Raw genomic sequence first — 288,358 nt, forward strand, 5'->3', positions numbered from 1 at the left:
ACGAGGGAAAATGCCGAGCTGCAGTGGCCACTAACAGGTACCTTTGATGAACAAAAACTGAATTTCCTGCAGGATAAATTATTTGCAAAACGAAGTAGGCAGTTGATTCTCTTCAGGTTTGGCAAAAGGAAGCTAGGCAAAGGTGCATGAAATCAGAAAAAGAGGCCCGGAGAGGGAAGATGCAGACAGTGACTCAGAAAGCAGGAGCGTATGATAGAGAAAATAGAAAAAGGTATAGAGTGTGCTAATAGAAAGTTTTGATTGCAATGTGACAAATCTTATGTCGCCCGAGAGGAAGGCGATACATTTGTGGAGGAGCTGTTAGACGCTCGACCTCCACCTCCCTATGCCCCGCAGAGGATATACCCTGTTGTTCCGATGACTCAGTCTTCCGCCCCTCCTGCTTCCACCTCTGGTTCTTCTGCTCTTGACCTGGCTGCTTCAGCTACAGCACCTCCTGCTTCTTCTCTAGCGTCACATGCTGGGGATGCAATGACTGCAAGTCTCCCTGCTACGTCTATTGTTTCCGCTTATGATCTCTCTCCATCACTCACACCCTCGACACAGCCATTAATAACGTTGGTGCCTGTCCTTTCATCTATTGTGTCTTCCTCAAATGTCTCTTCCCTGACATTGCTGAGTATTGGACGCCGGTGCGTGGACCGGACGAAGGGAATTGGGCAGCAGCTCGAGATCTAATGGGGTGGGTGTTGATACCATCTGATGTGGGGAATAAGAAGAAAAAGATGGTGGCCAATCAGGCCGGCCAGTGGGCTCGGCATCCGATTTACAGTGTGGAGGATGTGTGGAGTGTGGTGAAAGATTATGAGCCATTTGTGCAGCAGCATGCCCTCAAGCATATGTCGGCCACACTAATAGGGTTGTGGGAACAGTGTTTCAATAGTGTCGCACCTCAGATAATTTATGACATCCGGGACCGTGTGTATGCTGCTGACATGGCTCCTAACGACGTTTTTAGTAATGTTGCCACAATGATTGGTTTCCGAGGTAGGTTACCACAGAAAACCCCAATGACAGTGTCCCAGTTCCTGATGAGGGAAGTACATCCTATTTTTCACCCTGAGATACCGGAGCTGTGTAATCAGCATGATGCCGTTATCAGACAGCGAGTAGAGGCCCAGTTTCAAGAACAATGGGTATACACTCCATGGAAAAGGAGTGAGGTTTTAGCAATTAAGGGCAAGTTGCCAGACCCTAAGAAAAATCTGACTGCATATTACAAAGAATTGACAAAGGCCGCATTGTCAACAGTGATGACATTGGAAGATATTGATATGTTTTCGGTTTGTTGATACCGGTGGATGTTTGGAGACAGGTGCATACACAGGACCATGTTGTGGAGTTGGGTGGCACTTGGGAAGAGATCAGGGCATGGGATAAAGAAGGGCAGCCAGGTGAGAAGCCTAGGGCTGAGATACGAGCTTTGCCGAGTCGTATTATTACTTACATGCATTCCCTCACCCCACCGAGATGGGTAGATTGGGACAAGTTAGCAGCATGTTGTCAGAAGAAAGATGCAAGAGTATCTGATTTTTTTTCTAAGTGGGCAGGATTTGTCATTGGAGGGAGGTGTCCAATTGTTCGTTAACAGATTTGTTACGAACATGCTTCCCGAGATCGCGACTCGGTTGCAGGCTTCGAAGAGCACTTGGACTACATCCTACCCTTCAGTGATATTGAGTATGGCACAGTAATGTGAGCATAGGTAAAATGAGTGGAAGGAAAAGGTGGAGAAGAAAAATAAAGAGTTGAAGACAAAGGTGTTGATGCAGAAGGCAGCTAGGGGGAATGGTAGATGACGTGGCACCGGTCCGGCCCGACAGTTTCACCGCACTAGCAGAAATAGTGCACCTGTGGGGCCGAACCAGTGTGCGTATTGTAAGGAGGAGGGACACTGGCGAAGTGAGTGCCCGTAGTTGTTGCAGACAGTTGCGGCCCACAGAAGACGGGGTCCTCGCAGACGGGGTTGTGGCCGAGGTGGTCGTGAAGAGGTTCAGGCAGATGAGTCACCACAGGGTCGCTCTGATCAGAACTATTTTGATGACCCTTGAGGAAGACAGTTCTATCACAACAATTATGATATGGATGAGGTGACAGGGATGTCTTACAGCTAGGACAGCCAGGGACAGGGTGGGGGAGCAGTTCAGATACCTGTAGATCAGCGTGGTCCTTATGTCACAGCGGATTTGCACGGCTCGGTTAAAAACATTTTGGTGGATACAGGGGCAATGAGTAGCTCTGTTTCTCGTTCGCTGGTCCCCGGGGCAGGTCTGTCTGGCCAAAATAATGTTTCGGTAGGCTTTTCAGGTGTACCAGTCGTGAGCCCCATTTCCAAACCCCTTGCTTTGACTATTGGCCCTTTTACCATGGATTCGCCATTCTTATTGACAACAAATTGCTGAGAGAATTTAATGGGACTAGATTTGTTGAAGAAGTTGCATGCAACGATTTCTTGTTCTCCAGATGGTGTTTATATGAAGATAGGACCAAATGTGGTTAGTACCAAGCAGTGTTTGTCCAAAGATGCACCACTCCCTGCTGAATTCAAAGATGTGCCCCCCACATTGTGGACTACAGGTGATACGGAGGGAGGGTTGTTGCAGATACCTCCGGTCTCTATTAGGGTCAAAGAGAATGCTGTGTTGCCTCATATTCCTCAGTACAAAATACCGCAGGCAGGGGAACGAGCTCTATTGCAGATTATACAGGATTTGATTGTCAGGAGTTGTTGAGGAGACAGCAGCAAATGTGTGTAATAGTCCTAGTCTTCCCATTCTCAAGAAGGCGCCCTTGGATTCCTCTGATGCTCATCCTGATGTTTATCGTTTTGTGATTGATTTGTGTGAGGTTAATAAAATGGTGGTCTCTCAGTTCCCAGTGGTCTCCGACATCACCGCCCTTCTGACGAGGATTCCTTTCACTGACAAATTCTTTTCTGTGATTGATTTGAAAAATGCTTTTTTTTAGCATTCCCATTCATCCAGATAGCAGGCACCTTTTTGGATTTACTCTGGCCGGCAGACTTTTTCTATTCTGTCGCACTGCTCAGGGCTATCCTGAAAGTCCTAGCATATGTAGTCAAGCTTTAAAAGGTCAATTGCAGTCCCTCACACTTCCCCCAGGTAAGGTATTACTGCAGTACGTGTACGATCTATTGACACTGAAGAAGGTTGCAAAGATGCAATAGTCAAATTATTACTACATTTGGTACAGCATGGACCTAAAGTGTCCCTTTCAGGTCACCTACTGTCGAAGGAAGGAAGGAGACTAACACCTGAATGCATTAGTGCTATTGTTAAAATGCCCATCCCTAAGACTCAAAGGCATGTGCGAGCCTTCATCGGCATTACTTCGTAATGTCACCACTGTATTGCTAACTATTCTCTACTAACAAAGCCACTGTTGCAGTTAACCATTAAAGATGTGCATGAACCCTTCCCTGGACGCCTGAATGTCAACAAGCTTTTGAGCAATTAAAAGTTGCGCTTTGCTCTGCACCTGTGCTTGGCACCCCAGATTATGCTAAGCCGTTCGTGTTGTATGTAAACGAGATGGCTGGTTGCGCGCTCTCTGTTTCAATTACAAGCCTTTGGAGGTAAGCAGAGGCTGTGTGCTTATTTTTCCGCTTTGCTTCATAATGTCGCGAGAGCCCTCCCGAGCTGTCTAAGAGCGGTCGTGGTTGCGGCCATTTCTATTCCACAATCGGCGGGGCTCATCCTCATAGTTATGGTACCTCATGCTGTGGACACACTTTTGAACAAAACGAAGACACAGCACCTTACTAGTGCACGTCTGACTGGCTATGAGCTGACCCTCTTTGCATCACATGTCACAATTAAAAGATGTGCCACTCTGAACTCAGACACGTTACTACCCCTCCCTTCTGAAAGTGAGGACAGAGATATACATGATTGTATGTTCGAGGCATATGAGCTGCAGATCACACACTGAGGATAAGATCGCCATCTGGTGTTGGGCTCGGATGATTGCAGGTTGTTGTTGTCTTCGGAAGAAGCCTTTGGTCACGAGGTTGGTGACTCCTCCCCTGGACAACAGTGCGCATGGGCATCCACTCCATCGTCAGATTGTTTTTTTCCGCCATTGGGTTCGGATGAACTTTTTTCCGCTCCAGCAGAAAACTTCTAGCAATCAATTTAACTCCTTAATCTTCATTCCATCGACGTCGAAATCAACTCGGACCGGTTCCGCAAGCGGCTGATGGACAGGACACCCTTCAAAAAATGCCCCCAGTGTGGAGCGAAGTTCCCCCACAGTGACCACCACGAGGTTTGTAACCTCTGCCTGTCGCCGGAACACAACGAGTCCACCTGTCCAGCTTGTGCCGCTTTCCGTTCGAAGAAGACCCTCCGGGACCGAAGAGCTCGACGCCATATTATGGCCAAACCAGCTCCAGAACCGGAGGACATCTTTGCTCAAGATGTTCCCGAAGACGACACCGAAGATCTCGAGATCGTGTCCGAGGCCGACGATTCCGATGACCTCATCACTCCAGGGCAGCGTGTGAGTACCACCCCCCCTGCCCCTGCCCCATCCAAAAAAGCATTGGTCAAGACTCCGCCAGCTGGGCCCAGTCGCGACCGGAAATCCTCTTCAGAAGCCCCGCCCTCGGGCCCGGCTCCGAAGACATCTAAGCCTGTAGGTGGCTCGGGCTCGAGCAAACCTCACCTGATTGTGCCTTTAACACCCTCGGCACCCAAAAAACCACTGTCGGCACCGAAACAGGCTCCAAGACCGAAATCTCCTTCGGCACCGAAACGTTCCTCGGCACCGAAGTCTCCACCGGCACCGAAACGTTCTTCGACATCGATGCCTAAAAGTCCCTCGGCACCGAAACATACATCGGCACCGAAACATACATCGGCACCGAAAACTCAGTCGGCTCCGAAAAATCCATCGGACCCGACACATCCTTCGGCACCGAAAACATCATCGGCACCGAAAACTGCGCCCACACCGAAAAAAGCTCATAAAGACCCGAAGCGGACATCGCAGCCACCACCTTCGGAGCCAGATGAACTTTTTCGACCAGATCCTACTCAAAAGCGGATCTACATCAATCCTAACACTGGACATGTGACTGCCATCCCATATAAAAAGCGGAAGCTGGACACTACACCTCCCCCAGCTCCCATACGGAAAAAGGACTGTGCCACTTCACCACTTCGTCCTTCCTCTCCTGTATTACCTTCTAACCCGTCCCCCCCTCCTCCTCCTGATTCTCCTTTACCTTTACCTTTACCATCTCCCTATCATTCACCTCCTCCACAGGACGATAATGATGACTTAGGGGGAGGGGCGGACCCTGATTTATTTAATTATCCTGTTGAGCCAACCGACCCGTTTACTTTTCCAGACACAGCACCGGTAGATGACTGGTCTTACCCAATACCTGACATGCCTGACCCCACTACCTACCCCTCCAAGCCCTCCCCTCCTGATGACCACCTAGGGTTTGGCCAACTAATAAACAGGGCAGCAACATTCCATGGTGTCACTATGCACACAGACCCCCTTGAGGAGGATTTTCTCCTCGATACCTTTGAGCAGTCACAAAAAACTGTTCATATACTTCCCATGATTAAAGGGGTTATAAAGCATGCCACTGACGTCTTTAAAGACCCTGTTCGAGCGAGGGTTCTCAACCCCCGCATCGAAAAAAAGTACCGACCAGCCCCGCAGGACCCTGCATACATTAAAGCCCAGCTCCCTTTAGACTCCTTGGTCGTATCAAATGCCAGGAAGCGCGTTAACTCACAGACTACTGGAGAAACGCCCCCCCCAGACAAGGAGTCTAAGCTTTTAGAGGCCTCAGGCAAACGAGTCGCCGCACAGGCGGCGAACCACTGGCGTATTGCCAATACCCAAGCCCTGTTAGCCCGGTATGACAGGGCACATTATGACCAACTTGAGGACCTCATCCAACATCTGCCTGAACCCTTTAAGTCCCAGGCCACTGACCTCATTCAAGAAGGCAAATTAATATCTAATGCCTCCATTAAATGCGCCTTAGATGCGGCAGACACTGCTTCTAGGGCGGTCAATACTAGCGTCTTACTCAGACGACATGCCTGGCTCCGTATTTCCGGTTTTAAACCGGAGGTTCAAACCGCAATTCTAGCTCAACCTTTCAACCAAGAGCAGCTATTTGGCCCTGCAGTGGATACTGCATTAGAAAAAATGAAGAAGGATAATGAAACTGCCAAGTCTATGGGAGCACTGCAGTCTCCTCAAAACCGGGGTTCCTTTCGTCGCTCCTTTTATAGAGGAGGCTCCAAAAACACATCAACTGAGACCACGTCCACCTTTAAAAATTCTGGACAAACATCCCCTAACAGAGGTTATTTCCGGGGAGGTTATAGGGGAAACAATAACAAAGGTCGAGGGCGGGGCAACAACAACAACACCCGCACCTCACCAGCCACCAAACAGTGACTTGCCACCACTCCCCCCAGACCATTCCACTCCAGTCGGGGGGCGACTCCAACAATTCCTACCTGTCTGGACTCCCATCACCACAGACAGATGGGTAAGACAGATTATCCAGTCTGGCTACTGCCTCGAACTCATACAATCCCCCCCAAACATACCGCCCAAACAACGTCCAATGTCCTCACATCATCTCTCTCTCCTCAAACAAGAAGTTCTATCCCTGTTACAGAAACATGCGATAGAACCAGTCCCCCTTCAACATCAGGGAAAAGGGGTATATTCTCTATACTTCCTCATTCCCAAAAAGGACAAAACACTAAGGCCCATACTGGATCTCAGACTACTAAACCAGTATATACATTCGGATCATTTTCATATGACCACTCTCCAACAAGTCCTCCCACTTTAACAACAGGGAGACTTCCTTGCCACATTAGACCTCAAGGACGCATACTTTCACATCCCTATGCATCCCGCTCACAGAAAATATCTACGATTTGTGGTAGATGGGCAACACTATCAATTTACATTTCTCCCATTCGGAGTAACAACGGCACCCAGAGTGTTCACCAAGTGCCTAGCAGTCGTGGCAGCGCATCTCAGAAGACAACAGATCCATGTCTTCCCCTATCTGGACGATTGGCTCATAAAAGCCAACACATACCAAAAATGTGTTCTCCACACTCATCGCACGATTCAAACTCTCCACGATTTGGGATTCACTATCAACTACCCCAAATCCCACCTACAACCCTCCCACTTACATCAGTATCTAGGAGCAACCATAGATACCTCCAAAGCCATTGCTTATCCCAGCACTGCCAGGATAGCCAGTATACAAAATCTCATCTCTCAATTTCAAACTCATCCATCTCTTCCAGCAAGAGTGTTCATGCAGCTCCTAGGCATGATGGCGTCATGCATCTCCATAGTCCCACACGCACGACTTCAAATGCGTCCCTTACAGGAATGTTTAGCACAACAGTGGAACCAAGCTCACGGACAACTTACCGATCTGGTGTTGGTGGACAGTCGCTCACTTCGCTCACTGAAATGGTGGAACACCATCAACCTGTCCAAAGGGCAACCGTTCTTAGAGCCTCTTCCACAAGTTGTGCTAACTACAGACGCATCTCTCACAGGGTGGGGAGCCCACCTCCTTCACCATACCACTCAGGGCAGGTGGACCAGTCAACAAAAACTGCTCCACATCAACCACCTGGAACTCTTAGCAGTGTTCCTAGCACTAAAATCCTTTCAAGTTCACCTAAAGAACAAAACTGTCCTCATACGCACAGACAACATGACGACAATGTATTATATACAGAAACAGGGAGGGACACACTCTCTCCAACTGTCCCAACTGGCACAGCAAATCTGGAGATGGGCAATTCCCCAAAACATCTACCTGTTAGCAGAACATCTCCCAGGGATCCACAATCAAGTGGCCGACCTCCTAAGTCGCCACACACAGCAAATCCACGAATGGGAACTACACCCCAAGGTTCTACTCCCCTTCTTCCAAAAGTGGGGACAACCAGACATAGACCTGTTCGCCACTCCCGAAAACACAAAATGCCCAACCTTCGCCGCCAGGTTTCCACACCCACAGTCGAAGGGCAATGCCCTATGGATGAACTGGTCAGGCAGATTTGCGTACGCCTTTCCGCCTCTCCCACTAGTTCCATTTGTGGTACGCAAACTGAAACAACAGTCACTAACACTAATACTAGTGGCTCCCACTTGGGCACGTCAACCGTGGTTCACCACACTTCTGGAACTATCTTTAGTTCCACATCAAAGGCTACGCCTCTCCCCGGATCTATTAACCCAGAACCATGGAGAAATCAGACACCCAGATCCTCAAACACTGAACCTAGCGATCTAGCTCCTGAGGTCTTAGAGTTCGGTTACCTCAATCTCCCTCCAGACTGTATGAATATCATAAAGGAAGCCAGACGCCCTACTACTAGAGCGTGTTATGCCGCTAAATGGAAACGATTTGTCATCTACTGCGCTAATAATGACATACATCCATTGGATGCTTCCATCCAAAACATCATTTGCTACCTACTACACTTGCAAAGATGCAATCTAGCGTATTCCTCTATACGTTTACACCTAGCAGCCTTGGCAGCCTACTTGCAAAATAGGCAACACCTGTCCCTTTTTAAGGTACCAGCCATCAAAGCGTTTATGGAAGGTCTCAAAAGAATACTTCCCCCAAGATTGCCACCTGCACCAGTGTGGAATCTCAATGTGGTTCTAACAAGACTCATGGGTCCCCCATTTGAACCTATGCACAAATGTGAATTGCAATTCCTAACATGGAAGGTAGCTTTCCTTATCGCAATCACTTCCCTGCGCAGAGTAAGTGAAATACAAGCCCTTACACTAGAGGAACCTTTCTTACAACTACACCGTAACAAAGTGGTTCTTAGGACAAACCCTAAATTTCTTCCAAAAGTGATTTCCCCTTTCCACCTTAACCAATCAGTAGAGCTACCGGTCTTTTTCCCAAACCCAGACTCCGTAGCTGAAAGGGCCCTACATACCTTAGATGTCAAAAGAGCCTTGCTTTATTACATCCACAGGACAAAACCCTTTCGAAAGACAAAACAACTCTTTGTTGCTTTCGCACCACCACACAAAGGCAACCCGATCTCCAAATCAGGCATAGCCCGGTGGATAGTTAAATGCATCCAAATATGCTACCTCAAGGCTAAACGTACACTTACAGTTCCCCCTAGGGCGCACTCCACGCGTAAAATAGGGGCTTCTATGGCTTTCTTAGGTAACATTCCCTTAGAAGACATTTGCAAGGCAGCCACGTGGTCTACCACACATACCTTCACTAAACACTATTGTGTTGACGTGCAGGCCAAACAACAGGCCTCCGTGGGCCAGGCTGTCCTAAAAACTTTATTTCAAGCTGCTGCAACGGATACAGGCGACCACCGCTAAGGGGAAGCACTGCTGTATAATCTATCCTCAGTGTGTGATCTGCAGCTCATATGCCTCGAACGGAATATGCTACTTACCAGTATGCATCTGTTCTTGGCATGTAGAGCTGCAGAGTCACACACGCCCGCCCGCCTCCCCGGGACCTGTATCTGTTCCAGCATCCGTCTTACTTAGACATTACACATGGACTTCCTTTCTTTCATTTCTATACACTCCATCTTTTCCCATCATGGCGAAAAACAATCTGACGATGGAGTGGATGCCCATGCGCACTGTTGTCCAGGGGAGGAGTCACCAACCTCGTGACCAAAGGCTTCTTCCGAAGACAACAACAACCTGCAATCATCCGAGCCCAACACCAGATGGCGATCTTATCCTCAGTGTGTGACTCTGCAGCTCTACATGCCAAGAACAGATGCATACTGGTAAGTAGCATATTCCTTTTCAAACAGAAGAGGAGACAAAGGGACTGGTAGACCTGACTATTGTTCCCTTAGCTGACCCACTAGGGGAACTATATGTCGATGGCTCTTGTTTTAAACTACAAAATAGCACTATCTAAGCATCGTACGCTATTAGTACGCTGCATACTGTAGTTGAGACATCACGTGTTCCTTATCAATCAGCCCAAGCTGCAGAACTAGTTGCTCTCCTTCAAGCTTGCGAGTTAAGTGAGGAACTGACTGTCAATATTTATACTGGCGGCCAGTATGCCTTTGGGGTTGCCCAACTTTTTGGGCGGCTTTGGGCGGAGAGGGGATTCTTGACTTCACATGGGTTAAAGATCCAGAAAGCCCACTGATACACAGGCTTTTGTCAGCTCTGACACTTCCCAAAAAGTTAGCAATAGTGAAGTGCAGTGCCCACAAGGTAATTACGGATGATGTGGGGTGGGGAAATGCGTTTGCAGATCAGACAGCTAAGGAGACAGCCAGATCTAAGATGAAAAGAATGTTTGTGGCAGGTCCTGCTAGATGGGTACCCGACAATGCGATGTTTGATGATACATTGGAGAATGTTAAAGAGATTCAAAGCGAGGCAACAATTGAGGAGTTAGTAATATGGCAGGAGAGAACAGGACGTTTAGACGAGGAAGGGTGGTGGACTGATAAGTCAGAGAAGCAGAGATGGATGTTACCAGATGCATATGTACTCCCTGTAGTCACAATGGCACACGGGCCAGCCCACATTAGTGCGAAGGGAATATGTAAATTGTTAGATCCTGTATGGCAGAACGATAACATCCCTAAGGTTGCTGCTCATTTGGTGAAGTACTGCATGGTCTACATGATACATAATCCTGGAAGAGACACCCCTACACCTTATGGTAACTTTCCACCACTTTCCTTCCCTTTCGAGGTTCTCCAGATGGATTTCATCGAAGTGGAATGAGTCAACAGTTTGAAATATGTGTTAGTGGTTGTTTGTGCATTCAGTAAATGGTTTGAAGCTTACCCCCCTAAAGAGAACACAGCCATGGCAACGGTTAAGGTACTCTTAAAAGAGTACTTCCCGCATTTCGGTTTGCCCCGTTTGATTTGGAGTGACATGGGAAGTCACACCAACTCAAAGGTTATCCAGTTGGTGTGCGATGGTTTGCACATCAAGCAGAAATTCCACGCAGCAAACCATCCCCATTCGGCAGGTTTGGTTGAGAAGTACAATGGTACTCTCAAACGGAAGTTGGCAAAGATCAAAGAAAGCACAGGATTACAATGGCCAGATGCGTTACCCTTAGCCCTGTTGTCCACAAAGGCAACAGCACACTATAGAACAGGATTGTCACCATACAAGGGCGTGTTCGGCCGCCCAGCAAATATCTGGGGCGTCCCACGACCCCGTCGTTTTTCTGAGATAGAATACCCTTTGCTTGTGGACTACTTGTGTGAGTTGACTAAAAATGTGTGTTCTATTCATCAACAGATTCACAGGGCTCTATCTGAGGGGCCAGGCCATGATAGGCAACCCGGTGATTACATCCTGGTGAGGAACTACCAGAGAAAGGGAAGTTTGGTGCCACGTTGGAAAGGACCTCTGCAGGTCCTCCTCACCACCAGTGAAGGTGGACGGCCGGAAGCATTCGTCCCACTGCCGGAGAGTCCCACTATCTCTCCCCTATGATCAGTGGGTCCTCGACAGCATAAGGGATCGCGAGACGGAGAAGGTGCCACGCTTTGTCCCTTTTTCGGATGCTCGACTGACATGGGCGCAAACGGAGGAGGAGAACGAAGCTGTCTTGAATCCGGCAATTCCCCCAGAAGTAAGGGCTGCCCAGGTTTCACTTCCATCTGGCCCACAGGAGCTTGAGTCCCAGTCCCTTGGCCCCTCTAAATTTAAGATCCTTTTCCATGACGACACAGTGCCCGGAGTGGCTAGGTACAATTTACGCCCCCGACGGAGGGACAGTGCACCAAAGGAAAAGTCAGATTAGTAGGGATCACTGCATGGATGAAGAATAGGGTGCATGTGCCCTGTCTGTGGTACCAACGATAGATCAGGGAAAGGGAGATTGATGCATTGTCCGAGACACTGGACAGGATAAGTTGAGGCTATGTTCCCAGGAGGGAGGGTGTCCTATCCTAAGCGACGTGGATTTCTTCAGAAAGGGCTACGATCGCGCAGCTCAACCGAGAAGTGCTCAATAGCACCACTGTAGATGAACAATAGGCGTCTGCCAGCGAGGCTCTGACGGATGCTGGGTTTTGTGCCTCTCTTCTTTGTTTTATTATTGTTGGCTCCATTGTATGACCTTTCCTCTGGTAGTCTGAATAAAATTTAAATTTTCTTTACCCATGTGGCCGCCCAATTATGGATAAAGAACAGCCCTTAGCAGCCCCACGTTTTGAGCAAAGTGGTCCTGGTTGGTCTAGCTGGTATACTAAAAGCAAGATTATTCTGATCATTTTAATAACTGCATTTGGAATTATGTGGTTTCTTGAAGAGAAATAGCCTGTGCATTCTTTTATTGGTACTACTCCTGTTCCCCCTGGAATAAGGAGAGGCACAGACAAACGACTAACCTACGTTGACAATGTTTTCTTACAGATGCTCCATCAGGCGCACCATACCTCTAATGTTACTGATTGCTGGGTTTGCGGCTTGCTCCCTTCTGTGATGCATAAAAATGATTTATTGATGTCCCTACCCTTCTCCTATTTGGGGAGCTATAAGGCATGGTTTCAACTGTTTACCTTGGGGTATATCCATTTCCATACTGATGCAATGAATATGATGTATGCCGATTATGAGACTGTGTAAAAATATATCAGTGTACACCAGGGGTTTACTCCAGGAGAACAAGGGGTCCCTGATAGTTTGCATCCAAATGCCTGTATGAACATTTACAAAGTCAAAAAGAATGTAACGTGGCTCCAAAATGAAATGATGGATTTTCAAGATTTTAATATCACTGAATACTTCAGGTCATTTCAGGTGTGTAGTATTACTCAGGACGAGGCAATGACAGTGCCAATAGTTAACACGATGGCTAGTTTCTGTGCCCAAGATTTTGGGAGTGTTAAAGTGGGAAGGAGTATTTGCAATTATACTTATGACTTTTGTATGACAAATAGTCCACCTTTACTTCCACCCCATAATGTGTATTTTGTTTGTGGGTCCCAGGCTTATGTATGGCTTCCCAGGGGGTGGTCTGGTATATGTTATGTCTCTTTCCTCCTTCCCCCAATATATATAGCACCGCCCAGTTATCACAGAGACCATCGATTGCAGCGTAGGAGCGTATACTTGTCCAGAGATAGAAGGTTTATCAGCGACGGAAGATGCTATGAAGGGCATTCTGCCCTTCTGGTTTCCTATGACCAATAGCCTTAACATTTGCCGACTCACAAGGGTTTTGGATGGAGTTATTAACACCACGGTAGGAATACTGACCAACATTACAGCTGATCTTCAGGCTACAAGACTTGTTGCTCTTCAAAACCGGATGGTGTTAGACGTCATCCTTGCTGATCAGGGTGGGGCCTGTCGCATCATCGGTAGTAGCTGCTGTGTGTACATACCCGACCATGCTCCAAATATCTATGCAGCAACACAGAAGTTGCACCGACTTGCATCCCATATTCACCAAGAGAACGGCACCTGGTCCCTTTCTGGTTGGTTCTGCAGTTTGATAGCATCCTGGGGTTGGAAAATACTCCTTTTCCTAGTTGCCATTGCGGGTGTCATTTTCACTTGTTTCCTGTGTATTAATTGTCTCCCTGCCTGCTGTACATATTGTGTTAGCAAGTTAACACCTGCACCCAAGGCCCCAGGGCAGCATACTAAACCATCAGCTATGATGAATCAAGCTGTCCATGATTTGATGAATATTGATAAGGGTATTTTTTAATATGAGCAGTGTGTGTATTGCCCTGCATTAATTATGTTGTTATTATGTTAGTAGTTATAAGTATCTTAGAGCATAGACAAAATTGTCAGCAAATGCTAAATGGAGGGTCTGTTGGACTGCAAATGCGTGTAGCCGACTCCTTCTAGCACTGTGCGAGATAAGTTAGCATTTGCGGAGCCATTTTCTCTTTAGCTGCCATATTGCACTATGATCGAACATAAGCTTCTGTTTCACTAGCTGTCTGCCTCAGCGAAAAGCTGCTGCTCAGTTACCTCTTCTTATCACATTCAAGGTTAAATCCTAATGCACTAATGAATAGCTCATTCTGTCTTCGCATGCCTTTCTTCTCTCGTAGCCCTACTCCCACACTAGAGAGCGTTGAGCTTGAACAAGACAAACTTGAAAATGTGATAACATATACCCGTTCTGCAGGTGGTAGCTCATCCTTCTGTGCCTCCTTTGTTCATCAGTGCCCGAGCTGGAAAATTCCAGTCTGGGCGGGTCTTTAGGGGGGGTTGGAAATGCATATTATGTTTTATCAAGTGTTTTAAAGTCAGTCCTCTTGGTAGCATCTAAGGAGGCTAGTCTGATTGGACTCCGCTCGAGCGCACTTACTAATAAATAACTTGGTTCGTATTCTCTACTGTTTCACCGACTCTTCATTTCTTGCGGAAGTCTGAGAGGTGGTCGCAAGTGACCCGGGTAACCCAATTCGGGTCACTTCCTTCACAATCTCGTACCAAATCTTCTGAAGCACCTTGAGAAGGAAGGGAATGTGCCACGGAACTTCAAGAGCAACCATCCCTCATGCCCCCCGGCACCAGAAATAAGAAAGAAAACCATTGGGGGAGGATATAAACAGAGCCAGCCAAGGCTCACCAAACAGCTCGGTGATCTGTTGATACTCCTCCTTAGTCAGATGAAAGGACACTGAAGACAGGAGGTTCCTGTAAAATTTGTCTACATGAAAATTCTCTGTTCTCATATGCACATTGCTTCTAGAGATAGCAAGTGAATTCTGCCTATGAGCAAAGGGAACAGCCTACATTCTCTAGGATTTTGACTGTCGTACCTCACTGCCAATTTACATAGCTCCTGGCTAGTTGATTGTCCATATAGACTTTTACCCATTTCCCTTCTACCTGCAGAGCCAGACACTGAAGGACTTCTAAAATTGCGGACAGCTCCCTCCAAATTGATGAAACCCAGCCTTCTGGCTAACCTTGTTCCTGTGTACTCATCCGAGCCCAATTATGACATATACCCCTGACTTTAAACTTTGACCTTTACATAATTCTAACCTAGACTCTAACCCTAGGTCTAACCCTTGCCCTTATTGTTCCCATGACCCTAAATAGCACTAACGCTAACCCAAACCTAATCTTGAGGCTGACCAATATTATAAAACCCACCCTAATCCATTGCCCTGATTCTATCCTAGCCCAATCCTTAATTTTTATGGTCTGGCTTGACAGCGCAGCTGTCGCCAAACAATTATGTGAGCATCAACTGAGCGTGGCTTTGGCTCTACCCACATGTTGGGAGCCAGGATTACATGTTTTGATTGGGCAGAAGTTATGTGCTTTCACAACAAAAAGTGCTAGCTGTCCACACGGCTGTGATCATTGTGTTTATGTATCCAGCTGCCTGAGTTTGAACTTTCAGAGGCACACAAATGACATTGCAATGCTATTATACTATCTTAGATAACTACATACGTTACGGTGCTTTTCTCTGACGGCAACACAAGTGGGTTGAGGCTCAGTCATTAACCTACGTGGATTTTTAGGTATGGCTTGACAATTGTCACATGACCTTTTAACCTACACTAATATTATTCTACAGTTCTTTACTTCCTCACAAATGTTTGTCCATTCCCATGCTATCTATTTGTAATGCTTCACATTGCCATATAACATTAATTTAAAGCCAGACTTATTGGCATTGCCAATGCTTGTTAACCTTATTGAAACATATTCTCAGTCTGGTCAAAACCCTTTCCTTGCCACTTACTCTGACCAGTACACTTATCTTTACACATAGCCTGGTTTTAAATAGCATTCGGGAAAGGAGAAAGATAAAGGTTAGGTAGGGGTGGGGTGAGGTGAGGCCATGACCAGAGTAAGTGTAAACTTCTGGTAGAGTGAAGGAGAGGCTAAGGTCAGATTAAGTTAAAAGGATAGATAGGAATGGGTTTCCACCCATCATATTGAACCCTAACAGTGCAGGTGGGTACCAATCTCTTCTGGGACAGAGGGACCAGGAGACACACATGAACGGATACTATACTCCCCCAACCAACATTCACCCGAGCCTAACCTTGATGCTAAGCATAATTCTGACACTAACTTGATTCTGACCCAAACCATGACCTACCTTGCTTGTTACTGTTCATTACCCTGACCCTAGCTTAACCCTACCCCGAATGCTTTCCCTTATTAAAAACTCCAACATGATCTTAGCCCAAATCCTAACAGTTAACCTTATTCTGACTCTAGCCTCAACCCTCCCTACCTAACCTCTGTACTTCTACCTCACACTTACTCTACCTAAATGTTAAACTTACTCTGACCCTAGCCTCATCACATCCCTAACTCCTCCATTAACCTGACCATAGTCTTACCATACTCCTATCTAACCTCCACCCTTATTGTGACCCTTCCCTCACCCCATCCCTATCTAACCTCTACCCTTACTCTGTGCCTAGCGTCACTCCACCCCTATCTAACCTCCACCCTTATTCTGACCCAAGCCTCACCCCACCCCATCTAAGATCCACCCTTATTGTGACCCTTGCCCCACCCCTAAGCTCCACCCATATTGTGACCTTTGCCTCACCCCACCCCTATTTAAACTCCACCCTTATTGTAACCCTAGCCTCACTCCGTCTCTATCTAACTCCACCGTTACTCTGACTATTGCCTCACCCCACCCCTATCTAACTCCACCATTATTCTGACCCTAGTCTCACTACATCTCTATCTAACTCCACCATTACTCTGACCTTGCTTCACCCCATCCCATCTAAACTCCACCCTTATTGTGACCATTGCCTCACCCTACCCCTATCTAACCTCCACCCTTATTCTGACCCTTGCCTCACCTCACCCCTATCTACCCTCCACCCTTATTCTGACCCTTGCCTCACCTCACCCCTATCTACCCTCCACCCTTATTCTGACCCTTGCCTCACCTCACCCCTATCTACCCTCCACCCTTATTCTGACCCTTGCCTCGCCTCTCCCCTATCTACCCTCCACCCTTATTCTGACCCTTGCCTCACCCACCCCTATCTAAGCTCCACCCTTATTGTGTCCCTTGCTTACCTAAACCTAAATAGACGTAATAAAAAGGGTGGTGGAGTAGCCCTGCTATTCAAAGAGAAGTTCACTTGCACCCAAGAGGTGCCTACACAGGATAGTAAACATGAAGTAATGATTTACTCAGTCTTTTTAGGCACTTATCTACTGATGGGAGGAGCTATTATCTATAACCCTCCAGGAAGCACAGTAGAATTTAGTACGCAGCTTCTCTCTCAGATACTTCCTGCCTGTTTAAAACATAAAAACATCTTAGTATTAGGAGACTTCAATGTACATTTTGAGTCACATACTAACTCACTCACTAAGCATCTTGCAGATAACATGGGAATCCTGCAATTAACACAAATAGTCAACCAGGATACACACAGAGCGGGACACAGGTTGGACTTGATATTTACGAATATTGAGACCACAATTATTAATAACATTGTGCCTCTTACATGGACTGATCATTTCAGGATAGATTTCAACATCAGCCTACCTACAAAAAACACGAGACCAACAATACAGACCCCAACTACAGCTAGAAATTGGAAAGAATTCTCATTGGAGAAATTCCAACAGCACTTTCATTTTAATACTAATCTGGGCTCCTCAACTGAACAAGAAATCTACTGTCTACAAAAAAGTATTGGGGATGCACTTGAACACTGCTCAACGAACGCTACTAAAATTAAATCTAGACGAACGGTGTCGGAAAAGTGGTATGGCCCAGATCTTAAAACTCTTAAAAGAAAATGCACTACGTTGGAACATAAATGGAGGTTAAGTAAAACTATGAATGACAGATCCATTTATAAAAAGGAACTGAAAGGTTACAATGCAGCCATACGGAAAGCAAAAAAAGACTACCTTTCACAGCAAATATTCGAACACAAACATTCCTCTAAAGAACTTTTTAAAATTGTTAGAGAACTCTGCAATCCCACTAGCCTTACAACAAACCTGTCACCTTCACAGGAGAGATGCAATAAAATCAGCAATTTTTTCTTCGACAAAATTGACAAAATTTATTCATCTTTTTCAAGTAATGACCTGAAAACGACAGAGCATCACACTGATGCAGAGCCTTGCTTATTGGCCAGCTGTCCCGTCTTTGGCCCTTTCTCAGAGGAGGAAGTAGCCAAAGTCATGACTGAAATTAAATCGGGCTCTCCACTGGACCCGTGTCCACACCACATATTCCTACAATTAATTCCTCTAATTGGTCCAATAGTGACGCAAGTCTTAAACAAGTCTCTAGACCATGCGGAATTCCCAACTACTTGGAAAACAGCAGTAGTGACTCCCTTATTAAAAAAAGCAGGTGCGGACATAAATAATCCAGCTAACTACCGGCCCATCTCACAGTTGCCATACCTCTCAAAGGTGTTGGAGAAACTGGTGAACAAGCAACTGTCAAATTTTCTGGAAACTAATAACTTGCTTGATGTTTCACAGACGGGCTTCAGGTCTAATAATAGTACTGAGACAACCCTCCTGGCAGTACTGGATGACATCAGAAACCAGGTGGATGTGGGTAAAACGGTGGCCCTGATATTGTTAGACTTATCAGCGGCTTTTGATACCGTATCCCACAACCTCCTACTAAGAATGTTAGCTGCAAAAGGAATACAGGGAAAAGCCCTGACCTGGTTGAATTCCTTTCTACTCGACAGATCGCAATCTGTTCGACTAGGCAGCTATACTTCCATTCCTCGAAAGATCAAGTACGGTGTACCACAGGGGGCATCATTAAGCCCAACACTATTTAATGTTTACGTCTCCTCGTTAGCCACTATCGGGAAGAAGTGGGGCGTCAACATCTGCTCATATGCAGATGATACGCAACTTATGATCGCATTAAATGGTGAAGAAGGCTCTAAAAACAGATTGCTCAACTGCCTCTCTGAACTATCTAGTTGGATGCATAATCATTGCCTGAAATTAAATGCCGATAAATCGGAGATTCTATTGTTCGGCGGTTCCCAACAGCTTTGGGATGACACTTGGTGGCCCAATAGTCTTGGCACACCCCCCAAACCAACTCAGATGGCGAGGAATCTGGGAGTCCACATTGACAACGCATTGTCAATGAAAGACCACGTAACAATCACTTGCGGTAAGGGCTTCGCACTTTTGAAAATGCTACGAAGAGTATTTCTCTGGATTCCCTTGGAATGTAGAAAGATCCTAGTCCAGTCACTATTAATTAGTAGACTTGATTACGGGAATTCCCTATTCGTCAGCATGGCAGACTACCTATTTTCAAAGTTACAGCTTGTTCAGAATACGGCAACAAAAGCCGTATGTAACAAAAGAAAATATGACTCCGCTACAAGCTGCTTGAGAGCCTTACACTGGCTCCCAATGAGAGAAAGGGCCGCTTTCAAAATGCTGTGCATCACTCACAGAGTACTGCACGATACTGGCCCGACTATCCTAAAAAATAGAATCAATTTCTATGTACCAAATAGAAATCTTAGATCTCAATTCACCGCAAGAGCGGTAACCACCCGTATAAAGTAGGTGAGGACGGGAGGCCGTGCCTTCTCACATTTAGCTGCAAACCTGTGGAACAATCTATCAACGGACTTAAGACTCACTGATGACTACCTCACCTTTAGAAAAAAACTTAAAACCATGTTGTTCCCTAACACTCATTAAAACTCTTATTTACCCTTGTCAGCTTTCTGTACTTTGTCTAATCTTAGCGCCATGATATCCTTCGGGATGAATGTTAGCGCTTTAGAAATACTTTTACCATTACCATTACCATTACCATACCCCTATATAACCTTTGCACCCATATCCTCACCCAACCGCTACCTAAACAGTATACTTACTCTGACCCTTGGCTCATCCCATCCCTAATTCCTTCATTATTCCGACCCTAGTCTCGCCACACCCCTATCTAACCTTCACCCTTTTTCCGACCCTAGTCTCGCCATACCCCTATCTAACCTCCTCCCTTATTCGGACCCTAGCCTCCCCATCCCTATTACACCTAATCTAACCCTAGCATGACTCCATACAGAAGCCTTTGCTTGCCCTCTTCATCCATTGCTCTGTTTAAGTGTCTTTCAGATTTTGCTTCCTCCCACCACAGCCCACAGCTGGGGCACTGGATCAGTTCACTGCCGCCATTGGCTCTCTTCACTATGAGTGACAGCATTTTGCTTGTACGCAAATGCACATTCACCTAAAACGTAGTTTGCGTCAGTGCCAGGGTTGGAAAGATACTCTTCAATTTCATTTCTGCTCTAATGTTGTACTTTTTTATTTTTGTGATGGCTTGTTTTTTTAATTTTCGCAAACGTATCACTTTTAGATGGTCACATGTTTACTTGTAAACCTTTAAAGGCCTAGTGCGTATGTTGTCAAAAAAATAACAGAATAAACAAAATGCATACTTTGTCAAGACATGGCCTAATGGTTTTGACAATGCTTGTTGTCAGAGAAGCCAGGAAGAGACCACCCAGTGCTCACAGTACGTACAGAGAGAAACCCTCACCACCTCTTGCAGCTTGAATAGGGACAGACTCCTCACCTCCTACAGCGCACTTAGAGCCAGAGCTCTCATCTCACACTGTACTCAGAGGCAAACCACTCACCTCAAACTGTGTAATCGGGGACAGACCCTTCACCTCACACACGGAAATCAGGGCCAGACCCCTCACCTCTATACCCAGTGTAATCAGGGCCAGACTCCTTACCTCCAAACCCAGTGTAATCAGGTTCAGACCCCTCCCCTCCAAACCCAGTGTAATAAGGGCCAGACCCCTCACTTCCAAACCCAGTGTAATCAGGGCCAGCCCCTTCACCTCTAAACCCAGTGTAATCAGAGCCAGACCCCTCACCTCCAAACCCAGTGTAATCAGGGCCAGACCCTTTACCTCCAAACCCAGTGTAATCAGGGCCAGGCCGTTTACCTCCAAACCCAGTGTAATCAGGGCCAGACCCTTTACCTCCAAACCCAGTGTAATCAGGGCTAGACCCCTTACCTCCAACCCCAGTGTAATCAGGGCCAGACCCCTCACCTCCAAACCCAGTGTAATCAGGGCCAGACCCTTTACCTCCAAACCCAGTGTAATCAGTGCCAGACCCTTTACCTCCAAATCCAGTGTACTAAGGGCCAGACCCCTCACCCCCAAACCCAGTGTACTCAGGGCCAGACTCTTTACCTCCAAACCCAGTGTAATCAGGGCCAGACACCTCACCTCCAAACCCAGTGTAATCAGGGTCAGACTCTTTACCTCCAAACCCAGGGGAATCAGGGCCAGACCCTTTACCTCCAAACCCAGTGTAATAAGGGCCAGACCCCTCACCTCTAAACCCAGTGTACTCAGGGCCAGATTCTTTACCTCCAAACCCAGTGGAATCAGGGCCAGACCCCTCACCTCCAAACCCAGTGTACTCAGGGCCAGCCTCTTTACCTCCAAACCCAGTGTAATCAGGGCCAGACCCCTCACCTCCAAACCCAGTGTAATCAGGGCCATACCCCTCACCTCCAAACCCAGTGTAATCAGGGCCAGACCCCTCACCTCCAAACCCAGTGTAATCAGGGCCATACCCCTCACCTCCAAACCCAGTGTAATCAGGGCCAGACCCTTTACCTCCAAACCCAGTGTAATCAGGGCCAGACCCTTTACCTCCAAACCCAATGTAATCAGGGCCAGACCCTTTACCTCCAAACCCAATGTAATCAGGGCCAGACCCTTTACCTCCAAACCCAGTGTAATCAGGGCCAGACCCCTCATCTCACACTGTAAACAGTGGCTGACCCCTCACCACCTCACACTTTGCTGCCAGGGACAGATTCCTCAAGACACACTCAGTAATCACAAACAGACATCATCCACGGACAGATTACCCACCCACATAGAGTAATCAAAGATCAATACCCTGCCTCCCACAGTAAAAAATGATTGGTGACAGACTAGTCAAATCTCTAAGTACAGCTGCAGGCAGATCAGCCGCCCCTACTGTTTGATAAGGAAGGAAAAAGAGCTACCAGAATTGTAGACCAGAATAGACAGTACTTCTACTTTGTAACTGGGTGGACTTTGCTCACTCTCACAGCGTTCTCAGGACAGATTACTGCAACAATATATTTAGGGAGAGCCCCGCAGCATAGTCAAGAAAAGACCCGTTACTGCAACAATGTATTTAGGGAGAGCCCCGCAGCATAGTCAAGAAAAGACCCTACATTTCCCTTTGTTCAATCATGGCCAAGCCCATCACCCTTGCCCCATTGAAGTGTAGAGTGTCTTTGTGTCTGAACAGGCCACGCAGCATAATTTGTCTCAGGCAAAATGTGGCAACCTTACGTTGGTTATGTGGCAGCCTTACATTGGCCATGTGGCAACCTTACATTGACCCTGAGCCTCAGCTAATTTTCACTGAACTTCCACTTGAGTGGTACTTTGCACAACTACCTGTACAATTCTATCCCTCAACGGGTGCAGCGAAAAGCCTTAGCATTAACCCCGGCCACCCACTCAATGTCTCTGGTGCACTGCGCTCGTGCAATGATTGCACAATGTTTGGTCAAAAAGCTACGTAAGGAGCAATGGTGCAATCCTAAAAGCTTTACAGGCTGGTTGAAGATGGACACGGAAACAGACCTTCACAGCCCAGACTTTTAGGAAGGTGATGTGAACAACAATCATGGCATGTCCACTGAGACTATGCACCTCCATGGTTTCACCATCATCCCAAAATCCAATGCGCTTTAGACAAACCCCTTATTTCTCCGTCAAAGCCATGACCGGGATTATCAGGTTGTGCTGGCTTGTTGGGTCAACAGATCTTCTGTTTTTCCAGGTCTCACCTCTGTAATGGTAGCAGGGTGCTGCGGGGGCTTGCGCCACACCAGGCAGCACCTGTCACAAGCTTTCCTCCACAGTTCTGTGTACTGCCTGTTGCTCAGCCCCAGGATAATGGGGATGACAGCGGTGCTACCGCTGCCCACACAGGTGAGGATGACCAGAGTTAGCCAGCTGATATGGTACTGCTCCATGGCCAGCAGTGAGACATGGAGGCAGGCGATGTACGGTACCCAGCAGACCAGGAAGGTCAGTGACACACTGGCAATGCACTTGGCGTACCTGAGGTCCATTTGCTGCTCCAGCTCAGAGCACCCCCCTCGCTGCACTGAGCGATGGAGTTTCTTGATGTCTTTATGATGCCGTCTGGCCACAATGAGAACTTTGACGGTGATGAATACTGTCGCCAGAATGGCAGGGATGAGGAACCCATATATCTCCAAGTAAAGGTAGGCTTTTTGAAAGACATATCGGGACCCGCAAGTGGCATTAACATTCCAATTATTCCACCCAACCATTGGCAAAGAGGCATAGATCAAAGGCAAAGTCCACACTAAAAGCAGGGCAAGCGGTACACAGCGGTGGACCCAGAGGTTCTGGTAGTGCAAGGGATATAAAATGCATACGTATTTCTCATAATGCACCATTAGGAGGTTGGCCAGGAATGTAAGGAAGAAGAAGTTGGGCAAGATGTAGACCAGAAGACACCCATGAAATCCCAGGTCTTTGTCAGATCTCATCCGGGGGATGACAGGCAGGGCCACACCAGTGAAGAAATCAGCTGACAACAGGCTGAGAAAGAAGTAGTTGGTGGTGTTGTAGAGCTTCCGATTAAAGACGATACCCACGATGATGAAGAGATTGGCCAGGATGATGAAGGTACCCAAGGGAGTAGTCATCCAGAAGATGAGGTTCTGTTCAAAGTTGTCCATCTCAGAGGCCTAAACCTTGGTCTTTTCTTTCTCTGTATTCAGCCATGATGACTGGAGTGATGTGTGCAAAGTCATCTTTACAAGGGTTGTGAGCAATGCTGCGCAAGACGTTTGACACAATTCAGACGGCAGCGGGTGCTTGTTGAAAAAAATGGAATCTCCTACCAGGCATCCTACAAGAGAAGGAACAATTGAATTACTTACAGGAGTTGGAAACACATTCCAATAAGTTATGATCTTAGTGAACCAATAATTTTGTGATGTATTTGAACACTTTTTGCATCTTAAATGTTAAATTTATACAAAGTAGTTCAGCGGTAATTTGTGTACATTCCATCTTTTACTAACAAATATTCTTCTTCTGGATGGTTAATGTTGGGATTCATGGGTCACTTTTCATGTACAGAACATGCACTGAGCTGAGGCTTCAGATGGTAGGTCACTTATGGGACTTATCTCGAACTCTACATTCTCAGTACTATGGGAGATAGAAGCCATGACTTCCTGTATCAATCAATCAATCAGGATTTATAAAACGGAGCAAATCGCCTGTGAGGGTCTCAAGGCACTGGAGTTGCTAGCTGCTTTGCTGTGCTCTTTTTATTTGAAACAGCCATGGAGCAGTGAAAACAAGGAAAAAGCAGTAGAAAGCAGGCGATAAACGGGGGGGAAAGCAGTAAAAAATGAAGAAGCAGGAGAGAGCACTCAGAAAAATGGGGAAAGGAAGGAGTAAGAAGTGAAAACCAAATGAGAAGGAGAGCACTCAGAAAAATGTGGAAAGGAAGGAGTAAGAAGTGAAAAACAAATGAGAAGGAGAGCACTCAGAAAAATGTGGAAAGGAAGGAGAAAGCAATAAAAAAACAAGAGAGAAGCTGGAGAAAGAATTCAGAAAAACAGGGGAAAGGAAGGAGAAAGCAGTAGAAAACGAGGCACAAGCAGGAGAAAGCACTCAGAGAAAAGGGGAAAAGGAAGGAGAAAGCAGTAGAAAACGAGCCACAAGCAGGAGAAAGCACTCAGAGAAACGGGAAGGTAGCAGAGCGGTGCAGCAGCTCGGGAGAGCTGGGCCTGGGGTTGCAATGCTGCCTCCATTAAGTAGGTCCTGAGAGGTGGGAGGCTGCTGGCAGGGCAAAACAGGAGGCAGGAAAACAGGTGGCAGGTGGGACCTGCAAATGAGGAAAAAACAAGGAAAAGCAGTGAAAAACGAGGGAAAAGCAGGAGAAAGCACTTAGAAGAATGGGAGGAGAGAAAAGATAAAGCAGTAAAAAAATGCGACACAAGCAGGAGAAAGGGGAAAGGAAGGAGAAAGCAGTAAAAAATGAGAAAGAAGCAGAAGAAAGCACCGAGAAAAATGGGAGAAAGAAAGGAAAAAGCAGTAGAAAACGAGGCAAAAGCAGGAGGAAGCACTCAATGAAACAGGGGGAAAGGAAGGAGAAAGCAGTAAAGCGAGGCAAAAGCAACAGAGAGCACTCAGTAAAACAGGGGAGAGGAAGGAGAAAGCACTCAGAGAAAAGGGGAGGAAGCAGAAGGTGCAACAGCATAGCGAGAGCTGGGCCTGCGGCCTGTATGAATAGCAAAACTACCGTTCTAAAAGTGGAAAAGACAGTTGCTTCCATTCACACTGGTGACCTGCAGGTCAGTGGCAGATACTAAATAGTGAGTGGATGGTGTTTTCATCCACCCATCTATCTACCAATCTATTTTAAAATCTTTTTGTTTTGCATTAGTACACATCACACTCATTGGCAGGTACCGGAGACCTGCACAGGAAGTAACCTGGACCAGCATGATCTTATATGCAAGCCTGATAGACAACACATAGTATGCGCACAACGCGACATTCACTCCTCCCCATTTCTGACCCTTTTCCACCCCGCTATGCCCAAGAACTCTCAGAATCGGAGCATGTTGTCCACGGCGTAGCCTTTTTATTCACATCGAACCAGGTAATTCATCACAGACCATTATGAGAAAACCATCCTGTTTGTATAATTATTCACAGCATCATGCTTTAGCCGCATCAATCTGTCAAAGACATTAAGTACATTAGGCACGACATTACACTTGAACTTCAGTTTGGCCGTACACTTTAGCGGCAACAACATGTCAAAGGCAGTAAGAAAATTAGGCACGACATTACACCGGCACTTGAGCTTGGCCGTACAGATGAACTTGGCCGACTCAGCCCACCAAGCTCCCCACTCAGCTGCGCACATTGTGCCGGCAGGCCCCAACGTACTACAGCTAAAAGTTGCATTACTTGAAATCCAGGGCCCCGCATAGCGCATCAGCCCACCGGTGCACCTGAACACAGGCAGCCTCCCCAAGGTTCCACTCAGTCCATACGTTTCGGGTTAGGGTAGTAGAGCCCAGGACCACCGGCAGGTCAGTCCCCCTTTTCCGCCTACCCTCTGTACACGTGGATCCTACCCCCTCACGGGGTCCATTCAGTCGCTGAACTTCTATTATTGTGCATCCCCCTTTGTTGTTAACTGTCAGTGCTCCGCGAAGCCTCGCTCTTCTGCCGGGTGGGTGGTCAAAGACGCGCCTCTGCAGCTTGCCGGAATACTGAGGGGACAAAGAGGCCGAACACCCCAGGGCGCATCTTTAAATAACCCTCCCAGGAATTCCTGCGCACCCTGATGACATCACCGGCCCTCCTCCTTCAATCCGCCCCCTTTGTTAGCTGCCCCGGAGGAGGCTCAGTCTCGTGGAGCAACTAAGGTCGCCCCTCCCCTAGGTGCGGGGGTGCCTGTTCAGTTTCTTAACCAAAATCATCTCACTTGGTTTTCTTTCAAAATATACTGTGTTGCTCTTGCTCTTGTGATGGAAAATGTTAAATAAATGTTTTAAAAAAACAAAACAGTGTCTGACATCAGCTTCACATTTGTCCCTAAATACCTACTGAATGTGAATATCTGGGGAAGTCCTCAAAGTGAAAGTTTGTCAGTCTATCCATCCCTCTTTCCATTCAGTTCCCTCTGTCGGTCTGATCATAGACCACTTTCTCTGCAAATTCCCCGTACCTCTATCTTTTGAAGCTTGTCCTTAGGTTATGTTTAATTGCTGCCTTTCATCCTCCTCTTGTCTGCCTATCAAACTGTCCTTCACTTGTGTGCTCTTTCTTCATCTGTGTTTTTCTGTTTAGAGAACCTTCTCTTGTCTTCATTCCTCTATCTGTCTGTCAAACAAGTCTCACCAGGTCTAGCCGGTCTCACACTTATTTATCTTCAATGGGTATGCCCCACACGTGATACGTTTTCTAGTTCTAGAATCATAGAGTTGGTTTTCTATCCCCTGTGGCACCAAGGACTCTGTTAATGTGCCAACTCGAATAAGAAATCAGGAAACGATCAGTCCCATGAGACTTAGCAGGGACACTTAGTGGAACACCAAGCCCTCTTTCGTTAAAGAATAACACGCTTAAGGACACTAGAAAATGGGAAATGCATTTGTTTATATTTGTTTTAAAATCAAAATCTTAACCTACAGCACACTATATGGATTATAACCACAATAAAGATAAACAATAAGACAGTAATAAAGTGGACCAAAAGCGTAACCAACAGATAGAACTCCAACAAAGTTGCTGTGGGCCCGACTCCCAAAGGCACTTACAACTCTTAAAATTATGAGTGTGGTATCTAAGCCTTCAGGGAATCTCCGCAGTGCAGTGCTTAGTGCGGAGATTCCGCCACGAGTGCGGAGACTCTACCCCGAGTACAGAGATTTAGCACTTGTAACTTTATGAATCATAAGTCTCTTTGTGAATCGGGTCCTTTGTGTTCTAAAGCATTACCACCCTCATTCTGCTACTTCTAAGCACTAACTCATTCTAGCATATTAGCAGATAAAAACCTATTTCAAGGTCCAGAGATGGTTCACTCCTGCATGCCTGTTTAGAAGAATAAGGTTTATGTTCAATTGAATAGCAAGCCAACTGTTCTCGTCCTACAATGGCAGATGTGATAAACACAGACAAACAGCCAGCAAAGGATGATTACTGCCCAACAGTGGTCAGTTAAAGTGGGTGCGGTTGTGCCCAGCCTGTCCCGATGTAGCCTGACGTGATGGTCCACTCTAATTCTAGATATCTGTGTCTGGCTTTTATACGATTATACAGTAGTTGTTGGAAACTTTTGCGAACCAGTTAGGCCCGCTGAACAAGAGCACCTTAAAGCTGCGAAATGTGACGGGCTGCATTGGGTGGAGATGCGTCATGCAGCGGCTGTTCCAATGGGCTGCTGTAGGTGATGCGGGATCCTTGCGTTTGGGAAGTCCGCGCATTAGAGGTGATGAATCGGTTCTGAGGGTGATGCGTCAAGCAGCATAGGTGATGGGCCGGTTCTGCAGGAGATGCGCCATGGAGGAGATGCCACAGATAAACTAGCAAGGCACCTTCAGGCCAGTACTGGGGTGGCACCACTTGGGAAGGCAGGGCTCACAGATGGCAGAGTCCAGGTGCTCGGATCAAGTTTGTTGGAAGCCTTTTATGTCCCTGAGGTTTCTGATCAGGAGATCAGCCAACTAACCCTTGGAGTCACATTGTGGTTCTGGGTTTATAGAAGCATATCCAGTCCTTCTCACCAAGGCAAGAGGGCACAGTTCAGCACAGCAGGGCAGCAGGGCAGCAGTCCATCAGGGCAGCAGTCCAGAAGATTAGCAGTCCTTTGAGCACAGCAGTCCTTCTACTTGGCAGAATCCACAGGTCTATGAGTTTACTGAAGAGTTGAGGTCAAAGGTCCAATAGTTATGCCAGGGGCCCACTTTGAAGCAGGAGAAACTTCCAGAGGTTTCAAGTCCCCTCCCCCTCGAGGAGCTTGGCATTTCCTGCCTCCCTGACTTGGTCCCAGATTGTCTGGGGTCACAATAGACTGGTGTCAAGCCACTTTGCGAGGGTGCTCAACAGCACCTTTGTGATGTGCAAGTCTGGTAGGTGAGTTCCTCTCCCTCGTTAACTCAGAGTGGCCCATCCTGCCAATGCCTATCTATCCTTTGTCTCACTCTCTGGGAGCCACTGACCATCTGCCAGCTACAACTGGTCATGTGACCCAGAAGCTGGCTGCAGGCACCAAATGGTTGGGACAGGAAACTTTCTAAAAGTGGCATTTTCAGAATTGTGATTAGGAATCCGACTTGACCATTAAAGACGGCTTTTAATTACAATTCTATAAGCACCAAAAATAATCTGTCTACCTGCTCCCAACCCAGAGTTATCACGTAATAAATGTAACAAGATAACCCAATGTTAACCTATAGGAGACATAGGCCTCACAGTAGTGAGAAACACATTTAAGCATTTTTCACTACCAGGACATGTAAAACGTAAAAATACATGTCCAACTTTTTAAATGCACTGCTCCCTGCCCTCTGCACTGTGTAAGACCTACCCAAGGGCTTGATTATATGTATTAAAAAGGGAGGTTCTGGACTGCCAAGAGGTTTATTTTGCCAGTCCAACATGGCAGTTTAAAGACTGCACACAGGTTGTAATGGAGGGCCTGAGACATGTTTAAAAAATACTTAAGTGGGTGGCACGGGAAACATCCATTACAACGCAGTCACTAGTAACATTTAATTTACAGGCCCTGGGCACATGTAGTACCACTTTACTAGGGACTTATGCATTAATTAAATATGCTAATTGGATGTATACCATGTTTTAAGGAAATAGCACAAGCACTTTAGCACTGGTTAGCAGTGGTAAGATGTGCAGAGACCTAAAGGCCCCAAAAAATGTGTTCAGAAAACAGGTGGGTGAAAGCAAAAAAGTTTGGGGATGACCCTGCAGAGAGTGCCAAGTCCAACAGCGACCATGTGTACGTTGATGAGACTCATTCACATCAAAATCTACAATGAATGAGTGATTGTTTGCAAATTATAAGATGGCTTGTGATTTACCACTGCTGAATCTATCTTAAAGTCTCCAGAACTGAGATAATACGATTGTAACAAGGCAACCCTTCCTCCTTCTGCCATTGCACTGGACTCTATTCATGGGCCACCATCATGCCCTTTATAATATGTCTTCAACTTTGGTGTTGATCTAAATGCCAATATATCAATGTTTTCACAGGTATAAAAGTCCCAAAATGTATTTCATCATCTGCATGTCCTTCAGGCAGTCCTCCCCCTGTTGAACGTATCCCTATGGATTATACTTGTGCTGGCTAGTGATCTCCAGAATCGACTGCTGGAATTGAATGCTGCAACGCAGTATTTGGTGGCATTCTCGCCAACTCTATTGCCAAATCCTAAAAACTGCAAACTGATAATGCCCATCTGTCCTTGGTCTGATGTACACAGACCACAATGCCTGCACTGTTGTCTCCACATAAGTTCCACGCTAAGCAAAAGACATATGGGCATATTTATTAGAGCTTGCACCACGCAATGTGGTACATGCGTGACGCAAACCTTTAAGTCAGATTTATGAAGCCACAAAATGCCACTTTGCATGGCGTAACAAATCAGGAGTAATGCAACGGAGCGCAAATTGCTGCGTAGCTTTACTCTGCGCAAGGGAGGCATTGCATGGGTTTTAGGGTGGGTGTTCTCTACACAACTCCCATGGTGTTTGACTCATTCCCAGATTTACAAGGACTTGTAAACCTGGGAATGCACCAAAAGGATACGCCTCCCTAGGAGAGGCATAACGAGGAGAAATATGTTTATTTCTCCTCGTTCCGAAGCAGACATAGAAAGAGGAGCAAGCCTCTCAGGATTGTTTTTGTGCCCCTTCCTTCACAATAACAATGCTGCCTACAACACAGGCACCCTTGGACCTGCATTGGCACTTGGCTGCCTAAATGGCACCAGCACAGGGGGAAAGCACAGGAATTTGTCATGTTAGATAAATACAGCGCATTCCTGTCCTTTACCTGTGACGCAGGGCTATAGGGCGACTTGATGCAATGCCCTGCGCCACAAATCTAATAAATATGGCCCCGAGTTTGAGACTCTATTCTTTGTTTCCAAGGTCCTGCAAGGTCAACCACCATCCGACCTCACCACATTGCTGTCTCCAAACAAGTTGACAAGATCTCAGAAATCCTTTCCCAAACAGACTGCTGGCAGATCATTACATGCTCACAGATCCTCCTCAGATGCTCTCTCCTATCAACATCTACACGGAATTGAACAACCAGGAATTACAGGAATCACTTGTCTACCTGCAGTGCTTTGGGCTCACTATAGATCTTTAATCAACCGACCTCACTATCTCTCTACCCCGCTTCCTTACTAGCTAATTGTAGATCTACCCAACTGTTCCCATCCGCCCCCACTGTGTTTACTTACCTATATGTCTTTATGTCCAACCATCCTTCTTTCTTCTGTGGAAATATGGATTTTTCTGGTCAGTTATGTCCCCTATCTTGGACCCCAACGGTTCTATGTGCATGTCGCAAGTACATGTATGATCCCTCCAGTTCCAGTTTTGATGACGCAAACACATGTGCGTCCACCGTCAACATGTCCTCTGTCAGATCCGCCATAAATGGGCTGGATATTCCATTTATAAATATGAAAGGCCACCGGCTTTATATGGTTCACTTATGCCATTTTTCAGTTCAGGCAAGTAGGCCCTGATTCTGTCATCGAACTCCTTTTGCCTTCTGCCTCTGAAAACTCCAGTTCAAGCCTGCATCCGTGACCATGAACTTTGTCTCATTCTCTGCGCGGCTCACGAAGCCTGACATCAGCCTATTCTCTGCCAAGAACTGTATTTCACCTTCGAATTATCTGCTTCCCCCTCAGCCGATGCATTCCTGCCTAGTAGCTTAAGTAAACATTCTTCCAGTTACCAAGCAAAAAGGCCCATCTTCTCTGTCCTCATGCGAGTAATTCATAGCCCTGTTACCATGGAATATTCCTACCCCCTCGCATTCAGTGTAGACACCTAGACGCTTGTACACGCACGCACAGTCAGTATAGAATAGATTCTGTCCGAGAGTCCTTCTTTTGTGGATAACATAGTTCTTTAAACATAGGATGTAGATATGATTTGGGATTAGGTTGACTTGACCCCCCAGACTTCTTGTCTCCACACGTAGAGCTAAATGTCAAGTCCTCGTCACCCCCTAGTTACACGTCAATTACACGTCAGACTGCTGCGCGCGCATCAATGCCAAGTATTATCTTATAGATCCACCTATGTATTACATCATAGCCAATCATGTTCCTTATTACTCATTATTACACCCATTTTCGGCTACGCACACCAAAACGTCAATGTCCTTATCAATTGTTATGCCTACTGTATTCACTTCATTATGATGTATGTATTATAAAAGTTACTGCTTGTCAATAAAGTATGTACTTCACTTCCTGAACTCCCGTGGTGATGGAACTTGAAGCATCCGATTATAATCGCTTATTGGAATAAAGCCCATTCTGAGACTCTAATATCACGGATTCTGCCTCTCATTTCATTGAGCTATTTTACTATGTTCCTGTATCAAATTCAGTCCCGGTAAAGGAGAAATATTTACCACATGATGGCGCCCGAACAGGGACACTTTCTCATCTCACGCGCCGGCGGTGCGTTGCAGGCCCGGTCTCCTGCCACAGCTGGACGGACAATAACGCGTACCAGCAGGATTTCCTGTATCTCCCTCCGGTCAAGCGGGGGCGACTGAGACTGCAATCAACACCCAGACGAGGCGGTGAGAAGTGCGAAGTATCCCGACCAGAGCCTAGCTGAGAGAGCAAGATCCGAGGTATACAGAGACCCACCAGTCCGACGTCAAGTCCAGTGTCCGACGAGTCGAGTTGAGTCCAGTCCAAATCCGAGTCAAGTTCAAGTTACTGAGGCCTTCCGTTTCCGAAGCTACCCGGTGAGTACCATTGCTGGGGAGGCATTTCTGACGTGCACATAGGTTGTGCCGGTCAAGACGGGTTTGGGTACACAAATCCGGTCTGCACTGTTTTAGCAGTGTATCTGTACTGTTTAGCAGTATTCCGAAGTATTCCGAAGTGTCTAGTTATTTATCTAGTTATTGTCGAGAATTAAGCTTGGTGATTAGTCATGCAGACGATCATCATTGTTGTTTCAGTTAAAGGTTTAATGTTAAATGTTTGAAGTGTTTAAGTATATCGTGGTATGAATGACTGTTCATTATCGTGTTTATTGTATTAAGTCTGTTCAAATTCAAGTATCAGGTCAAAATCAAGTATAAGGTCAGTTCTCAATATGCCGTTCTTTTCGAAATTAAGACAGATCACTACCAGAAAAGGGGTTCTCGAAGAAGCCGTCCCTATTCCTCCTAGGGACACCCCAGGGCACTTTATGTATCATAAACATGGATTAGACGCCATATTATTTCTTGATCTATGGGTAGACTATACCAAGGGATTACCAGAAAGTCAGAGGTGGCCCACAGCAGGGACCTGGGATGCAGAGTGCATCATGAAAGTCGAGGAAGAGTTATGGAAAAGGAAAGTCAGACAGTCACAGAAAGACGCCGTTGAATTATGGCGTAAAGAATCACATAGACGAACAGAAAAAGCACGTAGACAGGAAGAGAAGAGTAAAGAGAATTCCAATAAAGTTCGAGAGAATCTATTAATTGAGGAAGGTATCCGAGTGAAATCAGAACAAGTAGACAGACAAAGAAATGCCCTTATGAATGGAATGTATCCCCTTCTGGCCGAAGGATTACCTAAGGCTACTCCGGAAACGCCAAAAGACTTGCCAACCCCATTGTTCCCAATAAAGGTACATCCTAAGGGGCATCCTAGAACCGCAGAAGATGTTTTTCTTTCCTCTTATTTAGATGACGCAGCTCCCGAGTATGCCAATTCCGCCCCACGTAGACCGCCTACCAGGGAGGTTCAACGCCAAGATCCAGTACCCGTATCCCTGCAGCAACAAATCGAGTCACAAGTTCCGGCAAGCACATCTGTTTCTGTATCCGCTCCTACAGCTACTTCTATGGCTGTGTCCACACCTGTAGTTGCTGTGTCACGTTCAACGAATCCTTTTACACCCGACGCCCCAGATGGAGCCGCGGGAGGAGCTACCAATGTCTTTTCTACACCACCCAGAATAAATAAACTTACTTTTCAAGAGTCAGCGCATTCACGTACACCCAAACTCCTTAGTGCCCGTGCGCTTAAGGAACTTCTTATAGATTGTAGATATGACCCGGTGCCTGGAAAAGAGGACGAAATGACCCTAGCATCATTGCGTATCAGACGAGCCGCAGTGTATTTAGCGAAGTTACCAGGAATGACTGCGCATCTAGATAATATATATCATTTTGTCCAAACGGGGCGAGATCCAGAATGTATTTACAGAGCTATGGAATACCAGAAAGTAGAGATACAGGGGGAACTGTTACGTTTCCTCATAAACTGTGTGATCAGAAATCAAGACCGACCGGGGGTAGACCCGGAAGCCATGAGAATTCTTACAAGATGGAGCCAGAATATATCAGAAGGGAGACATGATAAACAAAATTGTATAATAGCCATGTGCCGAAAGATCCGTAAAGAAATAGAACGCCTACACGAAGAGAGATTAGAGACAGACGAGTCCGAACAAAACGAGGAAGAAGGGCCAGGACTGCCCACAGGACAGTCAGACACCATAGCCTATGTAGGTAGAGGAAGATCTTGTAATAGGAATCAGACTAGATATCATACTGACCCAATGCATCCGACGTGTCCAGACCATAGCAGGAATTTTCAAATACCTATAATTAATATAAGGTCTAACGAGCATTCGTTCCAAACCGCCGACAAACTACTCCAAGAACGAAGGGGTTATCATTTCCTCGATTCTATGGATGAACAAGATTTAGCCAGGGCAGCTGTCCATTGGGTGGACAGTCCCGGAAAATATAGTGATGATACAGTAGTACGCACATTTTTGAATCTTACCCCAGATGAACAAAGGTTAGCTGGGATTTATATGATCCAACAACTCATTATACTGTATCGGAGTCAGCATTCGGACCCTGGTCCCTTGCCTGACATACTGACTGAATTACTTATGAATAAATGGAGAGGTCCAGGTACTGAATTAATTAAAGAAATTCTAGAATCAAGAAAGCAGTATATTCTTTTCGTATGTTCAGAACATGTTCCATTGTCCGTCAAGGAAAGAACTACGTACCACATAGATAGACAGAATCCCTTACGAGAAGTGCACCCAATAAAGGGTGAGGACAATGAGTTTAAACGCGTATTTGTATATACGCCTATATCGAAAATAGAATTATTAGAAATGAAGAAAGTAGTACCCAGTCATGACAAGGACCCAGCGGGGTTTCACCGAGAAATTAAAGACATGTTACTCATGGGAGAGTATACCTACCCCGACATTATGACAATATTAAAGGTGTTGATGCCTGCTGGCATTTATGAGAAACTCAAAGAAAAAGAGTGGGAGGTAGGTGATCAAAAGATAGAATGGTCAGCATTAGAAGCAGAAGAAAGAGCCCGAGGTCCAGGTTCGGGGCTTGGGGACAAAACTAAGGCATTACCAGGACTACTAGTACAGGTACTGCCACGTTTATTAACTACGAAGAAGGAAGATTGTGGTACCATTTCAGCCTGTAAACAGAAGCAAGATGAAGACACTAGTGATTACTATGCCCGTTTTGAAAAATGTTTTGGTATAAATAGTGGCATAAAAGCAAGTAGCGAATCATACCCACATCTGTTTGTAACAAAATTAGTAGAAAATGCTCTGCCTCCAGTAAAGAATAGAGTATTAAAATTCGAAAGTACCTGGCAAGGTAACACTCCAACACAAATGTTACAAATGTTACAGTACCACCACAATAGAATTAAAGAGGAACAAGAACATGAACACAGACGCATGAAAGACACAAAAATGAAAATGCTAGTTTCCCAGACAGTTCCAGCTGAAGGACATAAAAAGGGTATGACACATTCCGATTCAGCAGGACCTGTAAAAGGGACATGCAATTATTGTAAAAAGCCAGGCCATTACGTACACGATTGTCCAGTTTTAAAACATAACATCGCCATAGGTAAAACACAAGAAAGATCACGGCCACTCAGACAAGACCAGAATGAACAAGGAGCTATACAGCATGTCCAGGCAATGCCAGCCGCACAACAGCCAATACAGTTTATGCCAGCTGCACCCCCATTGCCTGTTGCTGCCACACAAACAACAACACGACAAATGTATCAGACCGCACAGTATGAATATCCCGAGTATCAGCGTTACGCATGAACTAGCCTAGAGAGGGAAGTTGACTTACCCCTTATCGAGATTCCTGTAGATCAAGAAGGACCTTATGTACATAGTAAATTATTAGGTCAAGATAGAAAATTTTTACTCGATACAGGGGCAAGTCGAACAACTATAAAACATAGTGAAGTTCCAGGGGCACCCCTCTCAGGCTCACAGAATATTTCCCTGGGTTTTTCAGGCAAACCTATTGTTAATGAAGTGTCACAGCCTCTTCCACTTACGATAGGACCTCTGACCCGAACTACAGATTTACTGCTTACTAAATCATGTCCAGAAAATTTATTAGGAATAAAAACGTTAAAAGCTCTAGGAGCCATAATATGTTGTTCTCCGGAAGGAGTAAGATTGTTTTTACGTGATTTTAAAGGTCACTATGTATCTAGAGACATGGATCCCCGACTACAGATTTTACCTACACGTCTATGGGCACAAGGCCCTACTGATGTTGGTTGCATGAATATTACACCATATCGAGTCACACTAAAGGCAGGAGTGGTGCTACCACGAATGCGACAATACAAGTTACCACCAGATGCTGTAGTGGCTTTACTACAAATCATTGACGAGCTCATTGCCCAAGGAGTAGTTGTGGAAACAGACTCCAATATATGTAATTCACCGATAATACCGATTCTTAAACGAACAGATCCGAAGGCCCCGCCTGTATATCGATTGGTTATTGACCTGCGCGAATTAAACAAATGCATTGTGCCACAATTCCCTGTGGTCCCAGATATCTCGTCATTACTGACAGCTATTGATTCCGAAGCGACATTCTTCACTGTAATCGATCTCAAGAATGCCTTTTTCAGTGTCCCAATAGATCCGGAAAGCCAATATTTGTTCGGATTTAGTTTAAATGGACGTAGCTTTAAATTCTCACGCGCACCTCAAGGATTTACAGAAAGCCCCAGCATCTATAGCCAAGCATTGAAACGAGAACTTGACAGTATCCACATGCCAGTTAACACTGCTCTGCTTCAATACGTCGATGATCTGCTGATCACCGCCCGAAGCGAACCTGAATGTGAAAAAGCATCACTGACAGTTTTACAATTTCTAGCCGAAAAAGGGCACAAGGTGTCCCCTTCTAAGCTGCAATTCTGTGTCCAGCGAGTTGTTTATCTTGGACACTCGCTGGACAAGGAGGGAAGGCAGCTTACACCCGACCGCATTCAGTTGATAGCTAACATGCCAATACCCAAGACACAAAAGGAGGTGCGGGCTTTCATAGGCCTCACTTCATATTGTAGACAGTGGATCCCTCAGTATGCATTCCTAGCAAAACCACTCATTCAGTTGACTACCCAGGAGGCAGCCACATCGACTGTTCTCCCTTGGACTCAGGAACACACACAAGCTTTTGAAAACCTAAAGAAAGCTTTATGTCAAGCACCAGTTTTAGCAACACCATGTTACAGAAAACAGTTTACACTCTTTGTTACAGAACGCGAAGGTACTGCTTTGTCAGTACTCACACAGGAACAAGCAGGAGCACACAAACCATGTGCTTATTTTTCTAGTACATTAGATCCCGTAGCTCAGGCTTTGCCTGCATGCCTGAAATCAGTGGCCGCAACAGCTTTAGCAATCAGACAAAGCGATACCATAGTGTTAGGACATCCATTGACAGTTCAAGTACCACACGCAGTAGAGGTTCTTGTAAATAGAACACAAACACAACACTTGACCGTAGCACGACTTACAGGGTATGAACTTACATTGTTTCAGCCACATATAGAAATAAGACGCTGTAACACATTGAATCCTGCCACACTTTTGCCAGTAATCGGAACAGACCCACTAGCTCATGACTGTATTGAAGTCATTACTGTAACGACAAAACCCAGACAAGACTTGACCGATGTTCCATTGTCAGATCCAGACCTGACATTTTATGTCGATGGTTCATGCATGAGAACAAGTACAGGAGAGTTAGTAGCCGCTTATGCAGTCACAACAGATACTGAAGTCATTGAAACTAATCGTATAAATACTTTGTCAGCTCAAGCCGCAGAGCTCATCGCTCTGACACAAGCCTGTATTCAAGCCACGAATAAAAAAGTCAACATATACACTGATTCACGTTATGCATTCGGAGTTGTACATGACTTCGGCGTGCTGTGGCGAGAGAGAGGTTATTTAACTTCCCACGGTGCCCACATTCAGCACGGTCCCCTCATTCATGCATTATTAGATGCAATACATCTACCCACTGCAATATCAATTATGAAATGTAAAGCCCATACAAAGGTTACTGATACCATTTCCCAAGGCAATGATCTAGCCGACAGAACAGCTAAACTGACTGCTCAAACTCAAACCCCCGGTATGACAAAGACAATAGTCCCGACACCGACACATTGTATGACAGTTAAAGATCCTACTCTTGACGTAATTGACATACAGACACATGCTACACCAGACGAAATAAAGAAATGGACTGAATTAGGAGGGATCCAAACGGACCAAGGATGGATGATGAAGGAAAAGTCTGTATGGTTCCTCCCTGATTCAATGGTCCAAGTCATAATTAACACTATACATAGTCCAGCACATCTAGGAGAAAAAGCTATGCTAGATAGCATTCAACACATTTGGTTTAATAAACATTTACGAGCAGCAGCCAAACAAAAGGTCCGTACCTGTATGATCTGTTGCCAGTTCAACCCAGGAAAAAGTGTTCCCGTAGAACAGGGTGGATTTCAGCCTCCTGATCACCCTTTTGAAGTCCTACAGATGGATTATATCCAGATGGAACGATGTCGAGGATTCAAATATGTTCTCGTAGTTGTCTGCGCTCTGTCCCGTTGGACAGAGGCGTACCCGGTTTCAGATTACACTGCCCCGACTACTGCCAAACAGTTGGTTCGAGAATTCTTCCCACGATACGGTTTACCACGTGTTGTCTACTCAGATAACGGCCAGCCGTTCTCATCCGAATTAATGAAACACGTTTCACTTCTGTTAGGTTATCAGTGGAAATTCCACTGTGTCCGACATCCCGAGGCAGCAGGTCTCGTAGAAAGACATAACCAGATACTGAAAATCAGACTGTCCAAAATATGCAGAGAGAAAGGTGTCGACTGGATAGTAGCATTACCAGTTGCACTCTTTTACATGAGAATGGTAGCACACTCTAGAACAGGGCTATCCCCGTATGAGGTGATCTTCGGTAGACCACCGAATATGTGGGGGACGCCCATACCACGCAAAATAACTGATATTGACTGTAATATGCTGACAGATTACTTGGCTTCCTTGATGTCTGCACTACAATCTTCTCGTTCACAGGTAGCTGCAGCCTTTCCCGACAACACTGAGGTGAAACCCCATGACGTTGTTCCGGGTAATCTTGTCTTTGTGAGAAATTTCGACAGAAAGAATCAACTGGAGCCCAGGTGGAAAGCACCCAAGTTGGTCCTGTTGACCACAAGAACAGCCGTGAAGATCGAGGGCCGCAAGGGCTGGATTCATTCAAGTCACATAAAAAAATTTCATGGACTACCTTCAGATATAGACTCTGTGCCCTGCACTCCCTCACAGACTGATTCAAAACTTCCTTTGGTGGAAAAAACTGAAAGCGAACTTTACAAAGTTAAGTTAAGGCCTAGGACGTCGAGCAATTTGATTGTTTAAGTCCTCTCCAAGGTGAAGCGGTTGAATTGTCTCTGACATGTATCCCCTGGACCTAAGTAGAGGAAATACCGGAAAAATGTTGAAACGACAGGCGTATTGTAAATCACTGCGTAGCCACTGCATAGTGACATTATTAATTTTGTTTTTATTGAGTCTTTTAATAATTATTACAAGTATGTTGTTGCACATATATTACCCTATTTCTAGACATGTTTATAATGTTGCTGCTGAACATTCTTTTAGTGACTTACCTCCGCATGAATTGTCTTACAGACTTGCGCTGCGCAATAACACTTTCATTAGTATGTTACATTATTCCCATCAGACTAGTAACGCCACCAATTGTTGGGTGTGTGGCCGACTCCCTCCCTATCAGAATTATGAAGGAGTCCTGCCATTCTTTCCGCATCCATTTACACATAATGGCTCCTGTGGAGCATGGTTTAGTTTAATTAATTCCATAGACTCAGATACGGCAGTTTACCAAGACCATTGGATATGGGGAAACCTGAACCTAGTTTTACTCAAAGTCTGTTACCCTGACAAGGAGGGTCGCCCCAAAGGAACAGGAACTGATCTAGAAAATGAAGTATATAGATTAGGTAATTTTACACCTAATCTCATGATTCTAAATGTCATATCCGAAGTTGAGCTAGTCTTACCCACCATGTCAGTATTCCCAGCAAAAGGTGAATTGTGTGTAAGAAAGGTTGGTTCTATACATATGGGCCATAGTAAATGCACTATTACAGTAGAATTCAGTGATCAAGGCAAATCTTCATTCAGAGCTTCTCGCCACTCCTACTTTATATGTGGTCAGACTGCATATATGCGTCTACCTCTAGATTGGGATGGTACCTGTTACATAGCATTCCTTTTGCCACCTGTTTTCCTAGCTCCTCCTGATTATTACAGAAATATTCATTTAGTACACAACAGAGAGCGGAGAGATCTCCCCATTGTCGATTACACTGAGACGGCATGGGACAAGTATGTAGATTTTAATAAAGGCATCTTTCCCTATATAGGTACTGTTACTAATAGTAAGCTAATACGTAGATTAACTAGAACCCTTGAAGCAGTAGTGAATGAAACTATTTCCGCCTTAGGCAATTTAACAGAAGAACAGTCTGCTATGCGGATTGTTGTGCTTCAAAATCGTCTTGTCCTTGACGTCATCCTGGCTGATAGAGGCGGAGCTTGTAGGGTCATCGGATCAAGCTGCTGCGTTTTCATACCAGAAAATTCGCCATCCGTATATAAAGCCATCACTCGCCTTCACAAGATAGTAAGCCAGATACACCAGAACCCAGGCACTTGGACTTGGTCCAGTTGGTTTTGGAATACGGTATCAGCCTGGGGATGGAGAGTTCTATCCTTCCTAGGTATAAGCTTTCTCATACTATTTAGTTGCTGTCTATGTCTGCAATGTGGACCAGCAATTTGTGGTCTATGTGCCACATCGTGCATTCCACATCAAGATTTTCATTCAAGATCCCGGAAGAAGAAAGAAGAACAAATGATGCTATATGAACAGATCAATGGATTGATGAAGATTGATATCTCTTGAAGGGCAAGAAGGGGACAAGGAGGGAATGTGGAAATATGGATTTTTCTGGTCAGTTATGTCCCCTATCTTGGACCCCAACGGTTCTATGTGCATGTCGCAAGTACATGTATGATCCCTCCAGTTCCAGTTTTGATGACGCAAACACATGTGCGTCCACCGTCAACATGTCCTCTGTCAGATCCGCCATAAATGGGCTGGATATTCCATTTATAAATATGAAAGGCCACCGGCTTTATATGGTTCACTTATGCCATTTTTCAGTTCAGGCAAGTAGGCCCTGATTCTGTCATCGAACTCCTTTTGCCTTCTGCCTCTGAAAACTCCAGTTCAAGCCTGCATCCGTGACCATGAACTTTGTCTCATTCTCTGCGCGGCTCACGAAGCCTGACATCAGCCTATTCTCTGCCAAGAACTGTATTTCACCTTCGAATTATCTGCTTCCCCCTCAGCCGATGCATTCCTGCCTAGTAGCTTAAGTAAACATTCTTCCAGTTACCAAGCAAAAAGGCCCATCTTCTCTGTCCTCATGCGAGTAATTCATAGCCCTGTTACCATGGAATATTCCTACCCCCTCGCATTCAGTGTAGACACCTAGACGCTTGTACACGCACGCACAGTCAGTATAGAATAGATTCTGTCCGAGAGTCCTTCTTTTGTGGATAACATAGTTCTTTAAACATAGGATGTAGATATGATTTGGGATTAGGTTGACTTGACCCCCCAGACTTCTTGTCTCCACACGTAGAGCTAAATGTCAAGTCCTCGTCACCCCCTAGTTACACGTCAATTACACGTCAGACTGCTGCGCGCGCATCAATGCCAAGTATTATCTTATAGATCCACCTATGTATTACATCATAGCCAATCATGTTCCTTATTACTCATTATTACACCCATTTTCGGCTACGCACACCAAAACGTCAATGTCCTTATCAATTGTTACGCCTACTGTATTCACTTCATTATGATGTATGTATTATAAAAGTTACTGCTTGTCAATAAAGTATGTACTTCACTTCCTGAACTCCCGTGGTGATGGAACTTGAAGCATCCGATTATAATCGCTTATTGGAATAAAGCCCATTCTGAGACTCTAATATCACGGATTCTGCCTCTCATTTCATTGAGCTATTTTACTATGTTCCTGTATCAAATTCAGTCCCGGTAAAGGAGAAATATTTACCACACTTCCCTAACTCTATCTATCTATCTATCTATCTATCTATCTATCTATCTATCTATCTATCTATCTATCTATCTATCTATCTATCTATCTATCTATCTATCTATCTATCTATCTATCTATCCATCTATCTATCTGTCTGTCGATTTGTCTATCGTCTGCATATCTATCTATCTATCTATCTATCTATCTATCTATCTATCTATCTATCTATCTATCTATCTATCTATCTATCTATCTATCTATCTATCTATCTATCGGTCCTAGGAGGTTGCTTGTTTCCGGTCCAGGAAAGATCTGGCGTGGCACTTCGGCAGGACTGGTCCCATGAGGCACAGGGTGAAGACTGATTTGCATATGGCTGGGTCGAGCCAATGAACCGCAAATGATCCATTATATGCATGACAGTGTTTTCGCTACGCAACTAGCATGAATTCACTGAGAAATAGGGCATTCTGTTGTAAAGTCGTGGCATCCATTTTAGTTACGGCATCCATTTTGTTTTTTTGCCCTCACATAGTCAATGAACGGGCGATGACCCCGGCAGAGTCACCTTGTTAAGGGCACGTAAGCCGAGCCCCGAGAAAGGCTGACACTACATGACTAGGCAGAATCAAGCTGCCTCCCCTGCCTGAGGCCAGTCCTGCTATACTGGTTCTCGTGTCCGTTGTCCTGACTGAAAGGCCGAAGACGGTAGCCATGCCCGTTTATGATCCATAAAACACCTCTTATCCTCCTTTTCAATCCTTTGCACCTGGCTCTGCTCCTCTCCTTCTGGGCTTTTACAATGGGGAGGTTACGATTTTTATGATGGGGAGGATCGGGTAAAGAATGGAAAACTGACAAGGGGATCTGATCGAATACCGAAATCCTACAAATTATTGTTTGATGGCTATTTACTGTTTGTTTGGGATACCGGGTTGGGCATGAGAAATATTCGTGTAATGTAGCCTAAAGACATTTTGCGTGTATTTAAAGAGTAACCCACTTAATGCAATTTGAACAGTCTTGTAGATTCTGCCTCTGTGTGGTTCCTATGATTTCTGTGTCCCTGCAGTAAATAAACCTTGGTCTTTGACGCCACCATCGAGAAGTCCGTGTCTCTGTTTATTTGTGCACCGGGACAGGAGGAACTCAGGGGTCTTCGGGTGTTGTTTCCCTGACACCTCTGGACTCTTAAAAGTCCAGAACCTCAAATTGGCGCCCAACGTGGGGCGACGTCATCCGGTACCGGTCCAAAGCCTGAAAAGTTCGAGAAGTTTCGTGTGAAGATTCCGGAGGGAGGTACCCCGCTTCTTCGATCCCTGCATGTCGTAAAAGTGGCCCGACGATCTCTTCCACGAGGGTTCCCGTTCCCAGACGGCTACAGAGGACCGCTGCCCTGACTGTCGCCCTGTCTTGGACCCGAGGTGCAGACCTTAGTACGGCGAGACGTAGACGGGTTCTCCTTGGTGACGTCTTCCACATTTCAGTTAAGTATTAAGTGGATTACGCTCAGTTTGGTTGTTCCTTGTTGCTCTGGTTTAATTTGTAGATTATCATTGGTTGCTCTTGACTAGATAATCTTTGTTTTGGTATTAGTTCATTTTGGTAGGCCTAAGTTCTTTGCGCATTTTGGTTGGAATTTGTCTTTGTTTGTCATGACTACCAGTAGTAATTGTTTCCTGTCCTGGTTACGTTGCAACGAGGATTCCCGGTTAGAGGATTCGTGTTCGGTTCCTCCGATTGGAACTCCTACATATGAGCTCTATTGTAAACATGGTGTTGGTCCTATTACGTATAATGAAGTATGGGTCCGTTATACCAGAAAAGATGGTGTCCTTAGTTGGCCACCGCATGGTAGCTTCGAAACCGAAATTCTAGACAATCTAGAAATGAAGTTGTTTAAGAGAAAAGCCCGGCCGGCAATGTTTGATTCTTTCGTATGGCGTAAAGAAGCCAAACAGAGAGAAATTAGGAAGACGAAGAAAGAACAGAAAGAGAAAGGGTTGACTTTAATGGAGTCTGCTAGGCAGCTGTATGTCAACGAGACTGAGAAAGCAATGGAGATGGCGAATAGAAAATATAATTTGGCAATTGATAAATGTTACCCTGTATTGCCATCTTGTCCTACTAAGCTGATGGAGGATCATGAGAAGGATCCTCTGTTGTCTTACCTGTTGAATTCACCTCCACCGTATGCACAGGGTATTACAGTACCACAGTTACTACCTGTTGTACAGCCAGCTGCTGATCAGCCTGGAATAGTTGCTCCACTTCCTTTGACTCCAGCACCTGTCCTTCCCGTGGTTAATGTTCCTTCGGCACCCCCTCTTCCTGGGTCGCCTGTTCCGCCTTTGCCTGTCGTTTCGCAAACTGCTTTACCTGCTACTCCTACCCTTACTATTTCATCTGCTCCAGCTGCCCTATTCCCGAACCCTGTGAACATTCTGACTCCGCTTTCCGTTCGTCGGAAAATAACCGACTCTGTAACTAATATTTTAACTCCTCTCTACAGGTCTTTAATTGGGACCCCCGTTTCTGACTCTATACAGAGACGTAGCCAGCTTCCTGGTCCTCAGGAACGAGAAATGTTAGATTCGACAGCTCTTAGGTGGATGTCGAAAGCTGCGAAGTATGATGCACGAAGAGTGTTAGATACTTTTATGCAATGGAATGAACCTACTCAACGTTATGTTTTTGACGTAATGTGTTCTCTTGTGCGTGAAGAATGGGAAGATGATGACTTAGATTCCGTCCCCTCTGATTTGATAAATATTCAACAGAAGTTCGCCGCAGGAATGGTGATAGGTTCAGAAGTAAGGGGAGCGATAGAACTGATTTTAGCTCATAGGGATGATTCCCCTCTTCGAGCGACAAGAGTCCCTGACGGTTCACCGATTACTACTAGGAAAAAACGAGGTCAATATCCGATGAGGGAAGTCCCGCCAATATGGCGTGATGCAGTTCAAGCTGATGGGGCTAATAATATTGTAGCTGCCCCGGCACATTTCCAGAGAGTGTGGATACACATCCCTTGGAAACGGGCCGAAGTGTTAGCAGTAAAACAAGCGTTACCAGACCCACGTAAAAATCCTGCTGGTTATTACAAAGAGTTAACGCAGACAGTTCAAGCATGCATCATGAATTTGGCAGACATTGAAATGTTATTTGGTAATGTAGTGCCACAGCCTATATGGGCCAAAATTCGGCAAGAGAACCACCCAGTCGCCTTAGGAGGTGATTGGCCAGCTATTGTAGCAGCAGATGCGCAACAAGTTGGCGGTGCTAAACCTGAACCTCTGATTGCTGCCCTACCTGGCAGAATAATTAATCTGATGAAAACGCTGATGCCAGCATTACGTGTCAATTGGGATAAACTATCGGCATGCAAACAAAAGAAGGATGAAAGCGTCTCTGACTTCTTCACTAGATTTGAAGAGACCTTCGTAGACCACAGTGGGCAAGATATGAGTACTGAGGGAGGCCAAAGGTTGTTTGTCGACAAGTTCCTGTTTAATTTACTACCTGAGCTTAGTAACAAGTTAAAGGATTCTGAAAGTGCATGGGCAGTGTCGACGACAGCACAGATACTTGCAACTGCTCAGTATTACGAGAATAGAGAGAAAGAAGAGAAGGAAAAGTCAGAAAAGAAAACAAAAGATTTAAAGACTAAAGTTCTTTTGCAACAGGCGTATCCGCCTCGCTCAAATCAGTCAGATTCACAGCAGCGACCCCAGTTTCAGCAACAGCCACAATTCCAGCAAGGGACGTCCCAAAGATCTAATTATGGTTTTTCCCGACAACAGTTAGCATGGAATCAGTGTGCCTATTGTAAAAAGGAGGGTCATTATAAGAATGAGTGTCCGGTACTGCACGCACAGACTAGTGGTGTCCCAGCTCAGAGAAGTACTGTTGGATTTACGCAAGCTCCTAGAGGTAGAGGACGTGGTACTATGACACCACAGGCTGATCGCCAATCGAATTATTTCGATCAGCGAAATGCACAATCTGCGCAAACAGGTAGATCTCCACAGTATCATGTTGAAGATTACTATGATCATATTGAGGAGATTCAGAGAAGCGAGTACTAGGACAGCCACAGGCAAACAAAGGGAGTAGTATCAGTTCCAGTTGATCAGAGTGGACCTTATGTCGCAGTAGTTACCTCAGGCGTGGTCGAACCGTTTCTGTTGGATACTGGTGCGTCAAAAAGTTCAATTATGCATGCGAAACTCCCTGGCGCACCTTTGTCTGGCTTAACGAACACTTCAGTAGGTTTCTCAGGCGCCCCTGTTCACAATCCTGTTTCTAGTCCTTTATCAATATCTGTTGGGCCATGCGAACTAGAAGCACCCCTTATTCTAACAACCGGTTGTAATGAGAATCTGCTTGGTTTAGATCTGTTGAAACGCCTACATGCGACACTGTACTGTTCTCCTTCGGGAGTACAGCTCACATTAGGCAAGAGAGTCATCTCTCCAATGTATATGTCGATGGATAAGCTCCCACCGGAGCTGCGTTCTCTCCCTGATACTCTTTGGGCAACTGGTCCTAACGATGTAGGCCTCTTGGAAATCCCCCCTTATGTGGTAAGTTTGAAAGCGAATGTTAAATTCCCACGAATCCCACAGTATCGGATTTCGAATGAAGGGGAACGAGCACTCTTACTGATTGTGAAAGACTTAATACAGAAAGATGTGGTTGAGGAAACTAGAGGAAATGTCTGCAATAGTCCTGTTTTGCCGATTTTGAAACGTACTGACCCATCCAAACCTCCAATCTACAGATTTGTGATTGACCTCAGAGAAGTTAATAAAATAGTGATTCCACAGTTTCCTGTGGTCCCAGATATCACTGCATTATTGACGTTGATTCCTGCCTCAGCCTCATGGTTTACGGTTATCGACTTGAAAAATGCATTTTTCAGCATTCCCATAGCAGAAGAAAGTAGAGACATTTTTGGTTTCTCCTTAGGAGGTCGCAGTTTCAGATTCAAGCGCGCTCCACAAGGTTATTGTGAGAGCCCTTCAATTTACAGCCAAGCATTAAAGAGTCAATTAGATGCTCTTGTACTTCCTCCTGGTGTTGCCCTGATCCAATACGTAGATGATCTTTTACTGGCTGCTGATGACAAGGAAACTTGCAAAACAGCTACAATTTCTTTATTACGTCATTTGTCAGACTTACATCACAAGGTGTCACCTTCTAAACTGCAATATTGTTGCCAAGAAGTGACCTACTTAGGTCATCTTTTGTCAAAGGAGGGAAGAAGGTTGACCCCAGAGAGAATCAAAGCAATCTCGCAGATGACTATACCAAGCACACAGAGAGAAGTGCGTGCGTTTTGGGGTATTACGTCATATTGTAGGCAATGGATCCCAAATTTTTCTCTCATGGCAAAACCATTAGTGGCTCTGACTGGAAAAGGTGTTCCGAGTCCTTTGCCATGGTCTGATGAATGTCAACAAAGCTTCTGGGAATTGCGTGATGCGTTATGCTCAGCTCCTGTGTTAGGTACTCCTGACTACAGTAAGCCGTTTACTCTATATGTCCATGAAAGAGAAGGTTGTGCGTTGAGTGTTTTAACGCAACAGTTTGGTGACAAACAGCGGCCTTGTGCATATTTCTCATCCACATTAGATCCGGTAGCCAGAGCATTGCCGAGTTGTTTGAGAGCTACAGCAGCAGCTGCAGTGTCTATTAGACAGTCTGCTGGACTAGTCATGAACAACATGTTAATAGTCATGGTTCCACATGCCGTGTATACACTCATGAATCGAACGAAAACTCAGCACCTCACCAGTGCTAGACTATCAGGCTACGAGCTGACACTTTTGGCAAGTCACATTCAGATCAAGCGATGCAACATACTGAATCCAGCAACGTTGTTACCGACTACTCAGAAGTCGAGTGATTCAGAGCCCCATGATTGTTGTTTCAGAACTGAGGAAGAGACAAAAGGTCGGATTGATTTAAAAGACACTCCGTTGCCAGATCCAGACGGCACTTTATATGTCGATGGATCTTGTTTTAAGTTACAGAATGGTGATGTGACGGCTGCGTATGCAGTTACGACTTTGAGTACGATCGTTGAGACTGCAAGAGTAAGTCAGAATTCTGCCCAAGCTGCAGAATTAATTGCACTAACAAGAGCGTGTGTTTTAGCTGAGGGAAAGAGAGTGAATGTGTTTACTGACAGCCAATACGCCTTCGGCGTATCACATAACTTTGGACGTCTCTGGAGAGAAAGAGGTTTTCTCACATCCCATGGGACTAAAATCCAACATGGACAGTTAGTCAGTGATCTATTGGAATCTCTGACCCTACCGAATGAAGTTGCGATTGTGAAATGCAGTGCACATCAGAAGATTACGGATGATGTTGGCCGCGGAAATGCGTTTGCTGATGAGGTCGCCAAAGAGACGGCCAAGAACATGACGAGCCGAATGTATGTTGCAACGTCTGCAAGATGGATTGCTGAATCAGGGATGTGTGAGAATACGATTGAAAGTGTGAAGGCAATCCAGAATGAAGCAACTGAGAATGAGAAGAATGAATGGAAGGAGAAAACGGGTAAAATGGATTCAAGTGGATGTTGGGTTGATTTGTCCGAACAGCAACGTTGGATGTTACCTGATGCGTATGTACTTGCGATAGTCACGATGGCGCATGGAGCGGCGCACATCAGTTCGAAAGGGATCTGTAAAATGTTAGCTCCAGTATGAAAGAACGATGGAATTACTAAGTGTGCGGAAAGAGTGGTGAAAAACTGCATGATATGCCTGATGCATAATCCTGGCAAGGGAACCCCAACCCCAACTGGTCATTTTGCTCCCCCTTCTTGTCCCTTTGAAGTGATTCAGTTGGATTATGTCCACATGGATAGGTGTAACAATCTTAAATACGTCCTAGTGGTAGTCTGTGCCTTTTCAAGATTGAGGCATATCCGTTGAAGGATAACACTGCTATGTCCACTGCCAAAATCCTCCTCAAAGAATACTTCCCCAGGTATGGTATGCCACGGATTGTTTGGACGGACAATGGAAGTGAGTTTGTAGGGAAAGTTATGAAAAGTGTGTGTGCGGGTCTGGGTATCAATCAAAAATTCCACAGTGCGAATCACCCACAGTCAGCGGGTTTGGTTGAAGGGTACAATGGCACCCTGAAGCTGAAACTTGCTAAAATTCAAGCTTCCACTGGTCTCTCTTGGCCAGACGCACTGCCTTTAGCTCTACTGTCCACCAGAGCGACTGTACACTCTCGAGTAGGCCTTAGCCCATATGAGATGGTGTTCGGTCGTCCTGCTAATGTCTGGGGAGTCCCTAGGCCAAAGGAATTCAAACAGATTGAAAACCCAATGTTGATTGATTATCTTTATGATCTGACTGCTAAATTAAGCCTTATTCACCAACAGGTATTCGAATCCTTGCCTAAACTGCCAGAGAGTCCAGGCCACACGTTGAAACCAGGCGACCAAGTTGTAGTTCGGAATTTTTACCGTACTCGGAACCTCCAGCCAAGATTCGTGGGTCCGTTCCAGGTACTCCTCACAACAAGAACTGCAGTACGCCTAGCTGGAAGGAAAAACTGGGTACACGCTAGCCATACGAAGCGTGTCCCTCTCCCACTCCCCTATGACAATTGGGTTAGACAGGGATTTGGTGTATCCGAGACAGAACCTGTTCCTAGGCACATCCCTTTCAGTGATGCAGAGTACATAACGGACCACCCACGAACTGAAACACAGAACTTTGACACCTCAGCAGGAACCGCTCCTTTGAATCTTGGACCGAGTATTGTACAAAGTGAACATTTGCCACCTGTGGAGTCGAACAGTTCCGCACCTGTAGACCAGCTATTTCAAGATCAGACAAGACCCGGAAAGTACAGATATAATCTACGTTCTCATGTTATGAACTAATGACATTGCATAATTACCTTTCTGTTTGAAAACTGTTTTGATCTTACTGCATTCCATTCAGTCAGGAAGTTTGCTCAAAATGTTTTTTTTTTTGTTTTTTTTTATTGTTTCTCTCACCTTGCCATCTGGGTTACCGTAGGGTCGTAACGTGTGTCTTGTTTTAATTTGCAGGGAATCAGACATAAGGTCGGTTTCTTCTGTCTATCTTGGGAACTCCCAGGGTAAACAGAGGCAAGTTTTTAACAGGTACAAACCATCCGTTGCGAACGGTTGTAGAAGATGGAGCTTCCTGAACTGCGACGGGTTAATGTCATAAATGTGCACAAGACAAAGCTATATGACATATTGTATAGCAAATGTTTTTTAATGCAATGTACTCTGACACTTCTAATTGTTTTGATAACTTTGGTAGGCGGAATTATTTTTGGTATTCAGTTGATCTTTACACCTGTTACATCTACAGTATCTCCCCATGTTCCTGTTTCTCTGACTGTTGTTTCTCTTCATTCTTTCCACCCTTTTCCTGCCCACGAGCAAGCTCGACGCTCTGAGTTTATAAATAACACTTTCATTCAGCTCTTGCACCAACATCAACTAGTAGTTAACACAACAAACTGCTGGGTGTGTGGCTTGATACCACATACCATGGACAAGGGCATCCCTTATTTGGTTCTGCCCTTTATATGGATCATTCTGGGCATTTCAGACCATGTTCGCTTATGCCCTAGAAACCTATCCTCCACGACCTCCGCGTTCCACTCGGTATAACTCTGCTAATAGAGCCTTGGTAAAAGGAATCACTGACATGGTTAGAGATGTCAATAATACTCCGTTCATTCCCAAGGATGAATTGCGAGTTTACATGGGTTGGAATGTTACGGAATATGGCATTACTCTGGGTGAGAACAAACGTAAAAGCTCGACTCCGATCTGGGTCGTACCCCACCAAGGTCAGGTCTGTTTGCAAGGAAATGGGAGGAATCCGAAAGCTCGACTAGGGAAGAGTGACTGTATCGAAACATATGTTTTCCCGTCACAGTCTTCCCCTGCATTCTTAGCTGCTAAGGGTACTTATTTTGTTTGCCAAGACAGAGCATACACATGGCTGCCTGCTGACTTCTCAGGCTCATGTTATATCGCTCAACTGCTACCTCCGACATACACTGCTACACCGGAGCATCAAAAAACTAGAGCTGTGAGAGGTGTTTTCAGTAAAGAAGATACTACTGGCCAAGAAGCAGGAGACTTTTTCAAAGGTTTCCTTCCGTTCTGGGGGCCTATGGCCAACAGTAGAAACTTACGTCAACTAACACGGGTAGTTGAATCCACTATCACCGAAACTGCGGGTGCCCTTAGTAACCTGACAGCTGAGCTTCAAGCGGATCGCCTCATGACGTTACAGAACCGTATGGTTCTTGATGTTTTACTTGCAGATCGAGGTGGAGTGTGTAAGATGATCCAATCGAGTTGCTGTGTTTTTATCCCAGATAATGCGCCAACGGTGTACAAGGCCATCTCTAAGTTACATAAGATCTCTGACTCTATTCATGTAGAGGAAGGTGACTGGTCATTAATGGGATGGTTCTGGAGCCTGTTGTCTGCGTGGGGATGGAAGGTTCTGATAGTCACTGGTGTTGCATTAGTATTTTTATTTTCGTGCTGTCTCATTGTTCAGTGTGGTCCTGCCTTATGTAACGTCTGCATTTCAACATGCGTAAGAAGACCACCTGTTTTTAGAGATACGCCACGGGATAGAGTAATGCTCCAACAACATATCAGTGACCTGATGAACATAGAAATGGATTCTGACATAGAGTGAGTTATTGCCTATGTAAGGGCAAAAGGACGGTCTGAGGTTCTGTAGCGATCCGAACCCGTGAATTCGGTATCGTAGTACTGACACGATTTTGGTACCAATGAACCGCAAATGATCCATTATATGCATGACAGTGTTTTCGCTACGCAACTAGCATGAATTCACTGAGAAATAGGGCATTCTGTTGTAAAGTCGTGGCATCCATTTTAGTTACGGCATCCATTTTGTTTTTTTGCCCTCACATAGTCAATGAACGGGCGATGACCCCGGCAGAGTCACCTTGTTAAGGGCACGTAAGCCGAGCCCCGAGAAAGGCTGACACTACATGACTAGGCAGAATCAAGCTGCCTCCCCTGCCTGAGGCCAGTCCTGCTATACTGGTTCTCGTGTCCGTTGTCCTGACTGAAAGGCCGAAGACGGTAGCCATGCCCGTTTATGATCCATAAAACACCTCTTATCCTCCTTTCCAATCCTTTGCACCTGGCTCTGCTCCTCTCCTTCTGGGCTTTTTCAATGGGGAGGTTACGATTTTTATGATGGGGAGGATCGGGTAAAGAATGGAAAACTGACAAGGGGATCTGATCGAATACCGAAATCCTACAAATTATTGTTTGATGTCTATTTACTGTTTGTTTGGGATACCGGGTTGGGCATGAGAAATATTCGTGTAATGTAGCCTAAAGACATTTTGCGTGTATTTAAAGAGTAACCCACTTAATGCAATTTGAACAGTCTCGTAGATTCTGCCTCTGTGTGGTTCCTATGATTTCTGTGTCCCTGCAGTAAATAAACCTTGGTCTTTGACGCCACCATCGAGAAGCCCGTGTCTCTGTTTATTTGTGCACCGGGACAGGAGGAACTCAGGGGTCTTCGGGTGTTGTTTCCCTGACACCTCTGGACTCTTAAAAGTCCAGAACCTCAGTGGGTGTTCTCTACACAACTCCCATGGTGTTTGACTCATTCCCAGATTTACAAGGACTTGTAAACCTGGGAATGCACCAAAAGGATACGCCTCCCTAGGAGAGGCATAACGAGGAGAAATATGTTTATTTCTCCTCGTTCCAAAGCAGACATAGAAAGAGGAGCAAGCCTCTCAGGATTGTTTTTGTGCCCCTTCCTTCACAATAACAATGCTGCCTACAACAAAGTGAGCTAAAGAACGATGATGGATTAAACCCAGATCTGTGACTGGGGGTGAGTGTCTGAAATGTTTCAGCGCTCCGCCCATCATCTTCCTGTGTTAGCAAAGTAGATCAAGCCACACGTAAGTAAGCCAGAAGGCCATAGTTGCAAAGTAGTTCCTAATGCAGTTCAATGCAAGCATTCGAGTGGAGGTGGAAGGTTACAACAAACACATAATAACATTAAGGGTTGAGCCACGGTGAGATTGACAAAGTCGCGAATCAATGGCTGACAGGGCTGAACTAGCCTATCAGGCACCAGGTGTTTTGTGGGCTGCCAGGGTGGGTAATGATAGCACGTTCCTGAATAGGAAAATGTCTTTCGTTTTGCACTCAATCTCAGAGATATGATCTCTTTTGTGAAATTAAACTCAGGTAAATCGGAATTTATTCAAGCATAACTTGAGTTTATTAACCGTTGTTCAAAGTTAATGAAGACAAAGAATTGTATTCATTCTTTATCAATGCATCATATATCCAACTGCCCAATGCATTTCGGGCTTTTTTAAGCCCTTCTTCAGGGGCGGTACTCTGAAAGGATAAGGTATAGGGTTCAGTATATATATACATTTTATAAACACTCAATAGAAAAGAACAATTTTTATCCAAACAATTATACAGTAGATTTTGATTGTAACAAACATGATCATGTTGAAACAGTATTAAAAGTAATACGTTCGTAATAAGTAAAAAAACACAATACCAGTGTTGGTAATTACCAAAATGGAGGTACACTACACATCAAAGTGATGTGAAAATATCCACTTGTTTTACATGTTAAAACAACATACTGTGATGTGCATTTACCAAGGTCATAAGAAATAGTAAAGCCGAAATGGACCAAGAAAGTTTGGGTGGTAGTGTAAGTAAAAAAATTAAATGAAAAAATGAAAATGCCATATAGGACAAAATAATGTGGTGTGTTTTTGCCAAAATTGTAGGAAAAAGTAAAGACGAAATAAAAAGAAAAATCCGGATGGTGGTGTGGGTAACAAAAATACATACAGCGTGGGGCCTTTTAAAAGAATACAATCACTATCTGACAAGTAACGGAAGATCAAACTTACAGTTGGTATGGTGATGTATAGATTCTCCTGAACCCGGGAGAATCAAATCGGAAACGCTCCGGTAAGTGTAATGGATGGTAATCATGTGATATATAGACATGTGATAAGGAAAAGTGCGGGAAAAAGAGAACTACAAAGAAAACAGACTTGTAGTTCCAAGAGGTAATCATGTGATATGTGATAAAGAAAAATGCGGGAAAAGGAGAACTACAAAGAAAACAGACTTGTAGTTCCAAAAGGTCAATAAAGTTTAGTGAAACTACACGTGCAAACAAAATATGAAATAATAAACAAAAGTGAGTGCAGTTAAATCTGTAAAGGAATTAGGCCAAAAGTAAAAAGAATGGAATAGACAGCGTGTGAAACCGAAGAAACACATGTAATTCGAGTGATTCGAACCAAAAGCGATAGTTCAAAAAATGTAAGATATTACCAAATCCTGGAGCTTGTAAGGGAGCGTCAATGTAATAGTGCAATAGTACATGTGTATAAGATGAAATTAGTAAGTAAAATAAAATGAAATAACTGTGAGGTTCAACATGAACTGTAAAGTTACACAAGGTACTAGGGTATCACAAGTCGGGTGGAAAGTTCAAATCTCCAATTTAAGGTGAATAAAGGAGACCTTAGTTACAGAAAACAGCCCAGATCATAACGCTCGTTGAGACCTTTCGGATGTATGGAATTCAGCTTGTGGATCCAAAATGTTTCTCTTTGTAATAGATATTTACTATTGTCACGACCCCTCAGCTGGGGAATCTGTTCAAGAACCAAAAATCGCGACTTGATGCAATGCCCTGCGCCACAAATCTAATAAATATGGCCCCGAGTTTGAGACTCTATTCTTTGTTTCCAAGGTCCTGCAAGGTCAACCACCATCCGACCTCACCACATTGCTGTCTCCAAACAAGTTGACAAGATCTCAGAAATCCTTTCCTAAACAGACTGCCGGCAGATCATTACATGCTCACAGATCCTCCTCAGATGCTCTCTCCTATCAACATCTACACGGAATTGAACAACCAGGAATTACAGGAATCACTTGTCTACCTGCAGTGCTTTGGGCTCACTATAGATCTTTAATCAACCGACCTCACTATCTCTCTACCCCGCTTCCTTACTAGCTAATTGTGGATCTACCCAACTGTTCCCATCCGCCCCCACTGTGTTTACTTACCTATATGTCTTTATGTCCAACCATCCTTCTTTCTTCCCTAACTCTATCTATCTATCTATCTATCTATCTATCTATCTATCTATCTATCTATCCATCTATCTATCTGTCGATTTGTCTATCGTCTGCATATCTATCTATCTATCTATCTATCTATCTATCTATCTATCTATCTATCTATCTATCTATCTATCGGTCCTAGGAGGTTGCTTGTTTCCGGTCCAGGAAAGATCTGGTGTGGCACTTCGGCAGGACTGGTCTCATGAGGCACAGGGTGAAGACTGATTTGCATATGGCTGGGTCTGAATTGAGGTAGCAAAGTGAGCTAAAGAACGATGATGGATTAAACCCAGATCTGTGACTGGGGGTGAGTGTCTGAAATGTTTCAGCGCTCCGCCCATCATCTTCCTGTGTTAGCAAAGTAGATCAAGCCACACGTAAGTAAGCCAGAAGGCCATAGTTGCAAAGTAGTTCCTAATGCAGTTCAATGCAAGCATTCGAGTGGAGGTGGAAGGTTACAACAAACACATAATAACATTAAGGGTTGAGCCACGGTGAGATTGACAAAGTCGCGAATCAATGGCTGACAGGGCTGAACTAGCCTATCAGGCACCAGGTGTTTTGGTGGGCTGCCAGGGTGGGTGCCAGTTTCACTGCTGGTGGGTTTGCCCGGGATCTGCCAGCCACATTTCTTCTTGCACCGCTTCTAAATAAACAAAGCAATACAAGGGGTTTTAAAGTACGCGTTAAGCAGGCTTAAACCATTGGTCTTTGCACTGTTTATTTAGAAGTGCTGCACATAGGAACGTGGCCGGCAGAACCCTGGCAACAAAACCTACCCCCACTGCAGTGAAACCTGCCCCCACCCTGTAAGACCACCGAAACATCCGGTGGCCAGTCCGACCTCGATGGCTGAAAGAGGTTGGTTGAATCGCACAAGTGATTTAAAAGAGTGGACCCAAAGTCTGTTCTATGGATATGTTTATGTTTATGGGATTTATAATGCAGTGTTCAGCGCCTACTGGAGGCCTCAAAGCACATCAATATTTGCATTTTATAAGCAGCAGTTCAATTCGAGAGCTGTGCTGTCAAGACGCATACCTAGAGTGGTTATTTGTGAAGTTAACGGAAACTTGTAGACGCAGGTTGGTTTGATTCTCCAGCTGACTGTGTCCATCTGCTTCTCTTTCCCCATCAGACTGGAATATCACCAGCAAACATTAGGATTGGGAAGACATTCTGCAATACAAGGACCAAGGGGCAAACTTACAAAGAAGTGATGCAATTCAGCGTGTTACCAGTGTTGCCGCACTGCGTTGCGTCCAATGGTGTGAGCAGAACAGAGCCGTATCTACTAAGATATGGTGTTGTTCCTCTCTTATCCTGCACTGAACACTTTTGACTGCCTTGTTCCACATACACACACTTGCACAATAGTGCCAGGATGTGTGCATGGTGCTCGCATATGTTTTGTACTGGAAGGGGACCCTTCAGGGACAAAATACTATGCTTTGACATAGTTGTATGCTTTTCGAAGTTTGCATGTATGTTGTACAGTCCAGCACACATGCATAGTTGTAAAAGTTTTGAGAAAAGAACACTTTTTTCCAACGTTATGCCTAGCCAAGGAGTAACTTTTGGACGCAAGTGTACCTTTCTATGTTGATAGGGAGTAACGTCAAGACCCTTGAGTGGTTGCCTGGGAACGCCCATACCACCTCTGGAGCGCCCCTTTCATGAAAACTAACATAAAGTTGTGCATAGCCAAAACAACACTTTGCGCAGGTTTTTGTCAAATTTGTGATGCAAACCAGGTGCAAAGTGTTCGTAAATCCGGCCCCGAGCGTTTCCTTGAGCCAAACGTTTTGTTTGGAGAGATTCGTAACCCTGGAACTACCTGCACATGGGTTCGGAACGGGTTTCTGAGGGCATGCATTATGATGGTAGTGCAGCAGCAAGTGGCGACGCCAAGTCCCAACGCTACCAATTAAAAGATCAAATTTATTCAGAGCTTTGTAAAAGGATGGACAGTGACCGCATCCTGCAGCGATGTCAGCAGGGACTGGCTCATTGCCAGACAGAGTTTATTGTCTATTCCACTAAAACTGGATTCAATGATCTCATTAGAGGCAGGTAATTGCTAACAGGCATACACGAGCACCTGTCTGTCCGCGTGAGCCAGCGCAGTATCGAGCACGCGCCTGTGAAGCCAGGCTCGTGTCCACATAGATTCCAGGAAACCATCTTCTGCATATGGTCCGGCTCCAGGCTTCCAGGAATACTCACATTTCACAAAATGTACTCATGCACATTTTTTTTATAATGGGAAAGAATCTTGTGGAGGTATCAGGGGTGGCTCCTCCGTTGGAGCGGAGGAGTGTCACCCCACTTAAAATCCTCCCAAAACCCCCATCAAAAATAAAATGGTAATACATTACAATTGTGTTTTTTATCCCTGTCCCGAGCCAAGTGTCAGGATGGGGGCGGGGTCGCTGCTGAGTACCAGAAGAAGGGAGGAGGGTGGGCTGTCTATGGACTTGTGTTTTAAGTGCCCATGTCTTTTTGGCCGGCCGTCTTGAGACGTCCCACCACACATGTGCCCTTTAAACATCTCTAACCCAGTCTGTCTAAGGACAGCTGGTTAGAGTCAGTGCAGGCCTCTGGGGCGCTGTGTAGTACTCCCTCCAATCAGGGTGCTGCTCTCGCAGCATGAGAGCAGCACGCTGATTGGTCAAAGGAGTTCCAGGCTCTAGATTCCAGTTCCTGAGGATGTCCAGAGCAGAGAATGTCGCGTCCGCCTGGTAAGGTTTAAAAAAAATGTATTTTTGATTTATTTTCCGGGCACCCGCCCTCTTCCCATAGATGCCAGCCGCTACTGGGATGTATGCATTAAGATATAACTTTTTCTTTGTTTCAGAGACCCTAATTGCAATTTGCACGTTTAGGATTTTTATCCAAAGACCGAATAAAGATCTTGTTTGATCTGTTTTGATTCCTGCCCTAATCCCCCCTCCAAATGCAGGGTATCCTCTTCATTTGTTGCCCACTGGAAATGAACTTATTTTGCAGAAGTAACGCTTTGATAGTTCACAGTGGTGGAAATAACTGGAAAGATGTTCTTAGGTCAACAGGGGTAGCTCAGGGTACCAGTTGCTTGCTGGTCTCATCCACATGAAATCAGCGGCAGGAACAGAAAATGCAGAACAATTTAGGAGGCCTGTTGAGTTTCTGTTGTTGTCCCACCTCGTCCTATCCTGGGACCTCGGCAGATTATTAGGCAACCATTGCTAACCGATATGTGGCCCATGAGGCACCAGTCCTTTGGCTTCATTGATCTTTGGTCTGCTTAGTTGTGATTTTTGCAAAATGTTATGGTTGAGGCAGCTGCTGGGCACTGGTCAAGCTAAGACAAATGGCTAAAAAGCAAAAAAAATGATCTCAAAAGCCCGCAGTGGTATAGTGCCCCTTGCACTAATGGGCAGTGCTTTGTGTGTGTGTTCTCTTTGTGAAAGGGCAGGTTGTGTGTGTGTGTGTGTTCCATTAGTGAAAAGGCAGAATTCTGTCACTCACACTCAAGGTAGCTCATGGCTGATGTGGACAGTCCCACTGCCCCAGCCGTAGTGAGCAGAAGAAAAATCTAAAAAATACAATGGTGGAAAATCCACCATGTATGGTAAAACTCCACACATCCTAATTTTGTGAATTAGCTTTTGTTGAACTTGTAAACAATAAAATTGTGCACTCGTGCACTTAAGAGACACAACCACAAAAATATTTAGGAATTTAACATCAAAAATCCAGGGCCGGACAGGGACAGAAAACAGGCCCAGGTCCCAAAAGTGTTTTTCATGGTATAGAAGACTGCTTAGATTTGATCTTGCTGCAAACAATGCTTGTTTGAATATCAGGGGAAATTGCATTATCCAGCAAACTATAAAACAGACCCACAAACAGCCCAAAAATTCAATGCACACACTGACCTTCAGACCAGCCCCTCCGGCACTGCCTGACTGCCCCATAGGCCAGTCCCACTCTGGAAGGCTCTCCTCATTCTAAAAAACGACAAGCATTGGCATAGCCAATAGGTCTCGCTTTTGGGACCTTATACGTTTTTAGCCATGCAACGGTTGATGCTGTTGCACCAAGGATATTGTGCTGCATAACTAAACGCTTATAAGGTCCCAAAAGCGAGACCTATTGGCTGTGCCCGTGATAAAGTTCAAGTTATGGAGTAGAACTTGAACACGAGCAGGAAATAAAGTAAGCAATAATCACGCCGGGAATGAAAGAAAACAGGCAGAAAAAATACCAAAAATCAAAGTGGAGCACAAAAGCAACTACAAGTGAATGTTTTGTATAACACACAAACGCGACGTATAAAAGAACCAATAAATGTTATCGTTTAACTAAAGACTCTGATACTTTTAACAGACAGCAGTGAGACACAGTGGCGGTGCGTCCATTGGGGGCGTTGGGGCGTTGCCCCACTAAGCTTGGACGACCACACACAAAAATAAATCAAGTATAATAATATAATTCCCCAAAATTATATTTGCAATAAATGCCAGCGCCGCGGCCCAGCGCACTGACTGAGAGTGACTGTCAAGTGACAAGCGCGCGCCGCGCACTCACTCGCAGTCTGTGGGTGTGTGTGGGGGCGGGGCTGCCGCGGACGTCGAAATAGCGCAGCAGACATTCAGTGCGCATGTCAAGTTTTGTGGAATCCTGGCCCGAACATGCGCACACGTGTGTGTGCTGTAGTGCTATAGCACCATCGACTCCCAGTGGCGACTGGGACCCGAGAGTGCTTCTCATAACGCAGCCCCCCGGGTCTCATTATGGGCAGGGAGTATCCCTGCTCTTAAGCCAATCCTGGCGCTGCTGGCGCAGTGGCGCTGGTAATGCAGCGCCAGGATTGGCTGAGACTATTCACCGCGCAGTCCAGCAGCATGGTCATCATGATTACTCATGGTGCCGCGTATGGCCAATCACACTGCGGCAATTTGAAGCCATGCAGTAGTGATTGGCCATTCCTCACGCTGTCGGCGCACCACGTCACCGTGCCAGTGCGCCTGCTGCCACACGAGTCGACACGAGACGACACGCGACACGAGGAGTCAGACTGTCAGAGAGTCACCAGTCACGAGCACGAGTCAGAGAGTCAGAGCAGAGAGAGGAAGCTCAGAGTCAGTCAGGCAATCATTCTCCCATTATCCATTCATCATTCATTCCCATATAATGTAAGTTTTTATTTTAATGTGTGTAACAGTATAAGGCAGTGCAGCAGCAGCGCTCGGTCGGTCCCTTAGAGGTGCAGCGCGACCTTCGAAATCCGATCAATGACGTCTAGTCTCTGGCTGATCTTGATGCGCAGATTCCCCTGGTTCCGTTAGTGTTGTGTTGTGGCACTGGCAGCCAGTAAATGACCTTCGACTCGAGTAGAGCTGCAGTGCTTCTTTTAGCATTGCTGCGTCACACCTATGGCTGGCTGCCTGTCTATCTCTGTTGCGGGTCAAACAAATGCCTGGCTACGTAACGCTATTCAATGTCCTTCGCTTCAAGCTAATTTCCGACCTCGAGGTTCTCTGAGTCTGCTGGTAGTTGGAGAGGGGTGGAATCCACTGTGATTCAAGGGAGGGACCGAGCGCTCGGTGGAATGATAATGATGGCGAGAGCGAGAGGAAGTGGAGTGCGTGTCAGGGCCCATGCAGGCAGATTGCCGCACGGTGCATTAGTCGACGGGAATATCTCAATCCGGGCTATTAAAAAAAACCAAACAGGTAAAAGAAGATTCCACGACAACCGCGGCGATTGATCTCACCCACCGCTTCAAGTAGGAGGCCTCTGTGCCTGTGGACCACACGGCGCGCTCGAGTCATCAACGTTATGCGACCTATTTTATTCTAAAAAGCAGGAACATTTCATGAGCACGACATATTTCAGACCTCCTTGATGTCATCAAAGGATAGGAAAAGAGGAACCCCGAGCCCACCCCCAGCGTTAATGAGATCGCCACTGGTAAAACTGGAAGCACGCGCCTTATCTTTTATTGATGGCGGCTCGCGCCTGAGGGGGCCTTGAAACCATGGCGTTTACTTCTTTTCAGCTTATCGTAGCCACTCGACTACTCCATTTTCAATTGCTGTGTGCAATACACACAGCATTGGTCCTTGTTGCCACTTAATGCAGTGATTAATTCTCTCATTGCGATGGCAGCTCATTAGTTCACTCTCATTGGCACAGTCAGAAAGTCATTCTTTGATTTATGGGCAGGACTTCATTAAATCATGCATTAGACTCCCTCATATTTCCTCCCTCTTTCATTTATTTTCCTCTCCACGCTCGCATTCTATGCAATAATTAAAGGCATAAAGAATAATGTGAGACAACAGTGTGAAGGCCCTGAAGGGCACATACTATCTTTAGGCCTCTTTTAAAGCACTGACCCAAGACAAGAACGTTTCTGTAAACATGGCAGTCATGCCATCAGTGGCTAGAAATTTGCCAGCAGTGATTCCCTTCAAATTTAGATGCAAAGCTCAGCCATATTGAGTAATTTTCTTGAAATTCCATGAGAATTTCACATTATGGTTTCGTAGCATTTTTATATTTGCTGGTATTTCGTTTCACGTTTTTGCCAAAAAAACCTTGCAAAATACCTGCAAGAGACTAGTTTGAGTAAAAAATGCCACTCTACAAGACATTCTCCCGCTAGTATGTCGTGAAAGATTTTAACACCAGATGCACACTAAAGTTTTTTTTTTAAAAGTTGTGCAAATCTATAATGTGTAATTTTGCACATTTAGTTGTACATAATTATAATTTTCCCCAGGCCTAATTTAGAGGTTGTGCCAGAAAGTTGTTGGATAATTGATGGTAACGTCGCTGCTGCTAGAGATTTCTGCTGTGCTCGCCTTTTACTGCTGCAAAATTTGCCAGAAATGTCCAGGAGCTGTGGCAGTATTACTGGCCATCCGTGGTAGCCTGGATGGATGCAGCATTGTTGATCCTCAAAAACGACATAGTGGGAATATTTCTGACAAAGTTTAGAGTCTCAAAGGCCACAAGTGAATGCTGAGTGGCCCCACTATTGCTCCTCCATCTTAAGGTCAGACCCATACACACGCAAATGGACTCAGAGTTGCACATGGATGGCACATGCAACGTCGTCTACAGCTACATCACTGAGAGGAAATCCCCTTAGATCTACCGGCCTCATGAAAGGCTCACACACCTAGTATTTGTTCCAGTGGCCATCAGAGTAGAGGCACCCCGACTAACCATTGTGGGATCTGCTGGCATTTTGAAGGTCAGGTCACGTACCCCATCACTAGGATTATTTCTGCCAAAGGAGAGCTCTTGCTGGGCCATTTTAAGGATGATGGTGGCCACGGGCGAGTCCCTGTTTGGAGCAATTTCGAATTGTTTTACCCATTGCCTGCTAATTCAAGCCCACATAACGCAAAACAATACTTAATTATGTGCGAAACTTTCAATAAAAGTGTCACACAAAAGCAGTTGACATATGTCTTGCATGGGTCTCAGACCTCCTTCAGAAGGCTCTGTGGAGACAGAGGCACACAGAGAAGAGGGAGAGAGGTTAAGATAGGGAAATCGAAAGAAATGTCACTCTCCCAGGGTGCCCTTTGGATGGTGGAGGCCTTCTGCATATGCCAACTTTGCCCATGCATGTCTCTGAGCCTGTGCGGTTCTGAAGTGGCTCACAGCTGCACAGCCCCTCCTTTACTGCTGTTGCATACAACGCTTATGAATACTGTAAAATGTCCTATACAATAGACACCGCCATGGCCAGGGCCATCATAAAGTAAAACCACATTACAGTGTCATCTTTGTAGGTCTGCCCTATAACTGATCACCCAGCTGCAAAAGGGACAAAATGCTTTTCACAGAACAATATTATTATGTTTTCAGTAACTGTAAAGCACGGTTCGTCGATTTGTATAGGTCTCACAATGCTGCCGGTTATCCAGGATACCTTTTCCCCTAGGTTCTGGCCTTTCTCGCTGAGCAGAGCCATGGTAGTCTGGTCTTTTTATCACCTCTGTTGAACTGTGGGACTTTTCAGTGTATTGGTTAACAGCTATTCCTACTGGATTAATGGAAGAGCCGCTTATGTGCCGTTTCTGAGTCCAAGTTTGCACAGAGTCGCTTTGATGTGAGTTTTGTATCTGAATGAGTGAGAGAATGAACTGTGCCATTTCTCTTCTTTAGAAGCATTACTCAGTAGTTTGTATTGAGTTGTCGTTTTAGAGGGCATCCTGCTGCCCACTACATGGCACTGGTGATCTATTGTGTGTGAGGGTGAAATGGACTATCTAATAATGTCTGTAGTATCTTTGGGTGTTGGTGTGCATGAGGAGCATATTGAGAGGATGTTGTTAATGTTTTTCCTAGAGAGAGATCAGAGTTTTGTGTAATGGAAGTTTTGACTCATGGAAAGGTAGCGCAGAACTTCAGAAGGTTAATGTGCCTGCTGCAAAGAACATGTACCTGATGCAGATCACAAAATGCACATGATGTAAATAGGTCAGTGAGTCACTGCATTTGTCAGAGAGATCATTTTGTTACTTGCAGTTTGTAAGTTGTAATCCTAACATACAACAGTGAGCTATTATTAACTGTCATCTAAGAGCTGCATGCAAACTGCAAGCAGGTAAAAATTGTAGCGTTATGTTCCCCCCCCCCAGTCTTTGTTTGATTACCCTAATGTTTCAAAAATAAATTGTTATATTTTTATTTTCAGCACCTGGTAAAGCCTGAAACATTAACTGAAGAACCACTACCTAATTTTTGGGCAATTTTTGGACAGAGAACAGGAGGACCCAACCTCCTTTGCTGATCTTTCATCCCGTCTACGACCCAGCAAACAACAGTGTTATGTTTGTGGTCACTGGTCACTCTAGATGGTGGTTGGGGTGGGTGCATATTCTGAAGATTGATCTCTCAGTGGATAGCATTTACTAATACTGAGCCTTAGCCCTGTGCTTTGGGCAATAACGGTTGTTAAAGGCACTATCTATTCCTTCCTTGCCTTGTTCAAGGCCCTCAAACAGTCTCTTTTGCAGTTTCTTCAGCAACCACTATGGCACACAGAGGCAGCAGGCAGTAAGGCTGTATTTTTAGCAGTCCTGTTGTCCAAAGGGGAGCTTTGGAGATATATTGCGATAATGCACATGATAGATGTATTTATACTGAAATTTGATATTATTGCACCAAATCTTATACGTTGTACTTTGACTATTGAAAGGCTTCTTTCATATTGGTAAGGACAGCATCGACATCCATGATGAATACGGTAGAACAATTAATTACACGGTCATTCCATGCACGGCCACTAGAAGATAAACTACATATAAAGAGATTAGGACCTGATCGGCCAGACCTACAACTACAACAAGTTACCCAGGACAGAGGAAAATCTTACACACGTACATTCTCAAACACCTGGTACACAAAAGCTGATTGGCTTACAGGGTGTCCGTCAAGAAACAAACTGTTCTGCTTCCCCTGCTTGCTGTTTAATGGTGATTTTCCTTGGATAAGAGAAGGAGTGATAGACTTGAAGCATCTGTCTGAAAAAATCAAGAAGCATGCACACACAAGAAAGCATATGGAAAACGTGACAAGACTGGGAATGTTGGGAGACACACCGATTGAGCAGCACATAAACAGTGCATACCGCCAAACAATACAGAAACACAATGAAGCAGTTGATAGGAATAGGCACATACTATCAAAAATAATTGATTGCATTAGTTTCTGTGGTGCTTTCGAACTGGCATTGCGAGGCCATGATGAATCAGAAGATTCCACAAATCCAGGAATATTCAAAGGCCTTGTGGATTTAATAGCAAGCATAGACAAGGAAATGGAAGCACATTTAGCAACTGCTACAGTCTTTAAGGGCACCTCTAAAACTATACAAAATGAACTCCTTGAGTGTATGCTCGAAATTATGAGAAGCCATATTGTCCAAGAGTTGCAAAACACAGACTTTGTGGCTAGTCAGGCTGATGACACCACTGATGTGGCCACACAAACACAGTCCGTATTAGTCTTTCGGTACCTGGACATTGACAATAATGTTGTGGAGAGGTTCTATGGTTACACTCATTTAAGAGACTCTACTGCAGAAACCATTACTGCAGCTATACTGCGTCAACTGAACTTCATTTTTCCAGAGGTGCACCAAAATAAAAAACTTATTGCACAAAGCTATGATGGTTCGTCCGTAATGAGTGGAAGCCTTGGTGGAGTACAGAAAAGAATTAGAGATGTGTACCCTTATGCTCATTATGTGCACTGTTACACCCACCAACTTAATCTTATTATGCGGCAGGCAGTATCAAAGATCTCCGAGACACGATTTTTCTTTCAGGATGTAGGAGGCATGGCAGCATTCTTCTCACGTTCCCCAAAAAGAACGGAAGCACTTCAGGAGATTGTGGACAAAAGGGTTCCAAGGGGATCCTCAACTCGTTGGAACTTTAACTTACGTACAGTCCAACTAATATATCAATATAGGGAGGACCTTGTGAAATGTTTTCAAACTATAGAAGTCAATGAAACCTTTGATTTCAAAACTCAAAGTGAAGCCCGTGGCTTTGCTAGAACACTAGAAGATAGAGACTTTCAGTTCTTTCTGTTTTTATTTCAAGACATAATGTCAGCTGTCGAAAATGTATACAATCAGTTACAAGCACGAGAGATCGATACTGTCTCTGTGAAAAGAAATACCGCTATGTTTGTCGAGCGCATAAGCATAGTGAGAAATGAGGTGGACAATTTAGACAGCAAACTGCCAGAGGCTTCAACTTTTTCAAACCACAGGAAAAACATCACCACTCTTGTCCGAAATGCAAAGGAGATATGTGACATTGTAATTGTGCATGCACAAGAACGTTTTGCTTTCACAAAACATTTGGTGAGTGCCGCATTATTGGAAAGTCAAAACTTTGCAAAATATGGTGAATCCTTGCCTGAGCATGCTCTGCATGAGGCTGTGGAAGCTTATCCTATGCTCAACCAAGAGGACCTCAAAAGTGAGTTGACTGTACTGTACTCAATGCCTGTGTACCGAAAGGCCAGAGATGCCAGGTCTTTGCTGGATTTAATTCATAAACTTAATATGGAAAAGACATTTACAGAGACAGTGGCTTTACTTAAAATTGCCATAACCACTCCTATGACAACAGCAGAGGCAGAACGATCTTTTTCCGCCTTAAAGAGGATTAAGACATTCCTGAGGAACACCATGCTTCAAGAAAGACTATGGGCCATATGTAGGTAGGCTGTGTTTTGCGATTCTCTAATTGCAATTTTTAGGGAATCGCAATTAGAGAATAGCAAAACGCTATGTAGGTAGGATTAGCAATTTTGTTTGCGAATCCCACCTATTCCTTATTTGCGATTCTCTAATTGAGAATCGCAAATAAGGAATACCTTGCCATTAATTCCTATGGGCTAAAAGGCCCATAGGAATGAATAGGAAGACATTCTCAATTTGCGATTCTCAATTAGAGAATCGCAAATTGCGAATGCAATTTCAAGGGTGTCAACATGACACCCTTTTGCACCCCTGTAATGAACATGGGTGCACATGTGGCGCACATACATGCCCTAAGGGCATGTATGTGTGCCACATGGCACTTTGAATAATGCAAAAAACTGCATTATTGAAAGAAATCGCAAATTACCATCAACCTGAAGTTGGTGGTAATTTGCGATTCCTTAAGCCAAAATAGCACAACTTGGGTGCTTTCTACATTGCATTTAAGGAATCGCTATTTGGGATTCCTTAAATGCATTTGCAAAATAAGGAATCACAAATTTTGCGATTCCTTATTTTGCATGCAGATTTTCCTTCCTACATCCCACTTAGCAAAATTGCGATCGCAAATGCCGAAATTCGGCGAATTTCGGCGTTTGCGATCGCAATTTTGCTTTCTACATATGGCCCTAAATGCTTTGGCAATGCTCTCTATAGAGAGCAAGTTAGTTCAAAATATCTCAGACTTTAACGTTCAAGTAATTGAAAAGTTTGCTGCTCTTAAAGACAGACGTGCTGATTTTAGATACAAAAAGTAAACATATGTTGAATGCTGCTAGTTTCCGACCACCTGTTTAGTTGTTTGTTAAATAAAAAACACCTGTGAGGTACTCAGAAATGCATTATATCTCAAAGTCTGTTATGAAGCTCTGTGGTTATACTGAATAAGCAGCTACCTATGTTATATGACATGATCTCTTTATTACTGTAATAACTGCACTTTCTTAATTGCTTTATTAACCTTTCTGCTTTTTCAAATTTGCTTGAAAATGCACAATTTTTCCACTCTTTTTTCAAGGTTGTTCGGGTCCCCTCGCTACGCTCGCTCGCTATGCTGAAGTATGACAATCATTTTACGCCTCACCACTTTGAAATGTCACCGTCCGCCACTGGTCTATTTATATTCCATGGGAAACCCGCAGACGCTAAAAAGAGGCAGAAAAGTGGAATATTCCAAGGGCTGGAGAGTTTGGGTCGCACAGGGGCGTGCACTTGAGTTTTACTGTATGACGCACACTGCGAGCAGAATCTCCTCTGAGCCCTTGGTGGGACTGGTGCTCATCTAAGAGGCCAGGCTGGAAGCAGCAGGAAAGTCCACCACAGCCGTGCACGCCCCTCAGGCCTAGGTGAGTCTGTTAGCGTGAATGTTGGCGCTATGAAGGCAATGTAGTAAGATATCATTTTGTATCAGACTACCGAGGGGACGCCTGACGTCACAGAGACTGGGATGTCGCAGAGTTTTTGGGGCCCTTCTTGAAACCTATAATAGCTACAATTAGTTTGTGCTCTGTACTACTAGGCACAATGCCCCGCACGGACGTCGCAGAGTAGAGTTGATATTTACAAAAGAGCAGCATGTGCTTGTCACACCCCAGTGCACCTGATTAAACAGACAGGAAGTGTGTGGCCGGTTTATATAGAAGAGCCTCCCGCCGCCTTGCCATTCCCCCCTCGCCCTCTGAATGCCAGGCTCTTGTTCGCGCTTGCTGCAGGTACAGTGTGAGCCGGCGATGAACTCTCGCCTCTGCAGCGTGTTTGTGCTCTTTGTTCATGGGCCGTCGCTGCCTGTCAGAAGTCAGCAGGGCAATATAAACACCGAGCCTGCAAGCTGCTGAAAAAGGGAAAGCAAAATACATATCGGAGCTCCTGTTCTCCGACGCCATTGTTGTCCTGACATCACAGTTTTACGTATTACTAAGTACAAGTCCCTCTGGACTTATGTATTGAACAGACTGACCGTTAAATATTGTAACAGAGGATTATATCACATAACTCTCGCTCTCTGGTGTTGTTGCCGTTGCAAACTACTGGTATGTCCGTCATTCCAACTAAATCAAGCTCCTAAAAGCAAGTCAGCAAATATCACCAAGAATCTGTGGGAAAATATGTTTTAATCTGGAAGAAAAACCATTAAATGTGCAAAGATTTAAAGCAAATGCTTTACAGTTCACTCCACATTGTTGTATAGCACAAAAGACAAGCGCGCGCGCCTCGCAGAAGAGAAAGAATAACGAGAGGGGAGAGCCGAGGGTGGCTGGAAGTGAGAAGAAATACGCCCGGAGTTAGAAATAATAAAAAAAACACGCGAGTGGTGCGCGCGAAAGTGGCGGCAGCAAGATGCACTCTGTGGTAGGGGAGGGGCGAGCAAGACAGAGAGGCAGAGCCAGGCCCGCGGGCGGGGGGTGGAGGAGCATGCTGTAAGGCGGCTTAATGAGCCATGGAAGAAAGGCAGATGGTGCCTGTGTGCGTGCACTTGCTCGTGAACGCAAGCGTTAGGCCAGCGCTGGTAGCACTTTGGAAAGCTCTAACTAAATGTCTCTCAGAGCAGCGCATGCGCTGGCTCAGCGAGACATAAAAATGGACGATTGGGTAAAAGATAAACTACAAAGATATCTTCACCTGTACAGGTGAGGTCATGAATGACAACAACACTCCTCCAAGTGTAGGGAGGACAGAACTAAACCAGCTCTGGGGCTGCCCCGCAGATGTGCACACATGTGGTGATGGACTTTGAGTCCGCTGGTGTACACACAGGGTCTAGGAAAGGGGTGATGTCTGTAGCTCCTGCAGTCACTGCCAGGCTTAGGGTTCATATCTAGGCGGTAGGAGGTAGTGAGAACAGTTTGCGCCTAGCTTGAAGTTAGTGGTGGTCATCTGTAAAGGTTCACCTAGCTATGCTGAGCTGGGACACGCCTGTAGATCTGATAATCCAGGGGCACAGACCCTGGTTCCAGCAAACTAAGGGCCAGATGTATCAAAGGGTTTTACCCGTTCTGTGTCTATGGGAAAATGTGTTCCTACTTATGGCCCTCTGTCCCCTATCCCAGTCATCTGTGTGGACCTCCTCTGCAAAGCCTCAGCTCCTCTTCCATCTAACTTCTGAGGCCCTCGTTCTGAATCCTGCAATGTCTGTGGGTGCACAAAAGGCATGGGAAAAAAACATTTCGACAAAGGGGTACCTCTTGAGGCTAATCCAATGTTTTCGGAGTTCAAATGGGGTAAAAGATGCAGTGTCGGTTTTGCACGTTGGTAACCCCATATTTTACCTCTTTCTGACCTATTTGTCCCTGGGCGAATAACTGCATGCACAAAAAGTTTTTTCCTAACTGTGTATTTAGCATGGGACTCTGACCCTGTGCTTTGATGCGTATGCCCTATAAAGGTAGGTTTTAAGCCTCAAATATTCACTTAAAGGAAATTAAGGACATATGATGATTAAAAGACCTTCCTCAAACGATGAACTGTTGATTGTTGCCCTGGGCAAATAAAAAAAATAAAAAAATTGGTTTTTACTAAATTATTATGAATGTATTTTTGTATGTAATTTTGGCTGTATGTAAATATATTTCTTTAATAAAAGCGTGGACTACAAATATAAAAGCGAAAACTATAAATATGAAATATTAACTCTTACATGCAATCAACTGAAGCACTTAAAATAATGAAAAGTAAATATCAATCCTTAAAATACATTTTGTCCCAAATCATTATATAGGGCCTTATTACGAGTCTGGCGGTCCAAGGACTGTCCGACTCCTGGGGGCGCAGCAGTGATGGTCTTCCGATATTATGAGCAGGGTGGTCAGGCTGCCCTTGGACCACCACAACTGCCTGGGATCAGAGATCCCTGGCAGTGGTGTGGCGGTCTTCAGGCTGCAATATGCTTGGCTGGGCCACAACATATTACTAGTTTCCTCACAGCCATACTATTCATGGCGATGCGACCGCCATGAAAATTGGCAGTGAGAAACAAAGAGGGCCCTACAGGCCCCCAATGTGTCTCTGCGCCATGGGGCACATGCAGGGGGCACATGTGTTGCCCCCTGTGTGCATGCACCCCAGTACCTGCACGGCATGGACTGCAGCAGTCCATGCCGTGCAGGTACTACCGGCGATAATTTTAACGCCGTTTCTTGATAATATGCCCCGTAGTTCTTAACCCTTTGACTCCTGTGGGCCTCCACTTAATCATTTCTGGAATCTGAGGCCCATCGCTGAATAATTAATGAAATCTGGGGACCCCCCACGGAGTAATTAGTGGAAGCCTGGGACTCAGCAATTTCGATGATTTTAACCACAAAATCATGGAGAAATGATGAATTCTTTTATTTAATTCACAAACAAATATAAACAAGCATTTACAATGCAATGGTCTTGGCATTGTTGAAGTTAAAGCTATTGGCATTGCTCATGACATTATTTTTGTTTATGTTTTTGTTTTTAAAACATTTAAAGAAACGGCATTGTTATTTACAATGTCAATAGCTTAATCACTCTCAAATGTGAGACCTATTGCATTTGCACCCACACACAAAGCCACACACCCAAAGCCACCCACACACACAGAGCCACCCACACAGAGCCACTCACATAGAGCAACCCACACACAAATAGAGCCACCCATAGAGCCACCCACAGAGCCAACACACACAGAGTTACCCACACACAGACAGACCCACCACACATAGAGCCACCTACAAAAAAAGCCACCCACATACACAGAGCCACCCACACACACACAGACACTCCCCCACACACACAGAGCCACCCACACACACACAGAGCCACCCCCACACACACACAGAGCCACCCCCCCCACACACACACAGAGCTACCCCCACACAGAGCCACCCCCACACAGAGCCACCCCCACACACACACACAGCCACACACACACACAGCCACACACACAGCCACACAGTAACCTCAAAATTTGACACATATTTACTTTTTGCAGGATCAACTGACAAACCCAACAGGCTCTATCAAGATTAAGACAAACCTTCCCCCATCAAGGAGCCCAGGGAACTGGGTTTGAGTCTCGGTAATGACACTGAACAGCGTTCTGATACCTGATTGGATTCGGGTTAAATACGCGTTATATAAAATAAAACTCTGCAATATAGGTAATCCAGACAATACTTTTCAAATCTATACATGCATCTTGCTTTTCTTAGGGTGATAGTTTTATCAGACACTATATGTTTATTTTTTTTATGGTAACGCTCTAGTACCGTGCAGCTCATTAAACTATTACAAAATGAGTCAAAAATGCCCAATCCAAGAAATGGATTTCTATTGATGATGGATGATTAGATGAATAAACTGGGTATAACCTCGGCTAACTGAAAGAGAAAATCAAATTACTTCCAAGTCTATAAAACCGAGTTCCCAGTTATAGCTAACATTTCCGCTGTATTTCCTGGGCCATATATAAACGTATGCAACATCACTCCAAAATATGCTAATTCAGTATGACAATACCTTACTCCTGCAGGCTCGGTCTTTATGTTGTGTCCTGCAGCCTCGAAAAACGGAGCAGTTCGCTGTGATCTCGCAAGTGAAAGCAGCTCCTGGCGTCGAATACAGACCTTAAGAAACCTAGAAATGCCTGTTATGCACATTTCTTATGAGCTGGCATTACCCCAGAGACTCGTGTTTTCCAAGAGCGTTTCCATCTCTGAAAATCCTTCAAAAGTGCTTCAAATTTTCCAACATGTGAAAATATATATTTTCGAGTCTCGGCTGGGACGCTTAAACTTAATCTCCCCGTGTCAAAATAAATGTGTCTGTCTGGAACGCAACTGGTGCGCGTGTAAAGCGCTCTGATACTTTCGGGTCGCCCTATATAACACTCCAAAAATTAAAATATATATCTATGAGGGAGACGGCTATGAGTAAGGACAGCTTTCGAAGTGGCACGTTTTACAGTGCATCTCTCCGAGTAGTCCTTATTAAAATGAAATGCCTCCAAATTCAATTGGAAAAACAATGGTGTTTGTTTTATTGTACACCAAGGATTGAAAACCATTTGCTCGTCTCTTGGTTTCGATTAAAAAAGTCTTTAACAAAGTGGACAAAAAACAGATATCGGAACGCTAATTGAGCCGTGATTAACGGGTAAGGGAGTCGAAATATGAATTACAATATGTTGGGGGGGGCCAGTTTCTTGTGAGCCGCTTAGTTACTCGTAGTGAATGAAGATAGTACTCTGCAAACGCAGCAGGGTTTCGGCAGCATCTTTTGAGCATCCAAGTCGCGGGCACAACGAAGGGATCAGGTCAGTCGGTGCGTTTGGTCCATCCTAGTTACAAGTAGCTCCATTCCTCACTCATATGGGAAACTTGTAGCCCGCTAATAATCACCTGTGCATGGCTTACAGGACTTTTCCTTCGTGGGATGTGTGTGCGAGATTTACAGGTGAATGAAGGGTACAACCACAATGGGACCCAAATGACGAATGGAAATCAGGGATATATACATCTGTGACTCCACTTGGTTCAGAAACCGTACACAAACCTACAGAATAGAGGCACATACAGGGGGGAGGAGACCAGAGCAGCAGCCGAACACGGGAGCCGACAGCAGGGGGAGAGGTTGCCATTAACACCACTGCCTTTCTCTGAGGTCAAGCAGAAATGCCTCGAAGAAACGCAGTGGCGTTTTCGGATTCGGGGGCGTGTTTTTCTTTCTCTCCTCTTGCCATTGGCTGGAATGTTTACATTCCGGAGGAGAGAAAGTATCGAAAAAACACGCCCCCGAATCCGAAAAAGACGGGGCTTGTTTGGAGAGACAATGCTCTTCTCCAATGGCTGACCAGTATTTCAGAGGCCAGCCAATGGAGAAGAGGTAAAAAAAAGGGGTGGGTTAAAGCCCCACTCCTAAACATTAAATCTTGGAGCGAGAATGCGCAAGCGCAGCCTTCGAGCCGAGACCTAATAAAAAAGAGTCACAATTTTAATGTGAAGGTTAGAACTTTTAGAAGTTCAATTAGGTGAAACCATCGTCTATACTATATTCTGTTTGATGCACTTGCACTGGCCCACGAATCATTCAGAGGTTACCAACCGAATGTTTAGCCTCCAATTTCAAATTCCTTCACATTTACAGAACTTTAGAATTTTACATTTTACATTTGTTTCTTCATTTAAATCCACTTTATCAATCTGTTATTATTTAATTTTCTTAACAGTTGCGGATCCCCTGAGTAGGCTTCGCAGACTCCCACGAGGTTACGAACCACTTGTGTAGGATATGTGTGCATAGTAGATATTCAGAATCTACATTTTTGCAGCCTTCATGCCTTGTTTTAAAGTTTGACTGGCTGGCTGGTATCGCCTCTACTGGCCTAGACAATGATAGTATGCCAAATTTAAAAAGTCCCTCCATTTCGGTGTTTTATGTTTGCCAAATCGCCTTATGCCTAAAATGTCCTTCCAGAGTGTGGGGAACATTAAACATTTTTGCTGTGTGTCCATGGCAGTACCAGACAGTAAACAACTTTGGCAGGTATGTCATCGGAAGTGCCGCCCTTCCAACATCATGTCCACCAGGGTTGGGGGTGGGTTGGTGGTACCCTACCAAGAAGATTTTCACGATGATGGAATATCTGCCTTCAGAAAAACCAGCGTGCCCTGCACTCTCAATGAGGTGCAGGAAGCAAGAGGAGGGCGAGCAGGAAAAGCACCAGCTTTGTTTTCCAGAGTCAATCTCACATGAGGTCTTTATTGCTAGAGTCATCTATGGTAAAAGGTCATAGCCTACTAGCCTACCAAGAACTTTCTTTATTATAAAGAACTCTCCACATACTCAATAGGTACAGAGGTCCACCTTTCTGCAGTCATTTCATTCACCTACATGGATGATTAGTCTCCCCTTTATAGGGTCAGGGACTGAAGTGTCATTGTGACCCCAAATGATGCTTGCTTAATTGTATACAGGAGAGTGGCTTGGGTCCTCGTGAGGATTTTTTATCCGATCATGGCTTTCAAGTCAGGTCAACTAGTCGATTGTATAGCATTATAACCCACAGTCAACCCTTTGCAACCGTAAGAAAGGACAGGTACAAGGGAGCCTTTAAGGCCTTTCTAAATGGCACGAGGTCTCGACACTTCTTGCTGTAATCGGGTTGAGTGCTCAAGATGAACAATGGACAACAGAGTGGTCTGTATTTTAATTAATGTGTAATGAGATATCAAGGCTTTGCATGAGTGTGGAGAAAGCAGTCCACAAAGATGTTTCATTTTGACATGGTGTTCTTAACAGACTACCCCCGCCGGGCCACACCTGCCATCCTACCCATGTAGATCTCAAACACCAGCCCTTCTGCAATAGCACTGTTTCATGTTATTCTGTAGAACAAGACCAGGCATCTTTGTAAATAGCACGAGCTGGTGTTGTCCCCAAGCTACACCCACCTACCCCACTACTCCCACTGTCCCCACTTCTGCATCTTTCTGTGCTCCCCAGCAGCCTGTTTATCAGTGTGCTGGAGAAGCAGCTGCAATAATGTTACTCATTAATTTTGTTTCCCTTTCATCTTGTCAGAAGCCATCTTTTCTCATGCTGTTGACAATTTGTGACAGTTTGCTTTTCTAATGCTTAGTTTTTAGGTCTTGTCTGAACCTATTGGTTATCTTCATTTGCTTGCTTTTCATAAGTTGGGCAGTGCTGACTTGTCTTCCACTTCTTGTCTTTGTCTCTCCCCTGGAGGCTTGGTCCAGGAACTTTGTGTTCTTCCACTGCTCCCTTAATCGGGTACTACTTTTTTATTTTTGTGTAAGCACTCGACTAGAGTGCATGTCTTTTCTAGAAATTTCCCTTGTGTACGTATCCTCTGTGATGTTTCTGGCCCCCACACAGCCTTCTATGCCCTTGTTGTTGCCTGGCCCCTCCTGCTGTCCATGCTGCTGTTTGCACCCTCTCACTGCGTTGTTGCTTGCACCCAACCGCTATCCATATTGTTTCTCTAACTCCAACCCACTTTCCATGTTGTTACTTGATCAATCTTGCGGGAAGAAAAGAAATCAGGTAAGTATTGGTGTGAGATAGATAGATAGATAGATAGATAGATAGATAGATAGATAGATAGATAGATAGATAGATAGATAGACAGACAGACAGACAGACAGACAGACAGACAGACAGACAGACAGACAGACAGACAGATAGATACATAACATGACAATATATAGTAAACAGTGGCAGTCGCCATTGGGTAGTTACAGTTAGGATTGTGTTTACATAGGTAATTGATTTTTTTGGGTTTGCTAATAACTTTGGCGCTATTTGACAAATCTTCACAAAACTTTCCTAAAAAATACTCATCCACCTGAGCTCCTTCTTCAAAAGCACTAGCTGCGAAAAAGGGGTGTCCAAAACACGTTTTCCTGATGTTGCAAAAATGGTTGACTGGAATTACACCAAATATGGAAGAAAGCAATGTCTTGGTCCAGAAAGCATGCTATTTGTGGCCTGATGTAAATCTGTTCAGTAGGTATTGAGACATTAAGATTTAAAATGTATGCATATATCACACCATGGTGGATACGTGGAGGCGGCAGAGGCGGCAGATCTAAAGATAATATCTGATTGTCTGCCACACCATTAAAAAAAGATGTGGCGGCAGTCACCTGTCCTACAAAAAGGTTTAAAAAAGCATATAGGAGGACAGGGTAGTTTTTTTAGGGGAAACTATAAACTTTATTTTCTGCCTGCATCTCCTGGGCTGGGAACACAACTTTGCTCCCACCCGGGTGGCAGCGAAAGATTCTGCTCCCGTAAGGCCAGGAGTAAAGTAACAGCCAGCTACCACCAGCACCACAATGGCTCCTGGCTGCAAAGCAAACTGGGGCCACAAGGGTCTTGGAGCTTCCTCAACAGGCCCTAATGATGGAAACATTGTGGGTGCCCTGGGTGGGCACCAGAGCACCAATGGTAAGAAAATAACTGGCTCTTGTTCAGCACCCACATAGGGAGATGACTGGATCTGCAGGGGCCCTGGGGCTCTCCCCACAGCCCCAACTTTTAGTTAAAAAAATGTGAGTGCTCCAGGTGGGTACCAGGGCATAAATTCAATATCTGCTCCCACCAGCACCCACAAAGAGTGATGGATGGAGAGCTGGCAGGGGATGTGGGGTCCTTTGGGCTGCCCCTGTGGCTACTAACTTTTATAAAAAGTGTGTGTCCTAGATGGGACTGGGTCACCCAAAAACATTACAAAGGACAAAAAGAATAGTAAATGAGCAGCAGGGGCCACTCATTTATTATTCACTGCTCTGACAAGGAACACCACATAATGCCCTGCAAGCGCATTTGTGTCATATTGTTTGATCAGCCCGCACGCCCTCTCCTCCGCTGACTACATCCTCCTAGGGGACCTCAGCTTCCACCTGGAGAACAACAATGACAGCAACACCGCCGCCCTGCTGGACAACCTCGCCAGCCTCGGACTCAAGCAACTGGTGAACACCCCCACCCACTACGCCGGACACACGCTTGACCCAGTCTTCTCATCCAGCAAGTACATCTCCTTCAGCCACTTCACCGGACTCCACTGGACAGACCACAGCTGCGTCCACTTCAGCTTCAGAAGGACCGCGACCCACCACCACCCGCAACAGGCTCCCCGCAGGAGCTGGAACAAGATCACCACCGACCAGCTCACCACATCCCTGAGCAAGAACCCTCCCGCCAGCCCAAAGGACCCCAACCAAGCAGCCAACAACCTCACACAGTGGATCGCCAACTGCGCGGACGACCTCGCACCACTGAAAAACCATCCCAGCAGGCCCGGCAGCAAGAAAGCCTCTTGGTTCAACGACGATCTCAAGAACTCCAAGAAGAACTGCCGTACCCTCGAGAAAGCCTGGCGCAAAGACCCGACTACAGACAACATGACCGCCCTCAAGCACGCCACCCGCAAACACCACCAGCTGATCCACACCACCAAGAAGACAGCATTCAAGGAATGACTAGACAACAACACCCACAACAGCAAGGAACTCTTCAGCATCGTCAAAGAACTCTCCAACCCCAGCGCCGGAAACAACAACATCACTCCCTCGCAAGACCTCTGCGACTCACTCGCCTCGTTCTTCCACAGCAAGATCGCCGACATATACAACAGCTTCGGCGCACAGACCACGCACCCAACCACCGAACCGACGCCCCCCACTCCACCCTCCGCGCCTGGACCCCGGTCAGCACCGAAGACACCATCCACACGATGAACACCATCCACTCCGGATCACCTTCCGACCTTCCGACCCATGCCCCCACCACGTCTTCAACAAGACCGACTCCGTCATCGCACCCCAACTCCGGGACATTATCAACTGCTCCTTCAACACCGCCACCTTCCCGGAGAGCTGGAAGCATGCCGAACTCAGCGCCCTCCTGAAGAAACCATCAGCGGACCCCACCGACCTCAAGAACTACCGCCCCATCTCGCTCCTCCCTTTTCCTGCCAAAGTCATCGAGAAGACCGTCAACAGACAGCTTGCCGCCTTCCTCGAGACGAACGGATCCCTCGACCACTCGCAGGCCGGTTTCCGAGCCAACCACAGCCCCGAGACCGCCCTCATCGCAGCCGCTGACGACATCCGAGCCCTGCTCGACAACGGGGAAACAGCGGCCCTCATCCTCCTGGACCTCTCCGCAGTGTTCGATACTGTCTGCCACCGCACCCTAGTGCAGCGCCTCAGCAACATCGGAATCCAAGAGAAGGCACTGGAGTGGATCATCTTGTTCCTCGCCGGAAGAACCCAGAGAGTCCGCTTCCCCCCGTTCAGATCCGAGGGCACCGAAGTCATCTGCGGCATACCACAAGGATCATCACTCAGCCCCACTCTCTTCAACATCTACATGAGCCCCCTCGTGGCCATCGCATGCCAACACAACCTCAACATCATCTCCTACGCTGACGGCACCCAGCTGATCCTCTCCCTCACCAACGACCCCGCCACCGCCAGAACCAACCTACATGAAGGGATGAAAGACGTAGCCGAGTGGATGATGAACAGCCGCCTGAAACTGAATTCAGACAAGACGGAAGTCCTCATCCTTGGATCATCACCCTCTGCCTGGGACGACTCCTGGTGGCCCCCTGCCCTGGGCAGCGCACCCAAACCAACGGACAACGCACGCAACCTGGGCTTCATCCTGGACTCCTCCCTCTCGATGACCAGACAAGTCAACGCCGTCTCATCATCATGTTTCAACATTCTACGCATGCTCCGAAAGATCTTCCGATGGATCCCCACCGAAACCAGGAAGACGGTCACCCAGGCACTCGTCACCAGCCGACTAGACTACGGAAACACCCTGTACACCGGAACCACAGGCAAACTACAGAAAAGACTCCAACGCATCCAGAACGCCTCCGCACGACTCATTCTGGGCATCCCCCGACACAGCCACATCTCCGGACACCTGAAAGACCGGCACTGGCTCCCCGTCAGCAAGAATCACGTTCCCACTCCTCACCCACGCACACAAGGCCCTCCACGACCTGGGCCCCAGGTACCTCAACGACCGCCTGACCTTCTACACTCCCACCCGCCAGCTACGATCGACCAGCCACGCCCTCGCCGCCGTTCCACACATCCGAAGAGCCACCACGGGAGGAAGATCCTTCTCCTACCTGGCAGCCAAGACTTGGAACTCCCTCCCCATCCACCTCCGTCTGACCCAAGACCACCTCTCCTTCAGGAAGCAACTCCAGACCTGGCAGTTCAAGCAGTAGCGGACCCCCTTCCCCCAAGCGCCTTGAGACCCTCCGGGTGAGTAGCGCGCTATACAAATTTCTTGATTGATTGATTGATTGATCCTGGTGTGGCCCCTATAACTCTTGCCTTCCCCATGCACTGCTTATACCCTATCATATTACATCACTTATAGCATGTTAAATCATAGTATTCATAACAACACTGATAACATCTTAAATGATATAATTTATGGGAAGAGTGTACATGCAAGAGGGTCCAGTTATAGTTTAATTAGCCTAGTTTTTGAATTGACAATACTTTGTCCAGAGGTGTGCAGGTGGGGCGTAAATTATAACTTTAAGTTATAACTATAACGTTTGAATTTCTAATGTCCGTGTAGTGTAAGTTGGTTTTGTATAGAAATTATAAAGTAAGTTTTCCTAACTGTAACTCATTTTAAACATTTCGTTTTTTGATTGAATTTGTATGTTTTTTTCTTTTAAAATGTGTTGTGAAGAAGTGGTGGCATGGAGGAAGAAATTGAAGGACTTCATTGTATGAAATGTTTTTTCTTTTCCACTTGCAGAGAAAAAAGTGAAATTCCAAACTTGTTAAATGAAAACTATGTAACAAAGTTATTTCCAGGGGGAACATTAAACAATACTCCTTCAGCACCACAGGAATGAGAAAACGCCTGTAGGCAATTTATTGCATGACGTTGTCGCATGCAGAAAGAAGGCGTCAGAAGGAGGCCGAAGCAGGAAGATCGGCAGCGGCCACCTCTTCGGTTAATGCAACACCTCCGACCACCTCCACTACCACCTTCTGCACCTGTTCTTCCAGTCAAGGGAGGAGCCAGAAAACTGAAACACCCCCCACTTGAAATATACCTCTATAAGCAACAAGCACGCAAAGTAAGCAAACCAGACCCTCCCTATAAGAGTTCCTTACATCTCCTTTCCAACCATCTATACATCCACCCATTCACCATTCCATCTATCTACCCATCCACCTGTCCATTCCTTCACCTTTTCATCCCTCCATCTACCAATAATTCCATCCATCCATGTATGTTTCCAACCATCCTTGTATTCTTCCAACCATACTTTCATAGTTCTCATTCTGTTCATTCTTACATCCATTCACCCTTTTACCTTTTTATAATTTAATTCTTCTATCCACCCTTTCATCGTTCTATCTTTTTTAACTTTTTACATTAACATACGTTCATTCTTTCACTGTTTTATCATTCCCCTATTTTATTTTCACTGCTTACTTCCTCTCATCCTACCTTTCTCCTACTATTCTTTCTTACCCCTTTTTTCCCTCATTCTTACTTTTACTTTCTTAGTTGCTCTCCCATGCTTAATGTTTCTATTGATCCCTATCTGTGTTTCACTGTTTCATTTTCCCTCTTTTTCTATCATTGTGCACAGCAGTCGAAGCCCTACACCCCTCATTCATGGTATGCCGCACACAGTTATTTATGAGCATTTTGTTTGCAGACAGAAGAGGCCCATAAACAAGGAATCATTTTTTACCAGAGTCAAAGTTCACCAGCCAACGTGCACAGGGTCAACCCCTGCTGAAGCGTCTGGAGTGGGAGGTTCCCTACGCCTCTGCCTCCAGTTGCACCTTCTAATTCTTCTGCTCCATCAGCACCTCCACAAACACCGGGTGCATCTGTCCCTCCAACAATATTGCTCCTGGTGCCAATGCATCCTTTCAGGCAGAATCACAATATAATAGAGCGGTATGGCAGTAAAGTGATATACCGTCTCCTCTCCCATGCATCATTGTTGCATGGGAGAGAGAAATATGACCATCAATCGTCACCTTGTCATGGCTCACCAGTGCAGTAGCGGCTGCCCCACGGGGCTGCCAGGGTGTCAATCCACTGCCTCTTTCTGCCACTTCTGCTCAGCATATTACAGTTTCTATATGGAAACAAACAATCTCACGGATTGTTTGTTTGCATGTAAAAGCTGTAATAGTGACTTGCCTGCAGGAGAGGGCTCCACTCCCTGAATTGTGCATGTGTTAAGCGGGGCTGTTACAGCCCGGACTCATACATGCACAGCGCATATCTGACATGCTGAAGTAGCATTACGGAGTACAGCATGTCAGATAATGGAGATTCAAGGCTTGTCAGTCACAGGCCCTCTGGCCCTATCAAAAGCTAGAATAGGGAAAAAAGGTCTATCCCAGTACCGTCAACCCTATTCCAGCTTCTGATTGGGTGGAAGCTCATGGGTCTCCCTCTGGCTGCTGGAGATAGACAGAGGAGTTGGAAATTGTGAGCCTGCCTCAGGTAAGTTTTTGTGTTTGAAAGTCTGTGTGCTGGGAGTGCAAGTGTATGTATGTGTGAATGTCGTAGTATGCATGACTGCAACTGTGTGTGTATGCATGTCTGCTTGATCGCAATATTAAAGTGTGGCCTGCGGTTGGCAAGGCCCAAGGCGGAGTGCTGGATAGTGTTTTGTAGACCTCACCACTTCCATGATCCACCAGCCGCCACTGCACCAGTGTCTTCCCAAAAGCATTAGGGTTGTTTTGCCTTTGTTATCCTCATGTTTCCTGTTGAGATAATTGGTTTGGTTGGTTATGATGACCTTCTAAAAAAACAATTCCAAAGTAAGAAAACAAGAAAAATATATATATTCAGACCTAACCAAATGTCTCAAAAGAGAAAGGCTTTTACCAATATTAACCATATTTTTTCAGGGATCATAAAAATAAATTGATACAGAGAATAATGCTCAGTGTAAGGTCAGGCAAACATGTACATTAAGGTGGCTTCATAGTAGATGGTAAATTAATAATACAATGCTGCATTGGCATCTGATTGTATTTAATAAACATAACACAAAGTCATTCCATCATTGTTTTCCTTGTTATGTGTTTTCAGACAAAATCAGCATTTCATGCTATGTCATCATTTAGAACATTTACGGTTCAAGATAATCATATGGTAGTAGTCATCGTGAAACACTGGTGAAAAACAAATCGATTTGATTGTGAAAAAACCCGTAGATGTTGTGCATGTTCAACTGTTAATATATCTAACAAGGTAATTTGATATATGTGAAAGAATAGAAGACAACAATACTTGGAGCAGATTTCTACAAATGGCACCACCCATGCCAGGCCACACAAGTACTGTTACCTGGAACAGCCAAACAGATCCATATAGAAATTTACCTGTTTTATGAAGAAATATAGATGGAGGCGATGAGGTATAATTGTCAATGTCTCTTATGTCTTGAAGAAGAACTTGAGCTGTTTTGGTTTCCAGCAGTCAGCAGACTATCTATGGCTGTTGGTGATATTTAGTAGTACTGGTTTGTGTTCATAGGCTACTTTGTGTTATTAACCAATCACATAATGCTTTACTTCTTAATTGTATTTCTTATCCAGTTTTCTATTCGCTTTCATTGTCATGGGATCAGAAATGTGTGGTTTAAATGCCTTACTAAAACTTGTTAAATGGCATTGCTGCGGACTAGTTTATTTTTTCACCTTATTTTGTTTTTTGGTAGTTTTGCTTTTTTATAGATTCCAATAACTACTGCGGTACTTTCAAGAAAGTACTGCAGTACATTATAAACTTTTTAAAATATATGTACATCAATGAAAATGCTTTTTCCCTAACTCTACAGACTTTCCTAAACTGCCTCATTACTTCCTAAACATTACAAAAAGAGTACTAAGCAATATTTGATGTTAAAAGAAAGATTAAGTGTTGTCTAAAAAATATAGCTTCCTTTTTATGATACAGGGTCTTTGATAAACCAACAATATTGTGTTTCGTCATTGCCATGAACAGTGGTATGCCGCAAAGGTGCAGCGGTATACTGCGGACCAATATATCACTCAGTTTTTGTCCTCATTACTTAAAAAGAACTGAACAAAATCAGATCAAATAAAGAGGACGCTTTCCATACCATAATCAATATTTCTGCAAATTTCATGTAAATCCATTCAGCCATGTTGTCACTACGTCTGTTTAAAAAGTCTACGGAAAATGCATTGGTGGAAAAATGAGTAAACGTGCTTTGGGCCCCCCCCCTTTTTTCTGTGCACCCCCTTAACTAATCGCCATGAAACTTTACATCATCAGCCAATGTTGAAAAAAGAATAAGTTTGCAAAGTTTCCTGGACATTCATCAAATGGTGAAAAAGTTATTAGCAAGCAAAAATCTGAGGAATTTATATGTCTCAAAATATTAACTATAACCACATGTGGCTTCTGCCACTTTGTAATCTTCGAGGTAGGTAGATGTGGAGGTAAAAATAGTCAATCTAAGCTTACCAATTTATACTTCATTTTGATGATAATTTTGTTGTCAAGATTTTTGCTTTCAAGTTCTTGTACCACAATCTCTCTGAAGGCAACATACAATTGTGATTAGTGACCTGGATTTCGTAGCCTCTAAAAGTCATTATCTCTTTTTTGTGAAATATAACTTATATTCTGTTCTAACACTCATGCGTCTTTCAGACATCTCCTAATAAAAATGTGCCTGGACCTACCTTATGGCCTCATCTCCTGAAATGGAGTAATGCTGCTGTTAATAGGGCAAGATGTACCTGTATTTACATCACAGACTCATTATTAACCAGGCTTTGTATTCGTCCTAAATACAAAAGTCAATGGAGACTCTACTTGTCTATTTAGGAATGACAGAGGAGACGCTACATGTCTATTTACTAATGACAACTGAGATGCTACTTGTCTATTTACCAATGACAACGGAGACGCTACTTGTCTATTTACTAATGACAACTGAGATGCTACTTGTCTATTTACCAATGACAACGGAGACGCTACTTGTCTATTTACGAATGACAATGAAAACGCTACTTGTCTATTTACCAATGTCTACGGAGACGCTATTTGTCTATTTACCAATGACAGCGGGGGTGTTTCTTGTCTATGTGCCAATGACAGCGGAGATGCTACTTGTCTATTTACCAATAACAACGGAGACGCTACTTGTCTATTTACCAATGACAGCGGAAAAGCTATTTGTCTATTTACCAACGTCTACGGAGATGCTACTTGTTTATTTACCAATGACAACGGAGACGCGACTTGTCTATTTACCAATGACAGCGGAGACGCTATTTGTCTATTTACCAATGTCTACGGACATGCTACTTGTCTATGTGCCAATGACAGCGGAGATGCTACTTGTCTATTTACCAATGACAACTGAGATGCTACTTGTCCATTAACCAATGCCAATGGAGACGCTAGTTTTCTATTTACCAATGACAACAGAGATGCTACTTGTCTATTTGCTAATGACAACTGAGATGCTACTTGTCTATTAACCAATGACATCGGAGATGCTATTTGTCTATTTGCCAATGACAACAGAGATGCTACTTGTCTATTGAACTTCTATTTTTTGTTGAAGCTCCCGAGATTTCCTTGGAGTTGGATATTATTTCAAAGAAGTGTTGACATCTGGTTCTGGGTAAAGGACTCTGTAACGTTCTTTTGTTCAGAATTATGTTTTAATGGGCTGCACGTAGAGTGCTTTTACAATAAAAAAAAATGTCTTTAAATATTTAGCCATCAGAAGGTGCTACATCATTCTACTATTTGAGTTTATCTTCATTTTTACTGTTCAGAATATACAGTTGCAAGTAAATACCTACTTCTAACTGGACATTGACCTTTATTGTGTTTCATTACTACAATGTTATTCATGAACTCCTAAATTAAGCCTTGAATGCTCAACTATCCTTTCAGGGCTCACTTCTGTTTATTTGGGTTTCTTTTTTAAGAACTACTAACCACTCTAAGGAGGGCTCAAAGAACAGTTGTAAAAGCCAGTAGTAGGACCAGTGAACCCTTGAGCAGCGGTCAGTGGTGGTCAGTGCCTGGAGATAATGACCCGTCGATGACCCCAATTTGACGGCGAAGCCCCGGAAGGATAGGAGTCCTGATCCCTCGGTGGAGATGGGATACTGGTCCAAGGCCTCCGACTGAGCAGGGTGCTGGAAACAGGAGGGAACGCTGCCATGAAGTAAGACACTCTTTAAAGATCTTCTGATTTTGAGGCAGTTTCTTTCAGTTCTGAGGTAGGGAGGCAGGGAACTCCACACAGGAGGAACCTTGGTTGTGGAGAGATAGCCCGCTATGTTTCCTCTACCTGAACAGTCTGGTTGACAATGTGTGCCTGTTGGCGGACCTGACACTTGTAGCTGGTTGGTAACAGACAAACAGAGTTATGATGTAGGGCGTGCATAGCTACAGACAGGAGCGTAGCTTTGGAGGGTGGTGTTTGGGGTGTTACACCCCTCTAATATGTATTTTCTGATGGACAGTTGGGTACAGGTGCTTCCGGTCGGGGATGGCGTGGTGTCTATCGGATTTCACCTGGGATTTGTGCATGCACACACAGACAAAAACACACAATTCACTCTCATCTCTGTTTTCAAAGCCCTAAAAAATGTTGGTTATGTTACAAAATATTGTGTTTCTCTCAATTAATACTCCTACCAATCTGCATTCCTCTCCCTTTCCACTGCCCCTTAAGCCCCTCTCATGTGCCCTGCTTGTCGTATAATGTATTTTAACATTATATGCCAGCATGATTGTCGGGAAATAGGAAGTGCACAACCACCAAATCTTTCTGACCAAGCTGCAACCCCCTGCTATGGAGCACCGTGTGAACAAGGCAATGTGCTTTGAAGGTCACGCTTTCTTTTACTGGGAGCCAGTGGAGGTTTCACAGGACAGCTGTGGTGACCACGTCATTTTAGATCAAACATCAGATGAGCTGCGTGGTTTTGGACTCCCTGGACTGAGTGAGGTGACAGTGGGAGGGCATTATTCTTGAAATTAAATGTCGAGTAAAGTATTGGAGGGACCATAAGGAGTTAATGGGCGGTCCTGCTTTTGTAAGGGAAGGGTCGAGAGACCTCGCAGATTGAGGTGTGAGATAACCACAATGAGGATTATTGCAGACGGTACAACCTTTTACAGCCAGTGGCGAAGGAAGGGTGCCAGGGTCCCAAGTGCATGCAAGAAAATAGGTCCCCTGGCCTTTCAGCTGGGCAGTAAGGTATAACTGTAATTAGGGAGTCCCGAGCTCCTCACATACCTCAGACTCTGCCCCTGGGGCCGTATTACAGATGACTGCATCTGCGCTAATTGTCGATGTGTGCCCGAGTATGTCTGTGTTTATGTGCGTTTGCATCTGTGCGCTAATACAATATGCGCACAGACGCAAACGCACATAAACACAGAGTTCAGAGTCTGCGCCAACATTACGACCGCATTACAGACCGACCCCCTAATGCCGTCGGGTGCGTGCAAGTCATCTGTAATACGGCCCCTGCAGTGTTTACGATAGCAACAGCCCTACCTAAGCTGTAAAATGACAGTCATGTAACTGGCTTTTCCCCTACCATGCCAGCACTTCACATGCTCTGGCATGTTATGAAACTTCATGTGTCTCATTTAGGCCTGTCCCCCTCTGCCCACTCACTGCCAGTTCACCAGAGCGCCAGGATATGGCTTCTACCTGCAGTACCTTTAAAGCCGGAGTGAGAGGGCGGGAGCTTCGAGTTATACTCACGGGGAAGAAAGCAGGATGAGATACCAGGAGATTAACGGAGGACAGGGCCAGTGACAGATTGGCTTTTGTCTATATGCAAATCAACACTGGTTCTGCTCCAATAGGAAAAGCCCAGCCTGAACTGCGCGGTCAGGTCCCGCTGAACCGGAAGATAAGCAACTCCAGGGGGGATGAGACCTACTTGAGTCCCTTCAGTGAGTCGTATCTGAAGGAATATGGCATGGTGAGCACAGCACCCATGTCTGGCATATCCGTCGTACTTCAATCAAGCAATCAATCGATCAATCAATCAATAATCAAAGCGCTACTAATCACCTGTGAGGGTCTCAAGGCATGGGTGGGGGGGCACTTATGATATTGCACTCAGGACAACACAAAAGTAATGGGATGAATGCTAGTAAAAAATCTCAGCCACTGACAATCGCACAGGAGTGTGTTCCAGGTCCATAATTTTTCACCCAGTGCACCATCCCAGACGGAGACCCTCGGTATGCAAACCAGCCTTGGTCCTGCCCCAAAACAAACAGCCCAGCATGAACTGGCAAGCCTGGCACCCTCTGAACGGGAGTACTGAGGCACAGTGAGCAGGGGACAGCCATCAGCATATCTCTCACGGTAATAGTAAACATGATGGTTTACAGCCCCGCCTGGCAGTCTGCGTGCCATGCCTGCCAAGACACACTGTTACTGCCAGTAATGTGGCCTCAGAGCAGAGTTTCAGCGAGGGACCATACACCTCCTCTTACCCACAGAGCAGGCAGGGCAGAAGGGCCTCAATGACAAGCACAGAATATGAGGCGCACTTTACCCTAAATGCAGGATAGACCAGCAGGCTTCACCGGAACTGTAGGGAAGTGAAGTGTTGTACCTGCTGCTCAGCCAGTGTGAGTGTGGTGTGGAATGTCGGTGTGGATGATGCTGTGGAATGTTGGGTGACTGGGCTGAGCAGCAGGAAGGCTGCTCCTGGTGGGGCTCTCTGTGTCTTTATCTTGAACCTACTATCTCAATAAATACCATCCTATGTTTACCAAGGAACAGGACCCTGTTTTCATTACAACAGAAAGCAAGCTTCGCTGTCATCAGTTTAGGACAGAGAGAGCCCTCTTACCTAAGCCATGTCTGCAGGACAGGTGCAGCAAGCTTGTCTATGTCATCGGTTTACCACAGACAGAGCACTCTTACCTAAACCATGTCTGCAGGACCGGTGCAGCAAGCTTCTCTATGTCATCGGTTTAGGACAGAGAGAACCCTCTTACCTAAGCCATGTCTGCAGGACAGGTGCAGCAAGCTTGTCTATGTCATCGGTTTAGGACAGACAGAGCACTCTTACCTAAGCCATGTCTGCAGGACCAGTGCAGCAAGCTTCTCTATGTCATCGGTTTAGGACAGAGAGAGCCCTCTTACCTAAGCCATGTCTGCAGGACAGGTGCAGCAAGCTTGTCTATGTCATTGGTTTAGGACAGAGAGAGCACTCTTACCTAAGCCATGTCTGCAGGACAGGTGCAGCAAGCTTCTCTGTCATCGGTTTAGGACAGACAGAGCACTCTTACCTAAACCATGTCTGCAGGACCGGTGCAGCAAGCTTCTCTATGTCATCGGTTTAGGACAGAGAGAGCCCTCTTACCTAAGCCATGTCTGCAGGACAGGTGCAGCAAGCTTGTCTATGTCATCGGTTTAGGACAGACAGAGCACTCTTACCTAAGCCATGTCTGCAGGACAGGTGCAGCAAGCTTGTCTATGTCATTGGTTTAGGACAGAGAGAGCCCTCTTACCTAAGCCATGTCTGCAGGACAGGTGCAGCAAGCTTGTCTATGTCATCGGTTTAGGACAGAGAGAGCCCTCTTACCTAAGCCATGTCTGCAGGACCAGTGCAGCAAGCTTCTCTATGTCATCGGTTTAGGACAGAGAGAGCCCTCTTACCTAAGCCATGTCTGCAGGACAGGTGCAGCAAGCTTGTCTATGTCATCGGTTTAGGACAGAGAGAGCCCTCTTACCTAAGCCATGTCTGCAGGACAGGTGCAGCAAGCTTGTCTATGTCATCGGTTTAGGACAGACAGAGCACTCTTACCTAAGCCATGTCTGCAGGACCGGTGCAGCAAGCTTCTCTATGTCATCGGTTTAGGACAGAGAAAGCACTCTTACCTAAGCCACATCTGCAGGACAGGTGCAGCAAGCTTGTCTATGTCATCGGTTTACCACAGACAGAGCCCTCTTACCTAAGCCATGTCTGCAGGACAGGTGCAGCAAGCTTCTCTATGTCATCGGTTTAGGACAGAGAGAGCCCTCTTACCTAAGCCATGTCTGCAGGACAGGTGCAGCAAGCTTGTCTATGTCATCGGTTTAGGACAGAGAGAGCCCTCTTACCTAAGCCATGTCTGCAGGACAGGTGCAGCAAGCTTGTCTATGTCATCGGTTTAGGACAGACAGAGCACTCTTACCTAAACCATGTCTGCAGGACCGGTGCAGCAAGCTTCTCTATGTCATCGGTTTAGGACAGAGAGAGCCCTCTTACCTAAGCCACATCTGCAGGACAGGTGCAGCAAGCTTCTCTGTCATCAGTGTAGGACAGAGAGAGCCCTCTTACCTAAGCCATGTCTGCAGGACCGGTGCAGCAAGCTTCTCTATGTCATCGGTTTAGGACAGAGAGAGCACTCTTACCTAAGCCATGTCTGCAGGAACGGTGCAGCAAGCTTCTCTATGTCATCGGTTTAGGACAGAGAGAGCCCTCTTACCTAAGCCACATCTGCAGGACAGGTGCAGCAAGCTTCTCTGTCATCAGTGTAGGACAGAGAGAGCCCTCTTACCTAAGCCATGTCTGCAGGACCGGTGCAGCAAGCTTCTCTATGTCATCGGTTTAGGACAGAGAGAGCACTCTTACCTAAGCCATGTCTGCAGGACCGGTGCAGCAAGCTTCTCTATGTCATCGGTTTAGGACAGACAGAGCACTCTTACCTAAGCCATGTCTGCAGGACCGGTGCAGCAAGCTTCTCTATGTCATCGGTTTAGGACAGAGAGAGCACTCTTACCTAAGCCATGTCTTCAGGACAGGTGCAGCAAGCTTCTCTATGTCATCGGTTTAGGACAGAGAGAGCACTCTTACCTAAGCCATGTCTTCAGGACAGGTGCAGCAAGCTTCTCTATGTCATCGGTTTAGGACAGAGAGAGCACTCTTACCTAAGCCACATGTGCAGGGCAGGTACAGAAAGCTTTCTTAAGCTACAGAGTCTCCAATAACAACATATTTTAGAAAGCAAAGGCAGAACAAACATTGGTATCACAACGGTACAGGTCTGACAGAGCAACTCTACTAAAGCACACTGCAGGAGAGACAGGGGCCGCCTCTCTCCTGTTTCTGCTGGTTGCAGAACCCACCTGGCAGTGCCAACGCTAAGGCTGAATGTTCTCCCCTAGTGGCTTCGGCTCAGGACACCAGGGATGGAAACGGGCAAGTTAACAGGGCAAGTAAAAGGGAGGTGCTGTGAAGGTTGGCATTGAATACACAATAACACACATTATCACAGGCAATAACAGTCAATGCTCAATCCGGGATATTACTTTAAAAATATTGTGTCACTATTAAGCCTATTAACTAATAAAACCAGTTTATATGACGATTGTTTGTGAAAACCACCAGTCTCAATTCCACATCTCATGCGATATGGCCTCACGCTGACTATAGCTAAGTGTAGACTACCAAAGATGGCAACTACTGTCTGTGAGACGAATGAGGTTCATTTCAAGCTACACCCAGGCTTTGCAGAGACTCACAAACACTGGTCACAGCCAATGTGAAGCATCCAGGCTCACGTCTACATCTGCAGCCAGTGGGCCAGCGTCATGATGGAGTAATGCAAAGCCGCACAAAGTGACATCTTTATGGCAGACTCTATCTGTGAACAGACTACTGGCCAAACCAGTTTTTAAGTCTACAGGAAGATACCAAGAAAGCACTTCATACAATATGTTGTTCATCTTCATTTAAGCTACCAAGTTCAGCAATCGGAGACTTGTCCCTAAAGTTAGGACTCCTAACTTCTGTGAATACCAAAATGAGTAAGTGCCTTCTGAGAATACCAAAATGGTAGTAAGTTTAGGATTTTGTCTTAAGTTAGTTCTGTGAATCGACCCCTAGGGGCTGAATCGCACAATGTGAAACCAAAAAACCTGGGCTTAATCCCAGCTTACCCATTTTACCACATTGTGTGATCCTGGACAATTGTTTTATTGCACTTTCCTTCATCACATAAAACAGGACCTTGTAATACATGACTTCAGGATGTGCTCTGTAAAACGCTTTCTCCTGCGTTTGATTTAATAAACTGTAATGTTGTTTATGTATAATAGGAACCTGGGCCACCCAAAGAGTGTGTATAATAACTGAATTGCCTCTTAGTCCGCTATTGCGATTGTTGCTAGGGTAGGGGGAATAATTAATGTTTCTAAGTTCATGTTTGAAAACTATAACTTTTAAGAAATACTTCTCAATGCACTGATATAATCTGATGTACTAAGGTGAAATGGTCCTGCATGTTAATGAAATAACTTTATGAATTTTGAACAGACTTTATTGTAATTTTACACTTTAGCTGCAAGATGTCTTTAAAAATGAAGGTGTACCTAAAGTTAAGCGGTGCAGGACTCCCTAGTTACATCATTTCTTTAACATCAATTAACCTTTAAATATATTCTTGCCTGTTTATTTAACATCTTTTAATGTTAGTGCTAAGTCAAATAAACAGCACCCCAGTGCTGCCGTTGAGCAGGGAGCGCAAGTAAAGGTCAGGAGGGCCGCATGCGGCTCCAGGCGTACTTTGAGTATCACTGGAGTAACAGAACCCACGACCATGGTTTCAGTTTTTCACCGTTTAGGCGGAGCCAGTTAATCTGCATCAAGGGGTGAACCTAACCCAAGGCAAGGAGACGGACTGAGATCCTTTCCAGGGTCACCCTCTATTTTGCGTCATAGGCGGGTGTCATCTGCGTACATGTGATAGTCTATCTTGTAAGAGTCAACGATGTCAACAGGGTGTCATGTTACCACTACATATGATGCTGGCTGTACTATATAGGGATGAGCCCACTACGACCTCATGTGTATGGATATGCAGAAAAGAAGAAAATCAATACAGCCCTCTGCCGGCTGAGGTACAAAGCCTGTTGATCAGCACCTGGTGATCAGTGGTCTCTGAAGTGGTAGCGAGATCAAGAAGGGTCAGTGTGCAGGAGTGGCCGTTGTCATGGCAACGGGCACGCTCTTCGTTAATATTCAATAAGGTGGTCGCAGTCCTCCTATTGGGTCTGCAACGCGACTGGAAGTCATTACATAGCCCATTAGTAGGCTAGACCAATGATCAATCAATCAAACATTTGTAAAGCGCGCTACTCACCCGTGAGGGTCTCAAGGTGCTGAGGAGGTGGGGGGTGCTGCTACTGCTCGAACAGCCAGGTCTTGAGGAGTCTCCTGAAGGTCAGCAGGTCCTGGGTCTGTCGTAGGCGGATGGAGAGGGTGTTCCATGTCTTGGCGGCAAGGTGGGAGAAGGATCTGCCGCCGGTGGTTGTTCGGTAGATGCGTGGAACGGTGGCAACAGTTTCTAGTGCCCCTGGAATAATGCAGCTGAATCTGCAGTGCACTCGAATGACAGTACTGTGAATGTTAAAGGTGTTTTGGCTACAGATCGAGCATTTATCAGGACAGCCGAGGGAGGCTGGGGTGATGAACAGAGTCATCCAGGGAAGCACTGGAGCCCAATAATATGAATACCTGGCACCCAAGTGTGGATATTTTTTATTTAAAGGGAGGAGCAGATAGTAAGGAAGTTGGTCTGAATAAGGAAAGGGGAGGTGAAAACACCTGGTTTGACAAATTGCGAGGCATTTCCTCAGAGTCCTTGGTTTGTCAGAGGTTAGTGGGTTGTGTCCATAGTGAGGGGGGGGGGGGGATTAACTTTGAAATGTCCATTAGAATTTTGGGTCCTCTGGCATTCCAATTCCACTGTTGCCTTCAAAGGCTCCAGTCAACAGGAAGAAGGTGCCAGAAAATGTGATGCAAGTATGATTGGTGCTAAGAGATGTCTGTCCTTTGCAACAGTTCCATGTTTAGATCAGGCAAGCCAGAGTCTAAGACCGGATGCTAATCAATTGCCAAAACAGTTCTCATTCCATATCCTGAAATCCATCATACTCCTACATAACTGGAATTGGACTACAGGTTTGAAAAGAGGGACTGGTCCGAGGTCACACAGAGTCACGGTTCTATGTAAAATGATCCTGACCACCGAGGGTTTGGAAGTCACTGTAGAGGATGATGGTGCAGACTTAATTCAGAAGATTAGAGACCAGTTGGGTACCCTCTCCAGTTGCAAAATTAGTGTTTTCAAGAAGAGGGGCTAGTGCATGCACTAGTCCGACACCCAAACAGTTGTCCTGGGAGTAAAATATTTTAATGGTCTCTATCCCAGACGCAGCTGGTGTAGGGTGGTATCTTTGTTAGTGAGGGCACCCGCTGGACTGTGATCACCCACCGGACTCACCAGTTGCCCTATAGAACTGGGAATGTGGGAATTAGAGTTAGGATCCATCTGCAAGCCACAAACGTGTCCAAACTGTAGTAGCTACAAAGATGGTTAGAATTGCTGACTGGGGGCGTTCAGTTCCATGCAACAGGACACAACTCTAAGACCCAATGTGAAAGAAGAAAGCCTCCAGAGCTCGAAATGGGAAGATTGAGGCAAGCTGAGCAGAGCATGCTCAGCACATTTGAAATCTAGGAATGCCCTCTGCAGGGTCTTGGCTGTCCTGTAATGAAGATATCTTTGCTGGATTGCCTGGCACTGCTGCACTCCACCACACCATGCTTTTGTGCTCTTGGGGGACTAACAGGGGTATTAAAAGGCTCCAGAGCAACAAGAGCAGAGACAGGCTCCACAAGGAAAGAACAGGGAGAAGTGAGACTGGAGGATTTGGAGGCCTGCGACACAGCGCCTTCAAGCGAGCCTTCCAAGTCAAGGTTACTAACAGACCAAGCAGAGGAAAGCCCTGTAGGAAGGAGGAAGGTTTCAGGGGGGTGTAAGCACCATCAGAAACAGTGGCCAGCTGCCTCGCAACTGCTTTGTTGTATTGCTCTCCATCTTCGAGTCATAGTTAGTACCTGTAGAGAGCCACTCGGGCTCTCCTCTACAATGTTGCTACACTCCATGCATCCCCACACCCCTTGGGGCGGGCTCGCCCTGAGGGAATAAATAAATGGCAGGAGACCGCTCGGGGTCTTCCGGCCATGATAACCAAACCAACTGTGTCGTGTACTTATTGCAGCGCTGCAGAGGCCTAATCACCACCAGGCCAGCTGCGCTACATTGGCGGCGAGGCCGGTCGCACCCCACGCATGCCGCTCACCTCGCTGGTTCCTGTGCGGTGCCCACCCGCGTGGTCCTGCTCCGCGTCTGCCTGATCTACATCTTGCCGTGAGCTCGTGGAGCCCACCCGCGCAGCCCTGTCCTGACCGGAGCCTGCCGCCTTCTGGCCCTGTATTCTCTGCGGCTGCAGAGATCGCCTCTCCGCGCGCACACGCCCACGCGTCTCTCAGGCCAGACGGGAGCGCGTTCAGCCAGCGGCGCTCGCGGAGGCTGCCTGCTTATCATCAGTGCTTTTGCCCCGCCCACCTAGAGCGCGTCCCGCGGCTCTGCTGCCTGCCCGGTGTACATGAAACCAGCTCCTGTTGTTAAGCCCCCCTCTATCATTGGGCTGCCCAGTGCCCTGCCTGCCCCCAAGACTGAGCCTGCTGAACTGGGGTTCCTGAGGGGCACAACCTCCCTGTGCAGCTGGCCTGCTGAATAGACACTGGCAAAGTGAAGCCTCCTGGTGGTTTGCTCTTGGCCCTGGGATAAGGAGGGGACACAACAATAGTGAAAAGAGTGGAAGACACACCCCTAATTTGTATTTGTATTTTGTTCTTATAGAGCGCTGCTGTCACCAAACGGGTATCCTGGCGCTGAGACTGAGATGGAAAAGAGACTTTTAACCAGCCAAGTAACCACAGACAAAACAAACAGGGTAAATAGAAATGCAGAGGCCGGCCAAGAAATGCAGAATTAGGAAATCAAGGGCTCCTCCCTAGGGAAGAGCCATGTTTTCAGGCTGCGCCTAAAATCCATCAGAGAGTTAGCCTGTCTAATATTCAGAGGAAGATCATTCCAGCACCGCGATGCCACTGTACTAAAGGCCCTGCCCCCCATCCTGGCCTTCTTGACCCTGCCAGTAATTAGCAGAGAAGCATTTGAAGAGCGTAGAGTTCTTTGAGGCTTATACCAGGACAATTTCTCCTGCAGGGAGATTGGGCCAAGGCCGTGTGCCGCTCTGTAGACAATGCATAGGGCTTTAAACCTAACCCTTTCCCTTATAGGAAGCCAATGGAGCTCTTGTAGCGCTAGCGTGGTTGAGGATCCGCGTTTCCTATTCAGCGCCAATTTGGCTGCCATAGACTGGACCCTCTGCAAGCTCTGAAAGATGTAAAGAGGAGCTCCTAGATACAGAAAATTGCAGTAGTCCAGCCTGCTCAGGATGATACTGCGTACCACCAGAGGTCTTTTCTCCACTGGCAGAAGAGGTAGAATCTGTTGTAAGGCTTTCAGGAGAGCAAAGCAAACCCCAACTGTTTTTTTAGCTTGAGAGGCCATTTGAAGATTATCGTCAAACATAACCCCCAGATTCCGCACTGTTGTTACAGGGCCAATGGGTTCCGCCTCTGGGGCCAGTCTGAGGTCAAAAGGCATATCTCGTACTCCTGCATAGGAACAGTAGATCACCTCTGTCTTTCCTCCATTAAACTGCAGGGAGTTAGCCCTAAGCCAGTCCGAAGTCTGGCGCATACATTTCTGGAAGTTATCCATAGTCAAAGCACCCTTCCCCTCCAATGAGAACACCAGTTGGGTGTCATCTGCATAATTGACCAAGTCGACCCCATGCGACTTGATAATAGAGATTAATGGCTGCAGGTAGATATTAAAGAGGGTGGGGCTAATGGCCGATCCCTGAGGGACCCCATGCTCCGCCAAGGTCCTGCTAGAGGTGAAGGGAGACAGGGTAACCACCTGTTGTCTCCCTGTAAGATAGGATTGCATCCACCTAATAGCACGTCCCTTAACCCCCAGACGCTCCAATCTGTTCAACAGAATTCGATGGTTGACCGTGTCGAATGCGGCTGACATATCTAAGAGGACCAATACTGATGAAAGGCCTCTGTCAGCCCGCATCCGCAGGTTGTCCAGCACGGTGACCAGAGCTGTCTCCGTTCCATGACCTGGCCGAAAGCCAAACTGGCTCTTATCCAGGAGATGGAACTCTTCCAGGTACCCTGAGAGAGATCTACTTACTACCTTTTCAAGAATGTTTATAGGAAAAGGCAGCAGGGATATAGGTCTAAAACTAGTAGGATCTCCTGGGTCCAGAGATGGCTTCTTTAGTAGTGGGGTAACCACTGCCAGCTTCCATGCTTCAGGCACCACCCCTTCCTCCAAGGATTGGCAGCATATCTGCCACATCCGAGGAAGCAGTGCCTGTGCATGCTCTTTCCAGATCTTGTTAGGCAGGGGGTCTAGCGGAGACCCTGACCTCACATTCTGTGCACAGCTGTTAAACAACTCGTCTGTAAGGGGTGTAAAGTGCTCCAAAGAGGTTACCACCCCTGGTTCTTCCGCAGACATATGACCATGAATGTTTTGGGGGGAAGGGTCACACAAAGTAAGCCCCCCTACAATTTTTTAAATCTTCTCCTCAAAATGGGAGGCAATTTTATCACAAAGCGCCTGCGAGGCCACCACTTTGTTTCCCAAACTAGTGGGGGTGGAGAGGTCTCTGACGATCTTAAAGAGAGCTCTGGCGCTATTTGATGCTGACAGAATAGTATTGGTAAAAAAATCCGCCTTGGCTTTAACAATCAGCTCCTTATACTGAGCTAACCCCCCTTTGAAAGTCACTTTGTCATGCTCAGCGTAGTGCCTGCGCCATTTCCTCTCTGCCAGCCGACAGGACCTGCGTGTAATACTCAGCTCTTCAGTATACCATGGTGCGGAATGTTTAATTCTGGCCTTCAGGCGCTTCAAAGGCACATGCTGATCTAGTACTTCGTGGATGTATTTATGGTACAGACGATAATTTGTACCCACTGACCCATAAGGGTCAAAAGGAGGCAGATTTTGAAAGAGCGGCTCCGCCCTACTTTTCATAAGTTTAGCCCAGTCTCTCCCCGTGCGATATGTTACAGGAGGCAGCCTAGTTGCTTCTCCACCAGGTATTTGAATCCGAAACTGGATCAGCGAGTGGTCAGTCCAAGTCTGAGGTAGAATGTTAATCACCTCAGTTTCAGTACAGTCCGCAAACAGAAGATCCAAAATGTGCCCCCCTTGATGGGTGGGTTGCTAGACCAACTGATGCAGGTTGCAGCTCTCACAGGTTTCCCTGAGGTCTCTTAAGTGGCCGTCTAAAATACCATTCTCCCACAGATTGAAATCACCCAGGAGCAGCATTCTGGAGTGTGTCAGTGACTGAGCCGCGATGACATCCAGGAGCGCCTGGTACTGAGTGTTAGAGCTTGGGGGTCTATAGCCGACCATCCCAGTAAGGAGCCTCCCCCTCTGTTCTTGTAGGGACAATCCTAATAGCTCAATACCCACCACCTCATCAACCTTAAACGGGGCAAAGTCCCAGGTATCCTTAAACATCACCCGACCCCTCCGCCTCTCCCCGTTACTCTGGGCTTATGAAAAATCTTATAGCCCTCCGGGCAGGCGAGCCCCAGTTCCACCAGGGAGTCATTACTACACCATGTCTCCGTAAGAAATAACACATCCAGTTGCAGATCTTCCACCAGAATTGAAACCTCCTGATGGTGTTTGGCCAGGGAGCGGCAGTTAAGCAGACCACACTCAAGGACCGGGCTGGGCTGCAACGCCTTAGTAACCTTCTCTCCCCCACTGACCTTGTTCCTAATATCTAATAGTTGTTCCTTTGTGTATTTAAAAGGATTTTGGTCGGGCCGCACAGCGTGGCTGACGCTAGGAGCAGTCGAGGCGCGGACGGGCGCAGACGGGCTTGCCTCTGGCGCGCCTCCGACGCGCCATCGGCGCGCGCGCTGCGCGCTTGCATGGCCCCTCCTAAATAGAGGCCCAGCTGTAGTGGTTCAACCACTAGAACGTCAACCAAAATGGCGGCGCTCAGGTGTCGACCGGAAGTGAGGAGAAAGGCTTCTTGACTTCTCAATGAAGAGGATCCAGTGCTCTATCCCTCACAAAATGCGGGAGTGAATGGAGTTTTTTATAGTGCGGGTAAGTGCAGTTTTTAAACAAGGTCTATTGCAGTTCTCTAAAATTCCTTCCTTCGGCTCCCCCAGACCCCGGTAACATACAATACACACAGATAAGAATAACAAAGCGCTCACGTGCCACCCACAACAGTCAGTGACCCAGCGCTACACAATTATAGTTAAAAAGCAGTCTTGGGGCTGCGCACTTGCGTGGCCCCTCCTAAATAGAGGCCCAGCTGTAGTGGTTCAACCACTAGAACGTCAACCAAAATGGCGGCGCTCAGGTGTCGACCGGAAGTGAGGAGAAAGGCTTCTCGACTTCTCAATGAAGAGGATCCAGTGCTCTATCCCTCACAAAATGCGAGAGTGAATGGAGTTTTTTATAGTGCGGGTAAGTGCAGTTTTTAAACAAGGTCTATTGCAGTTCTCTAAAATTCCTTCCTTCGGCTCCCCCAGACCCCGGCAACATACAATACACACAGATAAGAATAACAAAGCGCTCACGTGCCACCCACAACAGTCAGTGACCCAGCGCTACACAATTATAGTTAAAAAGCAGTCTTGGGGCTGCGCACTTGCGTGGCCCCTCCTAAATAGAGGCCCAGCTGTAGTGGTTCAACCACTAGAACGTCAACCAAAATGGCGGCGCTCAGGTGTCGACCGGAAGTGAGGAGAAAGGCTTCTCGACTTCTCAATGAAGAGGATCCAGTGCTCTATCCCTCACAAAATGCGAGAGTGAATGGAGTTTTTTATAGTGCGGGTAAGTGCAGTTTTTAAACAAGGTCTATTGCAGTTCTCTAAAATTCCTTCCTTCGGCTCCCCCAGACTCCGGTAACATGCAATACACACAGATAAGAATAACAAAGCGCTCACGTGCCACCCACATAACTTTGTCATAGGACATCAGCGAAAAGTACAATAGTGGATAATAAGGCACACTGACGCCAGCCATACCCTCACCTCCAGTCCACCACGGGACTGTGCCAGAGGGCACGTCGCCTCCCACGCAGGTTTGTGTTTCCACAAGCCGGCCAGTGGCACATGGCCACGCGTGAACACGTGCACTTAGTCACCAAAGTTGACGTCCAGGCCTCTGACTCGCGCTAGGGCCCCAACGCACAGCCACTATGACCACTCCCCAGGCGGCTGGCACTGCTGCTCAGCAAGTTGGAGCTAATCAGCCAAGTGGGGGTGCCCATATGCCCCTCCCAGGACACAGCCACATGGCAGTTGTGCCTCTACCTCCCTTTAGTAAATCCTCAGATCCTGCCACTGCCGCCCGAGATGGAAAGCGTGGGTCGGACGGCTCAACCACTTCTTCAAGGGGACAAGGGAAACGGATGGCACCGTCAAGCGCTCACTCCTCATCTACTACGGAGGGGCAGAGATATATGACCTCTTCGAGAAGCTCCCCAACATGGGCAATGACGACGACTACGACGCGGCGGTCACTGCACTGAACAGGCACTTCGACCCGCAACTTAACCCCGATTTTGAGAAGCTCAAATTCAGAAGGGCGTGGCAGTTGGACTCAGAATCAGTCGATATGTTCTACGCACGGTTGCGCCGGCTCGCCAGCACGTGCACATTCACGGATCAGAGGGAGGAGATAAGAGACCAAATCATCCTGGGATGCAGTTCCAAACTCCTGAGGAAGCTGATCCTCCGGCAACTTGGAATCTCGCTGGACGAGATCTTGGTCCTAGCTCGCTCCCACGAGCTGTCAGACGTCCGAGCGCAGGAGATGGAAGCCGCGGATTAAAGAGAAGAAGGTTGAAGTAATCCAACGACGCCCCCCGGCGGCTTGCCAACCGCCCAGACTGCAATCGGTGTCAGGGGGACAGTGCGGATACTGCTGAGAGGACCACCCCGCGACGGCTGTCAGCGGGGCAAAAGGAAAAACATGCTCCCGGTGCGGAAGACTGAACCACTACGCAAGAGTATGCCGTGGTGGGCGCTTCAGGCAAAACGTCGTCAAGGTCCCGGGGCATGACACAACGCGTCCGCCAGATCTCTCTTGACGATCCGCCAGCGGCCGAAGACAATCAGCCACAGGGGCGACGGCCCATGTACGAAGATGAAGATGACGAGGTGTTTGTAGTGTCGTACATCGGCAGAACGGACTGGCGACGGCGGCCGCCTCCCATGTGCTCAGTCGCCGTCGAGGGCACAGAAGTGCGGGCCCTCATCGACACTGGAGCATCCGTCAATGTGATGGACTCCACACAATACGACTGCCTGTCACCTCGTCCCCCGTTAACACCCTCTACAGCCCGAATATATGCATATGGAGGCACTGACCCGCTTCCTCTCCGTGGGGTCATGCAAGCCAAAGTCATGAGCGGGAACAACTCTACGGACACCCGGTTCTACATCACGGAGGGACGAAAAGGGACCCTATTGAGCTGCCATACGGCAGAAGATCTAGGACTCGTATTCTTCACGAATCAAGTCCACGAGTCGCATGCTGAAGCAGTACTGCAGGAGTTTACGGCTCTCTTTGAAGAACTAGGAAAGCTCAAAGGCAAGAAGTTTAAACTGCACATTGACCCTTCGGTCAGGCCAGTAGCCCTCAGACACCGGAGAGTGCCATTCAACCTTCACCCGGAGGTTGAGGAAGAATTAAAGAAACTTGAGGAACTAGATGTGATCGAAAAGGTGTCCGGCCCGACCCCCTGGGCTTCTCCACTGGTCGTGGCACCCAAGCCTAAGCAACCTGGAGCCATCCGGCTCTGCGTCGATATGAGGCTGCCAAACACCGCAGTGAAGAGAGAACGCCACATCACGCCCACGATGGACAACATAGTGGCTGATTTGAATGGAGCCAAGTGGTTCTCAAAGTCAGATCTCAACACTGGCTACCATCAGCTAGAACTGGAGCTGGAAAGCCGGTATATTACGACCTTCTCGACCCACGTTGGACTCCAGAGATATAGGCGGCTCAGTTTTGGGGTGTCATCGGCAGCTGAAGTCTTTCAAAACGCCATCAGGGAAGCATTGTCCGGGTTGCAGGGAGTAATCAACCTGAGTGATAACATCTTGGTGTTTTCCAGCACTCTGGAGGACCATCACCTTCACCTTCGAGCTGCTCTGCAGAGACTCACCGACTGTGGCCTGACCCTACATAAGTCCAAATTCTCATTCTATCAAGAAACAGTCGACCTCTTTGGGTACACCTTTACCCGGGATGGATTGCTCGTAGACCCCAAGAAGGCCGCAGCCCTCCGTGCCGCCATCACTCCAAAAAATCCAACGGAAGTGAGGAGTTTTCTTGGTATGGCCACGTACTGTGGGCGGTTCTTCCCAAACCTTGCGGCTATGTCAGAACCGCTGCGGACCCTCACACGTCAGGATCACAAATGGGAGTGGACGGTGGCTGCCAACAAGGCGTTCAACATCATCAAGGTGGGACTACTTGACAAGACAGTGATGGCCCACTTCCACCCTCAGCGGCGCACGGAACTAGTCATCGACGCAAGTCCAGTCGGCCTAGGGGCGATCCTCCTGCAAGAACATGGTTCGGAGACCTGGAAGCCAGTGGCCTATGCAAGCAAGGCTCTCACGGACACGGAGATCAGATACGCACAAATAGAACGGGAGGCGTTGGCCATCAAGTGGGCATGCCAGCATTTCCATCTGTATTTGTGTGGCCAGGAGTTTCACGTTGTAACCGACCATAAGCTGCTGCTGCCGCTGTCTGCAGGCTCGTCTCGGTTGGAGCCCCCGAGTATAGAACGGTGGGCGGTGCAACTGCAAGCATACAACTTTAAAGTAATCTACCGTCCCGGCGCTCATAATGCGGCTGACTACCTGTCTCGTCACCCGGAGCCCCCAAGGGCATCAGACCTATCAGAAGACGCGTGTCACACAGAGGCCTTCTTGAAGATGGTGTCTCAAGGGGCGTGCCCGTCCGCCATGACACTGGAAGAAATCGGCAGGGCCACCCAGGAGGATCACACACAGTGTCGGGTAAAGGAGGCACTTGAGAACAACAGGTGGACGCACGTCATGGATGGGGCCCGTGTCCTCCGGCCAGAAGTCAGTCACGCCCGACAGCAGCTGTGGCAAGTACGCCATGAACTCTGCGTGGGTGCGCAAGGAGTGGTTCTAAGAGGTCACCTCATAGTGGTCCCGGAGGGTCTGCAGGAGAAAATCCTCGCACTGGCACATGTTGGCCACCAAGGAAGGGCGAAAACGAAGGCCAGGCTGTGGGCCAAGGTCTGATTCCCGGCAATGGACTCTATGGTGGATGAAATGGTAAGGCAGTGCCATGCCTGCACAATCACTGGAGGCGATCCGGCACCGGCGCCAGGGATCACGGAAGAACCAAGCACGGCCCCCTGGACTCAAATCAGTCTCGACTTTGAGAGCTTCCCGGATGGACGTCATATGCTGGTCATCGTCGACTCCTTCTCGAAGTTTCCCATAGTGGAAATAGTTGCGTCAACGGCATTTCCACAAGTCAAGAGGGTCCTCGACAGAACATTTGCAATGATGGGGCTACCGGAGGAGGTCAAGTCCAATAATGGACCCCCATTTCAGGGCCGGGACTTTCAGGAGTACCTAGAAAGCAAAGCAATACAGCACCGGAAGATCACCCCGCTATGGCCCCAGGCCAACGGGGAAGTAGAACGCCTAATGAGGACTCTCAACCGCGCACTGCGCATCGCTGTGGATGAGGGAGAAGACGCCAAAACAGCACTTGATCAATTTCTGGGGGCATATCGACAGACCCCACACAGTACGACCAAATGCGTGCCGGCTCATTTGTTGTTCAAAAGGGCACCACGAGACAGCATCCCATCTGACCCGACGTGGGTACCCATGGACCGGGACAACGATGCAGTCCAAGCGAAGAGAGAAACAACCAATCGAAAGACCAGCAAAGCCAGAAGGGCACAGGAACACCATCTGAGAACCGGAGATTGGGTGGTGATCAAAGACCGACACCCCGGTTGGAAGTTCCGGACGCCCTATGAACCGGAAGCGTGGATCGTTGTAGGCGTTCAAGGGACCATGGTTCTCTGTCACGAGAAATGTGTCCAGCTTTAAGAAGGTGCCTGAGAGAGAGTTGGACCAAGAAGCATCTGACCATCAAGACACCCTTCCGAGTTTCTCCCCACCTGCTTCTCCCAGCATGGGGAGCCCGCCATCTGAGTCACCACGGAAAGCTAGCCAAGGGTCTAGTGACGCAGTCAGGTCGACTAGCCAAAGCACAGCAATTGAGTCATCCGAGAGTATCCCGTCCAGTGCTCAGACCAGTCCTAGTTCCCGGAGCCAGAAGTATGGTCTGCGGCCAAGTCCTGTGCCAAGTCAGAGACTGAAAGACTTTGTATATATGTCGCCATGAACTAAGAGTACTTGATGGTCCAGAACCGAAAGAAAGGAGGGATGTAGAGAGCCACTCGGGCTCTCCTCTACAATGTTGCTACACTCCATGCATCCCCAGACCCCTCGGGGCAGGCTCGCCCCGAGGGGATAAATAAACGACCGGAGACCGCTCAGGGTCTTCCGGCCATGATAACCAAACCAACTGTGTCGTGTACTTATTGCAGCACTGCAGAGGCCTAATCACCACTAGGCCCCGCCGCGCTGCAGTACCCAGTGATTGCTCCTTGTCTGCACCTTTGTCGTTCTCCCCATTCTGCCCCTTGTTCCTTCCTCCTGCAGTTTCAGCCTTGCTTGGCTGCTTGCTCCTTCCATGGCTGTATGGTCATACCAGTTATGATCTGAACCCACCGGGCTGGCGCGTTCCTCCGATGCTTCCTCTCTTAATACTCCTCTTGCTTCATCTCTGTGTCCACTGCTTAATTTGTATAAAAATATGTGTCAGTGCCCTAGTCAGGAGGCAACAGCACCTCACTCTACCCATTACCATTGACAGTGCTGTACCAACCCCACTACCAACCATCACACTCCTACACGTGTGACATTTAAGACTATTCCATGACCCCAGGGCTATGAGAAAGAATGGGTTGGGCAGAAGGTACATATCATTTTAATGTATTTTGAATTAAAAAACAACTGTCGTTGTGCTCATCTCTAAATCAGGCAAACAGTGCCACCATGTGGCAGACTGCCATAAGTCCCGGTGTTGAGAATTATGTGCAGGTGCCGAGCACTGGAAACCACCGGCACAAATAAAGGACTGTTTATGTCACCTCATCTCATCTGCCTCCTAATCCTGAGCTCTCTGGGGTGCCAGAGGTTTTCCAGTACTCTTGAACCATCACTACCACTTCTGTACTGAAGACCCGGACTGGAATGAGATTTGTGGGTGGAGGTGGTTCCACCTTCTATTAACTATCGCCTCTGTCCTTTATCTAGGCGGCCTTGGGAGGATTATGCAAGTAGATGTGTCGGAAGAATCACCAGTCCATGCACATCTGGCATAGAACGACTGAAGACACCGCCAATGTCTCTCTAACCATTCCCCCCATGTTCTCTCATTCCAGAGCATGTGCTCTGAGCTCCTGTCACTCTGAACCGCATCACTCTATAAGGGTGGAGTCTTGGGTATTAGCATCGCAATCCACCAAACGTATCATTTTAAGTCTCGAACCTCACAGGGGCCTGCATCTCACCCAGCATCAGATATCAGACATCTCTAGGGCAGCTCACCAGTGGTGGCGTAACATACACCGCGCAGCCCTCATGGTGCGGCGGGGACCCAGGCTCCAGGGGGCCTCATCAGCACAGTACCCTGGCCTGAGAGCACCTGACTGACACTGTAGGTGGGCCCTCCATGTACTTTGCAGGGGGGGCCTCAAGTTTTGTTATGCCACTGCAGGTCACAAGCTTGGTTGTGGCGTAAGCAAGAGGATGTGGCATAACGGTCAGAGCTGGCAACTTTGGAATTGGGGAACCGGGTTCGAGTCTCGTCGTGGGCTCAACATCCTGTGAATCTGGACAAATCACTTAATGTCACCGGGCCTACCAAAAAATGAATGTATCATTGTGTAACGTAACTGGTGCTCCTGTAAAGCGCTCCAATACCTTTTGGTTGAGTTTGCGATATGTAACTGCAAAAAATATATTCACATATATATATATATATATATATATATATATATATATATATCACACACCTTCCTGATCACATGATGTGATCAAGGGCACAGGATGCCCGAAACGCGTCGTGAGGAACAATAGGCGATGGTATAAGAAAATAAATCACCTGTGATTGACAAGCTCTCGTGTGGGACGTTGCATTTCTTGTTCGCCGTTCGGAGGTACAGGAAGGTGTGTGATATTGATTCACGGAAGTCCGGTTGCTTCCGCTGCAACGGTCCCCTCTCCAGAAGCTGGTGGCAGCCCTCAATCGATCAATCGATATATATATATATATATATATATATATATATATATATATATATATATTATCTACTGGCGGTCGCCAGTAGATAGTTATAGTTAGGACCGTGTTTCCATAGGAAATCCGCAACATTCTATTTGGAATAACTTTGGCGCCGATTGACGAATCCTCGCGAAATTTGCAAAATAGGTGGGGCGCTCCGCTCCGCTCCTTCCCTGAAAGTCTCGGGGGGATTCGTCAAGTGGGGGCTGAGAAAAAGGGGGGTCCCAAAACGCGTTTTCCCCATGGATTTTTCCATAGGACCTTTAGTCCAAGCTACAGCCCGAACGGCTGAACAGAATTACTTGAAATATGGCAGAGAGGTAGTCCTCAGGTCAGGGATGTGCCTTTTGCAGGTCTGGTGTAAATCTGTTCAGTATTTCCTGAGAAAATAGCATTTAAATCAATATATATATCTATAGGCGCGCACCGTGCGCGTACGGTAATCCTTACCGTACGTGCACGCTGACGTGTGCGAGCGCGATTCTGATTGGTTGTTAGATCTTAGTAAACATTCGAATCGGTCGAAACCAGGAAGTGTCGGCCGCCATTTTGTCTCTCGCAGTCTGAGGGGGTGAAAAACAAAGGTGTAGAACGTGAAAAGGGGGCAGGGTGGACAGTTCCTGACCCCCTAGCCTTTGTCAGGGGGTCCCAGAAGGACCCCCAAGGGCCAAAATTTGTTTTATATTTTTTACGAAAAATCGCGGGGTGCGCGCTGCGTGCGCGTCGGTAGAAACAGAAAAATTCCGCGAACTGCGTAACGTGGGCGCTTGGTGCGCGAAGCGCTCCAAGCGCCCACAGTGCGCCCACAGTGCGCGCACGGTGCGCGCACGGTGAAAAACCTTAAAAAAAAACAATAATAAAACATAACTTAGCATTTAAAAAACCGTACAAATTCACTGAAAAAACCATAGGTTTCACACACGTTATAGTTAGGAATTAGCATTTAAAAAACCTTGCAAATTCACTTAAAAAACCATAGGTTTCACACATGTTATAGTTAGCTGGACATTTCACTCGTGAAAAACCATTGAAATTCCCCCGTTATAGTTAGTGCGGGCAACTATAACTCACGCGACCGCAATCCTCTGCTGATGATTTCAGATATTACATCACTGATGACATATGTGTCTTTCTGACAAAAAAATATTTGTAATATATGTATAGCTCAAAATTAATGGAAGAAGACATGGGTAAATAAGTGTCTAAATACAGTGATGTAATATCTGACGTCATCAGCAGAGGATTGCGGTCGCGTGAGTTATAGTTGCCCGCACTAACTATAATGGGGGAATTTCAATGGTTTTTCACAAGTGAAATGTCCAGCTAACTATAACATGTGTGAAACCTATGGTTTTTTAAGTGAATTTGCAAGGTTTTTTAAATGCTAATTCCTAACTATAACGTGTGTGAAACCTATGGTTTTTTCAGTGAATATATATATACATACACATATATATATATATTTGAGGTGAGCAAATTTAGAGTGTCGCTGGTGTTGAGGGTGCTCTGTACATGAGCTGGGTCCACCTAAACTTGGGAACTACCCAGAGTTCTCTCCTTCTTTTTTGCATAATTTATGCGTCACTCTATGCCTGCAAGGGAATTGTTTTGACTTATACTGGGTGCTCCCTTGTGTCTGGACAAAGCTAAACCTCTCTGAAGAGCTGTAATGACAGCGAAACACGTGTCAGGGGTTGCTTTTATTCATTCCAGGTTGGCTTGGATGGTATTTCACCAATCCAAAGCTATAATACTGTGCCTGGAGTGATAAATGGCTTTTGTCATTTTACAGCCCGGCGTGGATAGCACTGTGCTAATCCTATGCTTAATGACTTTGCTGTACAAATGGCAAAAGACTTTGTCCATTTCTATCTTGGCGTGGATAGCATTGTGCTAATCCTATGCTTGAAAACTTTGATAGAAAAGCAGACATTGAGGTGAGCAAATTTAGAGTATCGCTGGTGTTGAGGGTGCTCTGTACACGAGCTGCCGTCCACCTAAACTTGGGAACAACCCAGAGTTCTCTCCTTCTTTTTTGCATATATATATAAATATATATATATATACACAATGTAATCCACTCCCTTTTCGTGCAACAATCAGTGGGTGCTCCAAGGGACATCATTTACATCACCCATGGGCTCCCAAGGAAAGGGCTCGATGCAGCACAGAGGACAGGCACTGAGGACAGCGGGGGCCTCTTATGTCAGGACTGAGAGGATTTTACTGGACTTGAGTGTCTTCTCCACCCAGAGGTATAGGTAAACAAGCATTTACAATGCAAAGGTCTCGGCATTGTTAAAGTTAGAGCTATTGGCATTGCTCATGACATTATTTTTGTTTTTGTTTTTAAAACATTTAAAGAAACGGCATTGTTATTTACAATGTCAATAGCTTAATCACTCTGAAAAATTAAGGAAAGATGTCACATGAGGCAGCGCTTGAGAACATCAACAGCTTCTATTGAAGAAACTAAGACTAAACCCTCAACAGAAACTGTCTCAATAAGGTCAGATCTCACTGCATTCAATTCCTGCCTCACAACAACAGAAGATAGGCTGACAAGCGATGAGAAAAAATAGTAAATGCAATAGACTAAGAGAAGATCATTGGTAAGTGCGATTGAAGATAACTGACCTAGAAGATTGGGGCATGAGAGACAATCTGTGATTTTCTTGTATATCTGAGAAAACGGAAGGAGACAGTATCATGGCCTTTAAGTTGAACGTTGTACTGAAAATTGCTAAAATATACTCTCAGCCACCTTTAGAATTATGAAGGGTGTACACGGTCACGTGGGGAAGGAAGATGGCGGCTTGATGCCACCGCTGTGAACTTGCAAACCCCGGCTGCTCCCGCTCTGCTATCGCTGACTCCAACTTCTCCACTACCAGCTACTTAGAAGACTTCAAGACTTCAGGGCAGAAAGCATAAAAGCACAGATGACAAGTATCTCTGCTTGCCGACCGCTACGACTTTGCCGTGCTATCATCTGGCTCGCGGGTATATCGCGGTGGAATTTGAATTGCGACCCCGGCCCCCGTAACGTCTACACCCTCGGTTCACCTAGATCGTAGCGCCTGCCTCACCTGGGGAAGATTATGGCTACGCAGCGCGGCCGGAATCAGCGTGTTCTTGCCGCAGCATCTGCTAATGTTTCACCGGCACAGGAGAGTAAGGGCACGAAAACCACTGCATTAACCATTTATGATGAGTCAACCCTGTGAGTAGACCTCATATAGACCTCACCAGCAATCGCAATGAACACCAGGGTTCTTACCCCTCTTATGCCACATAAATTGCTGCAGCTGATGCTTTAACCCCCTGTGCTATTTTAAAATGCAGCCTGCTTGTCACGATTAAGGAAGACAGGGGGGATTTACTCTCAGATTTTTCTGGTTGCCAATTTCTTTGTGTCAGAGTTTTTAAAAAAGATAAAAGTATAACTTAAAGTTAAGATTCCGCCCATCGAGACTCTGCCCCTCCCCCCCTCCTGGTGTTGCCCCTTCACCCCCAATGTGTGGGTTTCTGGAATAGATGCTTTGCATTTCCTGCCTTGGCTTTTAAAGCACCACACTGAAGGAGATACAAAGAGAGCTGTTTGGGTGACGTCACATGTCCTGACGTCATTGACAGCTCCATTCCTCTCTACAATGATGCAGTGATACACGGCCGGTATTGTGAACAAAGGTGGCACCAGCGTGAGGTGGGTGTGAGTTCAAGGGGCTGGCTTAGTAAACCCAGGGTATTGGGCATCTGATGGGGAGTGGGTGGGCCTTGGGGTGACAGAACACTACCCAAGAGAAGGGACTATCAGTGGTTCAGAGGAGGAGGCAGAGTGAGCCCGGGGGAGGGGCGGGGTTGTGGCTCCTTGGGAGGGATGTGAGAGAAACCTAAGGGCACTATCGCAGTGGAATTTGAATTGCGACCACGGCCCCCGTAACGTCTACACCCTCGGCTCACCTAGATCGCAGCGCCTGCCTCACCTGGGGAAGATTATGGCTCCGCAGCGCGGCCGCAATCAGCGTGTCCTTGCCGCAGCTTCTGCTAATGTTTCACCGGCACAGGAGAGTAAGGGCACGAAAACCACTGCATTAACCAGGGTCACTTTCTGTGATCCAAAGCTAAGCCATGAACACCGCCGCCTTTCTCCACCGCCGCCTTTCTCCGAGGTCAAGCAGAAATGCCTCGGAGAAACGCAGCGGCGTTTTCGGATTCGGGGGCGTGTTTTCCTTTCTCTCCTCTTGCCATTGGCTGGAATGTTTACATTCCAGAGGAGAGAAAGAATCAAAAAAACACTCCCCCAAATCCGAAAAGGACCTGGCTTGTTTGGAGAGACAAACCTCTTCTCCAATGGCTGACCAGCATTTAAGAGGCCAGCCAATGGAGAAGAGGATAGAAGAGGGGCGGGTTAAAGCCCCTCTCTCCAAGTCAATAAATCTCGCGAGCGAGACTGCGCAAGCGCAGCCTTCGCTAGCCGAGACCTGAAAAGGCCCTCACACCCTTCCCCCGTCCAGTAGTATAGGTAAAGAAGCTGCGCTCCTGAACCACGAGTCAGCTGCCGTCAACCCCCTTCTCCCGTCCAGTGGTACAAGTAAAGAAGCTGCGCTCCTGAACCACGAGTCAGCTGCCGTCAACCCCCTTCTCCCATCCAGTGGTATAGGCGAAGAGGCTGAGCCCCTGAACCTCGAGCCAGCTGCCGTCACCCACCCCTTCTCCCGTCCAGTGGTATAGGTAAAGAAGCTGCGCCCCTGAACCACGAGTCAGCTGCCGTCACCCCCCTTCTCCCGTCCAGTGGTACAAGTAAAGAAGCTGCGCTCCTGAACCACGAGTCAGCTGCCGTCAACCCCCTTCTCCCATCCAGTGGTATAGGCGAAGAGGCTGAGCCCCTGAACCTCGAGCCAGCTACCGTCACCCCCGTTCTCTCACCCAGAGATATCGGTAAAGAAGGCTGCACCCCTGAACCCTGAGTCAGTTGCCATCACCCCCCTTCTCCCGTCCAGTGGTATAGGTAAAGAAGGCTGCGACCCTGAAGCTCGATTCAGCTGCCCTCACTCCCCTTCTCGCATCTACTATATAGGTAAAGAAGGCTGCGCCCCTGAACCCTGAGTCAGCTGCTGTCACCCCTCTTCTCCCGTCCAGTTGTCTCACCGGGTGCCATCAGCGCTAAAGCCGGCCCTGCGTATAGGTAAAGAAGTCTGCCCCCCTGAGCCTCGAGACAGCTAAAATCAGCCCCTTTCTCCCATCCAGGGGTATATATGAAGGCAGCGCCCTGAACCTCGAGACAGCTACATGTCGTGCCCCTCTTCACAGCCTGGTATGGGGGCCTATAGGGTGCCTATAACTTCCCAGTCTATCAGTGGGGTGCACTGTGGGCTCACCCCCTTGCCAGCAGAACCTGGCTCTCTGCTGGTGAGTGTCTGCGCGAGGTAGACCGCCCCCCGTGGGCTCCATCGGGTAGAGGCCAGCGAGAGAGGGGCAGGGCACGAGGTTTCCTTCAACAAGCAAGGGATTCAACCAGATTCTAACACAACCAGGAACCAGTTGAGGAACAGAGGCTGTAGTGTCAGCAGCTACCGCATGGGTGTAGGGCAGTGGCTTTCAAACTTTTGAATGCTGCGCCCCCTCAGTGGTCACCTGCCCCCCTCAATTTTTCAAAATTATTTTATTAAACTACCAATGTTTAAATATGTCTAGACTTGGTTAAACACTGCAGTTAAGTTCTGTGACCGCTTTAAAAATGCAATCAAACATGTTATTCTGGTCAGGCAGGCCATACTAACGTGGAAAAGCATCCACAGTGTGATTATTAGAAATGGGGTTGGGGGTTTGAAGAATATTTGGAGTTGCTTCCTTTTGACACCTTCTCCCAGCCAGGATATAAATGACAAAAGTTGTTATGATGGCCCATTACAGAGTGGCTTGCTGCCGCTCATTAGGTCTCGCCTGACCCAGCTCATGCGCTGGTCTGGCGAGACTTATTGAGAGGGCTCCAAAAAGTGCTAACAGGCCAGCCTAGATCTACAGTGCATGTCTGCGGGCACGCGCGCCATGCTTGACCGCGATTACTTTCACTTTTGCGGCCGCTTTTATGTTTGATCGCATTGCGATCACTTTCGCGGCTGCACGGCCACTTGGCATAGCCAATAGGTCTCGCTTTTAGGACCTTATAAGTATTAAGTAATGCAACTGTTGCATGGCTAAACACTTATAAGGTTCCAAAGGCGAGACCTATTGGCTATGCCAATGCTTGTTTTTTTCTGCTGAAAACAAAGGGCTGTTATCAGCACACTGCATCTTTTGGCCAGAGCCTGGTGCCCCCCTGAGATCACATAAGGCCCCATTAAGGGGGCCCGCACCCCAGTTTGAAGACCCCTGGTGTAGGGTATGCAGTGGTCTTTGGAAGAATGGCCAAAGCACTGTCAGCCACTACGGTGAGGGCTTGTTCACGAGACTATATGCAAACTAAAGGGGGTCTCAGTGAAAGTATGGTTCAGTGAAAATCAGTGGGGATCATTTACAAGCCCCTTGCGCCTCCGGTACATAACATGGGAAAAGGGACGTACCACTGGCGCAAGGTGCTTGTAAATAAGCTCCGGTGTCTTTTGGAACAGATAAGAAAGTTTGGGGCATATTTACAAGGGGATATCGCCATCAGAACGTCACTTTTAGTGATGTTCTGGTGGCGATATCCCCTTCTTCTTATTTACAAAGCGGTGTTAAGCCACTTAACACAGCCTTGTAAATAAGGCCCCTTTTCACGCTTCACTTAGCGTGAAAGGAGTGTGCAAAGGGTGTTGCAGTGGGGTTCCGCTACAACACCCATTGCTTTTTGGCACAGCTCCATATTTACAAGTATGGTGCAGCTCCAAAAACTAAGGCTAGGTAAAACCTGGCCTTAGGATGGCGATAAGAGAAGAAATTATTAATTTCTCCCCTTATTTTGCTCTTTCTCTGTGTGCCTTGCAAGATTGTTTATGTGTCCCTTCCTGCACATAAACAATTGCCCCTTGCAAAATGGCGCTAGGGTGCCTGCACTGGCGCTAGGCAGCTTTTTTAGGGGAAACACAGGGGTGCGCCTCATTTTTGTAAATACAACACATCCTTGTGTTTAAAAGATGTCAGAGCACAGCGTTACCAATTTTGGAGTAACACCGCACTCCAACATTTTATTGTAAATATTCCCCTTTGTTGCCAGCCTCAGCAGAGAGGCCCAAGATAGAATGAGAGTGAAATCTGACCTCAAGACAGCATCAGAGGCACTCAGTTGACCAATATGTGAAAATGATCACTGCAGCGGGCACAGAGCTCTCAAGCCATACAAAAGGTCACACAAGTGCCTAGAAATGTTTGAGTGTGCATCGTGGAGCTGATGCATCGCCTCACTGATGGCGACACTGCTGACAAGAGTCTTAACTTGCTGCTCTGATCAACCCAAGCCATTCAAAGCTGTGTTTCGCCAGCAGGCTGCTTCCCTTTTTTCTTACCATCTCCTCTGTCTCTCTGGCTAAGGGTCATGCATTGTCATAAAGGCACATTTTGTCACAACATCCTTTTCCGGTTTCCGAACTTGTCAGATAATTTTGTTGCATTATTTATTGTGCCACAGTTGCAACGCAGAGTAGAGTTTCCTGGTCATTTTTCTCCTACACAAAGTCCTAGAGCCTGGAGAGCTGGGAAGACATGCCCCAAGGCGTCAGAGTGGAACTGAGCACTCAAAGGCGGCAGCGGCTGCGCTGCGGTGATTTTAAGGTAACAGATAACAATAAAAGCGGTGCGGAGGAGACAGGCACTGAAGATAAAACTGTCAGCTGAGGAAATAAGAAGGCCAGCGTTCCGATGCCAGCTTCACCACTTGGCAGGAAGTGTTGCCTGAGCCTACAGGTCCTCTGACAGACCTACCGTACCCCCTGATACCTACCACCCCTCCAATAGACCTACTGTACCTCATTTATACCTGCCACTCCTTATACATACCCCTCCTCCAACAGACCTACTGTACCTCCTTATACCTACCGCTCCTCTGACAGACCTACCGTACCTCCTTATACCTACCGCTCCTCTGATAGACCTACCGGACCTCCTTGTACCTACCGCTCCTCTGATAGACCTACCGTACCTCCTTCTACCTACCTCTCCTCTGATAGACCTACCGTACCTCCTTATACCTACGGCTCCTCTGACAGACCTAGCGTACCTCCTTATACCTGCCGCTCCTCTGACAGACCTACCGTACCTCCTGATACCTACGGCTCCTCTGATAGATCTACCGTACCTCCTTATACCTACGGCTCCTCTGATAGACCTACCGTACCTCCTTATACCTACGGCTCCTCTGACAGACCTACCATACCTCCTTATACCTACCGCTCCGCCAATAGACCTACTGTACCTCACATATACCTGCCACTCCTTATACATACCACTCCTCCAACAGACCTACTGTGCCTCCTTATACCTACCGCTCCTCTGGCAGACCTACCGTACCTCCTTATAGCTACCACTCCTCTGGCAGACCTACCGTACCTCCTTATAGCTACCACTCCTATGATAGACCTACCGTACCTCCTTATACCTTCCGCTCCTCTGATAGACCTATTGTACCTCCTTACACCTACCGCTCCTCTGACAGACCTCCAGTACCTCCTTATACCTGCCACTCCTCTGATAGACCTACCCTACTTCCTTACACCTACCGCTACTCTGACAGACCTACTGTACCTCCTTATATCTGCTGCTCCTTTGATAGACCTACCATACCTCCTTATACCTACCACTCTTCCAATAGACCTACTGTACCTCATTTATACCTGCCACTCCTTGGACAGATCTACTGTACCTCCTTATACCTACTGCTCCTCTGACAGACCTACCGTACCTCCTTATAGCTACCACTCCTCTGACAGACCTACCGTACCTCCTTATACCTACAACTCCTCTGAGAGACCTACCGTACTTCCTTACACCTACCGCTACTCTGACAGACCTACCGTACCCCGTTATACCTGCCGCTCCTCTGATAGACCTACTGTTCCTCCTTATACCTATGGCTCCTCTGACAGACCTAACGTACCTCCTTATACCTACTGCTCCTCCGATAGACCTACAATACCTCATTATACCTACTGCTCCTCTGACAGACCTACCGTACCTCCTTATACCTGCCACTCCTCCGATAGACCTACAGTACCTCCTCAGCTGACCCAGTCCTGAGGCGGAAGCCGGGAGCTGGAGGTACTGAACGAGGAACACTTGGCTAATCCAAGTTTTAAATCTTGTGTGGTGTCACTTGTTAAATCTGTGTTTTTTTAAACCAATTGAATTGCCAAAAGACCCCCTGAAGCACTCAGCGGTGCATACGCTGTAGCGCTACTACAATAACAAAGCGGCCGCCATCAGAGCAGGCGCGCTCGCCGGACACGCCCACTAGAGGCCACGCCCCCTTGACTACATAAACGCTGCTCCACAGCGCAACGACCGATCAGCTGACCCAGTCCTGAGGCGGAAGCCGGGAGCTGGAGGTACTGAACGAGGAACACTTGGCTAATCCAAGTTTTAAATCTTGTGTGGTGTCACTTGTTAAATCTGTGTTTTTTTTAAACCAATTGAATTGCCAAAAGACCCCCTGAAGCACTCAGCGGTGCATACGCTGTAGCGCTACTACAATAACAAAGCGGCCGCCATCAGAGCAGGCGCGCTCGCCGGACACGCCCACTAGAGGCCACGCCCCCTTGACTACATAAACGCTGCTCCACAGCGCAACGACCGATCAGCTGACCCAGTCCTGAGGCGGAAGCCGGGAGCTGGAGGTACTGAACGAGGAACACTTGGCTAATCCAAGTTTTAAATCTTGTGTGGTGTCACTTGTTAAATCTGTGTTTTTTTTAAACCAATTGAATTGCCAAAAGACCCCCTGAAGCACTCAGCGGTGCATACGCTGTAGCGCTACTACAATAACAAAGCGGCCGCCATCAGAGCAGGCGCGCTCGCCGGACACGCCCACTAGAGGCCACGCCCCCTTGACTACATAAACGCTGCTCCACAGCGCAACGACCGATCAGCTGACCCAGTCCTGAGGCGGAAGCCGGGAGCTGGAGGTACTGAACGAGGAACACTTGGCTAATCCAAGTTTTAAATCTTGTGTGGTGTCACTTGTTAAATCTGTGTTTTTTTTAAACCAATTGAATTGCCAAAAGACCCCCTGAAGCACTCAGCGGTGCATACGCTGTAGCGCTACTACAATAACAAAGCGGCCGCCATCAGAGCAGGCGCGCTCGCCGGACACGCCCACTAGAGGCCACGCCCCCTTGACTACATAAACGCTGCTCCACAGCGCAACGACCGATCAGCTGACCCAGTCCTGAGGCGGAAGCCGGGAGCTGGAGGTACTGAACGAGGAACACTTGGCTAATCCAAGTTTTAAATCTTGTGTGGTGTCACTTGTTAAATCTGTGTTTTTTTAAACCAATTGAATTGCCAAAAGACCCCCTGAAGCACTCAGCGGTGCATACGCTGTAGCGCTACTACAATAACAAAGCGGCCGCCATCAGAGCAGGCGCGCTCGCCGGACACGCCCACTAGAGGCCACGCCCCCTTGACTACATAAACGCTGCTCCACAGCGCAACGACCGATCAGCTGACCCAGTCCTGAGGCGGAAGCCGGGAGCTGGAGGTACTGAACGAGGAACACTTGGCTAATCCAAGTTTTAAATCTTGTGTGGTGTCACTTGTTAAATCTGTGTTTTTTTTAAACCAATTGAATTGCCAAAAGACCCCCTGAAGCACTCAGCGGTGCATACGCTGTAGCGCTACTACAATAACAAAGCGGCCGCCATCAGAGCAGGCGCGCTCGCCGGACACGCCCACTAGAGGCCACGCCCCCTTGACTACATAAACGCTGCTCCACAGCGCAACGACCGATCAGCTGACCCAGTCCTGAGGCGGAAGCCGGGAGCTGGAGGTACTGAACGAGGAACACTTGGCTAATCCAAGTTTTAAATCTTGTGTGGTGTCACTTGTTAAATCTGTGTTTTTTTTAAACCAATTGAATTGCCAAAAGACCCCCTGAAGCACTCAGCGGTGCATACGCTGTAGCGCTACTACAATAACAAAGCGGCCGCCATCAGAGCAGGCGCGCTCGCCGGACACGCCCACTAGAGGCCACGCCCCCTCGCCCTACAAATGTGCATCTACAGGAAGCGCAGCGGACGAGCGCAGCGGGAGCGCCGTCTGCGCGCCGAAGGCGCGCCAAAGGCAAGCCCGTCTGCGCCCGTCCGCGACCAGCCGGGACCCAGGGCCACAACCCCTGGCCCCTTCCCCGCCCAGAGCAGGACTTATAGCTCGGCGGCCCTACACAAAATAGGTAGGTTCTGTACTTCCCAATGCCCTCTTATATATGTCCCCACCGAACTACCCAGCTCATGTCAGGGATGCAAGCACCTCTTCCGCAAAACTCCGTCGGCAAAGGTACAGGTGTTCCATATGTTTGCATTAAACTGCCGCTCTCTGCCGAAACACCATACGGAGATTGCCATGTTGCTCGAGGAGAAAAAGCCTGACGCAATCTTCCTGACAGAAACATGGCTCACTGCCCACTCCGATCCAGACGTGGTGCGAGCACTACCCGTAGGTTATCACATTCTCAGAGTGGATAGACCGGTCGGCAGAGGCGGAGGTCTGGCGATCATCTTGAAAAGCCAGTACCAATGCCGTTTCTCGGCAGACACTATCCCTGACTGTGAAAGCGCAACTTTCTGCTTAGAGTTCGATGCAAACAACTCCTTCTCAGGCACCCTGATTTATCGCCCCCCGGAACCTGCAAACATGTTCCACAGGTCCCTGCCAGAAATCATTGCGGAAAGAACCCTCACATCAGCCAACCACACGATTCTGGGGGACCTCAATCTTCATTTTAATTCCCCTACTGATCACATCGCACGGAACTTACTAGAAGATCTGGAGGCCCTCCAACTCACCCAGCTGGTGGCGGCTCCGACCCATGGAAAAGGCAATTTGCTAGACCCCATTTTCAGCAACTGCCTGGACCTAACGGTTGATCCACCCATCCCCCTTCCGTGGTCAGACCATTTTCTGGTCCCCTTCTCGTGGGCCACTTATAAAAATCCCCAAGTACCCCCTCAAGTGACCATCAGGAGGAACTGGTCAAAACTCCCGTTGGAATCCTGGCTGCACCAACTGGATTCCACTTGCCCCTCCCCCTGCTCGGATCCTAATGTGGGAAATGACATCTATAGAGACTGGATCACCCGTTCATTAGATTCCACTCTCCCGATGCGTAAATCCTCCTCTAAGAGACTTCAGAAATCTGCCCCATGGTTTTCTGACTCTCTAAAACAGCTAAAACGCACTTGCAGACAAAAAGAGAGAGCTTGGCGCCTAGATTTCCTCCCAGAAAAGAAGACCTCTTATAAAGAGGCCATCAAGGTATATAAAGAAGGGATTAGAGCAGCCCAGGCTACCTACTTTTCAGAGAAAATAATGGAAGCGAAGTCCAAACCTAAGGAAATCTTCCAAATTATAAAACAATGCTCTAGCGCCACCACGGCTCCCCCCCCTATCAAATCCCAGAAGCAATGTAACGAGCTTGCAGATTTTTTCCATAACAAAGTTTCAAAAATTTATTCCACCTTTCCACCTGCAGCTACCCCCCCGGAAGCATTCAAACCATCTCGCCTCAGACCACCCCCCCGTCCAGGCCAGCCGTCGCTCGAGCACTTTCTCCCCCTTGACCTCGACACTTTAGGCAAAGTGGCCCGTGCGGTCAAGTCGGGATCTCCCCGTGACCCTGCCCCTCCAGATATCCTGATGCAGGCAAGTAAAACCATCCTGCCTGTAATCTTGGATCTCTTGAACTCGTCCATCTCTGCATGCTCTGTCCCCACTGCCTGGAAGCAGGCCATGGTACGGGCACTGCTAAAGAAACCGAGCCTAGACCCAAACGATCTGTCAAGTTACCGTCCCATCTCACTCCTTCCTTGGACGAGCAAGGTGCTAGAGAAGCACATAAATGCCCAGCTGGTGCAGTACCTGGAGGATCACTCGCTGTTACACACATCTCAGACAGGTTTTAGACCTCAACACGGGACAGAAACCGCCTTGTTAGCAGTCACCGAAGATACTAGAAGGATTCTGGACCAAGGAGGATCAGTGGCAGTGATCCTCCTTGATCTAAGCGCCGCATTCGATACGGTCAGCTACTCCACCTTGCTGGACCGTCTCCATAACATCGGAGTTTCAGGTGACGCTTTAAGGTGGCTGGAATCCTTTCTGTCTGGGAGGTCGTTTCAGATCTCCGACGGTGTAACAGTATCCTCAAGCAAACCCCTGAGCTGCGGAGTACCACAGGGCTCTTCCCTGAGCCCTGTGCTGTTCAACGTCTACATGAGGCCGCTGGCAAGTGTCGTCGAACCACATGGCATCAAAATCGTGTCATACGCCGACGACACCCAGCTGGTGGTCTCGCTGGCCACCGAGAACAGCAAGTGCTCCCCTGCCGATCTGCTACACTGCCTAGAGGACATAAAGGGTTGGATGACCAACTCCTCCCTTAAATTAAATGGAGATAAGACGGAACTCATGCTCCTAGGCCCACCTTCTCCAGTTCCATTCACCTCCCTGTGGCCTAATGCACTGGGTCCCCCCCCCACCCCAAAGGAAAGCGTGAAGAGCCTGGGAGTATGGTTGGACAGCAAACTCTCCTTCTCCACCCAGGCCACTAAACTATCTGCCACATGCTTTGGCCTTCTAAGAACCCTGAGGAAGGTTCTTCCACTGCTGCCACTAGAAGCCAAAAAGGTTGCGGTCCAAGGGCTAATCCAGTCTCGCCTTGACTCGAACAATGCCCTATACATGGGGGCACCTGAGTTTACACTTCGAAAACTGCAGGTTGTCCAGAACTGTGCAGCTCGTTCCTTGCTAGAAATCCCGCGCACCCAGTCTGCTAAACCTGCCCTAAAAATTCTCCACTGGCTGCCAGTGAGGCAGAGGATAGCCTTCAAAGCACTGTGCCTGGCGCACCGCACTTTCTGGAACACAAGCCCAGCGATCAACAGAAATCTTGTTAACCCCTACCATCCCAACCGGAACCTACGATCAAAGGAGGCCTTCCTTGCCGTCATTCCCAGAGTAAAGCGAGCCAGAGCAGGGGGAAGAATGTTCTCGCTGAATACCGCCAGGCTCTGGAACGACCTCCCCCTCCCACTCCGGTCCAACTCAAATCTTCTATCATTCCGTAAAAACTTAAAAACATGGCTGTTTGACAAACCCACTGTACCATAGCACCTCCTCCGTCACTTCTGGTCAGCTTAGCGCTTGGACGCCCATGGGCAGCAATCGCGCTCTACAAATACCATTACAATTACAATTACAATTATATCTACCGCTCCTCTGATAGACCTACCGTACCTCCTTATACTTACCGCTCCTCTGACAGACCTACCGTACCTCCTTATACCTACCGCTCCTCTGACAGACCTAATGTACCTCTTTATACCTACCGCTCCTCTGACAGACCTACCGTACCTCCTTATACCTACCACTTCTCTGACAGACCTACCATACCCCCTTACACCTGCCGCTCCTCTGACAGAAATACCGTACCTCCTTATACCTACCGCTTCTCTGACAGACCTACCGTACCTCCTTATACCTACCGCTGCTTGGACAGACCTACCGTACCTCCTTATACCTACCACTCCTCTAATAGATCTACCGTACCTCCTTATACCTACCGCTCCTCTGACAGACCTACTGTACCTCTTTATACCTACCGCTCCTCTGACAGACCTACCGTACCTCCTTATAGCAACCGCTCCTCTGATAAACCTACTGTACCTCCTTATACCTGAATACCATTCCTTTGATAGGATTTCCATGGCTATTTCTTCCTACTTACTGGTCCTCCAAGGGGGCTTACAGTACCCGTTTTTTACTACCTACTGGGCTTCCCAGAAACTTACCATACCGGTTCCTCCTACCTACTGGTCCTCTACAAGGCTTATCATACCCATTTCTTAATACCTACTGGTCCTCGGATAGGTTGACGAAACCTGTTTTTTCCTTCCCACCATTTCTCTGATAGGACCGCCATACCTGTTTCTTCTTACACACCAGACCTCTGATGGAATTACCACATTCATTTCTTTCTACCCACCATTTTCTGACAGGCTAACCATGTCTGTTTCTTCCTCCCAACCATTCCTCTAATAGTTCTACCATATCCGTTTCTTCCCACCCACTGTTTTTCTGGCAGGACTCCAGTATGTCCTCTGAGGTACCAGTCCTTTGAGGGGCGCAGGGTACCCCATTCAGCCTACCTACCAGCCTTCTGATAGATGTACTATACCTCCTTCTCCACACCTACCACTCTTCTGGTAGGGTTACTGTCCTTGCTTTTTATCACCTTCAGGCCCTCTGAAGGGCCTACTGTTTCTCTTTCATTCTACCTACGAATCCAACCACAGGCAAACCACATGAATGTTTTCCTAACTACAGGTCTGATAGACATCACTTTGCTATTTCTTCCTATCTAATGATCTCCCATGGGATAGGCCTACCAACCCTCCATCCTCATTCCTACATACTGGTCTCATATGATAGGCCTACCAACCCTCCATCTTTCTTCCTACCTACAGGTCTTCACATAGGCTAGGCCTACCAACCCTCTATCTTTCTTCCTACCTACAGGTCTTCACATAAGCTAGGCCTACCAACACTTTATCTTCCTTCCTACATACTGGTCTCATAGGATAGGCCTACCAACCCTCTCTCTTTCTTCCTACCTACTGGTCTCATAGGATATGTCTACAAACCCTCTCTCTTTCTTCCTACCTACTGATCTTATAGGGTAGGCCTCTCAAACCTCTATCTTTCTTGTTGCCTACAGGTTTTCTCATAGGCTAGTCCTACCAACCCTCCATCCTCATTCCAACCTACAGGTCTTCACATAGAATAGGCCTAACAACCCTCTATCTTTCTTCCTACCTACAGGTCTTCACATAGGATAGGCCTACCAACCCTCAATATTTCTTCCTACCTACTGGTCTCATAGGATAGGCCCATCAAACCTCTATCTTTCTTCCTACCTACTGACCTCATAGGGTAGGCCTCTCAACCCTCTATCTTTCTTCCCACCTACTTGTCTCTCATAGGATAGGCCTACCAAACCTCTAACTTTCTTCCTACCTAGAGGTCGTCTCATAAGATGGGCCTACGAACCCTCTATGTTTCTTCCTACCTACAGGTTTTCCTATAGTATAGGCCTGCCAAACCTCTATCTTACTTCCTACCTACAGGTCTTCACAAAGGATAGGCCTCTCAACCCTCTATCTGTCTTCCTACCTACTGATCTCATAGGTTAGGCCTCTCAAACCTCTATTTTTCTTCCTACCTACAGGTCTTCACATAGGATATGCCTACCAACCCTCAATCTTTCTTCCTACCTACTAGTCTCATAGGATAGTACAACCAAACCTCTATCTTTCTTCCTACCTACTGATCTCAAAGGGTAAGTGAAGTAATGAAGATGCAGGAAACAGATGACAGGAACAAGGTAAGCTTTGTAGGTTCTTTATTGTAGGAGATATGCAAGAGACCCCATCCTTCAACTCCTAACAGCAACTGACTTTCTGTATTCAAGAGGTAACATTCTCCTTCAGATGCATTCCACACTAGAATGCATCAACCCAGCATGACATAGCCAGGTGACATATACACACTCTAGAATGCCACATTGCCTCCCTCTTTTCACTTAGAACTCTACATCACCTCCCTCTTTTCCAAACGAAACAAACCCAAAGCCAAAATTACCACGCAAACAAAAAGTACCATACAAAATAATAAAACTTAATCTTGAAATCGTTGAGGAACTCTCCTCAACCTGACAGGTCTCGACAATACCGGGAGTGAGGGAAGAGAGGGAACTGGTGATGCATGAGACAAACCTTCTTCCACACAACTAGAAGGACATTTTGCAATCCTGTTAAGATTCCAAACTCTATGATCTTGAGTTCTGACAGCATTACCTAAAAGTCTGGTTACTTTAATAGGTTGACCAAACTTAGACTTCCCAAACTTCCTTTCAGGCAGCTTTACTCTGACCCAATCACCCACCTGAATAACAGTTTTTTTAACACCCTTCCTGGTGTCATACAACTCCTTTCTTTTTATCATTTTATCCATCTCACGATCCCTCCAACCTTCAGTTTTGTCAATAACACCACCTGTTTCCAACCTTCTTGATGTCACCCAAAGAGGATTCACCTGCGTGCTAGGCACCCTTCCTCTAAAAAGAGTAAAAGGAGATACTCCAGTAGAGGAATGAGGAGTGACCCTATACTCATAAACTTTTTTATTGACCGCCTCCTCCCAGTCATACTCAGACATTAACGCCAATTGCATGGCCTCCTTGAGCACCCTCACAAACCTCTCAACCACACCATTACATTCGGGATGATACAAGGAAGCCCGTTTATGTGTAATTCCTCTTTCACTGAGAAACTCCTCCACAATCCTGGACACAAACTGCACACCATTGTCAGTCAACACAGATGCTGGCAAACCCTCACCAGAAAATAGGTCATCGAGAAAGTTAATGACCGCAGCAGAGTCCACACTGTTTACTATCTTAATGACTGGCCACCTCGAGAACATATCCACACAGACCAAAACATACTGATCTCGAGATTTCACCTTGACCGGCCCAAGAATATCAACAGCTATGTCAGTCCAAGGACCACTTGCCTGCTTCCTGATAAGCATAGGTTGAGTCCTGCATTTAAGAACTTTGTCACTCCCCGCACACTGAGGACACGCGCGCACCAGTCTTTCAACCATTGTGTCCATTGCAGGCCACCAATAAACCTCCCTCAGTCTCTCTTTTGTTTTTGCAATGCCCATATGACTGGAATGTCCACTCTCAACTAACTTTTGGCGCACTGCTCCAGGAACGACCAGTCTACTTCCTCTAAAGAGAAGCCCATTTGAAAAAGATAACTCTTCTTTAACATTCCAAAAACCTTTAATCTCCTCATCACACATGTGTTTTTCACACCACCCATCACGGACAAAACAGACCACACGCTGAAGAACAGCATCATCCCTCATTACTGCATTCCATTCTTCTTCAGTAACCACCCCCTGGGTGACTAAACACACACTCCATTCATCCCCAGAACATTCGCCAAGAAAGTAATCTTCCTCATCATCATTTTCATCAGAGACCGTGGTGCCACCAAGTCTTGACAAACAATCAGCAAGAATATTGTTAGCCCCTGGCAAATAATGAACATCAAATTCAAACTCCTGCAACGCCACAACCCATCTCCTTATCCTATGTGACACACGGTCAATCCCCTTTTTTCCAAAAACTTCTTTCAACGGTTTGTGGTCAGAGACTACAACAAACTCTTTACCCCACAAAAATTTCCTCAGTTTACGAACAGCCCAGTACACCGCTAGAGCCTCTTTCTCAACCACAGAATAGTTACACTCTGCGCCTCTAAGAGGCCTGGATATGAATAAAATAGTATTGTCCCTTGCTTCACCAGACTGTAGTAACACCGCACCCAGTCCTTTTGAGCTGGCATCAGTCATCACATAAGACTCTTTCATAGGGTCAAAACTGGAAAGGTCTGGAGCTCTATTCAGACACTCCTTAATCAAATCAAACTCAGCATTACAAGAATCATCCCACTTGAACTCACTCCCTTTCTTTAGCAATGCCCTGATCTTTTCAGTATTCTGAGCAAAACCGGGAACAAATTTATTATAAAACTCAGCCATCCCCAAAAATTTGGTGAGTTCATCTCTACTCGTAGGATAATTCAACTTACAAATGGCTTCTACCAGAGAAGGTTTTGGCTTGATTCCTGACCCTGAAATTACATGCCCCAGGTACTCAATCTCTTTTACATCAAATTTGCACTTGTCCAATCTGAGGGTGAGACCAGAATCCTCCAACCTAGAGAGAACTTGATTCATCCTTTCATTGTGTTCTCTCAAACTCGACCCATACACAAGAACGTCATCTTGATAAATTTTGACTCCACCAACATCCCTTAACGCATTCTCCATCACCCTTTGAAACACTGATGCAGCTGATATTAGACCAAAAGGCATTCTAAGAAATTTAAAGGTGCCAAACGGCGTGATGAAAGCCGTCAAATCTTGGCACGAGGGGTAGAGTCTGACCTGATGGTAGGCTGAAGATAGGTCTAGCGTAGAAAAGTGTGTGGCCCCATTTAACGAGGATAACATTTCAGTAATGTTTGGAAGAGGATAATGATCCACAATCACAGCTTTATTCAATTCTCTCAAATCAATACACAATCTGGCTTCTCCGTTGGCCTTCCGGGCCATAACTACCGGAGAAACCCACTCTGTGGCTTCAATCTCTTGAATGACCCCTGGAGAGAGCGCTTCCCCTGCCTTATGCTAATCTCCAGGCAAGTCACTCAAAAGCTACTGTATGGTTTCTAGATCCCTACCTCAGTGAGCATGACAATCATACATGTCCACTGAGGGTCTCCCTGTTTACATGGATTGAGACCCTAGAGCTTGGCTCTGAGGTCGAGGGGGCATGCCTAGTGCACCCCTATTTTTCAGAGAGTGGCTACTGCCCTCTCTATCCAGGCTGTGGTAGACTGACAGTGGTGGCAGCAATAAATCTATAGTCAGGAGGGGTGAGCTCTAGGCACCCTCCGGACCAAGTCTGTGCAGTCTGTCATGCCTGTGGTACTGTTGCCTTTGTCTGCCTGACGTGTGTTTGAGAGCCCGTGGGTGTACTGGGGAAGAATGGTGAGCTGAGCCAGTGTGAGGAATGCAAGCTGTTCTGCTGGACATCCCAGCTCCCCCCGTGCCCCTTCCCACTTCCTTGAAAAGGCCTGGTGGGCTGGGATAGACACTCAGCTCTTATCTGGGTTTAGCTGCACTAACTCTGCTAAGAGGACCCTCCCCCCACTGGTCAGTGCCTCCTGGGCTGGAGTTAATTAAAATTCCTCTTTAGGGATGCACAGGCTGGTACCAGAAAAACATGGAGGTAAATTGTGCATGCTTTAGCCATGCATTGAACATGCCATGAAGGGTCTGTGATTGGAGGTGTATTCAGGATGCAAAAGTAGCAGACCCTCTAATTGGATGAGTCTATCAATCAGAGGTGATAAAAGTCTGGCCTGAGTGGTCAGCTGTTGTTCAAGACTGGTCTATGACTGAAGAGGTGGCCACACCAGGTCCATCTGAAGATAGCCAGGCGCAACCTGCAGTGTGAAGGCGGGAGATAAGATATTGTTCACTGCGTCTGGAACTTAAGGAAGTTTTCTCTATGACGGATGGAGTCTGCTGCCAAGAGTTCAATGAGAATCCATCGCATCAGTAACATTGGAGACCAGCTGTTTCTGTGAGACTTGTGGAGCGTGCGCTTTTGAACAAGGAAATTGCAGAGAGCTGCCCAAGGTGTGGAAAGGAAGCTTACAGCACATCACAGGAGTTGGTGTGGAAAGGAAGCTTGCAGCACATCAAGGAAGCTGGTAGCACATCAAGGGAGCCAGAGAGGGGGAAGCTTGATTCTAGTCCTTGAAGGTGAGATCAAGTCCCCTCTAACCTCCACCCCTGCGCTGTGGGAGCCTGTACAAGCAGTAGCTGGGAATAGAGCCCAGTAAAACAGGCCCCCACCTTTCTTTTTGTGATCTCTGGGGGTATCAGGGTGAACTGGCACTTTGTCCACCCACTACCCTCTTACAGCTAGCCAGTGGCTACTGGACTAGTGGGACTCCAGTAAACTGTGCCAAGACATCAGGCACCTGTGGTCAGATCCCTGACACCACTAGAGCGGTGTCCTCACGACGGGAGGGCACTTCTGTTGCTTTGGGTGGGGGTTATGGGGCTGATCAAGAACATTTGACTTCACATCATATGCTGAAACTATATCCTTTCAATCCAAAGATTGGTATCAAGGCTCTAGGGAATGAGAGAAGCTCCGTGTAACATGGTTTGTAATATGCAATGCTTATTGTGTGTTTTCATGTTAACTGTGTTTTTATAGTGCTTGGCGTCTAGGCGCTATAATATTGTTTGGGGTCAGAACTCTGTCCCAGAGGGTTGTAGAGACATCTGGTTTTCACTGTTTATCCTAGTTTTACGTGTAGCATAATTATCTTGTGTGTATCAAAGTACTTTTCTTTTATAAAAAGTAAAGCACTGACTGGACATTGAGTTTATCAGCTGGTGGTACGGTGTGCACTGTATTCTGAATGTCTGACCCCACCTCACCTCCTTGAGTAAGCCTTGGACTGCTCTGTCTCGCTACCTTGAGAGAGTCAAGTGCTGGAGAGGAGTACTTGGTTATCCAGTTTTGGGTCCACTAGTACTGCGGCCCCAGGACACCAGTGGGGAACACTCCAGTTGATGCGATTGGAGCACATTTACCCCTGAGTGCCCTGGTGCCCAGGAAGCCGGGTCTAACAGGAGACAAGACAGAGCTCATGCTCCTATGCAACTCCCCAACTTCTAACATAGGGTTATTATGGCCAAACTGTTTTGGCCCTGCTCCCCCACAAAAAAATCAGATCGAAAGTTTGGGCATGTGGTTGGACTGCACCCTGACCTTTGGATACCAAACAACCAAACTGTCCGCAACATGGTATGGGATTATGAGAATGCTTCGGAAAGTTCTTCCTCTCCTCCCGTTCCCGGCAAGAAGGATAATCGTCCAAGCTCTCATTCTCTCTCGAATGGACTATGGAAATGCACTTTATCTAGGAGCGCCTAAGGCCACGATAACTAGACTACAGATCATTCAGAACTGTGCAGCCCGTTTGCTTCTGGGTCTCCCTTATCGGCAATCGGCCAAACCTGCTTTGAAAACTTTACACTGGCTACCAATATCAGAAAGAATAAAATGTAAAGCACTCTGTATTACCCATAAGTCTCTCGGGGGCAAGGGACCGGCGATCAACCCAATCTATGATCATCCCTTACCACCCTAAACCACCACTCAGCAAACATGTTGCTCGCAACAGTGCCAAAAATAAAGCGAGTAAGAAGCAGCGGCCGCTCTTTTTCCTATAATGCTAAATTGTGGAATGCCCTCCCCCCCCCCACAAACGACAGGAAACCAATCATCTGTCTTTCAGGAAATTACTTAAAACCTGGCTCTTCCAAATCTCTGCCCAGTAGAGGTGTTATCGTAGTCAGCGTCCGCAAACAGCGCTGGGATGCCTCAGGGTAGCTATGCACTCTATAAATGTTTATTTCATTCATTCTTCCTAACTACAGGTTTTCTCATAGGATAGCACTACCAACCCTCTTTCTTTCTACCTACAGGTTTTCTCATAGGATTGTCATACCAACCCTCTATCTTTCCTCCTACCTACAGGTCTTCACATAGAATAGGCCTACCAACCCTCTATCTTTCTTCCTACCTACGGGTCTTCACATAGGATAGGCCTACCAACCCTCTATTTTCCTTCCTACCTACAGGTCTTCACATAGGATAGGCCTACCAACCCTCTTTCTTTCTACCTACTGGTCTCATAGGATAGGCCCACCAAACCTCTATCTTTCTTCCTACCTACTGATCTCATAAGGTAGGCCTCTCAAACTTATATCGTTCTTCCCACCGACTGGTCTCTCAAAGGATAGGCCTACCAAACCTCTATCTTTCTTCCTACCTACTGATCTCTTAGGGTAGGCCTCTCAAACCTCTATCTTTCTACCTACCTACAGGGGGAAACATCCTTTACCACGCAACCATTACAACGCGGTATGGTTACATCGTGGTTTTAACAACGCAAGTCGTTACACCGACTTGCACTGGAGGGCGCTGTAGGATAAGGAATAGTGTGAATTACTTTCCAACACCTTCCCTACTGTACGTAGACTGGAGTTGGAATAGTAATTCACACTATTCCTATGTCCAGCGCCCTCCCGTTGTTAAAACCGCGATGTAACATACCGCGTTGTAATGGTACGTGTTGTTACATCATCATGGAGAAGTGTGGCTCAATGATTAGAGCGGCAGACCCTGATGCAGAGGTCTAGCCCGGGACCAGGGTTCAATTCCCCGCCTTGGCGGGTCTTGGGCTCAAAAATTCCACGGACCTGATAATTCTCTCCTCGGTGCCATTCCAATCATGGAGTCCCACTCTGCAACTCTGGGCAATAGCTTGCTTAATCTCCACAACGGCCCCCACAACGCTAAGGATGCCTGGCCTCCACCTTGGGGGTGCCCAGGAGTGGACGCCTCACAGGGAAAGCCAGGATGGGTTCCACAGCGGTATTCGTACAAGCGCCTTGAGACCCTTGCGGGTGAGTAGTGCGCTATACAAGTATCAATTTACATTTACATTTTACATCATACATCCACCTACAGGTCTTCACATAGGATAGGCCTACCAACCCTCATTCTTTCTTCGTACATACTGGTCTCATAGGATAGGCCTACCAAACCAATATCTTTCTTTCTACCTACTGATCTCATAGGGTACGCCTCTCAAACCTCTATCTTCCCTGATACTGGTCTCTCATAGGGTAGGCCTCTATCTTTCTTCCTTCCTACAGGTCTTCACATAGTATAGGCCTACCATCCCTCTATCTTTCTTCCTACCGACTGATCTCATAGGGTAGGCCTCTCAAACCTCTATTTTTCTTCCTACCTATTGATCTCAGGATAGGCCTCTCAACCATCTATCTTTCTTCCCACCTACTGGTCGCCTCATAGGATAGGCCTACCTAACCTCTATCTTTCTTCCTCCCTACAGGTTTTCTCATAAGATGGGCCTACCAACCCTCTATGTTTTTTATTCCCACCTACAGGTTTTCCTATAGACTAGGCCTACCAAACCTCTGTCTTTCTTCCTCCATACAGGTTTTCTTATAGAATAGGCCTACCAAACCTCTATCTGTCTTCCTCCCTGTAGGTTTTGTCATAGGATAGTCCTACCAACACTCCTTCCTACCAACAGGTTTTCTCATAGGATAGTCCTACCAACCCTCTTTCTTCCTACCTACAGGTCTTCTCATAGGATAGTCCTACCAACCCTCTTTCTTCCTACCTACAGGTCTTCTCATAGGATAGTCATACTAACCCTCTATCTTTCTTTCAACCTACAGGTTTTCTTATAGAATAGGCCTACCGACCCTCTTGCTTGCTTTCTCCCTACCAGTGTTCCTAAAGGCCTCATGTACACATATTTTCCTGCCTACTTGTCTCTGCTAAGCCTACTGCAACCTTACTTGCCTACTCGTCTTCTGACAGGCCTTCTGTAGCCCTTTCTTCCTACTTTCCAGTATGCTGAAAGGTCTGCCATCCCGTTACTCTGGTAGGGCGTCCTACCTGTCTTCAGTATCCGTCTCTATCTACCTGTGTACTGACCTCATTGTTTTCTACCAACATCCTGGTCATCCCTCAACCAGGACTTACTAGTCTCACCCTTCGGCATGCCTACTCACACATGTATCAAAGGCTATCCTTGTAGCAACTCTAACCCATGAACCAAATTCACGCTCAATGCAGTTTAAAGCTCACTTCTAGTCTCCTGGAAACTTCTTAGTAGCCACACATGCCCGTCTGTCTCCTACAGCAGTGTACTTTACCCATTTCTGCCCCTTCCCAGCTCAATATATCATGCCTTCTAAAACTAAACACATCAGGTGAGCTGTGGGTAGGCGCATTGTTGGCTTCTGCAGACAGGATGCCCTCTCTCTCAGTTACTGATAGCATCATCACATAGACACAGCCCCCTTCATTGGGGTCCCCTCAGGTCTGTCTCTTATTCACCTGGACCGTCTGTCTTGTTGTGTTGTTCTCTTATCTATGACAAAAGGGCAAGTGCCTTGAAACAGGTTTCACACTTGTACAAAGCGCTGCGTAAATAAAGCATTTGAAAATGCAATTGTTTTTGCCTTGCTCAACCCACTCTCCAACACCAAGCATTGGCAAAGATGCATTCGCGCTGGGTTTTGTAGAGCGGATTAGCTGAGCATGTTTACTAGTGCACACCTTAGGTGTGTTCACCAGCAGTGACCTCTGGTCTCCCAGCCTGAGGCTGCTTGAACTTTAATGTATTGAAACTGGTTTACATTCATGCCCTGGCACCATCATACCATGGTGGTCTGAGATATGCCAAGAATTACCACCATTAGGTAAAGCCAACATTATGTGAGATCAGGCACTATCATGCAATGCATGCCCGCAGTATGCCACACATCACCCCCACAATACAGGCACCAGTGTTACAGCAGGGGTGGGGGCCACAGATGCCTCAGTGTGTCAAGGATTACCATCATTGTGAAAAGGATGCCCACAATGTGGAAAGGGTCCTCAACCTGCTGCCACAAACACACCTGGACCATGGGTGCCCAAAATATATATATTTTTAAACATGATTTATTGGGTGTGTTAAAAATGGGGATTTCTATTTGGCAGCGGCCTGCGCCGAGGTCCAAATAGGGATCCTTCTTCCTAAGTCAGAGTAAGACTGCTACACCCTTTGATAACCCCTGCTCAACCCTGTGGTAACGTAGCACGAGCAGACAGGCCTATCTCAGAGGCAGTGTGTGAAGTATTTATGACCATACACAACAACGCAGTGAAGATACTACAAAGGGACACCACACAAGTAGCTATAGAAAAATAAGTATCTTTATATAGGCTTAACACAAGGTTCAAAAGCGATCAAGAAACCACAATGCACATAATTACAAATTCACTTCAAAGCAATAGAGGCACTCCAAAAAGCATGTGGAACGAACTTAGTTCGAGGCCAGGGTCCACGCGACCCGGTGATGCACAATGTACCTGAGATTTAAAGGGGCACAGCACGCAGCCTCACAAGGAAGCCGTGGTGATGACAGGCGGACTCTCAGCGGCCACAGCTCCCCGCTGTAGCGGTCCACGGCGTGCACTCACGATAATCCTGAGGCAGGGCTTAAAGGCGGGCACCCAGCGGCACCCGCAGGTGATAGCAAGATCCTCGAAGTGGTGACTAGTGCGGGCATACAGCAGCAGAACTCCTCAGCTGCAGTGGCCCACAATAGCGATAGCGATGATTCTCGTAGGACGGCAAATACGGGCACTCAGCGAAGCAGCTCCTCAGCTGCAGCGGCTCACAATAGCGATGATTCTCGTAGGACGGCAAATGCGGACACTCAGCGGCACAGCTCCTCAGCTGCGGCGGCCCACAATAGCGATAACGATGATTTTCATAGTACGGCAAATGTGGGCACTCAGCGGCACAGCTCCTCAGCTGCAGCGGCCCATACTAGCGATACCATGACTTCCACGTTCCCCGCAGTAGAACCAGAAGCTCTGGAATTCTCCACAGAGGCCTCACCTGCGAGTAGAATCCCTCTCAAATAGGAATCCGGACAGCTGATGGGTGAAGTCTAATGTCCCTGAGACTTCAGCAGGAGGCAAGCTCAAATCAGGCCCTTGGGTAGTTGCTTCAGCAAGATGGATAAAAGTTTCAAAGTCCTTTCCCTCTCGTTACACGGACAGAGGTTTGTCTTGACATCCAGAAGTAACACACTGTGTAGGGGTTTTAGCACAGATCTTTATACCCCAAAAGTCTTTGTTCTCAAAAAGTCACAAATCACTTAACCCAGCCAGAACCAGTTTGGTGTCATCCTGGAGCACTTTATTTAGGAGGCTACATACTGCCTTTCAGGGAGATGGGGTCTGCCATCAGACGCACAGTGGGAGGTGGAGCCATCATTCACCTTGCCAGGCACAGCCCTGCTCAGATCAAAGGGTCACCCCTCCCCATACTCCAACTGCAGATCTCTCTATTCAATCCAGGTCGGTCTCAGCCTGTCCTGACCCTCCAAAACCAGACAGCCAATGCACATAACAGCAGAGCACACGGGAAGGCTTAGGCAAGAAAATACCTACTTCCCAAAAGTGGAAGTTTTAAACACAGAATATAAAAATAATCGTCACTAAAAGATGCACTTTAATATTTGGAGCTCAGGCATACTAAATTCGACTTTCCTATCATGTTCCTTGGGTCAATTAGGATTATACCAATTCATACAGTCAATTTACAATAGGGAGCATTCGCGCTGTGGCACTGAATGGCAGTGGCACAGCGCCCAGAGCATCTAACACCGGCAAACACAGAGGAGACAAAAGCGAAAAATGGAAGGGAGACCCACACAAATGGTGCCAGGTCTAACAGGGTGTTTTTATTTTCTGTACAACACTACACATCGCCAGTGGCCGAGATAGAATTTAAAGCAGTTGTACTCGAACATTACAATATCAACAGTGAAGGGGTTAGAATTAGAAATACTTTGAATATAAGGTGAACACGGGTGTTACTGTCCCCTCGCGTACACTCTGAAGACTGAGGGTAGGCATATGTGTCCCTTCAGCTAACATCCCTGGATGTCCACAATCTGTCATGAGTTCCCATCATGCTGCAAAGGGCAGGGTGTGCTTTAGACAAACAGGGGTGGAGGGGTGAGACAGCTGTAGTCTCCTATGGCTGAGGGAGGGTGGATGCCAGGAGGTCATGTGCTGTCACAGGGATTGGGGTAAAAGTTCCTGCCAATGGGAGACCCTTGGAAAATCTGGCAACTTCTCCTGCAAAAGATGACGTTTAATGTTTTTTCTTCTGTGTATTTTTCTCCCATTTCTAGTCCCATGAGGGGGGCTAACAGCGGTATTAATGAAGAACGCGAAAAGCTGTGCCTTTTTAGAACACAAACTGTTGAAATCAAAATAGTACTCTAGAGGCCAAATGGCCTACGTGTGTCATCCTGCCCTTAAAATGCGGCAGGACGCCCAGGAACTACTTTACGTGTGGATGTGCTGCTTGTCAAAGGGCAGAATGCCATCACTCACGGTGAAGGGAGCCCATCACTAAGGTTGGGTGACCCCACACTGCCCTATGCTTTTGTGGGCAGAAGAAAATATGAAAGAGGGGCACAGGCAAAGGGCTGGAGAACTGGCTGAAATAAACCTATAGAGGGATGTGTACAAGGCTTAACGCCGCGCTCCGCCACTTCTGAAACGCAAGGCTGAACCGTATTTACAAGAATGTGGTGCAGCCTTAAATTTCCCCCTGCAATTGCGCTAAGTTTAGCAACTTACCGCCAACGCCGGCACCCTTGCACCAGAGTGCAAGAGTGTCTGTGTGCAGGGGAGGATTGTTTATGTGTAGGAAGGTGTCCCTTCCTGCACATAAAGAATCCTGAAACGCCATTCTGTCACTTTCATGCGTGCTGCTTCATCCAGCAAACATGAAAGTGACAAAATGGCATTTTTTTTAAAGGTTTGTTTATGTACAGGAAGGGACACCTTCCTGTATATAAACAAGCCATGGCATTTTGCTCTTTCCATGTGTACTGTACAAGGCAGCACACATGGAAAGAGCAAAAAACATGGAGAAATAACGCATTTCTCCTCATTTCGCCAATTTAAGACCAGGTTTTTCCTGGTCTTAATTTTGGCGCTGCCTCCAATGTACGCCACCCTTGTAAATATTTGACAGCGTCAAAATGAATGGGTGTTACGGTGGAATGCCCACTTCCCACCCCTTTCACACTAACCATATCATGAAAGGGGGCCTTATTTACAACGCAGCGTTAAGCCACTAACGCTGCCTTGTACATAAGGCGCAGCCCCTATCGCCGCTACAACATCCGTAAAAGTGACGTTGTGGTGGCGACAGGGGCTTGTATATGCCCCATAGTTTTAGTAACCTCACTAGGGCTTGGATAATACCACACTTCACAGCACTCGTCGAGACAGCAGTGTGTAAGTGCACTTCAAGAAGCAGAAAGAAGGCCCCTTAGCACACTGCACCGCATGTTAGGGGTGAGGAGAGGAAATGGGAGGAGGGGGCTGTGAGTGTCTTTCAGAGGATAGCGGTGTAAGGATCTGGTTAACACTCACGGCGTCCAACACACATACACACGTTGTACATGCAGCGTCCAGTCTTGGAAACAAGAACGAGGCAGAGCCAGGGGTTTACTGTCGGAGGGGAAGGAAAGGGGGCAAAGAGGGTCGAACCCCTCATATTTCATGGGCAGGCGAAGGGGTTTGTCTAAAGGGGAAAGATGTGTTCTCTGAGCTAGAAATGCCAAATTCCAGACTGAACCCCGAAGGTGCGGACAGTCGCGCTGAGGTGGGTGCGGGGCAGGGGCCTTCGCCGCCAAATCTACGCTTTCGTGCTTACCCTGCAGTAAACCTTGGGAACTCAGTCAAAACTCAAGAGTTAGGTAGTCAGTTTGAGGAGGGAGTCAGGTAGGATGGGCTTTGTCTTTGTAGTGGCCGAGTGAATGAATGAGGCTGTGAGTGAAGTAGTGTGTGTGTGTGGGGTGAGGGGGTCACAGCATGTGAGTGACTGCGTGACCAAAGGAGGGAGTCCCGCTGTGTGTTGGTTTGGGCGGCTCACTTAGGATGCGTGAGTGGCGAGAGAAGGGAGTGAGCGAACGAGTGAATGTGTGTGACTGACATAGTGACCCGGGAGAGCGAGTATTGAGAAAGTAGAGTAGAGGGTATCGAAACGAGTGAGTCAACAACGAGTCCACGAATCCGACAGTGAGTAAATACTCAATCAGGGCATTTGTACAGCACACGGTCCGAGGAGGACCAGCTCTAGGCGCTATGGCGTGTGAAGGACGAGGGGGGTGGGGGGAGGGGTGATGAGGGGCTCTCGAGACTCTGGCACTCACCTGTGCCGGGCTGCTGCTCACTTCATCCTCCTGGGTGGGGTCGGGGCTAAGCCGTTCCTGCCCATGCGCTCTCCTGCTTGTCCGGCTACCCAGAGGTGTCAAGATCACCCCGCCAGCTGCTCACTTTCTCGGAGGTGCCCTGCGTCCGGCTCCGGGGGTTAAAAGGTCACTAGCTCTTCAGGGTGTGTCATTTGTACGGTCAGAGCAGGAGAGGGGCGGCTGGAACTGGTAGCATCCGCGCTCTGAGCTCCTCTCTCCCTCCACTCTGTTCCCCTTCCCTCAGACGCTCACCCCCCCCCCCCCCTCTCTTTACTTCCCTCCCATCGCGGCCACACGCCCTCTCTGTTCATCTCTTGAGCTCCCTCCTTGGCGCCACATTTCTTCTTTTCTCATCTCCTTTGCTCTGCGCTCTCCTTATCAGTTCCTCTCTGCCCCTCCAGTCCTGCTGTGTCACTTCCTCCCTCTGTGTCACTCCCTCCCTCCTTCTATGTGTCCCCTCACTTCCTCCAGCTGTCCTTCACCTCACACGTTTCTCTTCCACCACCCAGCTATCTCCTCTCTCTTACTTTGGGTCACTCTTTCCCTCAAACTCCCTCCTATCTTTCACGTGCGCTTCCTCTTCTTTCGTGCCTTCCCCCAGCAGTTACAGAACTTCCCTCACCAATCTCTCTCTCTTCATCTTACATTCTCTTATCTTCTTTCTTCTCATACCCTTTCCTCGCACCCCGCCCCCGTCTTCCTTTCTGCGTCTCATTCTCTCCCTGCTCTTATCTCGTTTTACCACCCTCTGCCCCCTCCACTGCCGCTCCCCTTTCTCTCTCAGGCCCCACTCTTTTAACTTCCGGCGGTATCGGCTCTCCCCACCTTCCCCACCCCCACAGAGGAGGTATGTACTGGGTAGGTTTGGACACAGAGGGGGGGATGCACCCCCTTCACTCTGGGGTGTGGGGGAAGAGGGCTCGGAGACACAATCCCCTTCAAGTTGTGTTGTGCTAGTGTTTTGCGGCACATGTGATGTTTTGCTCGATCGCGCAGTGTGATCCTGGGCAACGCCAGCGCTGGTTGGTGATGCTAGGCTACGGTTTGTTATAATGCCATGATAGGCCGAGACGTATAACTAGATGCCATATGGTACTGCTCTGATCTGATACGCTATGCTGCTCTGTTACTGTAATGTATACATTACACTGAGGAATAGGAGGCAAAGAGTCCTATAGGCTGGATGAGCGTCACCATGGAGGGAAAGCTTTACTCCGAGAACCCATACATTGGTGGACAAGGTGTTGCAAAAACGGGGAGAAGTCACGAGAGAGTCATGGAAACCAGCCTGGCAGACACGTATACAACTTTTTGTTGTAAAACTCTGCCACAAAGAAATTGGCAAAAAGGGACAGGTGCCAGTAAACCTGCTCTGGTATAATGGGTTGCAAAGGGCGTATTTAAACATGCATTGGCATAGCCAATAGATCTCGCCTTTGGAACCTTATAAGTGTTTAGCCATGCAACACTTGCATAACTAAATACTTATAAGGTCCCAAAAGCGAGACCTATTGGCTATGCCAAGCGGCCCCGAAAGTGATCGCGATCAAACATCAAAGCGGCCGTGCGGCCGCGAAAGTAAAAGTAATCGCGGTAAAGCACGGCGCGCGCGCCTGCGCACATGCACTATAGCTCCAGGCTGGCCTGGTAGCACTTTTTGGAGCCCTCTCAATAAGTCTCACCAGACCAGCGCATGCGCTGGGTCAGAGACCTAAAAAATCTAATGGGATTAAGGCGCTGGGGCAGAGAGCTTTGTGTGCCCAGTAAATCACACAGACTCAAACTAGTGCTAAGAGAACTCTGGTCTAGTCCCAGTTTTGACCAGTGCTTTAAATGGGAAAAAATAAGTGCAGGTACTCATTAAAATGAGCTAGAGGTGTGGCAGATGGGCGGAGCTATGGGCGGAGCTAAGGCCAAGATGTGATGATACACAATGACTTCTATACCAGTTGTAGCACATATCAAAACACCATAGAAATGCATTTATGTTAACAAAACAGGTTAAATCATTACACAAAATGAAAGCCAAACAGGATAATATGTTAAAAATGTCCTTGTTTTGTAATATTTGCAACTTCCTAATGTCATACCGTTATTTGTTGTTGTTTGGCACAATGCTATACATCCTCAAGCGTGCACACACACAAAGAAACAAGCAGACGTGCACCAAGGCGGCTGAGCTAAGGACTACAGAAGTGCCCTGGCTTCCAGAGACAGCCTCTTCTCGGACAGCCTCGCGCTCACCAGCATTAGTAGCCAATGAGCCTACCTTTCATGAGTACTGGTACTCTGCTTGGCAGTACCGAAGTGCCGGTATTAAGAATGATAGAAATAAGAAGTGCCAGTACCTGTGAGTACCGGCCCATTTAAAGCACTGCACCCGCCCTTTTCCCTATGTCCAGGCTCTTCCTGTCTCTTGCTGGTTCAGTGTCTTTACACCCACATCTACTCTCCATTCACAATTATCCTCTCATTTCTAACCAGCCTCTAACCTTCTCTCCCTGGTTCTGCCCCTCTTACTGCCACCTCTCACTTACTTTCTCAACAAGTCTCTTACATTTTGTCACAATTTTTCCCCCACTTGCCTCCTCTTCTCCCCTCCATGATGTACCCATACCCTAAATTTGCCACCTGGCCGGTAATTTGTTTCCCTATATTTTATTATCTGTGTTGATGGAGCATGCTTACTGTCAGGGTCAGACTGGCCATAGCGGGCACTGGGTGTATCCCCGGTGGGCCGCCAGGGTTGGGGCCAGTTTTGGGCCCCTGGGGGGCCGTTTTTGTTACCTGGTCGGTTTTACATCATAGCTCCAATATCGGCCCCTGTAACAAAATTGGCCAAAACCAGCCAAAGCAAACAGCTAGGCAGCCCCCCAAACTCCCCCAGGGGCCGGCCAAGCACTTTGCCAGGGCCGGTTTTGGTTCCCAGTCTGGCCCTGCTTACTGTGGAGGCCTGTATTTTTAAAGAAAGGCTTGCAAAAAAAAGCTTGCTAAATCAGGATTGATATTTTTTCCAGTAAATAAAATCATAAATCATTTATTCACTTCAAACGTACAAAACTATTTCCAAGCTGTTAAAGTGTGTATGTGTGTGTGTGTTCCTTTGTGTGCGTGTGTGATCGTGTGCATGTGTGTGTGACTGTACGTGTGCATGTGTGAGTGTGTGCGCGCACGCTCCGCCGCACCCTGTAAATTCTGCAGGGCAGCGTTTTAAAATAAATTTCAGGCTAATGGTTAGTTCATTTCTCTTGATCAGTCTGCTTCCCGGCATTAAAAGAGGCGATTAGATTGAAATTGCATGTCGTTCATCAATAGCTAAACCAATTATTTCAAAAAATACAGCAGATTTGAATTTGTGTTAAAATACAATTGCTAAGCACCCATTTGAAAACTGAACAAATATCTAGTATTTTTATCTGAAAAAATTGACAATTCTAACTTAAGCTGTCACCTCACTTTTTTACATTCCTCCCTCCCCCTTCCTTCTATGTTCATCTCGGTTTCCCCCAACCAGATCCCTCGCCAGGTGTCACGGGAGCTCATTCCCGGGGTGCTGCAGCGGTCACTGATATTCATTCCTCTTTGGGCGGAGCTACCTTCACACTCATGGATCAGTCGCTGTTATCATGTAAATGCAGCCAGTAGTGTTGATGGGGCACACAAAGGAAAGTAGCTCCTGTGCTGAAAAAAACCCCATAAAAACGGCTTTGGGATAGATGGGATAGATGTAGGATTGTGTTGAACTGCGACTCGCTTTAATATGGCCAGTGCAATACCCTAAATGGACTGGATTACTGACCGGCAGCCCCAGGCCATTTCAGGCACCTGACAGAGAGGGGTGGGGGGGGGGCTAAAGCACTTTCAGCAGAATGTATATGTATATGTTTTACCCCAGCACTTGAAATCCCTGTTTCCTATGAGAGCTCACAGCCCTATATTGTAGTATTATTCTGCCACCCAGCTACACCCCGGATATCTGCTCCAATCACAAGTCCTACTGGTGCACAGGTTTCAAGGACCTACAAAACACCCCACTGCATGGCAGCCTACACTCGTCATTAAGTGATCAACCAACGAGCTACAATTGACCCAAAGGCGTGCATAGGACTTTGGAGATTATAGTAACCAGACCATGGAACGCTCCAAATTGAAGTTTTGGAGCAGAGCCCACCTACTTGTATTTCAGAAACAGTAGGAAAACAAAACCTTTGAATGCCATCTGTGATAGAACTTTAAAGAACCTGGGATAGCGATTTATGAATCTTCGATTGAAATCTTGTTTACCTGAACTTCTTTCCTTGTACCTCCAGAGTTTAGACTGTGTCACTTCTGCATCATTCGGAAGCCACCGTAAGGCGACAGGCAGAGTTTTAAGAAAACCCATGGTGAAAATATATGTGTATATATATATTGAGAATTACAAATATTATAGGCAGGAACAACACTCTGGGTCCAGATGGCCCTTTCCATTTGTAGCTCTGAACTATTCCTCAAGAAGGTAGATTTCTCCCAGGGAGGTGGAACACTTCACAAAGGTGGCCCGTGGTGGTGTGAATGGCAAACTGTAGTTTGGAGCTCTGCTTTCCCCTCTCTACTCCAGTTCCTTAGTCTTCTACAAGGTCTCTAGTTTGTCCAGGTTTACATTCCTGTGTCCATTCATCCGATCTCGCAATCTGGAAGGGAAGCAGGAGAAGAAAGAGAGTAAGAAGGAGAAAGAGAGACAGCGAGAGAGTGAGGCAGCAATGGAGTAACTGAGAATTGAACGAAAAGGAGTGCTTCAATTCCTCGGACAAAGCACCCGGTCTAGCATTCATCTAGAAAATATAAGTGATTGACTGCGGTGGTCAGCCCTGGTCAGGAAAAGATTGATTTGGTGGAAGAACACACAGAGGGTGCAACAGAGGCTTGGTTGCTATTGCTGGGTGGCTGTTGGGACAGGAATGCCCCCTGCATCGTGGTCATGGTCCACAGAGACAGAAACAGTGAAGCCCTAGTGCTGCTGGGGTCTGCCACCGGGCAGAGGATGGGAGGATGGAGAAGAGAGACTTGCAGTCCGCAGGTGTTGGCAGGCATCAGGCTGCCTGAGTCGAGCATCCAGTCGGGAATAGGGACTATCTGTGCCAGTGTGCCCAAAGAAGTGCAAGCCTGACTCATTCGTGCTGATGTGACCAAAAAGTGCGACCACGGCTCATCTCTTGATAGTGAGATCAAGAAGTGCGACCACGGCTCATCTCTTGATACTAAGATCAAGAAGTGCGACCACGGCTCATCTCTTGATAGTGAGATCAAGAAGTGCGACCACTGCTCATCTCTTGACAGTGTGATCAAGAAGTGCGACCACGGCTCATCTCTTGACAGTGTGTTCAAGAAGTGCGACCATGGCTCATCTCTTGACAGTGTGATCAAGAAGTGCGACCACGGCTCATCCCTGGACAGTGTGTTCAAGAAGTGCGACCATGACTCATCTCTTGACAGTGTGATCAAGAAGTGCGACCACGGCTCATTTCTTGACAGTGTGATCAAGAAGTGCGACCACGGCTCATGTCTTGACAGTGTGATCAAGAAGTGCGACCACGGCTCATCTCTTGACAGTGTGTTCAAGAAGTGCGACCATGGCTCATCTCTTGATAGTGTGATCAAGAAGTGCGACCACGGCTCATCTCTTGACAGTGTGTTCAAGAAGTGCGACCATGGCTCATCTCTTGACAGTGTGATCAAGAAGTGCGACCACGGCTCATTTCCTGACAGTGTGATCAAGAAGTGCGACCACGGCTCATCTCTTGACAGTGTCATCAAGAAGTGCGACCAAGGCTCATTTCTTGACAGTGTGAACAAGAAGTGTGACCACGGCTCATCTCTTGACAGTGTGATCAAGAAGTGCGACCACGGCTTATCTCTTGACAGTGTGATCAAGAAGTGCGACCACGGCTCATCTCTTGACAGTGTGATCAGGAAATGCGACCATGGCTCATCTCTTGACAGTGTGATCAAGAAGTGCGACCACGCTCATCTCTTGACAGTGTGATCAAGAAGTGCGACCACGGCTCATCTCTTGACAGTGTGATCAAGAAGTGCGACCATGGCTCATCTCTTGACAGTGTGATCAAGAAGTGCGACCCCGGCTAATCCTGTGTCACTGTGACCAAGAAGTGCTGCTGTGGCTTATCTGCATCAGTGTGATCCAAAGATTGGCACTGCCCCCTTGTGTCTTCACAGCACAATCTTCGCCCGGACGTGGACAGGAGGGTCCTTCTCCAACGAATTACATTGCGCGCTGCAACGCCGATTTGGCGTTGCAGTGCGCGCAATGTAATTAGTTTTATTTATTTGTATACACAACTCCGTTTGGCCCCATTCCGGACTGTACTACCCCCCCCACCCTGCCCGCCCCGCCCCACCGCCCGCAGCACTCCCTCGAGGACCCGCCACTGATTCTGACCCAGAGGGAAGAACAAATTAATTTAGAGCAGGAAGTAAATTCGGGGGGAGGAGTCAGGAGCAGATGGACGTGTAGTACCTCCAGTGGCCAGTTCGCTAATTTGCGTCTGTTCGCTATTGTGTAGTATTGAGTTTTTGTGTTTCGTAAATTATTCTTCACCTAGAAAATAAGGAACTCGGTTGAACAATCTGTTATTGCCTTGCTGGGTGATTGTTGAATTCTGAGTTTGTTGAGGTCTAGCAGGCCCTGCTTGCCCTGTGGCCCCCAAAGCTTCACAAATGGAAGATTTAGCACAATGCATCAAAAACACCGAAAATTAGAGAGATTCAAAATGGAAGATTGAAAGTAATGTAGGGACCATCAGTGTAGATGTCTACTGTGGTAGAAAGATGAGCAAACCAACAAAGAAGCTTTTATCAGTCACATGTCAAGCAGGCAGGAACCACTCAACAGCATTCCAGAAGCAGATAAGAGGCAGTGGAACTAAGAGTCAGAGTAGCAGGAAACACCACAGACCGCAAGAAACAAGAGACAGAGTTTAACAAGAAGGACATGAAATGATCCAGGCACGTGTGGAGGGACTAGAGGGACTAGCGGGTTACTGATTGCTTCTATTTTTAATGGGAATATCAGAGGCGCTAAGACCTCTATTATAATCTGTAAATCTCTTCCTCGGCTGTGGATATACTAGTAGTCTATGGTCAGACAGACCCTAGAAGGGACAAAGCCATCTTCTAGCATTCACTAAGAAACCGCTGCCGACCACCTACTGTGACACAGCACCACTCCTGGAACCGTACACCCAAAACGGATGTGAAGTGACTTGTGAGATAAGGATGCCCACCAATAAAATGGGATTTTCAGTGCAGAGAGAATGAACAAATAAACAAGGTAAACAACAGTATGAAAATACACATGGAGAACAAAATACGTAAGATTATAATATAAGGGGGGCGTGGCCTGAGGCTTCAAGATGGCGGTCGCACTCAAAGAGTGCACCGAACCCTCCGTCATCCGCCTCGCATCCTGATGTCAGCGGCTGTCATCTGTGCTCCATACCTGCTTGCAGGGGTCCCCTGAAGAGAGAGCACTGCTCTGGCGCGTCTGAACTGCCGAGTCCGGACTCCAAGCGCCCTATTGATATCCAGACTTACTGAGGCCGCAATATGGCAGCCTCCACCGCGATCTGCAAGTGACCGCGGCGCCTTCACCAGGAGGCGCCGGTCAGTGCGGCACCTCTTGCTCAACGGGATATCTTCACAATGAGTGGCCTGGCTTCTGGGAGCTGCCCTGGCTGTCTGCCGACCTGTCCGGTGCTTTAGCTCTGCTCCACCCCGCAGACGCAAAATGGCGGCCCTCGGCGCTGGTGAACCTGAGGGGCCCGCTCTCCAACCACGCATTATGACCTGGTCTGTGAGGAGGCAGCTGGAGTGCGGGCGGTGATGATGTGCTAAGGGACTACATCCCAGGGCAGAGAGCGGTGTAGCCGGAGGCTGAATCGCCCAATTCCAACAGCAGAGGCGGGCCAGGAGCCCAGGGAAGAGGGATCACCCGGTGAGTGGGAATGGGGCCGGAGATCGGCTGCCATGTCGGGTAGCGGTGCGGGAGGTCTGCCCGAGGCTTCCCGCGCCCCCCCACCTTCTTCGTTATCCCCAGTGCTGTGGTGCCCCGAGATCCATCTGGACTGCTGCCACCGCATTGCTCCCTGTGCCGGGGGCCTGGCCAGTCCGGGGCTGCGGACTCGCCTCGTGGGATGGTGGGGGTGCCGTTCAGCTGCACACTTCGGGCAGCAGGTGTCCCCCGGGTGTATCCCACCGGCCTCCTTCCTCCCCTGACCTGAGCTTTCATCGTCCTCAATGCTGGGTGTGTGGGGGGCTGGGCAGCCTACGACTACAGAGCGACTGGCCCTGCTTGGGCCTACTAATATCATCTAGGCCCGGAAAGGCCTGATCCCCAAGACCCTGGCCTGGCTCTCGTGGAGGTGGGGCACCCATTCTCCCTCCTTCGGTCGCCATTTCGGGCGGCGTCGCAGGGCTCAGCCGGTGCCCCCCCTTTCGTAGGGCCGTTTCTCCTGGACGCACTTCTCAGGCGGACCGACCAGTTCACCCGGGGGTGCCCTTCCGGCAAAGGAGGGCTCCCTGCGCCCCGTCACACCCGACAGGTGAAGCTGCGGCAGTGGGTCACTACGTATCCTCAGTGGTGGCACACAGTGCGGTACATTAACCGCTTGGACGGGGGGGGATCGGCTGCACTGATCGGGCATCTGGGGTTCCCGGGAGCGGGCTCCCCCTCCACCCCAAGCCTTGAGGGCGTCGACCACATGCAATACTGGTCTCTCAACCTGTGCCTTCAGGAAGGCCTCACCGTGCCTCAACCCGGTGCAGGGGATCATCGCGGTGGACACCTGTCGTCCCCGTCCACGGCCCCAATACTTACCTCACACACTGAAGGGTACCACCAGCAACCAGAGATGCCCAAGGACACCCTCTCCGCTTGGTTCATGGTGGAGAGAGTACATTGGTCACTCGCACCAAAACCGCCACTCGGGGCCCCACCTCGCCCTATCATACTCAAAATCCTTAACTTCAAGGATCGGGATGCCATCCTGCGTGAGGCGCGCTCTCAGGGACCCCTCAAATTCCAGAACCACACTATCATGGTAGTCCCTGATTATACCAAGGAAGTGTAAGACCAACGCCACTCCTACACGGACGTTAAAATGAAACTGTGATCCTTGGGTCTGCAATATCAACTCCAATTCCCCGCACGCCTCCATGTCCTTTTCCAGAGCACTAGGCAGTTCTTTGACTCGCCCCAGGCGGCCTGGACCTGGTTGATGGAGGAACGGCCCCTCCAACAGCTGCGAAACTTGTCCCCCGTGACATCGGGCTCTCAGTCCTTGAGGCCTCGTTCACCGGGGTGCCAGCACCGGAGGCACACACAATCTCGCAGGAGGCGCTGGTCCCAGGCGGCACCACTAAGATCATCGAGCCTGGCTGACCATAGACTTCGAGACTCTTCAAGCCCATCGGGCTCTCCTCCCCCCCTCAGGCACCACTCTTCTGGCGGTCTACCTATGGCTCCTCCGTCGCCGGCTCAACGGGGCTCATCGAGAGTGGACTTGGACCTCTCCGCAGCCCAACTCTCTGAGGATCCAGTGGGTACTGCCGGTAGTGCGATCTCTCTGGGGGCGTGCTCCACCCCCATGGGGGCCCCGAGCCACAGCAGACATTTTGCTCTATTTCACCGTCTTTCTACCGAGACATTGCATATCCTTCTACATGGAGGGGCCTCCACGCAACTCAACCTGAGCGTTCTAGTTTGGTTTTTGTTCCCCTAGGGGGGCCGACAGATGCTTCTGTTCTCGTAGTATAGGGTGGGGGTAGGTGGAGGGAATGGGATTGGTTTTTCCCAAGGTTGTTGTTTCTTACTGTTTTGTTGTGCCAGCAATCACAAGACACTCTGTTTCACACCCTCATGGGATATATACGGCTCTTCACAAGCACCCTGCCACACAGGTGCGAGATCCCGCACATATCCACGACTATCTGTAGGGCTGCGCACCGCCACTCTGACGCCAACCGCCATGACTGACACGCCCATTCCAGGGGCTTTCCTTCATGTTCTGTCCTGGAACGTTAATGGCCTCCTGGACCGACTTAAACGTATGGCTGTCCTACACTATGCACAGCGCCTCAGTATAGAGGTACTCCTGATCCAAGAGACGCACTTGATGGGTAATCACTGCCCCTTCCTGGCACGCTATGGGTATGACAGCGTGTGGCACTCTGGCTTCGCCCGGGATTCTCGTGGGGTGGCTATCCTGTTGAAGCGCACCCTTCCCTTTGTGCTTACACAGGTCATTCATGACTCCCAGGGAATGTCGTTTGCCCTCTGTGGCTCGCTGAGTGGTAATCTCCTTAATCCATGTACTCACCCCCCTCGATGCTCACGACGACCCTGAAACATTCCCCCGCTTTGCTGACCTCCTTGCCCCTGGTTCCACTATTATCAGGGGGGGACTTCAATGCGGTCTCTTCACCAGACCTCGACACGACATGCCCCCCGTCCACTCGACTTGCGCGGACGAAACAATTAACAAATTGGTCCGAGTCACTGGGCCTCTGCGATGCATGGCGTACCTGGCACCCTCACATCAAACAGTTCACTTTGCAGCTCATCACACGCAGGCACGCATAGACGCGATCTCTGTCCCTTCGACTGACTGTCTGTATCCTCCCTAGGGGTATCTCTGATCATTTTCCGGTGCTGCTTAGCACGGGCCCCTCCCATCGGCACGTCCGACGTGGAGAATGAATGCCTGGTTCCTTCAGGATAAAGAATTAAAAAAGGTTGTGGGGATGACGCTTAAGCAGTATTTCCTGACCAATGATGGGTTGGTGTTCTCTCCAGGCACCCTGTGGGAGGCGAGCAAAGCCACCATCCAGGGTTTCGCTAAGGGCCAGCTCAAGCGCCAGCGACAGGCGCAGCTGCAACAGATCACCTCGCCTGCATCCGATGACACTTCTAAAGAGAGACAACTCGCTCTTCTTCAGGCAGAGATTCAGCAGCTTTCATTAGATGCTGCCAAGCTACACTGGAGATCCTCAGTAGCTAGAATATATGGCTGTGGCGACAAAAATGGCTTGATTCTCCACAGACTAACCACTTATCCCAGGGCGAACCGCATTAGTCCTGAAATAATAGACCCGGACGGGTCGGTACACCGATCCCCAGTGGCGATGGCTCGCACCTTTGCCTCCTACTATCGCCAGCTCTATGCTGAAAGGACCCCGGTACTATCGCTCTCTGTCTTGCTAGATACGGGAGGCGCTCACTTTCCTCATCTGGACTCTGCCACTCAGGCGGATTTGGATCGTCCTATCACCCGTGAAGAGATTGGCAATGCGATAACCCTTACCTCATCGGGCAAGACCCCAGTTCCTGACGGCCTCCCTCACAAATATTATGCTCTGTATCGCCAGACTCTCGTCCCGCACTCCGCTGACCTGTTCAATGAGGCTTTGGAGAAGGGCTCCTTCCCATCTGAGACAGACATGGCCAACATCGTGGTTCTCCCAAAATCTCAACAGCCCTGTCCATGTTGTGTGGAATACCGTTCCATTTCCCTTATCAATACAGAGGTTAAGATTTATGCTGCAATTCTCGCCCAGCGGCTGAAGGCCTACCTATCCATGTTGGTTCATCCAGACCAGTGCGGATTCATGCCCACGCGCGGTACCCGGCGCTGTCTCCGGAGGCTGCATCTGGCCCTGCCCCACCGTCACTTGCTCACTCCCTATTTGGCGATCCTCCTCGTAGACTTCGAGAAGGCCTTCGATTCGGTGGACTGGAGGTATCTAGACGATGTCCTAGCCGAGATGGGTTTTGGTCCCCACTTTCGGGATCAGGTACGTGTCCTGTATGCCCATCCACGGGTGCGAGTCCTAGTCAATGGGGTCTTGTCAGAACCCTTCTCTATTCAAAGGGGAACGAGACAGGGATGCCCCCTTTTGCCCCTGCTCTTCGCCCTGGCGATGGAGCCCCCAGCGGCCCTGATACGGTCCGAGGGACGCGTTTGAGGATGGGAATGGCCCAATACAGAGGTGGACAAGATCGCTCTTGCTCTTTGGCTCAGGAGCATGGAGAACATGGCGGCCGGCTATCAGCTGGTCACGGAGGCTCCGTAGGTCGGGAGCAAAAAATTACACAGCGATGTCCTTGAGAGCAGCATTTACCGGTACTTAAATATTCCTCTTTCCCTCGCACGCCCCTCCCCCTCTGTTGAAGTTGAAGTTGAAAGAGATTTCTTGAGCGCTCTATCACCATACGGTTTCTTGGCGCTGTAGATCAGAAACAGACCAGAGGAAGAAAGGGAAGGAGAGTTAAGAGGGGTAGGCTAGGGAAAACAAATGGGTTTTAAGTTTGGCCCGAAAATCAGAGTAAGAGGGAGTAGCACGAATAGCGAGAGGCAGAGAGTTCCAGAAGATTGGGGCAAGAGTAGTAAATCTGGAACCACCAGTTTGTTTCTTACGGAAACGAGGAATTTGAAGAAGGGACTGAGTGGAAGAACGAAGATTTCTGGTGGGAGTGTAAGTGTTGATTTTGGCACTAATGAAGACGGGGCAGTGCCAGCTAGGGACATGAAGGTCAAACATCCTATTTTAAAAAGTGAGCGTTCCTTGATGGGGAGCCAATGAAGGGTCTTCAATAAGGGAGTAATATGGCTGGTTTTGGGGAGCCTGTAGATAAGGCGGGCCGCTTGATTCTGAATAAGTTGTAAGCGGCGGCATTCATAGGCAGGAATGCCCGTATATAGGGCGTTGCCATAGTCCAGGCGGGAAGAAATGAGTGCGAGAATGATGAGTTTAAGGGCCTCCATAGAGAAATAACGAGATATTTCTCGGATGGTTCTGAGAACCAAAAAGCATGAGGAGACTACGGAACTGACCTGGGGGCGCAAAGAGAGATCTTGACTGACTTTAAATCCCAGCGTTTTCACAGAGGTTGATGGGGTAGGGGGGGAACCAAGGATAAGGGGCCAAAAAGCAGGGGACCATGGATTGGAGGGACCGCCAAGGAGGACCAGCTCGGTCTTATCAGGATTCAGCTTCAACTGGTTAAGATTTATCCAGTTGAAGATAAATGTGAGGGTAGAATGAACCTTGGCGATAGAGTCAGAGAGGTGGGAAAGGTTGAAAATAAGCTGCAAGTCATCAGCGTAATTAAACGCTGTGACCTCCATGTCTTGTAGTACAGCAATGAGAGGATGAATGTAGAGGTTGAACAGAAGGGGAGAAATTGAGGAGCCCTGGGGAACCCCACAAGTGACGGAGTGGGTGGAAGCAAGAAAGCCGTCCAGGTGGACGGCCTGGGTACGACCGGTAAGAAAAGAAGTGATCCAGGCAAGGGCAGGACCACGAAGGCCCGCGCCCTTGACACGGTCGAGAAGAATAGAGTGGTCGACCGTGTCGAAAGCCGCGGAGAGGTCAAGAAGGACAAGGGCTTGGGGAGAGTTAGTGTCAGCGCTACGCCTAAGCTCATCTACTACGGAGAGAATAACAGCTTCAGTAGAGTGAGCTGGTCGGAAACCAACCTGGTGGGTAGCTAAGAGGTGGTGGGTTTCAATGTGATTAGAGAGCGAAGAAGTGATGTGGCTCTCAAGAATTTTGCTAAAAAGCAGCAGTAGAGAAATGGGCCTGAAATTAGAAGGGATGGAGGGATCAGTACCAGGTTTTTTTAGGATGGGGATTACAGTGGCGGCTTTGAATATGTCAGGTACCACGCTGCAAGTGATGGAAGTGTTTAAAAGTGTAATGGGAGAGGTTGGGCAACGAGAAAGAATATCTCTTAAGATATGTGCAGGGCAGAGGTCAGCGGGAGAGCCTGAGGTGACTTTTCTCAGGAGTATGCTAAAAGCCTCGTCGGAAATCAGCAGAAATTGGTCAATGAAAAAGGATGGCAAGGGTAGCGGAGGACAGGTGAAAGAGGCGGGGGCTGTAGGGATATTCTGTTTAATAATAACAATCTTCTCGATACAAAAATCGTTAAGGGCATCACAGATGGTCTGAGAGGGGATGGGCTTAGAGACGACTCTATCAGGAGCGGAGAGTTGGTGCACGATAGTAAAGATCTCCTTAGGTTTGTTGGCAGCCAATTGAATTTTTAGCGAGAAGTATTCTAATTTGGCGGAAAGGATGGATTTTTTGTAAGCCTGCAGGAGGGAAAGGTATTGTAGCTTGGCGTCAGAATGGTACGTGCGGCGCCAGAGGCGCTCCGCCTGGCGTAACAAGAGTTTTTGGTTTTTAAGGGTGCTGGAGAACCATCTATTAGCGTCATGAGGACGACAAGTTCTCACCCGTCTGAGAGGGGCCACTTGATTACAAGCATCGAGAAGCCAGGTGTTAATGAGGGCTGCTTGTTTATTGGGGTGGATGTTAGTCAGGATGGGAGCTGAGGAGGCTAGAGTGGATTCGAGTGTCTACTAAGAAAGCGCCAAGAAAGAGGCAAACAAACTTCCTCCTACCTCCCGGTTGGCCCCACGCTTTCTTCCCTCCCAATGATTTCTCGCGGCGATTTGTCCTTTCTTTGCGGCTTGTTGCTGGCTGATTCCCGAGTTTCGTGGCTCCCTTTGCATTTGGGCACCGCATCACGCGTCCGCAGCTCTGAAGGTGGCGGCGGAGGAAGTCCCGGTGGTTGCGGGACGCGAGACGGCTGGAGCTGGTGTTGTCGTTGTCTGCCCGGGTTTAGATCGCTCGGGCTTGGGCTGGAGGCTGCTCTGGGTGCGTGCAGCTCGAGAGATGGATCGGACCAGGAAGGCTGTGGCTGTGCTTCCGTTCCAGGGTGGAAGAGGCAGACGCAGCACAGTACTGGCACAGGAGAACCAGTCAGACCTGCAGAGCTGGCAGGGGGGGCCTCAAGAGCAGAAAGCTACTGTTGTGGATCCTATTGTTGGGAGAAAGGGTAAGCCTTTTCAGCAGGAGTATAGGGAATCAGCTTGTATGTCAATAAATTCAGGCAAGAAGGAAACCAGATATACACATGGTGGATTCGCAAAGTGAAGACAAAAAAAAATCAGAGATACACAAAAAAAAAATACTGTTGGGACAAAATAAGTTGAGAAAAAAAAAGAGTCTGTTGTAATTAATTCAAAACCACCTAGTAATAAAAAGAGTGGTGCTACAACCAAAGATACGTCAAAAATAATACCCTCTCTAAAAAGTTACTTTAAACCTATTCCTGCTACATTGGTTTTAAAACCTGCCAAACAAACTTTAATTTGTAACTCAAATATAGTGCTAGATTTTCTCCCTACCTTCAAAAAATATTCACCATTATCAGACGACATAGAATCACTGGCTGCAGAGATGGATGATGAGGTGGACCAGGGTCTGGTGGTGAAGGCTGTAGCGGAAGCAGCAGAAGAGTTAGAGGAATCCGTGATAGGCCGAAGTCAGGCTCGTGCAGATTCAGTACGAGGAAAAGCTATTATAGATGAGTCCCAGGCTGCGCAAACTGCGGACAATATGGACAAATTTGAAGCTGCATATGTACATGCCAAAACTGTGAGTTGCAATATGGAGAATGCAGACAATGAAGGGAATGAAGGGCAGACAAACCCAGTAGCTGAGATGCTACAAGCTTTAGCCAAACAAATGAGAGTTCGGTTTTCTACATCAGTGATGTCATTTGAGATGTCATCAGTGATGTCATGAGTGATGTCACTGACCATGTCATGAGTGATGTAATATGTGACGTCATCAGCAGTGCATTGCGGGCGCGCGAGTTATAGTTAGCTGAACTAACTATAACGGGGGAATTTCAATGGTTTTGTACAAGTGAAAAGTCCAGCTAACTATAACACCCCTGAAACCTATGGTTTTTTTCAGTGAATTTCTGAGGTTTTTTAAATGCTAATTCCTAACTATAACGTGCCTGAAACCTATGGTTTTTTCTGTGAATTTCAAAGGTTTTTTAAATGCTAATTTCTAACTATGCCCACAGAGATAGGACATGTGAAGAAAGAAGAAAAAATGCACAGAAAGAAACAAAAGAAGTGCAGAAAGAAGCAACAGAAGTCCTCAAATACGAAGATAAGTGCAGGAAGAAGGATAACGTGCAGAAAGAACAAAAAGAAGAGCAGAAAGAAGCCTTGTTGCAAAATCATCCTGTACCCTCAACTTTTTCAGACGGATACTGGTGGTAACTGAGTCTGACTAACCAGTCCTAGAGCCAGTGCTATGTTAAAAGACACTTAGAATACAATGAAAACACCTACATACACTAGGGAACATTATGCGTTGGGGTCCCCCTGTGATTAGCATGACCTCCTCTGTAAGCCCCTAGTATATAATAGGGCATGGGGATTAAAACTACCTCTTAAAACAGGCCACAGGGCGTTTTTGCACACATTAACTCAGGCCCCGTCCCCTCCCTTCACCACTGTGTAAACACGCCCTGTGTCCGTTTTTAGTTGGGAGATTAAGTTCATTTGAATCCTGAGGGTCAATAGGGTCCAACTAGCCCACTAGGTACCTCCAGTAAGTGCCACAGAGCTGCGTTGCAGAGAGGTGTAAAAAGTGGCACGGCCTGGACCACCTCTCTGCAATAGAGATCAGTGGCGCTTACTGGAAACACTTGGTGGGCTAGTTAGCCACCAGGGGCCCTCAGTATTCAAGGGAAATTATATCCCCAATTTAAAACGTGCCATAGTGCGTGTTTGCACACGTCACCTCAGGCCCCGTCCCCTCCCTTCACCACTGTGTAAACGCGCCCTGTGGCTGTTCTAAGTTGAGAGATTAAGTCCCCTTGAATCCTAAGGGTCCCTAGGGTCAAACTAGACCACTAGGTACCTCCAGTAAGCGCCACAGAGCTGCGTTGCAGAGAGGTGTAAAAAGGGGCTTGGCCTCAGAACACCTGTCTGCCGCGCAGCTCCCTGGCGCATACTGGAGATGCCTGTTGGGGGCGCGTTTGCAGAGTGCTGCACGGAGAGGGTATGGCCTCCGGCACAATGCCAGTCTTTTATTTATTTTAATTTTTTAAGAAGGGGGGCTGTGTGGTTCCCCTTCTTATTCTAATTTATTGGCCCTGATGACCCCATCCCCCAGGGCCTGTCTCCTTATTATATTTTTTTGACCCCAATCCCCAGGGCCGGCCACTGTTTTTTATTATTTTTAAAAAATATATATTTATAGACACACCTAGGACATGCTGGACAAACCGTACGTACCTATCACCATGACGATTTGCGTGATATTCATTAAAAGGCGACTATGCATGCAATGAATCCACGTGGAATGTATTTACACCACTAGTGAAGCTCTGACATGTCTGATGCCCTACCGTGCCTAATCCTGGTAGACACCCTTGTCGTTTATTTATACAAACATGGGTAGCTATTGACGGGCACATTTAATACACATGCACACCAAGCCATTCAAAGGGGATTCGACAAAAATTCGACCAAAACTATGCAAGAAACCCCCCTCACGGTTAATAAAACACACATCCACTGCCGGATGTGTAATACTTTTTATTTTACTCTCTGGAAAGGGGACGAACATCACTTGAGAGTCACAGCGCGCTCCTGACAGAGCCCAAAGCTGTGTTACACCCACCATTGCCTGCCGAGTGCCACACACCTCTGTGTTGTATTCCACTAGCTAGTGCATATGCTATGACACTCTCTAGCCCATGTGCACTGTAACACCACCCCGTGAATATGTCATGCCACACTTGTCTTCGCACGGGTTATATTGCCCCATCTAACGTGCCTTCCTCGATGCCTATGTTATAACGCACAGTGCTATGCCATACATATTACAATCTGGGATCCATATCTTTGTCACAGTGCATATGCAACGTTACACTCCCCAGCACATATTTTATATTACAACTTTAGAGACTAGTTAGGTTACACAACACTGCCCTGTGCATATTACTCTCCAAGGCGCATATCGCATAGCACGCGCTAGTGCCTGTGCTATCTCGCGCTCTCCAATGAATCTGTCATTGCGCACAATGTATTGCATATTATATTTCACGCCCGGTTCATCTTATATCACACTTTTTGGTGCATAGTTTATACCATACACTATATCTAGTTTTCATTTTCAATCGTGCTCTCAGGACTATGTTCTATATAACACTGTGTTCACCTACCCTTTTCACGGGCATTAAATTTTGCGATAGGGGGTGGAGGGTCAGGGGGTGTTTCTGCCAAGTGAGCCCGGAGTCACAGTCACAAACGTCCTCTTCTTCCTGAATAAAAGTGAGATTATGCTGCATACTTGTTCATATTTTAAGTAGTTCGCACACACACAATGTTTTAAAAACAATAAAGTTCCTAATACCCGCCTTCTCTGAACAGTTAGCTTGCTGCCCCATCCCCCTCCTCCCTATCCTCTGTTGTGTGAATCCATGGACTAGCCTCCTCCCTCCTGCCATGCATGGTCTGATGTGCTGCCTCCTGCCCTCCATTGCCCAATTCTATGCCCCATCATTGACCTCCTGCTTAAACTCTGTGCTTAGCTTGCTGCCCCTATTCTCCTTCCCCCTGCCCTCCGATGTCTTTGTGCATGCCCCTGCTACATCCTTTTTGCCCACCATGTCCCATGGACCTGCCACTCCTATCTACTCTGAGTGTTCTGTTGAGCTGCCACTCCCCTCCCACCTGCCTAGCATTGTCAGATGACTGTAACCTGTCCCTGCCACCTCCACCCTGCCTGTCCACATGCCATGCCCCTATCCTCTTCCTCCTGTCCTACATGGTCCATTGTACTGCCACACCCTTCTACCCTCCCTGGTCTTTTGTGCTGCAACTGCTCCTCCTGCCTGCCCCATGTGGTCTGTTGTGAGGCCCCTTCCCCTGAACTTTCTTGTCTGTGCACAGGTCCTGACCCTCCCTTCTATCCTCCATTGTCCTTTGTTCACGCCCCTGCACCCTCCTTCTTGCCCATCATAGCCATTGTGCTGCCACTAACCCTCCCACTTGCCATGCATGGTCTTCCGTGCTGCCATGGCCCCTCCCACCTTCCCTGTGTGGTCAGTTAGCTGCACCTGACCCCCTCCCACCTTCCCTCCATGGGCTGTGTGTATGCCATCACAGTCTCACTGTTGCTCTTCATGGTGTGTCTTGCTTCTAGTGCCCATCCTGCCTGACCTCCATGGCTATCTTGCTGCTCCTGCCCTGCCCCCTTGCCCCCAGCCCTCTGTTTACATGTGCAGACCCCTACTCCCTCCCTCCTGGCTTGTCTGTTCCATTGTAATGCCCCTGATCCGTCCCTCCTGCCCTTTATGGTCTGTTATGCTGCAGCTTTCTCTCCTGTCTGTCCATTATGGTCAGCTAGCTACCATTGCCTCTTGCCCCTCTGTTCTCTGTTGTCCATGTGCATGGTCCTGTCCCCTCCCTCTTGCTTTCTATGGATTGTTGTGCTGCACTCCCATCCTGCATGCCCTGTGTGGTGTATTGTGCTGCTGCAAACCCTGATGCCTGCCCTGCAGGGTCAGTTTGGTGCACCTCTCCATGTCCCTCCTGTCCTCTGTTATCCAAGTCCATGTCCCTATCCCATTTCCTTCCATGATCCAATGTACCATACTTGCGAACATTTTGAACTTGGTAAGAGGGAGATTTTGAAAAAAAACTGGGGTATTGATTTTCGGCTTTGAGTTACATTGAAAAAGAGGAGATTGTAGACAGGAGACAGATCAAATAAAGCCCATTTGAGCTTAAAAACATTGGACGTTTCCTGGCTGAATCGGGTCTGTTGGCATGTATGGTTGTACTACCATTGCCTCTTCCTTCTGCCCACAATGGTCTATTACATTGCCACAGCCTCTCTTGCAAGTCCTGTATTGTTGGTTTGTTGCCCCTGCCCCCCTTTCCACTGCACTCCATAGTCTGTTGTGCTTCCACGGCCCTTCCTGCCTGCTCAGTGTGGTTAAATTGTTGCCTTTGCACCCTCCTACCTGCCTTCAATTTTCAGAGTCCGTGCCCCTGGCCTCTGCCTCTCAACAGTATCCTAATGAACAACTAGATTGCTAACCTTCTATATTTATTACAAAAGTGTGGAACGCTTGACATCATCTTGATGTAATCAAAACTGTAATACCTAGAGCATTTCCTTTAGAAATTACATATATGAGAGGGTCTTATTGGCATCAAAATTATGGTTAGTGCTCTAAAAGACTAAAATAAGGACATATTTTCAGAGTTTTCAAATAGCGACAAAGCACTTTTAAATTATTTGTTATCTTTATGTTTTTTTTATCCAGTTGACCACTTGATTAAATGTTGCACTTAGGGGAGAGGATGTGGTGTTACTTCCAGAACTGCAGACTTTACAACTGGGGAACCAGGTTGAAGTTTCTGCTTCAGCTCGACATTTTGTGATTCTGGTCAAATTACTTAGTCTCCCCATGTCTACAACCAAAATGAATTTGTTCTTGTGTGATGTAACCAATGCTCATGTAAAGCACCCCAATACCTGACAAGTCTGCACTATATAACACCGCAAAACACAAAATAATAAGTGTTTTGCACACTTCTGTCATTGGGCTATATTTGGGCTACATCTGGGTGATTTTGGGCTACATTTGGGCACTTTTGTCTCCGGTGGCCATCTTGGGAGATTTATTTGTTATGAAGTTTCCTAATTTCCTCATGTACTGCAGTCTCCTCAGTAGGAAATGCTTTCAGTTTTTTACTTTGATTCCATCATGAAGGTATTCAGATATGTCACACATTTGCCATAAATTCTGAATGTTAGCACTCTAGTTGCTCATTAGATCACTGTAGTAAAACTACTGTTCACCATGGAAGTCTGCTCCTGGTATTAAAAGTGCATGTTTCAGTCTGCATGTCAGAATATTTTAATGAAATAGAAGAGGATTTGAGAAGTCACTCAAAATGTGCCCTCATTTTCTTTCTTCAGCATTAATCATAATTTCTATGGCAAAATGAACCCCCTCATTGTGTTCCTTTTTTAATTAAATGTTTTAAGTGTTACCAGTTTATTCCAATCAAGATGGCTTCAGGTGTGCCATACTTTTGTCATAATGAAGACAGTAAGCGCTCTAGTTGTTTTTAAGAACATTCTGGGACATTCTGTCATTGGGCTATACTTGGGCTACATCTGGGTGATATTTGGGCTACATTTGGGCTCTTTTGTCTCTGGTGGCCATCTTGGGAGACGTATTTGTTATGAAGTTTCCTAATTTCCTCATTTACTGCAGTCTCCTCAGTAGGAAATACTTTCAGTTTTTTACTTTGATTCCATCAAGAAGGCATTCAGATGTGTCACACATTTACCATAAATTCAGAATGTTAGCACTCTTTTTGCTCATTAGATCACTGTAGTAAAGCTACTGCTCACCAGGGAAAACTGCTGCTGGTATTGAAAGTGCATGTTTCAGTCTGCATGTCAGAATTTTTTAATGAAATAGAAGAGGATTTGAGAAGTCACTCAAAATGTGCCCTAATTTTTCTTTCTGCAGCACTAATCATACTTTTTATGGAAAAATGAACCCCCTCATTTTGTTCCTTCTTAAATTAAATGTTTTAAGAGTTACCACTTTAATCCAAGCAAGATGGCTTCAGGTGTGCCATACGTTTATCATAAGTAGGACTGTTAGCGCTCTAGTAGTTCTTTGGAACACTCTGGGAAGCTGCAGTAGAACACAAAGGAATCAACTGACAGTCTCTGCCCTTGTTGGATGTACATGTTTTACTCAGAATGTCAGACTTCATTCTCACATGACTGAGAAAGATAATGTGAATTTACAGAAAATAAGCTCTCAGTTTAGCTTATAGATCACCTTCCAAACCTCTGTGGTAAAAGCATGAGAAAATATTTTTCTCTCAATCATGATATCCCAGCAGAAGGCTTTTTCACATGGTGAAATCCCCTTAGAACATACCACAATTCCTAAAATGAGTATGGTACCATCAACAAATGATTTATAATGTAACTAAAGTCTTAAAACCTTCTATTAACTGCAATGCTTTTTAATGAGGTGCTATCATGTATATTGGTCCCAAGATGGCTGCCAACACTTCTTGGATGAAGTGCTGACAGCCAATCAAATCTCAGGATGAGATGTGTGGTTAGGCTCCGCCCACATATATATATGCTTTTAAATGCTATTTTCTCAGGAAATACTGAACAGATTTACACCAGACCTGCAAAAGGCACTTCCTTGACCTTATGGCTACCTCTCTGCCAAATTTCAAGTAATTCTGTTCAGCCGTTCGGGCTGTAGCTGTGTCTAAAGGTCCTATGGAAAAATGCATGGGGAAAACGCGTTTTGGGACCCCCCTTTTTTCTCGGCCCCTGCTTGACGAATCACCCCGAGACTTTCAGGGTAGGAGCTGAACGGAGAGCCCCATTAGTTTTGAGAATTTCGCGAGGATTCGTCAACCAGCGCCAAAGTTATTCAAAATAGAATTTTGAGATTTCCTATGGAAACTAGGTTGTAACTATAACTATCTACTATATATATATATATATATATATATCGCACCAAATTTTCTTCGTGAGCGGGAGCCCATGACCCAACAGGGCAGCTTCGGCAGGTAACGGGAATGAAGCATCCCGTTAAGTTGCAGCCAGCAATATTCACAAAGATAGCCGAAGCACTGGTAGGATGAAAGGCGGCCATTTATTGTGCATGTGGGCGGCAACATTACATCATTAGTCTGACGCGTTTCAGCTTTGGTAGCTTTAATCATAGACATCTCTCCGCAGTTAAGTAAAATACTCAGAATCCCAAAATGCAATGTTGCGGTAAAATACTCGTACAGGCCAAGTGCCTTATCTCACAAAGTCAATAACTGCATTGTTCATGTTGCCACAATACCTTAGCAAATAGTCACTTTTCATCATGGCAAGAGGTGATGAAATATCCTTCTTGTCTCCCTTGCTCCTCTCCTTATTAATCAAGTGATATTTTAGAAGTTCTTGGATGTGGAGCGGGACAGTCTCCCGTAATCAATGGCACCAAATTTTCTTCGTGAGCGGGAGCCCATGACCCAACAGGGCAGCTTCGGCAGGTAACGGGAACGAAGCATCCCGTTAAGTTGCAGCCAGCAATATTCACAAAGATAGCCGAAGCATTGGTAGGATGAAAGGCGGCCATTTATTGTGCATGTGGGCGGCAACATTACATCATTAGTCTGATGCGTTTCAGCTTTGGTAGCTTTAATCATAGACATCTCTCCGCAGTTAAGTAAAATACTCAGAATCCCAAAATGCAATGTTGCGGTAAAATACTCGTACAGGCCAAGTGCCTTATCTCACAAAGTCAATAACTGCATTGTTCATGTTGCCACAATACCTTAGCAAATAGTCACTTTTCATCATGGCAAGAGGTGATGAAATATCCTTCTTGTCTCCCTTGCTCCTCTCCTTATTAATCAAGTGATATTTTAGAAGTTCTTGGATGTGGAGCGGGACAGTCTCCCGTAATCAATGGCACCAAATTTTCTTCGCGAGCGGGAGCCCATGACCCAACAGGGCAGCTTCGGCAGGTAACGGGAACGAAGCATCCCGTTAAGTTGCAGCCAGCAATATTCACAAAGATAGCCGAAGCACTGGTAGGATGAAAGGCGGCCATTTATTGTGCATGTGGGCGGCAACATTACATCATTAGTCTGACGCGTTTCAGCTTTGGTAGCTTTAATCATAGACATCTCTCCGCAGTTAAGTAAAATACTCAGAATCCCAAAATGCAATGTTGCGGTAAAATACTCGTACAGGCCAAGTGCCTTATCTCACAAAGTCAATAACTGCATTGTTCATGTTGCCACAATACCTTAGCAAATAGTCACTTTTCATCATGGCAAGAGGTGATGAAATATCCTTCTTGTCTCCCTTGCTCCTCTCCTTATTAATCAAGTGATATTTTAGAAGTGCTTGGATGTGGAGCGGGACAGTCTCCCGTAATCAATGGCACCAAATTTTCTTCGTGAGCGGGAGCCCATGACCCAACAGGGCAGCTTCGGCAGGTAACGGGAACGAAGCATCCCGTTGAGTTGCAGCCAGCAATATTCACAAAGATAGCCGAAGCACTGGTAGGATGAAAGGCGGCCATTTATTGTGCATGTGGGCGGCAACATTACATCATTAGTCTGACGCGTTTCAGCTTTGGTAGCTTTCAGGGTAGGAGCTGAACGGAGAGCCCCATTAGTTTTGAAATTTTGCGAGGATTCGTCAACCGGCGCCAAAGTTATTCAAAATAGAATTTTGAGATTTCCTATGGAAACTAGGTTGTAACTATAACTATCTAATATATATATATATATATATATATATATATATATATATATATATATATATATAATATATATATATATATATATATATATATATATATATATATATATATATATATCATCGCTCCCGCTGCACCTCCAAACCAGCGCACTCAAAAGACGGGTGCTTCAAAACGCGAAGGTGCATTCGCGTTCATAAATGCGCGCTCATTCCCAGTCACTTCAAGAACTCGGGAAAGCACTCACGGGACTCTCCTGCAGTTATTTAGTCATTTATTGCATAGCGAGCATAGAAAACATGACGCGTTTCGGCTATGCCTTAGTCTGATGTTTTACAAATTTCGCGCCAAAGAAGGACAAGGAATTTTTAAATGGTATTATTACAAATGTGGATCATCAGACTTTTCAATGTCAGCAACAATGATGAGGTCTTAGCCGATACACGGCGTGATTTTTCTTAAGTTGTACTTGAATGTAGGACAATAGATATGTGACAGGATGTTATTTTGACATATTTAATGTTATTTAACATGTTAAGAAATTTAGAATGATCCTTGTGTTGCTTCGAGATCTTTCATGTGACATTGGTTTGCCGATACACGGCTTTATATTTGTTATCTTTGAGGGATATCACATGCCTATATATGGCGTTATGCGTGAAGTTTTTAACTTTATTTCTAATTTGGGATTGATTTTGAAAGCCGATACACGGCGTAATAAGCAATATTATCAAATTGTTATCACATTTCAAAATGGCGATGATTTGCCTAAAGTGATTCTTTTAATGTGTTTGTCCTTCTATGATGTCTATGAAATGTGATGTCATGTGATCCACGTAACGTCTCGTTTAAATATGCTGCTTCTTTGGCGCGAAATTTGTAAAACATCAGACTAAGGCATAGCCGAAACGCGTCATGTTTTCTATGCTCGCTATGCAATAAATGACTAAATAACTGCAGGAGAGTCCCGTGAGTGCTTTCCCGAGCTCTTGAAGTGACTGGGAATGAGCGCGCATATATATATATATATATATATATATATATATATATATATATATATATATATTCTCCTTTCTCAGGACAGAGCACGATTATGAACTGATGTATTAAGTTCTCGACCTTGAAATGGGGTCCCGTAAGCCTAGGTGAGGCCATGGAAAAGGAAAGGGGGGGTTCTCCGGGAATGGGTTCACTTAAGGGGGTGGTCGAGGGAGCACAGGGTTGGGAGCAGAGGGAGAAAATAAAAAAATATATGTCCAAATTGCCAGGTTGTCAGAGTAGAAGGTTTTATTCAGAGAAAATGGTTAAGAGAATGGGAGTCCAAATAGAGAAGAGTATAAGAGCATGGATTTAAAAGTGCTTTCTTGGAATCTGAATGGATTGAGAACAAAATACAGAATGGAGAGAATTTTCCAATACCTGAGGGATAAGCCAGAACAGATTCTCATTCTACAAGAGACACACCTAATGGAAGGGGAATTGAAAGCTTTATGTAACCCCAGAAAATGGATCCAGGATATCATATGTACGATGCAACAACATACAACGAAAGGAGTTGCCATAATCATTAAAAAGAATTCAGCTATTTCTCTAGAGACCAGTACGGTAGACAAAATGGGAAGGTGGGCCATAGCTAGAGTTAAATGTCATTTTTCTAAGTTCACGGTAGCAGGATACTATGGCCCGAATACTGATGACATAGGACCGTTTAAGAGTCTATTATCGGAATTATAGAATTATACAGACCCATTGATTCTGGCTGGAGATTTTAATGTGGTCCTAGATCAAATACTTGATAGATCTCAGAGAAGTAGAGCAGTTTTAAATCATAAAATGGCCAACCTGATTAGAAATACCCTGAAACAATTGTCTTGGTATGACATATGGAGGGATAAAATGGGTAAAAGAAGGGGTTATACATTTCATAATAAAAAATATAAGCATAAGTCTAGAATAGATTATTTCCTCTTAAGTACTGTTTTGAAGAAACTTTTCTATGATATTAACCATGTAGGGGAACATCTTTCTGACCACTCAGCAGTATCCCTAATTCTTAAAATACCAGTTAGATCGACTTTTAGAAGATGGACTATGGAACGTGCTATTCTCCTGGAGGAAGAGATAGTAGAGAAGCTAGTATTGGAAACAAAGGTTTTTTTTCAAAATAATCTAGGGTCGGCTTCGATACATACTGTCTGGGATGCGTATAAAGTTTTTCTTAGGGGCTTAATAACTTCTATACAACTTGCGAGATACAAAAAATATAAAGGTGAAGTTGAGGGGATAGAGAAAGAAATCCGGGAAATAGAGAATCATATCAATTCTGGGCAAAGCAATCCTCCAGATATAAATTTTGTGTCTAAACTGAAATGTTTAAAATCAGAGTTGGCAGTTGTCCTTGATTCGAGGTTAAAAAAGAAATGGCATGCTAGTAAAATAGCTCATTTTGAGTACGGGGAGAATTGCGGCAAGCTTTTGGCTTGGAAAACCAAGCAAGACTTGGTAAAGAATACTATCAATGAACTGGACTCAGGGGTCCCCGGGACAACACTTAAAAATCCAGATGAGATTGAAAAGGCTTTCCAGCTACATTTTAATGAAATCTATCGTGAAGACTCAAAGATTGAAGAAGAAGATATAAGATCATGGCTGGGTCAGACCCCGATTAAAAAGATAGCTTACGACAAATCCTATAATATGGACAGATCAATCTCTAGAATAGAGATAGAGAGAGCTATTGATATAAGCAAATCAGGGAAAGCTGCAGGCCCAGATGGGTTACCGGTGGAGCTATATAAAGTTTTGAGGGACGTGCTCTCCCCAGTTTTGAAATTATTATTTGCTCATATCTTTGACGAAGGAAGAGACATTCCTTCATCATGGAACGAAGCAACAGTCTAATTAATCCTGAAACCATCTAAATCACCAAAATCTTGTGACTCATATCGTCCGATCTCCCTGCTCAATATTGATTACAAGATTTTTGCAAAAATATTGGCAGAGAGATTGAAAGGGATAGCAGACGACCTCCATCATAAGGACCAGAAAGGATTTGTTAGAGGCAGGGGTATAAAAGATCTTACATACAATTTGATTGGGGCAATCAATATAGCAACTGTATATAAAATCCCATTAGGTATAATAACATTAGATGCCACAAAGGCATTTGATAGAGTGAACTGGGTCTATTTAAAATTTATGTTAGAAGAATGTAATCTAGGTAACAACTTTTGTAGATCCATTTCACTCATATATCAGGCCCCTATTGCAAAAATTCTAGTGAATGGCAGCTTATCCGCACCTGCAAGAATTCAGAGAGGCACTAGGCAGGGGTGCCCTCTGTCTCCGCTGCTTTTTGATTTATATATAGAACCGTTAGCGGATAAGATCAGACAGAATCATGGATACAACCTTTTAGATTTCAAAATTGGGAAAAGAAGGTTGCGCTATATGCGTATGATATGATGATTTATACATCTGATCTAAACAGCTCAATCCCACTGATGTATGAAGAGGCAGAGAAATTTGGGAAAGTGTCCGGATATGAAATAAATGCAGCAAAAACAGAGTGTATGGCATGGAACCTAGATAGTTGCGCTTGTCCAATAAAAAAAGGCAATTAGGTATTTAGGGATTTTGATTACCCAAAACATAGATAAGCTCACGGAACTGAATCTCCAAAAGATAACAAAGGAAATAAACAATTCTCTATTAAGTTGGGTTTATTTACCTTTAGCCTTAATTGGTAGAGTGAATTTAATAAAAATGATGTTGTCAAAATTAATTTTCATATTACAAAACATCCCCTTATCTTTTAACGAGAAAAGTTTAAGATTGTTCCAGTCGAAATTGAACACTTTTGTCTGGGCCTCAAAAGCAAGTCGTATCTCATGGAAGAAATTACGCAGGAAAAAAAACAAGGGGGGGCTATGTTTACCAGACCTGGTTCTATATGCAAGAACTTACACATTGAGAGCTGGAAAAACCCTTTTCGATATCCCAGATGGTTCTGAAGTAGGCGTAATGTTTAAAGAGATGCTCTTGGGAGTTGAGAATGCGAGCCAAGGATTCCTATATAAATATGGAGACCCAAGATTCTTCAAAAAGGTTCGTTTAAAAATACTAAGTAATTATGCCAGTAATTGGGCTAAGATTAGAACATCTTTAAAAATCAGCAATTTTAGTTCTCTGTCTCCTATCTGGAAGTCTCCAGGATCGCCAGAATGGACCAGAGATTCCTTGTCAAAACCCCTGATTGACGCAGGCATTTTATGCTGGGGACAGTTAACAATGGAAGGGCAGTTGCTATCTTGGGATGACTTGAATTTATTAACAAGCAATAGACTTTCAAAATTCAAGTACTGGCAAATACAAAGTTGGCATCAAAATATCGGGATTAAGCTGGGCCTTGAAAATTAACTGGAAAGTATGTTATGCAGGAAAACTGTAAAGAAGAAAAAGGAGGTATCAATTCTTTATTGGCTGATTCTGGATTTAGAAGATGGAGAGTTTAAATTACAGACGGAGTTATGGGGAGAGAGCTTGCCTGGATGCCACTGCGAAGATATATGGCAAGTATCTCACGACATTCTATATTCTACAGTACAACCTGCAAATTTAAGGAGGAATCATATTTTTTGTGTTCACAGGGTGTACTGGTCTCCGCAAAAGCTCTCAAAATTTTCGAAAGGCTTACCACCTAAATGTCCCAAGTGTCTTTTCATTGAGGCGGATAATGTCCATATGTTTCTAACTTTCCCCAACTTACATCAATTTTGGGCACAGATAAAAAAAGGTTTGGAAAATATTTTTGGTTTGGACATTCAGGTAAGCACGGTTTTAGTATTTTTTGGATTATGTTTTGATTATAAATCCTTTTCCAGATGGGAAAATAAGTTATGTTTTTATTTAATTTTGCTTGCAAGAAGATAAATTTGTAAAAAGTGGACCAAAGATATCTCTCCTACGTTTTTAGAATGGGTGATTTCTATTAAGTATATAATGAAGTTGGACAGAGCTAAGTTGCAGAGACATAACAAGAGAGATAACAGAATATATTTCTGGGGACCATCTGAGGAATGGTTAAAAACGTTTGATTTATAGATAATGTATATACACAACCTGTCCAATGATTAAGCCTTTACATTTGTTCTACTTTATCTATCTAGTTCCGTAGGGCGCCCAGGATTTCACAGAACAAGTATGGAGAGAGGTTCTGTGTAAAGCCTTTTCCATTTAGATACAGAGCTTTTTGGTTAATAGCCCTGAAATATCTAATGGCAAATGAGGACATAAAAAACAAAAATAAAAAAAAAAAAAAATAAAAATCGCTCTTTATGCGAACGATGAGCTAATTTTTCTGGCTGATCCTGCCTAGTCCGGCCCTCAGTGCCTCCTGATTCTGCAATCCTTCGGGCAGGCCTCACACCTCCGGCTGAATCTCGACAAGTCGGTCCTGGTCTCTCTACACTTGTCTAGAGACTGTTACAACTGGCAATCCACCATACCAATCCGGAGTCAGTCTTTTAAATATTTAGGGATACGGGTGGCGCTTCTCCCTGAGCTGGGCTGGTCCCTCAATGTTACCCCGCTGGTGAAGAAAGCCAAGGCAGACCTTCAGAAGTGGCAGACGTTACCCCTGAATCCCCTGGGGAGAGTCGCCCTGTTTAAAATGATGATTCTCCCCAGGTTCCTCTATCTCCTCCAAAACACCCCCTTTTGCTTTCCGAGGGCCTGGTTTCAAGAGTTGGACAGTATGGCCTCCAAGTTCCTCTGGTGGAGGGGGAGAGCTCGTCTGGCCCTGAACTTATGCCGCATTCCTCCATTCGATGGGGGTATGGAGATGACACACTTATATCTGTATTATTTGACTACGCGTTTATTGTCCATACACGACTGGTTTAACGGGGGCTGGTCTGATCCACCCTACAGGCTTGAATTGAGAGAGCTAGGCTTGTCCAAAATCCAGTCTCTGATGTACGGGAGTCCATTCCATCCAGCTTACCAGATGTGACGCGCTCTGCGCTGTTGGCCTGGCTGGCAGCACTGCTCCATACTCAATGGAGACACGAGCTGACTCAGTGCACGCCTGTCTAGCATGGCACTTGGCTCCGGGAGGTTAATGGGTTTCAGGGCTTTAGATCATGGGACCTTATAGGAATTTCACAATTGGGGGCTGTGTGGGTGAGCGGCCATATGCGCTCCTTCCAAGACCTCCGAACCCGATATTCCCTGCATCCGACACAATTCTCCAAATATTTGCAACTGCGACATGCCCTCCACGTACACATTTCGGACGACACAAGGATCCCTGAGAACAGCCCTCCCGAGGCACAGACCATGCTGGGGGATCTGGGGAAAGGGGTATTTCCCGCATCAACCGGACACTGGTTAACAACACCCGACCTCGCTAGATCGGCTTAGAAGCCAATGGGAGGAGTGGGTGGGTACTCTAGATGATGAGGATTGGCGCGATGCTCTCATGGCACCCAAGACGGTTACCGCATCAGCCAAACTCCATCTGGTCCAACTATACTACTTGCACGCAGCCTACCTGACCCCAATACGCCTCCATCAGGCGGGCTTTTACCCAAGCGCTTACTGCACGAGGTGCGGCCATGACCCGGCTGACTTTATCCACATGGTATGGCCATTTGGCATGATTCTGGGGTGACATTGAGGAGGAGCTCACAGAAATATTGGGGTGGGAAGTCCCTCATGAATAACGTCACTCTCTCCTTGGTGTTACGGATGGGCTGGATGGGTCTAGAAATGAAAAATTGTTTTTCAATATGGCGATGGTAGTGGCTAAGTGAGACATAGCTGCATCCTGGAAGTGTCCTGATCCACCTTGCTCTGGGAGGTGGGTGGCGGAGGGGGGTGGATTGGTGTGCAACGCAAGAAAAATCCATGTTTGAATCACAAGGTTGTCCCAAAAAGTATCGGAGGATATGGGGCAAATGGTTGCGGGCCATGGGATAATCAAGCGGTGGGTGTAATTTGCATATCTATTGTACCTGATGGGTTCAGAAATCTTGAAAGGCTTTTGTCTTTGACTGTGATCTGCCATCTTCATTGTCTAATGCTGATTTGCTGGTGTTGTTTATTGTGAAAATAATAAAATTGCTTATCAAAAAAAGATTATATTATAATTCAACAAGGAAGAACTCATTTGTTTGGTTCTCTTAAAGGCCCCAGCGTGCGTTGCATTCAGCGGGGACACCTCTCAAGACGTCGGACTAAGCAAGACTTGAGAATACTGAGAAGCGATCATTTATCGAGAGTAACTCATACCCTATTGTAATTGTAAATTGTATTTATATAGCGCTTACTACTCCTGAGGAGGTGTTGAAGCACTTTGAACAAGTAGCACACTACTCTGGAAACCAGGATTCGAGGTAAATATGTAATGCTGCACACATGGTATATTGAAATGTTTGAGCCCAAGGAGTTCTGTAGGCTGCAGCTCACAGAGGAACTGTTTTGATGCCATTACTATGGAAGTTGGAATAAACCTCTATCTGTTCAAACCTGTCATGTTCTACTTCATAGGTGACAAGCGGCTTAGGCAGCCTTTCAGGAATAATGAAAATCTGCTCTGAAGACTGATGAATCCAAGGAAGTGGTGGATGCAATGCTTGAATTAATCTCAGCCACTGGAAAATACTGTGTCCCACATCCCTACCCATCGTTTTTTGCCCACAATACCACCTCAGGTTAGGACCAACCATATGCAAATCAGCCTTGGTCATGCTCCAGTGGGTACAGTTCTTAGTTTACTTGGGGGCGATGGGTATGCCCGGTTATGCTAGTAAGATGCAAATGTTCACAGAAATGCACAATATGTGAAGTCTCATATATTGTGCTCTATTGGAAAACCCATTTTTTTTATTATATGAAGCATAATGTGATAGCTATGAAGGAGAAAACTTGTAAGGAGAATTGTGTTAATTGGAATATTCAGCAAAGTAAACTTCATAAAGGTTCATGGTTTTATATGTTCAAGAAATAAAGACAGTGGAGGCAAATAGTTTGACAACGTTTGACAACCTGCCTGTTATTTTGCAATGCAACTGATGTACCAGTGGCATAACATTATCCCCGCAGCCCCTGCGGTGCAGGGGAGCCCCCAAGTTCCTGGGGGCCCCCTCCGGCACTGTGCACGTGCGGCAGGACCCTGGCCTGAGAACCCCCGACTGGTTTGGTGAGGAGGAACCCCCTCCAGGTACTTTGCAAGGGGGCCCCCTCAAGATTAGTTACGCTACTGGGATGTGCTAATCAGTTGGGTCGCAAAATGTCCGCAAAATGTCCATTCGGAGAGAGTCAGAAAATGGCCTGCTTACTAAATATTAATATGGCACGTTACTATTTGTAACCTCCTGTGCTTGGCTATGAACATAGGTTTGGTGTCCTGCAAGAGACTACAGACCTCCATCCCTACATTTACATTCCGAAATAGGAAACATTGGGCCTCATTTATGAGTTATTGCCGTAGGGCAGTGTCATGGCCCTTCCTGTGGTGCTGCCCAAGGCAACAGAAAAGGGCAGGAATGCATCGTATTTATCAGATACAGAGCATTATTGTCCTTTTCCCCTGTGCTGGTGCACAATGGGCAGCTGTGGGCCAACATCGTCACATTTGTACCATGGTGCAAAGGTGCCTGCATTGCAGGGAGGATTATTTTTTGTGCAGGAACGGAAACCTTCATGCACAAAAACAATCACAAGAGGCTTTTTCCTCTTTCTAAAAAATGAGGAGAAATAAAGATATTTCTCCTCATTGTGTCTCCCTTATGCCTCACCTGGGGAGGCATAGATTTTTGGTGCTGCCTCGTCAATCTGGGCAGTGTCAAAAACCCATGGATGTTGCTGGGAATGCCCGCAGCAACCCAAATTGCACGCCTCTTTAACACACAAAACAGAGATAGAGCAACCAATATTTACAAGGCAGCATTAAGCCAAAAACAGTGGGTCAGTGCTTGCTGGTAAATATGGATCAAGCTCCTGCGCCACCAGAGCGTCACAAAAAGTGATGCACCGGTGGCGCAAGGGCCTTATAAATGAGCCTCACTGTTTTAAAACAACCAATGCTCCTTAAAGAGACAGTTCCTGCAGGTTCCAATGTTTATGAAGAAATCGGGCGCATTCAGTGACCTCCTCAAACACTGTGCACCTGCCTTCCCCCAAGCAGTCAACATGCTTCCCAAAAGGGAAGCTGTCCTCTGGGGACGGCTTTCGTTGGGGAACAAAATATCTCTCTAGCTCGAGTTTCATCATCTGATCAATGGTTTGTGACCACAATTAAAGTCTCAAATCGTTGATACAGGTCATTGCAAGTTGCAATTGTGAGAGGACACCCCTTTTATGCCCCCCTCTTAATTGTGATTTGAAATGAGCTGAAATGGATTTACTAACTAGTAAAAGGTCCATTTGTGATTGCAAAATCTGTGATTTTGTGAATTGTGACCTCGAAAGTGCTTTGTGTATCAGGCTCTGTTTGAAAAGTACAGTTCAGTATCTCTCAGTTCAACCTAGACCACAACCTGCAAAATGTATATACTGAGAGGGGTTGACAAAATGAATGAAAGTTTCCTCATAGATTTGAAGTAAATTTCGGATTTTTTTAAGCAAAACTCTCCATGGGACTCCTCATGGTGGTCTCAGAGCTCAGCCCCACACCGACTCCACTGAGCACCAGAAACCTCGAAATCGTTCTTGACAGAAAACTCTCCACGGTTTGACAAATCAATGTCATCACATCCTCCTACTACTTCATCTTGCACATCCTATGCAAGATCCTCAAGTGGCTCCCCCAGGACTTATCCAGGTCCTTGACACAAGCAGACTGTCTTACATCAATGCACACTATGTAGGAATACTAGCCCATCTCCTCCAAAGTCTCCAGACCATCCAAAACACCACCGCCAAAATCACCCTGTACCGCCCTCGTCACACCATCATCACCCTCCACCTCATGCAGTTGCACTGGCTCCTGGTCCATAACAATGCCAGTTCAAGCTCCTCACACATGTATTCAAGGCACTGCAGAACAACAGACACTAATACCTCAACTACCGCCTCTAGTTCCACCAACCCTCCATGAATCTTCGCTCTGCCTCTCCCTCATTCGCCTACGCTTCCCACATACCCAGAAATAGAACATAAGGCCGATCCTCCCGCCACCTTGCAGGGAAGTCCTGGAATGACCTAGCCCTCCACATCAGGCCTCCGCATCGCTGCTGGAATCCCGAAAGAAGCTGCAGACCTGTCTCATCGACTGGTGCACTAATTCATCGATTGTCCTCAGCCAGACTCAGATAACACCTAATTAGCGCCTGGACACCCTTATGGGTCATTAGCTCTACAAATCCACAAATTGAGAAATGTTTGCAGGAGTATGTCTCATTAGAGTAACACTCCCAGGAGCCATCTTGAAAACCTTCTATGCTCTCTTGTTTACTCACAGGCAAAGGCATTTCTGCATTCACAAATGTAAATATTGTAGTAGTATAGGTTGTATCATCACCATGTATTTTCGCTAATTGGATGTGACAGGTGGCCATGCCCCTTTGTCCATTTTGCCATGTGGCCACGACCCTGTGGTCTACGTGATTAAATTGGAATCGGTCCAGATCTGTTTTTAATTGGTCCTTATAGTGTTTTGATGAGATTATAGCCTTTCGCTGTTTTATAGATTAATGCTAATGTGAACCAAGGCTTATAAACTGATAGTGATGAAATCAAAAGCGTATAAAACGGCAAGGCAGGATTTGTGAATCAAAGCTTATAAAATGATACAGCGATTAAATTAAAAGCGTATGATCGGATCTATAGATTGTGAGAGGCTTGCCCGGGCAATTCTTGTTTTAGGGTTGTTTATGGGGCTCTGTAAGCCAGATATAGGGAATGTAGCTACGAATTACAATGATATTTTGTAAGTTTCATATCATCACATTTTTTAAAAGAATGATAACGTGTTTTAGACAAAATTGATCTTATTAAATGTGGAAAGACAAGCTCGGCAAAGTTTTATTTTGAGACAATATTTGCAATTTAATTGAAAACATCTTTTACATAACAGAAAATTACATTTTTATGTAATTACAGTTTAATTATATGGAATTACATATACTTGACAACATTTAGTGACAATAGAAAAAAAGAAATTCTACCTTATAGTTGATTAAATAAGTAGCGGTAGTTATCAAATACATTATGCACCATGGCATATAAATCACAGTATCAACAGCAAATTTAAAATCTGCGGAATTTACATAAAAAAGGAATGACACCTTATTTTTGGTACCCGATAATAATTACTGATAGCTATAATACATTTATAAAATATAGAAAACACATATTCAAGCTTATAGTTGAATAATGAGGTAGCTGTAGTTATGAAATACATTATGTACCTTGGCATAAAAATCACAGTTTCAACATTGAAAATAAAATGAACTTCATAAAAATCAAGAAACCAAAGCATATTATCATCACCCAGTAGTACGCGGTATGGCCACCAGGCATAAAATCATACAAAACTACAGGTGATAAAAATGAGGTAGTTACATAAAACAATAGAATATTTTGTTACCCAGTATTAAACAAAGAGCTCTATTATAAATCGCGGGTGCTAAACAGACAACCAAGGCAATCTCTTGAATGTTTTTCTTTTTTTTGGTGGGAGTGCTTGGCCGGGTGTGGTTATAGGTTCATGAGCATTATCAGAGCTATCTTGGAGGTCATGTACGGGTGCTCTTTGAGGGGCATGTGAAAATGGTGATGCGGGGGGAGAAGGAATAACAAAAGGGGCGACGGCGTTGTTTTTAAAATCTTCTAAGTAGATGCGAAGACCACCATGTCCTAGCACAGATGCCGGAATGTTCAGTTCCGCTAGGCTCTGCGTGTAGGCGTCCTAACCGATAGGCACTATATTATTAGCAAAGGAGTGTGTTTATGTGGTGCCAAGTCGTGCAGGTTTGAACCACGGATAACATTACCTTTATAAAGAAGTTCCCCCTTATCATTCCAGACAGCTATATCTTTATTTTGATGAATTTTATTAAGAAGTAATTCGGCTTTCTTTTTGTGCCGGGGGTTAACATTGTCAAGGATTTCATTAACTAGATTAAAGGCAGGTGATTCTGGTTCTCTGATAGGAGAAACGGGTGGCTCTTGACTTTCAGGCATGAATAACGTCAGGCCCTCTTTTTCCATTTTACCATGATGGAGAAAGTTCAGATACTTTTGAAGAATAGAGGTATAAAGCTTAGCTTTTTCGTGCACCAGTAAATCACTACGCTGAAGAATTTCTCTCATCTCGGTGTCCAACAGATGCGTGGCTGATTTTCTAATGTCAGCATCAGCACTTGAGGGGCTCTGCATTCTGTCTAGCTGATGTTTAGGAACGAGATACATTTTTTCAATGTGCGCCATCACCGGCGCCTCAGCAGGCCTGAGAGAAGCGGAATAGCAAAGCTTAGCAGTGACCCTATGAAGCCCCCAGACTGCTTGACAAGATTTTTTTTTAGTTTTAATAGAGATCCTTTTATTGCTCAGTTTTTCAACGAGATTACTTTTCTTTCTAAGCACTGGGATTTGCTGAGGACTCAAAGGGACATTGCCCTTAAGGGTATTTAGGGATAACACCGACATCGCTGCTACTAAATCGTCAGATGCTGAGCATAGAAGAGCTTCCCTTTGTTGTGGAGATGATGAGACTAACAGTCTTAAAAGAGATAGATTGTGCGCTATCCGGCTGGACATGGTCATGAGGGGGTGATGCTCTAAACGGGTGTGATGCTTTCTATTTATCTTCTTTTTATAGCCGGGGAGAACTTTTTTAGAGTATAAGCAGCAGGAAGATCCAGTGGGAAAAACCCCGTCCGCAATCAGTAATCCTCTGGCGTGCCGGCGTTTAAATCTACAAAAAGATACCCTTAGGGGTTCTGAGTGGCATCCTCAAAGGCTTCTAGAAAGAGACTAGAGCGACCCGGGTACATCTGTCTGGCTAGAGTTGCTATTTGAAGTTTGTCTCTAGGGTTTTTGAAAAGCACCATGTGCTTGGTGTTCAGAGCGATGGTTCGTGAGCTCTTATCTTGGCAGAACACGTTCTGCACAATGTATAAAATACTAAGATTCCGATGGTGAACGTACTGAGTAAAAGCTTTTTCAATTTCATCGCTGTCACAAGCAGAGGCCATTAGATCATCTACAATTAACATATTAACTCTAGAGGGTGGAAATAAAATAACATAATTTAAGACGGTGGGGAGGCCCTCCACAAATTTGAGGTGTGGAAACTTTTGCGAGAGTTCTTGATAGAGCCGCTGCCAACAGGAATAGGCCCACACTATGTTGGTGGGTGGTTGGGTCATCATTTGATAAGCATTTTCCAAACTTTTTTTTAATAAATTAACTTTTACCAGAATTGAAAGGACCTGCAAGGATGCATGGGAATGGATGCTATAATCTAATATCCATACTTTAAACACCCTCTAATAAACTATAAACCCCAGAGCAGAAAGCCTTTTCTCGCTAACCCCGTGCTTACACAGAGGATGGATGACTCTTAAAAGCCACATGGCGGGGTTTTTATAGTCATATTTAAGAATGCGCTTATCATATACAACCCTCAATGTTTTGCGAAGAGGGTGTGTATCAATATCCCAACGTTTTTTAATTCTTACAATGCAGGGATGCAGCACTACTAAGCTCTCATCTTCTGGAACACATTCACTTCTTTCGGTGTGCTTAGCATATTGAGTGACCAGCTCATTTCAATTTTGAAAATTTACTTTTTCACTGTTCTGAACATTGAGGGTGATCCCCTTCACCTCCAAGCAGATTTTACCGCCTGATAAGCGGTAACCGTAGGTTTTGGGGCCGGCGGAGACAAACTCTATGATGTATTCATCGGAAGGTGTTTTGCTAGTGAGGTCCCCCAGATAGGGGGGGTTAACATCACCCTCTTTGCTCATGAAAATCACTAAGTCTGAGTCATGGTAAAGACAGCGGTCTTGAAGCAACTCCAGGAGCTTGTACAGCTCTAATATAGCATAAGCGGTGGTGAAACTGCCAATACATTTTTTTGCATTGTATGAAGGCGGGTAATGTTCTTTGGTATACCGCCAACACACACAAGCGGTATCATCATCCTGGAACTCACAAGATGACACCTCGCAGTAGGTAGTAAAAAAGTACTTATCAAATTCATCTGGCTCAGTCAATAGAGTAGTTTCTGAGCGATCTTTTCTCTGCCACAGTTTTCCACATAGAGAATTGAGAAACAGTTTAGCAATCTGTTTTTCAGTGGGGTTCACATGGATTTTCTTAGCTCGCAATCGAATACCCTCTTTCTGAAAATATTCGTTCTGGTACTTCTGTTTCTCCTTATTATCAGTACACCACAGGGAATAATACAAAGCTTCTTGCTTGTATCGAAGATGCAAATTGATGTAGTCAGTAAACAGATCATGAGAAACATTTTCAAAATGCCATATCTCATAAATATGATCTATCACATATCCGTTTTTTCAGAGCGAGATTCACTTCTACAGTTCACCAGGTGCCGGTCAGAGCGCGTTCCGCATCAGAGTGAGCACACTGGGAGGCCTGTCTGGCTTCTGTGCAAGAGCAGCACAGGGTAAATAGTAGTTTGCCCTCAAATCTGTCAGGAAGCACAGGGAAAAAATGTCCTCAAGGCGGATGAATTCTACATCTGATTAGACCGAAATACCTTTGGGGGTCGCCAAAATCTTTATAAAGGATCTTAGGATGTCCTACAGGGTAGACTTCTGTCTTATTTACAAAGGGGTATAAGCTGGTAAAATCATAGTGAAAAGTCCTTTCATCACCAAAGGCCTTTCGATAAAGAGTAACAGCGTTGGTTCGTCCTTCGTAGAGCGAATTACGCGGTTTCAAGGGCTCGGGTAGTCACAATCCTTGATAAAAGCCTTCAGTTCTAGATTACATGCTAACTGCTCACGCCATGCATGGTCCCAAGTACTTCTGACATTGAAGCTTCGTTTTTTTAAAAACTCCCGTTTAATAGTTGTGGGGTTAAGCAACTGCCCATATGTACAACCGGTCATCTTGTCAAAATTGTTTCCTGCATAACTAATTGGACAGCCGTGAAAAAAACAGCCATTAAATTCAAAGGCTGTAGGGACCCCGTCAATATTGGCATAACCATCTAAAAAATAGGACCCAATTTTAAGCTCCCCGCCTCTCAAAGCGTGACGGATGGGGATTTTTTCACTGTGTTCCAAATACATCAACCATTGAATAGCGGGTGTTGAGAATCTCTTTTGCTGTCTGTGATAATTATCACGAGGTAACAACACTAATGTGTAAGGCTTTAAAAAACAAAATCTGAACAACGCCAAGCAGACTGAAGCCAAAGTGATGTACTGAAAGGGGTCGATGAAGTCAACATAGGCATACTCATCGGCCTGACCCAGGTTCACCAAGATTTGTTTCCTAGACATGGCAAAGACGCCTTCTCTAAAGCTGATACAGGCCTCTCTTAAAATGTTCACATCTTGTTGGCAGTAATGAGACAGCTCCTTCTGTAAATCAAACTCCTGATCTTTGTTAGATTCATACCAGGACATGAATTCTATTTTCTCAGAGGGTGACATATAGTTTACACTATAAAATTCTGCAAAAGGCATAGTACGAACATAATTCTGGTTCTGCAAAGTGTTAAAGTGATGTGGGAAATGCCCTTTGGACTCTTGGAAACCCATAGCCTGCGGAAGTTTACTGAGTTTCATGGGCAGAAAGTTTATAGAGTCTATAAACCTGATATTGAATACTTTGGTTGTAACGCACATGAGTTTCCCACCCTGAGTGATCAGCGACATAGCTACCTTTTCACGCACTAAAGCTTTCACTACTAAATAACAGTCATATCCTTTAGAGAAATGTGCTAGAAAACTATAGTTTATAAATCGGGGTGTAATGAACGTGTTGATGAAAAAACATTGGCACATGTAGTACCTGAAAACTCCCAAGTAGGCTCACCATTAATATGTCTGGCAAAAATATGAATTTGGCTTGTGAATGATATATACCTGATGGCACTCCATATCGTAGAATATATAATCATCTGTTTTGGTTGGTGGTTTGAGTCCCCTCATTAAGCTAAAATGTGAATCAAATGAAAACATCTGGGCTTTACACACATCACATTCAAGACCTTCACATTCATGACTTTCGGTGCCATAGAGACCGCATGAATCACACAACTTTTTGCTGAGACAGTTCACTCTCCCCGCCTTGGCTAATGCACGATGGTGCTCTAAACACTCCGTAGAACGAAAAAACATTCAGCACTGGGGACACCTTTGGAGATCATTAGCAAGGTTGCGACAGTCGTTTGTAATGCAAGCTTTGCGGAATTCTGTGCAGGAGTGGTTGTATTTGTGGGTATAAGCCGAATAATACCTAGCGCCGAGGATTTTTTTTATATATCTTTCACACCATAAAAATGGTTTTCATGTAAAAGAACTTTAGATTTGGTAGCGGTTCTGCTGGTGAAATAACGCCAGCCGCCTTCGTGGTATAATACATTAATCGTCACACCTAAGTAATATTCCTATTACTGTATGTCTTGCAAAGACACATCCGCATCTGGGAGTATGTTTAGGGCATCATGCATTAACTTACCCTGCTCTGTCAATGTTGTATCCGGAGATTGACCATGATCCAATAACGCAGCCAAGCACCCTGCCAGGCACAAATTTCTAGCTGTGTTGCTTAAATCAATCAACCAATGACGATTCTTTTGAATGATCTTACTAAACGGTACCAAATGTAGCATCCGTCTGGCACCACCACCCCTACTTTTTATCACAGTCACAACAAGTGTTAAACTTTGTGACCCCAGAATCTCAGCATTGCTATTCATCATGTCAACAAATTTGTTTAAGAAGTCTGAGGCGTCTAGGTCATGATGTGGTAGCCTGCAAGTGTAAAAAGAGTTAGCCAGCCCACTGCCGCTCAGGCGAGATCTTACATAATCATTGGGGCCAATGTCGGGGGCCATTTGGTCGAGCAGATGTTGGATGGAGTTAATAACCGCTTCTAGGGCTATGAGATGAAGATTGACAAAACGAAATTCTTTATAAATTCTATAGCTCTAAACTTTTTGACAACTCTTTGATATTGGCACACGCTTTCTAAAAACACAAGCACGGGGTTGTTACTGAAGCTGGTATTATCGTGATCGGCTGCGGCTCTAGGAGGTGGTGGCTCTAACTGCGTTGGGCTCGGTGGTAAATAGCCGTCATTGGCTTTAATATTAATGCATATATTTCTCAAATGGTTTATGTCTCTTTTTAGGTTTTTGGCTAAACGATTTCTGACTGCTTTAGCAGCTAACCATTTCTCTTTATGTTTGGCACTTGTAGTTTCAGACCTTCTTGGTGACCTATGCTCTTTGGGGGGCAGTATCAGTTTACCGAGTCAAGACTCAAGGAATTAAGGCTGGCTTGGGCATCTGCTAAAATAGATGCAATCGAAGTCTGAGTATTTTGAATCACTTGCTCTACATCTAGTTTGACATCTGTTATGCCGCCGATATGATCGGAAACTGCCCGTTCACATAAAAAATTAAAAAGAGATATGCTGACCGGTGGCAAGTTCAAGCTTAGTACCACAATGGCGTTTAATAAGGGCAAAATAGCGTAAATCGCCTGAAGTACAGCTGCGTCGCTGCGGGTTGAAGCTCCACCTCTGCAGCAGCAGCACTACGGGGGTCATGTGCTGGCTTTATCTCAACGTTAAGTGTTTTTTTGACTCTTAGGGCATCGTCTATGGCGGATGAGGAGACAGAGGATTCTAGCTGCTTTTGAGCAGGTACTAAAGTAGCAGAAATGTATTTCTGTAAATTTTGTTGTAGATGCACAATTCCTGCTTTGATGCTTTCAATAGTTTGTATCTGGGCTACTGTATCACGTTTACTTAAAGTAAAAATAATAGCTTCACAGATAGGTGCTGTGTTCAGACTGCTTCTTCTGGGGGCTGTTATTAAAGGTAAAATATCGTGCCTTGCTGATGTCGCAGCAGTAATGTTTAGGGCTGGTGTGGGGTTATGTCTAGGAGCTTGCAGCTCAGCTGTGGACTCCCCTGTTGCTGCAGCGCTGGGGGCAATTTCAGTGTTTACATTTATGGTAAATAGTGCCTGGAACAACCCTTAGTGGGGGGTTGGTGATGCAGGGTCCTCCTATTGTAACATCTGTCTGACATCCCCCCTTGTGAGTGTGGGTTCTTTGGAGCGTTCGCTGTGTACAGCCGCCCTTGCTTTGGATCTGTTTTCATGAACAGGTACATTTGCGTATTCCCCCCAACCTTTATCATCGTCAAGCAGTGAAATTATATTTAGTTTGTTGTGGGGTTTGACTGTGTTTGGTGGTTGATTGTGCAATCTCTTTGATGGTTGATAGTGAGACTTAGGGGTAGGAGTAGGTGGGGGGTGCACTAATACAGGAGTGGCGCTGCAAGGGTGCGATGTGACACCTAGAATCTGTTCTGATTTTTTGCAGGGTAGAACACTGCCAGGGTTGCACATGTTTAAATTAGAAACTTGGAAGGCTTCCAGGGTATCAGAATTGTTATCTGTAACATTTGCTTTCCGACTGCGCTTTTGAACAGCCGATCTCTGCAGCCAGAGAGTCTCTTTCTCAAACCGCCATTTACAGACAATGATGGTAACTTATGAAATGCAGTCCCCCCACTAGTATTCCCCCCAAAATTCGAACACGAACACATAGGCACTCATACACACACACACACCCCAGCACTGCCTATAGTAGAAAATACTACCAGTAGAAAAGAGAATTAATTCTCTACATCCTGCGTACTGAAGCTGCAAATTTGACTGAATGAGATAGGGTTAGGGCCTTTAAGCGCTGTGTTAGATAGAAGCGCTTCTGCCGCCTCGGCCGCCGCCTGCAAAGACAATATGAAAAGAGCTGTAACACATTTCCTTTAATGGGTTAAATTATACTAATTGATAGCACAGCTATACATATTTACACATTCATGCAACCATAAGCATGCTCACACACACACACTTGACAGAGGGAAGAGACACCCTCCCCTCGGTTGCCATCACATCATCGTGACGCCCCTGAGGTTAGACAGACATACACTCTTGACAGTGGGAAGAGACATCCTTCCCTCGGTTGCCATCATCGGGACGCCCCTGAGGTTAGGCAGAGATACACTCTTGACAGAGGGAAGAGACACCCTTCCCTCGGTTGCCATCATTGCGACGCCCCTGAGGTTAGACAGACATACACTCTTGACAGAGGGAAGAGACACCCTACCCTCGGTTGCCATCATTGTGACGCCCCTAAGGTTAGACAAGCGTTACAACAAACAAGTGATGGACGGAATGCTGACAATGCAGACATTCTCCCCCAGTCAAGAGATCTGGGTTAAATCCATCATTCTTTTGCCCACTACGCCACCCCAGTTCAGACATGGCCATATGCAAATCAGTCTTGACCCTGTGCCTCATGGGAACAGTCCAGCCCGAACTGCCAAGCCATGTCTTCCCTGGACCGGAATCAAGCATCCTAGGACCGGTTTCTGGCTATCAGCCGTCATCAGCCAGGATAGCTTGACTCCAGTGGCGCAGTGAGCACGGGTCCCACGTCTGGGAATACCCATCCCACTTAGGGCGAAAAGCGTTACAACAAACAAGTGATGGACGGAATGCTGACAATGCAGACATTCTCCCCCAGTCAAGAGATCTGGGTTAAATCCATCGTTCTTTTGCCCACTACGCCACCCCAGTTCAGACATGGCCATATGCAAATCAGTCTTGACCCTGTGCCTCATGGGAACAGTCCAGCCCGAACTGCCAAGCCATGTCTTCCCTGGACCGGAATCAAGCATCCTAGGACCGGTTTCTGGCTATCAGCCGTCATCAGCCAGGATAGCTTGACTCCAGTGGCGCAGTGAGCACGGGTCCCACGTCTGGGAATACCCATCCCACTTAGGGCGAAAAGCGTTACAACAAACAAGTGATGGACGGAATGCTGACAATGCAGACATTCTCCCCCAGTCAAGAGATCTGGGTTAAATCCATCGTTCTTTTGCCCACTACGCCACCCCAGTTCAGACATGGCCATATGCAAATCAGTCTTGACCCTGTGCCTCATGGGAACAGTCCAGCCCGAACTGCCAAGCCATGTCTTCCCTGGACCGGAATCAAGCATCCTAGGACCGGTTTCTGGCTATCAGCCGTCATCAGCCAGGATAGCTTGACTCCAGTGGCGCAGTGAGCACGGGTCCCACGTCTGGGAATACCCATCCCACTTAGGGCGAAAAGCGTTACAACAAACAAGTGATGGACGGAATGCTGACAATGCAGACATTCTCCCCCAGTCAAGAGATCTGGGTTAAATCCATCGTTCTTTTGCCCACTACGCCACCCCAGTTCAGACATGGCCATATGCAAATCAGTCTTGACCCTGTGCCTCATGGGAACAGTCCAGCCCGAACTGCCAAGCCATGTCTTCCCTGGACCGGAATCAAGCATCCTAGGACCGGTTTCTGGCTATCAGCCGTCATCAGCCAGGATAGCTTGACTCCAGTGGCGCAGTGAGCACGGGTCCCACGTCTGGGAATACCCATCCCACTTAGGGCGAAAAGCGTTACAACAAACAAGTGATGGACGGAATGCTGACAATGCAGACATTCTCCCCCAGTCAAGAGATCTGGGTTAAATCCATCGTTCTTTTGCCCACTACGCCACCCCAGTTCAGACATGGCCATATGCAAATCAGTCTTGACCCTGTGCCTCATGGGAACAGTCCAGCCCGAACTGCCAAGCCATGTCTTCCCTGGACCGGAATCAAGCATCCTAGGACCGGTTTCTGGCTATCAGCCGTCATCAGCCAGGATAGCTTGACTCCAGTGGCGCAGTGAGCACGGGTCCCACGTCTGGGAATACCCATCCCACTTAGGGCGAAAAGCGTTACAACAAACAAGTGATGGACGGAATGCTGACAATGCAGACATTCTCCCCCAGTCAAGAGATCTGGGTTAAATCCATCGTTCTTTTGCCCACTACGCCACCCCAGTTCAGACATGGCCATATGCAAATCAGTCTTGACCCTGTGCCTCATGGGAACAGTCCAGCCCGAACTGCCAAGCCATGTCTTCCCTGGACCGGAATCAAGCATCCTAGGACCGGTTTCTGGCTATCAGCCGTCATCAGCCAGGATAGCTTGACTCCAGTGGCGCAGTGAGCACGGGTCCCACGTCTGGGAATACCCATCCCACTTAGGGCGAAAAGCGTTACAACAAACAAGTGATGGACGGAATGCTGACAATGCAGACATTCTCCCCCAGTCAAGAGATCTGGGTTAAATCCATCGTTCTTTTGCCCACTACGCCACCCCAGTTCAGACATGGCCATATGCAAATCAGTCTTGACCCTGTGCCTCATGGGAACAGTCCAGCCCGAACTGCCAAGCCATGTCTTCCCTGGACCGGAATCAAGCATCCTAGGACCGGTTTCTGGCTATCAGCCGTCATCAGCCAGGATAGCTTGACTCCAGTGGCGCAGTGAGCACGGGTCCCACGTCTGGGAATACCCATCCCACTTAGGGCGAAAAGCGTTACAACAAACAAGTGATGGACGGAATGCTGACAATGCAGACATTCTCCCCCAGTCAAGAGATCTGGGTTAAATCCATCGTTCTTTTGCCCACTACGCCACCCCAGTTCAGACATGGCCATATGCAAATCAGTCTTGACCCTGTGCCTCATGGGAACAGTCCAGCCCGAACTGCCAAGCCATGTCTTCCCTGGACCGGAATCAAGCATCCTAGGACCGGTTTCTGGCTATCAGCCGTCATCAGCCAGGATAGCTTGACTCCAGTGGCGCAGTGAGCACGGGTCCCACGTCTGGGAATACCCATCCCACTTAGGGCGAAAAGCGTTACAACAAACAAGTGATGGACGGAATGCTGACAATGCAGACATTCTCCCCCAGTCAAGAGATCTGGGTTAAATCCATCGTTCTTTTGCCCACTACGCCACCCCAGTTCAGACATGGCCATATGCAAATCAGTCTTGACCCTGTGCCTCATGGGAACAGTCCAGCCCGAACTGCCAAGCCATGTCTTCCCTGGACCGGAATCAAGCATCCTAGGACCGGTTTCTGGCTATCAGCCGTCATCAGCCAGGATAGCTTGACTCCAGTGGCGCAGTGAGCACGGGTCCCACGTCTGGGAATACCCATCCCACTTAGGGCGAAAAGCGTTACAACAAACAAGTGATGGACGGAATGCTGACAATGCAGACATTCTCCCCCAGTCAAGAGATCTGGGTTAAATCCATCGTTCTTTTGCCCACTACGCCACCCCAGTTCAGACATGGCCATATGCAAATCAGTCTTGACCCTGTGCCTCATGGGATAGCCAGAAACCGGTCCTAGGATGCTTGATTCCGGTCCAGGTTAGACAGACATACACTCTTGACAGAGGGAAGAGGCACCCTCCCCTCGGTTGCCATCATCGTGACGCCCCTGAGGTTAGACAGACATACACTCTTGAAAGAGGAAAGAGACACCCTCCCCTCGGTTGCCATCATCGTGACCCCCCTGAGGTTAGACAGACATACACTCTTGACAGAGGGAAGAGACACCCACCCCTCGGTTGCCATCATCGTGACACCCCTGAGGTTAGACAGACATACACTCTTGAAAGAGGAAAGAGACACCCTACCCTCGGTTGTCAAATTAGCTGCGTGTTAAGTCTCATCTTGACCCTGCACTCTTCCCCAGGATATACACCGACATTGTTTAAGACGTGGAGCATTATTAAATGATGATCAGAAAAACAAGTAGGCGGACTGGTCCTAGACTTGAAAACACGTTTCAATGCTCAGTCAGTCTGTGAGGATAAGAGCTCGTGCAAATTCAAAACACACCAAGTGCTACAACATTTATTCTATTGATAAAAACACGAGCTCATGCAACATTACTAAAAACCTTCGGCTACAGAGCGAAAGACTTAATTAGAACCACATGCTAGAACTATGCCCGAGACTACAGCCTCATTCGTTTTATTCTGACAGGCTGGAGCATCGAAGCTAACCGCATCCCACAAGCGCCCGCCCGCACACGCACGCACATGATACACACACACACACACACGCACTCGCACACACATACACATACACACACACACACACGCACACGCACACATACACATAGACATACACGCACACGCACACACTTTTTTAATGCCTGTTTCATGACTTCTGACTAGCAGGTAAAACTATTTCAAAACACCCCAGAGTGCCACGTCATTTTTTCTATTGCTTAAACCGCATGTAGAATATTACGGCGCTGCGCCTGGTTGAAAAAAGCATTTAACCTTTGAGAAATAATACTATTAGAAGAGCGTATTCAAAAGAGCTAGAGGCTTATATCGAAAACGAAAATCACACTTCTTCCCAGTAATTCTTGCTCGTCAGACATGTTCATAAATGAAATCTGCGTGCTGTCAGCAGGGTCTGGAATCTTTCTGGGATTTCAGCTTTTCACATGCCTGCCCTGCTTGAAGAAGGCAGCCGGCTCTGGTGCGGTTTGCTGTTGGTTGGTGAGTCGTAGCTTTCCTAGCGGTTTCCTGCCACAATTCGCAATACTCCCATGCGTCTTCAAGTGTTAAGAATTAAACGGAACAGCCCCCCACACCTAACTCTTTATGCCCAGATATGCACAATATTCTCATAAAAAATTCTGGTTGTAAAAGCATATGTGCATTAACATAACTACTAGGAGTAGAAAAAAGTCAGACCCTTACGTAAAGTTAAGCCCTTTTTTTCATTCATTTTATGCACCCTCCCCTAACTCTTTATGCCCATATGTGCACAATATTCTCTCTAAAAATGTCTGGGTAATTAAAAACAAATGTGCATTAACATAGCTGCTAGGAGCAGAAAAAAGTCAGACCCTTACATAAAGTTAAGCCCTTTTTTTCATTCATTGTATGCACCCTCCCCTAACTCTTTATGCCCATATGTGCACAATATTCTCTCTAAAAATTTCTGGGTAATTAAAAACAAATGTGCATTAACATAGCTGCTAGGAGCAGAAAAAAGTCAGACCCTTACGTAAAGTTAAGCCCTTTTTTCATTCATTTTATGCACCCTCCCCTAACTCTTTATGCCCATATGTGCACAATATTCTCTCTAAAAATTTCTGGGTAATTAAAAACAAATGTGCATTAACATAGCTGCTAGGAGCAGAAAAAAAGTCAGACTGACACGTAAAGTTAAGCTCTTTTTTTCATGCATTTTATTTATGATCCATTTTATATCACTGGGTAAAATGTTCTGTACATTGTGATTTTAAAAGACCCATGCACGCATAAAATAGACCATGCAAAGTTCTGCTAGTTATCATAAATACAGCGAACACGTATATTATGAGTGAATGAAATACACTTTTGCAATGGTCTGTTATTTACACCGCCTCTTTTCAATCTGCGTAATTGTCTCATCACAAACCTTGTTACAAGAACATCATTTGCCTTTAAATCTGCTTAATACATTTGTTAAATGCTTTCAAAGTCTACACCACGGCATCTATGATATAAATACAACAAACAATGTGCCCCACAGTTATATGACACATCATCCTGAATCTGGTTTTCATGAAATATTATTCGGCCTGAAGTGTTTCTTTTAAAAAATTGCCATATGGTATTGCGGTACAGATAACCTTTGAGCCTTTACCATTTGTATTGACTATTAAATGAAGCGGGCGTTGATGTTTACCCAGATACTGGGGTAGAGTTTCAGCTGCAAATACACTTAAAATGAATGTTTTGCTGACTCGTCTTTGGCGAGAAAATTTTCCAGTTGAGTCGTATTCATTACATAAAGTCGATTAGCACCTCCCTCCTATGGTTGATCTGTATAACATTCTAAAAGACAGCGAGTTTTTTGACTGGCTAATGAGTCGGTCGCCGAGGCTCACATCCAGTTGGTTAAAGAGTGATGGTATGGGGTATGGAGAAAATGCCTCTCGGGCTGCGGTGTCCAGAGCGGAACCATCTTCTTTAGTAATTTTGCACAAAAGGTAAATCAGCATGGCTGAAAGGTCCAGGTAGTCATCCGAACGTGCTATGAAGAACTCTAAGGGGGCAGAGTCTGACACGGCTGAAAGAGGCGGTACTTCGACGTATAGAGAACTTTCAATGCTGGTTTGCATTGGTGGTACTTGGAATAGGTCCAACTCAGACTTTGTACATTCCTGGGAACAACAGGGGACGGAGGCCATGATCCGATTTAAAATATGTTGCCCTTAGGGACTCGTTATTTTCCGCGTCTTCTCCAGGTCTTAAACGATCTCTTTAGAGCTGATGACCAGCGCTTCACACATCACACTGCTTTGAAAAAACGTGGGTGGTCCCCAGAGGCGCAACTAGAGCCAAATTTCGGGGGGGGCTGAGCAAAAATTTCGGGGGGGGCTGAGCAAAAATTTCGGGGGGGGCTGAACTTTAAGCAATAGGCAGAGTGGAGCTGCAGGGGCTCTTAAAAGGGGTGAAACAACAGCGAGGCCTCATTAACATGCAAATGGTCTTTTAAAGACCTGTGAAGTGCTCGGGTGCGGCTGCTTTTTTGCCCGGGAAGGTGTCTCATCCCGGGCTGCCACACACGACGGGGGGGGGGGGGCTGAAGCCCTGTGAGTCCAATGGGTGTTGCGCGCCTGGCTGGTCCCCTTAGTTGTGCGCCCCTTTTTCTCTTCCTGCTTCTTTTGAGATAGATTAAATCCGAGCCTTCTTGATCCGTTTTGTTGAACTTTTTCATCACCGCTCCCGAAATGCGCCCTACAAAGTCTCGGGCAATATTTGATGCAGCGGTTTTCACATGTGGTTTTACCAACTGTCTGGAACCCTCTTCCTAAAAGTGGTACCGCTTTTCTGAAAAGACTTCTGAATATTCCGCCAACACCCGCCCCATATATAATAGGTGCCCTGTGGAACCCTGGGAGCCCCGAGCAGGCTTGTGCTCTATAGTAATCCCTATAGAGCGAAGCATTGCCGTGATTTTTAGGCAAAATCATTATTCTAGTACACTTCACCACATGACGGACGGAAACGAAGCTTCGCTATGAGTTTACCCACTTTAAATCTTATATTTGCGTTCAAATGGTCCTTCAGTTCCAAAGTTATTGTGTGAAAATTTTTATTGCTGATCGCTACATAGTCTCTTTTGATGTAAATGATGTTTAAAATGCTATTATTTCTGCCTGGGATTTCCACACACCGGAGGATAAGCACATAGCTATCCCGCACTTTCTGATGCTCTATCAAGTCGCATTTTACAAACATCATGTAAAAGCCTCAATGTAAATCCGTGTAGGCTTTGTCCACTGATGAATCGTGCGTACCACTGGAAATCTAACAACCTCGGTTTCAAAAGTGTCCCACGTGTGCGGGTACTAAATTTCTGTTAGGGCCTCCTTCCAGTAGCCTTGCAGATGGATAGGTTTTGCTACTTTCAACGTAAAATTTGAAATTTTGTTATTAGGGAAAGTGTCCAAAGACGCGTTACTCGGGAGCGTGAGGTAAAAAGGTCCGACCTCCATGGCGCTTCCGAGGTACCTAAATGCTTATACCTGACGTTGTAGACTTTGTATATCCTTTAATTCACTCTCAGAAACCCAACTATTAAATTTATCAGGCCACCCCCTCCATTTAACTAGGCACTGTCTTCGTGCCCCACGGCCCTTCTTCACCAACACGTTCTCAATACGGTACACACGATCTTGATCCTGTTTTATTTTTGGTAGCTCTTCTTTGTAAAAACAGCCTTTGACCTCCTACCCCCGCATAGCTTTTTAAGTTGAAAACTGTAACGCCCGAATGTGTGGAAATCTTGTCTATCACAAAGATCTCATCTGTTAAAGTCTGCTCGTATCACTTTTGAAATACCCCTTGCATCTAGATATCCTAACATGATCACCTTTTTTGAATATGCTTTTTGAAACAAGATTGTTGTTGAACACGGACCCGTACACAGTTCTCCAAACTTTCAACTAATTTTGCGGGGTCACTTCTACCGGGCCGTCTTAATGGTTTTATAGTAGCTACGGCTGTAACTTTCAATGAAATCTTGTAAGCGAGCTATATAACTAAATGTGTTGTATGCGGTAAAATACTGCCAAATTCGAAACTTGAGAGTTCTATTGAAGATTTCTACAATCGCAGCCTTAACTTTGTTGTTTGTGACAAAATGTTTTACCCCATACTGGTCCAGCAGAGCTTTTAGCGTCTTGTTTTCAAACTATTTTCCTCTATATGTTTGTAACTTTTTAGGGATTCTTCCGCTGCTGAAAATGTAATCAAATGCTTTTGTGACCAAGTGCCCTGATTTTTCCTTCAAGCCAACTGCAAATGCATACTTTGACAGTACGTCTATCACAGTTAATATACATTTTACACCATCATTATCCGCGGTGTGTTCACGGACATCAAGAAGGTCAGCTTGCCATTGACGAGTTAAGCCGCTGACTAAAACACACCGTCTTTGAAAGCGCTTTCTCGATCCCTTATGTAGCGTATAGGCATCTTCGCCTGGTAACCAGTTGTGTACCTGTGTTCTTTAAACGGCGTCATTGTGGATTTTGCTCTCCTTGTACAAGGCGTCTACACCCCCAAAACTACCAACCTTCAAGGGGTTGGAATAAATTCTTTTGAAAAGCTTCTGCATCGTAGCGCTTCTTAAACTAAAATACCAAAACCCCTGCTCCCCGCAGCTACTCTATTAATTCACTTTTTTTATTTATTATTTTCTTTATCATATAATCAGGCCTAGGAGACGGCTTATGCTACAATAGAAGATTATTTAATAAAACATGAATTAAACAGTGTATGATTTAAACTGTGTAATATAGGAATGTACAACGATATAAACAATAACGATGTCCAAAACATAGATATTTAACACAACGCTCTCAAAAACTCATGAAGTAGAACCAGTATGCGCATTTTGCTCACTGTGAACGATACCAGTCTTCTTACATCTTCCCCAAGCCCCCTCAAGAAGGCACGACAGAACAAATTGGATATCGTATTGATGAAATTGAAAAACTGTTTCTTATTCAGAGTAGTTCCTAGGGTGCAAATTGTCCGTGTCATATAATTGTTGATGCAGTCTTCGAGCACGTCATCAGTGTACAAGAAGATTTTGCTCTTTTCAACGTTGTAAAAGCCTCTCGGTTTCTGACTCAGCTCTTTTTCAAACTCTTCAATGATTTCACATCGCTTGTTACGGCATAGCGAGGTCGGGCGAAACACTGGTTTGGGGGACAGCATCTTTGATCTGATCAGAAAATAAAAAGCGTCGACCAGGCATTTAACGCTCGGCCGCACCCCAATCTCAAGCAGGTGGCGAAACAAACTTTCCTGCAACAGAAAAATACACATACATAATAGTAGCAAATGAGAACATGAGCATGTTTTCATTTACTCCGCATTAATAAATGTACTGTTCCTCGGTTTTAAACTCCAACAGAGATACTTGATCTTAAAATATCTACGATAATTCTTCTTCCTCAGATGCTGTTTCATTATGAAACGTATGTCCACATCACCCGTCTCATACATACTTTTCACATTCTGACTGTGTCTGTACTCTTTTAATATAGTTTAAAACATCCACAATTATCTTAAAACATTCGGTGGGTACAAACATTTCTTTCACGCCATAGGCAGCCCCCAACGCTTCCGTAATTTTATAGGGGTCCTGCTTGTAACATAGTTTTTGTATCAACCTTTCTTCATAATAACCATCCATCGTGAGACAGATGTGATGTAACTGACTCAGGTCATGAATTTTACAACCTTCACAATCATTGTACCACACCACCTTTAAGCACAATTTTATGATCACCGCTATCACAGTCAAAAGTGTGCGATACTGATTCAACCGCCAACTTTCACCACGCCAATGTTGTACAATTGCGTCTAAGCGCTTACAGCTGCAGTTTTTATGCATTATGGCAAGTTTTTTCTGTCTTGAGCAGCAGAGACATGAAAAATGTAGCGATGGGTGTGTAACTTCCATAGTCGTGTTAGCAGCTTTGTCGCCTGGGGCTCCTCCTCCTCTCTTTTGCTGATAAAAAGGAAAACGTTTTTTTCGACCTCAACCTTCCTCATAACTACCCTCCTCATCATCACACTCTTAAACGCCACCAGAGGTTTGCTGAAAAATTACAGCTAGTACTTTTCGTTTTCCAACTACTCACTTTTCTTCTTGAGCATCCGGTGACTTCTCTGGCTCATTTACAGATTCTTCACTGGAATCCATCTCTGTACAGTCGCTAGAGTCCTCGGGTTCTTGCTCTTGCAGGTCAATACCCTCATCATCTTCACTCGGCTTTGGTGTCCCACCGCCGTCTGTAGCATCAGAAGTATTGTTTAGCAGTTTAGCAACATCCCCAGCCGCCACGTCACCGGCACCGGTCTCGGACTTTTTATTCAGCAGTGCCGACACCGCCGCTATCGTTGAGTTCTGCAGCGGCATCTGCTGCGTTTGCGGCATCCTTCAGCATCGTGGTTATAGTTTCTCCAAGGGGTCCCGTTTCCATGCTACAGCAAGACATTCTCAAAGTTGTCTTAAAGCTCGAGTTTTCTTTGTCATAAAAGCTGGAATTTCTTAACACATGATCAGCAGAACGCTGAATTATATCCTCTGTGAACCTACTAGACACGCCCCCGGTATGTTTGTAGACTCGTATTTCACACTCTCCCCACTTCTTAGCAACCCGCCAGCATGCCTGGTCATTTTATACGCTTTTTTTTATTTCATTACTGTATACATTTATAAGCCTTGATAAACAAATCCTACCTTGCCGTTTTATACACTTTTGATTTCATCACAATCATTTTATAAGCCTCGATTCACAAATTAGTATTAACCTATACAGCGAAAGGCTATAATCATATCAAAACATTATAAGGACTGATTAAAAACTGATTTGGACCGATTTCAATATAACTACATGAACCACAGGGGCGTGGCCATGTGGCAACACAGACCAAAGGGGCGTGGCCACCAGTCACTTCCAATTAGCGAAAATACATGGTGATGAGCGGTATACAACCTATACTACTTACTGTACATTTATTTATGAGAAGATTTCCATGAGTGTCATTTCAGTTTGTAAACATTTTTACCAGCTTTTTATTTTCCATTACCACCCAAGATACAGATTTACTCATACCCTTAACAGCAGTAAACATCTGACTTTTTCCAGGGTCGAAATTGACTGGGGACATTCGAATATAAAGAAGAGGTCTGTGATGTTCCCAAACTCTCATGGGATGATCACCCAGGAATGCCACCCTCCACCCGTTAGCACCTGCTTGTTAATCTTTTTATGCAGGTAAAAGCACAATTTGTGAAGTGCCATTGTGGCTTTAAAATGCTAAAAAAAAAAAGAACTGGCAAAGCAGATGTGCCTGGTTTCAGGTAGTAAAGCAAGTAAACACTGGCATGCAAAAATGCTGTTGTAATGGTGGTGTATGTGGTGACAGTGGCACACTGAAACTTTAGGGGGCCCACCTGCAAAGTGCACGAAGGGGGCCACCTCTGACCACACTCAGGAGCTCTGCTGACAGGGTACTGTGCTGAAGGGGGCCCCTGGAGCTCACCCCCCCCCCCCACCCGCACTGCGGGGACTGCGTTGGCCTTTGTTTCGCCCCTGCGATTATGGTAGTTAATTTAATGGTGGTGATGGTGTCAGTAATGATTGCGGTTTTAAAGGAGGTGAAATTGATGGCGGTAGTAAAGATGGAGGTAATAATGGCTTGCACTCGAGACCTCTCAAAAACGTATTGCTCTAAGCTAATACCAAAAGGATTCTTTACTACATTAAAGGCATGTGAGGAATACAGATTTGAATTGAATGTTACATCTGAGAGTATTGTATAGATGTAGCATAGTGCCTTGTGCACTGCAATGCAAGCACTCCAAAAGTGGCAGAATTATACACCCAAAGCATGATGTCAGAGGGTAATACCTCCCCGGGTGGGGCCAAAGCCCTCTTCATATATACTTTTAAAGAATTGGTAACAATAGGTTTGAGACAGCTGCTCTCTTGAGCCAGACCTAAAAAGACTTCTTGCACCAGTACTGTCAGTCAGTTGTACGTGTGCGTTGAGGATACACACACAGCTGGCTTTGGGAACAAGAAGCCGAGACCTCAGTCCTTAAGCAAGGAGCAGAGACCATTGTCACCCGTCAGAGATGTTGTCCTCGTGCATCAGCCCCTACGTATAACCTACAAAGATGACAGCGGGACAGACTGAATTGTGTAGGATCCGTAAGGTACCCACAGATTGTGCCGACACATGCGCTCGGACCAGTGTAAGCCAGCACTTTAAACTCAAACAACTCTCTGTGATTGGCTAGCAGCCTTTCCAATCCCAACACTGAGTTCAAATTGTTCCAGAAATGCTTAATGTTGTTCTAAAAGCCCATAACAAAATCATTGTTAGAGTGCTTGCTCGAATTACTGAAATTGTAGAAACGCAAAAGCATGCCCATTTCATGGCTTTTTTCTGCAATTGCTTCACCCAAATATGGAAACAAACTGTGCCCCCTGAAGACTGCCAGCCACATCCTGGCAGCTTTTTTTACTATTATTGGCTATCAGTCTCTACAAGTTCCCAGCTTTAACTCAGAGCACTCACTCATGCATAATCATACACACGGGCTATTCACAAGCGTAAGTAACAAATGTAAGTAATTTACATGTGCTATTTACTCTTACACTTTTGGGTAACTTTACTACTTTTGGCTAAACACAAAATCATAGATTAAAATTTCTCAAAATGTAGACTTACACATTCCCACCCCATGAAAGTGGTTGGGGCCACATTTACGAATGTAGGTTACTACTGCCAACAAGCATTGGCATAGCCAATAGGTTTCGCTTTTGGGACTTTATAAGTATTTAGTTATGCAGCACAATATCCTTGGTGCAACAACAACTGTTGCATGGCAAAACACTTATAAGGTCCCAAAAGCGAGACCTATTGGCTATGCCAATGATTGTTGCTTTTTTTGTGGTACTGCAATATATAGGGATGTTATTTGTCACAGTTTACAGTTTGGATTAGATCATTGATCACACTGTCGTTCATAGGATCACGATGTCTCCAGTGACAACTTCTTGCTGCCCATGTCGTGCCGAGGGGTTCCTTTTCCGGTGGTTCTGCTGTCCTGATCGAGCCGAAGGTCCTGCTACAGTTGTCTCCTCCCTTTGTGTGTGTGTGGTTGTGGTTGTGTGTGTGTGGTTGTGGGTGTGGTTGTGGGTGTGGTTGTGTGTGGTTATGTGTGTGGTTGTGTGTGGGTGTGTGTGTGGTTGTGTGTGTGTGGTGGTGTGGTTGGTTGTGGTTGGTTGTGTGTCTGTGGCTGTGTGTGTGTGTGTGGTTGTGTGTGTGTGGTTGTGTGTTTGTGTGGTTGTATGTGTGTGTGGTTGTATGTGTGTGGTGTGTGTGTGGTTGTGTGTGTTGTGTGTGTGTATGTGTTGTGTGTGTGTGGTTGTGTGTGTGTGGTTGAGTGTGTGTGTGGTTGTGTGTGTGAAGTTGTGTGTGTAGTTGTGTGTGGTTGTGTGTGTGTGTGTGGTTGTGTGGTTGTGTGTGTGGTTGTGTGTGTGTGGTTGTGTGTGTGGTTGTTTGTGGTTGTGTGCGTGTGGTTGTGGCTGTGTGTGTGTGTGTGGTTGTGTGTGGTTGTGGTTGTGTGTGTATGTGGTTGTGTGTGTTTGTGTGTGTGGTTGTGTGTGTGTGAGTTGTGTGTGTGGTTGTGTGTGTGTGTGGTTGTGTGTGTGTGGTTGTGTGTGGTTGTGTGTGTGTGTGGTTGTATGTGTGGTTCTGTGTGTGGTTGTGGTTGTGTGTGTGGTTGTGTGTGTGTGTGTGTGGTTGTGTGGTTGTGTGTGTGACAGGCAAACATGGCCAACACAGAATGGGCGTCAATGGAAGGGTTAAAGGTCGTGCAGACAACAGAGCCCTTCCTTCAGTATGTTTCTATTTCGAGAGGCGGTCCTCTTTCTGTTATTGTCTTTGTAGCAATACTCCTGCAAATACATGTGTCCAAACATGCATTAAAGTTGATGACTTCAGCACTCCCCTATGCATCTGTTGCATACCAGCCAGCCCCCTGAAAGGAGCATTTATTAGGAAATGGCGAATCAAATGTAAATATTGGATGCACGCATTATAATCTTACTTATCTCCAGACATGCTGTTGGTGTGTTATGTCCTGATTAATTATTCTGGCAAGCCTGTTTGCTACATTATGCCTGTTTATTCAATTTTGCTGTTTGCTACAGGAAGCTCTTGTAACATCATGCAAGCTTGTGACCGCATTCTCGTGTGTGGCCCGATTCCGGTGTTTACATGCTGTTTGCTACCTGAACCTCTTTTTTTGTACAATGTTTGTGTTATAGCGCACTGTTTACTACAATAAAATAATCGTTAGCATTTAAGGTGGGCGTGATATTGCCTGACGGAGATACACCCACTGGGAGAATCCCGAACACTTGTAAGCGCGATGGCGGGGAGGGGCGGAGGCAGGGAGCAAGCAAGAGGAAAGACAGATGGCGCTGAAGGCTGGTGGTTCGCACGTGCACGCTCACGTGAACGCAAGCTTGTCGCCAGCCAGCAGCACTTTGAAAACTCACCCACTAAATTCTCTCCAAGCAGCGCATGCGCGCTGACTCAGCGAGACCTAAAAAAGAAACAGTACAGTACAGTAGTAAATCCAGCAGCACACATGGCCAGCCACTGAATCAACAACACCCTCCCATGGAAAAAAAAGTAGCACTCAACATCAATCTCCTTAGGAAATAAAATTATTTACAATAGTTACAAATGTAAGTACATGCACTGTATTGTGAAAACAATCTGCAAATAGTCAATGTTCCTATTTATTACTTAATACAGAATATTTCAATTACCCTTTATGAATTTGAAAAATAGTGTAACATTCATAAGTTAAATATAATTAAATTACTTTGAATGAATCTTGTTCATCAGTTTTATTAATTATCAATGCACAAAAAAATTGTTTATTTGGGAATTTATTTTTTAATTAAACCCTCGGAATTATATTGTAATTAAAAATTAAGTTAATAGTGCTGTAGTATTTACAGAATAAAGATATATATATTTTTTTAATTCATATTCAACATAAACATATTATTACAAATGATAAAGTTTGATAATCTTTTTTCATTTTCCCTATACTTTACCTTAGGGATGATCTCTACCCCATCTGTGGCCTCTACATGTGTTAAATTATATCTGCCTTATTTCCAAGAAAGTGACTCAGCGTGGCACCGCAAGCCATTTGGTTGCGCGGCGCTGCGTCACTTTCAAAGCACAGGGATGCGTCATATTTACAACAATACGTTGCATCCCAGTGCTTTCTCCCCTGCGCTGGTGCACAATTGGATGCTGTGTGCCAAGCAGGCACCCTTTCACCATGGTGCAAGGTTGTCGACATTTTAGGGGAGATTGTTTTTGAGCAGGAAGGGTCACGTGAGGTGTTTTCCTCTTTCTATGTGTGCCACAGAATAATTATTTCTCCTTGTTGCTCCTCCTTATGCCTCCCCTGGGAAGGTGTAGGATCCAGATGTATTCCTAGGTTTATGATGTGTTATAAATCTGGAAATACGGCAGAATCCATGGGTGTTGCGTGGGAACACCCACAGCAAAAGCCGTGGCACGCTCCTTTCATCCAACGTGCTGGGTGAAAAGGGGCCGTATTTACAAGGCCACGAAAAGCCACCCAGGGTGGCTTTACGTGGCCTTGTAAATATGGAGCACCACTGGTGCATCAAAAAAAGTGACACACCAGCGGCATAAGGGGCTTGTAAATACGCCCCTCTATGCTTACCATGACAATAGTCAATATTGTGGACTCGATATATGTGCACGATATTATTGACTCCGATATTGTGATACACAATCTTCTTTTTACAAGCACCAGTATTTACAGCCTCGACAGTACTCTTTTCAAAAGACTCACAATCCCATACACTGGAGCAATCACCTATAACACTATATCCCTCTCAGAGACGTGTAGACAAAGGGCTGTGCTTTGAAATGGGTCTGCAGAGGATGGCAGTATGGGAGAGGCTGGTCGCAAACTGGCTCAACGCCACACTACTTCCAGCTCGAAGCACTGTAAACAACAGTTGTTACTATACTCCGCGTGTGGGGCTCGATTTGCCCTCAGAAGGACTGAAGCTGAATTTGCCTCCAGAACTTTGCACTTGTCAGCAGCGCTTCACTGAGCCATCCTCACAGCATCTTACATTTTATTTACTTTACATTTTTTGGGAGTTTTTATAGGTTACAAACAATGCCTCGAAGCAGAATGGAGTAATTCTAAGGCACAAGAATTGGGTGTTGTGGTCATGAAGCACAGTACATGTTTACAAACGTTTGCTAAGTAGAGTGTAATTAGAAAATGTATTAGTTTTACTCAAATGACCATGGCCGACAGAGGATGGGGCGGTGGGGCGGCGCCCACCTGGGGGTGGAGACTGGGAGGGTTAGGGTAAGGTATGGGTAGGTATCGGGAGAAGAGGATGGCATTAAGTTATTTCATGTATATCTGGAGTATGAGGTGAATCACAGGGAAGGGGCAGATAATGGGCACGTGTTCCTCTGCTTTGTGGTTCTCTTCTTTACCTGGTTCTTGCTGTCTGTGGCACAGTTGTGGCCAGGAAGTAAGGTAGTCGCATAGGTAGTGTGGCTCGCTGGTATCAGGTAAACTTACTTTTAAAGTTCGCCATGGACTACACATTGTTCACAGCGCTATCTGGCGACCCGAACAGTTGGACCATTTGAGACCATCATTGGAATAGTGTAAAACAGCGCAGTGACGGATCAGAGATGCTGTAAGAGGTGTGGATCCCGAGGGAGAGGGGATACAGTGTGGGGGTACGCTCCACGCACACAGGGATAGCGCATTCCGCCCATGTAAGCACACTGTTGCCCAACAGGAGCCCCACAATGTTTGCAGGCTGGAGCAGGATTGCCCCAGTCTCTATCGGTGTATGCTGGCACCCCTACAGATGACTGCTTTTTTTGGTCTCGCCTGACCCAGCGCATGCGCTGGTCTGGCGAGACTTTTTGTGAGGGCTCAAAAAAGTGCTACCACTGTAGCCTAGAGCTACAGTGCATGTGCGCGGGCGCGAGCACCTCACTTTCGCGGCCGCTTTTATGTTCTCCGTGAGCCAGTTTTTTATTCTCCTGTTTATTACTTCTATGTAGTAATGGTGGCACCCGTGTGCCGCCGTTACTACAGAGCAGTAATAAACAGGAGAAAGCACTGGCAAAGCCAATAGGTCTCGCTTTTGGGCCCTTATAAGTATTTAGTTATGCAACTGTTGCATGGCTAAACACTAATAAGGTGCCAAAAGCGAGACCTATTGGCTATGCCAATGCTTGTTATGCATGTGGCTCGTAAATGTTTATGCAAGGCCAATTTCTAACAAGGCATGAGAGATCAAATGTCCCAAATCCCAGCCTTGCTCCATCCACATTGCCTATTTAGAAAATCTACACCCAGAGGTTTACACCTACACAGAGGTGTAGATTACCAGAACTTTAGAAGACATGGCTGGTCTCCTCCATCTAACTCGGTTTCTTTCGTTTCCAGTAATTTTGTTCTGCTTGATGGTGAGTATGGTTTGTGGTTTCGCCTGGATACCCCCTGTGGGTGACTGTTGCGCTCTAAAGTAAACCAGTAAATTAATACATGACAGGAGTGCTTGGTAACAGTACTTATGACAGTACCAGCTTTCCAAAGTACTCACATACATACATAGTATGGAATATGTAAGGGGTGCACTTTCGCATGGAAAAATACTTCCCAAAACTGCATTTACAGATGCCATTTTGTTTTCTTTTGAATTCTCCGCCGTCAAAAGATGCATCCCCCCCCCCCCCTCCTTTTCCCTATATTCCCAACAATGTTGTGGGTCTCTCTCCCTCTCCATTCCAAACCACGGATAATTCATTCCTGCCCTTTCGAGGGGTAAATCTCTGCATACATTACCAAAATCGTCTGGTGTCCTACCACCTTCTCCAATATTCATCAGCACCCCTTTCCTGATGAAATATTGCAGTGGTAACTGTAAACGGGGGATGTTTGCTGTCCTCCAGACTTCCACCTCCCCCCCCCTTCGTGAAGACCATCTTTTGTCTTACTCCTGTGACATCATCATTGCCATGATTTCCTGCCCACCTGCAGCTGCCCCACAAACTTCTTGCCCCCCCCCCCCTCCGCCCCCAGGTCCATCTAGGGGCGGGTCTCGGGTATAAGACTGTGGGACCGCCTCGTGGTCGGTGTGATCCTCGGCACATGCAGTGGGCCCTGTTGCTTCTCGTCACTGGGGGCTAATATTTTGCTTGCCCCTGTGACTTGTGACGTCTCCATCCGGGTAGTCTGTAAGAGAGTGATGAGCAAAGACGGACCGCAAAAGATCACTGACCAGCGCTCAATTTGAAAAAATAATAAGTGCCATGGCCCTAGTGAGGAGGCACCAGAGCTTGCGCCACCCAGGGCCGCTGCCAGCGCTGCCAGTGACAGTACCAGCACAACTACTAAACATCAGACTCCTACAAGTGCGCCAATTCAGGCTGTTCAACAGCCCCAAACCTATAACAAGCATTGGCATAGCCAATAGGTCTTGCCTTTGGGACCTTATAAGTGTTTAGTTATCCAGCACAATATCCTTGATGCAACAACATCAAGTGTTTCATGGCTAAACACTTATAAGGTCCCAAAGGCGAGACCTATTGGCTATGCCAATGCTTGTTTTCAATCTGAATGAATGAGTGTGGGAGTCCAGTGCAGTGGTCTAACGGACGTTCTGTAGAGGAATGGCGGTTAGTAGCATCTGCATTCAGTGCATTCTTGGTCTGAAGTGAACAAATAGCAATGAAAAGGCTACCTCCAAAGAGTGTTGCCTTTATTTACTTTCAGTAAAAACCAGGACGAATATCTGGACCATCTCTCAGCCGCAGTGAAGGTTCCCGGCAAATAATATGTGAGCCCGTAGCTCAGACATGAAGATGAACAGACTAAAATTGTATATCGGATAATTAAATATTAATGATTTAACCGCTTTATACAGTGGAGAACATCATAAGGTATGAGAGCGCTTACAGAACTGCAGTGAGACCACGGTCATGTGGAGAACACACTAACGCAAATGAGATGGTCAATGGATCAATCATAGAGCTGATAATAGCTACAACATAGCGAGTTAGGGAGAAGGAGGAAGACAGCAATGAGAACTCGAAAGAAGAGCAGAATGGGACATAATGCTGAAGAGGGCGAAGAAAGAGGAGTGTGATAGAAGAGGATGAGAATAAAGTGAGGACTAGAGAGCAGAACAACAAGATAGAGGGAATGAATGGCTAGTAGAGGGAGAGAGGGAAGGAGGTGAGCTAGAACAGAACAACGAGAGGGAAGGATGGTGGCTGGGGGAAATGAGAGAGTGGAAAAGGGAATTAAAGGAGAGAGTGAGTTGGGGACTAAACAGGAAGCATAGCGAGGTGCAAGGACATATTAGTGCGAGATGTTGAAAAGAGGAGGAGGCAGTGCTGTAACACATATGTATGGTGGGGGGCCTGCGCCTCCCATATCTCATGGATATTTATTGGCATTAATGGGTGTTGAGCTTCCTGCGCCACCGGGGCTGCAGGGGTCTATGTTACGTCCCTGGGAAGGGCAGGAGTAGAGCAAGAATTGGAGGGGAGTAAGAGCAGAGGAGATCGTGAAAAGGGGGATGGGGAGAGAGAACGGAGAGGACGCGGGGTGGTGTGAGGAGTAAGTGGGAAGTTGAGAAAGAAGGCAGGAAATAATTAGAGGTAGAAGGGAGGGAGCGTGCCCAGAGGAGGGAAAGTTTGGTAGAGGAGGGAGAACAAACAGCTGGAGAGAAAACAGAGGGAAAGAGCGAGAAGTAGATAAAGGATGAGAAAGGTGTGGTGGAAGTGAGGTTAGAACAGGAGTAGAGGAGAACAAGCATTGGCTGCGCAGCCGTGAAATTAACGCCGCACGGCCATGAAAGAGAAAGTGAGCCACATGGGGGGGGGGGGGGGGGGTGCGGTGAATGCTAAAGCAACACAGGGAAGGCTGGCATATGGTGAGCACTTTCGCGGCCGATTTGATGTTCTCAGTGGCCGCGCGGCTCACTGATAACATCAAAGCGGCACGAACGTGATCAGCAGGCTGACAAATGGTGCGCGCGCCCGGCGCACATGCACTGGAGTTGGCGGCATGAAAAACACTAGTTTGCACTTCCAAATCCCGCTTTCTATAGCTCTCGCCAGAGCAGCGCTACAGCGCTGGCTCAGGCGAGACCTAAAAATGGCCTGGGTGACAGGCATTAGTTGTTTTTAATGTAATGTAATTAATTAACAACTGTTGTTCTGCTCATCTCTAAATCATGCAAACAGCGCCACTATGTGGCAGCTGTCATAAGTGCCGGTGTTGACAATTATGTGCAGGTGCAGAGCACTGGAAACCACCGGCTAAAATTTAGCACTGGATTAGTCTGAGTGATGGGAGTCTTCCCCCATCAATCAGATTCAAGAATTTGAGTATGTGCGTTGTGATTTTTAAGGCAGAGAGTGTAGAGAGGAAAGTAGTGTGAGTGACAGTATCAAATGCAGCAGAGAGGTCGAGGAATATTATTATGTCAGATAATTGCAGGGTAAGCCCCTAGGTATTTCCAGGGACGGCTCCTCCATGTGGGCAGAGGAGTGTCACCCCACTGCTTTCTCGCAGTGCGAGAAGCAGAAACATAAAATGGTATGATAAATACCATTTTATGTTTGTTTCTCACACTGCAAGAAAGCAGAAGGGTTTGGTTGGGGGCGGGCGGTGTGGACGTTTCTGTTCTAGGGCAGGAGAGGAGTTGCTTGGCTACTGCCGAGGGCGCTGACTCAGCCGCGGCCCGTGGAGGGAGTTCTGTGGGGCGGTAAGGTGGGGCGGGGGAGGGGCAGGGTGGAGGGTACTAAAAACCGGAATATGGATGATTGTAGGTAAGTAAACAATTAAATAAACAAAACGAATTTCGTAGCGCGCGCTGCATCGCAAAATGCGATGCAGCGCGCGCTATGAAATTCGTTTTATTTATTTAATTGTTTACTTACCTGCAATTATCCATATTCCGGTTTTTAGAACCCCCCCACCCTGCCCCTCCCCGCCTTACCGCCCCACGGAACTCCCTCCACGGGCCGTGGCTGGGCTGACTGTTTGGTCGGCCCCAGGGCCGGGCCGACCAAACCAGTCTTTCTCACTCTCCCTTTTCTCCATATAGGCTGCATACAGTTTACATGGAAAATATGGCCTCCCCAGAGACGCCTGGCTGGTGGGCGTCCCGGCCAATCCTAACACTGCCATTGCTACATTGTGATTAGTTTAGGGGAGGGGACACACCATCACACACGTGCTAATGTGACAGCCTGGAATATTCCAGGTCATCCAAAGCTGTAAAAATGGCCTAAATGCGTGGTAATATGTTTTTTAAATGTATTAAATTGCTAAGCACTCTGTTGATGTGTTCATATAAAAATGATCAGACAGTGTCACCTTGTGGCAGACTATAAAAGTGTAAGAGTTAAGAAATAAGTGCAGAGCACTGTACAACAAACACTGGCAAAAAGTGAGCACTACATACAGTTTCTGGTGGTGGCGAGGAAGCTTCTGATATGTACCTGGAGATGCGGTGTATAAGTAACACATGAAACAAGCATTTACAATGCAATGGTCTCGGCATTGTTAAAGTTAGAGCTATTGGCATTTCTCATGACATTATTTTTGTTTATGTTGTTGTTTTTAAAAGATTTAAAGAAACAACATTGTTATTTACAATGTCAATAGCTTAATCACTCTCAAATGCTCCTGCAAGGGAAACGCTTTGTGTGCTCTTGCACTCCCCCCCCACCCCTCCCACTTGTAGCGCGAGGCACGTGCTTGTTTAAACTAACGATGTGTATATTCACAAAGCGCTTACAGGCTGTGATTCAAAGAGCTATGAGCACCCACCTCTGCGGCCCCCTTCTCTTCCTAAATCCATTGTTTATTTTTTTGCAGGTTGAGATAGCGCAACCTCTACCCGAAGGTATTGGAGCGCTTTAAATGACCACCAGTTACCTTACACAAGACACATTCATTTTTTATAAACACGGGAAGATTAAGATATCACAGGATGCTGAACCAAGGCCGACACTCGAACCCTGTGCGTCAGCTCCAAAGTCGGCTGCTCTAGCCCTAAGTCTACGTCCTCTGTTTGAATTATAGGACCCACTGACCTGCCTCTTGACCTCGACCACTTAGGAGACTTTGAAGGAGAATTTGTTTAAGTTCTCGTGTGCCCTGATCCATGCGTGAGCAGCTCGCCGAGTTCATGTTTTTCGCTGTGCCTTCTAAGACTTGTAGCCCTACTTTTAACTCATTCTTACAGGAGAATTATAAATCCGAACCTGTAACAAAAATACAATCTGGGTAGGATTAACTACCCTCGCAAGGACCAAGGAAACTACACGACCCATCATGCATCTGAGCTCACACTCATCATGTAAGCAGAACGCGTTGCCCCGAACAGTCAGAGGTTGTTAACCTTAATCTCCCCCCTCACAAGTACTCCCAAACGTTCCCTTCCCACCACAGCCGCACCACAATCACTATGTCTGCCAACTTCAGTGCTGAAAGGAGGTGCAGTAAAGGGGTAAGCTCAAAGATGCTAGATCTGCCGGAGAGAAAAGAACCAATGTATAGTGTATGCTAACATTGTGAATACAATCCTCGAGACAAATAAAAGCTAAGATAATACAATTATAGAGCATTTATTTCCCCCCTCCCCCGCCCCTTTCATGGTATCATCTAGATTGTTGTTGAACAGTGGAGGGAGTGAGTAGAATGTCCTTCACATTAGCAGCCTCAGAAGGATTAAAGTCTGTGTCACGTGCAGGACTATTTTTATCGACCTCGGAAAGATGACATGCCTAATTTGAATTATGATATTTATTATCTCCTAGGCCACTCGAATGACACAGAAAGGGAGGACCAAACTAGGAGGCAAAAAAGGCAATTATGCAGTATAATAAAGCACTTTTTTTATAGTATTGCTTCATTATTTTGTGGTTTTTTATACTTGCTAACACTTTCTGGCCAAAGATTTGACCTCATCAGTACCAGTTTAACAACCAAATACGGTCATAAACAACTAAAGGATGGATAACCAGTCAACCTTTGCGGGTGGCATTCTATTGTGCGGAAACAGGGGTCGCCACATATTAGTAACGTTTGATGCGATTCAGCTAGACGCATTGTTTGGTTAAAATCTGCAGATACAGCAGTGGATGGATCAAGTGGCAAATGGGGCAAATCTATAATTATGTGGAAAACGCTGCGGCTGCAGAATCGCATAATTCAAGTGGCCCTGATTATATAGATCTCCGAAGGATAACAGGTTGAGTTTCACATATGGCTGTAAATATATCGACCTCGTAAGGATTGCGGCCTATATCTGCCCAATCATGACAGCCTGGGTTTAACGGTACTCTTTGCAGTAGGGTCCCAACACAATGAGCTGCTTTTAGAGGGGTGACCTATAGCGCCTTGCCCATCACACGAGGGCACTGTGGGAGGTGCCAAGACTTGAAGGTTCGCCACCGCAGCGCCCCATGAATAAGGCACATCCTCCCGGCCTGGCAGAGTCTGGCGGCTCTTAAATTGCATCAGAAGCTTGTTAGCAAACAATACAGTGCACAAGGGGCCAGGAGGGGCCACGGGGGGTGGAAATGGCGCTGTAATTGGATAGGGCGGATGCACTGTACTTAAAGGTAGGGGGAGGATCCGTGTCAAGCACCGGTACTGTGCCATAGCTGAGAGCTCCGCAAGGCTAACTGCAGGGGAAGAAGAGTGCACCTGTGGCACCCCACACACTCACCTCGCACTCCCAGCTGGACCCGTGCGGACCCAGGGGTGCCAGGGCATCGCGCCCACTCTTCAGCGGATCCTTCGTTCTCCACCCGCTGCAGCCGAGGGTGCAGTGCACAGAGGAGCCAAGGGCGCATAAGGAGCGGCGTGGCAGGGACGGACCCTTGGACCTCCTTTCTGCAGCTCTGCCAGCACCGAGGACATCCTGGGGTACAGGGGACCCCAACAGTGCGGCTCCAGTGCAGGAGGATGCAGTCTTCCAAGATAAGGCTTAATATTGGAGCTTAGACCGTTCCCGGGGAATCCGGAACTTTGCACCGGGAGTTAAAGTGGTTTGCGCAAGATCACACGGTTGGTGTCAAGTGGAGAAACCAGGATTTAAACGGGTTATGGTGTGTGACCTGAGTTGGAAACGTAAACATCAGAGCACACCTCACCACAAGCTCCAGGTTGCGAGGATAGGGCAGCGAGAGCCATGAACACCGCCGCCTTTCTCCGAGGCGAAGCAGAAATGCCTCGGAGAAACGCAGCGGCGGTTTCGGATTCGGGGGCGTGTTTTTCTTTTCTCTCCTCTTGCAATTGGCTGGAGGAGAGAAAAACACGCCCAGCGAAAAGTAGCGAAAAAACACGCCCCCGAATCCGAAAAGGACGGGGCTTGTTTTGCGAGACAAAGACTCTTCTCCAATGGCTGGCCAGCATTTAAGAGGCCAGCCAATGGAGAAGAGGAGAGAAGAGGGGCGGGTTCAAGCCCCTCTTCTCCAAAACATTAAATCTCAGAGCGAGACTGCGCAAGCGCAGCCTTCGAGCCGAGACCTAAAAAGGGCGTGGCTAAAAAGTGGAAAGAAGAGCACGGAACACGCCCCCGAATATGAAAAAGACGGAGCCTATTTGGAGCGACGTCTCTCTCCTCCAATGGCTGGCCTCCGTTTAGGAAGCCAGCCAATGGAGGAGAGCCAAAAAGAGAGGTGGGCTAAATAGCCACTCTAAGCATCATAAGATCTCCGGACTTCCGGTTCTGCCTTCGGCAGACCGGACGGTCCCTCGACCTAAAAAAAGAGTTGGGTGTCATTTAAATGTTCCTGCAAGCTGTCGGTGGATGAGATGATGTTGCTGAGGAAAGAGTTGTGAGGTGAGACACGGAGAGGGCCTAAAATCCAGGTCTGCAGGACGTAGAGGAGCGGGAGTTGAGTCTCAGACAACTGACAGAGCAGTCAGAGAAGTAGGAGCTGAGCGATTTTGTGTAGTGCCGGATTCAACCATTTGGAGGCCCCTAGGCAGTCAAAATGTCAGGGACCCTCTTGCAAATTGTCTCCTAATACCCAGTTCACTGGATTGTTTTTACAAACTAACAGCTGCCAGAAAATGAGCTTTTAAGAGACAATTTGTTATGAGAATCTGATGTCTCTGGTTTATGTACCTTAAATTGTTATTGGGTACATTACATTGATACAGTATTTTCTCTATGGAGTCTTCAATATAAAGTTTTCGTTTCTTTGAGTTGAATAATTTCTTTCTATCTTTTCGAAAACAATATTTAAGAAAGCTTGATTATAATTTTCTTTCAAGATCAAATCAATATTATTTTGATACGTTATTGCGGGCCCCTAAAAGGAGTGGAGCCCATAGGCCGGTGCTTACTTTGCCTATTCGGTAATCCAAACTGATTTTGTGCCAAGCAAGGGGTCCTCAGTGATCCCACAATAGCTGAGCATTTTTTTCATGATTAAAATGCACTAAATGCAAAAAATGAAATAGAAGTGAAAATGATTTGTTACGTGTGAATGATGTCTGGGGGGCCGATTCACAGAACTAACTTAAGACAAAATCCTAAAGTTACTACTTTTGTTATTCACAGAAGGCATTTAGTAGTAGTAAAGTTAGGATTTTATCTTAAGTTTGACTTAAGACAAACTTAAGACAGACTTAGGACAGACTTAAGACAAAATCCTAACTTAAGTCTGTCTTAAGTCTGTCTTAATTCAAACTTAAGACAAAATCTTAACTTTACTACTACTAAGTTAGTTCTGTGAATCGGGCCCTGGGTAACTCACTCATGCTTACATTAAGAAAACGTGGGGATGGAGCCGTCAAGAACACATGTCTTGTAAATAAGATAGCAGTATAGGTTGTACACTACTTATCACCATGTATTTTAATGAATAGGTTTTCACATGTTGACTTTCCTTTGGCCCTTGGTCTATATTGGATTCAGTCCTTATATATTTTGAACCGGTTCTTGCAATATTTTGATGATAATGGTTTATAGGATAATGATCATTTAAATGAGAACAAACGTATAGAAAATGAATTGAATCAAGGTGTATAAAATGATACGCTTGCAAATCAATTTGTGTTATATGATCAACTGGCGAGATCAGATTTTCACATTTTTGAGAGCTTCCCCAGGCTTTTCTTGTGAAGTACTGGATCAGATTTTAAGTAAGCACAATATTTAGGGATTTGGGGTTTAAAACCACAGTGATTTTATCACATTGTTGAAAAGAATGATAATAAAGCTATTGTCAAATGTGATTTTTATTTACATCTAAAAGAGAAGTAGAGCTAATTTTATTTAGACACATTCGTCTGCAATTTTATTGAAACCAGGTTTGCAAAACGTCATAAATACAGAGACATTTAATTACAATTTCGGCACACAGAATTTCATACATTTGATCACGTTCAGTGATTGTAAAAATATAACAAAATACATATTCAGATTTAATAGTTGTATAAGGAGCCAGTTATAAAATACATTATGACCCGCCACATACAAATCACAGTGTAGTCGTCAGTCACGAAATCCTGCAGAAACTACAACCAGATCTTAAACTAGTGACACAGGGAGGTAGTTCCATTAAAATACAGCTGTAAGGCTTATTGCACAGTTCATAGTACAGCATTACTATTAGGCATAAAATCCAACTCAAAAAAGCATGGCTATTGTAAGTAGAGATAAAATGGGGTAGTTACATGAAAAACAGGGAATCATAGCTTATTTTGTTACCCAGTAATAAATACAGATCTTGATACTACATTTGTGTGCAGCAATGAAAACAAAATGTTCATCACACCAGTTTGATTAGGAAACGGAGTACAATGCTAAGTAGGCAACCAAGGCAATCTCTTGAGTGCCTTTGCGTTTTTTTGGCGGGAGTGCTCTATGGGTGGTTATTCAGTCGCCAGTGTTGTCGATGATAACTCAGGGGTCATGCGCAGGTGGTTTATGAGGGTCATGGAAAAATGGCGATGAAGGAGAAGAAGGGATAACAAAAAGGACAGCAGTGTTGCTTTAAAGATTTTCGAAGTAGATTCTATGCCCAACATCTGCCAGCACGGATGCTTGAATGTCCATTTCTGCTCGACTCTTATCAGGGCCGGACTGGCTACCGGGTGTTTTGGCATGCTGCCGAGCTGGGGGCTGATTTAGTTGATGGGGACCTGCGTGTGCTGAACGAAATTCGTGTCGCTTTGTTTATTTCGAAGCACACGCAGATCTCTATCAACGAAATTAGCCCCCACCGCAGTGACATCAGCCCCCAGCTCGGCAGCATGCAAAAATGCCCGGTAGCCAGTCCGGCCCTGCTCTTTATGGAGGCATCCCAACAGCAAAGGCATGTTTGGGAGAGGATGTAGCCTTACAGCTAGAGCCGTCAACCTCGAAGCTGGGGAACCAGGTGTGAGTCTCGGCAACGACGCTCAACATCCTGTGATTCTGGGAAAATCACTTAGTTACCCCGTGCCTAACAAAAACAAAGGTGTCCTTGTGTAACAGAACTGGTGCTCACATAAAGCGCTCTGATACCCGATATCCGCGGGTCTAGTTCGCGTTGTATAAAACTCTAAAAAAAATAAAAATTGTTTGTGATAAAAGATATGTCTTTATTTTGTTGAATTTTAATTAGAAGTAATTCAGCATTCTTCTTGCAAGTGTCAGTGTTGTCAATTATTTCAGGAGCTTGATGAATGGCTGGGGATTCTGCTTTTTAGACAGATGGAACTGGGGCTTCTTGACTTTCAGTCATGAATAATGTCAGACCCTCTTTTTCCATTTTACTATGATGGGCAAAGGTTAGACACCATTGAAGAGGAGAGGAATAAAGTGTAGCCGTCTCATGAAGAAGCAAATCGCTTCTTTGTAGAATCTCTCCCATCTCAGAGATCTGTCATTGTTTTTCTAATCTCAGCATCATTGCTTGCAGCGGCCCGCAATCGGTCTAGCTCATGTTGAGGATACAGATACATTTTTTCAATGTATGCCATCACCGCCTAATTATCAGGCCTGTGAGAAGCAAAATGGCAATGCTCAGCAGCGCTCCTATAAACCCCCAGACTGTTTGAGAAGAATTTTTTAGTTTTAATATTAAACCTTTTATTGTTCAGTTTTCAACAAGTTTACTTCACAAGTGCATTGCCCTTCAAGGCACAACTGCAGAGCCTCTGATACGAGTGTGGATACTCCCCCATGACTATAGAGCCTCTGCTACGAGTGTGGATACTCCCCCATGACTACAGAGCCTCTGCTACGAGTGCGGATACTCCCCCATGACTACAGAGCCGCTGCTACGAGTGCGGATACTCCCCCATGACTACAGAGCCACTGCTACGAGTGCGGATACTCCCCCATGACTACAGAGCCTCTGATACGAGTGGGGATACTCCCCCATGACTACAGAGCCTCTGCTACGAGTGTGGATACTCCCCCATGATTACAGAGCCGCTGCTACGAGGGTGGATACTCCCCCATGACTGCAGAGCCGCTGCTACGAGTGCGGATACTCCCCCATGACTGCAGAGCCGCTGCTACGAGTGCAGATACTCCCCCATGACTGCCGAGCCGCTGCTACGAGTGCGGATACTCCCCCATGACTACAGAGCCTCTGCTGTGAGTGTGGATACTCCCCCATGACTGCAGAGCCACTGCTACGAGTGCGGATACTCCCCCATGACTGGAGAGCCACTACTACGAGTGTGGATACTCCCCCATGACTGCAGAGCCGCTGCTACGAGTGCGGATACTCCCCCCATGACTGCAGAGCCTCTGCTATGAGTGCAGATACTCCCCCATGACTGCAGAGCCGCTGCTACAAGTGCGGATACTCCCCCATGACTGCAAAGCCTCTGCTACGAGTGCGGATACTCCCCCATGACTGCAGAGCCTCTGCTATGAGTGCGGACACTCCCCCATGACTGCAGCGCTGCTGCTACGAGTGTGGATACTCCCCCATTACTGCAAAGCCGCTGCTACAAGTGTGGATACTCCCCCATGACAGCAGAGCCGCTGCTACGAGTGCGGATACTCCCCCATGACTGCAGAGCCTCTGCTACAAGTGAGGAAGCCCTTTGTGAAACAGACCCTTGGACATTGTTATATTCATACCAGGACATGGATTCTGCTTTTCCAGATAGTGACAAATGCTCTGTAACATACAATTCTACAGAGTTAATCACCCCACATAGTTCTGATTCTACAAAGAGTTAAAGTAATTTGAGGAAATTTAAGGAATCTTTAGAACTGATATCGATTACTCCGTTTGTAATGCACATGAGTTTCCCACCTTGAGTGATCAAAGACATACCAACTTTTTCAAGCAATAAAGCTTTCACTGCAAAATAACTGCCATATCCTTTGGTAAAATGAGCTAGAAAAGTATAGTTTTAAAATCGGAGAGAATTAAAGTGTTGATGAAGTCAGTGGCACATGTAGGACCTGAAAGCTCCCAAGCTGTCTCACCGCGTAGATGCCGGGCAAAACTATCATTGAGCTTGTGAATGATATTTCCAGGAGGGTATTCCATCTCGTAAAATATACAATCCTCAGTTTTGGTTGTAGGTTTCCGTTTTCCCATAAAACACAGGTGTGATTTGAACGAAAACACCCACGCTTTACCGAAGCCACATCCCATGACTTTACAGTCAGGACATAGAGCTGTAAAGACTGCATGAAACACATACCTTTTTGGCAGGACTGTCTACTTTCCCCATATCAGCTAATCCACAAGGATGCTATAAACACTCATTATACCAGCGAAATACCAGGCCTGCGTAAACTTTTGGAGATAGTTAGCACGATCACAGCAATCGTTTGTAACACAAGCCCTGCAAAAGTTAGCACGAGTGGTGATCTACTTTCCACAGTAATATCTAGACCCAAGGATCTTTTGAATTCTTTTACACCATAAAATTGAATTCTAGATTTTGTTGGGTCACCACTAGTGAAATACTGCCAGCTGCCTCTTTGGTGTAATACTTTAATCATCACACCCAAGTAAGTTTCAAAAGCTGCTATGTCTTGCAAAGTGACATCCGGATCTGGGGAACTTTTTAGGGCATTGTGCATTAACTGAACTTCCTTATCAATTTTGCATCACCATGTTGCCCGTGATCTAATAACGCCACCAAGTAGCCAATCAGAAACTATTTTTTAGCAGCATGGTTGAAATTAGTCCGCCACCTGTGTTGATTTTACTGAACTGCACCGAATTGAGCGACAGTCAGGCACCACCGCCCCTACTTTTTATCAGATTCACAACCAGTTTTAAACTTTGCAACATCAAATTTCAGCATTTTTATTCGTCATGTCGACAACCATTTTGAAGAAATCTGAGGTGTTTAGGTCACGATGCAGCGGCCTTCGTGTGTAAAAAGGGTAGTTAGTCCCCCGCCGTTCAGGTGAATTTGTGCGTGATAAGGAAGCCAAAATCCGGGGCCATTCAGTCTAGCAGTTGCTGAATAGATATAATCACCACTTCTAAGCTTTTATTAGAATCTATGAGATGTCAATTTACAAGCCAAAATTTCTCATAAAATTCTACACCTCTAAATGTTTTGATAACACTTTGATATTTGTGCGTGCTTTCCAAAAAAACCTGGTGTAGGGTTGCTACTAACATTGGGATTATCATATGGGGCTGAGGCCCCTCAGAGGTGGGGGATTTATCAGCGTAGGGCTCGGAAGTAAGTATCCTTCATTGATTTAAATAGAATGGTGTATGTTTCTCAAACGTTTTTTGGCTCTTTTTAGGTTTCGTGGCTAAGCAATGTCTAACTAATTTGGCAGCTAGCCATTTTTAGGTCTCGGCTGCGAAGGCTGCGCTTGCGCAGTCTCGCTCCGAGATTTAATGACTTGGAGAAGAGGGGCTTGAACCCGCCCCTCTTCTCCCCTGTTCTCCATTGGCTGGCCTCTTCAATGCTGGCCAGCCATTGGAGAAGAGGTCCCGTCACTCCGATCATGCCCCGTCCTTTTCGGATCAGGGGGCGTGTTTTTTGCAGAAAGTCTCATTCTCTCCTCCAGCCAATGGCTGGAGGAGATAACATCAAAACACGCCCCCGAATCCGAAATGGACGCTGCGTTTCTCCGAGGCATTTCTGCTCTGCCTCGGAGAAAGGCGGTGGTGTGCTTGCCTTTTGCTCTGCCTTGTTTGTGTGTTTGTGAAGGAGCACTCTCGCGCCGGGCTCTGTGAGGGCGCGGTGGCGCCAGGCTCCAGGACTTAGAAATCGATAGCCATCTGCACATTTAAAGGCCCAGCGTTTCAGGCTGCTTTCAGCTGTTTATCAGCGGACTGTTCCTTCAAGCCCCGGAGTGCGGGCGGCATGTTTAGTTTGCCGTTTAGTGCACTGCAGCGCCGAGTGTGCGAAATATAAATACATAGGAGTTATTATTAGACATGCTCGCGGACGCCACGTGCCTGTTAGAGTGCACTGCCTGTGTTTAATACTCGTAGCTCACAGTAGACTAAGTGTCAAAGCCAAGAAATGTGTACAGTCCCTGCTGAACCACAGGGCCCGTTCAGGCTAGTGCGATTCCGGCGGGCTCAACGGTGCCCCCTGGAGGGTGTGAGAGGTAAGGGAGCTTTAAAATGTTGCAGGCCTCGTTCCAGCTGGGCTCTTTAAATGGAAAGTTCACCTTGCTCTACCAAGAGGGTAATCTTGGTCGCCTCAGAGTGTCATCTAAATAAATGTAAGGGACTTATTGCATTTATTTCCAGTGACTATTATGACTGACTGATGAGACCACCCCCGACTAAGATGTAAAGAGCGCCTGGCTTCCAGAGCTATGTATACCCGTGGTATTTATGACACCCAAATTGGATGTATGTGAATCAGAGGTGTGCGCTGCACGGCTCGCTTTTGTGATGGGAAAAGTTTTATTTCTGTGCGTTAAACTGACCCCTTGGTGCTGGGAATCCGAACAGGCCGAGGTTGCATTGGAGAATGTTTTATTTGCAGCTCCATTCGAGAGATTCCTTCGGATTGCACTCCGACCATGCTCAGAGCGGTGTTAGAGTTTGGCATATGCGGGTCATCATCCAGCAAAAAGCGACGGGTGTCCTGCCCGCCCTGTTTAGAATGCAGTCATGTCTAGGCGGCGGGACAGCTGCCACCTCGCGGCACGTGTCCTGTAGCCACCAAAATGTAAACTAGGCCTCCTTTTCGCTCTGTGGGTGGCATGCGCGCAACACCCATTGGGCTCACCGGGCTTCAGCCCCCCCCGTCATGTGTGTCAGCCCGGCCTCGCGGGCTGGCGTCCGTCTAATTGCAGCCGCACCCGAGTACTTCACAGGTCTTTAAAAGACCATTTACTCGGTAATGAGGCTTTTGTTGCGTTTTCGCCCCTTCTTACAGCCACTCTGCCTATGGCTGGAAGACTAACCCCTCCCCCCCCCCCCCCCCCCCCGAAATCTTTTTCAGCCCCCCCCGGAATTTGGCTCTGGTTGCCTGCCTGGTGGGTGGTATGTTCCACCCAGCAAGTATTTATGATTGGAGTGGAGGCGGGGCCACCGGTGGGAGTGCACGTGAAAACGGGAAGGCGTAAAGGGGTAGAGGGCGGGGGCGAAAGGCCGGGCAGTGGTGTTCTGTGTGACTTTACACCTCTTGCTTTTTCAAGTCCTTTCACTTTCAGAACCCCTTCTGTGTCTTGTTTAACCCGTGGTAGACATGGTGTATACATGACGTCACGGATGACAGCCGTTTAATCATTTTTTAATGCTCATGTGGCCCGTGCATACGGTATCCTAGATTCCCTACAGAGTATCACTTATCGTTTGACAAAAATGTCACAGCCTACATCGACGTAACCATACATCAGTGTAACCACTAAATTGCATGGTGCGTAGATGTGTCGGCAAATATATATACCTAACCTGCGATGTGGTGGGCACTGTCGTGGATGTGGTATTTTTTTAGATCGATTTTGTCGATAGTCCGCACATGAGGTCCACCACTCGGTCTCATTCACACTGATGCACTGCGCCTCAGTCTGCAAAATGTGAACCCGGGTGACGTATTTATACCCTTTCCACTTGTGCAAGGCTCGTGATAGTGTTGCTTTCGGCTCCCAAATCCAGACCAATAAAACAGTGTATTGTTGTGAGTAAATGTTTACTCGCCTGTACAGGATAATGCATTTTCCATGTTCAAGGCAAGCAACGAGAATAGCACGTTCGGGGCCTCTGAAAGGTAAAAGAGGGTTAACAAGCATTTACAATGCAATGGTCTCGGCATTGGTAAAGTTAGAGCTATTGGCATTGCTCATGACAATGCCGTTTCTTTACATGTTTTAAAAACAAAAACATAAACAAAAATAATGTCATGAGCAATGCCAATAGCTCTAACTTTACCAATGCCGAGACCATTGCATTGTAAATGCTTGTTCTTTATGCTTAGCAGATGTGGTTTTTCAACTACCGTGGGAGATTTGCTCTTTGGGTGACATAGTCAGTTTCCCTGGTACCGTGGAATCTAGGCGAATTTGTGCATCGTGTAAAATATCAGCGATTACTCTACAGTAAACATATGGGCTGAAACGCGTCAACTCCACAATCTGGAGAAGCCCTTCAAAAGTTTAAATGAATTGAAAAGACCTATTGCACATCCCAATTTAGATAGAGGGTTAAAAAAAGTTTCCCTCGGTTGTGTGTTACCTTTAGGGCTATCTTATTTTTCTTTTAACGGATTGGCATCAATAATTATTATTTGGGATTTTTCGGCATCCGTAATATTAAATAAGGGTAATAAGGAATGATGTTTATGTACAGATATATGTATTTTTATATATAATTTGTGTATATATAATTGTTTGTATTGTCCTTTTCAAAATATATATATTTTAAATACTCGTTTTAGACTACACTTGGGAGTCGGTTTCTATAGTATAATAAGCAACTGGACATTAATTTAAGTCCTTATGAGGGACTAATTTAATTTTCCCTCTAGAAATAATCCCCTTTTGATCTATTCCGCCGCGTTACAGTTGTTTTTCCACTGAAGCGTAATAAAAAGAGGGTCTAATAGATGAAACTTTCAGACCGCGAGCCTTAAGGGCTATCACTAAAGGCACCACATCTCTGATTGCTGACCGGAAAGACGAATTGCTTGGAGGTGCAGCAGCCCCAAAAACATGCCTAGGAGTTTGGAGCTGTACTGAGGACAGTCTAGAAAAGTTTCTACAGAGGTCAATTCCAGACTTCGAACTATGGAGAATAGTTGAACTGCCGTGCAAGATTTGCTCTTTGGGTGACATTGTCAGTTTCCCTGGTACCGTGGAATCAAGGCGAATTTGTGCGTCGTGTAAAATATCAACGATTACAGTCTCTGTATTTCGTAGAAAGCGACGTACAGTCGCTATGATAGCCTCCAGTCCGCGGATTTGGTCAATGACATCACAGTCACGTAAAAGAATAGCAACAGAATGATGGACAGGTTTCGGGTTCAAGCCCAGTTCTTTAAGGCTTCTCATTAGAAACGCAATGTTGCAGACTGCTGAAGTGACAGCATAATCGCTAGGGGGTGAAGCTGTAGCCGCTGCAGCAGCAGCATCACTCAGGGAGTCAATTGACGACTTGGCATCAAAGTAAATGGAATTCGGCAAATCTAGAACTTGAGATATGGTGTTTGTGGCAACTTCTGACTCAAGCTGGAGTTGAGCATCTGCTAAAGTAGCACTAATAATTTCCTCTATATTTTTTTGTATCGTCACAGAGTCACCTTTGACACCTTCTATGATCTGAACACATTCATTTGTATCGCGATTGCCTAAAGCGTAAAACACAGTTTGGCTAATAGATGACATTTTCAGACGGGACTTAAGGGCTATCATTAAACGCTTATTATCTTTGATTGCTGACAAGACAGAAGAAGCGCTTGGAGGTGCAACAGCCCCCCCAACATGCGTAGGAGTTTGGAGATGTACTGAGGACAGTCCAGAAGAGTCAGTTTCAGACTTCGAACTATAGAGAATAGAGTCTGGCAAGGCCCTTAGCGGGGAAATGGTGGTTGAAGGTCCCTCTACTGTGGCGTAGGGCTGACACGCACTCTGTGAGGGTGGGATCCTGTGGCAGTCGGATGATACATTCACTCCTTTTCTAATTCTAGAGTGTTTTTTGGCTCTTTTTAGGTTTTTGGCTAAGCAATTTCTAACTAAATTGGCAGCTAGCCATTTTTCTTTATGCGTAGCGAATGTGACTTTTGAACTACCGTGGGAGATTTGCTCTTTGGGTGACATTGTCAGTTTCCCTGGTACCGTGGAATCAAGGCGAATTTGTGCGTCGTGTAAAATATCAACGATTAAAGTTTCTGTATTTTGGAGAAAGCAACGTACAATCGCTATGATAGCCTCCACTCCACGGAGTCGGTCGATGGCATCCCGGTCACGTAAAACAGCAACAGAATGATGGACGGGTTTCGGGTTCAAGCCCAGTTCTTGAAGGCTTCTCATTAGAAACGCAATGTTGTACATTGCTGAAGTGAGAGCATCATCGCTAGGCGTTAAAGCTATAGCCGCTGCAGCAGCAGCATCACTCAGGGAGTGAACTGACAACTTGGCATCAACGTAAATGGAATTCGCCATATCTAGGACTTTAGATATGGTGTTTGTGGCAACTTCTGACTCAAGCTGGAGTTGAGCATCTGCTAAAGTAGTATTAATGAAGTCGTCTGTATTTTTTTGTATCAGAACTAAGTCGCCTTTGACACCTTCTTTGGTCTGAACACGTTCATTTGTATCGCGATTGCCTAAAGTGTAAAAAACAGTTTGGCTAATAGATGATATATTCGGACGAGACTTAAGGGCTATCATTAAACGCTTGTTATTTTTGATTGCTGACAATACAGAAGAAGTGCTTGAGGGTGCAACAGCCCCCCCAACATGCATAGGAGTTTGGAGCTGTACTGCGGATAGTCCAGAAGAGTCAGTTTCAGACTTTGAACTATGGAGATTAGAGTCTGGCAAGGCCCTTAGCGGGGAAATGGTGGTTGAAGGTCCCTCTACTGTGGCGTAGGGCTGACACGCACTCTGTGAGGGTGGGGTCCTGTGGCGGTCGGATGATACATTCACTCCTTTTCTAATTCTAGAGTGTTTTTTGGCTCTTTTTAGTTTTTTGGTTAAGCAATTTCTGACTAATTTGGCAGCTAGCCATTTTTCTTTATGCTTAGCAGATGTGGTTTTTGAACTAACATGGGAGATTTGCTCTTTGGAAGACATTGTCAGTTTCCCTGGTACCGTGGAATCAAGGAGAATTTGTGCGTCGTGTAAAATATCAACGATTAACGTCTCTGTATTTTGGAGAAAGCGACGGAGAGTCGCTATGATAGCCTCCATTCCACGGACTCGGTCGATGGCATCCCGGTCACGTAAAACGGCAACAGAATGATGGACGGGTTTCGGGTTCAAGCCCAGTTCCTTAAGGCTTCTCATTAGAAACGCAATGCTGTAGATTGCTGAAGAGACATCATAATTACTAGGGGGTGACGCTGTAGCCGCTGCAGCAGCAGCACCACTCAGGGAGTGAACTGACGACTTAGCATCAACGTAAATGGAATTCGCCATATCTAGGACTTGAGATATGGTGTTTGTGGCTACTTCCGACTCAAGCTGGAGTTGAGCATCTGCTAAAGTAGTATTAATTAATTCCTTTGTATTTTTTTTTATCAGAACTAAGACACCTTTGACACCTTCTATGGTCTGAACATGTTCATTTGAATTGTGATTGCCTAAGGCGTAAAAAACAGTTTCGCTACTAGATGATATTTTTAGACGAGACTTAAGGGCTATCATTAAACGCTTATTATTTTTGATTGCTGACAATACAGAAGAAGCGCTTGAGGGTGCAACAGCCCCCCCAACATGCGTAGGAGTTTGGGGTTGTACTGAGGACAGTCCAGAAGAGTCAGTTTCAGACTTCGAAATCTGGAGAATAGAGTCTGGCAAGGCCCTTAGCGGGGAAATGGTGGTTGAAGGTCCCTCTACTGTGGTGTAGGACTGACACGCACTCTGTGAGGGTGGGGTCCTGTGGCGGTCGGATGGTTCATTCAACCCTTTTCTAATTTTAAAGTGTTTTTTGGCTCTTTTTAGTTTTTTGGCTAAGCAATTTCTAACTAATTTGGCAGCCAGCCATTTTTCTTTATGCTTAGCAGATGTGTTTTTTGAACTGCTGATGGAGATTTGCTCTTTGGGTGACATTGTCAGGTTCCCTGGTACCATGGAATCAAGGCGAATGTGTGCGTCGATTAAAATATCAACGACTACAGTCTCTGTATTTCGTAGAAAGCGACGTACAGTCGCTATGATAGCCTTCATTCCACGGATTCGGTCGATGGCATCCCGGTCACGTAAAAGAATAGCAACAGAATGATGGACGGGTTTCGGGTTCAAGCCCAGTTCCTTAAGGCTTCTCATTAGAAACACAATGATGTAGATTGCTGAAGTAACATCATAATCGCTAGGGGGTGAAGCTGTAGCCACTGCAGCAGCAGCACCACTCAGGGAGTCAATTGACGACTTGGCATCAACGTAAATGGAATTCGGCATATCTAGGAATTGATATATGGTGTTTGTGGATACTTCCGACTCAAGCTGGAGTTGAGCACCTGCTAAAGTAGTATTGATTAATTCCTCTGTATTTTTTTGTATCAGAACTAAGTCACCTTTGACATCTTCTATGGTCTGAACATGTTCATTTGTATCGTGATTGCCTAAAGTGTATAAAAATGTTTCGCTAATAGATGATATTTTCAGACGAGACTTAAGGGCTAGCATTAAACGCTTATTATTTTTGATTGCTGACAAGACAGAAGGAGCGCTTGAGGGTGCAACAGCCACCCCAACATGCGTAGGAGTTTGGAGTTGTACTGAGGGCAGTCCAGAAGAGTCAGTTTCAGACTTCAAATTATGGAGAATAGTCTCTGGCAAGGCCCTTAGCGGGGAGATGGTGGTTGGAGGTTCCTGTACTGTGGCGTAGGACTGAGAGACACTCTGTGAGGGTAGGGTCCTGCAGCGGTCGGATGGTACATACATCCCGGTTTTTAATCTGTTTTGCGAAACAGCTATATTTGCGGATTCCCCTAAACCTTCTTTATCAGTGTCAAGCAGAGAACTATCCTGCTCAGGGTGGGAAGGGATGGCGTTTGATGCTAGGGTGTGCGTTCTCTTTGACTGATGAGAAAGTGACTTTGGGAAAGGAGGAGGCTGTGAGTCCACTAATACAGGGCTGGCGCTAGATCGGTGCGATGTAACACGGAGTACCTGTTGTGTACTTCGATGGGGCAGGACCCCCCCGGGAGGACTGGTTTCTACATTAGTTGCCTGAAAGTTATGTTTTGAACCAGAATTGATAAAGCACATGCTGCAATTGTTATCAGAAGGATTTTCTTTCCTGGCTCGCTTATGATCACCCCGCACTTTAGAACCAGGGTGTCTCTTTTTCAAAGCATTATCCAAAGGAAATGCTTCTTGAACATTAGTTAAGTTATGAGCTGTATTCCACCCTCCAGAACTACCCAAAACATTCAGACGCGGCCGCTGTTGTGCGGGTTCCCCTTGCGGCCGCTGTTGTGCGGGTTCCCCTTGCGGCCGCTCTACCGGACGCTTCTGTGTCTTGGACTTCAGCGCAGCCTCCGTCGGCCTTGGATTCCTCTTTACAACCGGCCGCTGTGACCTCGGATGCATCGCTTGACTGGCTGAGATTTTCATCTCATGGGATTTATCTGAGTTAGAGAAAAAACACAATTTTATTTCATATCTTGAAAAAAAATCTGGAGCGCCATCTTAACAGTCATCAATGATTAAACTAGGCTCGCCCAGACACACAGAGACACACAGACATGGGTGTTTGAACTGCGTTTATATTAGAGATTGTATTTTTGATTTCTATAGAATGAGCCTTACCATAATGAGTGCTGCAGCTACAGATCTGACCAGGTGAAATAGGGTTAGGTCCTTGAAGTGGGGTGTTCAACAGAAGTTTTTCATCCTCTTTGGCAGCCCTCTGTGAAGGCAACATGAAAACATCAGTAATTCCTTTTCCAGTAATAGGATAAATCAGGAAATAAATTGGAAGCAGAGCTACAGCTAAGTAGCATAAAATACATATTTACACGCACTCACACAAACAAACTCACAGGCAGAGGCAGATGCATCACAAGCACTAACATAATTGCAAAAACCTTGGGCAACTCAGAATTGATCACATACATGACAAAAATTCATAACTAAACATAAGTGGATGAGGACAACATTTTAAAAGCCAGTACAAAAATTAATTTTATTGAAGCGATACAATAAAACTTGATAATAAAAAATCCACATGCATACTCCTCTCGTATCAAACATTCACTCTAACATCATTCTGTGCAATTGGGACAAAACATGCAAGGACAATATACAATGACTAGAAACAATAAATAATCTGTTCTTTTCTCATTTACAATGCAAATTTCATCTTCAGAATCTACTTTGTCTACATACACATGATAGAATCATAAATGGCGAAGAGCCAAATTCTATGCAGTGATTGAGAAGCTAATTGATTGACAGCTCTCAGCGGCTGAAACCTGTATAGTTATCAGAAGGATTTTTTCCTTTGTGAACGTTGCAGCCGCTGGTTTTTTTTGTAGGTTCTAGACTGTCGCCCTTTTCTGTCTGTCTCAGAGTGTGCGTTTCGGCACAGGAGTGCCTTCTTCAGGAATAGCCACGAGTTACAATTTCATGATTCCACAATATACAGGAATCTGTAGAGCAGAATACGGTTAAGCCTCTGAAGCACTGTGGTAAGGGTAATGTCTTAAAAAAATCGAGTTGAAATATTTGCTCATCAGTTGCAAGGAATTTACATTGACCAGCTGATTCAGTACATCTGTACTTGTCAACTACTGTAGAAAGAATGCCCGATGGATAGTATTTACATACAGAGTAGATGCCACAAATGTCCAAGAGGAATCTGATTTTAAAAAAAATATTTTAAGAAGCTGCATACAATGGGTCTGATATGTGAAAATCAGCAGCCGAACACTGTCTGAAGCTTGTGGGCCAACGGCGTTCAGCTGCTGATTTTCACATATCGACCCATTATGTGGAGCTTCTTAAAATATAAAAAAAATTCCTCGTATACACAGGGACAGACACAAAAAAGAGACAGTCTAGGGCCTACAAAAAGATAGCACCCCCCCCCCCCCCAAGTGCCATAGCTAGGAGGGGCGGTCTGCCCTAGATGGCACGAGTTTTGGGGGCAGTGGCCTCCCTCACTTTTATCTGCCATCTTGGTTCGGCAATAGCAAGCAACCCCCCATCCACCTCTTCACAATGCGTTTGCAAACAGCAAAAACACACCAGCACCCCCCGCTCTTCACTACGGCCACTGTGGGGCAGTAAACGCAGGGACCGCCACGGGTGGCCAGAGGGCTAGCTATGCTACTGAGCCCCCCACAATGTCCACTAAGGGATCGGCTGACGACACTCTGAGACAGACACAGAAACAAACAGAGACAAACTAAGGCCAACCAAAAGACAGAGCCACTGCAACTTTCACTGAGGAAGTAGCAAGAGACACTCTGAGACAGACCAAAGCCTTGCGAGTTCTCATCATAAACACCCAAAGGGAAAGACACAGAGACAGACACAAAAAGAGAAGGATTAGGACCTATAACAAGCATTGAAAATGCAATAGGTTTTGCCTTTGATTAAGTTAAAGCCATTTTCTTTGCTAATGGTATTGTATAGCAAAGCAAACGGCTTTAACTTAATGAAAGGCGAGACCTTTTGCATTTTTAGTAATACCCATTGTAGGGGCACACGAGATCACATTTACCTGTAGGACACATTACTGATGCACTTGCACAGACCCATGGGCCCTCTTAGGTCGCGCCAACTGGGCCGATCCTGGGAGCACAGGACCCCTAAAAGGGGTGCACGGTTAAAGACAGCAAGCCTCAATTAAGCCACGTCACATAATTACGCGCCGTTCGACCTAAAAAAAAAAAAGGCGCGCAGCTCTGTTGCGCCAGTCAAGCACTTCACGATCAAGCCCGCGCCCAAGAAGCTATAGTGAGCTTAAGTAGGAGCCCCTAAACAAACACTGAGGGGGACCCTGTTCTGCTTGGGTTTTCGGATCAGATAGAACCCGCTCATCAGAGCCTCCCTAACCCAGCCAGAACGTTACCCCCTCCCTAGAACCTATTTACAATCCTGCAACCACATATATCCATCACCGAAGGACAGGGGATTCCTACTATGCATACCAAGACCTCTTATAATCGGCGGCCTCGCGATCCCATACGGATCCAGACCTCTCTGCCCATACGACAGTATCACAAGTGGCGGCCTCGCGGTCCCATACGAACCCAGACCTCTCTACCCAGACGGCAGTCTCAGCACAATCGGCGGCCTCGCGATCCCATACGGATCCAGACCTCTCTGCCCATACGACAGTATCACAAGTGGCGGCCTCGCGATCCCATCCGGATCCAGACCTCTCTGCCCATACGACAGTATCACAAGTGGCGGCCTCGCGGTCCCATACGAACCCAGACCTCTCTACCCAGACGGCAGTCTCAGCACAATCGGCGGCCTCGCGATCCCCTACGAATCCAGACCTCTCTGCCCATACGACAGTATCACAAGTGGCGGCCTCGCGGTCCCATACGAACCCAGACCTCTCTGCCCAGACGGCAGTCTCAGCACAATCGGCGGCCTCGCGATCCCCTACGAATCCAGACCTCTCTGCCCATACGACAGTATCACAAGTGGCGGCCTCGCGATCCCCTACGAATCCAGACCTCTCTACCTAGACGGCAGTCTCATACGACAGTTCATCCTATGATCACCATAACATACAAAAAGGGAATCAGTCTCACTATTCATCAGATCACACAAGGATTGCCAGTTCGAGCAAAGCCTGTTCTCAGGTTCGAGGGGCTCCTCTTTCCCTTATTCAGTTACCACTTACCTGATCAGGGTTAACATCTGTTCATGTAGCCGCAGCTGACTAGAAGAATAGGCTACCCTCTTATACAAGAACACGCAGCACATGTTGGTTCACTATAAACTGGATACTTTATTACTCATTACATACACAATCACATAACATTACGATATAACACACAACCTGCAAAGAAAAGTGAAAGATTAAGTTGTACACTCTAATAAGAAAGGGTCGACATCACCTTAGTAGTATGTAGCCTGCACTCAGTGGTCATCTAGGTTCCCTTCTCGTCTGTGCCTCGGCTCGCCTGGAATCACCCTTCTCAGAGTCACTGGGACCTCTTCCTTATCGGCTACTCTCTCCTCTCTGGCTATTCTGCTAGGAAAGCATCTGTCTCTCGGTTCTTCTCCGCCTTCAAGATGGCGTCGGTCTTCCCTGGAATAAGTAGTAGCTTTACTGCTAACGGCTAGATGCCGCCTACGGACTGAACATGTAACTGCCTCAGACTTTCACTAATATAGAGGTGCGTTTTCTCATGGAAAATTCCGGCCTGTAACCTGCCGCCCACCAAATTCTTGTACCTCCCCGTACCAAGGACACGTTCCCAGCCGGCCGGCCTGATGTAGTGTCTTCGGCATGAAGAAAAATACAACCCTTCGATAAGGACCGGCCTGAACCGGTTCTCTCCAAGCGAATAACACCTCATAACTAAAACATTACGTTTGACTTAGAAGCATCCCAAGCTGCCGGAGCAGAAAGAAAGATGGAGTCTCTCCCGTTTGAGGCCTACCAGGCCTGAATTCAGCACGGCTCCATGAAATACCCTCACTACAGGACAGGTTATCCCTAATACTAACGAATCTATCCCCTAGGCTATGTGTGCAAGCCCTGATCTATGGGGAAGAGCACAGAATCATGTCGAAGTGCCTAGTAAATAGGCTCCATTCACTACTCTAACCCTTAGACTTGAATGGTAAGAGACTGAAGTCACATTTAATCATCTTTTCCTCACAAGAAGGCCGGGAAAATCGAGCAGAACAGACCCGCACTGGGATGCCGACGCTCCCGGGCCGCGCCGCTGCTTCTACCCAGCCCAGATTTTATATCGCTCTTCATTCTGGTACTAACGCATTTTAAGTGCGCCCTTTACTGGACTGAAGTGATTTCCCAGGAATGTTAGGATCACACCGTTTTGATAATCAAGTGGGGATGTGTTTTTCTGCTTCCATAGCAAACATCCTACCGGCTAGATGACGCCTGCTCCTGACTTATGCAAAAGGCATCTGTTCCTTTCAACGCTCTCCAGAGGTTTCATGTACATCTGGAGTGCAGAAGTCTGTCTCGAAGGCATTTTACTGCTTGGGAAACTGCACCCGAACTGTGACCAACAAGCGTCGAGGACATAACGTGAGATGCGAACACCTGCCCAAAGAAGAACCCCAAAAGGTTTTACAGCCCTCAGGACCACCAAGGCATTCTCACGCGGGGTCAAACTGCTGTATAGCTCAGTGGATGAATGCACCAACTACAGAGCTCCTGTAATGGCGGATACAATCTTTCATCCGTCTGAAGTCGTTAAGATGTGTGTGCCTCGAAGCTGAAAACTGAGCTCGAAAGCGCTAAAACAAACACAGTCTTAGCTTTAAGGCAACGTCCAATGAAATGCGAAACCTTCCCAAGTTCAGAAGGTGACGGCTACCCAAAAAAAGCATTTGCAATGCAATAGGTCCGATTGCATTATAAATGCTTAAGTTTTAAAACTGAGCAAGGCGCCGCGTTACGGACACCGCACTCGGTTTCTTTATACATTTCTTAACTAACACTGGGCACGGTGTCCTTGAAGCGGGCGCTGCGCTCCGTGTTAAAGATAAGAAATATATCAATAAATCAAGCGCGGTGTCCGTGAAGCTGCGCTGCGCTCAGTTTCAAAGTTAAAAAAACAAACACAAACAGAGCGCGGTGTCCCTGAAGCGGACGCCGAGAAAATGTCGCCACGCGACTGGGTGATCTCACGTAATAGTAAAAACAAAAAATTGTGTGTCGAAACATTATAAAACCCACCGTCTCATGCCGCCAGTGAAAGATCGAATCCTGGTGGGCGTGGTCAAAAGAGGACAAGGCGGTAACCAGGAGGGACTGAAAAGCCTCCGGTACAATGAGCACACTCTGTTCGGCATAATTAATGACGGTAAATGACGCTCACCAGTGAAATTTAGGGACGAAGCAGAAACTGAACTTCTCGAATCGTATTGATTCCAAGAAGCTCTTGCATGGCGAGCATCAAAAGTCACTCTGAGACAGACACAACAAGCATTTGCAATGCAATATGTCTCGGACTTACGCAAGTTTGAGCTCTTGGCATTGTCAATGAAAATGCCTCTTATTTATGTTTTGGTTTTAAAACATAAATAAAAGCATTGCCATTTACAATGCTAAAAGCTTAAACTCTCGCAAATGCGATACATATTGCTTTGCAAATGCTTGTTTTAGAAAAGCTGCGTTGTAATTGGCTAAAAACGTAATGCTGCCTTTAGGCTATTCTATCAGTTCAGTCTGTTTTAAATGTATTCACACCTTGTGCTTAAAAAAAGAAAGAAAGATGTGCCAAGCAGTGTGGCGTGGTGTGAAATGTTGCAATTGTTTCTTAAATGTACTTCTGTTAGAGACTGCGGCAGCACACTTAAAAGTTTGGATATAAGGATGTAGGGTATAACAAAGCTGCATGTTCCTTTGTCGTGACCCGTGGCTTAATGTGTGAGCAGTAACTGAGCCAGTGTACAACTGTTGACTGTTATCAGTTCCTCCCTGCCCCAAGAAGTCGGGCGTGGTGTCAAAAGTTCCAATTGTTTAGACTGTGGCAGCATAATAAAAGACATGTGGCCTGGCACTTAAGATTGCTAACTCCTTGAGAAGTTGCTGTTCTGTCCCATAGGAGCAGTTAAAAGAGAATTCCATTTAGGTAGAAGGAAAACGGAAGGTTTATAAGGAGGTGCATTTTCGTATGATACTGTATGAAAAAATGTGTAGATTTCTGTTATCAGAATTAAGTGTTTATAATTTGGAATAAATGAAAGCATTTTTTGTAGATGTTTTCCTATATGTTAGACGAGGCAGGGTAGCCATGTGTTAGGTGTGGCCAGAGTCACACTGATTTATGGTGGGGCTCCCATTCACCAAACTTTAAAAGTGTTTAATCCACTATAGAAATATTGTACAAAGAAAATTGTATATTTCTTAGTATATTTGTGTAACGTTTATGTTGTACAATGGCATGCAGGTTTCTAACATCGCGCCTTTATTAAAACTCCTTTTTTTGTAATTTCAATTTTTACAATTGTTCCCTCTTACTTCTATGTATCACACCATATCCGTTTCTTCTGGCCCCGTGCGTGTGGGAGCAGTGAAATATTAAGCACTGTAGGCCAAAGCAGAATTTAAAAAAAAAAAATATTTATCATCATTTTGCACTTCTTTTGCAAGGCGTACAGGATTACTACAGAATTACCAATACTATAAGTATATAGGAAGAAAATTAACAAAACGAATAAGAAACAGCCGTAAGACAATTCAAAAAATACATTTACAGATTATGATATTCAAGCCAGCTCCCCCTGAATCCATTGCCGAACAGGGTCCCAAATTTTTCTACCAAAACACCTTTTCCTTCTGCCTTTTGTTCTGTAGATAGCTTCTTCTATGTTATAAAAGGCTAAGAGACGCGCTCTCCACGCTTCAAATGAAGGAGGAGATGGGCTAATCCATTCTTGAGTAATACAAGCCCTGGTTAAAGCCATAGATATAAATAGGAAGGCTTGTTTTCCCTCTGGCAGCGTATCTGAATTCACGCCAATTAAAACAAGTTCCCCCGTTAGAATAGGTGAAAACCCAAGCACTATATTCAAAAAAGGCCTGTATTGCCTCTAAGAAGGGGGCTAACCGCGGACAGGCAAAGAACATATGTATCGAGTCTGCAGCCTGACAGCCACACCTATTACATGCTGTTCCCGCCGTCGCACCCCATTTTGAAATTTTTAAGGGCGTGTAATATAGGTCATACAAAGTCATATAATGCTGAGTATGTGATCTACCAGTGACCAGAACCGTATTAGCCAAAGCGATTGATTCTTCTAGGCATATAGCCTTGATACCTAACCTCTCAGCCCATCTTGCTGCATGAGCAGCTAAATCATCTAAACAGGTATCCAAAAGGACTCTATAATAATAACCAATTCGTTTTTTAACAAACAGATTGTCAATAAGTGGAATCCTAACAATGCCAGATACTTCTAACATCGACAGAGAGCAAAAAAAACTATCATCTGTAAATATTTAAAATAGTCCTGCATTGAAAGATTATAGCTTTCCGTTAACTCCGAGAAGGTAAGTAGCCGGCTATTCTGCCATATGTCATTCACACAGTAAATTCCTTTGTTTAGTCATCTAGACATGACTGCATCCTGAAAAACCGATGGAAATATTTTAGAGGCAGAAAGAGGTGTATAAATCAACAATTTCATAATTCCCAGTTGATGCCTAACTATCTTCCACACCCCGAAGGCTGCTTTCAACGTCTTAAATTTAATTGTTTTATAATAACTTGGTTCTGCATTTTTAAGAAAACAGCCGCGACATTCCTCTCCCATTATAAGTTCGTATATTGAGGGTGAGTGACTGAGGAATCCTTGCTTTTTCCCCAATAATCAAAGGAGAAATAAACTGTAAAACAGACGCAACATAATAGAACAAAAAGTGAGGAATTCCCAACCCCCCCCCTGGATTTTGGTAAAATCATCTTTTTATATGACCTACGATGTTTTTTATAGCCCCAGATAAACCTGGACGACAAGCTTTCCAGTTGTTTAAAGAAAATCAAGGGAAACTCAAGAGGAATAGATCGAAACATGTTAAGAAATTTTGGAAGTATAATCATTTTTAACACGTTGTTCCGACCGAATAAGGATAAATGAAGATGATCAATCCGTTCAAGTGTAGAGTTTGCGTTTTGAAGAACCGGTTAAAATTTATAGCTGGAATATCTGATACAGGGGATGTGATTTGGATGCTACAGATACTAAAGGGATCGATAGGGGGGGGGGGGTCTGACCTATAAATACGTTTTGAGTTTTCGCTATGTTCAATTTATAGCCAGAGAAGGCCCAAACTGAGTAGCCAAGACCTCAACCACTGGAAGAGCTTTCGAGATATTAGTTGTAAGTACTATAATATCATCGGCGTAGGCAAGCGCTCTATAATTGATATTGGCAACGGAGACTGGAGGTATTTCATATGCTGAATTCAGTTTGTTTAAAAATAGATCTATATAAAGGGCGAACAAAAGTGGGGAAGAGGGACAGCCCTGACGGGTACCTCTAGAAATAGAAAAAGGAGTAGATTTTTTAGAGCCCATTTTTATGCAAGATGTGGGAGATACATAAAGAGATTTTAAGGCAAGGATAATCCGTGGGCCAAACCCTTTCATTGCTAGCATCTCCCACAGATATGACCAGGCTACCCGGTCGAATGCCTTCTCGGCATCCAACAGGGTAATGCCTAGATCACACCTCATCACTTCGGCCCGGTCCATTAAAGTAATTACACGCCTAACATGGTCCGAGGTATCCCGATAAGGAATAAAGCCATGCTGCAGAGGCGATACTATTGTAGAAATTACCCCCGATATAGGAGATGCTAAGATCTTTGAAAAAACCTTACTATCAGCATTGATAAGCGATATCGGTCTAAAAGATGAAGGAAGAAGATGGGGTTTGCCTTTTTTGAGAAAAGCCATGATTGTCGATTGGCTCCAAGAAGGAGGTGCGACCGCATTTTGAGCCTCAACACAGGTCTGGAGAAAATCTTGTTTCAGAAGAGATCTGAACACTCTATAAAACTCCAATGGTATACCATCTGGCCCCATAGCTTTCCCGGTAGCCAGCGAGAGAATGGCCGCCTCTACTTCATCCCATGACATTTCTAGATCTACGGCTGCAGATTGAGCATCCGTTAACTTGGAGATGTTGTCAGTCCACCAAAAATTGAGCAGGGACTCCGATGAATACGACAGACTTTCCTCCTTATAAAGTTTACTATAAAATGAGCGGAAAACCTCCAACATTTCTTCAGGTAGACTGTATATTTGACCCGAGTCGCCCTGAATCTCACTCACAGCATTAAACACTTCCTGCTGCCTAAGCCTCTTAGCCAAGATCCGCCCTGTCATTTCCCCCACTTCATAAACTTGGGAACGAAACACTGTGACCTGCTCAGCCAGTTTCGAAGCAAAGACCTCATACAGCCTAGACTTATGTATGGCGAGTGTTGATTTAATAGGTTCAATATCTTGAGCTGCAATGATAGCGGAAACTAATTTAGCCTCCCACTCTAGTACAGCCTTCTGATAGGTAGCAAGTTGGGCCCGAGAGGACCTTTGTTTATTAATAGAATATGACAGGGTCTCTCCCCGGACCGCGGCCTTAAACAAATCCCAAACCATTTGAGTGGAGGCAGTCCCACGGTTAATATAAAAAAATTGTTAAATCCATTTGGACATGTGTTCAATATACAATGGATCGGCCAAAAGTTTACGTTCAAATGTACAGGAATTTATCTTCGGAGATGAATCCAATCCTTGCTTAATCTCAATTAATATAGGGTTGTGATCTGAGATTATTCTGGGGAATACCTCATAGGTGATATTGTTTAGAAGTGCCAAAGAAACAAAAAAATAATCTAGGCGAACCACTTACTGATGTGGGGCTGAATAGAATGTATATCCCGGTGCCATATCTCTTTCTACAAACCCCACATCAGAAAGACCAGACTCTATAGCTAAGCCTCTTAATGCCTTGTAGACCTTCTTCTTAAGCCCTAGATAAGGAATCTCTGAACTTATGTTGACATCTCTGTCAATATGGATATTAAAGTCCCCACACAGTACTACTGGAGTGGGCCATCCAGCTAATTCTACACTTAAAAAATTTAAAAGGTCAGGGTCATCAGAACTGGGGCCATATATAGAGCAGATAGTCAACCGTTTACCATCTAAGGACAGTTCTATTATGACCCATGTGAGAAGTTGGCCTGGTATATGCTGTTCACTAGTTAAAGTGACCACCTTGTACCATGCCAAACAACCCTTATGGTGTGGTTGTAAGTCAACCTTTTCGGACTAGCTGCCCTAGTGGTAGCGTAGGCTAAGCAGTCTTTGAGGCTAAACTCGTTAAAGCGTGTTAAGCAAGCTGTTTTACCATATGTAACCCCCCTTTATACCAATGAAAGGACACCACACAGATATATATTCAAAATATATATGTATTTATTTCTCAAAGTATCCCCTAGACTCTTTATGAGCACAGGAGCACAAATCGTTAAACAAGACAATGTTACAATATACAGAAGTTGCACTTTATATGGATGGGCCCTGGTGGCCACTCAAACCATATACTAAAATAGTGGTATAAGTACCACGAACAGGAAAGGGAAAAGGCCTAGGGCCTCTAGAATCGCTCGGCCTACAAGGAGCTAACTTTAGTTAGTGACCAGGAGGTCCACGGGTCGCGTGTGCAGTGAAGAAAGTTACACGCGGGCTCCCATAGGTTTTCAATGGGTGCATAAAAGTTCAAAAGTTACTGCTAGAAGGGTCTTCTGGATGGACTACGAATTCAAGACTTAACACACAGACATTAGTGATGTTTCTCTACACTTGGGCACCGGAATGCCAGCTTTACCTCACCCACAGGAAGCGGGTGCATAGGTCTCGAAGTGCGTCGGGTTTCGTCTATCGATTCAATGGAGCCTGATGACAAAGATGCTGCAGGCGGTCGGTCCAGAAGAGATGCGGTGGATCCAAGGGTGGATCGGAGTTGTAGAAGACCTGAAAGCAGAGGGGACAGTGTTCACAATCACTAGCCAGTGACCGGCGTGGCACCAGGTAGGTACCAGGCGATGTTGGGTGCAAACAGGAAGAAAGGTGTAGCTTGTCTCCGCAGCCACGTGGTCCCTGGAGGTCGACGACATCCAGGAGTCGGTTCACGAGCTGTCCCACGCAGGCTCTCACTGTCGGCGGTGTCAGCGACTCGATGGAAGCAAACAAGCCTTGGCAAAAGCAGAAGTCGTGAAGAATGGAGAAAACGGTTTACTCGGACCAGCAAGGTCAGAGGGGCTGCTCCTTTGGAGGGAAGCAGGGGCCAGTCAAGAGCAACCAGACCAGCATCGTAGATTTCAAGGTTCGTCGCCAAAAATCGCCACTAGCCAACGGGCCAGGGACCGGGCAGGCGCGTCGAGATGCAAAATGCAGAAGGGCCCCACGCAGATCGTGGAGATGCTGGAGGGCTCACCTTTGGTGCAGATGCTGCTCGGGTGTTGGGCTTCTCAGGACCCAAAGCACAACTTAGAGGGAGCCTCTGTTGTCGCGCTTGCAGCTTGTCGTGGGTCTTTCAAGATGGCTGGCTCCACGTGTCTCGGTGCCTCCACGGGTTCCTTCTTTTCAGGGACTGTGGATCGGGCAGTGAGAGGTCTGGAGGTCCAGGTCTTGTTGGGCTCTGGGCTCGGGCTCCGGCGGGAGGCGGCGGCAAAGCAGACGTTGATTCGCTGGATGGTGCTTGCGTTAGCAAGGTGGTCACTCCCTGACCACAGGGGAGATTTCCTTCAGTCCTCTGTGCAGCAGAGCGTCGAAGTTCCCGTCTTCTTCTTTGTAGTAAGTTGATTTCAGGATGTCTGAAGTCTTAGGACACAGCTCCTACCTTTAAGCGGATTCTAGGGGCCGGACTACCTGCTAGGTCCCTCCCTAAGGGTGGGACCAGGAAGGGGGGTGGTTACACCCCCAATCCTTTGTCCAGCTCGCCCCAGGTCCGGGGCTGGTGTGCCCCAGGACCGGTTTGAACTGGCATATTCCCCGAGACTCCTTGTGAGCCTCAGGCATGTCTGATTCCATTCAAGCCCTACCTGACCAATACACAAAATCCTGTCTGGGGTGGTGCACGCACCTCCCCTGGCAGGAAACCCTTTGTCCACGTCTCCCAAGCTGGAAGGACTCCCAGCAGCAGGAGGGCAGACTTGTGTCTGTGGTGGCAGCATCCATTTTGTGGAGCTGAGGCTATGTCTGATTTTACCCGGGTTTCAGGTACTGTACATGTCGTGTCCCTCTAGAAGGGTGGAATGCTAACCCCGTCGCCAGAATTGGCGAGGGGTTAGTATTCCAATTCGTATGACACCTTACTCGACATGCTTTGATAAAGCCAAACCAAAGATAGCATTTAACCGCGAGGTTCATAATGCACTTAAGAGTATATGGTATGACGATATCTGGAAACGGTAGAAGGAAGTTGTTCCGACCACTGCAGACAGGCTCAGCTCATGCCAGAGCACCATCTCACATGGAACCAAGCACTCTGCCTTCAGGATTGTTAAGGCCTGCCATAGGAGTGACTTATAGGTTAACATGTGTCCCATTTAAGGTTAGGTATACTACACCTAAGTAAGAGGTGGTTACACCAACTTACCCCAGCTGAGTGATCAGCCAGTTGTGTCAAATTGCTAGGCCAGGGGTGGCACAATACATGCTTCAGCCCCTGGTAGGCCTTAGATACACCAATGCCCTGGGTACCTAGTGTACACTGGTACAGGGGCTCACAGGGTGATCCACTTCCAATTGGTTATGCACCTATAGTGCATAGTGTCCATTTTAAAGAGAGAGCAGATAGTAGGCCTGAGATCCTGCCATTCAGGATCTCAGCCTAAGTCGAAAAACCAGCTAGACACTAGGCAAAAAGTTGGGGGTAACCATAGTCAGATATCCACCTTCCTACAACCCATCTTCCATACTGATCAGTTTTGACACGATTGCATGACCCTAACCCATTTCTAATAAGAACTGCCACTCCCCTAGTAGTAGTTCCTTGACTCGTGCATCCCACAAGATGCATTCCCTGATCATTAAACCATTTTCATTATTCCATATCAAATGTGTCTCTTGCAAACAGAGGACATCTATTCGCATACTTTGAATAATATGAGCACACATACCCCTCTTTTGCTTATTATTCAACCCACAAATGTTCCAAGAACATACTCCTAAGTTAGCCATTGAAAGTTCCTTCTTTTTTGTTTGTTTGTCGTTTCTCCCCACTCCTTACATGCTTCAAAGTTAATATGAAACACAGAACTTAAACCTGTCTGATAATACAAAGCAGCCATGTCTTCCCCTACTGAACTACAATACAAGTTGCCTGCAATAATCCTGTATTTGCTTGCCCCACCCCCACACCCCCTCTCCCCCCTCCCCCGAGCCCCCGAACCCCCCCCCCCAATCCCAACCCCACCCAAAAAGAGCAAAGGGACTGTACAGTCCCTAATAGTGATGGTCTGAGAAGCATAATAAATCTCGCTGCGCACTCTCATCTGCTAAACAGAAATCCAAAAGATGCTTTTAAAGACAAAAAGGCCTAACCACTGGAGAACAGAAAAGTCATAAAACCAAACAGATAAGTAAACAAAGTAGACCCCTGATGGTTCAGCCTAACAATCAAAAACAAGTCCCACTAGAATTAAGTCATCACATCTTGGATAAAAATGTGTTTGCTACGCTCTCCGAAGTCAAAAAATGAGTTCTCTCCTTAAATATGACCTTAAGTTTCGAGGGGTTAAGAGGGAAAACTTGGGCTCCCTTTGCCTGAAATGAAGGGATAAGTTGGCGAAACTGCCAACGTTGTTGGACAGTAAAATGACAAGTCAGCACGGACAAAGAAATCCAGACCCTTTCCCCTTCGTTTGCGATCTGGCCGAGCAAGATCGTACAGTGCTTCACGCGCCAGAAAATTGTTGAGGGAGATCAGAATAGCTCTTGGTTGGTTGTTAAAGGCCCCGCCAGAGGTCTTCTTAGGTTGAAAAGGAAACCTGTGCGCTCTAAGAAGCTCCCGGTCCCACTGCCACTGGGTTAGCTCCAGAAAAGCTTCAATAAAGAGCTCTATAATGAACTGTCTGACATTGGTCCCCTCGCTTCCTTCGGGAATACCCAAAATGCGCAGATTATTGCACCTGGATCTGTTCTCTAAATCCACAAGCTTCGAATTAAAGTCCTCCTTTAAGTTAACAATAGTGGAGAGCTGGGAACTTTGCTGAGTCAAAACATCTTCAATAGCGGAGATCCTCCCCTCAGCCTCCTGTACTCTAACAGAGTTTTCATTGCATGTTTTTATCACCCGCCTGAAGTTGTTTTGGAACTTGCGTAGTGCCCCTTGCGTACGCAGGTTCTCAGCTCTGGTCTCTTCCCGGTGTTGAACCATCACTTGATATAGCATATCTAAAGTAACCCCAGATGTCTGAGAGCTCTGCGACGAATCATTTAGATCTGAATGAGTGTTCCCAGAAGGAGAGATGAGAGCAGGAGAGCCTTGGTTCTTGACAGCTTCTAAGTCTTCTGGGGAGGACCCCCCCCCCCTAAGGACAGTATTTTCCTCACCCCCCCCCACTCCATTCGAGCAGAAGGAGAGACACCGTTGACTGACCCTTCTTCAGTGGAAAAGCTGTTTTTTTCTTGAACCACAGCAGTTAAGCTAGAAGTGCTAGCATCGTCTCTCCACTCCCCATCCCCGTCCTGATCTGAACTTTCCAGCTCCAATGCAGCCGATAAATCCGACATTGAATAAAAATTCCCTGCGGAGTCAACGGAATGCGCGTCCCCAATGTTATCAACCTCCTCCTGAGGGTTAGCATGAGCAATGAAGCCAGCAATGGAGCCAGCAGTGATATCAGAAGACATGCCCTGAGATTTTGACACTAGCCCCAGAGCAGTAAATGTACCCTTTTTAGCAGCATCTACGATATTAGAAACGACAGTCTGCGCCACCAGGGGTGCCTCATTGCCGGAGGAGGGGAGAGGAGCCGGTACCTCCACATTCGTACTGTCACTGACAGTCACAAGAGGATTGTCAGGAGGATTGTCACTCAAATGTATTGGAAGGGGTTCAGGATTAGCCAGTGAATCACCAATAGTCTTCACTTTCAAGTTATCCTTCAGGTTATCCTTATTCAGTGCCTTATTCCCTTTTTTAAACATGCCAGGTATTTTTTTAGCGGGAGTAGCACTACACCTCCCAGCATGCATCGGGTCAGCTTTGTGTAGCTTGTGTGGAATAGCAGTAGCAGGATCAGCCGGAGTATTATTCAGACTACTGTCCTTCTGCACAGGTTCAGAGACGCTTTTTGATGTATTTAAAGCAATACCATGATTGCCCGGCTTACCAGTGACTGTTGCGGCAGCCGCCGCTACTGCCCGAGTTGTTGGTTTAGGTCCCATCACTGGTCCCAGTCTCCGTGCTCGTTTCCCCAGTGCTTCTTCACTTTTAATCCGTCCGTCTGTGGCACCTAGTTTTGACGAGGGGTCCCGAGTCCAGCACAACCGTCGTTCAGCACCCAGGTGAGTCCGCCTCAGTAACTGCCCAGTAGTAACGGTCGCCACACGCCAAGCAGCTTGGAGAGACCAGCGATATTTGAAGAGAGAAACCTGCCGCATATTCGTGAACCACACCGTAGATCACAAATCCACCTGGAATCTTCCCCACACCTCCGTCCACGCTGAAAAAAGGGAGAGCGAGCGCCCAGCAGCAGCTACAGGTGTGAGCTTCTAGCAGCGAGCTCGACTCTGCTGCTCACTCGGATGCGCACGCATCCGCCATCTTGCCCCGGAATGAAAAATATTCCAACAATCCCCCGCCAAAGCAGAATTTTAAATGTGACCTTATTAACCTCGCAGGCTCCTTAAGTATATGCAGCACGGACTCCACTGAGGGGAAACAGCAATAAAGGAGGATGGTTCTGTCTGGCTTCTGCCCTAGTGGCATCTCTGGTCTGTTTCCTGCTGACACTTGTTAATTTAGCATTTCTAATGTAATTGCAAACAAGCCGTGCTGTCTGCATGCTTGAACCACAGTTACTATTTCCCATATCTCTAGTGTCAAGTAGGCAATATTTACTTCATTTTAATGTACTTGCTTTCGGCCTTGATTCCTTTCTATGTGTAACTGTAGTATACTTTGATCACACTACAAAAGGATGCAACAAGGATACTGTAAAGAAAGTTTATATTTGCCTGTGGAACATTCCTGTGGTATGGTGAGCCAGTGAGAGTGAGTCAATGAGTGAGTGAGTCAGTGAGAGTGAGTCAATGAGTGAGAGAGTGAGTCAGTGAGAGTGAGTCAATTAGTGAGAGTGACTCAGTGAGAGTGAGTTAATTAGTGAGCAAGTGAGCCAGTGAGAGTGAGTCAATTAGTGAGTCATTGAGAGTGAGTCAATTAGTGAGTCTGTGAGAGTGAGTCAATTAGTGAGAGTGAGTCAGTGAGAGTGAGTCATAAGAGAGAGAGTGACTCAGTGACAGTGAGTCAATTAGTGAGTCATTGACAGTGAGTCAATTAGTGAGTGAGTCAGTGAGACTGAGTCAATTGGTGAGAGTGAGTCAGTGAGAGTGAGTCAATTAGTGAGTGAGTCAATCAGTAAGAGTGAGTTAATTAGTGAGCAAGTGAGCCAGTGAGAGTGAGTCAATTAGTGAGAGAGTGACTCAGTGAGAGTGAGTCAATTAGTGAGTCTGTGAGAGTGAGTCAATTAGTGAGAGTGAGTTAGTGAGAGTGAGTCATAAGAGAGAGAGTGACTCAGTGACAGTGAGTCAATTAGTGAGTCATTGACAGTGAGTCAATTAGTGAGTCAGTGAGACGAAGTCAATTAGTGAGAGTGAGACATAAGAGAGAGAGTGACTCAGTGACAGTGAGCCAATTAGTGAGTCATTGAGAGTGAGTCAATTAGTGAGTGAGTCAGTGAGACTGAGTCAATTAGTGAGAGTGAGTCAGTGAGAGTGAGTCAATTAGTGAGTCAGTGAGAGTAAGTCAGTGAGAGTGAGCCAATGAGTGAGTGAGTGAGATTGTGAGAGTGAGTCTGTGAGAGTGTGGAAATTAGTGAGAGAGTGACTCAGTGAGTGAGTCAATTAGTGAGTGAGTCAGTGAGAGTGAGTCAATTAGTGAGAGTGAGTCATGAGAGAGAGAGTGTGAGTGAGTCAATTAGTGAGAAAGTGACTCAGTGAGTGAGTCAATCAGCGAGTGAGTCAGTGAGAGCGAGTCAATTAGTGAGAGTGAGTCAGTGAGAGTGAGTTATGAGAGAGAGAGTGAGTCAGTGAGAGTGAGTCAATTAGTGAGAGTGAGTCAGTGAGAGTGAGTTATGAGAGAGAGAGTGAGTCAGTGAGAGTGAGTCAATTAGTGAGAGAGTGACTCAGTGAGAGTGAGTAAATTAGTGAGCAAGTGAGCCAGTGAGAGTGAGTCAATTAGTGAGAGAGAGTCAGTGAGAGTGAGTCAATTAGTGAGTCATTGAGAGTGAGTCAATTAGTGTGAGTCAGTGAGAGTGAGTCAATTAGTGAGAGTGAGTCAGTGAGAGTGAGTCATGAGAGAGAGAGTCAGTGAGAGTGAGTCAATTAGTGACTCATTGAGAGTGAGTCAGTTAGTGAGTGAGTCAGTGAGAGCGAGTCAATTAGTGAGATTGAGTTAGTGAGAGTGAGTCATGAGGTTTGTTCTGACTAGACTCAGACTTGGGATGGCCCACGGGTTGGTGGCTTTTCCACAACTAAAGAAACAGCCAGTTGGACCGTGCCCATGTGATGGTCACTCGAAACAGAGCACCCTGCACTTTATGCTAATTTGCACTCTTTTCTTGAACATGAGGATTGTTTATCTAAAACCAATTTTTAAAAAAATATGCTATTTCCAATGTGGAGGATGCAATGAAATTGATTTATGAATTGAATTCTCTGGACAAATGTTTCTTTATTGCTACGTTTTTATGCAAGTCTATTCAGCTTAGGAAAAGCATGATTTTTTAATCTTTTATGTATTTTTATTTTTAACAACTGTCGTATCTGTATAATTGTGTAGCATTTTGCTTATGTGCTTTTATGGTCATTGTTTCTTTGAATGCACCGAATAAAGCTTCATGAAATGAATGAAATGAGTCATGAGAGAGAGAGTGAGTCAGTGAGAGTGAGTCAATTAGTGAGTCATTGAGAGTGAGTCAATTAGTGAGTGTGTCAGTGAGAGTGAGTCGATTAGTGAGAGAGAGTCAGTGAGAGTGAGTCAATTAGTGAGTCAGTGAGAGTGAGCCAGTGAGAGTGAGCCAGTGAGAGTGAGTCAATTAGTGAGTCATTGAGAGTGAGTCAATTAGTGAGTGTGTCAGTGAGAGTGAGTCAATTAGTGAGAGTGTGTCAGTGAGAGTGAGCCAATTAGTGAGAGAGTGAGTGAGTCAGTGAGAGTGAGTCAATTAGTGAGTCATTGAGAGTGAGTCAATTAGTGAGTGAGTCAGTGAGAGCGATATATGCAGAATACATTACACTGCATGTGTTCCAGTCGGAGCTGCTTATGTCAAAGTGCAGGTTACAGAGCAGAGCCAGGACTGTGTACTACCTTTACGAGAACACTGGAAAATTAAAATTAAAAAAAAAAACGTGCAGTGTTAGCATTGACATGACCAACTTTCTTTAGGATCCATCAATCCAGGGCATTTTTTTCCCCCTTTAATCAACGGAATGGTGAGTGGGGAGCAGCAGAAGGGGGTGGGGAGAACAACAAAGGACTGTGAAGGCAGAGGGTTTATACAAGTGGGTGTGTGCAGTAAATAAGAAAAGCACGCTGCCTCATGTGCTCATGGAAATTTGGAAGAACAGCATAGTAAAGATTTTTTTTTTTTTTTAAACTAACCGTAACTTGGGTGGTTAAATAAAGAAATCTATTGATCACAAGAGTATGGAATCCGAAGCTTCTGAGCGGAATTTACGGGCTTCTGCCTTGTTGGTGATCAACCGTTTCTACATAGAGTGCCACGGGGCCAGCAGATATTGTTTTGTGACCATAGACATTTGGGGTGCCTGCCATGCGTGTGGCGATTCTTTAATGCCCGCTTAGTGCTGCTGATTGAAGGATGCAAGTGTACCTGGCCGAGGAACAGCTTAAGGATGGCAGTGGGGGAGGCACAAGAAACTGCTTAAGGAGAGGAGGAGGTGCATGAAGCAAATTACTGCTGCTGTCTGAAGTGCACAAACGTACATGCGTGTGTAACAGCTTACGGAGTACAAGGGGTGGAGGCAGGAGAATTCTTGCAGGCATTTATTCGTTATAGCCAGTCTGGTGCTGGCTGAGCTGTGACCACCCCTGGGCTGGGTGCTGCATGGTTGAGAAACAAGCCCGGCGCGCGCGCTGGGGGCGGGGGAGCGGACCCTTTGAAGTGCTCCCAAAGGCGGATTGCATGGCGGCACGATGCTCGGCTAGCCATGCAATCCGCTTTTTGGGAGCACTTATAGACAATAGTCTCTCTTTGCAATCGCTTACGCGATAGCAAGGCGAAACCTAAAAAGGAGACAGACTAGAACCTACAAAGATACAATGCTGCAAAATGTCCATTAAGGGTGCGGCAGGAGACATTAAGACAGACCAAAGCCTTGAGAGTTCTCATTGTAACACCCAAAGAGAAAGCCAAAGAAATAGAGATAAAAACAGGCATCTTAGGACCTATAAAAAACAGAGCCACCACAACATCACCTAAGGGAGCAGCAGGAGACACTTTGAGACAGACATCGCAACGCTAAGAGAGCAGCGAGAGACACTGTGTGACAGACACAAAAAATAGAGTCTAGGGCCCTCAAAAAGACAGAGCCGCTGCAACGTCTGCTAAAGGAGTGGCAAGAGACATTATGAGATAGAAACTGAGACAGACCAGAGGCTTAAGCGTTCTCATCATAACACCAAAAGGGAGAGACTTTAGACAGATGCAAAATGAGACAGATTGGGTCCTACAAAAAGACAGCAACTTCAACATATCAAAGGAGCTGCAGGAGACACTCTGAGACAGATGCAGAGACAGACACAAGGAGAAACAGACTAGGACCTACAAACAGACCGAGTCACCGCAATGGTCACAAAGAGAGCGGTGAGACACACTCTGAGACAGAAACAGAAAGAGACAGACTAGGATTTACAAAAGACTGAGCCGCTGCAACATCCACAAAGAGTGGCAAGAGACACTCTGAGACAGACACAGAGACAAAAGACACAGTCTAGGGCCTAAATAAAAGATAGAGCCATTGAAACACCCACTAATGGAGTGATGAGAGACATTGAGACAGAGACAGTTAAAAGAGATAGTCTAGGACCTGAAAAAGACTGAGCCGCTGCAACGTCTACTAAGGGAGTGGCGAGAGACACAGTGAGACAGACACAGAGACAGGCACAAAAAGAGACAGTCTAGGACCTACAGAGAGACCGAGGTGTCACACCGGTCACAAAGGGAGCATTGAGAGACACTCTGAGACAGACACAAAAAGGCAACAGAATAGAACCTACAAAACACAGCGGCTGCAACGTTCACAAAGGGAGCGGCGAGAGACACTCTGAGAAAGACAGAGACAAACACAAAAAAGCCAGTTTGGGACCTAAAAAAAAGGCAGAGTCACCGCAACATCCACTAAGGGAGCATCGAAAGATACCCTTAACCAGGCCAAAGCATTGAGCATTTTCATCATAACAAGGAAAGGAAGAGGTAGAGAGGCAGTCACAAAAAAAGAGACAGACTATGACTTACAATAGGACTGAGTCTCCACAATGTCTACTAATGGAGAGACGTTACACACTGAGACTGACCAAAGCCTTGAGCGTTCTCATTGTAACACCAAAAGGGAGAGACAGAGTGAGAGACACAAATAAGCATTTGCAATGCAAAAAGGTCTCGCACTTACAAGAGTTTGAGCTACTGGCATTTTAATTGAAAACTCCTTTTATTCGTGTTGTTTTTAAAACAGATAAATAGAAAGCAGTCATTTACAATGCCAATAGCTTAAACTCTCGTAAATGCGAGACCTATTGCATTGCAAATGCGATCGTGCTATAAAAAATGTTAAAAGCGTTAGGCGAGAGCGTGTCCTCCCTGCAACAGCAGGCAGGACAAAGCTACTTGAGAAAATCGTGCTCAGAAGCTGTAATTAAAGCCTACCGAGTAGCAACACACGTAACAGGATGTGTCGCGATCGGAGGTTACAAAATGAGATAAGGCAGTACTAAGGAGGGACTACTAAGCCTATTGACCAATGAACAGCCACAGTTACAGTGACAAAAACACAAATCAATGAAAAATATGGCCAGAGCTTCAAGTCCCTACCTTAATACAGCATACCTCGCAGAGCAGAGCATGCGCTGCCCCGGCTTAACCTAAAAAGAGACATATTTGGACTTACAGAAAATTGGAGCCGACACAACATCCACTAAGGAAGCCATGAGAGACATTCTGAGACAGACACAAAAAGAGACAGACTAGAATCTACAAATAGACAGAGCTGTAACAATGACCACTAAAGAAGACTGGTGAGAGACATGAGACAGACACTAAGACACTGCAAAGCCTTGAGGGCTTTCATCGTAAAGGTGAGAGTGACAAGAGACCCTATGTGACAGATACAGAGACAGACTTGGACCTACAAAAGGACTGAGTCACCACAATGGCCACTAAGGGAGTCACATGACACTTTGAGACAGACCAAAGCCTTGAGCATTCTCATTGTAGCACCAAAAGGAAGGGACATAGCGACAGACACAAAACAAGCATTGGCACAGCCAATAGGTCTCGCCTTTGGGACCTTATAAGTGTTTAGTTATCCAGCACAATATCCTTGGTGCAACAGCATCAACTGTTGCATGGCTAAACACTTATAAGGTCCCAAAGGCGAGACCTATTGGCTATGCCAATGCTTGTTTTGAGTGATTGGCTCGTGCAGGTATGCCACTGTGAGGTAGTGATGCTGCTAGTGCTTTTCCAGGAGCCCCTGTGACATTGCGCCTCTTCAAAATGTATCTTGGGTCTGGTGTAATACTTCTGGCACCTATTCTTGTCTTCTCGCACCCAATGCATCCTTAAATGTCCCTTGTACAGCCGGGGTTGACACTCCTAGTACCCCTGCCCTCCAGTGACACTTTACCTTTCATGGGTGGTGGTGGTGGTTGTGGTCATGGACGTGGTTGTGGTCATGGACATGGTGGTAGACATCGTGGTGGTGGTGAACGTGGTGGTAGTGAATGTGGTGGTGGACGTGGTGGTGGTGGACGTGGTGGTGGTGGACGTGGTGGACGTGGTGGTGGAGGACGTGGTGGTGGAGGATGTGGTGGACGGGATGGTGGTGGACGTGATGGTGGTGGACGTGATGGTGGTGGACGTGATGGTGGTTGTGGACGTGGTGGTGGTTGTGGACGTGGTGGTGGTTGTGGACGTGGTGGTGGTGGGCGTGGTGGTGGGCGTGGTTGTGGTGGGCGTGGTGGTGGTGGGCGTGGTGGTGGTGGTGGGCATGGTGGTGGTGGTGGACATGGTGGTGGTGGTGGACATGGTGGTGGTGGTGGTCATGGTGGTGGTGGTGGTCATGGTAGTGGTGGTAGTGGTGGATGTGGTAGTGGTGGTGGTGGTGGACGTAGTGGGCGTGGTGGTGGATGTGGTGAACATGGTGGTGGTGGAGGTGGTGGAGGTGGATATGGTGGGGGTGGATGTGGTGGTGGTGGTGGACATGGTGGTGGTGGACGTGGTGGAGGTGGACGTGCTGGTGGTGGATGTGGTGGGGTGGACGTGGTGGTGGTGGTGGAGGTGGAGGATGTGGTGGAGGTGGAGGATGTGGTGGACGTGGTGGTGGTGGTGGTGGACGTGGTGGTGCTGGTGGTGGACGTGGTGGTGGACGTGGTGGTGGACATGATGTGGTGGTGGATGTGGTGGACATGGTGGCAGTGGACGTGGTGGCGGTGGACGTGGTGGCGGTGGACGTGGTGGCGGTGGACGTGGTGGCGGTGGACGTGGTGGCGGTGGATATGTTGGTGGTGGTGGACGTGGTGGTGGTGGATGACTATTTGGTAGGAGGGTGCTGGCAGAATGCAGATGGAGAGGAGGATCTCGAAGGGGGCACATGTGAGAGCAGAAAGAGGCCAAATATTAGATACAAAAAACGGCGAGTAGATAGAACACGAAACAGATTTAACGGGGTGGTCCCTTCTTATAGCGCATGTGAATGTTCCTTAGCACCCCATTTTTAGTAAACAGGGGGACCATGGAGAGATTACTTGATTAATCACACATGATGATCACGTGCAATTAATTGATTAATCACAAATGATGATCGCGCTTGATAGCTGGTGTTGTTCGATTCACGGCGTTGGCTTACCAATGTGTGATTCTGGGCAAATTAGTTAATCTCTTGTGCCTGCTAAAAGGCAATGTGTTCCTGTGTGAATGTGCTCTTGTGTAATGTAACTGGGTGTCTTGTAAAGGTCTCTACTACTCTTGAGTAGTAGAGACAGCGGTTCCACAGCGGTATTCGTACAAGCGCCTTGAGACCCTTGCGGGTGAGTAGTGCGCTATACAAGTATCAAATTTACAAGTATCAAATTTTGAGTTCAGTTTGCGCTGTTTGAATTTGCTAAACAAACAGCCAGCAGACCTGGTAGAGCAAGAGCCTATTATATCCGTTCATGTAGCGCACGCACAGCAATGAGGGCTCTGTACAGCCCAGCACTGCACAACAAACAAATATCCGTTTATGTAGCGCACACAAAGCAATGAGGGGCTCTGTATAGCCCAGTGCTGCATTTAAAATTTAAAGCGCAATGCTCCGCTAATTTAAAAAAAACACGTCGTGCCTGCAGTGAAAGTGGCTCACAAAGAAAAGAAAAAAGTGCTTAGAGGCTAATTAAGAGACACTGTCTGCCGCTGCAAGTAAAAGATCCAATACCAGTGGGTGGGGCCAAAAGTGGACAGGGTGGTAACCAGGAGGGACTAAAAAGCCTCCTGGACAATCGTAACACCCGGTTTTGCAGAATTGGCGATGCAAAATGACAGGCACCAATGCAAAACACAGGCGGAGCAGAAACCGAGCTTCTGGAATCGTATCAATTCCAAAAAGCCCTCGCATTGCGAGAGCAGTGCATGTGCGCTGCTAACGCCAGGCGAGACCTAAAAAGAGACATATTAGGACTTACAAAAAGATGGAACCGGCGCAACATCCACTAAGGGAACCATGAGAGACACTGTGAGACAGACACTAAGACACTCCAAAACCTTGAGGGTTTGCATCGTAAAACTGAGAGTGGCAAGAGACACTATGACAGGCACAGAGACAGACACACAGGAAGCTTTTGCAATGCACTAGGTCTCGCATTTGTCAGAGTTAGAGCTATTGGCGCTGTAAATGACAATGTCTTTTATCTATGTGTTTTGGTATAGAGTGTCGTGGATGTATGAACAGAGACACAGCTGCAGCACTGCCTAGAGAACTTAAAATGAGGAATTACCACTGGTACCAGAGAAGCAGGTAGTAGCACTGTGTAGGGGACTTAGAATAATGAATCACAAACAGGACCAGAGAAGCAGCTGCACCAATGCCCAGAGGACTTAGAATGAGGAATTACCACTAAAAACCGAGAAGCAGCTAGCAACGCTGCCTAGAGAATTTAGAATGAGGAATTACTGACAGGACCAAAGATACATTTGCACCACTGCCTAATGAATTTAGAATGAGGAATTACTGACGGCACCAGAGCAGCAGCTAGCAGCACTGTCTATAGGACTTAGAATGAGGAATTACTGACAGGACCAAAGATACATCTGCACCACTGCCTAGTGAATTTAGAATGAGGAATTACTGACGGGACCAGAGCATCAGCTAACAGCACTGTCTATAGGACTTAGAATGAGGAATTACTGACAGGACTAAAGATAAAGCTGAACCACTGCCTAGAGGATTTAGAATGATGAATTACCGATGACACCAGAAAAGCAGCTGGCAGCACCGTCTAGAGGACTAAGAATGAGCGATTACCACTGGGAACAGCAACGCAACTGCAGCACTGTCTAGAGGACTAAGAATGAGGAATTACCTATTGGACCAGAGAAGCAGTTAGCAGCATTACCTAGAGGACTAAGAACGAGGGATTACCACTGGAACCAGAGACGCAGCTGCAGCACTGTCTAGAGGACTAAGAAAGAGAAATTACCACTGGAACCAGAGACGCAGCTGCAGCACTGTCTAGAGGACTAAGAAAGAGAAATTACCACTGGAACCAGAGACGCAGCTGCAGCACTGTCTAGAGGACTAAGAAAGAGAAATTGCCACTGGAACCAGAGAAGCAGCTGCAGCATTGTCTAGAGGACTGAGAATGGGGAATTACCTCTGGGAACAGAGACACAGCTGCAGCACTGTCTAGAGGACTTAGAATGGAGGAATTACCAACAAGACCAGAGTAGCAGCTAGCAGCACTGCCTAGAGGATTTAGAATGATGAATTACCAACAAGACCAGAGTAGCAGCTAGCAGCACTGCCTAGAGGATTTAGAATGATGAATTATCAACGGGACCAGAGTAGCAGCTAGCAGCACTGCCTAGAGGATTTAGAATGGATAAATTACCGGCAGTACCATAGTAGCAGCTGGCAGCACTGCCTAGAAGTCTTAGAATGAGGAATTACCGATGGGACAAGAGAAGCAGCACTGTCTGGAGGACTTAGAATGAGCAATTACCACTGGGACCAGAAAAGCAGCAAGAAGCACTGGCAAGAGACTAAGAACAGTGGCGTCACTAGGGGAGTGCGGACCGCACCGGGTGACACCATCACAAGGGGTGACACCACACCATCGGGAGACTGGGGGCGTACTTTCGAAATTGAGCCATTGACTTCCTATTGGCCATTTTGTGTGTCTGCATACTTCCCTGCGAGCGGCGGGGTCCGTGGCTGCGTCACTGACTCCCTCCCTCGCGAAAAAAATAACTCTCAGGTGTCCGGGCGCGCCAAGAGCTTGAGGTGAGCCCAGCTCTCGGTATGCCTGCGTAAAATGTTCTCTGTATTAGGGGCCACGGGGAGAGTCTGCTCATCGGGGCAGTTTTCCAGCGTCCCCTGCAACTCGTCCACCGAGTCACTGGCAAGAAGTTTCCTCCAGGAGCCAGCAGCCTCCGCCTGCCTGTCTTTGCGCCACCTCCCCTGAACGACGGCCGAAATGCAGGACGTCAAGATAGGGGGAACGTGCGCTCGTATGCTTTTAAATTTAATATTCTATAGGAAATGGCAAAGCGGCGTGTGGTGGAACAGGTGTTAACAATAAGGTGGTAGGATAGAGAATGCTGCAACAGTCCTATCAATGCTCCCAATATACCTTCCCTTCAGGATTTGAACGACGCTGCACACACGTGGGCGGTCCCTCTAACCCCCAGGGTATCATATGAAATAGACACGAACGTTAAAACAGAACCACACTTGTGTCGACTTAAACAATAACATTACACAGAGCACGGGCGCAGCATGAGATATGCCGCGCATGTGCATATAACAGGTTCATGGAAGCAGCAAGACAACAAAACCCAGAATCCATTGGCCTGTCGCAAAATTACTCGTCCTAGATGAAGGAAGTCCCTGCTGCGTGAAAGACCCGCCTACTGTTGGTGGGCTTTGGGGCGTCACTGTAGGTAGGGCGTTGCCTTTAGGCAAGTTACCGGAACACGCAATTCAAGTGACGTCACATATTCTCTTTCAGTTTGATGGAGCCAATCCAGGCTGGAGTGCGCTGACAATGAAAGTTCCATAATCTCCGATTCGATCTCCCACCTGCCCTGGGATAACCTTTCCCTTCCTTGTCAGTACAAATGTTTTGCTTTGTCTGGAAGGGCCGATGCCAAGCGCTCACACCAACTGTCCACCTCTCTGCTCTTTTCCCAGAGCAATTTCAATCAAATGTGCAAAGGTTAATTGTGGTTCGGTGCAGACGAAATCGTCATTATGAGCGGGAGAAACACTGTGAATACAGAATAAAGACTGGCTGATGAGGCTGTGTGGCCCAACAAAAAATGGGACAGTTTCAAAACCTAATCAGATACAACAAAGACAGTGTTCTGTTGTAGGGCAAATTAGTAGACATGCTAATTCCTATTGAATTTCACTAGTAACTGAAAAAAAGCGATGGCTGTAGTGTGTATATTTTCTGGTAGAATTGGGTACATAATATTACAGTATATGTAGAGTGAACAATGTTTCTATAAACATACGTATTAAACACATGTGTAAGTCTACAACAAGAAGTTGTTCACACACCTTACATGGACTGTATTATTGAGATATTAACTATTTCTATATCATTGTAACTATAGGTGCCATATTTGCATATTTTTTTCATATTTTATTCTTACTTTGATACTATTGGAGTTATATGAGCCCAATATTTTTCTCTCCCATCCCGATTTCCTTCCCCTTATCCAGGATAAAAAAATTATTTTTATAGTTATGTGTAGCGTGGCAGTGGTGTCACTAGGGGGATGCGGCGGTGGGGGCGGGGGGCGGACCGCACGGGTGACACCATAAATTACCGCACTGGGTGACACCAACCCTAGTGACGCCACTGACTAAGAATGAGGAAATACCACTGGGAACAGATGCAGCTGCAGCACGCCCTAGAGGACTATGAATGAGGAATCGTCACTGGGAACAGAGATGCAGCTGCAGCACTGGTTAGAGGACTAAGAACTGGGAATTACCACTGGGAACAGAGCTGCAGCTTCAGCACTGTCTAGAGGACTAAGAATGGGGATTACCACGGCGACCAGAGAAGCAGCTGCAGCACTGCCTAGAGGACTGAGAATGAGGAATTACCATCAGAAACAAGAGAGGCAGCTGCAGCACTGCCTAGAGCACTGAGAATTGGGAATGACCACTGGGAACGGAGATGCAGCTGCAGCACTGCATAGAGGACTAAGAATGGGGATTACTACGGCGACCAGAGAAGCAGCTGCAGCACTGCCAAGAGGACTGAGAATGGGATTACCACTGGGAACAGAGATGCAGCTTCAGCACTGCCTAGAGGACTGTGAATCGGAAATTACCACTGTCAACAGAGCTGCAGCACTGCCTAGAGGACTAAGAACGGGGATTACCACTGGGAACAGAGATGCAGCTGCAGCACTGCCTAGAGCGCTGAGAGTCGGGAATTACCACTGGCAACAGAGATGCAGCTGCAGCACTGCCTAGAGGACTAAGAATGGGGATTACCACTGGGAACAGAGATGCAGCTGTAGCACTGCTTAGAGGACTGAGAATGAGGAATTATCACTGGAAACAGACACAGCTGGCACATTTGTGACCATGTAAATAACAAGATTTACAGCCCTGTTTACATAAACAGAGCAATGGGGCTCCGAGCGAGTGAAAGCTAACTAATGCTAAAATCGAAATATTGTGTGAAAGGACGCTAGCGAGTAAAGTCAAATTTCTAACGTTCTAATTTTGTGACTACTCAAGTCGATCTTCAGTGACCCAGACTCTGTAGATTATAAGTGAAACCTTCGGTGCGAATATAGAAAGCCACCCGGAACAACCAATGCCAAGTGATGGGCCAGCTTGAAGCCCATGTACTGAATACACCTTGCCTCGCAGAGCAGCGCATGAGCACTGCTAGGCTAGATTTAAAATAAACAAGCATTTGGAATGCAATAGGTCTGGCATTTGCTAGAGTTTGAACTAATGGCATTGTAAATGACAATGCCTCTTATTTATGTGTTTTGGAAACCTGCAAGCGGTGCGTAAACACCCACTAGTCATTGCTTATGAGAAGCTAGGCTGGCAGTAACTGTGCCTCTTTTACTGACCCCTCAGTTTACTAGTTCTGGCTGGACTGTTCTCATGGGGCACAGGGTCAAGGCTGATTTGCATATAGCTGGGTCTGAACTGAGGTGGCAAAGTGAGCTAAAGAATGATAATGGATTCAACCCAGATCTGTGACTGGGGATGAGTGTCTGAAAAGTTTCAGTGCTCCGTCCATCATCTCTTTGTGTTTGTTTGGTTTACTAGGAAGGCTGAGACAGTGCCGCAGCTTTTACTTGGATTTTTACATCTTGCATTTTTTCACGGTCTTACTGTTTGGAAGCAGTGCCCATACTAATTATTTGTGCCGAAGATAGTGTTGTTTTATTCACCCTAGAAGACCGACATTCTGAGTTGGCTTGCCACAAGATTTTAACATTTAAATTTTAAGCTACCCGATAACATGCATTCTAATATTGAGAAAGCAGAGAGGGAGATTAAATATTATATATAAAGGAACTTTGGACAGTAAGGAATTTGCTTTCCTTACATGCAAACATCCAGTTATTCCAACATTTTACCATCTTCCCAAGTTACAAAAGGACAATGTTAATTCACCGGGACGTCCAATTGTATCCTCGAAGGGATCCCTTACCGAAAATTTATCTCAATTCATTGACTTTCATTTGTTTGGTTTTGTGATTCAGTTAACTTCATATATTCAGGACACCAGAGACTTCCTAAAGAGAATTGAGGGTATTGCATGGGAACCGGATTTTGTAATGATTACTCATGATATTTCAAGCTTGTATACCAGTATTCAACACAAGAAGGGCCTTCAAGCAATTGAATATTTCTTAAAAAGCCGTTCATTGAAATTCAAAGATCACAATTGTATGATCCTGGAATTTGTCGAATACTGTTTAACTAATAATATCTTCCTTTTTCAGGATCAATTATTCAGACAGCTACAAGGTACGGCCATGGGCACCTGCTTCACCCCCAACTACGCGAATCTTTTCGTGGGCTGGTGGGAGAAGCAGGTGGCCTAGTCAGATGCCAATGAAATGTGGACCAGCAGGCTAATTAGCTGGAACCGCTACATAGACGATCTTTTTATCATTTTCAATGGCACCATAGAATCTGCCAAAGAATTTGTAAGCAATCTGAATTTAAATTATCTGAATCTCAGATTCAGTGGCGAAGTTAGTAAATCTTCTGGATCTGGAGGTCTTTGTCTCTGATGGAAGACTGTGTACATCTTTACACAGAAAACCAACGGCAGGGAATTCCGTTCTCCATTTTGACAGCTGTCATTTGGGCAAACTGATTAACAGCATCCCTTATGGCGAGCTGCTCAGAATGAAAAGAAATTGCACCCGAGAGTGTGACTTTCGCACAGCCGCAGCTGACAGTGAAGCAAGATTCCTCATGCGAGGATATTCTGAGGCTACTATACGTAGCGCTAGATGTAAAGTAGAATCAAAAGATAGACTTGAACTTATAAGTGGCACCTCTGCAACCAAGCAAAAGAAGGAACGATCCATATCCTCTCCTAACATGGATTGCAGATGGATTACTAGTTATGCTAGTAATCAAAATGCCCTTAGAGAAATACTAAAGAGAAATTGGCAGATTCTCAAATCTGATCCAGTAATTGGGGAAGATTTACCCAAGGTACTGCAATTGTCATTTAGAAAGGCCAGATCATTACATGATGATCTGGTTCAAAGCCATCTCTCTACTCGAAGAAAAGACTGTGGTCTGGGTTCTATCAAGGGATTCTACCCATGCCGCAAGTGTAAGGCATGTAAAAACAGCGAAAAGACCTTAACGTATGAAGTTCCGGGCCTCAAATTCCCCAAAAGAATAAAAAAATTTATGAATTGCAATACTCTGTACACGGTGTATTGTTTAATCTGCCCATGTGGCCTGAGGTACATTGGGAGCACTATACATCCCACAAAGATTAGGATCTTAGAACACCAAAGAGCTATCACCACAAATGACGTCAACTATCCGGTTGCACGTCATTTTAAAAGTCATCATGGCAGTAATAGGAATCTATTACGCTTCTTCTGCCTTGATCATGTTCCCATCAGTATTCGAGGAGGAGATAGACTTCTCAAACTCCGCAGGCTTGAGTCTCGTTTCATAATAGATCTGCAAACCAAGATACCTCAGGGACTCAACAGCAGTGAGGAATTGGCGATACATCTTTGATTTCTACTTGTGACATTTTCTGAACAATCTGTCAGCTTACCTCCTTGTATTTTGTTGGATGTCAGCATAACCAGTTAATAATTTTTCTGGAACAATGGTAAGTCGAGCAGGATACTGTTTTCTTTTCCCACGTTTTGTAATATGTAAGATGTAATACAACTGCATTAGTCTTTTCTTTATGTATAGCCTTTTGCATCTTCTGGTGGACAATTAAGCAGCATAGATTTGATACTGTAGAAATGGGTGTGTTCCTTATTTTGTATATCGAGGCTCTTGATTTTGTGACTGTTTGACCAGGTTGACGGAGTATCAATCAATCAATCATGAAATTTGTATAGCGCGCTACTCACCCGGAGGGTCTCAAGGCGCTTGGGGGGGGGTCCACTACTGCTCGAAAAGCCATGTCTTGAGTTGCTTCCTGAAGGAGAAGTGGTCTTGGGTCTGACGGAGGTGGATGGGGAGGGAGTTCCACGTCTTGGCTGCCAGGTAGGAGAAGGATCTTCCTCTCATGGTGGCTCTTCGGATGCGTATGCCCATCAGAGGGCTTTATAGTCAGGGAATATTAACCTGGGTCTTTAAGTTTTTCAAAATTGATCAATGTCATTAGCCCATTCAGGGCAAAATTGCAATTAATTTATCATTTGATCACATTAACATGTTTAAAGATGGCTGAAATCTTTCTTTTTACATATCTTTGAAGTCGTCTCTTGATGTTTGTTTAATGGAACATCGCACCACCAATCATTGTAAAGTATTTCATTTAAATTGTGCTGTCCCGGGACGTCATGCAAAACTGACGAAGGCAGTCGCCGAAACGCGTCTTTGTTTGTGTGTAATTTAACCTAATAAATCGGGTTAAATCATCCCCAAGAGTGCTGTACTTGATACTTTGTAGCAGATATATATATATATATATTTTTTTTTTTAATCCAATGTGCCCCAAAGCATTAGGAGCGCACTCAACACCTCCTGTCATCAGACTTTAGAACATGCAGCCTGCATTCCGGTTACACATCATTTCACAATTGCCAACGCGTTTCAAGGTTCCCTGACCTATTCATCCTGGGCAGAACAAACGGCATCAGAAACCCCACCTGATTACATTTTCGGCTTTTATTGGTTTGCATATTAGCTTCTGCCCCCAGTGGGCGTGACTTCATTTGATCACAATACAAATGCCTGATGGGATATTGAGTTTCACTGCCACGGTAGGTATTCCTTTTGTAAGTACTGATAGTCCGCGTTTTGGGACCCCCCTTTTTTCTCAGCCCCCGCTTGACAAATCCCCCCGAGACTTTCAGGGTAGGAGCGGAGCGTAGCGCCCCATTAGTTTTGAAACTTTCGCGAGGATTCGTCGACCGGCGCCAAAGTTATTCCAAATAGAATGTTGCGGATTTCCTATGGAAACACGGTCCTAACTATAACTATCTACTGGCGACCGCCAGTAGATTATATATATATATATACACATACAAATAATCGGGAGATTTATTTTCACGAGTCAGTCACGATCAGCCTCAGCTGCAACTGATTATCCCGAGCAGGAGCTGAGCAGAGCGGTGAGCACGAGCGGAGAGAGGCTCGTTTGGAGGAAGGGTCCCGTGACGCCTCCCCCCGCGGTCACCAGGGGACCTCCCGCAGATTCTGCTAGACTCCGGTGGTGGCAGCGACTCGGCAGCGGGAGCGGCCTTGTGGCTTGCAGCGGCCGTAGAGCACCAGTGTGGATATTAGTGAAGGGTCTGCTGGAGAGCAGCCGCACCCTCCTTCACATCTCCCGTCTCATCCCGAAGGGTCCGCTGGAGAGCAGCCGCACCCTGCTTCACGTCTCCCGTCTCATCCCGCCGTCTCCAGACCAGAGGCAGTTTCCAGAAGTCTCTGACGGTGCCTGTGCCGGAGTTACCTTTTCAGAGTGGCAGACAATGTGGCTTTTTTGCGAGATAGCTTTAGGAGTAGTGGTGAAACAGCAGAGTCTGTGGATTGCTGGGTGAAGTTGCTTGTCACACGCTGCTTGTAGGAGCGGCTCCACAGGATAAGCAGCCGACTCTACAAACGGCCGTGGTGCAGACAGTGAAGGAGTTTGAGCTTGAAGAGGGCTGCTTCCGTCACTCAAGGTCGAGCTCCAGCGGCGGCGGCGCTTTGTTCCTCTCTCGGTTCATCCTTGGCGTGTCCTCCACTGTGGAGGACATCGAGCTGGTTGAGTGTGAAACTGGAGAGACTCGGGCAGAAGTGGGAGATTACTGACACGACCCCCAGCTCGTCTTTTGCAGCGGGCATCGCCCAGGTAGGAGATCGACAGTGCTAAGGGGTCCCGTAGAAAAAAATCAATAGCCTGAATATTCAACAGGAGATTTGCTAGAGGGTTGGCTGACTCTGGGTGTTATAGCAGCTTATAGAGACTTTATAGAGACCTTGTACTGGTACTTTGACTTTGTACTCTCGTGCCAAGTGTCTTATAATGCTGCAAATATAAAGATTCAGTTCACTCAACATTACTACAAACCCTGTTTCCAGATTCGGGCATTAATGTGGCGACTTAATGCATTCTGGGTGCTGTAGTCTTGGTTGGTGTTCGCGGAGTTAGTCTTTCAAACCAAACATTGCTGCTACAGAGGTAGGGTACGTATTAACCAGGGGGTCCATAAGTACTGAATAGAATCCTCCAGAGCTTCCAGACGCCGGCGCACTAACATGATGCTCAAAAAGGTATGGTGGTGGAGGTTGACCCCGAAGGGCCTGCACAAAGAAGGATAACAAGGCGTATAACTACCTTATAAACTCAGGAACAAAACAACGGTAACACCCTCCCCCAAGGACTTATCACTTACTTCTTTCAGGCCTCCAGTGGTCCAACAGACTCAGATGGGGGGAAGGGGAGGCAGAGACTGTCCCCAAACCATCAGGACCTCCAAGGAACAACAAGGGTCAGAGCAGGCATCATTGCAGTGAGCCCGCCACCACACATAAAACAGGGAGCCCTGAGACCAGTCCTAAGCCCGCCGCTAGGGCTAAAAGCCCAATATGGATTACAGCCGATATCCATCAGTGGCCCACAGAGGAGGAGGACAGTGAGCATAAGGAGGTGGTTGTGGCTACCCCCCAATGAGCACATGTAAGAGAACTGCTCCAACAGCGACACCCGGTGAAAATCAGAAGACAAATTCCCCAGGAACAGACAACTTAACTACCTCCTTCCGGCAAAAATTAGAACAGACCATTGAAAGAACACTGGATGCAACACCAATAAATCTTGGAAGAAACGCTGACTTGAGAACGCTCCAAACAGAGAGTTGGAGCCCGATGGGCCAAGAAGATCAGCAAGATGCAACAGAAGAGGCTATTCTCAAAGAGTTAAATCTGTAAGCAATAAGAGAAGTAAAGGACACAATTGCCAGGGCATTGATATGGCAGTCTACAAAGATGGAAGTACAAATTGATTTACTGTAGTTAATGGCTCAGCATCTGGTGTGCCAAGATAAGCTGGCAAAACTAGAGGCGTTACTTGAAGTTCACAAAGCCAACTAAGCACGCACTAGCTCTTGTGCCGCCATTATAGAAAAATGGTCAGGGCTACCAGAAGTACTAAAGGACATTCTGGCACTAGCCAAGGGACAGAGGGAGATGTTCCCACTAGAATAAATAATCCCAAAGGCATCAGCTGTGAAGATGGCATCACCGGAAAATACCAACTATCTCCCAGCAGATAGCCGTGCATCCAAGGAGCCTCAGGCAGGGCCAAACAATAAGAACATTACAGAAGCACAAGCGAACGGGGACCCCGAAGCCCGACCACTTGTCACAACTATTGATGTTTCACAGGGTGATGCATCCCTGGCAGAGAAGCTGGATGGATCAGTGGCAGGGGCAGAAGCCCCGTTGTCAAGGAGGGCCAAGAAAAAGCTGAAGAAACAACTGAAGAAATCCAAAGCCAAAAGTAGACCAATATTACCAGCAATACCAATTTCTGGTGATACATAGAATAAAAATAATTCAAAGCCACTTTTCCCTTCAAACAGGCAACCAAGGCCAAGACGACAAGGGAAGTACATTACGTGTCCGGGGAGGATCGAAGTCAACAGAATACTCACTGGGAGGGCCCACAAATAGTTGGGCAAACAATAGAGAAGACCCAAGATGAGGCAGTTTGGCAGCACACATTACATGAGGCCGCCAGCACACAATCCAGGGCCTCTTGTTCTCCGGGCCGGGAGCTCCAACATAGGACGGCGAAATACCCTAAAAGCAACCAGGATGAGCAGCAAGAAGAACAAACAAAGGCAGGATCGCCAAACGGGGCGTTAGGCAGACATCAGGTAGGAGACGTCCATAAAAGCCCACAAAATCTGAATTTCCAGAGGTACACTGCCTGGGGAGACAGACAGACACTGTGCATCTCCAAGCACAATAATCAATCAGCAATCCAGGAGGTGATGCTCACTCCCAGATATACAGCCAAAGGCTATTACGACATTCTGAACAAGTCCAACATCGTCCGTCTCTTTGGCTATATTGAATCCTTGGCTCAGATCACTTCAGATAACAGTGAGTGGGTAAGGTTTAGAAGTCTGGAGAGGGACACCCATGGAGACTCCACTCTGGTCGGATTCATACAACAGCAGACCCAACATGCCGTCCTCCGCGAAGCTTCACATCTCGCAGAATGGGGCATCGAAGTTACCGCCCTCAGTATGCCGAAATATACACACGTTCTTATGCCCAAATACAATCAGCAAGAACCTACATCACTCCTCAAAGGTACAATGAATAAAAGCCTAGGAGGGAGAGAGAAACCAGGGCAACTAAGAACCGCGCTAAAAATCAATATCTCGCACAGAGTTACGCAGCGTAGATTGCAGCTGCGCCAGCAAGTGCTGGCTCATATGGAGGACATATGGCGACAGTGTCCCTAATCAAATAAACAGCAATGAAAACAGAGGATGTGGCCTAGACCGTAAACTAACCCTTATCTCATGGAATATTGCTGGGTTATGTAGTATGCTGATAAAGATGACAGAGTCCATAGTAGTTTCCAAGATGGTTTATTCCAAGTTGATGTAACATAAGTAGATAAAATACGAACCCCACCAGGAGCAGCTTCCCTGCTGCTCAGCCCATACACCAACTGCCTCAGGCACTCCAACATTCCACATTACATCACACGTCTCAACATTCTCACAGCTACCACTCTGGCTGAGCAGCAGGATACTACATATCTCCTTTCTTTACAAAGAAAAAGAAAGAAGAACCAACGCACATAATAAATTAACCATGAAAAGATATAGAAGAAAATACACCAGAAAGCATGAATTGAAAAGAGGAAAAACATGCATTAGAAAAGTGGGAAAAATAGGAAACGCAACCAAGAAACACCAAAAAGAAACAAAGACTAAAACACTAACACCCTTTCACACAGAAAGACAAAACCCACATCCTCCCTCACATAAATAACCAAAAAGAAAAACCCCTGTACAAAGATACGAAAGCTGGCCAGGCAAACATAAAAATATACAAGGGTAAGAGCAAAAAAGTGGAAAAAAACAGAAGCAAATAGGTTGAAAGAGTGAAAATCAACTTTAGAAAACAAACAAAAAGGATAGCTGACTTAGACTCAAACAAGAGAATGAAGGAAATTCCCCGAAAGACAGCAAATCCTGTACTGCAGAATACCTTGCAGAAAACCCTGCAGTACATAGAAATAAACCGTTGCCGTTGACATCCTAGTTGCACAGAAGGTTAAAAATAATGTAAAACACTATCATGCAATAACCCTGCACAATGACAAACACCACAAAATTTTGGGAGGAAGATGTACGGCAAGGCACACAGCATGTTGTAATATGCTGCTCAGCCAGGATGTGTGTATGTTGGAATGTTGGAGTTAGAATGTTGGAATGGTTTGAGTCAGTTGGTCTATGGGCTGAGCAGCGTACAGGCTGCTCCTGGTGGGGTTCGTTATTTATATACTTAAATACCTGTAACTTCAATCATCAATAAATATACTTGAAGTTACCAACAACGAACGGACATTTCATCATTCATATTTCTACTTATTACAGGTTAAGTAACATCTTTAGAGACACGGTCAAACTAGACTATCTCGCAAAGGGGGAGATATTCTGCTTTCAGGAGACCTGGGCCAAGACACCCACCCCATTTGGCGGCTTCCATGAACGTTATATACCAGCGACCAAAAGGACCATCTTTGGAAGCCCGTCTTGGGGTTTATCCATTTTTAAGTCACGCTTGCAAATTTAAAACCAAAAACATATAAGTAGAAACATCTGACCTCCAAGCCATCATAATTGAGGGGCTGAAAAAGGGACAATAGTCCCATCCCCTGCTACTAATTAATTGTTAAATTAACCCGACAAAACTTCAAACGCAACAGGCCATGGAATCCTTTACCAGCATCCTGGAAGACATACTCATTAGATTTGAGCATCTTAATGTGATAACTGCGGGAGATTTCAACACGAGAGGTCAGGATCAAGTCCCTGTCGCACCCACCAATGGGAAGAAGTCGGGCCCATTGATCTCACTCCTCACAAACTTTAACCTACAATCCACTCATGGAATTTAAAAAAAAAAAATCAGCCGCCCGTCATGGATCCCTAAGTCGACTTTCAGGAATGTTTCCACCATAGACTATATTTTCATCAATGAAGGGCAGGCACACAAACTATGTGACTTCGCTGTGGATGACAGAGATGAAAGCGACCACAGGCCTCTCTGTGCCTCCTTTAATCTGGCCCTAGAACAGGAGGAAACCCAGGAAACAATTGGCGCAACCACAGGCGATGAACATCATCTAGTCCTCAAAAGAATAAAATGGACTGCCAACCTTAGTAATAGCCTCTTGGAGTATGTAGCCATATGGGAGGTGGGACTAAAGACAAGACCTAAATAACATTATAAATCTTTGGGAAACACTGATAGCACATTTACAGAAGAACTTGGGAAATACCAACCAACCAAGAAGAAGCCTACACCCAAATCAATCTTTGCCAAAACGAAGAACACCGAAGTGCCTGAAACAAGGTAGACAAGCTCTTAAAAAGGCAATTAAGGCAAAAAAGAAAGGTATCTACTCGTTAGATGACCTCCATCCCTGCCTTGCGAGCTACATATAAGAAGACAGTCTGAGAGTTCAAAAGACAGTGGACGGAAAAGAACTGGCTTAAAGTGTTCTCACTAATTATAGAAAAAGATAACAGCAAGCTATGGCGATATATTAATAGTCTGAGCTCCGAAAGCCGGCGCAAAGAAAATAGCGTTGCCGGCAACGTGTGGGAATAGTATGTGAAGGGTCTGTACACTAGTGGATCAAACAAGGTGGGCGATAAGAATTGGTAGGGCTCCTGGCCGAAATGCCATTCCCGCCCAAGTCTTCCAATCCCCTCCAGCATTTTTAGCATCCATCCTCACCCCGTTATATAATCATTCATACTTCACAGCTATTTTACCAAAATTCAGGAAAGGCTCGGTCTTATTTCCAATACACAAGAAGGGAGACCATTCAAATCCTGCCAATTATAGGTTCTAAGCCCTGCTCGATATTGAAGCAAAGGTGTATGCCCGCCTATTATTAAGGGAACTAGAGGCTTGGGTGGACAAGAACGGTATCCTCCTGCCCTTTCAGACCGGCTTCAGGGCAAATAGTTCCACCATGGACAACATCTTAGCGCTCTCTTACCTCTCGAAGCAAGCCGTATCGAGTAATAAGCCGCCCCTGATTTGCTGCTTCATAGACTACTCCACAGCCTTCGACAGAGTTAATCGAAGACGGTTATGGGCAAAACTCGCATCTTGGGGGATCCCGGATACCCTGTTAAAAGCAATTAAAGCCCTCTATGAGGAGACGTGGGTCAGGGTTAAACTAAGTCCAACAACTGTAACCCCGAGAATCGAAACTAACACCGGGCTAAAGCAGGGATGTGTTTTGGCCCCATTACTATTTAACTTGTACACGGCAGACCTGGGGCCAGCCTTGAAAGACGCCAGACTAGTACCACCAAGATTGGGCAAGATGGCCCTGGGTACCCTCCAGTATACGGACGATACAGTGGTCATGGACCACACCAGGGTGGGGCTCCAAAGAGCATTAAATAGTCTTGCAGTATACAACCGGGAAAACAATCTGCAGATCAATGAGAGTAAGACCAAGATAGTAATCTTTGGTAAATACCCCCACAAAAAAAAGCAACATGGTCTTTGGGTGAGCACTGAATCAGGACAGCTACATCCCATAATTATTTGGGTATGGGTGACAGAGAGGGCCACAGCAGCCAAACATATAAAGGAGTTAACACCGAGAATTAACAAAATAATTCTGTCACTCTGACGTCTAAGCCATCGCCTAGTAAGTCCATCTATAGAGCCCATGCTGACTGTACTTAGGGCAAAACGAATTCCAGCAATCACCTACGGTCACTTAGCCTTCCCAGGAGCACTTGAGAAAGTCTTCAATGCGGCCCAGATAAAAGCTTACAAGACCGTGCAACAAGCTTCCAGACAAGCAAGGAACACCAGGCTAAGGCTGGAAATAGGACTGAATAGACTGGACCTGGCACTACAGGGGGACCTAATAAAATACTACATCAGAGTACTGAAAGCCCCTGAAAACAATCTTAAATATTTTCTAAAACTAATTTTCAGGGTTGAGGGTTCCCCCGGCCCTCTAAGTTGGATCAAGCAATAGACCAACTGAAAATCGAGGCAAAGAGCATGCCCCTTCATGAAATTCCTTACTCTGCCTGGGCTGAATCTGTGAAGCGCCAAGTCCAGACCATCTCGTTTGAACTGGATCGATCCTCACTCCAGGACAACTCCCTCACACAGGCACTGTATAAGTCATATACTCCTGGGAAAGTTCAACCATACATGGAGACTCACTCTCAGCCCAAGCAAGAAAGAAAACCCTGTACTTGCGCCTCACTGCCCTCAAGATTTCGGACTTCAACCCAAAATGGGCATGGACAGACGACATCATCTCTTGCCGATTATGCAATTACCACAGGGAATCCTGGCTACATCTTTTATGCTGCTGCCCCAAGCTGGCCAGCGATCGTCGTCGTTTGCTGCGCCCGGCCCTAAGGGACAAGGGTCTCAGAACTTGCAGTGAGGCCTCGGAATGGTACTTTTCAAAAACTACAACTTGTTTACTTGACAGAGCTGGCAAGTTTACCCATCAAATTAGAATTGCACTTGATTCCCATCAAAAGGCCAGAGATTTCCGGGTAACTGTTATCCTGTAATGAAAATCATCTGGTGCCCTAACCCTGTGAGTCATCACTTAACCCAGCGGCTCTCCGCACGGACTTTGGGATAATAAAGAGAACGTGGGGGCTAGGGGGTACACCAAGAACTTTTATTAATGACTACTGACATCTTGGAGGGAATTACCCTGATGGGAGTTTTATATAACCACTGATCCCTACAGGATTAAAAGTGTGAAAAGGTGGTGACCCAATATTTTAATTCATTTTTATATTCAAGTTTTAAAGGGACATAAAGTAGTAAATACAGCACATGTAGCCATGGCGCTATTTTAAGTTGCTCCCGGGGAGAAGGGTGGTTGGGAGTGGGGCGTTGTTCATGTGTTTTGTACTGTAAAGATTTTAAGTAATCGCAGTTAATAAAGAATACTATAATACTGACACTTCTCAGCAGTGAAACGTGGGCCTTCTGATGTAGGAGGAAATGCAAAGTAAACACCCAGTGACGTCATAGCGATAGTATTTTCACTGGAAAATGGTGGTTCAAAACAAACCATACAGCTTCTAGAAGCCATACAGATGATGGTGGAATGCCCTATATATTGTTGTATATTATTATGTTGCATGGCAAAGATGTACAGCTGTTAAATGGCACGCTAATTAACAGGAAAAGTTAACCTTGGCGAACACTCGCGTATTCAGATCTTACTGGAAGATAAAACTGCGTGCGTAACATAAAAAGCCGTGTGACCGGGTGCCCTGTCATAACTAGAACAGAAACTTAAAAAGTCCTACAAAATTCTATCAAGAAAACATACCTTGCTCAACCATCTTTGTTGTAGCGACAACGTCCATCCTCCGGAACTCGAGAAAGCTCCTTGGCGGCTGCCTTCATGACAGGGCAGAAGGAGTTCTGAGTAAACAGCCTGGTTCATGAAACAACAGCCTCCCGGCCATCAAGCCCCGAGACCCTAACCTGATGACTGGGCAAGGCATTGGCGATAAAGAACCAACTGATGCCTCTATTACATGTCTAATTTCGTTGAAATTCGAGATGATGACCATTACATGCGACTATCTTTGTTAAATAATGTTTTACAGTATTGTAACACAATCTACATAGTTTGTTGTGGGGGCACAGCTTTTCCAATAATGACTTGCTTCATATAGCATTTAATTCCCCAAGATTTTCACGCATGTCCGAATTATTTGTCAGTTTGTAGGAGGGTCTGGCTACCCCTTCCTGTAGTCATGTCAGAATCGAATTCACCCAGCGGGCAGTTTTCTAAGAGAAGGGGGGTTGTAATGGAAACAAATCTTTCACAATTATATGTGTTCCTGCTATGGGCACTCAGGCAGTCATGGTCACTCAGAGAAGGTGTGACCACAAAAAATAAAGGACTGTAGCATATCAAAAAGTAAACAAATAGGGAAAAAAAAAAAAAAAACATGGCGGACAATCGCTTTTCCCCCCTATTTATTTACCTTTGTTACAACGGCGGCACCGTGCTGTAGCGTTAAACGTCTTAGTTAAAGCGCGGGTGCCGCAATAGCGCCAAATGGAAAGCAATAGAAAAAAGTGCATTTTTCTATTTCTCTACTTTTGAAGCAATCGCGGCACCCGCGCTTTGGCATAAGATGTTAAAAGCTAAAGCGCAGGTGCTGGCACTATAACCAAAGTTAATAAATATGAAGGAAAAAAACCACATGCAGCTGCGTTGGGAGCTAAAAATAAGAAAAGAAAAGTGTGGCCAGCATGCCGTGCTGGTTCTCCCAATAAGTCAATAAAGAAAATAGTGCTCACCCACATAGAACGCTGACCGTGTAACAAGCCAAGTAAAAGGTTCAGTCCTTATGGGCGGTAACAAATGCAGACAAGGAGGGACTAACAAGCTTATTTACGAATCAGAAGTCAGCATTTATGAAGGACAATGGCACAAGCCAATGACAAATGTGGGAGGGGCTTCCAGTAAAACCCTAATACAGCATGCCTCGCTGCCTTTAGGCTCGACCTAAAAAGGGGGTGGCTTACAGGAGACTTCCCAGTAAAATAGATTTGACATTCGAAAATGAAAAAAAAAATAATAATAATTCTAGGTGAAACAACACTGCTCTCTATGGACGGAAACTAAATTAAATTAATATCCTCAGAAGATGAAATTTGTCACGCAGTCTACTTTCCATAACAGATATACAAAAAGAAGGGAGAGGCAATGCTATAATGACCAAAGAGTTAATCTCTTTCATTCATCACGGACAATGACAGAATAAATGATTTCTGTAGCCGGAAATGTTCTTAGTCTTTTTTTATTTCAGTTTTGTATGTATAGCAGCAAAACAGCCAACGCGTTTCACCCTTTCAGGCTTCTTCTGGGCAACTATAATGCTTCGCAGAGTCTTCGGCTCGGAGTTTCCCAATACTCATTCTAGACAATTTCAAATTTTAAGATGTACACTTTTGTAATTTAGTATCAAAGTTACTGTAGGTACATATTCTGGTCCACGTTCCTCTTTCCAATTCAGCGGGTCCTACTACCACACCAATAAGTGAATGTGCTCAATTGCCCAGTCTTTCAAAATCAAAAAGTTGTCCTTCTATGTGTTTGAGTCCACACCCATGGTAAGTCAAAGGACCTCGAGTAATAGACAGTAGTGGCGGCGCTCAATCGCTACCCCTATTCAACGTGGAGACTCCTCTTCCATACACAGGTCCGGTGTACCATAACATTTTGAAACAATAAGGATTCGAAATGAATTACTATGAAATTAATCTACCGAAAATAATCCCAAAATAGGTACTTACCCCGAAATAAGCGCATGGAACCGATGGCGTACCCCAGTTCGTTGTTTCAATTAAAATTATAAAGATAACACATTAAATTGAAATATGTAGTTTGCAGCTGATGGAAATCATGACTGGTAAGAAATGGCAAAGTAAAGCAGATTTGAGCTGCCGGCCTGTATTTGTTAGGATTGGGGAAAGGAAGGTGTATGCATTGAGGTCTGTTGTGGTGGGTAGTTTGGGTCCTGATGCTGTGAGTTAGTGTTTGTCTAGACTTGGAAATGTACCCTCTAAGGCTCAATATTTCTGAATCTTTCAATATGTAGATATTGGGGGCATTTAATGGTAATTATGGCTAGGTATACAAGGGTCTTTGTATTACATAGAAGGGGGATGGGAGCACACTGCTACCTCCCAGCACAGTTCGCCCCTTTGCATCCTGGTACATGCAGTTCAATTTTAAATGCTTACTTAAAATTTTGCAGAGTGTCTCACCAAAGTTGGTGCAGGTTAGTGCTGTTAATCTCTAGACACATGTCTTTCTGGATGTCATCCTTCTTCAGTAGAGATGAAACAAAATTCTTCTGGGGTTTGCTGAGAAAACTGCCACAATACTCTCAGGTCTCTACCTCTCCCTGGCGCACAGGTGCCTCCCATGAGCTCGTCAGCTCAGTGGCTCAAGGGAGCCTTTTTGAAACAGAAGGGGCGATGGAAAGGGGCGAACTGTGCTGGGAGGTAGCAGTGTGCTCCCATCCCCCTTCTTTATATTACATGTTTGGAGGTCTTGCCCTTTGCTTTCTCTAAAGTTTGGTCCAGTACCTATATGAACCTCGGTCCTACGTCAGAAAGAGATTTGTCAACATCACATTTATCAAATGAAGCAATGTATGTCCCACTAAAAAGCATAGCGCACTGCAACTGAAAATGATCAATGATATAATAGGGTGGGCTTCACCAGTCCTGCTTGGTACACTGGATGCAGTGAAACAGCTCTTGTTCCAGTGGGCACAGACCCATTAGATGGAATCCTTTAACAATCAGTGGTTGTTTCACAGAACCTCTGCAGCGACATAAAGACAGATGCATTCTGCTGCTTCTGTAATAAGGAATCGCGCGAGCAAATTCTGCCACGCTCATGTTACATACAGGTTATGTCACTGGACCAAAAACCTATAAACAAATAGGTCACACATATTTGCATTTGAAGGAATGTTGTACACAGGGCATAGTCAATGAATACCAGATTCTTTAAAAAATATAGTACAGCAAATTGATTTTCAGTGTATTTGCTATTTGTGTGGAACAAATATATTTGCCTCAGTTCCAACTTTCACCTTGGAAAAGTTGGGGAAATGTGCTTTCTTTCCTTCATAGAACATAAAAAACAACAAAAGGTTTGTACTCCTGAAAAAAGGGTTTATTCGATTTCCTCTTGCAAAAGGTGCAAATGGATTTACCGTGTGTTTTTTCCACCAATGCAAATTTTCTGTAATGCGGGCAAAGGGGGACCGTATCCACCTTTCCATCACAACAAGATTATAATATGCAGTGAACCATTTAAATTCCATTTGCCAACATTTGAAATATATGTGTCAAAATAGATTATTAGGAAAGCAAAAGCGAACATTTTTTTTTTAGGTAACTTTTTTGCATACCTCTTCAACCAGCCGAGCACCATAAGCTCGCTTTAGCGGCTGTACACGGATTCCTCGAGCCTTGATGAGCTGCGTCAAGTAATTGGGTTGGGTAGGGTCCGCTCGTCCCAAGTAAATAAGATTCTGGTGCCTGTTGGGACGCAGGGGCTTGTACTGACTCCTAAATCTGGGAAGAGATAAGGAAATAGGACATTCCCACATCAGATCAGAGGAATAATGCGAGAGGTGAACATTTTGGGGCATATTCACAAGCCCCTATCGCCACGGGAACATCACTTTTTTTGACGTTCCTGTGTCGATAGGGCAAGAGCCCTATTCTCAAGGCAGCACTAAGCCACTTAAAGTGGCTTAGAGCCACGATAAGTGGCTTAACGCTAGCTTGAGAATAGGGCCCCTTCAACAATAAACTTAGGGGGATATTCACAAGCAAAAGTAGCGATAAACTTATCGCCTCAATCACAAGCTGGTGTAAACAGCCCACATCACCAGTTTACCCACGATAGCAGCCGCAAAAAACATCACCACTGATGACCCCCGCAACTAAGCAGAGTAGGAGTTACCATGCCAAAAGCCGCGACACCACTCCACAACATTCACAATGACCAGCCAGAACTGCGATAAGAACACAAAACAGGCGATAAGGCGCATTAACAGCAGGAAAATAACACCTGCTCTGACCTGGTGCAAAGTCGGACCACAGCCTGCACCACAAAAGGGAGCACAGCCCACAGACACATCGGAAGGGCAACAGATGCACCCAGGCAACTGAACATGCAGCCCGGAGGGCCGAAAGGGCAACAACACCCGCCGCCATCACCCCCAGGGCCCCCCTTCCCGGCACCCCGACAAAAGACATGCCACATCAGCTACACCTAAACACGTCCAAAATAATCCGCTTGATGTCGCACAATCACAACTGGTGACATGCATGTGTCATCACAAAAATGAGGATCACACATTCACTTTCGAAGCAACAAATGAAACTTTATAAACATGAACACTGAAATGAAATGAAGACACATGGCGGCTGCCCTCGGGACAATCCGTAGATCACAGCCTGCCGGACAAAAATCATGATGAGAAGGTGTGTCCTGCGCACATCAAAGTTCAGAGAGAGAGAGAGAGAGAGAGAGAGGAGAGAGAGCTGCCCCTGCGCACCCAGGCCACACTCTTCACCTGCTGCCACCGGTGTGTCTCCAACCACTTGCCGGTATGTATAGCAATACACCAGGTCACACATCTGAGACAGACCCGTCATCTGAAACAGAGTCCAGATACACGATTGTCACAGTACACACAATTGCACAAGACAAAATCGCCTGCCCGCCCATGCACACCCAGGCAGAGGCACCCCAGCCCCTCCCGCCGCCCATCGTAGCATACCCACCCATGCACACCCAGGCCTCACTGCTCCCCTTCAGCCACAGGCGCGTAGACAGGAGGTCCCACCACGTGCCGCTGCAAGCCACAAGGCCGGGTCTCGCGGACATGGCACCCTCAACACCATGCAGCCCCACTCTGCAGGCCACTAGGTCTCACGTTTGGTGCTGGGTCTTGATTACTACATGGCATAGGACATACCAGTGCAGCCAGCATCATCGCAGGCTGCAAACCCGCTCAGCCCAATGGGTGCCACCAACTCTGGGATGCCGAAAGCAACGCCACGTGGTGGTAGGCCCGCGCTGCTCGCTGGCTCTGGCCTACACTGTGGTCCAGCAGGGCACACAAAACCTGAGCTGTCCCAACCGCCGGGACAGGGCATCATCGCAGGCTGCACACCGCCTCAGCAGCTGTAGCATGTAGCAGCACACATGAAAAAGCAAACTGGCATTTTCGGTTTGTTAATGTACAGGAAGGGACACTTTCCTGTGCATTAACAAACCTCCCTGCTCGCAGACACCGTTGCGCTCTGGTGCAAGAGTGCCTGTTTTGGCGTGAGACTTAGCACCGTCGATGGGGAAACGCCAGGCTGCACCACATTCTTGTGAATAGGGGGCAGCCTGGCATTTCCGAAGTGGCGGTGAGAGGAAGCTGGTTTCCTTCCCAGTATAAGAATTGGCTTGGTAGTTTGGTTTGCCCTGTTCCCATCATGCACTGGGACAGGTACAGACCAATTTGCATGTAGCCAGGTTCTGAGCTGGGATGGTGCAGTGAGCTAAAAAACGGTGATGGATTTAAACCATGATCTCTTGACTTGGTAAGAGTATTCTGCATCATTCAGAAACTCTGTCCATCACCACCCCCTTTTTCCCCAAATCGGTGAGAGGAGTTAAGCCAGGGAGGCTAATGCCTCTCACCACCACTTCTTTGTGAATATCCCACTTATTGTCCATGGCATAGATAGGTATTTTGCCGCCCGTGGCGGCCCCTGAGTTTTCCGCCTGCGGATTCCAAATATAAGACTGGTGGGGTGGGTGATTACCCCAAGACGCCACAGATAAGAGCGGAGGGGACAGCTGCCCCCAAAACTCATGTTGCCCGGGGCAGACTTCTGCCCTCCACCCCCCCTTGCTACGCCACTGTTTATTGTGCTTACAGTCTGCATAAAGTGTAGTAAAGTAATCTGCCAAAACAGCAATAGTTACAATTATCTGCAAGACTAGAAGAAGATCACTGGGAGGGAGCTCAAACGTATTGGTCCATTTTAAGATTGTAGAGAGGAGCATTCAAAGAGACAAACTGAAGAGGAAGGTGTAATGAACACTTACCCGCGACCCTTGTTATAGTGGTATTTTGGAATCACCAGGTAAAATGGCGTCTGTCCTCCTTGGAAGCCTAATCGTGGGCGGTTTCCATGCTGTCTCTCTCCTGTGTGATCGCTGCCACTTTTTCTGCCTCCAGGCATGCCGCGGCCTCCCTTACACTCCTGAGCGCATCAAGAAAGACATTGGGGCCACATATTACAAGGGTCACTGCAATCCATGTGCGGCAAAGCTTCGAAGCGACAGCGATAAACAGGGTTAAACATATATTACGATAAACAGCCCTTCTTCACACAGGGCGTACTGCGCCCGTAACCAGAAACAAGGGTAAAACTCAAGAGTGCTCAGGGCAATGGCCCAAGTATGCTGATAGGCAAAAACAGACACAAGCCGCAATTTACTGGCCAGGCTTACGTGCTACTTGTCATCTTTCTCGAAGGCCATCAACCTATGGAGCAGCAAAACGATCATAAAAGCAACCAGCATGCAGTTTTACCAAACAGCACAAGATTCAACCCAAATCCTGTAGAGAACTACTCCCCAAACAATCAAGACGTACATTTAACTTGTCTACTCATGATTGCAAAAAGGAAAACCCACAAACGTATCAGCCATATTACAAATTTATGGTGAGCGTAGAGCCCACCAGCTGCTTACTGGGGTTTGTCGGCCACCATGTTAAAGCATGAAGCTTGTCAGGCGCCTTGTTGACAAACATTCTCTACAAAAGTAAATAAATATTTTTTTTTAAGTGGGTGGCGCTGCATTTGTTTAAACTATTTATTTACTTTTGTAGAAATTGTGTCATGCTTTAGCTGTAGATGTGTAAAGCTAAAGCACGGCATGCCGCGATTGCTACAAAAGTAAATAAATGGAAAAGAAATGAGCTGTCTGCCCGCTTTTTTTCCCTATTCTTCATTTACTTTTGTAGCAATCGGGGCACACTACGTTTTAGCTTTAAACCTGTGAAGCTATAGTACAGTGTGGGGAATGCTAATAAAGCAAATAAATACTAAAAAACGTCAGGCGACCGACTTTACAGCTACTAATAAAGTAAAAAAATAGTTTTTAAAAAAATGCTTTACTTTGTACTTTTTACAGTAGAGCAGATTTACAAAAATGTACCTCCTCTGCTGCGACATGGACAGCGTGTCGTGCCTGCTTCAGCAACAAATTAACTAAATAGGGCTCACTAACTGTTAATGTGTTAATGAAACCTAGAGAGTAAGGACAAATGTAAGAGGGGCTGTCCTCATAGGAGGTAACAACAGAAGAGAGTGAGGTACTAAGGAGGGACTACCAAGCCTATTCACAAATAAATTAAAAGCCACCATTTACGAAGGACAGTAAGAGGAGCCAATTGACAAGATGGGCGGGACATGGGCAGAGCTTAAAGTCAATACCTGTATACAGCATGTCTCATAGTGACAGCACAAGGGCTTCCTATGCGAGCCCCAAAGACACAGACTGGGACCTACAAAAATACAAAACCACAGTAACGTCCACTAAGGTAGAGGCAAGAGAAAGAGTCAAAAAGAGACTGCATTGGGCCTACAAAAATACAGAGCTGCCGCAATGTCCACTAGCAGAGTGGCGAGAGACACTCTGAGACAGACACAGAGACAGACAGAAAAACAAACAAGCTAGGACCCACAGGCGGTCGCTCCTCTCCCCTGCTGCGGCCTACGCCTGCCGCTGCCTACGCCTGCCGCTGCCTTACACCCACTGCAACCTCCGTTGGCGCCACTTACCTCCTTCCGCCGCTCACAGGTACTGGCCTCCGCTCGCTGCCTGCTTGATTTTCTTTATTTTCGCCGTTTCCGCCGCCACTGCCCCGGTCACTCTTTCCCCTCCTCCCGCTTCCCGGTTCCGGTCCCCGCAGTCCCGCCTCCCCTCACTGCCCATTGGCTACCCAGCCTCCCGCCTCCCTGCTGACCCTCCCTCCGGGCTCCTACTTAGGGATCCTCACCGCGCTGGTCAGTGTGACCCCCCTGTGACCCACAGGCGGTCGCTCCTCTCCCCTGCTGCTGCCTACGCCTGCCGCTGCCTTACACCCACTGCAACCTCCGTTGGCGCCACTTACCTCCTTCCGCCGCTCACAGGTACCGGCCTCCGCTCGCTGCCTGCTTGATTTTCTTTATTTTCGCCGTTTCCGCCGCCACTGCCCCGGTCACTCTTTCCCCTCCTCCCGCTTCCGGTCCCCGCAGTCCCGCCTCCCCTCACTGCCCATTGGCTACCCAGCCTCCCGCCTCCCTGCTGACCCTCCCTCCGGGCTCCTACTTATGATGCCCCCTCCGCGACCGCGCAGCGGACGCGCGCAGCGGGAGCGCCGACTGAGCGCCGAAGGTGCGCCAAAGGTAAGCCCGTCTGCGCCCGTCCGTGCCTGGACCGCGCCCAGCGCCAGACCCCCTGGCCCCCGCGCCCGCCAGCCCCCCCGCAGGACCTACGACTTCGCCACGCTCATCGCACTCAACACCGCCCGGACCCCCGGATGCTACCAAGCGACCCCTCGACGCACCCATGGACCCTTCGTCTGCCGCTCCTGCAACTTCTCCTGCCTCCGATCCTGCACCGCACCCACCAGCAGCACCGGAAGCAGTAACCACCTGAAGTGCATCCTACTCAACACCCGCTCCGTCCACAGACACACCGTTGAGCTCTGGAACCTCCTCGACACCGCATCCCCAGACGTCGCCTTCCTCACGGAAACCTGGATGAACGCCTCCTCAGCGCCCGACATCGCCATAGCCATCCCGGACGGCTACAAGATCATCAGGAGAGACCGCATCACCCAGACCGGAGGAGGCATCGCCATCGTACACAAGAGCACCATTCGCATCTCGGCTGCGTCCATCGACACATTCGGCGCTGCCGAATACCTCCACTTCCAGGTCCACATCGACCCCCAGACGACCCTCAGAGGCACCCTCATCTACCGACCCCCGGGACCGCGGGCACAGTTCTGCGATGACATCACGGACTTCATCAGCCCACACGCCCTCCACTCCACCGACTACATCCTCCTTGGGGACCTCAACTTCCACCTGGAGAACAACAACGACCGCAACTCCACCACCCTGCTGGACAACCTGGCCAACCTCGGTCTGAAGCAACTGGTCAACACCCCCACGCACCAAGCCGGACACACGCTCGATCCTATCTTCTCCTCCAGCAAGTACGTCTCCTTCAGTCGCTCCACCGCACTCCACTGGACCGACCACAGCTGCGTCCACTTCAGCTTCGCTAAGAACACGGCCCACCACCACCCGAAGCAGGTTCCACACAGAAACTGGAGCAAGATCACCGCCGACCAGCTCACCACCTCCCTCAGCCAGAACCCCCCCGGCAGGACACCGGACCCTAACACAGCAGCCTGCAACCTCACACAGTGGCTGTTCACTAGCGCCGACAACCTCGCCCCACTGAAGGACCCACTCATCAGGCCGAGAAGCAAGAAAGCCCCCTGGTTCACCGACGAACTCAAAGACTCCAAGAAGGCCTGCCGCACCCTGGAGAAGACCTGGCTCCTCGACAAGACCGCCGACAACATGACCGCCCTCAAACTCGCCACCCGCAGACACCACCAGCTCATCCGCACCACCAAGAAGAAATCTCTGAAGGAACGACTGGACAAGAACGCATATGACAGCAAGGAGCTCTTCAACATCGTCAAGGAATTCTGCAACCCCCATCACCGGCAACAACGACATCGCCCCCTCACAGGACCTCTGCGACTCCCTCGCTTCGTACTTCCACCACAAGGTCGCCTACATCCACAACAGCTTCGGCGTTCACCCCCCGCACCCACCGATCGAACCCACGCACCCAGCCGCCATCCTCCGGACATGGACCGAGGTGACCCCTGAAGACACGACTCGCATCATGAACACCATCCACTCCGGATCCCCGACCGACCCGTGCCCTCACCACGTCTTCAACAAAGTGGCCCCCACCATCGCACCCCACCTCCGAGACATCATCAACGCCTCCTTCAACACAGCAACCTTCCCGGAGAGCTGGAAGCACGCCGAACTCAGCGCCCTACTGAAGAAACCAACAGCGGACCCGACAGACCTCAAGAACTTCCGCCCCATCTCGCTCCTTCCCTTCCCGGCCAAAGTCATCGAAAAGGTCGTCAACAAGCAACTGGCCGCCTTCCTCGAGACGAACGGATCCCTCGACCCGTCACAGTCCGGATTCAGAACCAACCACAGCACCGAGACCGCTCTCATCGCAGCCACCGACGACATCCGTGCCCTGCTCGACAACGGCGAAACAGCAGCACTCATCCTCCTAGACCTCTCCGCTGCATTTGATACTGTCTGTCACCGCACCCTAGTACAACACCTCCACGACACCGGCATCCAAGGGAAGGCCCTAGACTGGATCACCTCATACCTCTCCGGAAGAACACAGAGAGTACGTCTGCCTCCTTACCGCTCGGAGGCCACCACGATCATCTGCGGCGTCCCGCAAGGATCATCGCTCAGCCCTACGCTCTTCAACATCTACATGAAACCTCTAGCGGCCATCGCTCGCCAACACAACCTGAACATCATCTCCTACGCCGACGACACCCAGCTGATCCTCTCCCTCACCAGAGACCCCGACACCGCCAAAGCAAACCTCCACGAAGGGATGAAAGACGTCGCCGAATGGATGAAAGACAGCCGCCTAAAGCTGAACACGGACAAGACAGAAGTCCTGATCCTGGGACCATCACCCTCCGCGTGGGACGACTCCTGGTGGCCCCCGGCCCTAGGCACCGCACCCAAACCAACGGACCACGCACGCAACCTGGGCTTCATCCTGGACTCCACTCTTTCGATGACCAGACAAGTCAACGCCGTCTCCTCATCCTGTTTCCTCACACTCCGCATGCTCCGCAAGATCTTCCAATGGATTCCGACCGAGACAAGGAAAACAGTCACCCAGGCCCTCGTCACCAGCAGACTGGACTATGGAAACACCCTCTACGCCGGAACAACAGCCAAGCTACAGAAGAGACTCCAGCGCATCCAGAACGCCTCCGCCCGACTCATCCTGGACATCCCTCGACGCAGCCACATCTCGAGCCACCTCAGAGACCTGCACTGGCTCCCGGTCAACAAAAGGATCACGTTCAGACTCCTCACCCACGCACACAAATCCCTCCACGACCTGGGCCCAAGGTACCTCAACGCCCGCCTGACCTTCTACTCGCCCACCCACCAGCTACGATCCGCGAACCTCGCCCTCGCCGTCGTCCCCCGCTTCCAGAGAGCCACCGCCGGAGGAAGATCCTTCTCTTACCAGGCGGCAAAGACATGGAACTCCCTACCGGTCCACCTGCGGCTGACCCGGGACCACCTCGCCTTCAGGAAACAGCTCAAGACCTGGCTGTTCGAGCAGTAGCAGACCCCCCCCTCCCCAAGCGCCTTGAGACCCTTCCGGGTGAGTAGTGCGCGATATAAATGCCATGATTGATTGATTGAGGACCTACAAAAAGACAGAGTCACTACAACATTTGCAAAGGGAGACACTCCGAGACAGACACAGAGGCAGGCACTAAAAAGAGACAGATTAGGACTTACAAAAAGATGGAGCTGCTGCAACACTAACTAAGAGAGCAGTGAGAGACACTCTAAGACAGCCACACAAATAAACAGACTAGGACCTACAAAATTACAGAGCTGCCACAATGTCCACTAAAGAAGAGTGAGAGATATTATGAGAAAGACACGGAGAGTCCAAAACCTTGAGCAGTCTCATAATAAAACTAAGAGCGCAGTGGGAGACATGGTGTGGCAGACACAGAGACATACACAAAAAGACCTACAAAAATAGCCGTTGTAATGCCTGTAGGAGAGTAGGATCTGCACTTATGTTGCCCCCACTTTTTTTCTGATGTATATACTGGTTTCTGGCTATAGTCTGGCTGGGTCCCTGCTAATCAGGGCCCCAGTCTCACTGATCTCTCTAAACAACTTGGTGTGCATATTAGATGCACTAGTGATTGGATACTGTGGTACCTTATGAGCCCCTAGTACATGGTACCTTAGGTACCTAGGGCATTGGTACTTCACAGGCCTACCAGGGGCTGCAGCATATGTTGTGCCACCCCTGGGAAGCAATCTCAATATGACACCACAGGCCTGCTACTGCAGCCTGTGTGAGGTAGTGTTAGCACTCCTCACTGAGGTATAGGTTACTATATCTCACCATACACACACATATAAACCTATCAGCCACCCCTATAGTAGGCCCTATCAATCCTGAGGGCAGGGTGCTTGGTTTACTATGTGACGGGGTGCTCCTGCATGAGCAGGCCCCTCTGCAGCTGGCAGAGTCTATTATCTGCTGCTGTTTGTGGATGCGGTTAAACCATATACTCTTAAGTGCATTATAACCTCGCGGTAAATGCTAACTTTGGAATGACTGCATCAAAACATGTCGTGTTTGGTGTCAAACAACTTGGAATCATACCCCCACACCAGTAACTGATGAGGGTATGACATGTACCCACTGTACTAAACGGTAGAAATCTAAAGGAGTCCTGGCATCACAAAATGGATGCCACCAGCATAGACACTGGGCTGCCCTCCTGTTGCGGACCGAAACTCGAAGTAGAGGAAGCCCAACAAAAGGTATCCTGTCACAGGGAGGTGTCACCACCTCCCAGACAGGATTTAGTGTATTGGAGCTGGGTGGGTGCACTCCTAGAGTGCTTTGAAGTCCTGCACTGTGGAAGCAGTAGGCTCCTCTGTGCATATGCAAGCTCAAACCGGTTCAGGGGCTACCCGCCCCTGCTCTGGCGCGAAACTGGACAAAGGGAAGTGGGTGTAACCACCAACTACCCTGACCCTCCTAGAAGAGTGGTCCTAGAGCTAGCCCCTCCCCTATCTTCACTATAAGATACCAAGCATTGGCATTGCAAAGCAGATAACCCTGGACGACGCTCTACAAAGAAGAATCCTGGCCCTTCGACGTTCCACTACCTTTGGAAGACAGAAGAATCTCCCTTGGAGTCAAGGAGTGACTCCCCTGCTTGGCAGGCACCAGAAACTTAAATCAACGGTTGCAAACGTTCCCGCTCCCGCCGGAGTTCGAAGTCCCTGCTGCCCCGGAAGTGGATTTCCTGACTTCGACGGCCCCTGTGAGTCCCCAGCGAAGCTGTGGCGAGTGGACCTTACGAGTGATGAGGAACAGCAATACCCGGGGACCGTGCACTATTGTCGAGTGCAAACCCTAAACAACGTTCCAAGAACTTGTGCATTGGACCATTTGTGGCCCAAGCCTCCAACAGGTCTTGCACCAAAAATCAGCTGCCTACCCCATCCCGAGTGACCGTGGGCTCCTGTGAAGCATTTCCTGAGGCGGCGTCTTTGCGGTCACTTGCCCGTTGGCTAGTGAGTCCCCCGAAGACTTTCTCATCGACTTAAAGGGCTCTCCTGGTTGCTCCAGGCCTGCCCTCACTTACCCTTGCTGGGTGAGTCCATCAGACCTTGCTGGTCTGCATCATCGACTATCTTCAGTCTACACAAGACTTGCAGTTGCCAAGGCTTGTTGGCTCCAATCCGGTTGCCGACACCGCCATCAGCTGCAGACATCATGGTACACTCCGAATCCAGCTGCTGGTCATCGTCGATCTCTCTTGGACCTCGTGAGCGAAGATTCAAAACTCCATCAACAGCCTGAATCGACGCGACATCAGTGGTCATCCATCTTGCTGGCCACCAGTCATTGGCAAGTGACCTTGAACACTGTCCCCTCAATTTTCAGGTCTTCTCCAACTTCAATCCATTTTTGGATTCCAGCGGACACCTCTCCAGTCGTCACAAGCAGCAAGTCTTCATTGGTCTCTATTGAAAACAGCGCCTCGACCCGACACCAAAAGACACCTATGCACCCGGCTTCCCTGGGTGAGGTAACTCGTGCACTCCGGTGCCCAAGTGTGTGTTGGCCCTCGAAGTACTTACCTTGTAAGTGGCTTGCTTGTCGACTTCCTCAAAGTGCCCTAAAACTTTAAAATACAAACCGCGACTTGCTCCATTGAAACCAATAGGGAACCCCTGGCTGTGTTTAGACACTGCACGCGTCTCACGTGGGCTTGTTACTTACCTGCTAACACTGCAGTAGTGAAGCCCCAGCGATTCCCCAGGCCCTAGGCCTTGTCATTTTGCAAGTCGACTTTGTTAACCCATTTTTTTTAGTATATGGTCTGGTTCGCCCCTAGGGCTCCTGCCATATTTGTGCTTAATTTATTGACAACTGTTAACATTTGAATGTGTACCTGGTTTCTAATCTCATAAAGAGATTAGTAGTGTGTCTAGAAATAAATACATATATATTTGATATATATACACGTGTGTGGTGTCCTTTCATTTGGTAATTCAAGAGATTATAAGGTAAAACAAGCTGCTTTACATTCCTCAGAGACTTAGCCTGAAGGCTGCTCTCCACAGCTACCACTAGGATAGCTTTCTTTAAAAGGTGGTCTTAAACCTATCTACCATAAGAGTCGAATTGGACTGGTGCAAGGTGGCCACTATAACTAGCGACCAGCATATGCCAGGCCAACTTCTCACAATGCCCACTAAGGGAGAGGCAAGAGAAACTCTGAGACAGAGACAATAAGAGACAGCATTGGGCCTACAAAAAAACATAGCAGCCACAAGTTTCACTAAATGAGCAGCGAGAGATACTCAGACAGACACAGTGACAGAAACAAAAAGAAACAAACTAGGACCTACAGAAAGACAGAACAACCACAACGTCCACTAAGGGATCGGTCTGAGGCACTCTGAGACATATAAAAGTATTTAAAGTTCTCATTGTACCACCCACAGGGAAAGCCAAAAAGACACACCAAAAGAGACAGATTAGAATTACAAATAGACCAAGTCATCACAAAGTCCACTAAGGGAGCAGCAGGCGACATCTTGAGACTGACATTGTAACACTAAGAGAGCGTGTGCTCGCCATGCAATCCCCTTTTGGGAGCACTTCAGCCCACTGGCGCCCTCGGCATCATACTTCAAAGGGTCCGCTCCCCCGCCTGGAATGCGCTTCCCCGCCCCCGCAACAGCATGCCGAGAGATTGGGCAAGTTGAATTGCAGCATGAAAATAAAAATCCGAGCTTAATCACGGCGTCTCAGCTTCCGCACTGTGTGATTTTGGCCAAATTCTTTTTCACGAAGCCGCTTTTGTGCACATCACAAATGACCGCACCTTCAAATGCGCGAGTTTGGAAAGCTCTGAAATGCGCCTACATGTTACAGAAATGTGGGGGTCACGCGCAGGGGGTGGGTCGCACGGGAGAATAAGAATACATTTAAAATTAAGAGGAAAACTTACCTGACCGCCTCTGAAGAGGGCAGAGGCGCCAACGCGGACCAGGAGCAAACTGGAACAGCACGTCAGCACTGCAGTGGCAACCCCTCAGCCAATCCTGGCGCTGCTGCAGCGCCAGGATTGGCTGAGGGCACAGCCTACTCTTCGCCCACCGCCTGCCCATTAGGAGACCGAGGGGCTCCTAATGGGCATGCGCAAGTGCGTGAAAACACAAGTGCGCATGACTGGGCACGGGCTAAAAATTAGCTCACCATGCCCACTCATGCGCGCTTGTGCTGCAGTGCTGCCTGGTCTGACCTATTGGCTCTGCCAAGCGGCCGGAAAGTGATCGCGATCAAACATCAAAGCGGCCGCTAAAGTGAAAGTAATTGCGGTAAAAGTGGTGTGCGCGCCCGCGCACATGCACTGTAGCTTTAGGCTGGCAGCACTTTTTGGAGCCCTCTCAATAAGTCTCGCCAGACCAGCGCATGCGCTGGGTCAGGCGAGACCTAAAAACCAGTTGGGGGTGCCTAGGTCATCTGGAAAGTTACTAAGAAGGTTAAGGAGTTACTTGAGGGGCGCACATACCTCTCATTCATGGCGGAAGCTCTGAATGAAGGCTGGCTGCCCAGATAGTTCAGTATTAAATGGGTGATTAACGTGGCATGCGTGCACGAGGTAGTGCACACGCTCACAGTCAAATTCGTCAAGGGGACCGTCTGTAAATGGCCTATCGTGTGTCATAGGTTGAAAATGTCATGCTCAGAGAAAACGGGGGAGTGTGTAAAAATGCCATGGTAATAATGTTTCATGAGAGTGTCTACAAAATGATACAACTCCGTTGTGAAAACATCCTATCTGGATGCTCTGTCCTGCGCGCGGGCGCCCTCTGCAGATGTATGAATGAATGGCCATTGAACACATAATGAATTTCACTCAGGAGGGTAGATTTACGATGGATAACATGGGCAGGCCTTACTGTAGAATTTAGATAAACTGCTGGTACTATAATTGTGCACAAAGACTAGCAGCCTAGTTAAAACCCATCCCATGTGTGCAGTAAACACAGTTTCAAAAAGCTGGTACTTCATGAGATGGCATGTCAAGGCGTCATGCATAAAGCAACGTTGATGTCACATACAGCATGATTCCACTTCGAGTTACATATGAGCAACATAAATACTATCTCAGTGTGGGCACGTCATGGTGCGTGCTCACTGGGTACACAGGTATGTTACACAGAAATCAAACATGGAGAATGAATGGGGACCTCAAGCTGAGCCCGAGACACGCCCCTGGCTCGAGTGTTAAGTGGCTCGGCCAACTTTAGGTGTCGCAGGAACATTTGGAAGATTGCACCAGCACCGCGCTTGTTAACTGCAGTCATTTGAATGACCATTCATTTCATGGCACCTCCTCTGTAGCGGAGACACTTACTGAAGAAGGAGAAGCTCAGTCCCTGTACCGCTGGGCCAGTCCACTAATGAGTCTTAAGGCCTGTACCACTGTGCTGACAGGCAGGCCCATCTTCCCCCAAGCCCCTCACCAATCGCTGGCCCCCGTGCCTCCGAATCCTGTCCCCGCGCGCCGCATTCACCCAGGGGGTCACCCACCAGTTACTGCTTCCTCCGGTTCGATTTCCCCGCGCCGCCGCTCTTCCAACAAAGGTTCCCCGTAGCGGAGCTGTAATTTCTGCGCTCCCCATGACCGGCGATGGGACCGCGGCAGCATCGACGTCCCTCCCAATGCTGGGAGTTTCAGGCGAACGGTGGCCGGCCCGGCTCATCTCTCCCATGTAAGCACATGCTGCACCAAGCTACGGATTCCTTTCTTCACCAGGGAGTGGGAGTCCCTGGAAATCCACAATATGCCGGTCCACACACCCTATGACGGGGGCTCTCATTGAGACAATGCATTCTAACAGCCATCCTTGTATTAAAGGAGAGACCATGGTTGTGCATTGCACGGAGATCAGAGGTTCTGCACTCGGAAGGCGGCCTCTACCGTCCTCCTAACCTGCCTGATGCCCTCAGTGCTTCCAAACAAAAGTCAGAGTTCACAAATTAAGATGTGTTGTATTGTAATTGCACTTCTATAATGCTTACTACCCATGTGAGGCGTCACAGCTGCCAAGATTCCCAGGCCCTTGGGTGATGTCTTGCTGTAGTCGATTTTTTTTTCCTTTTCATTCAGGAACTTGTAGTCCTGTTTTATAATGGACTACACAAGACTACAAGTCCCAGAATTCAAGGGAAAATAACCTCGACTAGTGGGTCTTGATGTCTCAAACGAAAGCAAGAGAGCATGCGCGGGCATACGATTAACATACCAAGGAACATGCCCTTCGCTCCCAGCTGCATCAAGGCCCACAGGGTTGGTTCGTTGCTTATTAAAGTCTGTGTCATACGGTTTATTGGTGTGACTAAGGATCGAAGTGTTGCTTATAATAACTTCTTTAATAGCCCACTTCTACCTTTTCTAGGTGTTATAAAGAACTGGTGTTACTATTACCCAATGTGGCGTTCAAACATGTGGCGTGCAGATCAAAGCAAGTAACAGCCATATATTAATCTATGGCTTACATAAGAAATGTATATTTTTTCAAACAAATAAACATTGTGAATGATAGATAACAACAAAACAGGTGGACCCGTAGATGGATTGAAAACAAAAAAGTGGTGGGTGACATGCTTGAATTAATCTCAGCCACTGAGGATTACTCTGGCTTTCCCCTTCGTATTGAACACAGAAATAATGGCCTGGAATGTGGTTCATCAGCGGTTGTTTTTCACAGCCAGATGCCTTGTGCACCATGGATATGCCAGGACATGGTCTTATGCTCACACTGCCACAGGCCTTAGACTGCACCTCATTAAAGTGGACTACATAGGACAAAGTAGTTTGGGGTTGTTTGGCTTCTCATTTGGAGGCTACCAGACCTGGCAGTTAAGCTTAGGCTATTCCCATTGGAAAAGGACCAATGCTGATTTGCATACAGGATCGGACTGGACATTCATTCCATCAGTTTACGCCCCAGGTGGCTGGAACCATTGGAGGCCGGTTTTGAGAGAGAAAGAATAGTAACAGAACACACTGATTTAAACATGTTTGTCAAGGATGCATGAGTTCCTAGTCTGGCTCTGTCTGCACATGGCTGGTTCTTTTCTGAGGTGGCAGAGTGGACAATACACAATGGACTCCAATACCGCGCTGGGTAATTACAGTGGCTGGTATTCATTCAAGCATACAGCCAATCACTTGTGCTCCACTTGTTTTTCACACAGATGGAGGGGGCAATTTATTTTGCCACCCACACATTCTGCCTTCAAGTAGTTTTACTGAATTCGCTGAACGATGGCCGCTGCAAATGCTTTCAACCTATTGGAATCAACTTTGCCAATTAAATGTTTCCTAAGGTGGAGTTGTCTAGATGTGGGTCTGTAGGCTGGGACACACTAGAAAACAAGCATTTGCACTGCAATGGGTTTTGCATTTACACAAGTTTAAGCTCTTGGCATTGTAAGTGACAATGCCTTTTATTTATGTTTAACAATGTCAATAGCTCAACCTTGCCTAAATGCGAGACCTATTGCATTGCAAATGCTTGTTATGTTAATCTTGACAGAAGTGATGGATTGCGTTGACCTGGACATGCACACACACACACACACACACACACACGCAGGCACGCACACACACACAGATGCACACACAGGCAAACACACATAGGCACGCACACATACACAGATGCGCACACACACCCAGGCACGCACACACACACACAATCAATCAATCACATTTATACAGCTCGCTACTCACCCGTGAGGGACTCAAGGCGCTGGGGGGAGGGGTGGTGCCACTACTGCTCGAAAAGCCAGGTCTTGAGGTGCCTCCTGAAGGAGAGATGGTCCTGGGTCATTCGTAGGTGGGTGGGGAGGGAGTTCCATGTCTTGGCCGCCAGGTAGGAGAAGGATCTTCCTCCGGTGGTGGTTCTGCGAATCCGTGGGACCGTGGCGAGGGCGAGGCTGGCGGAGCGGAGCTGGCGGGTAGGTGTGTAGAACGTGAGGCGGGTTTTGAGGTATTCGGGGCCCATGTCGTGGAGAGCCTTGTGTGCGTGGGTGAGGAGTCTGAAGGTGATCCTCTTGCTGACGGGGAGCCAGTGCAGGTCTCTCAGGTGGGCCGAGATGTGGCTGTGTCGGGGGATGTCCAGGATGAGTCGAGCAGATGCGTTCTGTATGTGCTAGAGTTTTTTCTGTAGTTTGGCGGTGGTCCCGGCGTAGAGGGTGTTCCCGTAGTCCAGTCGGCTGGTGACGAGGGCCTGGGTTACCGTCTTCCTGGTTCCGGTGGGGATCCTTAGGAAGATCTTACGGAGCATGCGGAGGGTGTTGAAGCAGGAAGATGTAACGGCGTTGACTTGTTTGGTCATAGTGAGGGAGGAGTCAAGGATGAATCCCAGGTTGCGTGCGTGGTCCGTGGGCTTGGGGGCGGTTCCCAGGGCGGGGGGCCACCAGGAGTCGTCCCAGGCGGAAGGGGATGGTCCGAGGATGAGGACTTCCGTCTTGTCTGAGTTCAGCTTCAGACGGCTGAGCTTCATCCATTCTGCGATGTCTTTCATTCCTTCCAGGAAGCTGGCTTTGGCAGTGGCGGGGTTGTTGGTGAGGGATGTGATCAGCTGGGTGTCATCTGCGTCGGAGATGATGTTGAGGCTATGTTGTCGTGCGACGTGGGCGAGTGGTGCCATGAAGATGTTGCACAGGGTCGGGCTGAGGGAGGATCCCTGTGGGACGCCGCAGATGATCTCGGTGGTCTTGGAGTGGAAGGGTGGGAGGCGGACGCTCTGGGTTCTGCCGGTGAGGAAGGATGTGGTCCAGGCCAGGGCCTTCTCTTGGATTCCGGCGTCGTGGAGGCGAGCTGTTAGGGTGCGGTGGCAGACCGTGTTGAAGGCTGCTGATATGTTTAGAAGGATGTTGTTGTCTTCGAGGTAGCGGGTCAGTTGTCTGTTGACAATCCTCTCTGCGACCTTCGCCGGGAAGGGGAGCAGGGAGATGGGCCGGAAGTTCCTGAGGTCGTTGGGGTCCGCCTTGGGTTTCTTCAGTAGGGCTTTGATCTCGGCATGCTTCCAGCTATCTGGGAAGGTTGCAGTCTCGAAGGAGGAGTTGATTGTTTTCCGGAGATGGGGTGCGATGGATGCGCTGTTTTTGTTGAAGATGTGGTGGGGGCAGGGGTCAGAAGGGGATCCGGAGTGTATGGAGTTCATGGTTTTGATTGTGTCTTCGTCGCTGACGTTGGTCCTGGCGGTCAGGCGGCTGGTGCGGGTCGTAGGGGCGGTTGTCTCGGCGGTGGGTGAAGGGGTGTAGGAGTTGAAGCTGTCGTGGATGTCGGTGATCTTGCGATGAAAGATGGTGGCCAGTGAGTCGCACAGGTCCTGTGAAGGTGGGACGTCGTTGGTGCTGGCGCTGGGGTTGGAGAGTTCTTTCACGATGTTGAAGAGCTCTTTGGAGTTGTGTGCGTTGTTGTCTAGGCGATCTTTGAAGGCGGTCCTCTTGGCGGTCCTGATGAGTTGGTGGTGTTTGCGGATCGCGTTCTTGTGGGCCGTGTAGCTGTCTGGTGCATGGTCTCGGAGCCATTTCTTCTCCAGTTTTCGGCAAGTGTGCTTGGAGGTCCTGAGGTCTTCGGTGAACCATGCGGCATTCTTGTTGGTGTGCTTGGTTGCAGGGGTCTTGAGAGGGGCGAGGGTGTCGGCACAGTTGTTGAGCCACTGTTTCAGGTTGGTGGCGGCAGTGGCGGGGTCGGTGGGGTCGGCCGGTGGTCTGAGGGCGAGGGTGGTGGTCAGTTGGTCCTTGGTGATTTTGCCCCAGCATCGGCATGGCGGCTGTTGGGTGCGGTGGTGTGTGGTGGGTTTCTTGAAAGTAAAGTGGATGCATCGGTGGTCGGTCCAGTGGGGTTCGGTGGTGTGGTTGAAGGAGACGTGGGGACTTGCGGAGAAGATGGGGTCTAATGTGTGTCCAGCGGCGTGGGTGGGTGTCTTAACGAGCTGTTTGAGTCCGAGGTTGGCGAGGTTGTCGATTAGGGCGGTGGAGTTGGCGTCGTTGTTGTCCTCGAGGTGGAAGTTCAGGTCCCCGAGGAGGATGTAGTCTGTGGAGGCGATGGCGTGGGTGCTGATGAGGTCGGTGATGGTGTCGTTGAAGTGTGTTCGGGGTCCGGGAGGTCTGTAGACGAGAGTTCCTCTGAGGGTGGTGTTGGGGTCGGTGTGGATCTGGAAGTGCATGTGCTCGGCGGAGGTGAGGGTGTCTTCGGTGTTGGTTGAGACTCGGAGGGTGTCTTTGTGGATGATGGCGATTCCTCCTCCCACTCGGTTGGTGCAGTCTCTGCGGGAGATCTTATAGCCTTCTGGGATGGCTATGGCGATGTCTGGTGCCGAGGAGGTGTTCAGCCAGGTCTCTGTCATGAAGGCGACGTCCGGGGTGGTTGAGTCTAGGAGGTCCCAGAGTTCGATGGCGTGCTTGCAGGCGGAGCGGGTGTTGAGGAGGATGCATCGGAGGTGGTTTGGTTCTCTGGTTGATGGTTTCACTGGCCGGATGCTGGTGAAGCTGCAGTTCCGGCAGGTGAAAAGTCCTTGGGTGTGCTTCGGGGTGGCCCGGGAGCAGGAGTGGTCGCGTCCGAGGTTGAGTGCTTGGAGGGAGCTGGAATCGTAGTGCAGTCTGGTGTTCTGGCGGTCCGGGGTCCAGGGGTGCTGGGCGCGGTCCAGGCGCAGACGGGCTTGCCTTCGGCGCGCCAGCGGCGCGCCTGCTGCGCTTCCGCGCAGCGTCCTCCATAAGAGGCCAAGTGGGAGGGAGGAGCAGCTGGGAGGCGGGAGCGGGGCGGCCAATGGGAAGGGGAACAGAAGGAAAGGGGGCGGGCCGCAGGGGAGCCGCGGCGGGGAGCACAGAGGGCAGCGGCGCTAAGGACAGAGAAGAAAAAACAGAGATACTAGGCAAGAGAGTAGAAAATGCTGTGAAAAACGATAAAATGAGAACAGATACCAGGCACAACAGCAGCAAACCCGCGGCGGCAGCAGAGGGAACCAGTCACAGACACCTGGGAGGAGCCGTGCAGCGTGGGGAGCGACCAGAGGTACACAGGCACACACACACACACACACACACATTGGCACGCACATATACACAGATGCGCACACACACGCAGGCACGCACACACACAGATGCACACACAGGCACACATACACAGGCATACACACATACACAGATGCGCACACACGCCCAGGCACGCACACAGATGCTTTCACATACACAGGCAAACACACACACACAGATGCAGGCACATACGCGCACACACAGATGCACACACACACACATGCACCACACACAGGCACACACACTCACAGGCACACACACTCACACACAGATGCACACACACATGCACACGCGCACACACACACACGCTCACACTAATTCATGTTTCCGTCTGCGAGGCTGGGAGAAGAAAAAAAAAAAAAAAAAAAAAAAAAAAAGAGTTAAATCTCAAAACCCCTGAGTGTTTCCATCTAAGACAAGAGCAGAATTTTCTAGAACCAAAGTGCTCGATCAGAAGCCCAGGCAGGAAGTAGTCTCAGAGCTCCAATGGACTGAAAAACAGCGTTTCACACCGGCAGAAAAAACGTACCCAGAACTGCACGTTGAAAGAGAGGCCGCAACAGGGTTTATTTTATTCTGACAACCGCAAACGTTATACAAATATAACATTCCTTGTCAGTTAATTATGACAGCAGTCCCTACTCGATTAGATTCTCCCGAAACCAAACCTCCCCAACCCCCCCCTCATGCTCTTACACGTGGCACTACAGAGCAGCCTGACTGAGCAGAGCGTTGTACTTCAGCGGACACATCTGGAGGCTCAAGCACGGCTTCAAGTGGGATGAGCAACCAGTGGGTCTCTCAAAGGGGCGTGGCCGATGTAAGGGCGTGGCTTAAAATACTCGAGTTAAAAATATGTGCTTATTGCTTAGCATAGTGGGCCCCGACTGTTTTTTTGCTGCTTCTGTTATTATTTTTTTTTTTTTTTATTTGGTGCATTTTTATAAAGCGCGGAAAATACCCGAAGGTGTCAGAGCGCTGTAAATTGTCATTGCCTCCAGATATATAATACAATAAGTAACCTTACACCTACAACAGGCCAGGACTATTGGCTATGTCAATGGTTGTAAGTTGAGTAAAATAAATAAGAAACAACTTTGGCTTTGTTGCACAGAACATTGAAAATGCTTCAGTTTTGAAATGACGAGACTGTGAAAGCTAAAACGAGTCTCACAAAGAGATTTATTTTCACCCTGAGGGTGAGGGCAAAAACGGAGAGCCCGCTAGGGACCCGACTCAGTACCTGCTTTTTAGAACTGAGCACCGGCAGGACCCCTCCCACTTAAAACACTGGGCTCATGGTCAAAAACAAAAGCTATGACATGTTCACCCAGGTGTTACCGTCCATATTTGTCAACAGACCTCATTCAGGCGGGAAACTACAGATTTGTTTTCCAAAAAAAGTGGCTAATTCTGGCTGTCTCCTGCCTGCAATTGCCTCAGGTAGGACAGAAGCATTCTCCCGATTATGTTTTTTTTTTTTAAATCTCCCCTTACCTCTTCTGAAACGTTGGCACGTGTGCCCATCGGTTCCCGAACTTCAGCTTCAGCCATCCTCTTATGAAATCTGCCCCCTGGAACTTCTGACGCCGACTCCGCTTTTCACCAGAAGGGGGAAAGGTGCAAGGAATACCGGACTCCGCTTTTCACCAGGGCGGGGGACGGGTGCAAGGACTGCCGGACTCCCCTCTCACCAGGGCGGGGGGACGGTGCCGGACTCCGCTTCTCACCTGGGCGAGGGACGGATGCAGGGACTGCCGGATCCCGCTTCTCACCAGGGTGAGACAGGTGCAAGGACTCCCCTCTCGGCAGGGGACGGATGCAGGGACTGCCGGACTCCGCTTCTCACCAGGGCGGGGGACGGATGCAGGGACTGCCGGTCTCCGCTTCTCACCAGGGTGGGACAGGTGCTAGGACGGTCATGGACTCGCTTCTCACCAGGGCGGGGGACGGATGCAAGGACTCCCCTCTCGGCGGGGGACGGAAGCAAGGATTGCCAGATTCCGCTTCTCACCAGGGTGAGACAGGTGCTAGGACTGTCATGGACCCCCTTCTCACCAGTGTGGGGGATGGGTACAAAGAGTGCAGAGGGGGCGGACTGTGGCTGATAGCAGATGGGCCGTTGCCTTCCCCCTCTCCGAGGCTGAGCTGTGCTAGAGCGTCCCGGAGACCAGCCCTTTTATCTGGACATGCAAGTCTGATCTTTTCCCGCCAAATTCCGAGCGCTGCTTCGGTGCACACGTTGCAAGAATCATCTGTTACACCCCCCTTCAGGCCCCTTCTTGCCTCATGCCCAGCTATGAACAAGGCACTTTCTGGAAGTTTCAGGGGTGATTGAGTCAGACCTAGGCTCCTACAGATTGCGAGAGAATGTTGCATTAGAAGAAAAAACAAGCATTTACAATGCAATGGTCTCGGCATTGGTAAAGTTAGAGCTATTGGCATTGCTCATGACATTATTTTTGTTTATGTTTTTGTTTTTAAAACATTTAAAGAAACGGCATTGTCATGAGCAATGCCAATAGCTCTAACTTTAACAATGCCGAGCCACAGTCCCTTTCGCCCACTCTCCATTGTCAGCTTGCTGTCCCTGCCCCTCCCACCCGGAGGGTAGACAGACGTGGCTAGAGAAGCAAGGAGGAGAAGGGGCCGTAAGCTGACAACTCAAGGTGGGGAATCAGCTCTGGCTAGCAAATGGACAATGGAGGGAGTGAATGGGGGAAGTACATGGACAAAGGGGTGGTGGGGAGCAAGAAGAGCAAGGTAAGGTGGGTGAGGAGGAACCAACAACGGCAACTTAGAGATGGTATAAAAGAGGAATACAGCAGGGAGAGACGTACAAAAGAGACAGCTGGAAAGCACAGGTACTCTCAGGGTGCTTCAACAAAACCAAAAAAAAGTATTGTCTGAAACGTGAGTAACACGTCCATGCTCCAGGGTAGGAAAACACATAAAAGTTTAAAGAAAGCCTACATAAGCTGACTAATGAGAAAATAAATAAGAGGCATAATGAAGGCAACCAGGGTAAGCAACAGGTGGGCTCTAAGCCTACTGTAAGCTACCAAAATGTCTCGCAACAGACAGAGCATGTGCTAGAGTACCATGGCTCCCAATGCCGAAACGGAAAAAGGCCTACTGCCCTGTTTAGGCAGTGAAACAGTGCCATGATTAGGGTGCAGATGCCCCTCACCCCGTCTGGACTCCTTGCCACTGCACCTGCTGCATTATTGATGGTTCGATCTGTTGTGTGGAGAGTGTACATGAAGGTTGAAGGAGCATGTGTGTAGACTTGAGGAAGGATCTCGAGTGGAGGGTGGACAGCCGATGTACATAGTGGAGAGCATGGGTGGACAATGCATCTAGATGGGGGGAAAGACTATTGTGCAGTGGAGACAATGGAAAGAGGATGAACAGAATGAATAGCAAATTCCCAGTGTGACAGCAAAAATGGAGAGTGGGTGTGGACCATGGAGGGCTGATGTTCATGGTGAGAGAAAAGATATACATTCTACACCGTAGATGTGGTGAAGTGGTGTTGAGAATGGATACTGCACAGTATGGAGAGAGCAAATGATGGATAAAGAAAATGTGCAGGCTTAAGAGCAGATGAACAGGGTGTAGAGTACAAGTGCAGGATGGGGTACAAAAGTGGAGTGTAGAGCAGACACCTGGGTGGCAATTGATGTACATGGTAAACAGTGGAAGTTCACTGGAAAGTGATGTAAATATTAACAGTGTGGGCACAGTGGTGTTGATCATGGAGAAAAAATGTAAGAGTATGTGGATAGTAGAGAGAATGTGTGGAGACTGTATGAAAAGTGCATGTGGGGGTGAAAAGCAGCTGTGTAGGACAGAGGGTGAATTTACACAGTGGTGAATGAATGTTCAGAGTGTAGAGTGTGTAAGTGGAGAGTGGAGAACACATATGAAGCGTCAGGACTGCATGTGGTGAGTGGACAGCCCTTAAGAAGGATAAGCCCAAGTAAACAGCAGAATTACCGTTTTTAGAATAAATGTGATAGCGTAGGTGCTGAGCGTGTAGAGTGCAGGGTGCGGATGATAGAGCATGCATAGAAGTTGGAAAGGCAACACAAGGAGAGTCAAGATCAAATGCGGAGAGGTTAAGTGAGGATGCAGAGAACTGATGTAAATCGTGGAGAAATGCGTGGATTAGGGCAGAAAGCGGATACATTACCTGTAGCGTATGGGGGGGAGGATGTGGCTTTATGAATGCAGTTTAGAACTGAGGAGCCATGTTCGAGTCCCAGCATCGCTCAATATCCTGTGATTCTTGGTAAATCACTTAATTGCTTTGTGTCTAAAAAATGAACCTATCCTGTGTAATATAAATGATGCTGTGATAAGGCGCTCCAAAACCTTCGGGTCGAATTTGCACTGTTTAGTTAAAAAAAAAGTGGAAGGTAAAGAACAGGGTAGATTGTAGATGTGGATAGAAAAATACCAAATGTATTCGAATATGGCTCAGAGCGAAAGGTATCCCTGTGCCCTCTTGTTTAAACAAGCATTTGCAATGCAATAGGTCTCGCATTTACGGGAGTTTGAGCTATTGGCATTGTAATTGACAATGCGTTTTATTTGTTTTACAAACAAAAACATAAATAAGAGACATTGTCATTTACAGTGCCAATAGCTCAAACCTGCGTAATTGCGAGGCCTATTGCATTGCAAATGCTTGTTGTTTTTCTAACTTTCAGCCATGCTGCACAGCAGCTAATCAGGTGTACAAAACTGATAAGTAAATGTACATAGCCTATAGCTCTCCCACAGGTGAGACCTATTGGCACTGCCAATGCTTATTTTTCCTGGGTGGGTTTTTGCAGGTTCTGGTGCTTTAAGTGGGAAGCTTGGGCCACTGCGAGTCATGTGCTCCCAGGTTAAACCGTGTCCAGTGCTCCCTTTCACTCACTTACATTAATAAAAAATAAAATAAAAAGCAACGCTTGGTAGCAATCTTGCGTGTGGATCAATTGTCATGGGACTCGTTTTAGTTCTTTCACTTTAGGTGAACCTAAGTCCTTACGTCCAAATGCAAAATGCGCACTCCGATGCTCGCTCACAAATAAAATGTACTGAGACGCGCATGCATAAGGAGCAAATACACAGATTCGGGCCCCTCAAAAATACACAAGTGCACTTGATGCACACCCAGAACACACTAATCGAGTCAAAAACTGACACACACACAAAGCACACGGACGGGGTCGGACAGGCAGATATGTCACAGTGCGTCCCCAGTGGCACCTACTGATACACATGTGGAGCAAACGCACACACTCAGAGTGCTCAGTTTTAAGCAATTTATAAATAATAGCCTCCTCCAATAGCAGCGAGTCGATTTAGATTCCGTCAGAAATAAAAAAAAATTTAAGTATTATATAAAAATATAGGCGCAAAATAAAACATCATAGATTGCTGTTAAGAAGCATCCGTGCTCAACACTGCCTTCCACACACAATAATATTACGAATGTCTGTTCTTCTTTAAGTCACTTGTAGCATAAGATACACGCCGAGCGGTGTCATGGCGCTAGCTGGGGCTTTGTCTTGCTTTGCTCCGTTTTGCTGTGATGTACCTGTTTGCCGGGCATACGGATTGTTTATTTAGACATTATTAAATCACGCGAGTTGTTTATTCGTTTATGCGTGAAGTTTTATATAGCGCCGGACATTATCCAAAGATTCTAAAGCGCTTTACAAGCGACCAGTCACAGCTGCAAAGACCGGAGTTTAAAAAAAAAAAGAAATGCTTCTGTTTCACCACCCTTTTGAGACATCTATTGCTAAGGTACTGGAAAGGTGGGCAGGGATTAAGCATCGTGGTGTGTAGGCTTGGGGTGATAGGAGCTGCAACCTGACCCTGGTCCAAACTGCGAATGCAAACACAGAAAGCAAGGGGGCTGGCTGCGTCCTTGATAATTCCAGTGAGGTGCGGGGAAGGGAACCTGGCGACTCCCCCTCCAGATGCGCCGACCTGAAACACACATTAAAGGAAGTGGAGACAGCAGCCTGTAAGTGTGTGCAGGTCTCCCAGCCAGTGATAGAGGGGGTGGGCAGCGAGAGCAGCCTGTCCTCCCCGTGACCCTGTGCGCTCCGTGCCTGCTTCAATGTGAAAGAGGATCTCTTGTCTTTATGGTGCCATGTGTTTGAAACACATGGCCCCATAAAGATAACACCCCACCAGCGCTAAAGCCGGCCCTGTTTCGAGTAGTCCCACTGTGCCAAGTGCTTGGGTAGATTCGCACCTCGGCTACAAGATACCCTCCCGGGTATATATCAACATCATCTATTGCGTCATTTGTCCATGTGCCAAAGCGTATATCGGCAAAACAAGTCAGCCTGTAAATAAACGCATTTCACAACATCGTTCTTGCATCAGATGCAATACTCCGAATGCACCTATGGTGGCACATTGCATAGAAAAAGGACATGACCCAAATGAAATGAAGTGGACCGTGCTACGCCACATAACTGGAAATAATGTAGATTATGCCCTATCTAAAACTGAGGCAAAAACCATCACATTTTTGGGGACAACTGAAAATGGCCTAAATGAAATGTCAGAACTGATCAACTGTGGATAAGAAAACTTGAATATAAAATATTGCCCCTAATGTCAAAAGCATGGAGATATCTGTAAATATGTAGAGTTCATTG

At 46.6% G+C, this 288,358-nt stretch overlaps 2 protein-coding genes across 3 annotated transcripts; both read right to left on the reverse strand.

The window, feature by feature from the left end:
- Positions 1-20,349: 20,349 nt before the first annotated feature.
- On the reverse strand, positions 20,350-135,896 carry GPBAR1 (G protein-coupled bile acid receptor 1). Of its 2 annotated transcripts, XM_085650019.1 has the most exons (3): positions 135,607-135,896; positions 82,157-82,241; positions 20,350-24,018 (listed from the first exon to the last, which is right to left on the reverse strand). In XM_085650019.1, exon 3 carries the CDS (start codon positions 23,843-23,845, stop codon positions 22,865-22,867), a length of 981 nt encoding a protein of 326 aa, XP_085506145.1. In that variant the 5' UTR covers positions 23,846-24,018; positions 82,157-82,241; positions 135,607-135,896; the 3' UTR covers positions 20,350-22,864. The 2 variants fall into 2 exon arrangements, with proteins under 2 accessions (XP_085506145.1, XP_085506146.1); XM_085650020.1 differs by lacking the exon at positions 82,157-82,241.
- Positions 135,897-211,577: 75,681 nt separating this feature from the next.
- Positions 211,578-283,861, reverse strand: LOC146859342 (uncharacterized). The gene is made up of 5 exons (XM_085650018.1): positions 283,182-283,861; positions 265,245-265,402; positions 262,537-262,702; positions 218,028-218,127; positions 211,578-217,846 (listed from the first exon to the last, which is right to left on the reverse strand). Exons 1-5 carry the CDS (start codon positions 283,236-283,238, stop codon positions 213,111-213,113), a joined length of 5,217 nt encoding a protein of 1,738 aa, XP_085506144.1. The 5' UTR covers positions 283,239-283,861; the 3' UTR covers positions 211,578-213,110.
- Positions 283,862-288,358: the final 4,497 nt, after the last annotated feature.

This window comes from Triturus cristatus, chromosome 3_2 (genome assembly GCF_964204655.1).
Source record: "Triturus cristatus chromosome 3_2, aTriCri1.1, whole genome shotgun sequence".
NCBI lineage: Eukaryota > Metazoa > Chordata > Amphibia > Caudata > Salamandridae > Triturus > Triturus cristatus.

Bases quoted from the DNA above. Each gene is read 5' to 3' on its own strand.
- LOC146859342 (XM_085650018.1), bottom strand. From the start codon at position 283,238: ATGGCTGAAGCTGAAGTTCGGGAACCGATGGGCACACGTGCCAACGTT. The intron at 262,703-265,244 runs GTAAGTGTTCAT...ATCTCTTCCCAG, and splicing joins CACTATAACAAGGGTCGCGG to ATTTAGGAGTCAGTACAAGC. The intron at 218,128-262,536 runs GTATGCAAAAAA...TTGCCTTCACAG, and splicing joins GTGCTCGGCTGGTTGAAGAG to AGGGCTGCCAAAGAGGATGA.
- GPBAR1 (XM_085650020.1), bottom strand. From the start codon at position 23,845: ATGGACAACTTTGAACAGAACCTCATCTTCTGGATGACTACTCCCTTG.